This window comes from Camelina sativa, chromosome 20, assembly GCF_030686135.1.
Source record: "Camelina sativa cultivar CO46 ecotype springtype chromosome 20, ASM3068613v1".
In the NCBI taxonomy this organism is placed as follows: Eukaryota; Viridiplantae; Streptophyta; class Magnoliopsida; order Brassicales; family Brassicaceae; genus Camelina; species Camelina sativa.
Genome location: NC_141899.1, coordinates 5,949,274 through 6,183,253, shown reverse-complemented (window position 1 = coordinate 6,183,253; position 233,980 = coordinate 5,949,274). Strand labels below are relative to the sequence as shown.

The 233,980-nt window shown below is 35.4% G+C and overlaps 52 protein-coding genes, 2 long non-coding RNA genes, 3 other non-coding genes and 6 pseudogenes across 99 annotated transcripts; 37 read left to right on the top strand and 26 right to left on the bottom strand.

The window, feature by feature from the left end:
* The first annotated feature begins 398 nt into the window (after positions 1-398).
* Positions 399-1,972, top strand: LOC104769715 (transcription factor WER-like). 2 transcript variants are annotated; one of them, XM_010493989.2, is made up of 3 exons: positions 399-662; positions 1,043-1,172; positions 1,416-1,972. In XM_010493989.2, the coding sequence occupies exons 1-3, from the start codon at positions 515-517 to the stop codon at positions 1,753-1,755; spliced, it is 618 nt and encodes a 205-aa protein (XP_010492291.1). In that variant the 5' UTR covers positions 399-514; the 3' UTR covers positions 1,756-1,972. The 2 variants fall into 2 exon arrangements, with proteins under 2 accessions (XP_010492291.1, XP_019097623.1); XM_019242078.2 differs by having other exon boundaries at positions 476-662; positions 1,051-1,172; positions 1,416-1,921.
* Positions 1,973-2,913: 941 nt separating this feature from the next.
* LOC104769713 (beta carbonic anhydrase 2, chloroplastic) lies at positions 2,914-6,822 on the bottom strand. Of its 3 annotated transcripts, none has more exons than XM_010493985.3 (9): positions 6,518-6,822; positions 5,002-5,068; positions 4,668-4,817; positions 4,529-4,577; positions 4,254-4,370; positions 4,038-4,091; positions 3,659-3,744; positions 3,478-3,583; positions 2,914-3,323 (listed from the first exon to the last, which is right to left on the bottom strand). In XM_010493985.3, the coding sequence occupies exons 2-9, from the start codon at positions 5,052-5,054 to the stop codon at positions 3,159-3,161; spliced, it is 780 nt and encodes a 259-aa protein (XP_010492287.1). In that variant the 5' UTR covers positions 5,055-5,068; positions 6,518-6,822; the 3' UTR covers positions 2,914-3,158. The 3 variants fall into 3 exon arrangements, with proteins under 3 accessions (XP_010492287.1, XP_010492288.1, XP_087361083.1); XM_010493986.3 differs by having other exon boundaries at positions 6,570-6,798; XM_087504957.1 differs by having other exon boundaries at positions 5,152-6,611.
* Positions 6,823-9,241: 2,419 nt separating this feature from the next.
* LOC104769712 (uncharacterized) lies at positions 9,242-10,284 on the bottom strand. The gene has a single exon (XM_010493984.3). It carries the CDS (start codon positions 10,202-10,204, stop codon positions 9,401-9,403), a length of 804 nt encoding a protein of 267 aa, XP_010492286.2. The 5' UTR covers positions 10,205-10,284; the 3' UTR covers positions 9,242-9,400.
* A 1,190-nt stretch (positions 10,285-11,474) lies between these two features.
* Positions 11,475-11,958, bottom strand: LOC147918505 (uncharacterized). The gene is made up of 2 exons (XR_015592872.1): positions 11,827-11,958; positions 11,475-11,672 (listed from the first exon to the last, which is right to left on the bottom strand). It is a non-coding gene; the product is annotated as an uncharacterized LOC147918505 (long non-coding RNA).
* A 208-nt stretch (positions 11,959-12,166) lies between these two features.
* Positions 12,167-18,162, top strand: LOC104735490 (serine/threonine-protein kinase BLUS1). The gene is made up of 21 exons (XM_010493983.2): positions 12,167-12,743; positions 13,220-13,582; positions 13,796-14,050; positions 14,203-14,327; positions 14,410-14,454; positions 14,554-14,635; positions 14,727-14,795; positions 14,876-15,046; positions 15,138-15,197; positions 15,358-15,426; positions 15,495-15,620; positions 15,736-15,809; positions 16,031-16,291; positions 16,420-16,493; positions 16,574-16,650; positions 16,818-16,943; positions 17,019-17,061; positions 17,170-17,216; positions 17,312-17,373; positions 17,541-17,592; positions 17,777-18,162. The coding sequence occupies exons 2-21, from the start codon at positions 13,415-13,417 to the stop codon at positions 17,816-17,818; spliced, it is 2,028 nt and encodes a 675-aa protein (XP_010492285.1). The 5' UTR covers positions 12,167-12,743; positions 13,220-13,414; the 3' UTR covers positions 17,819-18,162.
* LOC104769710 (uncharacterized) lies at positions 18,151-19,639 on the bottom strand. The gene is made up of 7 exons (XM_010493982.3): positions 19,401-19,639; positions 19,237-19,284; positions 19,086-19,132; positions 18,725-18,791; positions 18,585-18,628; positions 18,410-18,467; positions 18,151-18,303 (listed from the first exon to the last, which is right to left on the bottom strand). The coding sequence occupies exons 1-7, from the start codon at positions 19,458-19,460 to the stop codon at positions 18,253-18,255; spliced, it is 375 nt and encodes a 124-aa protein (XP_010492284.1). The 5' UTR covers positions 19,461-19,639; the 3' UTR covers positions 18,151-18,252.
* Positions 19,640-23,319: 3,680 nt separating this feature from the next.
* LOC104769709 (cinnamoyl-CoA reductase-like SNL6) lies at positions 23,320-26,971 on the top strand (annotated as a pseudogene). Its single transcript, XR_015592871.1, has 5 exons — positions 23,320-23,736; positions 24,099-24,267; positions 25,801-25,998; positions 26,110-26,263; positions 26,476-26,971. The product of XR_015592871.1 is annotated as a cinnamoyl-CoA reductase-like SNL6 (transcript).
* Positions 26,972-32,067: 5,096 nt separating this feature from the next.
* On the top strand, positions 32,068-35,065 carry LOC104769708 (uncharacterized). The gene is made up of 2 exons (XM_010493981.3): positions 32,068-32,350; positions 34,282-35,065. The coding sequence occupies exon 2, from the start codon at positions 34,303-34,305 to the stop codon at positions 34,990-34,992; it is 690 nt and encodes a 229-aa protein (XP_010492283.1). The 5' UTR covers positions 32,068-32,350; positions 34,282-34,302; the 3' UTR covers positions 34,993-35,065.
* Positions 35,066-35,470: 405 nt separating this feature from the next.
* On the top strand, positions 35,471-37,216 carry LOC104769707 (universal stress protein A-like protein). The gene is made up of 4 exons (XM_010493980.3): positions 35,471-35,827; positions 36,136-36,257; positions 36,368-36,486; positions 36,865-37,216. The coding sequence occupies exons 1-4, from the start codon at positions 35,503-35,505 to the stop codon at positions 36,971-36,973; spliced, it is 675 nt and encodes a 224-aa protein (XP_010492282.1). The 5' UTR covers positions 35,471-35,502; the 3' UTR covers positions 36,974-37,216.
* A 255-nt stretch (positions 37,217-37,471) lies between these two features.
* LOC104772260 (F-box/LRR-repeat protein At3g58980-like) lies at positions 37,472-39,038 on the top strand. The gene is made up of 3 exons (XM_010496892.3): positions 37,472-38,424; positions 38,534-38,680; positions 38,757-39,038. Exons 1-3 carry the CDS (start codon positions 37,558-37,560, stop codon positions 39,036-39,038), a joined length of 1,296 nt encoding a protein of 431 aa, XP_010495194.1. The 5' UTR covers positions 37,472-37,557.
* A 98-nt stretch (positions 39,039-39,136) lies between these two features.
* Positions 39,137-41,319, bottom strand: LOC104769705 (ADP-ribosylation factor). 4 transcript variants are annotated; one of them, XM_010493979.3, is made up of 7 exons: positions 41,188-41,319; positions 40,728-40,894; positions 40,517-40,587; positions 40,187-40,306; positions 39,984-40,102; positions 39,801-39,882; positions 39,137-39,443 (listed from the first exon to the last, which is right to left on the bottom strand). In XM_010493979.3, exons 2-7 carry the CDS (start codon positions 40,873-40,875, stop codon positions 39,438-39,440), a joined length of 546 nt encoding a protein of 181 aa, XP_010492281.1. In that variant the 5' UTR covers positions 40,876-40,894; positions 41,188-41,319; the 3' UTR covers positions 39,137-39,437. The 4 variants fall into 4 exon arrangements, with proteins under 4 accessions (XP_010492281.1, XP_087361079.1, XP_010492280.1 ...); XM_087504953.1 differs by having other exon boundaries at positions 41,120-41,259; XM_010493978.3 differs by lacking the exon at positions 39,137-39,443 and having other exon boundaries at positions 39,789-39,882.
* Positions 41,302-47,491, top strand: LOC104769702 (peptide deformylase 1B, chloroplastic/mitochondrial). Of its 9 annotated transcripts, XR_015592869.1 has the most exons (14): positions 41,302-41,713; positions 41,791-41,929; positions 42,021-42,213; positions 42,304-42,414; positions 42,727-42,789; positions 42,964-43,101; positions 43,200-43,295; positions 43,938-44,085; positions 44,371-44,506; positions 44,729-44,903; positions 45,440-45,540; positions 45,656-45,800; positions 46,439-46,489; positions 47,254-47,491. XR_015592869.1 is itself a non-coding variant. In XM_010493976.3 (7 exons), the coding sequence occupies exons 1-6, from the start codon at positions 41,494-41,496 to the stop codon at positions 43,063-43,065; spliced, it is 828 nt and encodes a 275-aa protein (XP_010492278.1). In that variant the 5' UTR covers positions 41,302-41,493; the 3' UTR covers positions 43,066-43,101; positions 43,200-43,454. The 9 variants fall into 9 exon arrangements, 1 of the variants encoding a protein (XP_010492278.1); XR_015592868.1 differs by having other exon boundaries at positions 44,729-45,540; XR_015592870.1 differs by having other exon boundaries at positions 44,690-45,540.
* Positions 43,662-45,867, bottom strand: LOC104769703 (polygalacturonase At1g48100-like). The gene is made up of 7 exons (XM_010493977.3): positions 45,611-45,867; positions 45,404-45,535; positions 45,119-45,316; positions 44,982-45,026; positions 44,680-44,887; positions 44,364-44,554; positions 43,662-44,253 (listed from the first exon to the last, which is right to left on the bottom strand). The coding sequence occupies exons 1-7, from the start codon at positions 45,812-45,814 to the stop codon at positions 43,861-43,863; spliced, it is 1,371 nt and encodes a 456-aa protein (XP_010492279.2). The 5' UTR covers positions 45,815-45,867; the 3' UTR covers positions 43,662-43,860.
* Positions 47,492-48,122: 631 nt separating the features above from the next.
* Positions 48,123-51,437, top strand: LOC104769701 (shaggy-related protein kinase epsilon). Of its 2 annotated transcripts, none has more exons than XM_010493974.3 (13): positions 48,123-48,434; positions 48,716-48,867; positions 48,974-49,066; positions 49,207-49,266; positions 49,383-49,655; positions 49,774-49,848; positions 49,931-49,987; positions 50,100-50,240; positions 50,350-50,400; positions 50,519-50,614; positions 50,707-50,790; positions 50,880-50,982; positions 51,079-51,437. In XM_010493974.3, exons 2-13 carry the CDS (start codon positions 48,748-48,750, stop codon positions 51,159-51,161), a joined length of 1,236 nt encoding a protein of 411 aa, XP_010492276.1. In that variant the 5' UTR covers positions 48,123-48,434; positions 48,716-48,747; the 3' UTR covers positions 51,162-51,437. The 2 variants fall into 2 exon arrangements, with proteins under 2 accessions (XP_010492276.1, XP_087361076.1); XM_087504950.1 differs by having other exon boundaries at positions 48,196-48,476.
* A 372-nt stretch (positions 51,438-51,809) lies between these two features.
* Positions 51,810-55,787, top strand: LOC104769700 (DNA (cytosine-5)-methyltransferase DRM2). 3 transcript variants are annotated; one of them, XM_010493973.3, is made up of 12 exons: positions 51,810-51,998; positions 52,425-52,476; positions 52,581-52,709; positions 52,820-52,955; positions 53,044-53,093; positions 53,188-53,287; positions 53,370-53,416; positions 53,492-53,587; positions 53,699-53,798; positions 54,168-54,265; positions 54,351-55,046; positions 55,148-55,787. In XM_010493973.3, the coding sequence occupies exons 2-12, from the start codon at positions 52,474-52,476 to the stop codon at positions 55,577-55,579; spliced, it is 1,887 nt and encodes a 628-aa protein (XP_010492275.2). In that variant the 5' UTR covers positions 51,810-51,998; positions 52,425-52,473; the 3' UTR covers positions 55,580-55,787. The 3 variants fall into 3 exon arrangements, with proteins under 3 accessions (XP_010492275.2, XP_087361075.1, XP_087361074.1); XM_087504949.1 differs by having other exon boundaries at positions 51,843-51,998; positions 55,152-55,787; XM_087504948.1 differs by lacking the exons at positions 51,810-51,998; positions 52,425-52,476; positions 52,581-52,709; ... (2 more) ...; positions 53,188-53,287; positions 53,370-53,416 and having other exon boundaries at positions 53,474-53,587.
* A 4,809-nt stretch (positions 55,788-60,596) lies between these two features.
* On the bottom strand, positions 60,597-65,095 carry LOC104769699 (DEAD-box ATP-dependent RNA helicase 46). 5 transcript variants are annotated; one of them, XM_087504947.1, is made up of 10 exons: positions 64,894-65,070; positions 64,111-64,413; positions 63,809-63,964; positions 63,478-63,546; positions 62,912-63,055; positions 62,412-62,681; positions 61,968-62,318; positions 61,593-61,870; positions 61,118-61,504; positions 60,597-61,026 (listed from the first exon to the last, which is right to left on the bottom strand). In XM_087504947.1, the coding sequence occupies exons 2-10, from the start codon at positions 64,402-64,404 to the stop codon at positions 60,906-60,908; spliced, it is 2,070 nt and encodes a 689-aa protein (XP_087361073.1). In that variant the 5' UTR covers positions 64,405-64,413; positions 64,894-65,070; the 3' UTR covers positions 60,597-60,905. The 5 variants fall into 5 exon arrangements, with proteins under 5 accessions (XP_087361073.1, XP_087361071.1, XP_087361072.1 ...); XM_087504945.1 differs by having other exon boundaries at positions 60,597-61,029; positions 62,912-63,015; XM_087504946.1 differs by having other exon boundaries at positions 62,912-63,015.
* Positions 65,096-65,911: 816 nt separating this feature from the next.
* On the bottom strand, positions 65,912-66,296 carry LOC104769698 (uncharacterized). Its single transcript, XM_010493968.3, has one exon. It carries the CDS (start codon positions 66,211-66,213, stop codon positions 65,968-65,970), a length of 246 nt encoding a protein of 81 aa, XP_010492270.1. The 5' UTR covers positions 66,214-66,296; the 3' UTR covers positions 65,912-65,967.
* A 267-nt stretch (positions 66,297-66,563) lies between these two features.
* On the bottom strand, positions 66,564-68,569 carry LOC104769696 (uncharacterized). Its single transcript, XM_087505219.1, has 4 exons — positions 68,431-68,569; positions 67,679-68,182; positions 67,332-67,576; positions 66,564-66,908 (listed from the first exon to the last, which is right to left on the bottom strand). Exons 2-4 carry the CDS (start codon positions 68,128-68,130, stop codon positions 66,655-66,657), a joined length of 951 nt encoding a protein of 316 aa, XP_087361345.1. The 5' UTR covers positions 68,131-68,182; positions 68,431-68,569; the 3' UTR covers positions 66,564-66,654.
* A 1-nt stretch (position 68,570) lies between these two features.
* Positions 68,571-72,189, top strand: LOC104769695 (isocitrate dehydrogenase [NADP], chloroplastic/mitochondrial). The gene is made up of 15 exons (XM_010493966.3): positions 68,571-69,116; positions 69,261-69,304; positions 69,392-69,501; positions 69,728-69,765; positions 69,853-69,930; positions 70,079-70,132; positions 70,217-70,318; positions 70,412-70,500; positions 70,591-70,694; positions 70,785-70,853; positions 70,943-71,058; positions 71,152-71,186; positions 71,263-71,405; positions 71,588-71,710; positions 71,978-72,189. The coding sequence occupies exons 1-15, from the start codon at positions 68,834-68,836 to the stop codon at positions 72,069-72,071; spliced, it is 1,482 nt and encodes a 493-aa protein (XP_010492268.1). The 5' UTR covers positions 68,571-68,833; the 3' UTR covers positions 72,072-72,189.
* A 278-nt stretch (positions 72,190-72,467) lies between these two features.
* LOC104769694 (polyribonucleotide nucleotidyltransferase 2, mitochondrial) lies at positions 72,468-78,259 on the top strand. The gene is made up of 17 exons (XM_087505296.1): positions 72,468-72,902; positions 73,078-73,233; positions 73,368-73,538; positions 73,639-73,764; positions 73,840-74,001; positions 74,073-74,192; positions 74,498-74,635; positions 74,969-75,131; positions 75,315-75,440; positions 75,549-75,679; positions 75,851-76,070; positions 76,155-76,238; positions 76,476-76,555; positions 76,629-76,772; positions 76,953-77,690; positions 77,789-77,901; positions 77,989-78,259. Exons 1-16 carry the CDS (start codon positions 72,582-72,584, stop codon positions 77,897-77,899), a joined length of 2,991 nt encoding a protein of 996 aa, XP_087361422.1. The 5' UTR covers positions 72,468-72,581; the 3' UTR covers positions 77,900-77,901; positions 77,989-78,259.
* A 111-nt stretch (positions 78,260-78,370) lies between these two features.
* Positions 78,371-80,412, top strand: LOC104769693 (high affinity nitrate transporter 2.7-like). The gene is made up of 2 exons (XM_010493963.3): positions 78,371-79,819; positions 79,904-80,412. The coding sequence occupies exons 1-2, from the start codon at positions 78,663-78,665 to the stop codon at positions 80,205-80,207; spliced, it is 1,461 nt and encodes a 486-aa protein (XP_010492265.1). The 5' UTR covers positions 78,371-78,662; the 3' UTR covers positions 80,208-80,412.
* A 4,146-nt stretch (positions 80,413-84,558) lies between these two features.
* On the top strand, positions 84,559-85,266 carry LOC147918504 (uncharacterized; annotated as a pseudogene).
* Positions 85,267-85,301: 35 nt separating this feature from the next.
* On the top strand, positions 85,302-85,922 carry LOC104772259 (uncharacterized). The gene has a single exon (XM_010496891.2). It carries the CDS (start codon positions 85,302-85,304, stop codon positions 85,920-85,922), a length of 621 nt encoding a protein of 206 aa, XP_010495193.1.
* A 1,888-nt stretch (positions 85,923-87,810) lies between these two features.
* On the top strand, positions 87,811-91,589 carry LOC104769692 (glycosyltransferase BC10). 4 transcript variants are annotated; one of them, XM_010493962.3, is made up of 12 exons: positions 87,828-88,543; positions 88,783-88,896; positions 88,984-89,084; positions 89,178-89,249; positions 89,349-89,430; positions 89,557-89,637; positions 89,907-89,945; positions 90,116-90,181; positions 90,274-90,423; positions 90,785-90,913; positions 91,021-91,094; positions 91,202-91,589. In XM_010493962.3, the coding sequence occupies exons 1-11, from the start codon at positions 88,295-88,297 to the stop codon at positions 91,054-91,056; spliced, it is 1,119 nt and encodes a 372-aa protein (XP_010492264.1). In that variant the 5' UTR covers positions 87,828-88,294; the 3' UTR covers positions 91,057-91,094; positions 91,202-91,589. The 4 variants fall into 4 exon arrangements, with proteins under 4 accessions (XP_010492263.1, XP_010492264.1, XP_087362162.1 ...); XM_087506037.1 differs by having other exon boundaries at positions 87,858-88,543; positions 89,158-89,249; XM_010493961.3 differs by having other exon boundaries at positions 87,811-88,543; positions 91,021-91,217.
* Positions 90,666-91,452, bottom strand: LOC147918503 (uncharacterized). Of its 3 annotated transcripts, none has more exons than XR_015593636.1 (2): positions 91,181-91,452; positions 90,666-91,025 (listed from the first exon to the last, which is right to left on the bottom strand). It is a non-coding gene; the product is annotated as an uncharacterized LOC147918503 (long non-coding RNA). The 3 variants fall into 3 exon arrangements; XR_015593637.1 differs by having other exon boundaries at positions 90,666-91,021; positions 91,181-91,389; XR_015593638.1 differs by having other exon boundaries at positions 90,666-90,944; positions 91,181-91,389.
* A 355-nt stretch (positions 91,590-91,944) lies between the features above and the next one.
* LOC147918502 (U5 spliceosomal RNA) lies at positions 91,945-92,062 on the top strand. The gene has a single exon (XR_015594227.1). It is a non-coding gene; the product is annotated as a U5 spliceosomal RNA (small nuclear RNA).
* Positions 92,063-92,264: 202 nt separating this feature from the next.
* LOC147918501 (U2 spliceosomal RNA) lies at positions 92,265-92,459 on the top strand. The gene has a single exon (XR_015594250.1). It is a non-coding gene; the product is annotated as a U2 spliceosomal RNA (small nuclear RNA).
* Positions 92,460-92,646: 187 nt separating this feature from the next.
* Positions 92,647-95,138, top strand: LOC104769691 (uncharacterized). Its single transcript, XM_010493960.2, has 3 exons — positions 92,647-93,100; positions 93,315-93,593; positions 93,880-95,138. Exons 1-3 carry the CDS (start codon positions 92,798-92,800, stop codon positions 94,939-94,941), a joined length of 1,644 nt encoding a protein of 547 aa, XP_010492262.1. The 5' UTR covers positions 92,647-92,797; the 3' UTR covers positions 94,942-95,138.
* Positions 95,139-95,279: 141 nt separating this feature from the next.
* On the top strand, positions 95,280-97,656 carry LOC104769690 (protein ANTHESIS PROMOTING FACTOR 1-like). Its single transcript, XM_010493958.3, has 10 exons — positions 95,280-95,492; positions 95,597-95,697; positions 95,805-95,911; positions 96,020-96,086; positions 96,168-96,267; positions 96,561-96,677; positions 96,766-96,903; positions 96,978-97,059; positions 97,187-97,236; positions 97,383-97,656. The coding sequence occupies exons 1-10, from the start codon at positions 95,424-95,426 to the stop codon at positions 97,551-97,553; spliced, it is 1,002 nt and encodes a 333-aa protein (XP_010492260.1). The 5' UTR covers positions 95,280-95,423; the 3' UTR covers positions 97,554-97,656.
* A 263-nt stretch (positions 97,657-97,919) lies between these two features.
* LOC104769689 (pescadillo homolog) lies at positions 97,920-101,575 on the top strand. Its single transcript, XM_010493957.3, has 13 exons — positions 97,920-98,059; positions 98,202-98,287; positions 98,462-98,710; positions 98,809-98,934; positions 99,041-99,125; positions 99,213-99,323; positions 99,466-99,559; positions 99,665-99,930; positions 100,235-100,342; positions 100,436-100,557; positions 100,660-100,879; positions 100,981-101,172; positions 101,379-101,575. Exons 1-13 carry the CDS (start codon positions 98,036-98,038, stop codon positions 101,457-101,459), a joined length of 1,764 nt encoding a protein of 587 aa, XP_010492259.1. The 5' UTR covers positions 97,920-98,035; the 3' UTR covers positions 101,460-101,575.
* Positions 101,576-103,726: 2,151 nt separating this feature from the next.
* LOC104769688 (uncharacterized) lies at positions 103,727-105,230 on the top strand. The gene is made up of 2 exons (XM_010493956.3): positions 103,727-104,263; positions 104,354-105,230. The coding sequence occupies exons 1-2, from the start codon at positions 104,049-104,051 to the stop codon at positions 105,120-105,122; spliced, it is 984 nt and encodes a 327-aa protein (XP_010492258.1). The 5' UTR covers positions 103,727-104,048; the 3' UTR covers positions 105,123-105,230.
* A 355-nt stretch (positions 105,231-105,585) lies between these two features.
* LOC104772258 (F-box/kelch-repeat protein SKIP6-like) lies at positions 105,586-106,848 on the bottom strand. Its single transcript, XM_010496890.2, has one exon. The coding sequence runs from the start codon at positions 106,688-106,690 to the stop codon at positions 105,665-105,667; it is 1,026 nt and encodes a 341-aa protein (XP_010495192.2). The 5' UTR covers positions 106,691-106,848; the 3' UTR covers positions 105,586-105,664.
* Positions 106,849-109,678: 2,830 nt separating this feature from the next.
* On the top strand, positions 109,679-112,321 carry LOC104772256 (putative glucose-6-phosphate 1-epimerase). Its single transcript, XM_019241713.2, has 9 exons — positions 109,679-109,825; positions 110,084-110,224; positions 110,524-110,598; positions 110,781-110,837; positions 110,922-111,079; positions 111,166-111,297; positions 111,469-111,571; positions 111,656-111,755; positions 111,841-112,321. Exons 2-9 carry the CDS (start codon positions 110,153-110,155, stop codon positions 112,056-112,058), a joined length of 915 nt encoding a protein of 304 aa, XP_019097258.1. The 5' UTR covers positions 109,679-109,825; positions 110,084-110,152; the 3' UTR covers positions 112,059-112,321.
* Positions 112,322-112,627: 306 nt separating this feature from the next.
* Positions 112,628-112,699, bottom strand: TRNAD-GUC (transfer RNA aspartic acid (anticodon GUC)). Its single transcript has one exon. It is a non-coding gene; the product is annotated as a tRNA-Asp (tRNA).
* A 1,792-nt stretch (positions 112,700-114,491) lies between these two features.
* Positions 114,492-116,164, top strand: LOC104769686 (SUPPRESSOR OF GAMMA RESPONSE 1-like; annotated as a pseudogene).
* A 938-nt stretch (positions 116,165-117,102) lies between these two features.
* On the bottom strand, positions 117,103-119,547 carry LOC104769685 (uncharacterized). Of its 2 annotated transcripts, none has more exons than XM_010493955.3 (2): positions 119,157-119,547; positions 117,103-118,618 (listed from the first exon to the last, which is right to left on the bottom strand). In XM_010493955.3, the coding sequence occupies exons 1-2, from the start codon at positions 119,217-119,219 to the stop codon at positions 117,518-117,520; spliced, it is 1,164 nt and encodes a 387-aa protein (XP_010492257.1). In that variant the 5' UTR covers positions 119,220-119,547; the 3' UTR covers positions 117,103-117,517. The 2 variants fall into 2 exon arrangements, with proteins under 2 accessions (XP_010492257.1, XP_010492256.1); XM_010493954.3 differs by having other exon boundaries at positions 117,103-118,621; positions 119,157-119,462.
* A 3,083-nt stretch (positions 119,548-122,630) lies between these two features.
* Positions 122,631-124,944, top strand: LOC104769684 (putative glucuronokinase 2). Its single transcript, XM_010493953.3, has 6 exons — positions 122,631-123,028; positions 123,379-123,528; positions 123,641-123,832; positions 123,929-124,045; positions 124,127-124,287; positions 124,380-124,944. Exons 1-6 carry the CDS (start codon positions 122,789-122,791, stop codon positions 124,630-124,632), a joined length of 1,113 nt encoding a protein of 370 aa, XP_010492255.2. The 5' UTR covers positions 122,631-122,788; the 3' UTR covers positions 124,633-124,944.
* A 1,541-nt stretch (positions 124,945-126,485) lies between these two features.
* On the top strand, positions 126,486-129,128 carry LOC104769681 (uncharacterized). Its single transcript, XM_010493951.3, has 9 exons — positions 126,486-127,620; positions 127,708-127,763; positions 127,845-127,927; positions 128,010-128,088; positions 128,188-128,298; positions 128,381-128,490; positions 128,584-128,667; positions 128,751-128,788; positions 128,885-129,128. Exons 1-9 carry the CDS (start codon positions 126,621-126,623, stop codon positions 128,953-128,955), a joined length of 1,632 nt encoding a protein of 543 aa, XP_010492253.1. The 5' UTR covers positions 126,486-126,620; the 3' UTR covers positions 128,956-129,128.
* Positions 128,991-130,887, bottom strand: LOC104769682 (GDSL esterase/lipase At5g14450-like). The gene is made up of 5 exons (XM_010493952.3): positions 130,420-130,887; positions 130,112-130,321; positions 129,847-130,019; positions 129,471-129,744; positions 128,991-129,378 (listed from the first exon to the last, which is right to left on the bottom strand). Exons 1-5 carry the CDS (start codon positions 130,682-130,684, stop codon positions 129,131-129,133), a joined length of 1,170 nt encoding a protein of 389 aa, XP_010492254.1. The 5' UTR covers positions 130,685-130,887; the 3' UTR covers positions 128,991-129,130.
* Positions 130,888-131,422: 535 nt separating this feature from the next.
* On the top strand, positions 131,423-133,364 carry LOC104769680 (uncharacterized). Of its 2 annotated transcripts, none has more exons than XM_010493948.3 (5): positions 131,423-131,754; positions 132,049-132,146; positions 132,234-132,575; positions 132,685-132,784; positions 133,102-133,364. In XM_010493948.3, the coding sequence occupies exons 1-5, from the start codon at positions 131,498-131,500 to the stop codon at positions 133,205-133,207; spliced, it is 903 nt and encodes a 300-aa protein (XP_010492250.2). In that variant the 5' UTR covers positions 131,423-131,497; the 3' UTR covers positions 133,208-133,364. The 2 variants fall into 2 exon arrangements, with proteins under 2 accessions (XP_010492250.2, XP_010492249.2); XM_010493947.3 differs by having other exon boundaries at positions 131,424-131,754; positions 133,099-133,364.
* Positions 133,365-133,395: 31 nt separating this feature from the next.
* Positions 133,396-136,562, bottom strand: LOC104769679 (putative methyltransferase PMT9). 2 transcript variants are annotated; one of them, XM_087505295.1, is made up of 7 exons: positions 136,031-136,562; positions 135,754-135,918; positions 135,456-135,638; positions 134,524-135,147; positions 134,324-134,436; positions 133,978-134,198; positions 133,396-133,909 (listed from the first exon to the last, which is right to left on the bottom strand). In XM_087505295.1, the coding sequence occupies exons 4-7, from the start codon at positions 135,116-135,118 to the stop codon at positions 133,591-133,593; spliced, it is 1,248 nt and encodes a 415-aa protein (XP_087361421.1). In that variant the 5' UTR covers positions 135,119-135,147; positions 135,456-135,638; positions 135,754-135,918; positions 136,031-136,562; the 3' UTR covers positions 133,396-133,590. The 2 variants fall into 2 exon arrangements, with proteins under 2 accessions (XP_087361421.1, XP_010492248.1); XM_010493946.3 differs by having other exon boundaries at positions 134,524-135,118.
* Positions 136,563-137,599: 1,037 nt separating this feature from the next.
* Positions 137,600-141,016, top strand: LOC104769677 (E3 ubiquitin-protein ligase RGLG2). 5 transcript variants are annotated; one of them, XM_010493942.3, is made up of 11 exons: positions 137,600-137,927; positions 138,520-138,935; positions 139,056-139,140; positions 139,228-139,482; positions 139,571-139,668; positions 139,737-139,816; positions 139,915-140,020; positions 140,086-140,213; positions 140,295-140,478; positions 140,564-140,620; positions 140,713-141,016. In XM_010493942.3, exons 2-11 carry the CDS (start codon positions 138,597-138,599, stop codon positions 140,791-140,793), a joined length of 1,413 nt encoding a protein of 470 aa, XP_010492244.1. In that variant the 5' UTR covers positions 137,600-137,927; positions 138,520-138,596; the 3' UTR covers positions 140,794-141,016. The 5 variants fall into 5 exon arrangements, with proteins under 5 accessions (XP_010492244.1, XP_010492245.1, XP_010492246.1 ...); XM_010493943.3 differs by lacking the exon at positions 137,600-137,927 and adding an exon at positions 138,175-138,390; XM_010493944.3 differs by lacking the exon at positions 137,600-137,927 and adding an exon at positions 138,327-138,422.
* Positions 141,017-141,478: 462 nt separating this feature from the next.
* Positions 141,479-142,380, top strand: LOC104769676 (uncharacterized). The gene is made up of 2 exons (XM_010493941.3): positions 141,479-141,809; positions 141,923-142,380. Exons 1-2 carry the CDS (start codon positions 141,700-141,702, stop codon positions 142,242-142,244), a joined length of 432 nt encoding a protein of 143 aa, XP_010492243.2. The 5' UTR covers positions 141,479-141,699; the 3' UTR covers positions 142,245-142,380.
* Positions 142,381-142,634: 254 nt separating this feature from the next.
* Positions 142,635-145,544, bottom strand: LOC104769675 (cytochrome P450 724B1). 2 transcript variants are annotated; one of them, XM_010493940.3, is made up of 9 exons: positions 145,179-145,544; positions 144,756-145,080; positions 144,512-144,664; positions 144,050-144,301; positions 143,889-143,975; positions 143,586-143,664; positions 143,401-143,507; positions 143,191-143,312; positions 142,635-142,905 (listed from the first exon to the last, which is right to left on the bottom strand). In XM_010493940.3, exons 1-9 carry the CDS (start codon positions 145,388-145,390, stop codon positions 142,809-142,811), a joined length of 1,434 nt encoding a protein of 477 aa, XP_010492242.1. In that variant the 5' UTR covers positions 145,391-145,544; the 3' UTR covers positions 142,635-142,808. The 2 variants fall into 2 exon arrangements, with proteins under 2 accessions (XP_010492242.1, XP_087361419.1); XM_087505293.1 differs by lacking the exons at positions 142,635-142,905; positions 143,191-143,312; positions 143,401-143,507 and having other exon boundaries at positions 143,581-143,664; positions 145,179-145,528.
* Positions 145,545-147,722: 2,178 nt separating this feature from the next.
* Positions 147,723-150,376, top strand: LOC104735457 (uncharacterized). Its single transcript, XM_010493939.3, has 5 exons — positions 147,723-148,538; positions 149,094-149,130; positions 149,235-149,471; positions 149,550-149,597; positions 149,698-150,376. The coding sequence occupies exons 1-5, from the start codon at positions 148,237-148,239 to the stop codon at positions 150,178-150,180; spliced, it is 1,107 nt and encodes a 368-aa protein (XP_010492241.1). The 5' UTR covers positions 147,723-148,236; the 3' UTR covers positions 150,181-150,376.
* An 881-nt stretch (positions 150,377-151,257) lies between these two features.
* LOC104769673 (classical arabinogalactan protein 6 pseudogene) lies at positions 151,258-152,043 on the top strand (annotated as a pseudogene). The gene has a single exon (XR_015593043.1). The product of XR_015593043.1 is annotated as a classical arabinogalactan protein 6 pseudogene (transcript).
* A 4,372-nt stretch (positions 152,044-156,415) lies between these two features.
* On the top strand, positions 156,416-158,765 carry LOC104769672 (uncharacterized). The gene is made up of 3 exons (XM_010493937.3): positions 156,416-157,596; positions 158,058-158,252; positions 158,449-158,765. The coding sequence occupies exons 1-3, from the start codon at positions 156,766-156,768 to the stop codon at positions 158,476-158,478; spliced, it is 1,056 nt and encodes a 351-aa protein (XP_010492239.1). The 5' UTR covers positions 156,416-156,765; the 3' UTR covers positions 158,479-158,765.
* Positions 158,759-159,841, bottom strand: LOC104769671 (BAG family molecular chaperone regulator 2). Its single transcript, XM_010493935.3, has 2 exons — positions 159,460-159,841; positions 158,759-159,231 (listed from the first exon to the last, which is right to left on the bottom strand). Exons 1-2 carry the CDS (start codon positions 159,737-159,739, stop codon positions 159,014-159,016), a joined length of 498 nt encoding a protein of 165 aa, XP_010492237.1. The 5' UTR covers positions 159,740-159,841; the 3' UTR covers positions 158,759-159,013.
* A 6,657-nt stretch (positions 159,842-166,498) lies between these two features.
* Positions 166,499-167,997, top strand: LOC104769670 (poly(A) RNA polymerase protein 2-like; the record flags this gene model as incomplete). The annotated part of the gene is made up of 5 exons (XM_087503552.1): positions 166,499-166,672; positions 166,768-166,824; positions 167,010-167,105; positions 167,188-167,777; positions 167,864-167,997. Coding segments are annotated over 4 exons (465 nt in total), but the record flags the coding sequence as incomplete, so codon positions are not given.
* Positions 167,998-176,554: 8,557 nt separating this feature from the next.
* Positions 176,555-178,896, top strand: LOC104769667 (uncharacterized). 2 transcript variants are annotated; one of them, XM_087505291.1, is made up of 7 exons: positions 176,555-176,600; positions 176,709-176,832; positions 176,963-177,344; positions 177,678-177,828; positions 177,997-178,202; positions 178,309-178,482; positions 178,577-178,896. In XM_087505291.1, the coding sequence occupies exons 2-7, from the start codon at positions 176,747-176,749 to the stop codon at positions 178,661-178,663; spliced, it is 1,086 nt and encodes a 361-aa protein (XP_087361417.1). In that variant the 5' UTR covers positions 176,555-176,600; positions 176,709-176,746; the 3' UTR covers positions 178,664-178,896. The 2 variants fall into 2 exon arrangements, with proteins under 2 accessions (XP_087361417.1, XP_010492235.2); XM_010493933.3 differs by lacking the exon at positions 176,555-176,600 and having other exon boundaries at positions 176,616-176,832.
* Positions 178,897-187,925: 9,029 nt separating this feature from the next.
* Positions 187,926-188,612, top strand: LOC104772255 (early nodulin-like protein 21). The gene is made up of 2 exons (XM_010496888.2): positions 187,926-188,105; positions 188,228-188,612. The coding sequence occupies exons 1-2, from the start codon at positions 187,955-187,957 to the stop codon at positions 188,512-188,514; spliced, it is 438 nt and encodes a 145-aa protein (XP_010495190.1). The 5' UTR covers positions 187,926-187,954; the 3' UTR covers positions 188,515-188,612.
* A 1,780-nt stretch (positions 188,613-190,392) lies between these two features.
* On the bottom strand, positions 190,393-193,099 carry LOC104772254 (myb-related protein 315-like). Its single transcript, XM_010496887.2, has 3 exons — positions 192,832-193,099; positions 192,569-192,698; positions 190,393-191,021 (listed from the first exon to the last, which is right to left on the bottom strand). The coding sequence occupies exons 1-3, from the start codon at positions 192,962-192,964 to the stop codon at positions 190,493-190,495; spliced, it is 792 nt and encodes a 263-aa protein (XP_010495189.1). The 5' UTR covers positions 192,965-193,099; the 3' UTR covers positions 190,393-190,492.
* A 4,509-nt stretch (positions 193,100-197,608) lies between these two features.
* Positions 197,609-199,077, top strand: LOC104772253 (small ribosomal subunit protein uS13c). The gene is made up of 3 exons (XM_087505290.1): positions 197,609-198,107; positions 198,292-198,516; positions 198,765-199,077. The coding sequence occupies exons 1-3, from the start codon at positions 197,991-197,993 to the stop codon at positions 198,930-198,932; spliced, it is 510 nt and encodes a 169-aa protein (XP_087361416.1). The 5' UTR covers positions 197,609-197,990; the 3' UTR covers positions 198,933-199,077.
* A 154-nt stretch (positions 199,078-199,231) lies between these two features.
* LOC104769666 (putative carboxylesterase 16) lies at positions 199,232-201,698 on the bottom strand. The gene is made up of 2 exons (XM_010493932.3): positions 200,468-201,698; positions 199,232-199,980 (listed from the first exon to the last, which is right to left on the bottom strand). Exons 1-2 carry the CDS (start codon positions 201,274-201,276, stop codon positions 199,440-199,442), a joined length of 1,350 nt encoding a protein of 449 aa, XP_010492234.1. The 5' UTR covers positions 201,277-201,698; the 3' UTR covers positions 199,232-199,439.
* Positions 201,699-203,577: 1,879 nt separating this feature from the next.
* LOC104769665 (prohibitin-5, mitochondrial-like) lies at positions 203,578-204,447 on the bottom strand. The gene is made up of 2 exons (XM_010493931.2): positions 204,095-204,447; positions 203,578-203,990 (listed from the first exon to the last, which is right to left on the bottom strand). The coding sequence occupies exons 1-2, from the start codon at positions 204,407-204,409 to the stop codon at positions 203,730-203,732; spliced, it is 576 nt and encodes a 191-aa protein (XP_010492233.1). The 5' UTR covers positions 204,410-204,447; the 3' UTR covers positions 203,578-203,729.
* Positions 204,448-206,321: 1,874 nt separating this feature from the next.
* LOC109131415 (TLC domain-containing protein At5g14285 pseudogene) lies at positions 206,322-207,368 on the bottom strand (annotated as a pseudogene). The gene has a single exon (XR_015593042.1). The product of XR_015593042.1 is annotated as a TLC domain-containing protein At5g14285 pseudogene (transcript).
* Positions 207,368-209,029, bottom strand: LOC104769663 (GLABROUS1 enhancer-binding protein-like 2). The gene is made up of 3 exons (XM_019242399.2): positions 208,522-209,029; positions 208,119-208,421; positions 207,368-208,003 (listed from the first exon to the last, which is right to left on the bottom strand). The coding sequence occupies exons 1-3, from the start codon at positions 208,807-208,809 to the stop codon at positions 207,650-207,652; spliced, it is 945 nt and encodes a 314-aa protein (XP_019097944.1). The 5' UTR covers positions 208,810-209,029; the 3' UTR covers positions 207,368-207,649.
* On the bottom strand, positions 208,982-213,484 carry LOC104769664 (transcription factor GTE9). Of its 2 annotated transcripts, none has more exons than XM_010493930.3 (10): positions 211,678-213,484; positions 211,555-211,603; positions 211,355-211,462; positions 210,889-210,950; positions 210,538-210,604; positions 210,373-210,456; positions 210,175-210,290; positions 210,021-210,087; positions 209,769-209,911; positions 208,982-209,609 (listed from the first exon to the last, which is right to left on the bottom strand). In XM_010493930.3, the coding sequence occupies exons 1-10, from the start codon at positions 212,809-212,811 to the stop codon at positions 209,346-209,348; spliced, it is 2,094 nt and encodes a 697-aa protein (XP_010492232.1). In that variant the 5' UTR covers positions 212,812-213,484; the 3' UTR covers positions 208,982-209,345. The 2 variants fall into 2 exon arrangements, with proteins under 2 accessions (XP_010492232.1, XP_010492231.1); XM_010493929.3 differs by having other exon boundaries at positions 210,373-210,459; positions 211,678-213,393.
* A 179-nt stretch (positions 213,485-213,663) lies between these two features.
* Positions 213,664-217,148, bottom strand: LOC104705699 (uncharacterized). 3 transcript variants are annotated; one of them, XR_015593041.1, is made up of 13 exons: positions 216,546-217,148; positions 216,374-216,449; positions 216,018-216,223; positions 215,851-215,937; positions 215,645-215,737; positions 215,278-215,432; positions 215,106-215,190; positions 214,922-215,008; positions 214,726-214,845; positions 214,459-214,560; positions 214,199-214,370; positions 213,944-214,126; positions 213,664-213,831 (listed from the first exon to the last, which is right to left on the bottom strand). XR_015593041.1 is itself a non-coding variant. In XM_010493925.3 (12 exons), exons 1-11 carry the CDS (start codon positions 216,918-216,920, stop codon positions 214,203-214,205), a joined length of 1,554 nt encoding a protein of 517 aa, XP_010492227.1. In that variant the 5' UTR covers positions 216,921-217,148; the 3' UTR covers positions 213,844-214,126; positions 214,199-214,202. The 3 variants fall into 3 exon arrangements, 1 of the variants encoding a protein (XP_010492227.1); XR_015593040.1 differs by having other exon boundaries at positions 214,035-214,126; XM_010493925.3 differs by lacking the exon at positions 213,664-213,831 and having other exon boundaries at positions 213,844-214,126.
* A 205-nt stretch (positions 217,149-217,353) lies between these two features.
* LOC104769660 (COP9 signalosome complex subunit 3) lies at positions 217,354-220,271 on the bottom strand. Its single transcript, XM_010493924.2, has 11 exons — positions 219,929-220,271; positions 219,608-219,723; positions 219,259-219,505; positions 219,118-219,175; positions 218,942-219,031; positions 218,692-218,757; positions 218,449-218,538; positions 218,198-218,356; positions 217,984-218,105; positions 217,674-217,746; positions 217,354-217,590 (listed from the first exon to the last, which is right to left on the bottom strand). The coding sequence occupies exons 1-11, from the start codon at positions 220,123-220,125 to the stop codon at positions 217,519-217,521; spliced, it is 1,290 nt and encodes a 429-aa protein (XP_010492226.1). The 5' UTR covers positions 220,126-220,271; the 3' UTR covers positions 217,354-217,518.
* A 67-nt stretch (positions 220,272-220,338) lies between these two features.
* Positions 220,339-222,225, top strand: LOC104769659 (uncharacterized). The gene is made up of 4 exons (XM_010493923.2): positions 220,339-220,791; positions 221,072-221,215; positions 221,331-221,536; positions 221,719-222,225. The coding sequence occupies exons 1-4, from the start codon at positions 220,544-220,546 to the stop codon at positions 221,889-221,891; spliced, it is 771 nt and encodes a 256-aa protein (XP_010492225.1). The 5' UTR covers positions 220,339-220,543; the 3' UTR covers positions 221,892-222,225.
* Positions 222,226-223,976: 1,751 nt separating this feature from the next.
* Positions 223,977-224,548, top strand: LOC147918500 (uncharacterized protein At4g04775-like). The gene is made up of 2 exons (XM_087506576.1): positions 223,977-224,149; positions 224,222-224,548. The coding sequence occupies exons 1-2, from the start codon at positions 224,024-224,026 to the stop codon at positions 224,495-224,497; spliced, it is 402 nt and encodes a 133-aa protein (XP_087362702.1). The 5' UTR covers positions 223,977-224,023; the 3' UTR covers positions 224,498-224,548.
* Positions 224,549-224,846: 298 nt separating this feature from the next.
* On the bottom strand, positions 224,847-227,260 carry LOC147918499 (uncharacterized; annotated as a pseudogene). Its single transcript, XR_015594001.1, has 3 exons — positions 226,479-227,260; positions 226,052-226,391; positions 224,847-225,966 (listed from the first exon to the last, which is right to left on the bottom strand). The product of XR_015594001.1 is annotated as an uncharacterized LOC147918499 (transcript).
* Between the last annotated feature and the right edge of the window lie 6,720 nt (positions 227,261-233,980).

Below are 233,980 nucleotides of genomic sequence, written 5' to 3'. Positions count from 1 at the left end.
AGTTAATCAAGATTAAAGAAAATATTTAAAGACTAGCCTGACACATGAAACTTCGATGCCGAAAGAGCTCTAAGATCAAAACCGAATCTTTTAGAACATACACGTGATTTTTGTGCTCCCCAAGACCATCTTAAGCGGTCCATGTTTTCATGTTTTAGTGAGAAATCTAGATTAAGTCATTAAACTAATCTGTATGATCAGTAAATTACCAGCTTGGAACTCAGAAGTCCATTATTATTTACAATCATCATCACATGCTAGACACAATCAATACATTTTATGTCATTATCTAATAAGTCTATAATCATTAATATTTGTATTTATACCGATATGTCTCGTTATTAAATACTCACGTAATTATTTTTATACTTTATACATAAAATATTCCACTAGGTTCTGAACTTGTAGTACTAGTATTTAATAACTCCATCGAATAACTACTCACTGAACCTCTTTATCTCTCTCTGTCTTTTTATGATCTCTCTCTCGTCTATTTTCCAAGGAAACAAAAAGAATGAGAAAGAAAGTAAGTAGTAGTACTGGAGAAGAGGGAAACAATGAGTACAAGAAAGGTTTGTGGACAGTAGAAGAAGACAAGATCCTCATGGATTATGTCAAAGCTCATGGCAAAGGCCATTGGAATCGTATTGCCAAAAAGACTGGTACTCTTTCTCTCTCTCTCTGTCTCTCTTTTGTTCTTTTTGTGTTTGGGTGGGGGCAAAACTCAACATTATATATGATTTATTTTTTGTCACATAAATGGTTTAACGTTAAGGGTTGTATATATTCTATTGTTTTACATTCGCATGCCTTCTAATCATAAGTTAACTCTATATTATCATCTCGTATTCTCGTTAGTTGTTTTTTTTTTTTTTTTTTTTTTTCTCGTTAGTTGTTGAAACTGGAATATCATGCGTCTCTAAATTTTAGTTAAATACTGTTGAATTTGATGATGTACTTAAGATAGTGGCTTACATTTTAAAAAAAAAATGAATGAAGATCCTCATAGATGAATAAGTTTGTATGTATATATGTCTATTAGGTTTAAAGAGATGTGGAAAGAGTTGTCGATTGAGGTGGATGAATTATCTCAGCCCAAATGTGAAAAGAGGCAATTTCACCGAGCAAGAAGAAGATCTTATCATTAGGCTCCACAAGTTGCTTGGTAATAGGTATACCTTCTTTACGTTATGTTTAATTTTGTTAAACAAAATTTACTTAAACTTATTTATCTACTCAATTAATCATAAATACATTCCTATCCATTTTTCATGGCTGTAAATAATTATAAATATTCGTGATTGACTTCTCAAGCTTGCTTGGTAACACATGTTTTTGTTCTCTTAACTTACTTTCACATGATAGTTAGTATTAGTACAATTATTTTAAGATAATGTGTATTTAAATAATTATAGGTGGTCTTTAATTGCTAAAAGAGTGCCGGGTCGAACGGATAATCAAGTGAAGAACTATTGGAACACGCATCTTAGTAAGAAACTAGGAATCAAAGATCCGAAGACCAAACAGAGCAATGGTGATATTGTTTATCAGATCAATCTCCAGAATCCTACTGAAACATCAGAAGCAACGAAAATCACGAATATTGATGACGGTAACAATAATATTCTCGGAGATGTAATTCAAGAAGATCGTCAAGGAAGCAACTACCTGAGTTCACTTTGGGTTCATGAGGATGAGTTTGAGCTAAGTACACTCACCAACATGATGGATTTTATAGACGGGCACTGTTTTTGATGTGTGTTAATTTTGTTGTTTTTTTAGTATTGATCGTTTATGTTTTGTTATCCTCAAAGCTGATCAAACACTAATACATCAACAATCTTAGTTTAAAAGTTGTTGATGTCGTAGTGTATGATTTGGCTAAGTCTTTTAATTAGTTGAACGTCTTTCTTGGGTTTAATGTATATGCTTAAAACTCTATGCATATATTAATGTTATATTTGTTTCTTGACTTTCTTTCCTTAAGCCAAAAACAAACAAACATTTGGCTAATTTTGTGTGAGGTGTTCATATAAACCTGTTATATATTGGTTCAAGTTATAACTTATAAGCTAAAACTAAACGAGACTAATTGTCTAAAGATAACGGTAGGCTAGGAGTTGTATACAATGTATTTGTTTTACTTTGAGATAATGTACATCTTTAATCTAATCTAAATTTGAAAAGAAGAAAGCCATAAATGTATACAGAAACTAGTACATGTTATTTGATTAGTAATTGTTATACGTTTTCACCTTAGTTTATTTTCAAATGCCGATGATAGTCAAAACCGATACTAACTAAGGTTGTATTTAAATGAGAAATTAGACACAAACCTTGATTGCCCTGACGATACTTAACTATAAACGAAAAAAATTAATACTAGTGGTCAGACAATATAATGGGTCAAATATTCACACTTCCCTAAAAAATTCCAATATAAATTTTTATGACAAAGCTGTCCCCCATCTTAATAGTTTAATTTATGTTCTTTGTCTTTGATTTTTATTATGTTCTTTGAAGGCTTGTCCCCCTACTCCCTCCTTGATTTTTATTGCTCAGACAGTTATATACTGCGCAATGCATGATACTACTTACATATGAAGCTGTATTCCAAGTGGAGGGTTGTTGATGATCTACATGGGGACATGTAAGTCATGTGAAATGAAAATGAAGAGTTAATAATTTCCAAAATTTTCCAGATCAGTCTTGGTGTAGTATGGTAGCCATATCTCTAATCTAGACAATTGTTTTAACATTTTTGATGAAAATGTCGATCTCGCAATTCAATAAAATATACGTAAATGAAAATTATAAATTTTCTACGATTTTGTATTCCTCCCATTATAAAGCAAACCAAATTAATGAAAACAAAAGCAAAATAAACTTTTTTTTACTGACAAAGCAATGATATTTATGAAAATGATTTTATATGATCTCCTTTTTTATTATATATATAAGACGCATGATGAAGGAAAAGAAGCTCATCGCAAGTAAAGGTGCATTACAATTGAAAACAGCAATTATATAAGATTTAACATCTTGATGATGGTGATCATGATGATGATAACGATATGATGATGCTGGTGATGATGATGATGATCATGGTGATGTTGATGGTGATGGTGATGGTGTTGGTGTCATGGTGATGTATTGTTTCATATAGACTGAACGGGAGAAATTCCAAATTGGAGTCCCCAAAGCTCAAAGGCGCCATTAACAAAATCATAGTAGCCTCCCTTCAAAGCAAGTGTTCCTTTCGCAACCCCTTCTCTCACGAATGGATATGTCAATAGGTTTGCTAGTGACACATTCACTGCCTCCTGCAATATTTCATACACTTATATTAGAAAACATTGCGATTAAGATAATGACATTATGCTATAAAACGAGTTATAAATAATTTGACTATCTAATATTCTAATGAATATTTTAAGTTTTAAGTGAAAACTAAATGGAGAATATATATATACGTACCCTTTCACATCGGCCACACTGGTCTTCAAATTTTGAACTTTCACTTTCTGCCAAAACCTTGGTCTTTGCTGGTAAACAGATTTTGACCCAATCCTCTATGAAATCACTGCAATTTAAGTAGACATATCATCACAATATCCTATATAATTATATAAATTCACTATAAGAAACAAAATATTACGTGGAGTTGTTTCCATCAAGAGCAAATGACATAAGCCCCTTGATGCCACCACATGCACTGTGCCCTATGACCACAATGTTTTCCACCTACATTCATAAATTTCCATTTAACATCAATCTATATAGGTATTGATGGATATACTCACATCACATTAATCACAAATTCACAATACATATATACACACTAAACACAGCCCTCTCCAATAAGGCCCATTACGTATCGCAGAATTCCCGACTCCTTGAATAAAAGTCATGTCATACCAACTAATAAGTAAGAATGATATAAACTAACATGCATCCTATGAATCAAGCAAGCTTTAGAAAATCACAAAAGCAGTCTAAAGATGGACGAATATATATTTATATCGGGAGAGATTGACCTTAAGGTGCAAGACAGCGTATTCAATGGCGGCTCCAACTCCTGCATATTGGACCTGAAATTATATTTAAAACATAAAAGCCTCGTCATGCCTTCATATGTCAAAGTCAAACACTCCGTGTGAGTCAGAATGTTCTAGAATAATCCGTCATCCGTGATGTATAATATAAAGTGTTTAGTTACCCTAAATATATGTATATATAAAGTGTTTAATTACCTTGTCAAAAGGAGGAACCATGTTAGCGATATTACGAACCATGAAGGCATCTCCTGGATGGAAGTCTAGTATGTGTGATGGGCACACACGTGAGTCCGAACAAGCAAACACCATGTACTGCACAATTCATATTATACGACCATTATATCATATAAATCTAAAGTTCTAAACATATAGTGATATATATACAACAGCAATATATTTGATTTGATTTGTTTTTTTTAAAAAAAAATTTGAATAACTTATTTTTTTATTTTTTTATTATGTTTATTTACCTTTGGGCTTTGACCTTTGGCGAGTTCACCGTACAAAGCAGGATTCGTCCTGCAATGAAATGACTTGATAATATTACCAAAACTATACACTTAACAAAAAAAAAATTAAGAAGAAGGGAGAGATGAAGTTTTTATTTACTCGTATTTCTCCTTCTTGAAGGTGACGAAGCCTTCCTTAATACGTTCGACAGGATCGAAAGTTTTGCTGTCGGATGACGAGACTGTCTGAAGCTCCGCAGTGATCTTCTTCACCTTGGCCGCAGCCAAATCCTTCAGCTCATCTTTCTCACTGTCCGCATATTACACGAGAAGAAACGTTATGAAACTGAAATAATAACTCCATTTATTTATTACTGATTTTCATATTTTGATTAAAACCCCCCAATTTCTTAAAACAATAATTAATTTTCAAGAATCCATCTCATTTCACAGAAGTCTTTCATTGGTTTTCTACATCTTCAATATTCACTTACATGAGAAGCTTCTTGAGTGATTCGATAGCGTCTTCGTATGATTCGTTTCCCATGCCTTCTCAGTTCTCTGTGCAAGTTATTTGACCAAAACAAATTATTTATAAATAAAAAGTAATTCTCTTAATTACCAGAAAAGCAAGTTTATTTTACCTTTCCAAAAATAAGTAATTAACCAGAAAGAAAAACAATACTAGTAATTTAGATACATGCTCAAAATAGGACTTGTATCTTGTCTATATATATATAATACATTTATTTCTTGAAATGCTTTTTGACAACAAGAAAAATCATCTATTTGAAAATAATATTAAATATTTTATCTCAAAATTGGAAATATAATAAATTTTAGTATTTGTAGTCAAAATTTATATAAAGAAATAATTAAATTATATAAGATTTAGTTTGATGTATATACATATACATATACTTTTTTAGATTATCTTTCTAATTTATAACTTTGGATTTAATTCCATATCTAAAGATTATAAACCACTTATCTAAATTGTAAGAAAGAAAGAATACTCTCACACATAATATGGCCATTAAATAACTATAAATAATATATATACATATACATTTACTTTTTAGATTATCTTTCTAATTTATAACTTTGGATTTAATTCCATATCTAAAGATTATAAACCACTTATCTAAATTGTAGTAAGAAATAAAGAATACTCTCACACATAATATGGCCATTAGCCAATAATTAGACCGGAAACAGAGAGACCGGATCTGGTTGTACTATAACTATGAGATTTCCAAAGATTTGAAGATGAACAACAACACAACAATACTTTTATGAACACACCTATTCAAATCATATACAGTAGTACCACATTTTAGTATACATTTAAGTAATATTTAGGGGTGAGTATCGGACTTGGGGGCTAAATTGGCATCAGGTTGGTGAAAATTGAATAACAGTAAACGTCATTACAAATTAAGTAGAGAATAGGATGGTTCTACACGTCTACTACACACATTATCCATTACGTATTTTAGCCATGACACAAATTACACGTGTCTAGAAAATTTGAATGGTTAAGACTTGAGAGCATGAGAGGTAGGAATATGATGGACTGATGGGTCAAGATTTAGATAGTGGGAATGTGGTTTTTTCATTGTAATGATTTTTAAAAAATTATTGAATGGATTTACTTTAGTTCTTTTTCATATCCTCGTTCATCACGTTAAAAAAAAGTACGGATTATTAAGAAATGAAAAAACACGTATGTTCCAAGATTTTTGGAAGTTAAGCGAAATTACTTTACACGTACACTCACTGACTCACACTAACCTCTCTCTAACGTGATTGACCAAAAAAACAAATAACAAGCATGTATATGAACATTAATTACTACGTATATATATACGAATATTAGTGTTTATCCCTACATGCGAAAGAAACAAGTACTAAAATCCACAGATGTAATGTCTAAGAGAGAGAGAGAGAGAGAGAGAGAGAGAGAGAGAGAATGGGAGAGAGGATTGTATTGAGTTTTATATACTATACCCAATTGAGAAGGTGATGACTGAAGCAGGTGCAGCGTACACAGACTGCGTACCTTTGCGGATAAACGGAACGAGAAGAGAGGAAGATAAGAGACAGGCGATGAGAGGGGCGAAGAGGGAAGGATATTTATAATACAAAGCATATATGAAGAGTAATCCCTATTTCCTAATTATAATTAATGTATATCTTTGTTATATGAAGATTGATTAATTAAACAAAGGGAGATGGGCTTTTGGGGTCTCGTAGTCATAGATAAGGAAAGCGAAAGGTGAGGTGAATACAAAAGTCTCTTTTCTTGTGGTGGCACTTCTCTCAAACTTTTTTTTTTTCCCAATTCTTATTTAAATGTTAATATCCAATTTTGATATTATGTGATTGTTCAAGGAATATGCATATCCATCTATGTCTACGTAAGAAACACTATACTATTGGTATTTGCTTAGTAATTACATCCAATTATTTCTTATGTCGTAGAAAATATATACAAATCATTTCACTATTGGTAGACCAAAGTATCTTTAGATTATATATGACTAATCTGTTTTTTTTTTTTTTTTTTTTGGGTAAAAGGTTAAATTTATGACTAATATGTTGTTACTAGTTCTATCAACAAGTTATTTTTAAACTATATATATGTTGGTCTCACCATATCTGAGTTTGAGTTATCACTAATGTTTTCTATAGCCGCTAAAGCTATAACAAGAATTGGTTCAAACGTAAGGAAGAAATAATTATTTACTGAATGTTGAATTTTCTCGGATATTAAGAAAAAAAAAAAAAAAATCAAGTGGTGGAGATGTAGAAGAGACTGATGGGTGTGGATTATGTAGAGGATAAGATCCTATCATCAAAACAAGGCTATACTTGAATATATATATCTTAACTAACCTTATCCAAATAAACACCACAGATCAATTTATGTTTATATTTTACCTGTTTTGTAGCTTTTGAAGCAGATGAGAAAGCAGTCTCCGAATCTGATGAGCCATTTAAATTTAAAGAAACTGCAGCCCAAAAGGGGGTAAAGTTTACAGAGCAAGGAACATGCACGTACGTAGAGCTAATTGTTTACAAAAAGTGAACTATACATGAGATGATCAGAACAAAACATCTCTGTATAGATTGTTTACAAACATGAGCTTATGCTATCAACTATGAGGAAGAAATTATAACTAATGGCGAAATAAAATAAAAAAAGAAGAGAACTAAGCTAAAGGAAAAAAAAAAAAAAAAAAAAACGAACACACTCTCTACATTTTATGATTATGCACGCAACTTGAATTCTCCCGTATTTCCGCCTTGGTGATAATCGATTAAACAAAAACACTACTAGCTTCTTCTTCTGCAAGGTTTGGGAGAGAGGAGAAATTTAAAATGTGCAAAGGGTTTGATTTGCTACTTATATACATGTATTGTGTGGGAGGATAAAGAAACTATGTCGACATTTTCATGCAACATGTCAACACTCCCATACCACTATGTCAGACAAAACTATGAAAAAGAACGATGGCGCCTGAGGCCTTGTCTTTACTTATTTGCTTTGTTTCAGTTAAACGGATATCAATAATGAATTTCACAATTCAATAGGAGTAAGTGAGTTTACCGTTGGAAATGAGAGATGAGGAGATATGTGTCATATATAAATAACATTTTTGATTAATATTTGTATCATGAGACATTGTATAATTGATTCAGATAGAAAAGGAAGAAAAGCCTACATATACCGGGCTTGACCAATCATTATTTAATTAAGCCTTAGTATGCATGAGCAAGAAACATATACCTGCTCTTTAATCTTTTTGAAACGATTAAATTAAAAAAAAAAAAAAAAAAAAAAAAAAAAAAAAAAAAAGAATTTGAGTTTTGTTGATGTTGAAAAGAGAGAAATAAATGTGATCACTTACTGATCAGGATAAGGCATCTAAACCATAGCTTGCAATGAACTTTTTGATATATTCATCTAAATAAAATGAACCTTGTTTCCAGGAACTTCCTTAATTACATATAGTGGAGACTAGTCACAATACAAGTGGACTAATCGTAGAAGAAAGGATGTTCTCACTGAAAGGAACTGATTTGTCTAGTCATCAAGTAATGCATGTTATTATCTTGGAAGTCAAGAGGGAATGTCACAACAAAAAGACTCCATAACACTTGATACATAAAGAGAGTTCTCCACATTGAAATGTCCAAAAGTGACTATAGTTTGATTAACAAAAAATCACTAGCAAAGTGCAATGTAGACTCGGACGAATAGACCTTGTGCTTTCTCGCAGCCACTAAACTTAATCAAATGAAAAAAAAAAAAAAAAAAAAGTATTTTCTTGATCATTGTGAGGAAAGTGGGGAAAGATCCAAGAAAGAAACCATCATAAAAGCGAAACCAAAACTAAGTTACGCTAACGGTGAATATTTCCCTGTTTAGTAGCAACAATCATGGTTCGTTAAGAGAATCATGCATCACAAGTTCACAACATTAGTCTATGTCAGAATCTCTTGTTTAATCCACTAAATCATAACCAATATGACCTAATCATCAGACATCAGGACACTCTAGCCGTATTCAAAATCAACCTATATAGACGACCGATGGACTGAAGTGCTTGTATGACAATGAATCGCCGGCCCACAGAATTATTCAAGAATGTCACTGGAATAAACTCTTCCTTTCGTGAACACTCTATTTCCTCGAAAGTCTTACTTACACATGGCAAAGTGTGGAAATGTCAAAAACACAAGTATATTTGGAGTTCAATAGCACCCAAAAAAAAAGTCTTACATGGTCAAAAAAGAAAAATTATAAGCAAACGAGGACCTCTTTGTAAATTTATCATGGTAATTAAAAAATAAAATAAAATTAGGAGATGCTTAATTAAACTTTAATTAATGACGGAATCTGCTCATCCCGGCGAAAACGCCGATCAAATCTTGCCTGTAAGGTAAATAAGACTTTCTTCTCTGAACAACTTCAGGCTTATACGACATCGTTTTATTCCTCCCTTTCACTACCGGCGAGCCATTACCGCTTGGCGAAGTCGAAGACCCCTCTCCGCCACCACCGCCGTCGCTGTGGCTTCTTCTCAGAAGATCCTTGAAACGGCACCGTTTGGAAGCGCTAGAGGTCGAAACAGCTCCGTCGCTGTGGCTTCTCCTCAGAAGCTCCTTGAAACGACACCGTCTCTGCTCGCTTGAAGATTTGCTCTTCGTCTTCAAGCCATCTCCTCTCGCCGGATACCTGATCGGACTCCAGAAACATCTTCTCGGAGACATTTCCTCCGAAAAATCGTCAGAATCCGACGATGAATGCGATTGAGACGGCGAAGATAGAGGCGGATCAACACTCCATCCACCGTAGAAAAGATCCTTAGACGTGACTCGACCTGCTGCCACGTCATCATCGTCGGATGATCGGTTCAAAGTCGTCGTCGGGAAATGGAAGAAGCTCTCGTCACCTAACGGTAATGTTTCGAACTCGAACTCTTTGTCGTTTTCGCCGTCAACTTTAACGGAATAATTATAACTCTCGGACTCGCGGACAACTCTAACGGCGGCTTCGACTAGGTCACCGGAAGCGTAGACACTGAAGCTAGGGCTAAACGAAACCGTAGAGGATAAATCTTGCATTGTCATGATATGCTCTTCGCTGCTGCTATGTGTAAATAATTCTGTATTCTTGACTCTGTTCATAAACTTGAAACGACTTGACTCTGCTGTGTGTATTTGTATATATATATATATATATATATATATATAAAATATATGTGAATCGAATGTGCCATGCGTAAGTGTTTACGTATATATAGATGTGATCATGTAGTTGGTTTACTTGTGCACCAAGAGGAGGAGGCGGCTTTGACAAGGAAACGTACGTGATCTATTTCTTGTCTTTTGTTTAAGGATTAGTTACTTTTTTTTTTCTTTTATAATAAAATAGTACTAATCATCGTGTTTTTCGGAATTGCCGGGTCAAGGCTGACGACTTGGTGGAGACATTTTATAATAATAAAAAAAAAAAAACACAGAAGATTATAAAGATTTACGGGAAAAATGGTTAACAAAATAAAAAAGACAAATGAAATACATTTATTCTTGCGTTTGTTTATATTGAATCCAACAAGAACAAATCTTAAAAAGATCGATACACCATAATTATATAAAACTTTGATTCTGTTGAACGTAATTTCCAAATCACAACTACTTTACATATATACCAAATGATACTTTACATATATACCAAATGATATATATATCATTATTTTTGGTCTAAACTGTTTGCTGTTTTAAATTATTAATTTCAAATTTTGTTTGTTTCAAACACTATATTGAAACAGAAGGAGTGTTTTTTTTATGGACCCTCCATACTATTATTATCTAGTATGTTATGCAGTCTTGTTCGACTCAAGTTGGGCATAACAAAACAAGCATTAATTAGTCCACTTGTTAATATCCATCTCCTGGAACAAGATCATTATTGAACATTATAATTGGCATGTTCTCTCGAATACAAGCTTATATTCATGTATAGAGAAATTTTTAGAGCATATATAAAAAGAGTTATTTCCATCATAAAAAGTATACAATTAAAATCTGAGAATTATGTTGTCCATGTTTATTTTCCAAGCACATGCGAAGGCACGATTTTAGGAAATTGCAATCAACTTTTTTTTTTCTTTTTTCTTTTCCTTCTTTTCAACTGTAATAAAGTTTAATTTTGTCAACATCAAGTCATCAACCATCAGTTGTAATAAAAATTTATGCAAAACTATTTGACTTCAGTTAAATTATTAGTTTTTTTTTTCTTCGCTAATTAGCAAGTTTTTTTAACGAATTTAGTTAAATTACTTTAACCAAAGACTTGGTTTGTTTCTTTGGTTATTATTGGCTTTATATAAATAAAATAGTTATCGTGAAAGCAATTTCCACCCAATCAAGACAAGGGGTTGACCCCAGCAACACCTCCTCCTTGTGAATCAATCATGAATCATCTCTTCGCCAGCCCGATATGTTTTACTTTTTTTTTTTTTTGTTCTTCTTAATTTAGAGTATTGGTACGATATTTGTCGATTCACAGAACCGGAAACAAATCGAAAGTTCGGTTCAGCACTCGGTAAACTGGCTAGGTCATGAATCATGATAATTCATTTACTACATCAATCTGAAAATGAAATAGTTTTGTTAAATTATATATATGTAGGTACTATTCGATCTCATCTAGGAATGACATTAATAGTCACAAATTTTTTGAAAATAATACAAGAAATTATAAAAATACTATATAACATCTAAAGTGAAAAAGGTATAAGTTGTACCGTACAACCGTCCAACTCGACTAAGAGATGTTATTGGATTTCCATTTATAAAGAATTCTGAAGACTTCAGTAAAATCATCAAAAATGAATAAATGAAATTGTTAGAGAGTATTTTATAGTTTTATTAATTAGTTTTAAAAAATCTTGTAAAGTCCTCGCACAATCTCTGTATTTTTGTGATATTTTCTATGATTTTATTTTGTGAAAAATGTATAAAATCATGAACAAATAACATCATAATTGAATTCACTAACAATCCTAGATTTTTTTTTTTGTTTTAATTGAATAATACAAAACTTTTATTGATTTTATAAAAGTCTGTATCCAATAACTCAAATTTGTTAAGAATTTAAATATTTTTTTTACAAATCACATACTAATAACACTAAACTTTAATAGAGTTTAACAAAATCTTCATCTAACAAAAACATATTTTACACAAACATTTAAAGTTTTTAAAACTCTATTCAAATCCCAAATCAATAAACCTCTAATTTTGTGAATTGGTCAATCTGAACGAAAAAACCGGTAAAGAATTTAAACCAGTAAACACGGTTATTGATATTGACACGGTTAAACCGTTTCTCTTAGCTCCCCCCCTCGAGATTCTTTCTGCTAAGCAAAAACCAGACGACAGAAAAGCTAACGCCAACGCAAGGAAGAGGAGGACTGGAGAGGAAAGAAGAAGTCGATAACGAGAAGATTAGAAAGCGAGAGATTCTTAATTTTTATTCTCGTGCTTCCAATTTCAAATCATTTTGTCTCCTTTAGCGGATCGATCGCAGATTATTAAGCTCTGCCGCAATCGACGGCGGTGTCTACGTCGCTTTCGTTTTCTGCATAATAGAAGAAGCAGCAGCAGCAGCAGCAACAAGGAGAACTCAGCTTAAGTTAAGCCGCCTTTGATTTGACTTGAGGTCAGCGTTGTTTCTTCTCCCAGATTTGTTTTTCTTTTTTCTTTTTGCTTTCGAATTCGAATTCGTTTCTGTAATGGTAGGATTTTTCAGATTTTGTTTCTCTTCCTCATCTCTGTTTAGTTTATATTTTCCATGATTAGTTTTTTTTTTTTTCCCTCAAATCTGACTGAAAGATATGGTGATGATCAATTGTGCGGCGTAGAAGAAATCTTAATGCGCTTCTATATTTGTAGATGTCTGGTTAAAAATTTTGCGTAAATCGAATTCTTAAGTTGTTTAGCAACGAGAACGAATGTGGAAACTATGAGTTATAAAATTGGTATCAATTTGTAACATTCTAGATGCTTTGTGTCCCGGAAGAAGATGCTTATGAGTTGATTGATAGGTTTTTCGGATTTGGATTCTGCTGTGCCATCAATTTGAATGACATGAATATACTTGTTCTTCATTTTGACTGGAATCGCTCTGTTGTGCAGATAAGTTTTATGTTTTTGGGTGTTTATGGAATTGATGATGTTTCCGCATTTGCTCGGTGTTGAAGAATAGTAAAATGCTGGCGAATTGGAAGAAACCACACACAGTTTGATGCTCTCGTTTGTCGACCTCTCTTGTAAATTTCTTGAAACATAACGGGGTCGAAGGTGTGTAGCATATCTACAAAAACGAAAATTATGGAGTCGGTTTCAGAGAAAAAGTTTCCTCTCAATGCAAAAGATTACAAGTTATGTGAAGAAATTGGAGATGGTGTCAGTGCCACTGTGCACCGAGCTTTGTGTATACCTCTTAATGTGGTTGTTGCTATCAAGGTTCTTGATCTGGAAAAGTGCAACAACGATCTGGTAGGTCTTTGCCAGAGTGTATTTTCAAATATAGTTTTTAGCCTTCTCTTATTTCTATTTTACCTATTTCATGGTTTACCACTTCATATAGCGAGTCTAATCGTAGTTCAATTGCCTTAAAACACCTATTTAATCTGTCAAATTGTAGTTATGAACACCCAGGGATTTCGTGTCTTTGTTGATCCGAATGAATAAGAACTGAATTGTTTGTAGGATGGGATCCGGAGAGAAGTGCAAACAATGAGTCTGATCAACCATCCAAATGTGTTGCAAGCTCATTGCTCATTTACCACTGGACACCAGCTTTGGGTTGTGATGCCTTACATGGCTGGAGGATCCTGTCTCCATATAATAAAGTCTTCTTATCAAGATGGATTTGAGGAACCTGTTATCGCTACTTTACTTCGTGAGACTCTGAAAGCTCTTGTATATCTTCATGCTCATGGGCATATTCATAGGGATGTGAAGGTATATGCTTGCATTATCTCCCTGTAGTATCCTGTAGTATAGTACATTCCTCAATTGTCGCTCGATGAATGCCGTTTCGGTTGATTGCTCGCCTCTATTAAGTGGTGGGAATGTCTTATCGTCTTTATCAATACATATGGCGTCCTTTGCAGGCTGGAAACATTTTATTGGACTCCAATGGTGCCGTTAAGTTAGCAGACTTTGGAGTATCAGCTTGCATGTTTGATACAGGAGATAGACAACGTTCCAGAAATACATTTGTTGGGACTCCATGCTGGTACTCTTTAGTAATGCCATGTTCTGTGGACATGTAAATACATCTTAGACAAAAATTCTGATTAATGCTTGTTTCTGCACAGGATGGCTCCTGAAGTCATGCAGCAACTACATGGATATGATTTCAAGTAAGCGAATATAAATTATAAATTCTGCATTTATACTAAAAAAATTACTTCCCCACCATGTTAAGCAGGTGTTTTGTCTAATATATTTCCCTGTCACAGAGCAGATGTATGGTCATTTGGAATAACCGCACTTGAACTGGCACATGGCCATGCTCCATTTTCCAAGTATCCGCCAATGAAGGTAAAGTTATGATGATGTTATTTGGTTTGTATTAATCTTCACTGCTCTCCGCTACTTATTTGTGTATTCATTTTCTGATAATCACCGGTAGGTTTTGCTGATGACGTTACAAAATGCACCTCCTGGACTTGACTACGAGAGAGACAAAAGATTCTCAAAAGTGCGTGAGTGGTCACAATTTGTATGTATCATTTTAGCTTGTCGTGTATTCTTTCCTTAATGGTTGCTTTGCCTTAACAGGCCTTCAAGGAAATGGTGGGTACATGCCTGGTGAAGGACCCGAAGAAGCGTCCAACTTCAGAAAAACTTCTGAAACACCCTTTTTTCAAACAAGCACGTCCACCTGATTACCTGGTTAAAACAATTCTAAATGGTCTTCCTCCATTAGGTGATCGCTATAGACAAATAAAGGTCTCTGGCCTATCCTCCAAACTCATTATGTCTCACGCTGAGAAGGAAATTGCTGGAAAAGCTTGATTGATATGTGAATTCTTTCTTTCAGTCAAAGGAAGCTGATCTCCTAATGCAAAACAAATCTGAATATGAAGCGCACTTATCACAGGCAAGGATTAGGACTCACACCCCTCTTCTGGACAATATTCTGCAATAAGTCTTTAAGCTGCTAAATTTTTTATCCTGAGAAATGCAAAAACATCTTCTCGTAGTTAAGTTTAATTATGTGTTTGAATTAATTTTAAATTAACTTTCTAAATTCTCTGCAGCAAGAATATATAAGGGGAATAAGCGCTTGGAATTTTAATCTCGAGGACCTAAAAACTCAAGCTGCCCTTGTAAGTTAATAGTTTTTCTAATTTAGTTAATTCTATATGATAGGGGACTAATTTTGCTAGCCTTGTAGATCTCGGATGATGATAGTTCACATGCTGAAGAGCCCGACTTCAACCGAAAGCAATGTGAAAGACAGGAAGAATCTGTACTTTCCCCAGAAAGGGCTAGCAGCTCAGCAACAGCTCCTAGTCAGGATGTATGATTTAAAACGATTCTCTATACTCTTATTTGCCTGCTTTTGGGAATCCATATAAAGTGGTGATCTTTTGTCAACTCAACAGGTCTTGCTTTGTTTCCTTTTTTCCTTTCAGGACGAACTGAACGATATTCATGATCTAGATAGTTCTTTCGCCTCATTTCCAATCAAGCCTCTTCAAGCACTCAAGTACATCACATTCTCTATGTCTCTATTTTCTAGGTCCTACATGTTAGGATATTATCGTATTGAAACTCTATATGCACCTGGCACATATGATGGTTTCATTGAGTAATATAACAGTTTGATAAATGTGCTCCAAGGGTTTCTGTATAGTATTGAATAGCTACAACGTTTTTGAATTTTAAACGAAGGATTAAACTTTATTCTCTACCTGTGCGATGATGCAGAGGCTGCTTTGATATCAACGAGGACGAGGATAACGCAACTACTCCTGATTGGAAAGAAGCAAATCTAGTAAATTCTGGACAACAGTTTGTAACAAAGGCTTCCATAGGATCTCTGGCCAATACCACGAATGAAGAGGACACTGCTGCGCAAAACACTTCATTACCACGTCATGTAATTGCCGAACAGAAAAAGTTTTTGAGCGGTTCAATTATACCAGAGAGTACCTTTTCTCCAAAAAGAATCACAAATGATGCTGACAGGTTAGGATTCTCAGTACTTATTTTAGTGTTTCAACCTATGTAAACATGCTTCATTGATTTTGAAGCTCTTGCTCTATGCACTTGAATGATGAGTTAATGTTAGAAGCCACTTTGACTTACTTCTGCAGGGAGTTTCAGCAGCGTAGATATCAAACAGAACGGAGCTACAGTGGATCATTGTATCGCACAAAGAGAGATTCCTGTAATCTCCCATATGCTCATTAGTCATTAGTCTACATGTAATTCGTGTGGATTCTTCAATTTAAATATGTTTTTATGTAGTGGACGAGACGACAGAAGTCCCGCATGTGGAGCACAAGGGACGGTTTAAGGTCACATCAGCAGATCTGAGTCCTAAGGTATAACAAGTACTGTAGTCTATAACCTTCATGTGCTTATTAATCTTCGTTGAAACTATATAGTCTTTCCAGAGAAAACTGAAGATACCATGAAAGAGCAATGTGTGGAACACTTTTAATTATGTCTGAGAAAACTGAAGATGTGTTTCTGTTTTTGTTACAATTAGGGACCAACAAACTCTACACTCACACCATTTGGTGGAGGGTCAAGCAGCCCGAGCTCCCTCAATGCTACGTCGGCCTCAATCCTCCCATCAGTTCAGTCGATTTTGCAGCAAAACGCCATGCAACGGGTAAATTTTAAAACCATAAGGGAATTTACTTTTACAGTCATTACTCGCGTTAGTTAAATACTCTTCTCTTGGCAGGAAGAGATTTTGAGACTAATTAAATACGTGGAGCAAACCTCTGGTACTAATAATTCTATCATCAGATTGATTTCCCTAGGATCTTATATTCCGTTTTTGTAGAATAACTCAACATAAATAATCTGAGTTTGTTTTTGTCTCCATTTCGTAGCCAAGCAACCTGGATCACCTGAGACAAGCGTCGATGAGCTATTGCAGGTAAAAGAAGAAGAAGAATAAAAGGAGATTGTTTTTAAATTTTTCATCAAATCAGATCATATTACTAAACCAGATTTGATATCATCTCTATGTAGACACCTCCTGCAACGCCACGAGAGAGAGAACTCCAGTCCCAAGTCATGCTACTACAACAAAGGTACATATTGTAGCCATCTCTTTCTTTCACCAAAATCCTGATTACTAATCATGAAATTAAATATGAAATGTCTCAGCTTGATTATATGACCAAGCTAAAACGTTCCTGTTGTTACTTAACATCAACAGTAAATTACTAGTTTTCTTTACATTTTTTTGATCTTGCAGCTTTTCGAGCCTAGCAGAAGAACTAAAGAGACAAAAGCAGAGAAATGGGCAGGTTTGTCTTATGAGAACATATAAACTTCATTCACTATCAATTGCTTTTGAGATAGGATCTTATAAACATATAGGCAGTAATGAATAAACAAACTTAGTAATTTACCAATTGCCCAGATTTTGAGATACAAACTTCACATATTCATCGTACTACTAAATGATGATATTTTGCTTATGCTCTGCAGTTGGAGAATCAGTTGAATGCATTAACACACAGAAATGATTGAGTCTCATAAGTCCTTTGAGACAAGAACAAGTCATAGGCTCAGGGTTGAAACTAGGGATCTTGAGCAAAAAAACACAAAATTCCCCTTTCACCGCAAAGAAGAAAGAGAGAAATTTGTGTGTTTTCTATATTTATTGGCTGTATAATTTATTTGACAAGTTCCTTATTATTATGTGCCAACTGCGACAACGTTTTTCTTCTTTTTGGGGGGAGGTTATCCCTGTTTGCCTTTTAGCCACCTTTGTGTGTAATCTATAATGTGATATGAATACAAAACACTATTATTTTCTTTGTTTAATTATGTTTCTCTGTGTGAAGAAAATGTAATTGTGGTTTGTTTGAAAAGTCTCTTAATAATTAACACAACTTGTCCAAATCAATGTAAAACATAAAACATCTTTTCGCTATCCTCTTCTAAATTGTTACAAAAGTGCATTACCAAATGCGATTCTCAATCACAGTCGCAACTATTTCCTTCAACGTCTCCTACAAAAATAACACACACACACAGAATCTCTAAGTACCATTGTTTTTTTTATTTTCGTATATTATTCCAGGAATCAAATAAATCTTCTAAGAAAATGTTATGTACCGAAGAATGATCTTTGAGGCCCAGTGAAAGAACCAGAGGCTTCGAGGGAACAACAGAACTGAAGAATTCAAAAGAGATGGCATCACTATGACAGTTTGATGATGATCACTTCCTAGTGTTCCATCTTTAATCAGACAACAGAAAACAATAAAGGAATGAGAAAGATGAGAGAGACCTTATGTGTTCAATGAGTCTTCGAGCAGTCGCTGTCAGCATTGGCTTCAAGAAACATCATAATGGGCAAAAAAATGTTTCAGTTAGCTGATATGAAATTATGAATGTACTAAAAAGTAGGATAAGATATTTTTTTTTTACCTCATCTCGCTTTCCGAATATCACTGAAACACTAAATGTTGGTTCAACAGACATCCCTTCTTCCTTCCTGTCAACAAAGAAACACATCACTCAGAGATTTTCTTAACCAATATAGATCATCGCTAAAGTCATAGAGACCAAGCAAATCAAGCACACGCAATTTCATTCCTCAAGAATAATCTTAGAAGCATAAACAATAACTAGTTCAGATTTTACTGAGACTAAAGAACAAATTCAACAACACTACTACTCTAGATGACTAGATCATTCCTTAAGAAGAAGCATCATATAACTCAGATGTTACTCCTGAAGAAGAAGCAACAAAGACAATAGAATGATGAAATTATATTATGAGAGAGACCTTGCATGCAATATAGTTCCCAAGGCTCCAATCTGTGTTGCTATGACCTGAAAAAAACAAAGTTATATATGTTGATGAGGTTCCCATAAAAACATCAAAATAAGTAAACCTCTCATCATCATACTGATACACACACAGAAGAAACACTCACAAGGATATGATCTTCATAGCTGCAGATAACAATCTCTGTCTTGTTTCCCTTTCAAAACAAACACTATAAAAAATTACTCTCTCGAGAGATCTGACTGTGTTTTTTGATCTCGGCAAAATCCCAATAATGAAATTTATTTCGATAGATTTTTTTTCCAAAATTACCTTACATTCAAAGGAGATCTTTCTATGGCGCACAGGAAAATTAGTGTCTAAGCTTTCCATTCTTAGTTCTTTGCTACTCTCTTCTTCTTTTGCCTCCGGAGGACTTCACCCGACGAGAAGAGAGAAAAGCAAAAAGCGTTTTGGTCTCCGGTCAAAACGGTAGCGTTTGGAGAAAAACTCTAAGAGATAGTAAGCCCTAGTCAAGAAGTCCACTAACACTTGATAACAAAAAGCCCAATAGTCCTTTTTTCTCCATGATATCTGTTTCTATAAGACGATAAATTAATGGATTTGAACCTTTTCTTTTTCTTTTGTTTAAGGAACTTTGGTGGAGACTGTAGAGGTTTTTTTTTTTTTTTCTAAAGTCTTAAGAAATTATATTTTTACCAATCGTACTTTAATTACTTAGCCGCTTTATTTTATTTTACAAGTCTCCTAATTTTTCTTATCCTATTTTATTTTATTTTGTTCTTGTTAATATCAGTTTTTTTTATACAGTATCTAAAGCTTTTAACTGTGTTTCTTTTTTCTCTCTAAAGTATTAGATTAAAAAATCCAAACCAATCATCCCATATATATAGGGTAAAAATATGGTTACAGGTTTACAAACAAATAAATTAGCCTTAAATATTTGAAAACGAAATCTACGACATTTATCATAAATGTATTTAAATTATTCGGATGGAACCTAAATTTTAAATAGAAAAAAATCTTAAATCCTAAATTTTCTTTAATTTATGTACCTCGTAATGCTAATGTTAGGGCGGACTCTTTAACACGCCAAGCGCGTGTAAGTCCGTACCACATTTTGTTTATAAACGATTTCCCACCAAATTGGCTTGTTTGAGCTAATTTTTTTGTTGGCAAAAAAAAAAAAAAAAATCTTAAATCCGAGAATAGAACCTACGGCCATAATCCAAGCTGAATAATCAAAATGCCCAAACCTACCTCTTCATAAGTGGTGTGATGAGATGAAAATATATGGTCGCAAGTTTGCAACCAATAAATAGCCACAATTGTACTGAAAACGAAACCTACAACTTTCTCCGTAAAACAAATGTACATGTTTCTCATGTGACTGACTGAGACGGTTTGTATATAAAATGCGGTATGCCGACAAAATAAAATAAAAATACGGTATAAACCGGTTGTTACGCAGCCGGACCGGACCAACCAGGTGGCTCGGCCAACAAGGCTACTTACCAACGAGAAGCTTCCACGTAAGGCCAATTCATTTAGTAATTCCGAAACAGGCCTCTTTTATTAGCGACACAGTACACACCATCAAACTACCCATCTCATTTGTCCGAGAGTAATAAATCACGGGTCCGTGCCTGCCTGCTGGGTCATTCAACACGTGCCTTGTCCTAATTTTCGCAATTTTCCTCTTAGCCGAGCCGTTTAGTAGCCTTTTCTCAGTTAAAATAACAAATGCTGATATAATACAGTTTTTTTTTTCTTACGGTCTTACCTTCAAATCTTAGGATATGTTTATTAACACTTTTTTCGTGATAATAATATATTTTCTATTGCTAGCATCATGATTTGTTTTAGAACAAGGTTGGTGGGTCTTCGAATTCTTTTGATTTCATTTGTCTATCCACAGGTTATCTAATAATCAAATAAGTATGTGTGTAACTGTAGTTTATGTTGCACCATTCTACGGTTTCACTATTTCGTGCTAATATGTCATTTTACATATTTATAGTTTAAGTAGTAACATTTATCATTTACTTTTTAAAGTTTTTAACCGTTCCAAAGTGTTGTCGACTAGAACCATGATTTCTTTAATAGTAACTCAAATACGACGACTTGTACATTAATTCTATTATTTAAAAGAAAATATATACAATCATGTTTGTCGTAAGTCATATTTGAATTGAAATTGATGGGACAATATATGTTCGTCAAATAAAAACCAAACGCAATAATGTTTGACCAATTACCCTATTTGAGCGTTTACCATGACCTAAATAAAGTAAGTTCGTGGTGAGAGCATATGTTAAGTTGACCCAAAACCAGAATTTTTTATCTGACCACTCTTCTCTGCATCTTCATTTTTCCCCCCACTCGTTAATTGTTTGACCAAAAGTGGGCTTAAGAAGCTGACGACTACGATAGTCAATTTTTATTAATTAATAAATATTTTCTATTTTGATTGTGATTAGTATAGTAAAAAATAAAGCATAATATTTTCTAATTCAATTCCTTATACGGATCATATTGTTATGATCTTTAGAATTTCTCAAAAGGTCATATATATTCATTACTATTCTCCATGGTGGTATTAGGTTTACTTAAGATGACATCAAATAAAAATTAATAATAATCGTGAAGCTGATCGTGGAATAGCTTTAATGATTTCATGAGCGTTAGATTTTGCCCTTTTGTTTTTGGCCTTACAAGACCTTCTAAGCAAGAGCAAGGTTATACTTTTGTAAAAAAAAAATTAAAGAAATTCTAGCAACCATATAATAAAGCAGTAAGAGTTGGTGACAATGTGTTGCACAATTCATTCACTTGCGTTTAATTAAAAAGAAAGACTGCGCTGTTGAAATTTGTAAACATGAGAATTTTGTACACGTCAAAATTAAATCATATAAGCGTACAATTATGCATGGTTAAATCATGTTTTCTGTGCCAAAACGAAACAAGAAACATATTTTATATTTCTATGACACCAGGCACACCAAAATTCATTTATACCAAGCGAAAACAGTGATGTGTTCATGAATTCATGAAAGAAGATATGTCAATTATGTGACACCAATTCATTGGTAACTGCTAATATAATATATTTGCAAACTCATGTAGTCATATGTACGTATATATATATATTTGGCATCAAATATATAATGTTATGTGTATGTCCACATCTACATGCACTTTAAGTAACTGCTAATATGCTTATAGTTATATACTTATATGTTAGTCACACAAAATGCAAATGTATTATACATTCCATAGTTATTTGCAGGTAGGTCATAACATTTTATTTAATTTCATAACATTCATTTTTTTTTTCCTAGTTCCTGTCCATTTAAATTACGCTCAATATATCATACAAGAAAAAAAAAAGGAAAAAATCCTTAAAAAATACATGATTTATTTAATATCTGGCAAAAAAAACCTGTTTTTTGTTGCCAGATAATAAAAATATATTTTATTATAAAAATTTTAGATAAAACTACAATAATTTACTTGGATAAGGAACATTTTAGTAAAGTCTCTTTGTCCTCAAATTAACCCAGTTAGTCGTCGTATTATCAAGGGTCAACTAGTTTGACCGTAAGAACCGGTTTGGAGCGAAAACACGTAGACTCAAAGTAAACCAGTCATGTAATACGGCGACTCGATTATAGTTTAAATCCACTCTCACTAAATTAATTGTTTTTATTGTGTTATTTGTAACCTATCTGACTTTGTAGTTTGTAATGTAAGTGGAAAAAAAAAACCAATATAACTTTGCAAGTACATAATCTTCTAAAAAGACTTCGGTTACAATTATATAATACGATAAAAACATGAATTTTGTTTTTGATAAACTTGATATTTTTAGGTGATATAAAAAAAAAATCATAATATTTTACATGTTTGATAAACTTGATATTTTAGGTGATTTAAAAAAAAAAATTCATAATGTTTTACATGTCTGTAAAAAAAATTCATTTTTTTTTGGTAATATAGGTAAAAAATATAGATATACACCGTAGATGAGATCGTATAATATAAAAGGAAGCCAAGCCGAGCTGATAAAGATGATTTCTATTACACTTGTCTTTTTGTTGTTTGTTAACAACAAACTATTATTATTACACTTGTCTTTCTTCGAAATATCAAGACTCTTTGGCAAACTTTTCTCGTGTGATTTGTAACGGCCTCTGTTCATTCTCTCTATATATATATAACTTCTTCCAGATATCTTTATCCTCTGTGTATCTCTCTCTCTCTCTCTATCTACCTTCTGTGAACTTAAAAGAGCCAACGAAACAAGATTCATAAAGAGAAGACAGTGAACAAAAGAAGAGTAATCTCAACTCTCCTTCATTTGTTTAGTTTCCGGATATGAGGATTGTACGTGCGACAGAAACGTTCTCCGCGGAGCTTAAGGATTTCATGTGTGCCGCTGTGCAAAGGAGGAGAGACGACGACGGATTTGGAGGCTCTCGTGGTGGTGGTGGTGCTGGTGGTAAATCAAGAAATGCGATGGATCTAGATTCTGACGCTGGAAACAGATTGGTGTGTGTTACTGGTGGTGTCTCTTACCTTGGTCGTGCCATTGTTAAACGGCTTCTTGTTCATGGATACTCCGTAAGAATCGTCGTTGATTGTCCAGGTAAATTTTAATCGTTACTCTTCGATCGATTTGGTAAATTAATCACTATTTTGATTCAGTTTCCTTTGGTATTTTGATGTTGTTTCCTTCCTTGCTTTAATTCAATATTAACAGATTAAATTCTTAATTAGTAGTAGTACAATAGTACATATGTTAACGAATTAATGCTTGGATCCTGGAGTTACTTATCTAAGTTTCTTTTTTTTTTTGGTAAAAAACTAAAGTCTGTTGTGTATAAAAAGAATAAGTAAAATTAAAAAAAAAAAACTCTTGCAAATTCTGCTTGGAGTTACAGAAATTGTCCAATTAAGTCTTTTTGAGGAATTAAGTTTGATTTTTAATTCACCACTTGGAAAATGCAGAGGATAAAGAGAAAGTGAGTGAGATGGAAGCTGACGCTGAAATGGCGTCGTTTAACAACAGGATTACGTCAGTGGTTTCACGGTTAACAGAGATCGAGAGTTTGATGGTTGTGCTGGCGTTTTCCACACCAGTGCGTTCGTGGATCCCGCTGGAATCGCAGGATACTCGGTATGTTTCATTTTCATACATCCTACCTCTAGACACTGTGTTATGTGTAACTATGGAGATACGTATACTCATGAGTACGTACGAGTACGACGACACCGAACTTAATGCACATGAGTGTGACTTGAGTAGTTAGTAGTTTCATTTCATTGATCCAGTTTAAAACTCTTCGTGACATGCTATTTATTGAGTATTATTATTCAGAAAGATAAGGTTTCAGATAGAATTTTTCTTTGTTTCGTTTTGAATAAACACACAGTTAAGTGGCGAACGTGTCAGGTGAGAATGTGTAGATTCGTGGATGTGTGTCAAATTAAGAGAATATTTAAATTTTACTCCCTCTGTATCAGAATACTTGATGTTCTAGAATTTTTTCTTGTATCACAAAGGATGATTTTCTGTATATTTTTATTAATTAATACTAAGAAATTACAAATTTCAAGAATCATTAAATGAGAATTTAAAAATTTGATGAAATATTATTAGTTAATAATTATAAAAATATGTTATTATAAATGAAGAATACATTTATTGCTAAACATTAAATGTTTTTCTTAATTCATGTAAAAATTCTAAAACATCAAGTATTATGATACAGAAGGAGTATTTTAGAGATGATTTGTCCAAGGTTTCGTTTCTAGAATACCTTTTAGTGGCCCTTCTTTTTTGTTAATAAAGTGGTTATGAGTTGAGGTAGGTTCGTTCTTATTTCTTGTCACACGTAGCAAGTACCTTACTTTTTCTGAATGTTTGTTGGACAAGTACATTTTTTTCAACCATAAATTTCAATGCTCTTAAATCTTTTGCTTTCGAAAATCTAGATTTTGTACCATCTTTTTGTCTCCTTGCTTGGGTTCTGTTTTCTCTTTTTTTTTTTTTTGTGGAAAGAAATATCATTTTCAACCAATTGACATTGGAAGATTTTTATAGCTTTTCATAACTTAAGTGATAACTCTTGCATTGTGAAATTTCAACACTTCTCCTTTTTAATAGATTGAAACTTTTTTTTTAAACTTTTTTTTTGAGTGATTTTTTCTTTCTGTTGTTGACAATTTGACAAATTCCATCCTCAACCACCTGATCCACAAGAGAGTCATGTAGTATTTTAATTAACATTATGAAAATTTCTACACTTCTAGATTGATAGGTTAATTTATTTTATGAGAGTTACTGTGGACTACCATTGTCTACCTACTGACAGGGACATCTATCTAGAAAAGGGTTTGTGTAAGTGTCTGATTACGATGTGAATTGTACGCATACCCCCTTATATGCCTACTATTCATTGAAACGTCTACGTACCCAAAACCCTGCTTTCTCAAAATCAGGCCACCATGAGATCATTATAACATGACAAACAAATCAGTACCTACTTTTTGTGTAAAAGTACTAGCTACTCCTATTATGGAGTTTTATATATAGATATTTATTTGTCATTTTCAATCTGTCTTAATTTTTTTTTTTTAATTACTAGTTCTAACGATTAAAGTTGCCACATGGAAGTATAACCCATTTTCATCGTTAACGTTTTTGCAGAAATCAATGGCGGAATTAGAAGCAAAAGTGAGCGAGAGTGTAATAGAAGCGTGCACAAGAACAGCGTCAGTGAGAAAATGTGTCTTCACATCATCTCTCTTAGCATGTGCTTTGCAAAACAGTTCTTTAAACAATCTTGATCACTCTGTTATCAACGAGGAGAGCTGGAGCGATGAACAACTCTGTATCGATAATAAGGTTACTAAAATTTTAAAATCATAATTTTCACATAATTTAGCTCTAGCTGGATTCAAAACATTTATAGGAAGAGCATAATAATTAACAACACTCTTTGCACTAATTCCACAGCTTTGGTATGCACTTGGAAAACTGAAAGCAGAGAAAGCTGCGTGGAGAATCGCAGACTCAAAAGGATTAAAGCTTGCAACTATATGTCCTGCTCTTATAACTGGTCCTGACTTCTTCAACCATAACTCCACTTCAACCTTGGCTTATCTCAAAGGTAAATAAAAACGAACCATAAAATAATGACTATGAATCCAAACTTAAGCAACCGTCCAAAAACAATGTTATATTATATATACATAGTATTATCAATTTATCATATATGTGTACGTAGTTCACGGGTGGTCCATTCGATAAAGAAACAAAGACAGCTAACACAAGTTGTTGATTTTGATTGATTTATTTACAATTTCTTATGCAAAAATTTAGGAGCAAAAGAGATGTATAACCACGGAATATTAGCGACAATGGATGTGAACAAGTTGGCTAAAGCTCACGTATGCTTGTGGGAAGGTTTGGGTAATAAAACCGCTTTTGGTAGATACATTAGTTTCGACACCATTCTCTCTAAAGATGGTGCTGAAAATCTTGCTAAAGATATTGGTGTTCAAGTCGAAAAGATTTGCGGTAGCAGCAGCGATTCAGACGCAAACGCAGACGAAGAAGCTTCTCCTTCTAATTTACAAATATCAGATAAAAAGCTACTAGATCTTATGTCAAGAACTCTACGAAGTTGCTATCATGAGAGTTAACTAGATACGACAAAAAAAAAAAAAAAAATCTAATAAAAGGAGTAGTTCTAAGCTAAATGATGTGATGTCTGCTCTTATTCTTTTTTTTTTTTTTTTTTTTTTAATGTTGTGTGATTACTATCATAAGTTTATTTTTTTTATAATAATAATCAGTATTGACAAAATAAAAGAAATGGTCACTATTATTGTTAAATTGTTGTTGTGTGAATGTGGTTTGTGTGGATGGAGGTTGTTGTCAAGGGCGGTTAGAGTTGGTGGTATGCGCTGCGCTGAAAGGCCGGTGCAAAATCTCAAAGCGTTATTTTTTCTTTTCCTTTTATAGATAAGTTACAATAAGTCAATAACGAGCCAAAAAAAAAGACAATTTCAACAATACGTAAATTTGGTTAAGGCTGGTGCAAAATGACAATCGTTTTATGATTCTGCATTATGTATTTATAAAGTTGGTTTTTTTCTTTCTGTGGTTGATTCATAGAAAATTATTATTTTCCTTCTGGTAACTCAAGATTAAAATTAACACTAAAACCAAAAATAAAACTCAACATCAAAGATGATTTAATAAAAGGTTCGTCCAACACGCAACCGGTTCATCCAGTTCATCACATGACACAAGCTATTGGTTCGAGCTATTGAGTACGTATATAATACGTGTGACTATATAATTGGTGAAGTTAGTAAAAAAGCAGCAGAACGAATGATTAACATACGAATGACGACTACTGATGTGTGTGCAGCCTGGCGGCGAAGCGAGTTTACACTCTTCTTTTGTTCTTCTCCATTATTTTTTGTTATCTTCCTATGTAAAAAAGAGAGCATCTCAGTTTCCGACGTGGCGATCTGAGAGTCGAATGCACGTGCAAAGTGTTTTTGAAGACAAAGTCACGCCAAAGGCAGCACCAGAGAGTAATAGGCGTGAACGACGCTGATACTTTAAAAGTTCAAACGCACGGAAAATCACAACAAGATGTTTAAAAAAAAAAAAAACGAAACAGAGAGTTAAGCTGATTTGAACCAAAAAAAAAAGAGTTAAGCTGATACTAATAAATAAGTTAAAAAGGTGTGAAATTAAACTATTTGAATATTTAAAATTATACTAACATACCCAGTGCCGGCGATGACCCAGTGCACAAAGTGCATTTGCACCATGTTACAATATTTTAGAAAAAATTATAAGGTCTTTACGCTCTTCAATGTTTCATATTTTGACAAAAAAAACCCCAAAATATTGAAAATCTAAAAATAAGACCTGTAAATTAGGAGAAAAAAAAAATTTGGCACAAGGTGCAAGAAAAGTTTGAGCCGGCTCTGAACATACCAACTCTGCAATAACTACGTAGTACGTACCAACTCCTAAATGCATCACTGAAATGTATGAACTTTAATGTACGTATTCATGGCACTATTACCATCGTACTTTACATCCATCATTGAACGCAACCTAATTAAGTGCATACACTACTCTAGGATACTTTTAGTTTTAGGCACAACTTTAGCAATGAAATGTTCAGATTTGCTTAGAAGTCACTCAAATTTATTAGTAAATGAATTCACATTTTCTAATTTAGGTATTTGTTCTTTTTATTTAGTGTTATAAATAAAGATATACTACTCCCTCCGTTTCAAAATATAAGATGTTTTGAGTAAAACACGCAGTTTAAGAAATGACCACTTTAAAAAAGTTTAACCAATCACAAATAAGACTGCATAATATAAAGTATTAAACTAATCTAAAAGTTACATAGAAACTTGAAAACATCTTATATTATGAAACAAAAAAACTTCTCTAAACATCCTATATTATGAAACGGAGGGAGTATAAAATTATTGTGAGAATGCATGGAAAGCAACATAAATTGGGCCGAGTTCCCATGATTTGATTCTCTCTGTCTTCGGGACTCATCAAACACCAAGCTCCGATAATTTCTATAAATTCGTACAAAAACTCGTTCTTAATGGTTTCATACTACTATCACTCACAAGTCACAACTCGAACCGGTTTAGAAATTACAACTATGTGAAACTAGAGAAAAATACTTGAATTTTCAAGCTGTTTAAGATATCTTTCTTACCTTTAATTAAATTAATCCCGCTAGCCTATGGTCGTTATAACACAAATATACAATACTAGCACTTTTTTTAATGGAAAGTCTGTTTTTTTCTTTTTCTTACAGAGTTAAAAAATAATAATAATCAAACATTAATCATTTTGAATAGATCCATGGAAGTGTCGACCCCCTAACTATCGTCTATAACACAGTTTTATAATGTAATGGTAGTTCAATTTTCAACCCTCATGTTGTCGAGAGCCTCGAGGCCATTATATGCTAATTGGAATATTAAGCGAACTTCTATGTAAGATATGGCATTATTTGCCAAAAATTGATATATGCGTATATTCGGGAATCGGGATCACAATGTCATTGTTTGTAAAGTAACGAGAGAACTAGCTAGTTTTAACTCTTAAGAAGTTACATACATGTCTGATTCCGAATTTTACCCGCAGGTAATAATAGTTTCATTTCACAGTCATAATATCAAGTACCGTTCGAGTCGAAAACTACATTTTTTTAAGGAGTACCAAGTCATGTAATGTAACAGGATCAAGAAAAAAAATAATCTGATTACATTAACCGTTTACCATTTACCAATTAATGCTTTACTATAGTACATTTATCGGCTCTTTATGTTCCTCAAGGGTTTCCTCGAGAAATCGCCTATACTAGACCATCATACCAAAATTAAAACCTTAGAAAACTGTAATTTTGTATGCTCAGCTACTACGTACGTAACATACCTATAAATAGGAAAAGCTCTATATATATATTAAAGATATTGTACACGTACATAACGTCGAATTATTTTGAAAAAAACACGAATATTCTTATTGGTATGATATATACATTGATTGAAAATATATATCCAGTCATAGTTACATCATCGTATCATTTAAAAATACTTAGCGAACCTCATACATTATTATATTGTATTATATACTTCCTACCAAAGAAAAAAAGTATTATATACTGTATAAATGCGATAAAAAATACTAGTACTATTTTGCTTCGGAGATCATTATTTTGTTTCAAATTGAAGCACCCATTGTCGTTACTCGTTGACTCGTTGTTATGTACTAATTTGCACTTATATAGAATTATAGATATTTGAATCTATTTGATCATCATTATCGTAAATCACTGAATCTCTGAACATATCACACATTTCTCGGCTTTTAATATGATTTTGTATTTCTCTCGTGTAAAATAATAAATAATCAAAACTAACAAATACTAATATAGTCGTAAGTTTCGGTTAACCTATAAGTCGTAAGTTTTTACTTTTTAGGCGGATTTTATAACAACAGTTAAGCATATGGAAACAGTTTAACTCATTCAAATAGATTATTTATTACTCAGCTGCTAAAATAAAAAAAAATGTAACTATAATTTAGTAATTTACTAAGCTCCGTACACGTGAATTTATATTTAATGGGATAACAATTACCATGTTCTTATCCAATTATATTATTAAAAAACGAAACAGTGTGCTTAGATCAAAAATTTTGATCTTGGGATAGAACTGATCCATAGCCGAGTTCTTCTTTGTTTCCTGTGTTGTGATTGGTTGAAAATTTTTTGAGAGAACGGAAAATATTATTTTCTCTCATTCTTCTTCGAAATCGATTCTAAGAAGACCAAAAATTGGTGACGACGAGCATCGGCGGGGCTCCGTGGTGGTTGCTCGGTTTCGGCGGGTTCCGACGATCCCCATGTGCTTCTCCGCTGCCGCGAATTCGGACCTTCTTCGCTCCCAGCTTGATCGGAATTCGGACCTTCTTCGCTCCCCAGGTTCTTTGAAATTTCTTAGACTTTTGAAAGATGGGAATGTGGGTTTTTTTTAGCATTGTTAATTCAATGATTGATGTCAATTTTGAAATTTTATTTTCTTTTGCTGTTGTTGTTGTTGGTGGTGGTCCAGCAAATAATAGTTTTGATTGATGTCAATAGTTTTGGTTGTTCTTTTGTTTTCAATTGTCTGAGAAATCTATCTGATTGAGTACGTATCTTTGGATCTTTGGATCTTTGGATCTCGAAGCATGTGTGTCAACCATTTCGTTTATAGGATTGAGTATGTATGGTCAATCCCTCTCAATTTCGTTTATAGGGTTGAGTATGTATGGTCAATTCAGTTGGTTACTCTTTGAGTGTGGTATTAGTCAAGCTGTTTAGCTGCTCTGCGTGTTAAGCAAACTGGAAGGTGCATATATATGTGGGTCTGCCGTGATAAACACAACAAAATCGTAGCTTCCTTCTAACTGCTCTGTGTGTTAGTTTGCCATGGGAGAAGTGCTAGTAGCTTCCTTCTTTTCTTCATATTGATAAGCTTAAAGTTGACTGGGAGGAGCTGATCACTTCAGATTAGTTGTTATTGTTGAACAGAATGAATCTCTGGTTATGTTTTAAGCTACGCGTGTTTGGTGTTTTTTTGGTTTTGTTATCAGTAAGTCGGAGATAACTTGTTTTTTGTAAACAGACATTAGAGTTGAAGGCTGAACTCGAGAGAAAGATGGTTGAAGCACGCAGTGAGTACGAGTGGAGCCTTTAGGAGTTTGATTGCCATGAACAGTCTCTTGGCGAACGCTTACAAGTGTTCACGTCGAGTGAAGAGTGCAGCCACGGATACTGCAGCTGTTAGAGGTAAACAATGACACTCACACTTTGGTGATACATCGGTAGGGATGTGGTCGAAGCAGTTGGAGAGGTTGTTGGAGATGCAGCAGTTTGGTGATACATCGGTAGGGATGTGGTCGAAGCCGACAGTAAGGAGGAAGACAAAGATTGTTGCACCGTGGGTCCTTCTACCAACACAAGAGAGATGATATGGAAATTGGCTGAAGTTGGGATGAATGTTGCTAGGATGAACATGTCTCATGGTGATTATGCTTCACATAAGAAGGTATTGTATATTGAATTTGGTTCTCATGGTGATCATGCTTCACATAAGAAGGTATTGTATATTGATAATTTTTTAAAAGTTTTTATAATTTGTAAAATATTTATGAATATTATATTATTCTAAGAACACCAAAATTAGTTTCCCCATTTTTTTAACATAAGATCTTAACTACTGATCTTAGATTATTTTCACTATATATTTAATCTAAGAACATAAAAAAAGTTCTCCCATTAAGGATGCCCTTATATGTATGTATAGGTCTCTGATAGAGAGTTTATAAAAATATATACACACACATAAAAATATATACACACACAGGAGAGAGAGAGAGCAATAGAAGTATATATGTATAAAAATTGAGCATTTGCTTGACCGAAACATCTTTCTTAATCATCTCCTTAATTATTCTTCTTCTCCATCTTCTCCTTCATTCCTTTACCATATCCATCGCACCAAAGCCTAAAACCACAAAACACCACATATCATATCTTACGATTACTACAATATACACAGCAAAACAGAACATAGCAAATGAAAATGTAATCCTGTTGATCTTTTATATATTTCCGGAAAGAAAGCAAATTAAGGAATTCTCCAAGGTAATGATCCATTACGATCTCTACATTTCTCTTATGACTCATCATTTTCGATTGGCGTTTCTTAGTTGAGGTCAATTTCTATAAATTCCAGTTACGATTATGGTCATAACTACGATTATATATATAATCTTACTTAGCTATAGAGCTCATCGTTGATCCAAAAATCTCCGGAGAGCTTCATTTATTTATAATTAACCCTAATAATATGTTTGATTAGGCGGATTTTTAGGTTGCATGTGTGTCATAATTAAGTTTAGTTTATGGTTTCTTATGAAAATTTCCATAGATAACGAAGTTGAGTTTTAACAAAGATATCGATATATACAAATATATATATATATATATAAGGTACATATAAACATGCAAATTACATTTTTAAATTTTACCCACCATTTTGCACTTTTTACCTTATACAAGTGAAAAGGGACAATAGTACTAGGTCCCACTCCGATAAAAATGGAAAAGGAAAAATCAAAATATTTGTTTGTTGACCAAAAAAAGAAAAATGTTTGTTTGTTTTTAATCTGTTAAACACAAATCCGATCCAAACACTGCGAGAGAAGAAGATCTTTTATCAAAAAAAAAAAAAAAACACTACGAGTCTAAGATGGTTTGTAAAATTGGTATAAATATGAAAATATTTGATTACGATATTCGCTTTCATAAAGATGAAGCAGAAATATAGTACTATAAATTACTCTACAACCTTTGCAGGAGTCAAAAGCAACATCTTAAATACAGTAACAGAAGTAACATATTCATGATCAATTCAATAGCCCCATTAATAAGTACTATTAAGTACTAGTAGTTCATAATAGTACTATATTAGTATCGTTTACTGAAAATTATTGCGGGGAGATTCCTATTAGACTTTCTAGGACTATTATTTTATAGATAGTCCTAGCCCCTAGGGCTATCGATTATACAATTGTTTCATAAGTTTAGTAGGAGGTTTAAACTGTTAATGCACCTCACAATCTAGTATATCATAAAGCTGTATTTTATTACGGTTCAAGTAATTGGGGCCATAAGAAGAGCCGACAATCCACGTGAAAAAGAATCCTTCCCACTAACCATCCACGTTACCACATTAATCTTTAATTAGTTTCTTATTAATTTAATCATTATAATAGCAATCACCATAACTTTTTGTTGGTACAACAATTTTCCATTATTTAAAAATGTCTTATATATCTTCAAATTACAATTTATAATTGTAAATGATAATTTCTATCATAGTACAACATAAAAGAAAATGCTAATTCCAATACAACTTTTTGAACCTTACTTAAAACTATAATTAACAAAAAAAGGAAAAAAAAAAAACTACAAGGTCGCTCCCCTCGAATTATAGAATCATTACTTCATTACATATCCCTAGAAGAAGTTCATTTTTAAATCTTTCAAAATCTTTAATATTTCCGATGCTAAAAAAAACCCCACAAAAACATAACACTAATATGGATCCGTTCCCACGCGCTCCTTCAAATTTATAAACCAGAGTCATCATTAGACAAAAGTCAGCAAACCGTCTAAACCGTATTTTTCCCTTTCTTTTCTTACATTTAACTTGTAAACGAAATTAAAATTGGTTTTTAAGTAAAGAGAACGAAGTCGGTTAATGTCGTGGTTTACACACGCACACGAAAGGAGAGCGTGAGGGAGTAATGAATCTAAAAAACCTGAACTGTCTGGACTCTGGAGTCATTAAGTGAAAGTGCATGGAAAATCTCGAGTTGTTGTTTCCTAAAACATCTCTGTTTTTTTTTTTTTTGTTTCTAAAATCTTTTACTATTTCCTATACGTATCAACTTGTATAAGCAAAAAAACTTTTTTTCAAACTTTGATCCATAAATTTAATACTACTACTACTACTACATATACAGTCTAGTGACTAAACTCTCTTTCTCTGTTTATTTATTTATTTGTAGCCAAGATTTTGTTTTCTGCTGATGGAGGAAAACCCGCATCGAGTTTCACGTAGAAACCACGGCGGGACCCACTATCAAAACGACGCCGTCGACGAGGACAACCGTCGACGACGGCATTACAACCACGGCGACGACGAGACCAAATGCTCAGGCAAGAGATGCCGGTCGTGGGCGGCGGCTGCGATTGCTGACTGTGTAGCGCTTTGTTGCTGTCCATGTGCGATCATAAACCTTCTTACTCTTACTTTCGTCAAGGTCCCGTGGATGATAGGACGACGGTGTTTAGGCGGCGGCCGGAAGAGCAAGAAGAAGCGGAAGAAGCTACCTCACAACAGAAGACAACGGCGGGGAAAGATCAATGGTGGTGGAGATGAGTATCATCATCATCATCATAATAATAATAACCATCATCACCTCCGGTTTGAGACAACGGAGGGGGGAGAGAAATGCGGATGCGGTGGTGGTGGTGGAGGAGGATGTTATGGCGGCGGAGATTATGATGATCACCGGTTTGTGGTAGAGAGAGATGGGAGTTTGACAAAGGAGGAGGAGGAAGAGAATGGGGAGAAAACGACATCGGTTAAAGGAGGAGGAGGAGATAATGATGAGTCGAGAATAAGTGCAAGAGTTGAAGCCGAGAGAGTGTGGTTAGAGTTGTATCAGATTGGTCATCTTGGATTTGGTAGAGTCTCCTTCACTGGAATTCAATGATTGACGATGATCAATTTGTAGAATTTTTAGTTATATTCGAATAAATATATATAATGTGAATCTTTTTAGTTAATTATCTGTTCTATATATATTCTCTATATGATAGATTGCGTTAGTGAACGTTTTCGCATAAATGACAATATACCTGCAAAAAATTGTTCATCCAATTAATTACAATATCCTCAAGGCCTGTTCGCATTCTTAGAGACTCCTTTAAAGTTTTGATTCATATAACGTGATAATATTTAAACCTCATTGTTATTAGTATATGGATTCTTAATTTCTCTATGTATTCGTATGTTACTAGCCTATGTAGTACCAAACTCAAAACATCATAGAAAACACAATAATTCGGATATTCTTTATATATATCAATCAACAGGCCCGTTCATAAATAGTTTTAATTATTGGGCCTAGATACGAGACCCACTAACAAAACAAAAAGGTCTGCTCGTAACCGACCGTGCGCATTTTAGTTGACACCCAAAATAATAATGTTATCGTGCTCTAATGTTACACCGACCGCGCACAATACCCTTTCCACCTTTTTGGCTTGTGCCTGACATAGTTGTGTTTCTCATTCAGTTCATTCGCTCGCTCTTCCCCGCCTTTAGTAAACGATCGAGAGAGAGAGAGACAGAACGAGTTAGTGAAGATATGGAGAGCGAGCCGACTCGAGTGATGGTGGCTGTGAACGAGTCGACTCTCAAAGGCTATCCACACGCGTCGATTAGCAGCAAAAAGGCGTTCGAGTGGACGCTGAAGAAGATCGTTCGGTCTAATACCTCTGGCTTCAAGCTTCTCTTGCTCCACGTTCAAGTTCAGGACGAAGATGGTTTACTTATCTCTCCCTCTCTCTCGATCCTCTAATTATAAAAATTTCTTGATATTTGGAATTTGAGTCTGTATCTGTTTAAGGGTCCTGAGGCTAAATTTGGTGTTTCTATATGTTCTCAAGGCTAAAAAAACTAGAGATTACTCATTATGTTAGTTGATTGTGTTTTGGATTTGCTTAGAGATATTACAGAACAGGCTTCCTTCATGATGTTACTTTTTTTTTTACCTTTGATTGAGAACAATGCGATATATTGCCAAGTTTTGTTTTGGTGATCTTACTTGTTTTGATCATGAATTGGGAAGCAGGTTTTGATGATATGGATAGTATATATGCATCTCCTGATGATTTCCGACAAATGAGGGAGCGTAACAAGGCTAAAGGACTTCACCTTCTTGAGTTTTTCGTTAATAAATGTCATGAGATTGGGGTAAAAATGACTCTTTTTTTTAACTCATGAGTCTTTATGCCTCTGACTTGTATGTATCACAATAAACTTTTGATGGTTCTGATACATGTAAGTTGTTGGAAACTTGTAAGGTTGGGTGCGAGGCCTGGATCAGGAAAGGTGATCCCACAGAAGTGATATGCCATGAAGTGAGGCGGGTCAGGCCAGATTTTCTGGTTGTGGGAAGTCGTGGTCTCGGCCCATTCCAAAAGTATGTTCAATTCTCTCACACACACCTCAAGTAGACTTATCATTGCTTTATAGTTAGACCTGTATCAATAAACTTTGGCATGGTTTCTCACCATCCAGAACCATGTTTTCGATTTGAAAATGCCAATCAAGGGAGATTTAAAAGTTTCTATTGCTGCCTTATTTGCGTTTGGGAAAAAAATACAGATCAAGAATGAGTTATCTTGTTAGATTCAATGCAACAGCCGATAGGGTTGCAGTTTATTTTACGAGGTGTGATCATATGCATCAAACACTGCCTATGCTTTAGAGATTATACTACGGTAATCGTGTGTACTTGCTTGAGCTTAAAATCACAGACTATTGTGTGATCAATTCAACACTTGTTTCTATTGGACAGGGTATTTGTTGGAACTGTGAGTGAGTTTTGTGTGAAGCATGCAGAATGTCCAGTCATTACAATCAAACGTAGTGCTGAAGAATCTCCACAAGATCCAGCTGATGACTAAATTCCAAAAGCAACACAAACACCATGCGGTGAGCTTCATGTCTGCTGAATCCCCGCAAGCTTTTGAGAGACAATAAATGGTGTGTTGCAGTACAGAAGAAGAAAAAAAAGTAGCAAAACTCTTTCGATTGATCTAGTAAGTGCGTCTTGTATTAGATATTCGATGAATAAACAAAACAGCATCATATATAGTTTTATTACTTGTGTTCATTTTCTAAGACGTGAAAACAAAAACGTTCTTTCATTTGTTGTGTTAATCTTTCGACTCTTCCATGTTTTTCATATATGGGTTGGATCTGTTACATAATATATATTAGATTCAGTTTTGAAATTAATTATAATGCCAAATAGAAACAAAACCAAAATCTGGACGGATATTTAAATATTTGTTATCTCTTGACTACTGGCTGACCACGTCCGAATACTAGTTTTGGAACGCACGTCTTCTTGAACTTAAATTGAAGTAAAACTGTGGAATGTTTCCTCTGGTGCCGAAGTTTTCTAATCTCATCTTCAAATAGTGTAATGCTATGATGTTTCTCCGATGATGCTGCCTTTAGTAGAAAGGGTTCTGTAAGCGAAAGAATGGATAGGATCAGCGATCTACCAGATGGGATTATTATCCGCATTTTGTCTTTCCTCTCGATAGATGAAGCTGCTTCAACTTCGGTTCTCTCCACGAGATGGCGTGATATGTTTGCCTTCACACCACATCTCCATTTGTCCCTTACCAAACCAAGAAAATTCTTGCCTTTCGTTGATCACCGACGATATTTCATGGATTTCGTGGATCGAGTGTTGGCTGTTTCAGGCAATTCCGCCATAAAGAGTTTCACTCTGAAATGTCGACTTGGTGTTGGCTCAGCTCATACCAACCGTTGGATATGTAATGTGCTGAACCGTGGTGTCTTGGATCTTCATCTTGACGCAAAAGCTCAAGAACCACTAATCTTCGAGGTCTTTGCTTGCAAGACACTTGTTAAGTTGAAACTGAATCGTTTCGAAATTCCTATGCTTCCTGAGGATGCTTCTCTTCCAGCTCTTAAGATTATCTCTCTTCATTTCGTTACATTTTATAACCTTGACGCATTTGAAAAGCTTATCTCTGCTTGCCCTTTACTTGAGGAGTTGATCATGATTTATATTGCGTGGGAACTTTGGAAATGTTCTCACATCTTCTCCTGTCCAACCCTTAAGAGACTTACTATTGGATGTATCGGTTTTAGTGTTGAGTTGGGGAGCATGAGTTTTGATAATCCAAATCTTGTCTACTTGGAATACTCTGATTTTGTTCAGCTTCAGTATCCAGTTGTTAATCTTGACTCCCTTGTTGAAGCTAAGATAGGGCTTACAATGAAAGAGGGAGGTCCTGATAATTGCGATCCATCGAATCTGATAAGGGGATTAAGAAATGTCGAGATCCTCAACTTATCATGTCCTGAAACTGTGGAGGTAGTAACTGTTTTGTTTCTTGCTGTAATGGTTACTATAAAAAAATGTTAATGTTCCAAAAGATTGCAATTTGTTGATGATGACTAGTTCATTTTTATTTATGTTTTAGATTTTTGGGATCTTCCATGAAGCAATGCCTATGTTCGCAAACCTCTTACATTTAACTATTACATCTGAAGTGGATTTCTGTTCATCTGTTTCGTCTCTACCATCTCTGCTGAAGAAAGCTCCAAATTTACACACTCTTGTCATCAAGGTATGATCCCAAAACCCGAAAATATTGTTGGAAAAACGCAGTTTACAATTTCTAATAAACTTTTCTCTTGCTTCAGGGTATCTTGCGCCATGATAATCCTGTATCTGAGTGCGAATGCTTCTTAGGATGTTCTCGTTTATCTTCATGTCCTGTGAAGGTCTTAGAAATAACAGAGTACGAAGGAAGTATCAAAGAGCTGGACCGAATGAAGCGTTTCTTGGAGGAGTTGTCATGTCTTGAGCTCGTTAAAGTTTGCGCCTCCGCAAAAGACGACAAAGAAAAGTTGCGGCTCTCCACGGATTTGCTAATGCTTTGTAGAGCTTCTTCTCAATGTGAGATCAAGGTCGAGTTTTCTTGAGAGTCACCATATTGGCTCTCATGTTTGCCCAATTCTGTTGGAACATGAATCTACTTACTGTTGTGTTGGACCACACTGAGCTCTCATGCGTAGAAAACGAGAGAATACGTTATGACATTATATAAGGAAAAAGGTAATATATCTACTGCTTATGAAGAACATTTCCATAAGCTTTAGTTAAAAACAAAACGGTAAAAGTTAAAAGGTTGAGGTGGGTTTAGAAACTACACGCACACGGCACACACACGGCACACACACGGCACACACAATGACACAAACATCAACGGATACTATAAACCATTGTAAAATCAGACATAATACTTCTTTCTTCTTCATTCTTTCTGCTCCACAATCACTAATGGTCTCTTCCAAGTGCAAAAAAGTATTCCAGCAGCTTCATCATGCCTACACAATCAAAATGAAGGTTTGATCAATATTCATGATTATATAACACATACATGAATATAGAGTCATTGCAAGAGTTTGGAATCGGTGGGTTTCAGGTTTCACGTAAGAGAATAAACATAAATGATACATCCGTGATCTCAAGACACAAAGCAGGGGCTGCTTCAGCTCTGGGGTTTGCAACCGTTTGGTGGCTCAACTAAGTGAGTTCCCTCAATTCAAAGATCTACCCAATTATGATAAGCATACAAACCTAAAATCTCTATGGCTGTTATTTAAGGGCATCAATACTTTCAAAAGAGTGTTCCTTTTTACACTATATTTAGTAATACTAAAAGCGGTAATTTAGTTATATACCTTGCTAGCAATATTGTTGGAGAGCCAATCAAGGCCTTCATACAGACCTTCGCCAGATGTGGCACATGTGCTTTGAATGTACCTGTTAAAAGGAAACACATAAAGATGAATTCTACCACACTGTGTGATCAATCTAACCACATTAAGATTGAATTCTAGAAATTAGAAAGAAGAAAACTTTACCAATGGCGTTGGCGAAGAGAGTGAAGACCAAGCTTGTCAGTTATTTCTGCAGCATTCATTGCATTAGGAAGATCTTGTTTGTTGGCAAATACAAGAAGGACAGCATCCCTCAGTTCATCCTGCAAACAGGGTAAAAATCAGACTATGGAAAGGTGTTCCCATCTTACTGTGATACAAGAGGAAAAACCAGAAAGAAAGCTAACCTCATTTAACATGCGATGTAACTCATCCCTCGCCTCCACAACTCGGTCTCTGTCGTTGCTATCAACCACGAATATAAGACCTTGAGTGTTCTGGAAGTAGTGCCTCCACAGGGGACGAATCTGTTTTTCAAGGAAGTTGCTTTCATAATGTCAAATAAGAAGAAGACAAACACTCATAGATAATGGACACGGAGATAAAAAGAAATACAGGTGGATGTACTATTCAAATTGTGGTTTCATGATACATATAACCAGGCAACACAAAAGATCATTACTTGAATTACGAGGACACTATACTATGGATCTAGGCAAGACTTAAAATTTGTATACCTTGTCTTGACCCCCAACATCCCAAACAGTGAAGCTGATGTTCTTGTACTCAACAGTCTCCACATTGAATCCTGGAAACAAACACCTCTTACAACATCAAAATTTGAGAAGCAAAGAGCAAGAGAGAATTACATAAAAATCCACAGAGACATAAAAGTAAAGAAACACATTGACAACAAACAGTATGATTGGAAGAATCCTCAAAACTAACCGATGGTAGGGATGGTGGTGACGATTTCTCCAAGCTTGAGCTTGTACAAGATAGTAGTCTTACCAGCAGCATCGAGACCTACCATCAGAATCCTCATTTCTTTCTTGGCAAATAGCCTGCTGAACAACTTTGTGAAATTAAGCCCCATTTTCCTTTATGCTATATTCCTGTATCCAAAAAAAGAATAAACACAATTAATCAATAAAGAACAAAGCTTTATTCAAATCTCTCTGCAACACAATCAGATTAACAAACACGATCAGGTCAACAACAACGTTTATATTTCAAAACAATCCCCAACACAAAAATTTCAACCATACCAGATAAATCAATTTTAAATCTTTTTAGCTATTGATACTCTTAATAACGATCGAAATTAAAACTCAACATACCAGAGGTGTTTTGAGAAAAAGGAAGATACAGGATTTGAATCGATGAATGGGTGTGAGAGTTTGTTTACCTTTCGAAAGAAGCTCCAAAGAAGGATCTGTCTTGTATGTAGAAGAAGCAAGCCCGTGAGTTTCGATGAGACAATCTCTCTCTCTCACTCTTTCTCTCCCTCACAGAAAACTCTATAAATAGAATATTCATCATCGATATGGTATATTATTTATCTCTATTTTCAAATTCGTCCCTAAAATATATCAATATTTCGGATTTCACTAAAAATTACAGACTACAGTTTCTATACCCAATCTTTTTTACTTACTCTCCACTCAAATTCGCTTTCTTCCAGTAGCTGAAACTTGCTCTTCCTCTCCTAACCATGGCGGTATGTAACTGCTTCCTTCGAGCTCCACCGCTCTCTCGCTTACTCCTACCGGTCTTATCTCGCCGAGCTTCTTCTACTCTATCCCCCGGTTATGGTCGGTTCAAATCAACCGTAATGTTTTCCTCCGCCGTGAACCGGAGCACACCTTTGACATCACCGGTCCGAGCTGCAGTAAAACGCGTCTCGCGTAGAGAAGATGATGAAGTAGCTTCGGGTAATTTCCCTATCTGTTGCTATTTATACTCTAGTTCTTCTGTTTGATTGATTTACGTTTGTTTGGGATTTATGAAGCTTCTGATCTTGAATTTGAGACGCCTTTGAAGATAGTTGAGTATCCGGATCCTATACTACGGGCTAAAAACAAGAGGATTGGTGTTTTTGACGAGAATTTGAAGAACTTGGTTGATGCTATGTTTGATGTTATGTACAAGTAAGTCCTAAAGGCAAGTTACTACTACTTAGTACGTAGTAACACAGACAAACACAGAATGATGATACTGTGATTACATGCTATTGAACAGAACGGATGGTATTGGGCTCTCAGCACCTCAAGTAGGTCTCAATGTTCAGCTCATGGTTTTTAATCCAGCTGGGGAGCCTGGTGAAGGAGAAGAAATTGTTCTTGTTAATCCAAAAATCAATAAGTTTTCGGATAAGTTAGTACCGTTTGATGAAGGGTGCCTATCTTTCCCGGGGATTTATGCTGAAGTAGTTGTATGTCCACCCTTTCTCAATTGAATCACCAAATTTTGTGTTTCAATTCATTTGCTCATTCAGTTTTTATTGGTTGGTTTTTGCTTTCAGCGACCACAATCTGTCAAGATTGATGCAAGGGACATTACTGGTGCAAGATTTTCAATCAGTCTATCACGTTTACCTGCACGGATCTTTCAGCACGAATACGACCATCTGGAGGTTCTTTCTCCACTTTCATTTTGATTATCTGTGCTTGATTATATAGCAATGAAAACACACAGAACATACATTTATTTGAATGGCTGTAGTTGTGTATATATACAACTGGAAGAAACCATATTAAAAGGTTGATATATTTCGATGTCTTGACATTGAAAAGTGACCTCATCTACTCTTGGCCTTATCTTTGTTTTTTACATTTGTATCTGGGCAATTGAGCATGTTGGTTTTCATGGAGGTTTTTGGTATTGCTGTGTGAGTATCACTTGCAAGCTGTCGTTTCGGTCTGATGGAACAATCTGTCAATTACAGGGAGTTCTCTTCTTCGACAGAATGACGGATCAAGTTCTTGATAGCATTCGTGAAGAGCTAGAGGTGAGTAAAACTGTAATAGACAGAGTCTTAAGCTACAATACTTCTCGTGGATACATCACCCTTTGCATCTAAGTAGTGACTTTGGTGAACATCTTTACGTTAAGTAGTTTATTGTCTTAAAAGGTTTGTTATCATCGTAATTCTACAATATTCCTGACAAGTAGTGTACCACAGGCCCTAGAAAAGAAGTACGAAGAAAAAACTGGATTGCCAAGCCCTGAAAGAGTACAAGCACGACAAAAACGGAAAGCAGGAGTTGGTTTTGGCAAACGTTGATGAGACATTCTCGTTCAAATTCCCTTTCATCTTCGTGTAGGATATGAGTTAAACATTATTTCTAAGTTTGAGATTTTAAACTTTGTCCTCTTGGGTTTTTCTCCTCAAAAATTTCTTCTTATATTCGACTGCAGGATTTACCTATGTTATAGGAAGCAGACAATGACAAGAAACACGTTTGCTTTTCTAAATTTAGAGGAGCTATGTGACGCCAATCTCCCAAACAGGATGTACGGTTGAGACACAAATCATATATTACATAATCTTTTTTTGGCTGAGTATTATATGTATTCAGATTGTCTGATGTTGGCCTATTAGCTTGAGCTTTGAAACTGCGTTTAGAACCATGTCGTGGTTTACCTTTATAAGTAAAATGCATTAGTTGTTTACTTGTGTTGGAATTATTGGTAATTAGACTTTTGATACATTGTTTACCTCTCATTTGGTACATTTACTTTGCATCCCTCAGATCTATGGACTATAAAGAATTATATTGCTTGTAATATGTTCTATCATAACTGGTCCATGAAGTCATAACTGTTAGATTGTTGATTCACAGATAAAATCTTTCCTAAGCTATGGGTTGGGACCTCTTGTTTTGACTTATGACCAATTCAATACCAGTAGTCTATAACAGAATGCAATACATTGACATGCAATATGTTACATTTCATTTGCAAATGATTTATACAAACTAGTATAAGACAAAGCAAGGGGAATCAACCTTCTTTATTCGTATAATTCTATGATGTTTTAGCCTATCTTAACATTTTTACATAATTTCTTGCTCTAGTATTAGCAAGCATCATTATTAGACTGACTTGCAGCTTCTGGTGACTTTTCTGTTTTCAAACATTGTATTGGTGGTATAGTTTGTGTTTTCAGTTCACCGTGTGCTTCCCAGCAGAAAGGATCAAATGAGCTTGCTTTTTCTGTGGCTGGCTTAAGCTCTATGGTCGAAAGTGAGATTCCTGTGCATGGCAAGCTATCACTGCAGGCGAAGCGTATAGGTTGCTTTGTGTAGGTACCCTTTATGTTTATGTAGTTTATGTTTGATACAGCCACTGCGGAAGTTTCGTTGTGGCATCCTCCACCATCGCAATAGTATTGATCTATTATTATCGGATTGGCTACGTTGCTGACTTGAATATTTGAAAACATAACTTGTTTTACAGACCCTGACCCTCCCTATCATTAAACAGAATCAAAAATTTTCAGCATCTTTGAACTATCACATGCTTTTATCAATCCTCTTTGCCTCTATTCTGTATGCAAATGACTCTACAGGAAAATTTTACCTGCCAGGATTTTATTCGAACTCCATTCGTAGTTTCATGCATCGTGACATCACGGACAGTAATGTTTGAAACACACGCTTTTGTATTGTCCTTTCCCAGTCCTCCGATGCTAATTCCATGGCCAGGCCCACAGTCAACATCATGTATGTAGATATTAGAGCATCCAGTTTGAATTGATATACAATCATCTCCTGTAGAATGAAAGAAATTATTATTTCTTCATGCTGATTTGACTTTCAGTGTCTTATTAAGAATAAGTTGACTTGTAATATCTTTAATTTAAATAAAATGGGACTTGTTTGATGTCTGTGGTTACCACAAGCCAGCGTGCTGCGGTAAATAACGGCATCTTGAGAGTTTTGCAGGTGGATTCCATCTGTGTTTGGGGAATCTCCAGGGGATGAAGTTGTAAAATCAGACACTTGAATGCTCATGCAATTATCAAACTTGAGGTGGGTTTGAGGGCTGTTTTGTATGGTTATTCCATTGACTGTTACACCATTACTCCCGTAGAACCTCAAAGCCTACATGCACTCCAAGGTAAATGAAAATAAATTTAAGTTTCAATTGTTGATTTGAGTTTGACTCCATCCATGAGATTTAGACAAGGTAACTTACTGTTGGTTTAGTCTTTGGCATTTTTGTACCCAGTTGTTCTTTCACCTTTCACAGTTGAAAAAGAGTAGAAGCAAAAGTTATTGCAAGCTAGAGTTTCCAATTTTGTTTAGCTAAGAAAATTGAATATATATTTTTACCATGTCGTTCGTAGTTGTTGACTCTGACTCATCAGCTGGATCATAGTCAGGTGACTTGTTCCACCATACTGAGCCTCGTCCATCAATAATTCCTTTTCCTTTTATAGTGATTCCTGTAAGTGATTTGAATTCTATCCATTGCAAGAGACCTGAACCCCATGCACTTGGACTCGTTGGAGCTATGATCTTTCCATCTAGCTGCACAGTATCAAAATACTTCAGTCGTGACTATATAACTTAAAATGTTAATAACATTTCGTTGTTTGTGTTATCTTGAAAACTCACCTGAAACACGATGTTCTCTTTACATCCTTTTCCCAGGAAGGAAACAGGTCCAACAAGGAACGTAGAATCAGATGGAATTAATAATGTTGACGCTGCCACCTTACAAGCTTCCTCCCAAGCATCTTCGAAAGCCTGCGGTATAAACGGTTCCATTATATATCAAGAAAACAGTTATGTACGCAGCTAACCATAGAAATGCTCACTAACCTTTGTGTCATCACTTGTCCCATCACCTTTTGCGCCATGGTCAAGCACATTGATTGTTGCGGAACTTTCCCCTTCGGCGATAGACCTGCGGTTTCCTTTCCAGTATACACTCTGCCTAGCGTCACAAGTTCCAAATCTCGAAGAGAGTAAGGAGACTAAGAGGAGAAAGTTGAGGGAAAGATATTTCAAGGTTAGTCTATTCATCTTTAATATTGAATAAGTATTTGTTTCTAGGAAGAATGTGTTAAGATATGGAATGAAGAGGAAATGGTGAAGCGAGGCTCATATTTATAAGTAGAGAAAAGCACTGTTACGCATATGAATTTTGAATCTAGGATGCAGTTAAACAGTTAGATGAAGACAAAAGGCCTTGGAACTCTCTTCCTCTTCAAGCATATTCTCCTCATTTGCTATATTTTATGATATTAGCAAATAAATAAATAAAGATGATGGGGTTTTACTTGATTGATCAGCTTGTTCTATTGACCGTATCATCACACTTTACTTGTGATTTGGCTTTGATTTGTTCTTGAAAATCATCATACAACTTCAACATCTTTACTTACAATTAGGCGTTGAATTTGTTCTTGAATAGGCGTGTTTTCTTTTGGTCTCTACTAACAACATCTTAGTGTTCTCTAGCATTAATTTCATTAAATGGTTTTCATTAGTGTTCGTTCTTGTATTACTGATCTTGAGGGTTTATGTGCAGTACGTAGTTGCTGAAACTGATTGCTTTCGTTTATAACAGAGTATGGGTCCGGTCAGATACTTAACCAGTCCTGGTAAGGTCTTCGGTTTAATAAAAACCAAAATCCATTTTATCAGGTATCACTAGGAATGGCGAAAGAGTCAAGAAAAGTTGCCATATAATTACAGGTATATATCCCACGTAAACCTTATCATCAGATAATCTTCTTAAATGTTTAGTTCCTTAAATCAAGCACCGTAATTTATGTTAAATCTATGGTGTCACTGAATCTTTTAAAAATCTAGTTAGTCATCTTCAACTCAATTTTACAAAAATCCATTAGTTGCAAAGACAGTAGGATGCTCGATACGGTTTTGTGTTCGTTGTGCTAGACTAGAGAGACTAGAGAGAGTAAACAAACATATGGGAATTTCTGGTTTAATTATAAGCATATTAGCAAGGTTCAATGTACGTATGAAATTAGTAAAACTCGTGACCTTGAAGATACACGTGCATGAGTCCGGAGTCCCTGGTAAAAGGATATATAGGCTGCTGTAGATTAGCACGTTGCTACGTGTATGCATCCCATGCGTTGACTGTTGAATTATTCTAGTATTTGATGATTACATGATCTTCTTGGTAAGCCTATTGGTTACCAAAATTGGAATAATCTAATCACTCGTTTTATTTGAAATTCTTGTTACTATTTTATTAATTTTCTCTTGCTTTGGCAGTTGAAAGTGTGATATATAAATTTTGTCTTCAAGTAACTGATTTTTTTGTCCTCTTTCTCAATACCTTTTGTTTCTTCTTGTTTTGTTTGTTAAAGGCTCTTTCTCAATATCTTAAATGTATTAAGTACAGGATAGGTAATGTTTTTTGGTTTTGGTTTCAACGAGATTGGTAAACGTGGCAACATTAGACTAATTTTGCAATACTTTTGATGGTTCAGTTTTTGTTATTATCATACGGGGGAAAAATGTTGGATAGCAAAGCAAGCCACATGAAGTTGGTCATAACGCGCAAGTCACATGAACAATATTTTTCGAGTACTCTGTAGAATTTGTGTGTGGCCAACAACTCGCGTAAGACATAATATTTGAAAATTGCATCATTGTGTAATCTTAACCCGTGATTTGATGTAACGTTTTCTACATTCGTATTCGTATATATAATCATTTTATAATACCGTTCTTTTTTTGTCAACTTCTATATTAACGTTTTTGCTGTACGGATTTGCACGCAATTCTGTGAATAACGCCAATTTTTCTGATGGTTTAGTCTAATATCGTGTACGAAATTCACTCTTTTTGTCGTAACCATTATTTATCTACAATTGGTGATTCCTAAATTGTTGGCACATCAGATTCCAATGATTGTTTAACCAAAGATCGTATTCTCTCAACGGAGGCAAATCTCTTATTACTAATCGTCAATCAGAGAAGAGTATAACAAGCCCATAACCTTTAAGGCCCATATCCTTTTATGAACCCAACGGTCGAATCAGACACACAACATCATCGTTTAGTGGAACCAAATCTTGTCGCTTTTCTATTTTATGCTGACTTGGCGATATCGTAATTCCAGATTTCCTTTTCTGACAAAACAACATAAACAAATACCGAAAAAGCGAGGAAGGTGAATCAGTGTACGCCACGCTTCTCTTAACGCTCCATACTCCTCTCGATCTCAACCGTCCGATTATATCATCGCTTTTTCCTAACTAAAATCTAACCGTCTATTAAAGAAGCTTACCATACACCTAACCGCATGAAAAAAGATTCAACAACCATTAAAAGCAGTCAAACACAAATGACGTGAGTCTAAGATATTCCAACCAAAACACGCCACGTGTTGGGATACTCTTCCTTGAGCGCGGACGTCAAAACTAACTATCAACTAAAACTTTGAAACCACCTCTTGGGTTCCGCTTCCTCTCTGCCATCCCAACATAAAAAAATAAAATAAAAAATAAAACGAAACACAGAGAGAAGAGAAAACCACAAATCACGAATAGAGAGAGAGAGAGAGAGATTTGCCATTTCCGGCAAGGAAGAGTTTTATTCTAGGGTTTGTAGTTGCTGCTGAAGCAAAAACGATGAAGTGAAATTTCGGCGGAGACTGACTTTTCAGGTATGACGGCGCCGGAACTGTTTCTTCTTTGTCTAGCTTGAGGTTAGTTTTATAGATTAGGAAGGGTATAAGGTTGTATGTAGTTTGGTGTGAATCTATGTTAACTAGATCGGAGTTTAAATGTAGAGTTATTATGCTTTTTTTTGGTGTTTCTTACTTTTAGATCTTCTTTACTGTCTCTGTGCTTGTTTGGTCATTTTTGTTTCAGTTTTTGGTTCGTGTGATAGGGGTTTTAACTATGTACTGATGTTTTTGAGTTTGTGTGTTTTGGTCTTTAACAGATTGACGAATTCAATTAAAAAAGTTGTTGGATATGGCTTCTGTGGGGACGTTACCTGCTTCATCTATGGCTACAAAACAAAGCAATGCTTCCATATGTGCTGCTGACAAACTACCTGAAGGGATTAATGAGATGAAGATTAAAGATGATAAGGTTGAAAGAACTCTCACATTCAATTAGTAAGATTGGACACACTTGGGTTTGGGTTGGTCTCTTCTTTGATTTAACTTGTTTTCTTCTTGCTGGTTTTGCTTAATAGGAAATGGAAGCAGCTGTGGTTGATGGGAATGGAACTGAAACGGGTCACATTATTGTTACAACTATTGGTGGTAAAAATGGCCAACCTAAACAGGTTAGCTTGTTTAACATTTGTGTTTTCGATGATTATCCATATTTTTGTATGTTAATAAGAGAAGTTGACAGACTTGTGGTTTCTGTGTTGTGTGACGTGAAAATATAGACTCTTATAGCTCTTTCTTTTTGTCCTTTCAGACCATAAGTTATATGGCAGAGCGCATTGTTGGACAAGGTTCTTTTGGAATCGTCTTTCAGGTAGTGTTTCGATTAGATACATTGACTAATTTATTTTACTTAAGTGGCTGGTGTGCATATATATACTCAATGTAGATAACTTTTTTTTAATGATTTCGTTACTTGTATATTTGCAGGCCAAGTGTTTAGAAACGGGGGAAACTGTTGCAATCAAGAAAGTTTTGCAAGACAAAAGATACAAGAACCGTGAGCTGCAGACGATGCGGCTTCTTGATCACCCTAACGTTGTATCCCTCAAGCATTGTTTCTTCTCAACGACAGAAAAAGATGAGCTGTATCTCAATTTGGTCCTTGAATACGTTCCTGAGACTGTTTATCGCGTCTCAAAGCACTACAGTCGAGCAAATCAGAGGATGCCCATGATATATGTTAAACTCTATACTTATCAGGTAATTTTCTGTCAGCCCACCTGAATGTGTACTTTGATCTTCTGATATACAATGGGTTATTCAACATTGTTGCCTTGATATTCTAAAAATTTTCTCTGCCTTTCTGTTGTGGATACAGATTTGCAGAGCTTTGGCATATATTCATGGAGGAGTAGGAGTATGCCACAGAGACATAAAACCACAGAATCTTCTGGTTCGTGTCTTAAGTTGAAATGTTGGTCAGACTTTTCCGTGATCTACATATATATGCTTGATTAATCTTGTGCTTTTTGTAGGTTAATCCTCATACCCATCAGGTCAAGCTCTGCGATTTTGGTAGCGCAAAAGTTTTGGTATAACATCTATTAGCATTGACTTCGTTTTCATATGGAAAAATTGGCACATTTTCTGGTGCTAAGCAATGTTACTAGTCCTAACCTCTTTAGCTTTCCCATTCTTTAACAGGTCAAAGGCGAACCAAATATCTCATATATCTGTTCCCGTTACTACCGAGCACCTGAGCTTATTTTTGGAGCCACAGAATATACAACAGCAATTGACATATGGTCTGCAGGCTGTGTTCTTGCTGAATTACTCTTGGGACAGGTGGTTTGACTTTTCCATCATAATCTTTTTATACTTTATGATTTGAATCGCCGAATGATGTCTAAAGTTCTGTATTACCAAATCTTTGGCTGGTCCAACTTTTGGGTAGCCTCTTTTTCCAGGTGAAAGTGGAGTCGACCAGCTAGTCGAGATAATTAAGGTACTTCAATTTCTTTAAACCGACCATAATCTTAGCCATTGTGTATTGGACATGGACTGAAGAGGCTCCAATTTCTGCTATTGATCACCATTACTTCTTCTGTATTGTGTGGTTACAGGTTCTTGGAACACCAACTCGGGAGGAAATCAAATGTATGAATCCAAACTACACTGAATTCAAATTCCCTCAAATAAAGGCTCATCCTTGGCATAAAGTAAGCAAATACATTAATCAGTCTCTCTCTCCCAACATCACTCCATATTTTTTCGCCTTTGCTGATGGAAAAACCTGTTGTTTATTTAAAAGATTTTCCATAAGCGTACACCTCCAGAAGCTGTAGACCTCGTCTCAAGACTTCTCCAGTATTCTCCAAATCTCAGATCAACAGCTGTAAGTTCATGAAATGGATCCTGTTTCACATCATACTTGATCTTCATTTGGTTGATAACCGTTAATATACAAACTAATTGTAATTGTAGATGGAGGCCATAGTCCACCCTTTCTTCGATGAGCTACGTGATCCCAACACACGTCTTCCCAACGGTCGTCCCTTGCCTCCTCTCTTCAACTTTAAACCTCAAGGTCCGTCTCTTCCACATATATGTAACATATGCTTTTGTTTCATTTCCATTTCTACCATAAAAAAGGCTAAAGTGTGTGTTTTTGTTAAATTTGTAGAGCTAAAAGGAGCAAGCGTAGAGTTGTTGTCCAAGCTTTTACCTGACCATGCCAGAAAACAATGTTCCTTCCTGGCTCTCTAAATCTCCCTCTCTCCGTCTTCCTATGTATGTGTGTGTATGTAGGCACACAATGCTTATCGCTAAGTAATGGAGTTAGCTTCTCAGGATTATTATAATTAGCTTTCATCTCTCATGTGTCTGTGCTGGTTATTGTCTCGGTCTCTTGGATGATAGACATTCTTTCCCAATCAGAAGGCTTTGTACCTTACTATATACGATGATTAATGTAATGTATGTAACGGTCTTTGACTCGATGCAGTCATGTTGGATACTAAATTATGAATTGACCTTCTCGCTCGTCACGTGTCATATCTTTTGTACGCCATGCATCAAAGCTCATTTTTCAATGCTTCGCCAAAATTATTTCAAAATAGAGCCTTAAATGTACTTATGTACAGTAGACTTAGATATAAAAATTTATTTATGAGAAATTCGAGTTTGAGTTTAACCAATTTCACTTCGACAAAAAAAAAAAAAAAGTTTAACCAATTTCACTTCCTCAAAGCAATAATGTGTGATTATTTATAGAAACAAAAAATTAGTGTTTCGGAAAATGCCTCTAAGCACAACATGTGTCGTGTTAAGCGTTAACGTGTCATTATCAAATTTTGGTTTATTTAGTTAATTAAAAACATCTCGGGTTTAATTGTTGAAGTAGGAGAAAGTATAGGGCATAAAACGTAAAAGTCTGAAAAATCGAATATCTTTTTTTTAGAAATCAGACTTTTTTTTTTTTTTTTTTTGTTTCACTGTTTGTTGAGTAAACGGAACAAAGCTCTCTCTCACCGACGGCGACAGTAACATTGCCGGAGGCGGGAGTGCTTCTGCGAATCTGTAGCTCAAAATCAAAAATTCTGGGTATGAATCTTATTCTCGTACTAGATTATTATTTATTTCATTCAATTCAGCTCGTTCACGGTTACTGTTCGACTCAGTAAGAGTTCTCTCTCGGTCAGGCCGATTTCGCTGGCTCCGTTTTGTATCATTCTTCAAAACTTGTTCCGATCGAAAACCACTGTAGATAGAACACAAATTCGTAGAATCTCTATAATTCTCAAAATTTGATTATTACAAACACTTCTTTTTTTGCTCCTTCCTTGTCTGCGTTTGATTATGTGAGATTCTGGAAGAAGTTCAAGAAAATTTGAGGACATGCTTGGCATTTTGAATTTCTTAAAGGCACAAATTGTTTTCATTTGGGTTTTTGTTACTGACAGATCTACAAAACCAATTCTTAAATGATGATCAAGCTTTGATACTTTTTGAGTTGATGAATTTTGGCAGGTGTACTACATTGGTGTTCCTTCCTTGATCCCATCAGATTACTACAACAATGGTACATTACGATCACTTGCTAAAGTTACACTGTTTTAAAGAGGGAATTATGAATCGAATTACTTTGTATACCTTACTATATATATTACATGGTTGGTTATGAAGGCGCAGGATTCTGCTGGTGATGACGATTATGTGGATTGGAATACCGATGATGATTTGGAGATTGATAACTTTCAGTCATCTCCATCTCCAGTACATTCCAGGGCCGATACTTTAGTTGGTGTAGCCGTGGTAAGCCTTCCTTGTTCTAAATCACGAATCTAACAATTTTATCAGTTTATATGCTTGAACAGAATCGTCCCTTTATGTGAACAACACGATTTTTTTTTTTATTATGTCAGACAACTAGTTCCTTGAGCTCTCCTACTACTGAGACAACTGACTTAGTTCAGATGGGCTTCTCAGACGAGATTTTTGCTACATTGTTTGACATGGGATTTCCTGTTGAGATGATTGCTAGAGCAATCAAGGAAGCTGGTGAGACTTTTTCCCTCTTCTTTTTCTTTTCTGTCTAGATATATGTTTCTTTGGTTTATCAATCTTTTGTGATACAATAATTTTACAGGACCAAATGCAGAAACTTCGGTTATTATTGATACTATCTCCAAGTACTCAGTGAGTTTGAAATATTTGGAATTTTGTTGTTTTTTCCTCTCGCCGTTTTTTATATCCAATGAATCTCTCATTCCTCTTTTATTTCTTTGTGAAGAGTGATTGTGAAGCTGGTTCTTCCAAGTCCAAGACTATTGATCATTTCCTTGCCATGGGATTTGATGAAGAAAAAGTTTTCAAAGCTATTCATGAACATGGTATTTACAGATTTTGTTTTTCTCCTTTTAAATAAGAACTAAAACTATATGAGTTTTTGACATTTGCTTTATAACCTCTCAGGAGAAGAAAATATGGAGAAAATAGCTAATGCACTCCTCTCTTGTCCAGTAAGTGATGTTGCAAAGATATAGTGTCTCTTTAACATTTAAAGATATATCTTAAATTTTGTTGATGTTTTGTAGGAGGCAGAGAAAGTAGCAGAAGTAAAAGAAGAAGACGACATTGATTGGTCTGATGATGAGATCAATTATGCTGATTTATTAATCTCTGATGATGAGGTATATTTCATTCATGGTGGTGATAAACATATGTTTAGTATCACACGTTTTAATTGTAAATGTATCTCACTGCTATTTATATGCATTTTTTAATCTGTTAAACCATGACAGGAGGATCCAAACTCCTCCAATGAAAATGGCAACCAAATACGTTCTTTGGTGAGAATGGGTTTTTCAGAGGTAGAAGCTTCTCTAGCTGTGGAGAGATGTGGTAACCTTACCTTAAACTATTGCCATTAGCATTAAATTTTAGCTCTTTTTTAATTCAGATTTCTTCTAGAGAAAGTGATCCGTCATAAACCAAATTGCATGTTTTAATGTTAATAACTTCTGGTCTTGTGACGTAGGCCTTGGATATGTATGCTGAGCATTGTGACTGTATTTTCGCTAACTGATACAGTTGTCATTAGTTCTGTGTTAGCCTCTGGCTCTGGATGTAGGCCTTAGATGTCTTTCTTGAGCATTGGCATCGTATTTCACTGATTGACATGGTTGCCAAACGTTGATATATATCTCACGTACCCTGAGTATTTTGTTACCTTCTTCCATCTTATCCACAATTATATGATTTAAATTTCAGGGAAAAATGTGGACATTGCAGAGCTCACGGACTTCCTTAGTGCTGCTCAGATGGCTCGAGAATTTAGTGAGTTCCACACTGATCCTGAAGAACAAAAGGTATGGCTAAAACTTGTTGAAAATATGTCTTTCTATAAGTTAATTCGTTTGGGCACTGATTTTGTGGAAAATTTGGTATGTGCAGCCTAGACATGATGTTAAGAAAAGGCGGTTAGAGTCGAATAGAGAGTCAAGGTCATCTGTTGATGATGAGCCGGTTCGCCTACCAAATCCAATGATAGGATTTGGGCTTCCAAATGAGCCAGGACTCATCACATCTCGAAAACTTCCAGAGTTAGCACGAGGTCCACCTTTTTTCTACTACGAAAATGTCGCCCTCGCACCTAAAGGTGTCTGGGAGACTATATCTCGACATCTATATGAGATTCTACCGGAGTTTGTGGACTCGAAGTACTTTTGTGCTGCTGCGAGGAAGAGGGGTTACATCCACAACCTGCCTATCAACAACAGATTCCAGATTCAGCCTCCACCAAAATACACTGTTAATGAAGCATTTCCTTTGACTAAAAAATGGTGGCCAGAGTGGGATACAAGGACCAAGCTGAACTGCATTTTGACTGTTACAGGCAGTGCCCAGTTAACTGAGAGGATCCGTACAGCCCTTGAGCCTTACACTGGAGAACCAGAACCGCCTAAGCATGTACAAAAATATGTGATTGACCAGTGTAGAAAATGGAACCTCGTCTGGGTGGGGAAGAATAAAGCTGCCCCACTCGAGCCAGATGAGATGGAGAATCTTCTGGGATTTCCAAAAAATCATACACGAGGTGGTGGAATGAGCAGAACTGAGCGGTACAAGTCTTTGGGAAATTCTTTTCAGGTAACTTCACACCCCATCTGCATAAGAATATTCTGCTTTGGAATAGTGGAATACTCTTTTATTTTGTGTATTCATTCATGGGTTGGTTAAACTTGTTTTAGGTAGATACTGTGGCCTATCATCTGTCTGTCCTGAAACCCATTTTCCCGAATGGTATCAAAGTTTTATCGCTTTTCACGGGTATTGGAGGTGGAGAAGTGGCGCTTCATCGTCTCCAAATCCGAATGAAGCTTGTTGTGTCTGTTGAGATCTCAAAAGTCAACAGAAATATTTTGAAGGACTTTTGGGAACAAACTAACCAAACTGGAGTTTTGATTGAGTTTGATGATGTGCAGAACTTAACTAATGATACCATCGAAAAATTGATGGAAAGATACGGTGGTTTTGATTTAGTTATTGGAGGAAGTCCTTGCAACAATCTGGCAGGTGGTAACAGAGTAAGCCGAGTTGGTCTTGAAGGTGCCCAGTCTTCTTTGTTCTTTGAGTACTGCAGGATTCTGGATGTTGTACGTGCAAGGATGAGAAGATCTTGATCCCTGAATTGAAGTTGATATGACTTGTCTTCTTAGTATCTTTATCTATAGCATCGTATCTGTTATTTTGGGATTAAAATCTAGTTGAACTTTATCTATAGCATCGTATCTGTTATGTAATTTGGCCGTACATCATTGATTGACATAAAGCCAACATAACTCTCTTGCTTTTTACACCAATGTATCTGCAGCTGCATCTTCACTTTTCTCTTCACGATCTTAACATTCATGTTCTGGAATTTATTCAACCAAAGAAATATGTCATCATATAACAACTCTGTAACTATGAATCGACTTTTTGCTTGTAGTGGAGTTTTTAGTTTTGCACGAAAGGCAATAAAATCCAGCCTGCAGTTGCATTACCTTCCTTTGAAATTCCTGCATCATAGTTACATTTACCATCTTCCCTTTAACTGTTGTCAAATCGTTTCGAGTTGGTTATTGCTTCTATTCTTGAAATAATAAATTAACCCATTCTAGATAAGAAAGCATGATCCCTATATAAGTAAAAGAGAAGTACAAAATTGAATTCGGGTCGGGTCAAAAATTAAAAAAATCCGAAATTAACAGTTGGATACTTGCAAATCGGATCATTTATTGGGTATGGATATAAACCCGAAATCAAACACAATAATTAATGTTAAGGAATTAAGTTTTAGACAATAATAATGAGCTAATATTTAGGGAAACTGTTTAAAGTTATTACCATAAAAATCAAGCTATTAAATTCGAAATTGTATATATAATGTAAACATATTTAATTTGGTTATATTATTTGAGATATCTATGGAAACAAGATAATCGAAATTTATATTACCAAATCATCATTTATTTCAGATTTTTAGAATTTTCTAAACGAAACTGTGTTTATAAATTCAAATTACTACATATGGAAAACAAGACTAACCTAATTATCTATGACCTCTATATATATAATCTTATTAGCAAACTATATATCACACATCTCCATTATTTCTTATGAAAACCTTTGTACAGAACATCTCATTATCAAGCCAAACAAATGCGTCATTGTTTATTTTTTGTTATAGGAACATTCATATTTCATGTCGTTTGTTTGTGAGTATACGAATTATGTAATCTATTTTGCAGCTTATTCTCAAAAACGCAAACATATAATGATTGTCTGTTCAAGAAATTATGCTTTATTTTTTTGCCTAATTTTTTTTTGTATGGTTAGTATACGCATTTTAACTTTGTGCCATTATTTTATTATTTATCTTTTTTTTCCACATCCATTTTATTACAGATCTAAATCATATATATTTGAATAAAAAATTGGCAAGCATGAATGACAGCTGATATTATATTTTTCCATTCAACATCATATACAAGAGGAGATAATCAATACGTTCCATATGTATCAAAACGCTTGGCAAGTATGAATTCCAACCGATATTATATTTTCTATAGTTTTTTTTCTTTGGATTTTTTTTTGTCTTTGACCATCTAAAGTCATGTATTAAACACATTCTTTGGTGCACAAAAAAAAAAAAAAAAAAAAACACATTCTTTATTTTTCTACATGTTTTGCCAGAAAAAAAACAGTACTCCAATCGCAATCACTTATTAATCATAATATTTTGTATTTTTTGTACTAAAATTTTAAAACTATAAGGTTTATGAAATCATTTAAAGTAAAAAAATTACCTCATTTGAACCTTGGAGTGATCTTTTAATTTATTTAATGTTTGGTTGGAAAAAAAATTTTCCTCATTTGGATTACATAATATATTATAGGCTTTGTAACCTTACTTTAAGAACAAACAATGACCAAATATATATAATAACACTACATTATTAAAAAATGATCCAAAAATATAAGTTGATATATTTTTTGGATTGAAAATTCTGCTGTATTATAATCCTGTATTATAAGGATTTACAATATCTATAATATCCTAAAATTTTACTTCTCAATATCATATTGTCAAAAAGTTAATCAAATCTAACAATCTTATATATATACATATAGGATTTACAATATAGGATTCTCTTTTACAAAAATGCACGGGTTGGTTTGCAAAACTCACAATAATACGGTAGAGTTTATATTAATTGTTTACATATTTAGGCTAGGATTGATATTTTTTTGAATGCAATTCTTTATGGGTTGGTCCCTCAAAATATATTATGAGTGTGTATCTTTTGCAAATGCATATTTTTCTGCATACAATTTTTTAGTGGGTTGGTTCATTAAAATATACACTGTGAGTGTGTATTTCTTACAAATATATATATATACAAATCCAATATTTTACGGGTTGTTTTGTAAAAAATTATATTGTGATTATCTATTTTTTACGAATTGATTTTGTCAAATATAAAATGTAAATGCATATTATTATAATGTATATTTTTATACTAATATAATATTTTACGGGTTGGTCCATAAAACATATGATATGAGTGTGTATTTTTACAAATGCAATATTCTATAATACTTTACGTATATCTAATTTCTACTACAAATCATATTTAAATATATAAATATTCCCCTGCGCTGTAGCGCGGGTACGATCCTAGTTGATATTTTAAGATTCCAATCAACAACTTTGGCATTAATTTATCAACTAGGATTTAACCCGCGGTACATCGCGGGGCAATATTTTTAATTTTAAAAATTTAAAATTTATATTGTATTTATTTGTTATTTTATTATTGTTTTATTAATTTTAAAAATATAAAATTTTACAGGTATTTGATATAAGTATTCAAAATATAGGATTTTTGTAATGTTTTCAAAGTTTTAACCCGTGTGGTATATGTATAGTCTAGTAATACATTTATCTCCAGGTACACATCTAAAAGTGTTTAAAAAAAAAAAAAATTAGACTTAACTCCCTATATGGGATTAATGCCAACTCGTCTCACCAAAATCAAAATAAGGTTTTGCATGAAAAAAATAATTATAATAAGTTTTTTTATCAAGTTTAATTATGTTAATTGTTTTACCAAATTAGCATATTTTTATAGTTTATAATTTTTCCATGTCAATATATATAGTTTATGATAATTAATAGAATTTTTTTGGTAATTCCTCAAAAAAAAAAACACCAAATTATATGGGGGTTTTCAACGTATTTAATGTGACATTTATAATCGGATTTTTCGGTTTAGGAAATTTATTAATGTTAATATAATTATGGATATTGTAAACTTTTGTTATGGAAAATCTATTGCATATCATTAAAATTTGAGAGATTTTAGCATCCATAAAAGTGTTTAAAAAAAAAAAAAATATATACTTAACTCCCTATATGGGATTAATGCCAACTCGTCTCATCAAAATCAAAATAAGTTTTTGCGTAAAAAAAATAATCATAATAAGTTTTTTTATCAAGTTTAATTATCTTAATTGTTTTACCAAATTAGCATATTTTTATAGTTTATAATTTTTTCATGTCAATATATATAGTTTATGATAATTAATAGAATTTTTTTGGTAATTCCTCAAAAAAAAAAACACCAAATTATATGGGGGTTTTCAACATATTTAATGTGACATTTTATAATCGGATTTTTCGGTTTAGGAAATTTATTAATGTTAATATAATTATGGATATTGTAAACTTTTGTTATGGAAAATCTATTGTATATCATTAAAGTTTGAGAGATTTTAGCATCCATAAAAGTGTTTAAAAAAGAAAAACAATTCTACTTAACTCCCTATATGGGATTAATGCCAACCGTATCATCAAAATCAAAATAAGTTTTTGCGTAAAAAAAAATAATCATAATAAGTTTTTTTATCAAGTTTAATTATCTTAATTGTTTTACCAAATTAGCATATTTTTATAGTTTATAATTTTTCCATGTCAATATATATAGTTTATGATAATTAATAGAATTTTATTTTTTTTGGTAATTCCTCAAAATATAAAAAATAAACCAAATTATATGGGGGTTTTCAACATATTTAATGTGATATTTTATAATTGGATTTTCGGTTTAGGAAATTTATTAATGTTAATATAATTATGGATATTGTAAACTTTTGTTATGGAAAATCTATTGTATATCATTAAAATTTGAGAGATTTTAGCATCCATAAAAGTGTTTAAAAAAGAAAAAAAATTCTACTTAACTCCCTATATGGGATTAATGCCAACCCGTCTCACCAAAATCAGAATAAGTTTTTGCGTAAAAAAAAATAATCATAATAAGTTTTTTATCAAGTTTAATTATGTTAATTGTTTTACCAAATTAGCATATTTTTATAGTTTATAATTTTTCCATGTCAATATATATAGTTTATGATAATTAATAGATTTTTTTTTTTTTGGTAATTCCTCAAAAAATAGAAAAAATAAACCAAATTATATGGGGGTTTTCAACATATTTAATGTGATATTTTATAATTGGATTTTTGGTTTAGGAAATTTATTAATGTTAATATAATTATGGATATTGTAAACTTTTGTTATGGAAAATCTATTGTATATTATTAAAATTTGAGAGATTTTAGCATCCATAAAAATAGTTTTGGAGATTTAATGGGTTAAAACTTTAATGGGTAGAATTGTTTTTGGAAAAATCGGAATGTTTAGATGTTGTTAAGATTTTATGGTAATAAATGTAACAAATGTTGGTCAGTTTAAGAAAGTTAGTATTTGAGTTTCTCTGCAATGTTATTTATGGAATTGTTGTAGGGGTTAATGTTGTAAAAAAATTAAATAAATAAAAGTTAAAGGCATAAACTAAAATGTACTTAAAAAATATTAATATAGATGTCATCCCTCTTGAAATTAGCTTTTTTAGACATTCCTAATAGATCATACAGTGCTTTACAGACAAAATTAGTGTGATACATGTTTCTTCTCATCAGCTGAGTTGTGTAATACTTGCAGAGACACTTTGGCCAAGGAAGCAATTAAGAGTAGTCGTGACTGGTTTTTATATCGATTTGTTAACAATCTTAGCACTAATTACATCATTAGTTTATTATTGTTCTGTAGACTTTTAGCAGATAAATCAATGTCAGAAACTGCAGGCCGAATTAAACGAAACAAGCTTGTTACTTCATTTTTACTTAATAAGGGGGTCTGATATACATTAGCTTAAACATCCTCCACTTAAACACCACCAAAGAAAGAACCCATAACGAGTCTTTGTTTTCATTATATAAACAAAAAAGGTTTTCTCGTCGAACAAAACATTAGAAGTACTTCGGGTGTGTTTGATGTTAGAGAAGTACTGGTCACTTCGTTCCACACACAAACACACACCACACAAAATGAATAATTAACCGAACCGAAAGGGTCTCTACTATGTATATTGCCCCCATCTGGTGAAAAAGAACGATGAGTTATCTCTGTTTCATCATCATCATCTCGTGAAAGCTGCGAGGTGGGTCAGAAGTCGACGGTGGACCTGCGTTGAACCTCTCAGGACTACGGCTCCTCTCTCTTCCCCATCCCGAGCTGCTACTGCTTCAACCACCAAAACTGATCTTTTAAGTTTATATTGAAAATAAGAATCATTGAGAGATCGAATGAGTAGTTAAATCTTTTTATTTACCTATCACGTGAACCCCAGCTTCCTCTACCACCAGAATCCCCACGGCCACCACCATAACCAGACTCACCACGACCACCACCATAACCAGAATCCCCACGACCACCATAACCAGAATCACCATAGCCACGGCCACCACCACCACTGGAAGGTGTACCCCAGCGGCGGAATTTGTTCATCCCACCACCACCACGTGTAGCCATTTCACGGACCTGTGGAGGAACTTTCTGATTTGCTCCTTCCAAGATCTTGATCAGGTCTGAAGCATGTTTTGCATCTTGGTCCCCAAAGAAGGTGTAAGCTAAACCGGTTGCTCCAGCTCTTCCAGTTCTTCCGATTCTGTGAACGTAATCCTCCACACCATTTGGAAAATCATAGTTGACCACCACCCTGTGAATCACAGTTAAATCCATTAGGATCATTGGTTTCCAACTTTCTGATGGTTGAAATTTGAAACTTTCTATTATATTCATCATACCTTATGTCCTTAACGTCAAGTCCACGAGCAGCTACATCGGTTGCAACAAGAACAGGAGTTCTACCACTTCTAAATTGGTTCAGCACGTCATCTCTCTCAGCCTGAGACTTGTCTCCATGTATAGCAGCGGCTCCAAACGTGCGGGTCAGGTTCCGTGCTAGTTGATCACACATCCTTTTGGTTGAACAGAAAATAATAATCTTGGAGCCCGGTTCCTGAGACCTCAGTATCTGCTCTAACCTTGTATGTTTCTCCATTGGTGCTAAGATTTCAACAGTCTGTATTAGATAGATACATAAACTATCAGATCTCTTATGTTATTATATCTAACGGAATCAAAACCAAAATGAATAAAAACAGAAATTAAACCCACACCTGAGTAATGGACTTGTTCGCAACAAGCTCATCAACATTACCAATGTTGACTTGGGCAGGGTTAACAAGAAGATCAGATGCAATTTTCCTGACCTCCTTTGGCCACGTTGCTGTGTACATGAGAGTTTGACGCTTAGTGGGAACCTCTTTCACAATTTTCCTGATCTGAGGCTCGAACCCCATGTCCAACATTCTATCAGCCTCGTCCAGCACCAGATAAGACACTTGATGCAGACTGATTCTCCTCATTTCAAGGATATCATTCAGCCGGCCGGGAGTTGCAACAACAATATCTACACCTCTTTCTATTTCCTTCAACTGAGGACCCTTGGGTGCTCCTCCATACAAGCACTACAATACAAAGAATCATCAAGAAATCACTCAATAAGACACTTATCAAGTATCATGATCAGCACTTATATGTATTCAAGGATTTTGACTTACCGCACACGAAATTTTGGACGACTTGCCAAATTTCAGAGCCTCGACTTGGATTTGTGTGGCTAACTCCCTAGTAGGTGACAATACCAAGATCGTTGGGCCCATTTGTGAATCATTGTGGATCCGTTGGAGATGCATGAAACCAGGAATCAAGTAACCCAGAGTTTTCCCAGAGCCTGTTTTAGCAATGGCAACTATGTCTCTGTTCTGCATAGCAATTGGCCACGACTGAGCTTGAATTGGAGAAGGAGCAGAGAATCCTGCACTGTATACCTGGCAAAACAAAAAACCAGGATGTTCTTTTCAGCAGAGAACCACCAAAATTATTCTGAGTTTACGGAGACAGATGAAGGCATCATCCTCCCATTTGCAGGCAACAATAGATGTTGAAACCTGCAGCAGGAGGACACCTCTACTTCTGTCTTGACCCGATGGATGATAAATAATATATCAACAGCAACAGGCTATGCCACAAGCTTTGGGTGAAGTTGCAATCCCCTTACCAAAAAATTTGGTCCACCAAAAAGGGCACTCCAAATAATTTGCAAGGACCCCAAAGAAGTGGCACAGCGTACGACATTAGCTCCTCCAAGAGCAAATATCGCACCTGGGACAAAAGAGAGCGCATATGGCATAAAATTGTGACTCTACTCAATACAGACCCTCCAGTAAATACTAAATACTAAATGAATTAAACACTCAAAAGACAGACAAGTATGGCTGGCAGATACGATGAATCTGCAATACTCAGCAACATAGCTCCCTCTATAGATTACTAAATCCAACCAAAAAAAACTCAAAATAGTCTAGCACACTATGCAATTATATGTGTATATATATAGCCCACTCCCCCACAACAAAAACAGCTAAAGCTCGCAGACAAAATAAGTCTGCGACATTAGACTAAATACCTCCGTCATAATCACTGAATGCAACAGGTTGGGAAAAAACAAAAACCGATAATCATCTAACTTAACTAGAGTAAGGATAGTCATGCTTACTCCCGAACCAAAAACAGAGTAAGGATAACTAAAACTGATGTGATATTACAAGAAAGATGATTCCATACCTCCCGCAGAAGCGCTGGGGGAAGACCGGTGGCTTCGAAAGACATCAGAGGTGGTGGCACTTGGCCTCCCTACGAAAATGGAAATGAATCTCAGAGTCAGCAGGATATAGAAACTTATACATTCAATGGATAGTAACTAAAAGAAACAAAGCTTCAATAAAAGTTAACCATATTAGCCTGTCACTACACAGGTAGTGCCAAAAATGACAACTAGTTGAGTACATTAAAAGAAGCTCGATACAAAATAGGCAGGCAACTGTTTCTGTGTACTACCTCGGAGTTGAATGAACAGATGAGACTCATAAGAAACTCATATCTCATAAATACTTACGCTGACAGTAATTTCATGGCGGCGGCAATAGGCCTCTGGGGACAATTCATTTCCTGTGGCCGAAGAAGGAGGCCCTTTGGCAGATGATCCACCAGATGCAGCATTCCCAGGTCCACTAGCAGCATCATTAGAAGATATTGGTCCAGTTCTTGCAGCCTGTTTCAAATGAAAGCAAATTTGAAGATACAGTATCACCAAGAAAGATAACTCCAGTGTGACAAGCAAGTTGAAATGGTGATTATGAAACTTTGGAGAGTTTAAACAGTAGAAATTAGCCACAAGCAACAGACATAGGTTAGTACCTCAGTGAACCTTGATCCAGAATCAGACTTAGGCCCATCATTTCCTCTATTATACTTATCCTCTTCCTTGCCAGAGTTGAACCCAGAAGAAGATTGTTGAGTCTGAACAGAAGAGCTTATAGGAATAGCAGCAAGCTTGGGAGGAGCTGGTCTCTCGTACTGAGTAACATTAGTCTCCGGATTCCAAAAGTACAAATACCCAGTTTTACTATCCACAAGACCTTTCCATGGCTTAGGAAGATTAGGATCCTCAGGGGAGTAACGGATTGTAGAAGCAGTAGCTGTAGCAGCCATACGAAATACCTGAAAACAAGAAGAACATGTCAAAGCGATAACAGTATCAGTTAAATGATCAATTAGGAAACAATTCCAACAAACAAAAAACACAACTTTCCCAGAAAAGGAAAACAAAACAGTTCACTACAAGAAGAAACTATAAACAGAAGGCAAAAAGTCCATCACTTTCCCAGAAAGCATGGGTTTTTTTAGGTCTAAAGCGAAACTATGTCAAAAAGGGTCTCTGTTTATTTCATAACACCACAGGTTCAGGTACAAGGCCAACAAAAACCCTAACATGCAGAAGAACAGATTCGACCTAGTTACTCTCTACATAACAAGACAAAACACGATCTAACAGAGAAATCGGCGCCAGAAACTACGGAAAATAAACAATGCAGCTAAAATCCCCAAATACAGAAAACGGTACGGCAAAGAGAGATTATCGACATTTTTCGTAAACGAAGAACAAAAAAATCTAAAAGATGTGGTTTTGGAAACACGAACCGGGCTTTCACTGTCGAGAGAGAGAGAGAGTATGAGAATAAATCACAGAGCACGACCTAGATTCCTCCTCTCTAGAAAGCTAAGCCACAGAGAAGAAGAAACGCAGAATAGAGAGAGAGAGAGAGAGAAAGAGAGACTGGAGTGGAGAAAAGTAAGGAGTGAAATGCGTGCCGGTTCGGTTCCAACAACGACAACTGTCTTTAAAAAAAGGAAAAAAAAAAAAATCTGTTCTTAGAGGGCCCTCTCTAGTCTCTATACCTTATTGGGCTTAATCCTCTGTTATAATTAACTATAATAAGTTGGCCCATATTATTATACTGCAGTTAATTTTTAATCTGTTCAATAGATTTACACACGTCTTTTTCATGAACTTTATCGGACGGAAGTGATATGATTACAAATTTACAATCGGACCTCCTCAATCACAACTTTGTTCCGTAACAAAAAAAGGTCTGTTTGACGACGATATCGTGTTCCCTTCTTCAGACGGATTATAACAAGTTAACGTAATAATAATGGTGCTTGTAAATTTCTAATTAAGATATAATCACCAGACTATACAATTACACCGACATTATGTAATTATATTCCTTCTAAATGCATCGCCAACAACACACGTATGTGAAGTATCTGAAAACAATTATACGCCATGCTACACTTACTTTCTGTGGGCTTGTAATGTAAAGCTTGTATCGTTTCACAAGATTTGTTTCTCTCTTTCCCTAGCAACACTTTTTTCGTTCTATTACTAATTTAAGTATATCTATAACCTTTAACCTTTTCAAGTAATTTTAATGTTATTTTTGTGGGGTTGGTAATGGTGTATCTCTAGTTCGTTTGTTAACTTTCAGATTTATATAATATTAATAATAATGTTAGCGAGGAGAATCAGTATTTATAACTTTTAAGATATACGAGCATTGAAAGTGTATATGTTAACCTTAAAAAAAAACAAAAACCAATGAGACTACAAAATTCAAGAAGAAGAACGAAGGAACAATGAATCTCTCTTCTTTTTCTAAACTTTCTACACATTATAGGCCACACACAGGCGAAATTTTTTTATATCTTTCGTCATTGAGTCTTCTGATGCATCTCCTTGAGATTTCTCCAAAGGTATCTTCCGCTAGCCATATCAACGAACATCCATAAACCATTCTCCACCTTTCTTTTCGAATTCGATCGTCCTTGTTTATCATTCCCTTCGACTGGTGATGGCTCGTCTGAGAAAAGTTCCGAGGAAGCATTCACCGTCCTCCACGCCATATATCCTGCGAGTACCGCCGAGAAGAACACTAATATGAACCTCAACGGACACATAATTCTTGATGAGAAAAGGAAGGAGAAGAAGAGAAAAGATTTTGATCTTAGGCTTTCGAAGAATGGATCTCTTCTAGGGTTTGTGAATTGATATTGTCCGATAAAAAGAGAATTAAACAGATGTTGTGATATTTATAGAGTGCCATTACATATGTCTCCTTCTCCCATCGAGAAAAGGAAACGTGTTTCAAAATATATATCATTACTTGTATAACAATCTATTTTATTTATATACCTGTCGAAACTATTTTTCCTATTTACACTTGTATTCCAAGTTTTGATTTTTTTGTTTTGTTTTGTCTATCACCAAATTTTAATCTTTGTATTAAAACAAACAAACTCGCAGCACAAAAAAAAAAGCGTAATGACATAAAAATCATGTAATATCTCTAATACATGGTAACTTTGAGATTAATTAATCCACTGATTGGAGAATTTGGACTAAGCTAGACACTGGAGCCTTGCAAACGTTAAGTAACCGGTGTGACCTCTTGCCTCACTACAAGGCCGAGCCATGACGACTGAAGTAGCATTGTCACGTGAAACGGTGTCGTCTTCATTTGAACGGTGTTTTCTCTTGCAAGGTCTCGTTCCCCCATTGTCCTCCTCGTGGCTCTCATCAACCATACTACTAGTATCCATTTTCACTTCCTTCACTTCATATGTTCTGAGAAGCACCTCGAAAGTTCTTATCTCTGCAAAATTCAAAACACATCACTATTAGTCATAACATCAAACAAAACTCACAAGGGAACAAGGAATTAATACGCTCCTACTTAATGACAGTTGGCTTTGCTTCCCCTGACTTCCCAAGGCAAAAGAATGTCAAAACTATTTCTCTAAAGAAGTTCATCTATTTAAATAGATCCTTTCGGCTTATTAATCCAAAGATGTGTGACTAACTATAGTCACTAAAGGGTAGACTAAAAACATAACTTTAGTCTATACAGCTTGTTTTTTGTCCTAGGATTTGAATATTTGAGAAGAGGTTTCACTCTCAAAGTCACTACTTTAAAACTTTGATGTTAGGATCCTTCCAAGTCAGAATTATCAGATAATGGGTCAGAACTTACTTCTACAGCTCTATCAGTTTGTATTGTAAATGAGGATAAGCTTACCTATGAAATCTGATCTGAGGACTTCACAAGTGCGTTGTACTTGCTCGATGCAAGGTGAGAAAGAGCAGAGAACTCCATCCTGCTTTAACATCTTTGCTGCAGAAGGAACCGCAAGCCAGGGTTGTGGAAGGTCTAGGAAAACCGAATCAGCCAAACCTGTCAATTTCTCAGGGAAACCTTCTCCTTGAATGTCTCTAACCTCTACGGTTACTAAACTACTAATTCCCGTCTTCTCAAAATCTTCCCTGTTGCAAAGTAAAAGTAAAAGAAAAGATGCATAAGGACTAGACCTGTAAGACAAAAGCAGAACGAGAGAGCTAAAGTATCGAAGAAGTGAACAAAAATACCTAGCAGAGACAGCTCGTTGCTCGTGAAAATCAAACGAATACACATGTCCAGTTGGAGCCACAGCTCGAGCAAGTGAAGTAGAAAGCGAACCACTTCCTGTGCCTGACTCAAGAACAACACAGCCAGGCACAACTTCTAGATACATCACCACAAAGCTAATATCCGCAATGTAAAGAATCTGAGTCCTGTGGCTTAAAACCAATGTCCATAGCTCAGGAGTAGGAGCTAACAAGTACACAAATTTACCCTTGTTGCTGAATACTTTCGTCCCTAATGGCTTCCCTATCCAATCAGAGTGTTTATAGAAACCAAAACGGTTCTGAAGCACACCGTCTTTGCTTACTTTCACAGGTTTCATCACATCATGTCTCTCGTAAACGATAACCAAGTCTCCATCTTCAATACACCTTTTGAAAGACAAGGCTTTCTTTGACTCAGTTGGTAACATCATCTTTGAGATTACAGAATCACTTGTGTAGATTGAAGTACAAACCAGTTCTGTCCTGAAAATTCAAAGTCTCATGTCAATTACTAAACAAACAATTGATTCTTACAAATCAAAAATATATAATCGCAAACTAAATTATCAATACAAAGCTAAGCAACATTAAACATTCAAACACATTGATAATTAAGTTTGATTAAGGATCCAGAAACCTTAGTTTTAGCAAGGAAACACAACAACTAGACAAAGCGACGGCTTCTATAAGAAAATAATCAGAAAGCAATAGTAAAAATCGAAGATACTCACAGAGGAAGATTAAGAAGAGAAGCTAAGAACTTGAGCTGAGCAACAATGGAGTTTGGGTAATGATGTTTTGTGAGAAACAAATCTGACCAGACAAAGAAATAAAACCTCTCAGTAGGGTTTTCGTTTTCCTTTTTCTTTTTAATTTACAAATCAAAATCGGAAATTGAGACTAACCGGACCATATTACAGATTTGGTAAATTCGAACCGGCTAATCCGGGTTGGTTTATAATACAGAGGATTAATTTGACTGGGCCTTTCGTTGGGCCTACTTAAAATTCGGTTCTCCTCTTTTGTTTCTTATTCACCGGAACCGTCATCGTATAGCTCAGAGTAAACTTGCCGACGCGTCAGATTCAGTCAGTGGTCGACGTTGAAGGAAGGAGTTTGAGTGCGGTGACTCGGATGCTGAATAAGCTCACACACGGCGCTTTCACGTACAGTGCTAGCCTCGCCGCCATGTTATCTTCATCAACCGCTGCTGGTTTATCGTCTTCGTTCGTTTCTTCTACTCGGAATTCATGGAAGTCTCCGGGTTTTCTCAATTCCGGTTTATTCTCGGGTGGCGTTTCGAGGAATCGCGTCGCTTTTCCCGTTCAGTTTCTACGCGCATCATCTGTTCGATGTTTTGCCTCTTCAAGCGGTTCTGATAAAATTCAGGTTCAGAATCCTGTAGTTGAAATGGATGGTGAGACTCTTTTGCGCAAAATCATAGACTGATCGGTACTTAGTATCATAGATAATTGTTAAAGTCATTTGCTGGTGTTCCTTGCTAAGGTTGGTATCTCAGAGAATGTTTTTAAATTTGTTTGTGTATTTTGGAAATGTTCAGGCGATGAGATGACGAGGGTGATATGGAGTATGATTAAGGAGAAAGTAAGGATGTAATTTATCACCAAGTTTGTACCTTTTGATTACATTTTTTTGGACTGAGCTCATGTGTTGTTTTCTAATGTTTTGTAGCTTATTCTTCCTTATCTGGATTTGGACATTAAGTACTTCGACTTGGGGATTCTGAATCGTGATGCTACTGATGACAAGGTTACAGTTGAAAGTGCAGAAGCAGCTCTTAAGTAAGTGCTACTGATTCTTTGCACTTTCTTTGGTTTAGATTCTCTTTTGTATTAGAAAACATTCTAAAGCCTGAATTGTAATTTGTAGTTTTGGCCTCTTATTTCGCCTTTGCAGCCTCTTTTGTCAACAAATGAATGCCTTTTTTTGTGTGGCTTAAATTCGTTATTACTCTTTCTCTATGTGAAATTAAATTGATTTTGCGCTTTAAACTGTTTTCGTTTGCAGGTACAACGTTGCTATCAAATGTGCCACTATAACTCCTGGTATTTCATGTCCTTTGTAACACATATGCTGCTTGTTTGCATCAAAGGAAGCATTTTTATAGCTTCCCTATCTTATTTATTTGGCAGATGAGGGTAGAGTGAAGGAGTTTGGACTGAAATCAATGTGGAGGAGTCCTAATGGGACAATCAGAAACATTTTAGATGGTTTGTCTCTGTATTATCAAAGAACAATGCATGTTTTCCGAATAGGGATGTCTTGGTTAAATTGCTTTGCAGCTTTTTATTTCACCCAGCTAGCAGGTACTATTTTCAATCTTCATTGTTTTTACATAAGGTTTTCAATGTCTTCTAGGAACTGTCTTCCGTGAACCTATCATGTGCAGCAATATCCCCCGGCTTGTTCCTGGTAACTTTTGTTGCCTTGTTATGAATTTGTGTTAGGATCTGTATTTAGATACCACATGAGAACTCAAATCTTTTGTCTTTACAGGTTGGAAAAAACCTATATGCATTGGTAGGCATGCCTTTGGTGACCAGTATCGTGCCACTGATGCAGTTATTAATGGGCCAGGAAAGTTGAAAATGGTTTTTGGTAAGACCATACCAAACTATATTCATTAGATCATGATGATTCTTCAATCATTTAGTTTAGATTGTAAGTGAATGACTCTCATTGTCTTATTAGTCCCAGAAGATGGGAACGCACCTGTGGACCTAGATGTATATGATTTCAAAGGCCCAGGAGTCGCACTAGCTATGTACAATGTAGATGAAGTATGTCTCTTTTATTAATTGGCTTTAGTTTTATTCACTCTGGTTGTGAAGATTTTATTAACCACCATATTGCGTTTTGTGATATGCCAGTCAATTCGAGGTTTTGCTGAATCATCTATGGCGATTGCATTTAATAAGAAATGGCCACTATACTTGAGCACCAAGAACACAATTCTCAAGAAATATGATGGCAGGTTTGTTTTCTATGTTCTTGCCTTCTTGGTGATCTCTAAGTCTCGGGTTTGCATAAGCGAGCTGCTCTATAATCTGGTTGAACAATACAGGTTCAAGGACATATTTCAAGAAGTTTATGAGGCAAATTGGAAGCAAAAGTTTGAAGAGCACTCAATCTGGTTAATATCTTTACGCTCTTACGTAAAGTTTGCATCTTGCTTCCCCTTTCGTTAGTAAAGGTAATATGTAAATGGTATTATTGTTGTAGGTATGAGCACCGCTTGATCGATGACATGGTGGCTTACGCAGTAAAAAGCGAAGGTGGCTATGTCTGGGCGTGCAAAAATTACGATGGTGATGTTCAAAGTGATCTTCTTGCCCAAGGTATAATTTAAAACTACAGTCCTTGAATGTTTATTTGTGTAAAGCAAGTAACATACTTAACACTTCTTATTGTTTTTCCTTCTTTAAATGTAGGGTTTGGCTCATTAGGCCTCATGACCTCCGTTTTGGTTTGTATCATAAACCTACAGTCAAGTATTAATTCTCTTTGCAAAAAAAGTCTTTACATGATAGAATTTGTTGCAGTTGTCTGCTGATGGGAAAACACTCGAGTCAGAGGCGGCTCATGGAACTGTAACTCGACATTTTCGACTGCACCAAAAGGGACAAGAAACCAGTACTAACAGCATCGCCTCCATATTTGCATGGACACGAGGCTTGGAACACAGGTATCTAAGCCTCTTTCAGACTTTCACACACAGCTTTATCATCCTATGTTTTGCTATTCTAGCTAGATTAGCTAACTGAGTTCTGCGTTTATTCATGCATTTACCTATTCCACTTGCAACGTTCTTGTGCTTTCTCTTGATCATCATCTGATGGATTCTTCTGCCCTTTTATACTGCTTAAGGGCAAAACTGGATAAGAACGAAAAACTAATGGATTTCGTCAAGAAGCTTGAGTCATCGTGTGTAAACACTGTTGAGACAGGGAAAATGACCAAGGATCTTGCCCTTTTAATTCATGGTCCCAAGTAAGTAGCCATTCCTTTCCTCACTAGCAGCAACTTGTCCATTACTAGTCATTTGCATGAAACAAAAAAAGAGCTCAAACCGTCTTTGATGATAAAAACTTATTACCAAGTAAACCGGAAATTGAATCTGAAACTGAAGAATGTGCTGGCGAGTCTTCAAATTAAGTTGTGTATATTGATAGGAAACCATTTAGCCAAAGCCAAACCAATTCGTACTGCATTCAGCTTTAATGCTGTTTTGATGGTTTCATGAAACTTTTGATGCAGGGCGAGTAGGGATTCGTATTTGAACACGGAAGAGTTCATTGATGCAGTGGCCTGCAAGCTCAAAACACAGCTCCACGAGATTCCTCTTGTCTGAACATTTCTGAGAACAATACAAAAATAATACTCGCCATAATAATTTCATAACGTAGCATAAAAACAATATTGGCGGTTGAATGATTTTTTGTTGGAAATAAACAAACGTTTTTGTTTCATTCTTCCAAGTTCATTGAAGAAATTACTAGTGACAATACCTATTTTACATTTCGTATCAAACATGAGTTCTCTTGCCTTCCATGGCGATTTACATTATGATTTATGAATATCCCAACTTAATTAACCTCACAAGTTAAAAAAACACACGCAATCAAAATTAACTTAAACAGAGAATCAGAGATCATGGGGTCGGTTTAATTAAATGTTAAGAAAATTCGATTGAAGCAGAACCGTACCGGACCGGGACCGCTAAAACCCTTTCTTTTAGTTTAATGTTGTCGGCTCAGTCTCAACTTCACCGGTGCGTTAAACCCTTTTCCGTTCTCCCTCTCTTCTCCGCCTCTCTCACACTCTCACTCTCTCTCTCTCTCTCTCTCTCTCTGTATGTGTAATGTCGTCAATTGTGAATCGAGCTAAGTCATCTTCTCTTCCGAATCTTCTCGCATGGCGTGCTTTAGGTTTTCGTACTATCTGCTCTGGCCGCCTTGGTTTCGCTCCCTCTGATCCAGACTCGCCGGCCTCCGCAGGAACCAAAATATTGGAATCTTTTAAGGAAGAGTTCGAAGTTGGATCCCGCGTTGTATCGTTCGAGACTGGCAAAATCGCTCGCTTCGCTAATGGTTCAGTTGTTCTGGGCATGGACCAGACCAAAGTTCTATCTACTGTTACCTGTGCTAAGACCGACTCTCCCAAAGATTTCTTGCCTCTCACTGTATGTTACATATCTTTCCATCATTATAGTTTCCCGATTTTGAAGCTATTATGGTTGAATTGTAATGAGGAATTAGGAAATGGTCTAGAGATGTTTGGTACCTTTTATGTTGTATGTATTTGTAGAATTCTCCAGGAATCTGATGTTTATGATACTTCGTGTAAACTACTGTCAGGTTGACTATCAAGAGAAGCAATACGCTCAAGGTTTGATTCCAAATACATATATGCGAAGAGAGGGTGCACCAAAGGAGCGGGAGCTGTTATGTGGCCGGCTCATTGATAGACCAATCAGACCCTTGTTTCCTTCAGGGTTTTACCATGAAGTTCAGGTATGATTTATTTTCTCTAGGTTCGTAGGAAATTTTACTATGTGGAAGTGTTCATTTGTAAGTTTGGGTTATCTTCATTTGTAAATGTTGTCGTGACGCTTTGGTTAGGCCGACTTATCTTTGGTCACATGCAGATAATGGCTAGTGTTCTATCGTCGGATGGGAAGCAGGATCCAGATATACTAGCAGCTAATGCATCATCAGCTGCCTTAATGCTATCGGATGTTCCATGGGGAGGACCCATTGGAGTCATTCGAATAGGAAGGATCTATGGGCAGTTTGTTGTCAATCCTACTATGGATGAGGTAACCGCAGTTTATTTGGTATATTGTTTAAATTTTTACAAATTTGTCGCCTCTGTTTCATTTTTTTTGTGCTTTTGTGGTGGTCGAAATCGGTGTATAGCTTAGCTCAAGTGATCTCAATTTGATATACGCTTGCACAAGAGATAAGACCATGATGATTGATGTTCAATCCCGTGAAATATCAGAGAAAGATTTAGCAGCTGCACTGAGGCTAGCTCATCCAGAGGTAGGTTCAAGAACCTTTCTTGGAGTTCCTAATACAATGTAATGTTATATAGTCTTGAATCGTTTTTTTACACAGGCTGTTAAGTACCTTGATCCCCAAATAAGATTGGCAGAAAAAGCTGGGAAACAAAAGAAGGAGTACAAATTGTCCATGCTTTCTGAGAAAACTTTAGAAAAAGTGACTGACTTGGCTGCAACGCGTATTGAATCCGTCTTTACTGACCCTTCTTATGGAAAGGTGTGTGCTCGCTTTGTTTCCATCTCAAAATTTGATTTTAAGCTCCTAGCCTGATAATTATTTATATCCAGTTTGAACGTGGAGAGGCTCTAGATAACATTGGAAAAGATGTAAGAAGAGTATTTGAAGAAGAAGGTGATCAAGAAAGCTTGAGCATCCTTCCAAAGGCTGTTGATACAGTGAGAAAGAAGGTAGGCTTTGTAAATTTGGAATTATATTTGGTTCCTCTTTGCTCCTATTTTGGGCGTACCTGTCCTGATAAACTTGACATAAAACTAGCACTTGAATCAGATAATTAAATATGTTCATTATTGAATAGCAATATCAATAATCTTTTGTCTAATCAATTATTATTCATAAGTTTATGAATTTCATTTTACTTTCAGACACATCTCAAGAGATTGCATAGACAGTCACTAGTAATGTGTTATAGGCTTTTGCATTTTTCTCTTTTGTTCACTGTCTTACTACTATTTCACTTTGACTAAAATATCAGGTAGTCCGTTCAAGGATGATATCGGATGGATTTCGAGTTGACGGGAGAAATCTTGATGAAGTTAGGCCCATCTATTGCGAATCCAGTTATTTACCTGCGCTGCATGGATCAGCACTTTTCTCACGTGGAGATACGCAGGTTCGTCCTGAAACTTTAGTTGCAGAGTGTATAAATTTATGGTAGAAACCTCTACTTCCCAAAAACGCCTATAAATGTAAACCTTTTGCACCAACAAAAAAAGAGAATCTCATGGTATTAGGTTGCAGATGGTTAAAAAATCCCTGAATTTTTATATTGTAAGCAATGACATTACTCTGTGCTTTGTGTCACTCATATGGGTTGCTATCTTAGCTTAGTTTCATTCTATTGCCGGTTCAAAAAATGTAATCTGAAGTGTTGGAGACAAGCTTAATCAGTTCACTGCATTTAATGAGAAGCTTGCTTAAAGATGTTTTGTATGTGTGTTAAAAGGTGCTCTGTACCGTCACACTTGGAGCCCCGGGAGATGCACAAAGCTTGGATTCCCTTGTTGGCCCCCCGAAAAAGAGATTTATGCTTCACTACAGCTTTCCTCCATATTGTACAAATGAAGTCGGAAAACGAGGTGGCCTTAACAGGCGTGAAGTTGGTCATGGTAAGGTCTTTGATTCCTTTTTTCTATTTGCGTTTAATGTCCTCAAGTATTATCAGTCTCTAGCTTATAATAGAACAAGGATAGATCTTTTTGTCTTCTTTTTCTTTGACATACTAGTGTTTTTTTTTCATCTAAGGAAATTTTTTGTGCTTTATGCTTGACTGCGTTTTACCATTTCTGTAGGAACGCTTGCTGAGAAAGCATTGCTTGCTGTTTTGCCCCCTGAAGAGGCTTTTCCTTATACAGTTCGTATAAATTCAGAAGTAATGTCCTCAGATGGATCCACGTCAATGGCAAGCGTTTGCGGAGGTATTCATTCTCACTCACAGGCCAGCTTGTATTATGTTTTTGCAAGCCGGTGCACACTATCATATGTTTCTATTTTAACTTCATAATGAAAGGCGTTTCGCTTCTCAGGTAGTATGGCATTAATGGATGCCGGAATCCCCCTGCGAGCTCATGTTGCGGGTGTCTCCGTTGGTCTTGTCACCGATGTAGATCCATCAAGTGGTGAAATAAAGGACTACCGTATAGTAACTGATATTCTGGTGAGTTCTCTTATTATAATTTGTTGTCTTTTCTTGTTATGTGATCAGATTAATCATGAAACTGAAATGTGAGGCAGTGCAGTAGTTAATATAACCTTTGTCTTCTAAACCATGAATAGTATTAAGTTAAGAAAAATAGATTTTACAGAAATACATACATTTATTTCTCAGGGTTTGGAAGATCATCTGGGAGATATGGATTTCAAGATTGCTGGCACACGAAATGGTGTGACAGCGATTCAGCTGGATATAAAGCCAGCTGGAATACCGTTGGACATAGTTTGTGAATCCTTAGAAAATGCACGTGAAGCCCGTCTTCAGATTCTTGACCACATGGAGAGAAACATAAATTCCCCACGAAGCCAGGATGGGGCTTCTTCTCCTCGGCTAGGTCTCTTTCCCACTTGTATCTTCGGTAACCTTAACTAATAGGATTTCCCCTGCTCAAACTCCAGAACTTATGTCTGTCTTGCAGCAACGTTGAAGTACAGCAATGACTCACTTCGTAGCTTGATCGGACCTATGGGTGTACTCAAGAGAAAGATTGAAGAGGAAACAGGTTACTTATTGACTTGAACTTTAATTGTTAAAAGCTTCTTTATTTGGATAGAAAGAGTTGAGAAGAAAACTCAAGGGTGACCTTTAAAGACTAACAAGTTCGTGTTGAATTGAAGAAGTCAAGTGCTTTTAAGAAAGTAGTTTCGAAATGAAATTCATAAACCTATGAATAATATCCACTTGGTTTCTTATAGTTTCTCTGGAAGATTTTTTCTGATAAAGAAGTTTCTTTGTTTAGGTGCAAGATTGACTATTGACGATGGAACATTAACTATTGTTGCCAAGAATCACGCTGTGATGGAAAAGGCTCAAGAAAAGGTATATCTCTGTCAGCCCAGCTTTTAATTGATTAGTGATTATCCATGAATTATGATTTTATACATGTCCTCAGGTTGACCTCATCATTGGTCGTGAAATAATTGCTGGTAACGTGTACAAAGGCACAGTGGTAACTATAAAAGAGTACGGTGCATTTGTTGAGTTCAGTGGTGGTCAGCAAGGTCTACTACATATGTCTGAGCTATCTCATGAACCAGTAAGCTTTCTTAGTGAAAACCTGTGTCCGCTTCTTTTCCCCTATGGATTTCTCAAGTAAACCTAAATGTTTCTCCCTGCCAATACTTAGAGCGACGATCTCTGGAGTTTTCTTGTTTGTTTGCCATTACTCTAGTTGAGATTTGGTTTTAACTTACCATGTGTTTATGCAATCCTCCAGGTCTCCAAGGTTTCAGATGTATTATCTATTGGCAACTACATCACGGTAAAGTGCATCGACACCGATGTCCGCGGTAACATTAAATTATCTCTCAAAGCATTGTCGCCCAAACCCAAACGCAAACCAGAATCTGATCGTGAGAAATACCCGGTAATGAAAGAGTCGTCAACAGTCTCCATAGAAACGTCTAGTGTTGGAGAGACAGTTGCAAGCATGCCCAGTAAAGTAACGCCACCTCAGAAATCTAAATTAGCAGTTCCTGCAGTTGTTATCCGTACTGCTGTAGATTGTGATGAGGCAGAGAAATTTTCCCCTGTGGAGAAGAACAACAATCCTAAACGCGCCGCAACACCGAAGCCAGACCGGAAACCCAAATCCACTACCTCTAAGCTGACTGCATCACAAAAGGAAGAAGAGGCACTCGAACTTTGTGCTCCAGAAGAAATTAGTGCTGAGTGTGGTGAGTCACTGAAGCAAGACGGGAAACTAAAATCCGCTTCTCCCAAAAACAATAGCACTGCTTCAACTGTTTCTGATTCTAATCTAGTATCATCTCCAAAAGCTAAGAAATCAACTAGGAAGGAGGATCAATATGAGAACAAGGCTGAAGAGAATGCAACGGTTAGTACCCGAAACCTGAAAATAGGAACAGAGATGATGGCCAAGGTGCAAGAGGTTCGACCCCTTGGATTGGTTCTTGATTTAGGTGGTGGAATCCGCGGTATGTACAAATTCGAGGTATGTTTCAGAAAGTTACCCTTTTACTTATTCTCCCATGTTCTTAGTTAAGTTGAAGCGATACTTAATTCTTGCTTGCTTACTATGTATGAGTACAGGATAATGAAGAAACAGAGTTTAAAAAGGGAGACACATTGCAAGTAAAATGTACAAGTTTTACAACAAAAGGAGTCCCTGAGATGGTTTTGGTTGACGAAGAGGAAGACTAGTGGTAAACTCTCTTTCTTCTCTAGAAGGCTTTCAACCCAAGGGAACATGTGGAATCAGTATCTTACGAAAATGTTTTTTTAAATCATAGGGATCGAATCAAGAGATGATATGTAGCTGATTTTGGTGAGCAAATCTTGGTAGATAGATTCATTGGCGTCACAAATGGGTTTCCTCGAGGAAAACTAATGCAATCATCAGTAGCGATAACCGGATAGACCAAAGAGAAATTCAACCCGACCGGTTTTGTTTCACTTTTTTATTCGGGGTGTTTTGTGGAACCAATGTGGCTGGTATGTTTAGTGTATTAGTAACTGACGAATGAAGTTTTTGGAAAGGTGCGTAACGTAAGTTTCATCGCTTTTGGTCTCGTTTCTGCATAAATACAAAAACTAAGTCGGCAGCTAAAGATAGTAACTACGCATCCCAATGGCATTTCTTGAAGATAGTAACAAATCAATACTATTTTTATTAACAACAAAAGAAGAATTTTTGTACGTCTTTTATTTGGTTCTTGTTCGGTTAAAATGTAATCTAGGTATTTTTGTAAATTACACTCGAAAAACTGCCAAAAGTTTGCCTCTCAAACATTTTAAATGTTTCTTTTTATAGTTTTTATGTCAACCATTGAAATGTTCATTAAAAGATTAAACTCAGTTTGACCTACCAAAAAAGGAAAATTTAAATTCAAAGATAACGTTTCATTGGGTGATCGTGTAAGTAAGAGTCGTCGTCAGCTGAGTTTTTCTTCTACTCCCAAGAGTAATGGAGCCATCTCAACCGTCGCTTTCACATACAACTATCCCGGTGGATTCCGACGGTCGAGCCACCGTCTTCCGACCGTTCTCTCTCTCCTCGCCTCACTCACGAGCCTTTCACCTAGCATGGCTCTCACTCTTCTCATGCTTCTTCTCCACCTTCTCAATCCCTCCTCTCGTCCCCGTCATCTCCTCCGACCTCAACCTCTCTGAATCCACCGTATCCGCCGCCGGGATCGCCTCCTTCGTTGGCTCTATCTTCTCTCGTCTCGCTATGGGACCACTCTGTGATCTCATCGGACCAAGAACTTCCTCGGCGATCCTCTCTTTCCTCACCGCTCCAGCTATTCTCTCCGCCGCCTTCGTATCCTCTCCGACGTCGTTCATCCTCCTCCGTTTCTTCGTCGGATTCTCCCTCGCTAATTTCGTAGCAAATCAGTACTGGATGTCATCCATGTTCTCAGGCAACGTCATTGGTCTCGCTAACGGCGTCTCAGCCGGTTGGGCTAACGTCGGCGCCGGTATCTCTCAGCTCCTTATGCCTCTCATCTACTCCACTATCGCCGAGTTCTTCCCACGCGCCTTTGCTTGGCGCGTGTCGTTCGTGTTTCCCGCCGTTTTTCAAGTTACAACCGCCGTACTCGTTCTCATCTACGGCCAAGATACTCCCAACGGCAACAGAGAAACATCGAAACAGAACAAAATCAAAACTCCCGAAGAAGATAAAGGCGAAGGAGAACATACCAATTTCGTTGAGATTCTTATCGGCGGGCTTGGGAATTACAGAGCGTGGGTCTTAGCTCTGCTCTACGGTTACTCTTACGGCGTCGAGCTCACGACGGACAACGTGATCGCCGGATATTTCTACGAGAGATTCGGAGTGAATCTGGAGGCGGCGGGGACGATCGCGGCGAGTTTCGGGATATCGAACATAGCGTCGCGACCGGCGGGAGGAATGATATCGGACGCGCTGGGGAAGAGATTCGGGATGAGAGGGAGGCTCTGGGGGCTCTGGGTGGTGCAATCGGTGGCTGGGTTGTTGTGTGTGTTACTCGGACGAGTTAACTCGCTCTGGGGATCCATCGCCGTCATGTGGGTCTTCTCTGTTTTTGTTCAAGCTGCTTCTGGCCTTGTCTTTGGCGTCGTCCCTTTCGTCTCCTCCAGGTTTGGTTAAGCATCGGTTTGATTTTAATTTGGTTTGGTTTGATTTATTCGGTTAACTTTTGTTTTTATGAAATGATGACACAGATCTTTAGGACTGGTGGCGGGGATTACGGGAAGTGGCGGCACAGTGGGAGCGGTGGTGACGCAGTATCTGTTGTTTTCAGGCGATGGTGTTAGGAAACAGAGAAGTATTTCACTTATGGGTTTGATGATGTTTGTGTTTTCTCTTTCTGTTACATCTATTTACTTCCCACGTTGGGGTGGAATGTGTTGTGGCCCTTCGTCATCGTCTTCTAGAAGTGAAGATGTTTCCCATCGACTCCTTGTGGACAACGATGAAGAGGAAGATGATAAAGTGAGAAGTGGTAGACTTCGTTCCGTTTGTTGATTGCGTTTTTGAGCTGCTAAGCATTTGGCCATAACATAAGTAATGGGTAATGGCAAATTAAGTAATACGTATACTAGGCAGATTAATCTTTTCCTATAAGGGGATTTTGTGGATCAAAATGTTAATGGAAGACTTAAGGAAGAATTTGCTGTTGTCATATCAAAGAGTCTTTAAACTTTTATATATGTTCTTGTTCGTGTTGAAATTGTCACTCCACAACAACAATAGAGCTGACGCCATTGCAAAACAAATCAGAATTAGTTTGCATCCTCTTTGTATATCTTGGAATAGTACTTAGACTAAGTGACTGCAACAAATCAACTCCTAGTGTTGCTTGCATGTTTATATTAGTGGAAAAGGAAGTTGACGTCAAAGAAGAAGAAAAAAAGGTAACTTCACAGACATTTTGATCAACTCGAATACTCGATCATTTTCACAAGCAAGAAAACTATAGTTGATCAGTCACCATTCAAAGCATTTGTTCCGATATGTAACATTATGAATTCTTGTAAAAAACTAACCCCATTAATTTGGTGAATGAATGAAGTCACCGACGTGGTCACGTTGATAAGTTTGGACGGTAAAGAAAGAGCTCGGCAGGGGTGACCTGAGAACACATGAAAAACGAGAGATGTAATGAAATAATGACGTGGCGTCATTACAGTCGTTGATTGCACATGTGTTCTCATGTCGACCCTGTCGAGATCCATTACCTTGACGATATTTTTCTCTGCTTTGTAACAAGTCATAAATTATAGGATAGTTACAATTCGAGTACCGATTTCGCTGAAAACTGATGGGGGACTGACTATATATATACACACAAGTTATGAAGGGATTGGGCAATAAATGGGTAGTACACAATCTCACCACAAAAATTGTAGTACACTTGGCTTAAGTATTATTGCATTCATTTACGTTTTCTTGTAGTACAATTTTTTCAAAAAAGTTCAGACAGACTTGTGTACCTGCAAAATTGATTAAAAGAAAACAATGTACTTGTTTGAAAGTACAACGACGAGTTTTGTACTAGCTGGTTGGAACGTTCAAAAGAGTGTACTAGGAAACGTTCCAAAGATACTCCACGTGTTTGTTTACTATTCACGATACATATTTCTTTCACGAACCAGTTTTGTCTGAATTAATTATTATTTTTTTCGCAATAGTTTTATAGAGATGCTATAAATTAATACTCTATAAATTAATAAATACTATAAATTAATAAATTTTGCAGGCCCCAAGTCGGGCTCGTGTAAAAAATAACAAAATTCGATAAGATAATAAAATAATAATTTTTTTTGAAATTTCAGTGTAAAATATAGTCCCAATAATATCATAAATTAATAATTATGTAAACTATATATATATATATGTTGATGCTGAATAATAATGTATGATTCTCTAAAATTCATATCTATAAAACAATTGTTGTATTGTATTTTTAAATTATAATGATATAAAATACTCTATAACAGTTCATAAAAATAGCTAAATTTTTTAAGTTTTAAATTTGTAGATATATATCATTTTGATAGTTTGATAGACTATTAAAATACGACAAAGGATATTTTCGTAAATATATATATATATGTTATATGTATAAGTGAATTTGTCTATAGTATTTGTAATTTTAGTCAATAATGTTTTTTAGATATTACAAATTCAATTTCAAAACTATAAATTTACAATATTTGAAAACTTATTCTTATTTTGCTAAAATTATCACAATTAAAAATTTGAACAATTAAAGTTATATCTATAAAATAATAATTATTAATTTATACTATAAAATAATAATTATAAATTTATAGATAAATTAATATCACTATAAATTAATAAAATGTCATGATTCCAACATTATTAATTTATAGAGGTTTTACTGTAATTAACTAATTAAGTTTGTTCTCGTTATAGTTGAATTTGTATCCTGTAGTCTGTAGTCATATTTTTCATACATAGTTATGTTTTAAGTATTATCCAAATAAAATCGTATCTATATTTTCATACATGTTGCAATTGAGTTTACATAGCCACATAACATATTATCAAAATGTCATTCTAACTCACAAAAAAAAAAAAACAAATAATGCATAGAGTAGACAAATAAATTAATGCAACAATCTCATTTCGGCTATTTATCATTAAATTTTGATAGTTGGGGATTTATGTTGTAATTAAAATGATTGAACCAGGACCAAAATAATAAAACCGGGTCGGTTAGCATTTTAATCGGGTTTAAAAGGGTATGTTGGCATTTTAGTACATTTTGGAAACTTAATTAGTGTTTTAGTACAAACACTATTTATAATTGGCAAAATAGGTGAGAGAGTGTTTGTGTGTGAGTGTGTGTGAGATAGGAGAGTTATGTAGGACCCATTTGTGAGATTGAAAAATTAGGATAATTATTTAAATAATTGTTAATATAATCTTTTTTGGAAAACTTTTCAGATACAAAAAAAATCTATATTTTTTTCTTTATAATTTGATATGCATTTTGTTTAATAATTTTTAAATATATTCTATACATCTTTTTTACCCGTACACTTTATTAAGTGTACGGATGTCTGTACACATTATTAAGTGTACGGACTGTACACATTATTAAATGTACGGATGTCTGTACACCTTATTAAATGTACGGATATCTGCATATCTTATTCAGTGTACAAATGTCTCTATACATTAATGTTTACACTTAGTAATGTGTAGAAACATGTGTACACTTAATAAGGTGTGCAGATATCTGTACATTTAATAAGGTGTACAGACATCCGTACACTAAATTATGTGTACGGATACAAAATTTGTAAAAAAATATTTAACATTATCAAATAAAATCATCAAACAAAATACATATCAATTATAAAGAAAAAAATATAGATTTTATATATTTGAATTTTTTTTTTTTTAAACATATTACCAAAATATTTGAATAAATATATTTTTCCCTCATTTCTCTTTATCTCTCACAATTCTATCTCATAAACATTATATCTCACAAGTGGGACCCTGACTATTTTTCCAATTATAAATAGTACATGTACTACTTTTCAAATTATGTTTCAAAAATGGGAAAAATGTCGTTTTAACAATGAACTTTCAAAAAAACGCCATTTAAACCATCAATTTTGCCTGCGGCCATTTAATACATCGAGTTTTTGTTGACTTCCTCTTTAAAACATAGAACTGCATTGACCAGGCCAAAAACCCGAAGTTTTAATTTTGCAGTTAACACCCGTTAATCCCGTTAGCTCCTCTGTTACGACCGTCGTTAACATAACCGTTTGGGATAAAACGACGTCGCTTTATCCTTCGACTCTGAAAACAAAATCCCCAATTCGAAGTCAAAATCCCCAATTCGAAGTCTAAACCCTAATTTTACAAAATCCCCAATTTCACGAACCCTAGTTTTACGATGCCAAAAGTGAGAAATAAGGGAGTGATTTCGTTTGTCGGAGATGGAATCGAAGCTCCATCACAGAGTCTAGTTGTGTATGACAGTAACGATGTTGATGCAGCTCCACCGCGAATCGAAACATATAGTGTTGTCGGAGATGGAGCTCTACTGCAAGGCGTCTCGGAGTCTGAGGTCGGAGACAAAGTACAAAGTGGACCTTCTGAAGACATATCAGAGTCTGTTGCCGGAGGTAAAGGTCGAGCTACACGAGGACGAAAACGAAAAAAGAAAGTTGGCGAACCTGAGTCTGAGCCGGAAGCAGAACACGACAGTGATGATGATTGCCAGATATATGGTGATGATGACTTCGATGGTGTTGATGATAGAGTAGGCGGTGGAGAGGAAGAAGTGCACGGTGGAGAGGACGACGTTGCTAACGTAAACATTAGAGACGACTTCCCAGAGGCTGCTAGGGGTGAAGAAGCTGGTTCTGACTCTGACAGCGGGGATGATGTATGGGATGATGACAAGCTTCCAAATCCTTTGTCATCTGATGACGAAGACGAAGCAGATGATGCCAATGAAGGGAACGGTGATGGAGATGTTGACGATCCAGAGTCTTTGCTTGCAGTGGAGAAGACTTTCAACTCGCCTGAAGAATTTAAGCTTGCTGTGCTGATGTACTCATTGAAGACAAGGTATGACATCAAATTATATAGATCCGAAGCTTTGATGGTTGGTGCTAAATGTTGTTATGTCGATGATGATGGTCGTCCATGTCCATGGAGAGTTTATTGTTCCTATGAGAAAAAGAAACATAAGATGCAGATAAGAGTAGTTGTCAATGAGCATATATGTGTGAGGTCAGGCTATACGAAAATGTTGAAGCGGTCTTCCATTGCGTTTTTGTTTGAGGATAGACTGAGAAAGAATCCAAAGATTACCAAATATGAGATGGCTGCTGAGATTCAGAGGGAATATAACTTGGAAGTGACACCAGACCAGTGTGCAAAAGCAAAAACGAAAGTTATGAAGACAAGAAAGGCAAGTCACGAATCTCAGTTTGCAAGGATATGGGATTACCAAGCCGAGGTGTTGCAGCAGAACATAGGGTCCGAATTTGAGATAGAGACAATCCCTGGGCCAGTAATTGGAAGCAAACAAAGGTTCTACCGTTTATACATTTGTTTTAAATCCCAAAAAGAATCATGGAAAGAAACTTGTAGACCGATTATAGGATTGGATGGAGCTTTTCTGAAATGGAATATTAAAGGTCATGTGTTAGCAGCAGTTGGAAGAGATGGGGATAATAGGATTGTCCCTCTTGCTTGGGCAGTGGTAGAGATTGAAAATGATGATAACTGGGACTGGTTTGTGAGACATATCTCAGTAAGTTTGGGCCTTCAAACGATGACAGATATAGCTGTAATATCAGACAAACAATCGGTTAGTCATTTCATTATATGTTTAAGGTTTGTTTGTGTTTGTTTGTTTGAAATGTAAGGTCTAACAAATGTCTTCGTTTTTGTTTGTAGGGTCTAGTTAAAGCTATACATAGCATTCTTCCACATGCTGAGCATCGACAGTGTTGTAAACACATTTTGGATAATTGGAAGAAGGACAATCACGATCAAGAACTACAAAGGATGTTTTGGAAGATAGCACGCGCCTAAACGACAGGAGAGTTTGCTGATCGAATGGCAGAGCTAAAGGCGTACAATCCTCAAGCTTATGCAACTCTGCAACTAACGAATCCGCTGACATGGTCTAGAGCTTTCTTCAAGATTGGCACTTGTTGCAATGACAACCTTAACAATCTAAGTGAATCTTTCAATATAACCATCAGACAGGCCAGGAAAAAGCCCTTATTGGATTTGCTAGAGGACATTAGGAGGCAATGCATGGTCAGGAATGCCAAGCGGTTTCTCATAGCTGATAGGCTCAAGACAAGGTTTACCAAGAGAGCACATGCCGAGATTGAGAAAATAATAGCTGGGGCAGGGAATTGCCAGAGACTTATGGCCAGACACAATATTCATGAGGTATCTTCGAATGGTGTTAATTACAGGGTTGATATGAATCAGAGAATTTGTGGTTGCAGGAAGTGGCAGATGGTTGGAATCCCTTGTATTCATGCTGCTTGTGTGATAATAGGAAAGAAAGAGAAAGTTGAGGACTATGTCAGTGATTACTATACAAAAATAAGGTGGCGAGAAACATACCGAGATGGTATTATGCCTGTTCAGGGGATGCCATTGTGGCCTAGATTGAATAGGTTACCTGTATTGCCACCCCCATGGAGAAAAGGCAACCCATGAAGGCCTAATAACTATGCAAGGAGGAAAGGAAAGAATGAAACTTCATCTACTTCAAAGATGTCTCGAGAAAAAAGAGTAATGACATGCTCTAATTGTTTGCAACAAGGACACAACAAAGGTTCATGCAAGAATGCAACAGTCATATTTAATGTACCAAAGCGACCAAGAGGTCGACCAAAGAAAACTCAGGTATGTTTTTTTTTTTTTTTTAATTTTGTGCGTAAACCTCACATCAATCATGTATGGATATGTTATGACTGAAGTTCTCAAATGATTTAGGAACCAGAAGCTCACATATCACAAGTGCCAACAGTTGGATCACAATCTCGTCAAGGACCACCAATGCAAGCTCACGGATCAGAAACACATCAAGGACCTCCAAGACAATCTCACGGTTCACAAACTCATCAAGGACCTCCAAGGCAAGCTCACGGAACACAATCTCATCAAGGACCTCCAAGGCAAGCTCACAGAACACAATCTCATCAAGGACCTCCAAGGAAAGCTCACGGAACACAATCTCATCAAGGACCTCCAAGGCAAGCTCACGGATCACAATCTCATCAAGGACCTCCAAGGCAAGCTCACGGATCACAAGGCCCGACAGTTGGATCACAAACTAATCAAGGATCCCAAGGGGAAGCTGAAGGATCCCAAGGACAAGGACTAGGTCGATTTGCAACATGGTTTGAGTGTTCTTCTTAGATTAGGTTTCTGAATGTGATGTTGTTTTTTATGGTGAAGAAAGATTGTTGTTGTTTCAACCTACTGTTTAATCTGGTTTGTTGTCTGGATGTTTTCTCTTTATTAAACTCACTTTGGTACTTTAAATCTCTCTTATCTGAAGCAAAGACATTGTTTATCATTACCAAAGCCACATTACAACATACAACACCAAAAAACACAACATCAAACACACTAATAACCAAGATGCATTGTTGGTTTGTTGGATTTAATCATTAGGATCACTATTACAATGAAAGTTAAACAAAGACACACCAAGCACAATTTGATAACCAGTTTCCAATTCTTAATTTCTCTTTTGCTCGACATTGCATCATCCATCAACACTTCAATCCGAGCCTTTAACTCATCAATCTCGAGAGCAACCTCAGATTTGGCACTGCTTAACTCGCTCTCAATGTTTGTCAATTTAGGTAAAACCTCAACAACCTCCTCATAAACACCATCTTCGACCCATTTAAACAAATGATCCTGCATTTACGAAATATTTTTGATTATCACATAACTATAAAAATACACACAAAATCATATCTGAATCACTTACATCTCCTCTGGTTGGACAATGGAAATAAGGTCTTCCTGGGTTCTGTTTTGAGCTTGATGTGTAGATGGCAATGTCTAAGCCGCAATGACATTTTGAAGGGAAACCATGGCACCAACGTCCTCTGTTCTCATCGACTCTGTTCTCACCACTCGATTGCCCTGATTTAGAACTCATAATCGATTCGTTCGTGAAGATGAAAAACGAAGAATTGGAGCTGTAAATGTCAAGAGAAGACGAAGACTTCGAATTGGGGATTTTGACTTCGAATTGGGGATTTTGTTTTCAGAGTCGAAGGATAAAGCGATGTCGTTTTATCCCAAACGGTTATGTTAACGACGGTCGTAACAGAGGAGCTAACGGGGTTAACGGGTGTTAACTGCAAAATTAAAACTTCGGGTTTTTGGCCTGGTCAATGCAGTTCTATGTTTTAAAGAGGAAGTCAACCAAAACTCGATGTATTAAATGGCCGCAGGCAAAATTGATGGTTTAAATGGCGTTTTTTTGAAAGTTCATGGTTAAAACGACATTTTCCCTTTAAAAAATGTACTAAAATGCCTAATATCCCGGTTTAAAAATACATTAATTAGCTGGGTATGAATTGGACCGGACTTCAATTTTGCCAGTGAAAGTGTTCGCTTTACGAAAAAGACTAGAGAAAGGCCCACCTCACCAGCATCTTTCTCTCTCTTTCTCACTCCCAAGTCTCCTCCTTCCCGTGAAAGCTGAAAGCTCATCTACTCCTTCCACGTGATTCGTCTCCCCCGGATCACTAAGCTTCTTTCAGCTCGACGCCATCGTCCTTGGAGTTCGCTTCAATCAACCGGTAAATCTTCCACTGATTTTTGAAAAAGATTCTTCCATGTTCGATCTGATCCGGCTTCAAAGATCGAGAGTTGATTGCCTCCAAACATCTTGAAATTTAAACCAGAGACGAATACGACTTAGAGCAAGATATATATATAGAGAGAGAGAGTATTAGGACGCTGTGTTTACCGTCTGATTGACTATGTAAAGTTCTGATCTACGGAGACGAATGGCGGGAAAATTGACTTGAGCCGCGATTTTTTTACTGGGTGGATCCAAAATGAAGAAGAAGGCGTCGCAGCAGAAGTTACTGTACAGATGGAAGAGGAAGGTATACGGTACATTGATGTTCGCTTTCTGCTTGGGAACTTTCGTATTTATCCAAGCTCGTTTCGCATTTATTCAAGCTCGTTTTCATGGAATCACTGCGTCTCTCAAGCCTCGTCTCGATCAGAAACCTCAGATTGCTTTCCTCTTCATTGCCCGGAATCGACTCCCTCTCGAGTTTGTCTGGGACGCTTTCTTTCAGGTATACATACACTCCTTTCTCTAATTGGGTTCTGAAACACTATAGTTTTGATCCAGGCAAAGTGGTAGAGGTTTTGGGATCAATTTGGTTTCACTAAAATCAGCTTAAAGTAACTAGAGTTGATATCTTTTGGAAGTTTTTCTCTGTTGGAATGTGTAATCTTAGTTACAGCATTAAAGAATTGGTCAAAGCCATATTGAAGTATTGAGCTTGGTCTATAATAATATGTTCTTTTGCAGGGTGAGGATGGAAAGTTCTCAATATATGTTCATTCTAGACCTGGATTCATTCTCAGCGAGGCTACAACTCGATCCAAGTTCTTTTTGGATCGGCAAGTTAATGACAGTATACAGGTTGCTGCTATGAGAATGTATCAGTTTACCAAATCTTGATTTTTCTCATTAGCAGCATAAGTCGTCTGATTCATTTGTTAATTACAGGTAGACTGGGGTGAATCAACCATGATTGAAGCAGAACGTGTATTACTCAGACATGCGCTTAGTGATCCATTTAATCACCGCTTTGTTTTTCTTTCTGATAGGTTAGATTGATTCTGTATATATCTTTTTGTGTTTGGATTGCAGTTGATGAACCTGCCTAACTAAATTTTTCAGTTTGTTTGGTTTCTTCTCAGCTGCATACCTCTGTACAGTTTCAGCTACACTTATAACTATATCATGTCAACACCAACTAGTTTCGTTGATAGGTCCGTGCTGCTTAAATACATAACTCCATACTGTAATTTTGATACCGACAAGAAAGGAATGTTTATGTTGGAATCACTAATTGTTTTTCTTTATTGCAGCTTTGCAGATACTAAAGATAGCCGTTATAATCCTAAAATGAATCCCATTATTCCTGTTCATAACTGGAGAAAAGGATCACAGGTAAAGTTCCAATCCCTTGTTGTGTAAAATGTATTTCAATGACCACAAGTTCTGTCAGTTTGAATGTGTACAGTTAAGCTGACATTATCTGTGCTATGTTTTCTTTATCCTGTCGTCTTCTCGAAGTGGGTCGTTCTGAATAGAAAACATGCAGAAATTGTGGTGAATGATACCTCCGTCTTTCCTATGTTTCAGCAGCACTGCAGAGTAAGTTGTTGAAACCTTCACTTCACTAGCAAGCTTGGGTATACTTGTAATTGAATTTATGGTCTGTCCGCTACTATAATACTGAATAGAGGGATATACTCTCTTTATTTTCGTTCATTCATTTTCAAAAGATAGATGATTTAGCTGCTAAGAGGGATTAGAATCACTGATTTTAGATTTGGGTGATATTGTGAGAGTTACTTTGTTAGTGGACAGTTCACTGTTGGCTTGGCTCACTCATTAACTTTTTGTTGCATATGATCTTGCAGAGAAAATCACTTCCAGAGTTTTGGCGAGATCGTCCTGTAGTAAGTTGCTTTTCTCTGCTTTAATTACCGCACAATATTAACAGTTCCTCCTCCCTCATAAGGCCATGTCCATTCGATTCCTGCACGTTTTAGTCTGTAGAATCTGGCAGGCATTTATGGTTTGATGATCAGGAGACGATATGTTGTACTAATGTAGTCTTATTGTGTAGCCAGCTGAAGGTTGGAAGGAACACAACTGTATACCTGATGAGCACTATGTTCAGACATTGCTATCTGTAAGATTAATGTTTGATCCAACCATATGAATTGTCATTTAGAAATGAATGGTACAATTAATCAAATCTGGTAATCCTTCTTAAATTTTCAGCAAAAGGGTGTAGATAGCGAACTCACACGTAGATCACTGACACACTCAGCTTGGGACCTTTCTTCCTCTAAAAGAAACGAACGTCGTGGATGGCATCCTATGACTTACAAATTTTCTGATGCTACTCCTGATCTAATACAGTCCATTAAGGTACACATGTTAACACTTATTTTACCAAAAGAGAAGTTGAGGGTTCAGATTTTTGGTAAGGTCCGGGCATTTGGTCTTACGGTTTAGATATCTTGGATTTTGAGTATATAGGTTTTGTAAAGAGGTAACACCACCAAACTCCAAACTAAATCTGAAAGTAAACTGGTTCGGTTGGGTTACCAAATCGAAATCAGAATTGGGTTAGTTTGTTATGTTATGGTAATATATTCTTAAGACCAACATTTTAGTTTGTAGAACTAAAACTCTGCATTATGTATCCTGTTTTTTCTTGCTATGGCTTTAACCCTCTTACGAACTTAAAACAGAAGTAGAGTCACTAACCAAGCACATTGATTTACAGGGAATAGACAATATCAACTACGAGACGGAATATAGGCGAGAATGGTGTAGCAGTAAAGGGAAACCGTCGCCGTGCTTCCTCTTCGCCAGGAAGTTCACTCGTCCTGCTGCTCTCCGCCTCCTCCGCGAAGTAAAACTTTCTTTCAACATCATCCCTTAAACTAAGAAAATTAACATCACAAACATATTACTGATGAGCTCATTGTGGGTTTCTTGCTTCCTCTGTTTCTTTGGCAGTCTATCTTGTTAAAGGACAAAGAGCAAGACAATTAAGTAGATCATTCACCATTCGTAGCATATATTACACATAGGTACGTAAGATTACCAAGAGTTACAATGTTTGTATTTGTTATTTCATTTGTAATACTACAGATTTCGAAATTACATAGAAACTTACCATTGGGTATATGAATAAAAGCCACGGTGTTGATAAAGATGGACGGTAGAGAAAGAGCTCAGCAGGGGTGACCTGAGAACACATGAAAACGAGAGATATAATCATTACATGGCGTCATTACAGCCGTTGGTTGCACATGTGTTCTCATATCGACCCTGTCGAGATCCACTACCTTCAAAATATCTTCTGTTTATTACAACTTGAGTTTTGATTTCAATAACTGCTGGGAACTATATATATACACACAAATAATGAAGGATTGAGTAGTACACAATATAACCACACAAATTGTAGTACACGGGACAAAGTTTTGTAGCATTCGTTTATGTTTTGTATAGTACAAAAAAAACTTCAGACTTGTGTACTGCAAAATTCATTAAAAGAAGAATGAGGAAAACCAACATTGTACTTCTCTGAAAGTACAACGGCGAGTCTTGTACTAGCGATTGTTTCCGGAACTTTTCATGGTATTATAATTTCTTTATGGTCCCTTGTCCCTTATATTCTAAATTTAGATCAAAATGACCTCACTCTCACAAAAGTGGGGGATTCATAAGAAGGCCCATATTATTGAATTTGGTTTAATGACTTTCATAAGAGAGTGGAGGAAACCAAAAGTAACGAAAGCCCATTACTGTGACAAAAGAGAGAACGCGTGATTTTTGCATACATTGGTTTTAAGTCCCACATCGTAAACACACAGAGAAAGACAACGAACCCAAGACATATATAAGATGGAGATAGCCTTCTGTTAAAAACCACGGAGCCGTGCGATAAGCACATAGCGAACTATTCTTTCGCCTTTTACTAAAGAATACCGTGAGCTTGTCGTACTTAAGCGGCATACGCCTATTTTTGGAGGGTTGTCTCTTGTTGAGATCAACCCCTATCAATCATTAACTCTGGAAATTTTCTTAACGAGCAATCTATAAACATAAAACGTCTTTAGCTTTTCTTCAGTAAACTTACTTATGAGCTGATTTCTTTGTTCGAGTGTTAGTACACTAGTCCCACATCGGAAGAGTATTAGCAAAACAAAGCCGATGTTTTGATATAAAAGGACTCGCAAACGTTGAGACAAAGCATACCTTTCTCGGCCTTTTGGCTAAGATCAAGTGTAGTATCTGTTCTTATCAGTTTAATATCTGATATGTGGATCATCGATCCACACGATATTAACTCAATCTTTTTAGGGAGTGAGCCATTGAAATAGCTTGCTATTTGTGCTCACGTTCGTCGCCCATGCGTTGCACTATTGCAAGGGCTTGGCGTATCCCACCATTCACAATGTTAAAGACTTTTAGTTACCCCATGTTAAAATATAATCTTCTTCCTGTCTAAAAATTATCCACTTAATCGTAATTGCACTCAAATCATGTTGTTTCTTCCTTTGTCCCCACGGTCGAGTTGAAGAAAGAAAATAGTCATGGGCTTATTAAGTCTCCAAGCCCAATGGGCTATACACCAAGTCTTCAAAATCGATGTTGACACGTTACATTAGAAAGAGATGCTGACTTGAACGATTTGGGCGATGAAAATTTAATTAAATTTTTCTCCAGGAATTTAAGGGAAATCATATAAAATCAAAGGGGAGAGAGATTATCATAACTTCGATCGATGAATACGGCTCTGTACTCGGATAAGCAGATAATGGATCTGATGAACGAAGACAATACTAATAGTAACAATAATTCACAAGACGGCGGCGATCACCAGAAGCACCGCGCCGGTGATAATAACAATGGCTTGGAGTCGAAGAAGGAAGCGATCTTTCCTAGCTATGATTTTCAGCCTATTCGCCCTAATGCCTCCGTCGGATTGTCTCACCACGCTTTAGATCTCGCCGGATCTGTTAATTCCACGGCTGCTAGGGTTTGGGATGCTTCTGATCCAAAACCGGTTTCAACTTCTTCCGCAAGAGTAAATATTTTCTAAAATTCTCTCATATCTCTTTTATTATTTTGCGATCAATCTCCTTTGTTTGTGTCTCTATTAGTTTTTATCACGATTACGGTATTTTGCTTATTAGAATCGGTTCTAAGGTTTAGAAGAATCATAGACAATTATTTTGACTGTGTTAATGGACAATAATCACACTTTAGCCTTACTTGTTGCATCTGGTTCGTTATTGCAGAGTTATGGTTCTATGGACTCTCTTGAACCTTCAAAGTTGTTTGCTGAGAAGAATCGAAATGCGTCAGAGTCAGCTATTTTATCTGCGATTGATCGCACAATGAAGGCACATGCTGATAACTTGATACATGTCATAGAAGGTGTCAGTGCACGTCTAACTCAGCTGGAGACCAGAACTCGAAATCTCGAGAACTTGGTGGATGATGTGAAAGTTTCTGTTGGGAACAGTCATGGAACCACTGATGGGAAACTGAGACAGCTTGAAAACATCATGTTAGAGGTAACTTAACTCTTCCTGGAAACCTAAAGTAAATTAGTTTGAGAGTATAGAAACAACCAAATGAATCTGAGATATTAGACTAAGCGTTATTCTCTGCCTTTTTGATGCCAATTCTACTATTCTAGTCTTGCCTGGGAGTTATTATTGTTCATTTAACTTCAAAGAAGTTTCTGGTTTCATGATTTTTATTTTTTCAATGTCTTTAATGCATATAGGCTTTTGTTTCGAGTTACCATCTATTAAGCTTCTAGATTTCTCAGTACCTTCTTTGAATGATTGCGTTCAGGTGCAAAGCGGTGTACAGATGTTGAAGGACAAACAAGACATAGTTGAAGCGCAGCTTCAGCTTTCAAAGCTCCAACTATCAAAGGTAAACCAGCAGCCGGAGACGCACTCTACACATGTTGAACCCACTGCTCAGCCACCCGCGTCACTGCCTCAGCCACCAGCTTCTGCTGCAGCTCCCCAGTCTCTTACTCAGCAGGGCCTCCCGCCACAACAATTTATCCAACCGCCTGCCTCACAGCACAGTCTCCCGCCTCCTTCATCACAACTGCCTCAGCTTCCTAACCAGTTCTCTCCCCAACAAGAGCCTTATTTCCCTCCTCCTGGGCAGTCCCAGCCACCTCCAACAAACCAGCCTCCATATCAACCTCCTCCTCCAACCCAGTCACTGCATCAACCACCTTACCAGTCACCTCCGCAACAGCCACAATACCCACAGCAGCCACCTCCACAGCTCCAACACCCGTCTGGCTACAACCCGGAGGAACCACCTTACCCTCAGCAATCTTACCCACCAAACCCTCCTCGTCAACCACCTTCTCATCCACCTTCAGTTTCAGCCCCATCTCAACAGTACTACAACGGTCCTCCAACGCCACCATCAATGTATGATGGATCAGGTGGGAGATCCAATTCAGGTTTCGCTTCCGGGTACTCTCCTGAGCCTTACCAGTATACCGGTCCACCTTCCTCACAGTATGGAAACACCCCGTCTGTGAAACCGCCACATCAAAGTGGAAGCGGATCCGGTGCTTACCCACAGCTCCCAATGGCACGCCTTCTACCACAAGGATTACCAATGGCTTCAGCCATCAGTAGCGGTGGAAGTGGTGGCTCGGGTTCCCCAAGATCAGGAAGCAGAGCGCCAGTGGATGATGTAATCGACAAAGTGGTAAGCATGGGGTTCCCAAGGGACCAAGTGAGAGGAACAGTGAGAACATTGACTGAGAATGGTCAAGCGGTTGACCTCAATGTTGTTTTAGATAAGCTGATGAATGGAGATAGAGGAGGTATGATGCAGCAGCAGCAGCAACCGCCAAGAGGTTGGTTTGGTGGTCGTTAGCTGTGTTAATAATATCTCTTAATTGCGGTTTCGCTGACATTGTATAGTCGTATTTTATCATCTCATGTCAGATTTCCTCGAACATATCTTTGGATTATTACCTTCTTGTTTGGTTTGCTACTTCATTATTTTTTCAAAGCTTTCCTATGTATTTGAAACTTGAAGCTCTTCAGTCATTTATTTTCTTATGTGTTTCATTCATTTGCGTTATTTTGACAATTTGGAAATCACAGATCACCTACATAAAGAAAAGTCACTGCGTGCAGTGCAGGCTCTATTATTATATTTCCTTAGCCAAAAAACGACATGTAGTTTTTATAGACTGGAACTGAACGACAAGATGTTTCTTATTTTATTAAAAAAAACGGCGTCGTCATGTCACCCGCGAAACCCACTAAAAATCTTATTAGTTTTCTCTCTCGCTCCCCTGCCTATCTCTCTCTCGGGGTTTCTCGTGCTTCACCGGTTGTTTCATCTGAACGATGTCGTTGACGGAGTTAGACGACGGACTTGTGCGCAGGATGGCCATCGGCGCAGTCTTCTCTGATTTCGTATGAACGGATTAACTTTCTGTTTTGATTTCGAATTAAGTTTGGGTAAAATCCAGATTTCGAGTCTAATCCGTTCAATTCTCGTTGTTGGATGGATTTAACAGGGAGGGAAGATACATTCAGTGGGTTTCCATAGGACTGATGACCTACTGGTCACATCCAGCGAGGATGATTCACTTCGTCTCTTCGATATCGCCAACGCTAAGTCAGTTCTTCCTCCCCTCTTTTTAGGTTTTCAATTAAGTTCTACCAGTTTGAGAATCAAATTGTTTATCTGAAAGTTTGTATCGATGTTTGTTTAAAAAAACGTAGACAGCTCAAGATTACATACCATAAGAAACATGGCACCGATCGTGTATGCTTCACTCATCACCCTAGCTCTCTTATTTGCTCTTCTCGATACAATTTGGATACTGGAGGTGAGTTCGTTATTTATACTCTTTTGCTTCAGATTGGTTAATCAAATTAAAAATGGCTGGATATTGGACTTACTTGGATACTTGTTTTCTTCTTCTTGGTGGTGCTAGAATCCTTGAGATATCTTTCAATGTATGATAATCGGATCCTTCGCTACTTTAAAGGGCATAAAGACAGGTCTGATATCACCTCTTGAACTTGGAATTGGATATATGTTTGTAGTATGAACATCGATTGAAAATATTTCTTCTTTTTCAGGGTTGTATCGCTTTGTATGTCTCCAATAAATGACAGCTTCATGTCTGGTTCTCTCGACAAGAGTGTCAGACTCTGGGATCTTCGTGTTAATGCCTGCCAGGTTAGTTTTCCCAGTTTTACAAAATCTGTGAAAGGCATTGTCCAATAAGTCTGACAAAGTCATATGGGATATGTCTGAATATTGCTATAGTTTTTAGCAGAAAAGTGTCGTTTTCCTTTTGTTATATAAACCTCCAAACCCTCATAATTTCATCCTGAAACTTTAACTTAATGTGGATGTTGGAAGCATTTAACATGTAGAACAAGTTTTTCTCGATTTAGGCTCTCTTCTTTTATTGTCTCTCTGTGAATGTATATGGTTTCATGATTTAGGCTTACCCTTTTAGTCAATAGGGGATTCTACATCTTCGTGGTAGGCCTGCAGTTGCGTATGACCAACAAGGCCTGGTGTTTGCTATTGCAATGGAAGGAGGTGCTGTTAAGTTGTTTGATTCCCGGTGTTACGACAAGGTGCTGTTAAGTTGTTTGATTCACACACATGACTGCTCTTGTAGTTCCAAGTTATGACTACTCAACCCAATTTCAATCTCTTATGTAGGGTCCCTTTGACACATTTCTGGTGGGTGGGGATACTGCTGAGGTTAACGATATAAAATTCAGCAACGATGGAAAATCCATGCTCCTAACAACTAAAAACAACAATATCTACGTTCTTGATGCATATCGTGGAGAGAAGGTAATCACATTCTGTATCTTTCACTTGGAGAAGGATTAGGTTTAAGTTGGTAAAACCGGTATGTTGTTTTGCAGAAATGTGGTTTTAGTTTGGAGCCTTCACAGGGTACATCCATAGAAGCCACTTTCACACCAGATGGCAAGTATGTTCTGTCAGGTAAATACATTTGTTTGAAACTCTACACAACATCCAAGTTTAACCAACTTTAACTCCAAATTATGAAACTACTCAACCAAATCAGATAATACTAGACCTCACAGTAAGTTTTCTTTTTCGGATACAGGTTCAGGAGATGGAACCTTACATGCTTGGAACATCGAGAACCCATCTGAGGTAAATGCAGAATAATCAACATCACCAGGATTGTACATATCCACTTAAAAGATGATGAATTATTCAGAAATTTAAAGCAACTATTTCTATGCCTTGTGCTTGTCACAGTATCTAATTTTTTGTCCATGGTTTTGTCTAAAAATAAGGTGGCGAGGTGGGAGAACAATATAGGAGTAGTGTCGTGTCTGAAATGGGCACCTCGTAGAGCCATGTTTGTTGCTGCGTCGACGGTACTCACATTCTGGATACCCAACGATGGCGAGCCGCCAGTTCCCGCCGATCCTAGTGCTGCTGACCAACAACCTCCTCCACAGTGACGACATTTACTTTTCCCGTTGGTATTGTGGTTTTAATTTTGACAATTAGAACAAATGTAAGCACAAGTATTTGAATCACAAAATACAAAAATCTCTTAATTTATTCACTTTGGTTTTGGGTACTGGTTAGTGGTTGGTTACAATATTTTCCTTGGAAATAACCATTTTTGTTTTAATCTAAAAGGAGATGGATACATTAGTTATTGATTCCATACAGACATCAATGTTTTTTTCATTAGAATTTGATCCAAACAAGATTTGTTGATAAACTGGGTTAATTCGGTTTGGTTCGGTATTGTTTCCACTGACAACGAATGACCTTATTGGGCCTTAAAACCCATGATCGTAATTAAAAAAGCCCATTATAACGGCCTCTGACTACCCGACTATGTATTCTCAGTTTTGGCTAAAACCCTAATTCTCTTCCTCTCTCGTTTACCTCTCTCGTCCCCTCTCTGGTAGGCCGTATCAGTATCATCACCATGCCGAAGCATTACAGGCCAGCGGTAAGTGTCTCTGTTGGATTGAACCTCTAATTTCTTCCCAATATCAGTTGATTAACAGCTGCTGTAATCCATATTCGTTTTCCCCTTTGCTCGAGAAATTTTTTGAGCTGATGTTTTGTGGTTGTGTTTGTGTCATTTGCAGGGGAAAAAGAAAGAAGGAAATGCGGCTAGGTATATGACCAGGTCGCAAGCTCTCAAACATCTTCAAGTTAACTTGAATCTTTTCAGGTTCGTCCTTCTCCGTCGCTAATTTTAATATTTTCGGAATTGGTGGCTCTTAGGTTATAATGATTCTTTGATTTATCCTCAGTATTGGAAATACAAAAGCATTTTGTATACTTTGTTCCATATATATGGGTGTGACTAATTTGTTATTGTACCTGCTGATTTGGGTATTTTCAGGAGACTATGTATTGTGAAAGGTATATTTCCAAGAGAACCGAAGAAGAAGGTGAAGGGAAACCATCACACTTACTACCATGTCAAGGACATTGCTTTCCTTATGCACGAGCCACTTCTTGAGAAGTTCAGGGAGATCAAAACCTACCAAAAGAAGGTGAAAAAAGCCAAGGCCAAGAAGAACGAGGAGCTCGCACGCCTTTTGCTTACTCGCCAACCCACTTACAAGCTAGATAGATTGATCCGTGAGAGGTTTGCTTCTGACTTGATTTTGTTTTTTTTTTGTTGTCTGAACATCCATGAGTTTAGACTGTTAACACTTTTTTTTTGCTTGTGTTCCGAATATTTAGGTATCCAACATTTATTGATGCACTGCGAGATTTGGATGACTGTCTTACCATGGTTCATCTTTTTGCGGTGTTGCCTGCATCAGACAGGGAAAATCTCGAAGTTAAGCGAGTTCACAACTGTAGAAGGTTAGAATCTTATCTCTTCTTTTGGAACCTTGTGTCTTTTACATATTGGCAGCTTGTCTTAGTCTCATATCCGTTAATCTTAATTTGCGCTTCTTTTGTGAACCAGATTGACCCATGAATGGCAAGCTTACATTTCACGTTGTCATGCATTGCGTAAAGTGTTTGTATCTGTCAAGGGTATTTACTATCAGGTATTGTGTTACTTTATCTTGAAAGTTTATAATGAAATTTGTAGATTACATCCTCTAATAATGGAACTTTGGTAATTATCTTAATAGGCTGAATTAGAAGGTCAGAAGATCACTTGGTTGACCCCTCATGCAATACAACAAGTTTTTACAAATGATGTTGACTTTGGTGTCATGCTAACCTTCTTGGAATTTTATGAGGTGAGAACTCCTAATCCCTATTCATTCCTTTTCCCTTGTTAACTTAATTCATCAGTTTAGTAGGAATGAATTAATTTGAGTTTCCTAACCTATGCTAATGTTCGGACGTATGATGACAAATTTTCATTCACCTTTGATGCAGACGCTTCTTGCCTTTATTAACTTCAAGCTATACCATTCTCTGAATGTGAAATATCCGCCAATCCTTGATTCGCGGTTGGAGGCTTTGGCTGCGGGTAAGCTACCCTCCTCCAAGTAGCGATGATATTTTTCATATGTAACTATCAGAATGAAGGACCTTTTACTCTGATTAATATTTATGCTTGTCTTCAATGTTGCAGATCTCTATGCACTGTCAAGATACATAGATGCCAGCTCCAGAGGCATGACGGTGGAACCTAAAGTTGATGCTTCATCTAGCTCACAGTCAAATGACCGTGAAGAATCTGAACTGAGACTTGCACAACTTCAGCATCAGCTGCCTTCGAGTGAGCCTGGAGCATTGATGCATATTGTTGCAGATAACAATAAAGAAGTTGAAGAGGATGAAGAAACAAGAGTGTGCAAGTCACTGTTCAAGGATCTGAAGTTTTTCTTGAGCCGTGAGGTATCTCTCTGATTCACTCCTGAGCCTCTTTTTATCACTGAATTTTCTTGTAAAATAGTTAATCATTGACAAACTTAAACTGGTAGGGACAAAACATACTCATGTGCTACTAAATTTTATCAGTAATTGACCAAATATAATAGTAGTCTTTCTATAACATGAATCTCTGATATCTCCATGTTTTTTTTAATATTTGGAAGATCTGTGTGCTTGAGTTTACCCTCGACCAGTGACCTAGAAGATCATTAATTTTTTTCATAACTGCAGCTTATCTCTTATATGATAATTTTGTATACTCATGTAGGTTCCAAGAGAGTCCCTGCTTTTTGTGCTTCCTGCTTTTGGTGGGATGGTGTCTTGGGAAGGAGAAGGTGCTCCGTTCAAGGAGGATGATGAGAGTATTACACATCATGTAAGCCGTTTAGCTTGATGTTTAATATTGCCATTGTATCCTAAAGTGTAGATATATCGATAGTTTTCAATAACATGCTTTCTACTTCTGTAGATCATCGATAAACCAAGTGCGGGCCATCAGTATCTTTCAAGGGAATATGTGCAACCACAGTGGATCTATGACTGTGTGAATGCTCGCATAATCTTGCCAACTGAAAAGTATTTGGTCGGAAGGTAACACATTCATAGCCCTTGCTTATTTCTTCTTTTACTACCATTTTTTTGTTTCGTTTTCTCAGCTGTTTACATATTTGTTGTGTGTTTTCATGCAAGCAGCATTCCACCGCCACACTTGTCACCGTTTGTGGACAATGAAGCAGAAGGATATGTTCCTGATTATGCTGAAACCATCAAAAGGCTTCAAGCAGCAGCGAGAAACGAAGTTCTTCCGTTGCCAGGTGTTGGAAAAGAGGATCTTGAAGATCCTCAAAACTTACTATACGCTGGTGTTATGAGCCGTGCCGAGGAAGCTGAAGCTGCTGCGAGCAAGAAGAAGGTCTGGTTTTGTGCTTTATAAATGAATTAACACAAACCTGTGAAGTTTTTTATGTGTTGATCAAGATTTTAACTTTGTGTTGTGTGGGTTATTTTATGTAGATGGCGGCAAAGGAGAAGCAATACCATGAGGAACTGAAGATTGAACTAACTGGAAGTAAGGCTGTCGTAGCACCTGAGGTGGCTGAAGATGAAGAATCAGGTCCCGATGCTATGCAAATAGCTCAAGAGGACGCTGATATGCCCACACTGCTGATGTCGCGTAAGAAGAGGAAGCTCTATGAAGCCATGAAGGTACGTACCATTTACAATTTACCTTTCATTCCTTTTTTTGGTCCATAGTTTCTATAGGTCTGTTACTAATTACATACAATTCAGTACTAGATTTAGCTGTGTGATGATTCCTGGTTTTAAAAGCTCTGCTAAATCATATCAATGAAAGACTCTTTAGTGTTTTGTAACTTGATGTTGTGTTTTCTTTTGTGAAATGCTATCTGCAGATTGGGCAGAAAAAGAAGAAAGCAAGTGTTGAACTAATCGAGCAGCGCAAGAAAATGTTGAAGGATGCTCAATCATCATAACTTGTTTATTTTTTGCTCGCATATCTGTTCTCTCATGCTCTTTCTTAAGTTATCTATCATTAGTGTTTCTTCGCAACATGTACTCCCAAATTTGAAAAAAGTTTTGATTTTGATTATTGTTATACGTGTTATATGAAATCCACAAAACAAGCAGTATTTGAAACTACATACGTCTAGAACCTTTTTACATTTAGTATGATGAATCAATCACGTTCATAGCAACAGCATCATTACGTATAAATATGGTTAAAAGTAACATAGCTGTTCAAGTTTGGTTGGCAATGAACACAACAGCATCAGTATGTATATGGTTAAATGTTAAGTTACTTAGTTGTTCAAGTTTGATTGGCAATTTTTTCATGTTTAATTTTCTTTCAAGGATCAGTAATAATAAGAGTAAGGCGCCGTAAAACATAGAAAATCAAAAGAACATATTTCCAATTTTTTATTATATTAGATCTCTATATTTTTTTCTGATGCATGAGTACGCCTAAAGAAATAATCTATCTACCTAATAATTTCTACAAAAATTCATAGTATAATAATAAACGTGAGTGGAAGCTTCTAGTTGGAGATGTACTTACAAAGTAAAAAAATGTGGTATAATTTTTAGAATGGTTTCTTAGTTTTTCACTATACTTATGTATTTGAATTCCATACTTCTAACCGAAGAAAATTTGAAGCATTTTTTTCTTACACATATTCGGGCTTAGGGACCAATGGGGAAAGAAACTTGATCATATTATTCTCTGTCCCTAACGAAAGGAGATGAAGGATGTAAAACACTAAATTAAAATATACGTAAATTTTGCTTTTCTAAAATATTATAAACACATCCAAAAAACATTTGTCACGTGGTGGTCTGAATCATTCATATTAATTCAGGTTGAGTGTAATGGGGCATTCTAAAAAATGCCCTTTTTCAATACTCATTTTTTAAAATATCACTTCATGTTGACTATTTTTAAAACTACCCCTCTTTATATACAAAATGACCAAATTATCCTTTTTAGTGACAGCAAGAATGTACAGTCATCAAAATCGAAAATATTTTCCCGCCAAAAAAATTTCCCGCCAAATTTTTTTTTTCCGCCAAAATCGAAAATTTTTCCCGAAAAAATTATTTTTTCCCGCCAAAAAAAAAATTTCCCGCCAAAATCGAAAATTTTTCCCGCCAAAAATATTGAAATTTATATCTTTTAAAAACATTGTTTAAAAGCGTTTACAAGGTTTTTAAAAAGTTTTTAAACACATTGTAAACGCTTTTAAAAACCTTGTAAATGCTTTTAAAAAGCTTGTAAATGCTTTTAAAAGGTTTTTAAAAATCTTATAAAAACTTTTACAAGGTTTTTAATATCATTGTAAAAGCGTTTACAAGGTGTTTAAAAACCTTTAAAAAATCTTTTTAAAAACCATTTGAAAACCTTTTAAAACCTTTTAAAAATCTTGTAAAAGCGTTTACAAGTTGTTTAAAAAAGCTTTTAAAACTCTTTAAAAAATCTTGTAAAAGCCTTTACAAGGTGTTTATAAGGTAGAAACCTTATAAAACCTTTTAAAAACCTTGTAAATTTTTTTTGGCGGGAAAATTTTTTTGTCGAAATTTTTTAACAAAATTTTTTTGACAAAAAAAATTTTGGAGGGAAATTTTTTTCGAAAAATTTTTGGCGGGAAAATATGTTGGAAATTTTTTGGCGGGAAAATTTTGTTTTTCTTTTTATTGAATAAAATAATTTTCATTTAAGGGTAAAATGGTCATTAAAAATTAAAAGAGGACAAAAAAAAAAAATGACCAGAAAAAAGGGTATTTTTGAAAAGGGTATATCAAAAGCGCATTTTTAACAAATTCTCTATTATTAAATTCCAAAGTGCGCATCGTTGTCAGTTTAGTTCTAATATATAAAGACAATTGATTGGCATTCGTTAGAAGTTTATTTTAAAAAATTTGACATAATTATTAGAGATCATATAATCTGTGCGTTTAAATCAAGAAAGAGACACCTAGGGAGTTAAAAAAATTATAATAACGTGGAAAAAATCACACTATAATAGGGTCAACTAGAGTTCAAGAAACAAACAATTTTTGCAACAAACTAACTTGTCATTGCTTAAACAATATATAATCTCTTGGGATCAATGGCATTAGAGATATTGGATAATGCAGATCAGCTTTACCTTGCTTCTACATGAGGAAAGATAAAGATTCAATCTATAGGAATCAACATTGGATAGATCATACAAATAAGAACAAAATATCCAAACAGATACTTACTTTCCCATATGGGTTTTAAGATCTTCTAGAATTAAAACTTATAATATCTACAGGACTAAAATTTAAATAAAAAAGGATAAAAAGAAGAAGCTGAGAGAAAAAAAAAAGAAAAGCTTTAGGTGAGTTTGCTTCAACATGAAACAATGGATGCCCAAAAAAAAAGCCTAACATTGCTTGTTAAAGCAACCATATTTGATATTTTCTATTGTTTTTTTTTTCTCTATTATACTTACTTCACCAATCACCACCACAACTTCCCTCACTCTTCTTCCAAGTGAAGTTATTAACCAAAAATTACACAGAGGAAGAAGAGTGCTGCAATGGAGGATATTGTGGTGGAGAGTCTTCTTAGCGGTAACAGAGAGTCTCAGATACAAGCAGCTATAGAGCTTAGTAATCTAACCAGGAAGCAAAGACAAAAAATGTCAGAAAAAGAAATCATTCCTCCTTTACTCTCAATGTTACAATCTCAAGACTGTATCACAACAGAAGTTGCTCTATCTGCATTACTCAGCCTTGCCTTTGGCAGTGAAAGGTATGTCTTTCTTCTTCTTCTATATGGCTTGTGTTACGCGGTAGTAACAGAAAAAAGATTACTAACTGAGTTTGTTGCTGATCTTTACAGGAACAAAGTCAGAATAGTGAAATCTGGGGCAGTACCAATGTTGCTAGAGATCCTCCAGTCAGAAACAAAGATGGTAATACTTGAACTGGCCATGGCATTTCTTCTGATTCTCTCTTCCTGTAACAAAAACAAGGTCAAGATGGCATCAACCATGTTGGTTCAGCTTTTAGTTGGACTTATTGGGCTCGATAGACTTACCATTCAAGCCAAGGTTGATGGCATTGCAACGCTACAAAATCTATCGACTCTCCATCAGATTGTTCCCTTGGTTATAGCCTCTGGAGCACCGTACGCTTTGCTTCAAGTCATCAACGTTTGTGACAAAGCATCTGAATTGGCTGATAAGGCAGCAGCTTTGCTCGAAAACATAATCTCTCATTCACCAGAATCTATTTCCAGCATTAGTGGGGCAATTGGGGTTCTGGTTGAAGCCATAGAAGAAGGGTCACCTCAATGTAAAGAGCATGCGGTAGGGATACTACTCTGTATATGCAGCTATGACAGAGAGACGAACAGAGGAATGATACTGAGAGAAGGAGTGATGCCCGGATTGCTTCAAGTGAGCGTAGATGGGACAAGGAGGGCTAAAGAAATGGCTAGAGAGCTATTGCTTCTGTTAAGGGACTGCTCTGGCTACGTTATTAAAAACAAGCAGTCAAAGATTGAGATCGTTGAGCAGATAATGCGAGAGATTGATCAAGAAGGGGAGAGAATACCTGGAACCATGTTGAAGTTGGTGGAAGAGATGATCTCAAAACTCAGCACATAGCCCTTGTTGAATTCCACCAAATCTTTGTATATATTGAATCAATGTACTGTTTCCGCAGAAGGAGAGTCTTCTTTTACTTAGGGAATAATTATCACCTTGTTATTTGCTTTTGGTCCCTACAGCTAATTTTAACTCCTCTTCATTTTCCAACCAAAATCTACACAGGGTCGACTGTCAAAGTAGTAGAAGAAAACTCGAATGCATTTTACAAGAAACTAAAAGCCAGTTTCAATCAGCCTAAGATTCTCTCAGTTCTTTCATTATATAGCAAACCTAACTGTTTCTTTGATCCACCTACTACAGTAATATTATCCTGGTAGTTATATCGATTAAGCTCTGTGTCTATTCAGTGTTGATTCATCGGAAACTGCTGCTACTAGTGTTTATGTAACGATGCATGCTACCTCTTCTCTTGGTGGGTGGCAACTCTTTATACCACGGATAAGTGGAGAAAGAAAAAGACTATTGTAACTGAATTGCTATAAATTATATAAATCACTAAACAAAACAAAATATTAAATAGTTAAGGATTGAGAAAATATTCAGACATAATGAGAAACAGCATATAACAAGTTAAGGGGGACAGTAGATGATGATGAGTCTGAGGAGAGGACAGCACCGGACCACTTAATGTTGGCGAAAAGCTCCCATAAATCACTCTTCTTATTCAGTGATTTCGTAATGATAAACTCGGCATACCAAAGCTCCAAATTCTGATCAGGACATTGAGGCCGGGCTTCCCAGAAGATGGCCATCCTCTCATGATCGTAGAAGCAGAATTTGATGATATCAAAACCAGAGTGTTGCTGCTGTAGCTCTTCCAAACCCTTGACTTCCTGCCAATCCGACTGAAATGGAAAACGCCACAGTATTCTCCCGCCGGTACCACGGCAGAACAATGCTTGATGATCAGCTTTAAGCCAATCGTTTCTGTTTTCCGGGTTAGACTCCGTTCTTCCGTCCTCTGCTGCCTCAAACTTGCATTCACTGCTTGAAAAATTAAAGATTTGACCATCCTCATCCACCCCGTAAACATGCTTCATGTCGTCCATCACCACACTTTGTTGGATTTTGAGGGGCATCTTGGGCGTAACCACAGACACGAACTCCCAAGTTACGGTTTCGAGATCATACACCTCTGCCCACTTGGAGGAATCAGCAGCGTCATCACAGCACCCTCCAAACACGTATATCTTCTTCTTGTCTATCAAGCTTGCCGATGCTCCGCTTCGAGCCATCTTCATGGGCGTTGCTCGGCACACTGTGTGATCGGTACAATAAAAAAACGTGACTTCCGATGTGGGTTTGCCGTCCACGAGTCCCCCGATTACATAGATCCCCCATTCATCCTGCACGAAACAGGATCCTGCTACTGGGGCCGGATACGCGTAATCCATATTGAGCCGTTTCAGCCGACGTTGCACGGGGTGAAGGACGAACCACCGTGGGCTTGGATCTGGATACATGTGCATATATACGTACATATATGGGTGGACGCAACCCCTCCGAGACCTCAGGACCCTGAGTCTAGCGGACACTGCGACACCCCGGTGACTCCTGGAGACCATCGCTAAGGCCGCCAGGTCCAATCTCGGCAACTGAGTCAGGCAGTCCAGAAACACATCATCTGGCACTGACCATAACCCACACACCTCCGTCTCATTCTTCCTCCTCGTCTTTTTGTGAGAGGCGATCCGGACACAACCTAACTAGATTGTTGTGTCATAGCTCTAATTCCCCAATATATATACAGTCTAGTTGTCGTGTAAAAAAGGAAATAAAACTGCTGAAAACAAGAAAAAAATAAAGGGAAACAGTCATTGGACGAACCAAGCGGTTTAAGAGAGTTCAATTACAAAATCTAATTTCTAAACCAAAATTAACCATTCCTATTCACAATATTCTGACTCTTATCGATTATCATTTTTAGTGTAGATAAATTTGAGAACTTTTTTATTTAAATTAGAAGATTTTTAAAGAAGAAAATCAATTTATTATTTGGATTTTCAAAGGAAGAAGAATATAAAGGAGAGAAAATAAGTGGGTATATTCAATCTAGAATTTTGAGTGATTTGAGTTTAATTGAATTTTATATGATTCTGATGTATTTTTGGTGATTTTAAAGAAGTTTGTATGATTTATTGTAATTTTTTAAAAAATCCCACCTAAAATCATGAAATTTGGATATATGTATTTTTAACTTAAAAAATCCTATAAAATACTCCATAATCTTTTAAAATAATCAAAATCCAAATCCTCAAAACATTTTGTATAACATGGCCTTTTAACAAAAAAAAAATATATATATTAAATAACACTGGATTTTAAACTAGATTTTCAAATCACTAATTTTAATGAAGGAAGCAGTGAAGAGAAAATTATTATTTGGGTCATTTGTTTTTTTCCAACCTTTAAACTCGCTTCTAATAACCATTGAAAAAAAAAACAAAAACGAATATACACAGCAGTACAACAAAATTCCACATAAACCACGTCGTTTCACGTTAATGGTCGACCAAATGCATTAGTTCTTCTTAATCTACTTACACTTCATCATTCCCTTGATTAAATTCATCTCTCCACAAATCCATTAAATCTGTCCATTAAACATCGCAAGGAACCAAATGAGAGACCTCGTAACTCAGTCAGGATGCAAATTAGTTAAAGCTAAAGCATCATCTTATTGTTGGTTTGCCCATTAATTAATAGGGTCTAATTAATATCTCTTCAAAAAAGGTCACGTGAGTCACGAGTCTCGAGTGAGCATCTACTCTTTCGGTTTGCCTTTAAAAAAAAAAATATATATATATTTATCAGTTTGTGATAAGAATTCGCTTTATTTCTTTGCATCTAAGCATTTTCCAGCCCCCACACCATTCCCTTACATATATTGAATGTGCCAATGATGTTCTAATGTAATGTGAATCTGTCGACTATTTCTACAGTAGTATATAGAGGTTAATTAATAGGTAGTTTAATTTTGATTCGATTTCGATTCTCTCCTTTACGTAATGTGGCGTAAATCAAAAGCCAATCCTTCCTTACGTACCAGTTACCCTTACGTACCATCCATTTGGTTCCGAAATAAACTTGTATATCTATCGCATGCTGTGTCCTGTACTCCTGTTCATATCTCTATTTAAATTTGGAATTATGATCTTGATGCGTATGAATGTAAAATAGTTTTCTCCTTTTAAAAAGAAAATATAATATATACATAGAGTTTACCTTTTCTTTACTGTTGGAATGGAATATAACGTCACAAAAAAAAAAAGGAATATTGTTTTTTGTTAGAGGTCATGAAGATAATAAAATGATTGGTAAAAATAATTAAGATATCATCCATCGTCACATTTATAATGAACTTATATGTAATGAACTAATGATCGATCAATGTTGTTCCATTTTTTCTCGTTTTTGTTTTGGAATATCATAAGTAAGGCTCAAGAGACATTTTGTAGCTTGAACTCTCGGTTTCGCATATTGGTCTGACGTTTAAACTGTTCATACATCGCTCTTACAGTGGTAGTGACAATAGTAAATGACTAATTATTTGCACATGCTAGAAACATTATATTCCGGCAAAATTCCCAACACGATTAAATTTGTCGGAATCTATAAGATGGATTCATGCCATACGAATCGGTTTTAGAGTTTGACGTGTGGTTTCCTCTTTTAGGTTAGCTAAATAACCTTCATGGTAACGAGTCTATGTATTCTATCCAATTAAGTCCAACATTTCCTCTACCTCGTGGAAATCATCTTTAACATCCTTCCCATGTTTGTAGGTTTAGCCGGAGCAATTCTTAGCTGTGTGACCAAAGCAATGTATAATTCTTGGATTTTAGGTGGTAAACTTTTCATGATGCATCTTACATGCATATTTCTTCTTTTTTTTTTTTGCCTTACAAAAAGTTTTAGGAAAAAAACAAAAGATTGATACATTCGTGTCATTCAGGCCGAAAGTACGGCATGGAAATATATGTTATGACTGTTTTATTAGAAAAAAACAATTTTTTAGTCCATCAAATGCAAACTAAATGTGTGTTTGCCTACATTGAAAGAAAATAAAGTGAGTATTCTTTGTCAGTTTTTAATTTGCCTTTTGTAATACTAACATATGTAACCTATAAAAATATGCCAAATTATATTATTGGAAAATATTTCCTACTTTATTTTATGTTTTATATAAAAAGCCTATAATTACATTTTCCAAAATGTGTCTCCAAAATGACTACCTTTATTTTCCAAAAATATCTTAGTTAAAATTGAATATATTAATATATATATATATAATGAAATTGTTCAAGTAATAATAAAATTGGCAAAAAAATATAAATTAATAGCAGAATATTAAAAAATTGCATAATTTTTTTATAAAAATCATGTAAAATAAATCCAAAAAAATCTCTGAAACATCTTATTTATATAAAGGGATATTAACTAAAATACAAAGTTTAGGAGAAAAATACATGAAGTTAAATAAATTAAATAAAAGTAATAGTTAAAAAAAAAAAAACAAATCTACAAAACTATGTACACGTGGCAGTATCATCGCTAAATGCTGATGCAGAGAACAACTACTACAAAAAGCGCACAGGTCTTTCTTCTTTCTTCTTCGTCTTCTTCAAAGCTCCCCCCCTCCGACTCAACAAAAACCCAAATTATCTGCGAATCAAAAGCCATTTCCCCGATCAATCAAGGTCAGCATTTTCTATAAACATTAGCTCTCCCTATCTCTCTCTCTCTTTTCTCTCCCCAGTCGTGTTCTAGTCCAGTGGTGGTTGGTTGTTGAAAATTTCAACCGATCAACGAGCTTTTGCTCCGTTGCTAATTCGTAGATTTTTTTTTTTTTTTTAATTCTGAAGTTCGTGTGTTTGATTATAAAATATAATAATGCATGCATCTGGGTATTTTTTTTTTTTTTTTAATTTGTTTGGTTGGGTGTTGTATGTATGTAGCTGGAGTGGAAGAAAGGGAAAGTGAACCCATTCGTGAGGGTAATAAAATCGAGGTTAAGGCCAAAACCGATGAATGTAGTCAACGATCGTGATGGTTCTTCCCGTTTTCTTTTGACCGACCCTTCCGGATCTACTGCTGAGGTCTTTTTTCTTACTCTTTCCTTTTGTTTCTTTTTGGTCTCCGTAAGAAAAAAAAATGTGATTTTGATCAAACCCTTAAGGAAAGGTGGTAACTTGACTAAGATTGATGGAGATTATATGATGAGATATCTCTAAGTGATTAGTAATTTGAGCTTACATGTTGATGTTTCACTTATTAGAGTAGAAAGGGTTTAGCTTGATGGACTCTCAGTAAAAACAACGAATCTGCTAATTTAATTTTACTTGGGTTTATTGGAAACTTTCTAAGAGGTTGGTTTGGGGCTGGAAAATGGTTTCAGGTGCTTCTCTATGGAGGACAAGTTGTTTCTTGGAGAAATGAAAGGAGAGAGCAGTTGCTTTATATGAGCACCAAGGTATTCCATTTTTGTATAATTGAAGTATGCTGATGACTCCATTTTTCTTCTTAGCCTGTTTCTTTTTTTCGAGCATGTATCAGATCATTTATATATTGTTGCTTTTAGAGTAGTTGAGTACGGAACAGCTGCCCAAATGAGGAAGTTTCAACTTCCGTTAACAATGTTTTGTGTTCATATAGGCGCAATGGAAACCACCCAAGGCCATCAGGGGAGGTTTACCTCTCTGCTTTCCACAGGTTAGAAAGCAGCTCTCAGATCACTTTAAGATATTTACTGGTTAATGTGTTGCTCATTCTTACTATGTTTTGTTTTCTTTGAAGTTTGGAAATCTTGGTCCACTTGAGCGACATGGATTTGCCCGTAACAGATTCTGGTCTTTTGATAATGATCCGTCACCTCTGCCTCCTGCTAACCAGCAATCAACTGTTGATTTAGTATTGAAGTCTACTGAAGATGATTTGAGGATATGGCCTCATAGGTTTGTACAGTTGATATCTCTCTTAGCTTCATTTCAATGTCATCATCATCTCTTGACTCATTTTTTCTCTGACTACTTTGTTACAGCTTTGAACTTCGTGTTCGCATATCTATCAGTCCTGGAAAACTTACTATCATCCCGCGTGTGAGGAACACTGACCCAAAATCATTCTCCTTTACGTTTGCACTTCGCAACTACTTGTATGTATCCGACATAAGGTATGTATGTCGTGTGGCTCTGTTTCTCTGTGTTGTCATTTCAATCATCATCATTATCAAAGCTATCGTTCTTGTCTTAAGTTTACAAAGCTATTGTTGGGAAGATGCTTTACAAAATTTCTTTTAAACACCTTTTTGCTAAGTAAACATCACATGGCATACAATTTGCAGTGAAGTTCGGATTGAGGGTCTGGAGACACTTGATTATCTGGACAACTTGATGCGTAGAGAAAGATTCACGGAGCAGGCAGATGCAATTACCTTTGACGGCGAGGTAATCTGACGCACACGAGTGCCTTTTTCCGCTTAAACTTATTTCTAAGAACAGAACTTAATGTATCATCAGTAAACCTTATAGGTTGATAGAGTGTATTTGAACACACCGACAAAGATTGCCATCATAGATCATGAGAGAAAGAGAACTATCGAGTTGCGTAAGGAAGGCATGCCAAATGCAGGTGCGTTTTTGCCCTTGAATCAATAAGCGCACAAAAATGTGAAGTTTGTTTCTTATGCATTCATTGAATCTTTTGGTATGAGCAGTAGTGTGGAACCCTTGGGAAAAGAAGGCCAAGAGTATTGCAGATATGGGAGATGAGGATTACACAACGATGCTGTGTGTAGATTCTGGTGCTATGGAAACCCCAATTGTGTTGAAGCCACATGAAGAGTGGAAAGGGAGACAAGAACTCTCTATCGTCTCCTCAAGCTACTGCAGCGGTCAGCTCGATCCACGCAAGGTTCTTTATGGGGATCACTGATATCATAATTACATATATAATATGTATGCTTTAAACATCATTAGTCTTATGTTGTAATTGTTGTCATGGATGAAGCGATGATGCCCAAACCAATCTGATATATGATATGATTCGTTTGGAGCTATTGCTTTTTCTGAGTTTCTGGCTGTGACACACAGAAAGATAGGCAAATTAAATGTAGTAATTTGTAACGTTGCCTTCTGTGTATGGTTCACCCGGAAACATCAGTCTTATTATAATATTGAATCGTCTCCTTTATGACCGACTTGTGTGTGACACAGTCAACAGCTCTTCTTCCGCATTTTTGAATAAGCGATTAAAACTATATAAGCCGATGAAACCTTTGCTCTCGCTACTCACCCAATCACATTTCTACTCATTTGTGACTGATTTAATATTCAAATTGTTCTTGATTTGGGTAATTTTTTTCTATCAGACGTTGAAAAATGGAAAGAAAAACAAGGATTCCTCAAAACAGGATGGGCCTATAATAGAAAAAGAACGCTTGCAGATTTTTAATTTCCCAACAAAAGCCCACGTAGAACATTGATTAGGTGAAAAAAGATTATCGCCGTTGCCGGGGATCGAACCCGGGTCACCCGCGTGACAGGCGGGAATACTTACCACTATACTACAACGACATTTTTGTTATACCGGTACATACAAAGATATATAACAATAATACTCGCTATAATCAATTCATCCTTACTGTCAATTTCTCATTTTTATATCTACTAAATATTGTAAACACTTTTACGACAAAAAAAAAAAAGACTCAATTATCACGTATTATAAATTTTTTTTAATCTATACATATAAATAATTGCAACAATGTTTTTAAAATATATTGCACTGAAGAATTAATCAGCTTCTACAAATTATTATGATGAAAAAGATGAACTGATTTGATACAAAAACAATGTGTACAAAAATATATATATATATATATATATATATATATATATATCGGCTGATCCTAAAAAGTGTGATATTGTTTTCATAATTCATTCTACTAATTTGTTAGTCTTTTATCCTGTAGAACAATTTGTAATGTAATGATTAAAATGAATCTATAGTGGATACGAATAGATAAATGAATTTACCTGGCCACAGGTTGGAATCGTCTGGAAATATACTTTTGGCTAGTTTAATGCAAGTCATTAATAGTCACGGTCACTTCCTGAAATAACTACTACAATTTTGTATTTCAAAACCAGTGAAACAACAAAACAAAAAGGGTAAAAACTAAAAAGACTTAAAAAAAAAAATAATAATAATTTAAGTTATTATCTGGCTTGGTGATCAAGGTATTATGGCCCTACTACTAAAAAAAACACATTATATACGAATTCCCATTGGGCTCGACTTCCGAAGCTATCCACTGCTTCGGAGTTAAACACAACCTTACAAATCCTCACGTTCGTAACCGAACCAAACTCTAGTCAAGCTAAGTCAACACTAAGATACAATCTCCGAGCCTGACGTTAGCTAGTTGTGTTCTTGAGAAGCTTTACTCGAAGCTTAGGTTCGGGCCATCTATTTCCCGCTCATGGAACACACGTACATACTTCTTGTCTCTCTCTCTAGGGTCTTTATTTGTCTCTCTGCTCACTTCGGTCTACTTTTTTACTTAGCCTAGTGGAGAAACGTTTTCTCTCTCTCCCTCTCTCTCTCTCTCTCTCTCTCTCTCTCTCTCTTCTTTCTTCGGTCGTGTTCTTTCTTTTGTCTTGGTGTGTACAGCTTAGTTCATGGAGAGGTAAGCTTAGAAACCAATACGTTAAGATCTGGTTAGACTCCTGATTCGATTGATTTGATTTCAGTTAAACCCTTTGCCCCATTCCGATATTTCCATACGTTTATTATTGCTAAAACCCAAAAAGGTCTCATCTTTGTTCCAAAGTCTCGAAAAGAAAGTTTTTTTTTTTTTTTTTTGAATGGTCATGAATAAGAATGCAAAGTTTCAGCTCATTTGGGAATTGCCTGTATTTTTTCCTCGTTTTAAATTTTTTTTTTTAATATCCAATATTATAAAGTTAGTTTTTTTTAGCATTTTTACTGTATAGTTTGTGTTTTATTCTCATAATTGTTTTTTTCTTCTCTAGTTTTTTTTTTTTTTTTAACTATCCATCAACATTTACCCCAAAAAAAGATTTTTTTTCTTCAATTTTTTAAAATCACAAAATCTAAACAATTTACATCTTCTTTTTCATAAAAAAAAAAACAAGAATCTATAGCAAGCCAAGAACTTAAACACATTTAACTATTGTTATTCATAGCCTAAGAATCTAGAGAAGAAACTTGAAGTAATTATTCTTGAAATCTCTCAGTCTCTCTCTCTGTTTTCGACAAGAAACGCTTGAATTTAATATCATAAACATGTTTATCTTTTCTGGAACCTTTTCTATATGTGCTTTTGCTCTTGTCACTAAAACTATGAAAACCTTACACATGCAGGGCTTGGATTGTGGATGGTCCATGGATCGCAAGGAATATAAAGAATGCGCCTGTGTCTTCAGCTTTGCATATTAAAGAGTGTGGAGCTTCTATCAACTGCCCTAACTGCTCTTACCGCGTAGACAACAGCAATGTAAAGAACAATTTACAACACCTGTAAGTGAAAAAAGCTTATGGTCTTGTTGCTTATCTGAATACTGAGATGGATTTTTTTCTTATTTTTGCTTTGTCAGGTACTGGCTCCTTGGCCAGGCCTTCCTAAAGGTGTGAAATTTGAGCCAACCGATGAAGAAGTGATTGAGCATCTGGAAGCTAAGTGTGGTATTGATGGCTTAAAACCACATCTTCTTATCCAAGACTTTATATGTTCAGTCACTCAAGATGTTGGTATCAACTACACTCACCCTCAAAACCTTCCAGGTAAAAATAAGATCAATCTTCCGTTAGTTTGATGTTTCAAGATGTTCATTAAGTAATCAGTCACTCATTAAAATATTTGTATAGGTGTGAATAAGGATGGAACTAGTGTCTTCTTCTTTAACAAGACGGCACATGCATATCAAAATGGGCAGAGAAAGAGGAGAAGGGTTACACCAACTAGTTTGACTGATGAATCGGTCCGCTGGCACAAGACTGGTCAAACCAAACCGGTGATAATCAATGGAGTCCAGAAGGGATGCAAGAAGATCATGGTGCTTTACAAGAGCGCGAGAAAGGGATTAAAACCTGAGAAGTCTAATTGGGTTTTGCACCAGTACCACTTGGGAACAGAAGAAGGCGAGATTGGGGAATTTGTTGTCTCTAAGATCACATATCAACAACAAAAGCAAACGGAGAAAACTATCGATGAGAGTGAGGGTAATGGGGTTCGAGGTGGCCCAAGCACACCAAAAACTACTACTCCTACACAAGCTAGACCTGTGGTTTCTGTTGATGAGGATGAAATCACTTATGAATCATTTGTTGAGGTTAGTTCCTTTCTCTGCAGCTAGCCAGTATCATTGACGTTTTTCATGCGTTAGTAAACTTATATATAGCTTATGTTGTCTGGTTAAATCAGGGACTGGAGAACATTCAAGAACCTTCTTTTGGTTCGACATCAGACAGAAGAGCTCAAGTGGCAGGGAATGTGAGTGTTACTGATGATAACTTGGTGTCCAAGAAAATTGAAGCGTTGTCGTCCCTTGTAAAGAAGAACCCTAATCATCATGGGAATGTTGACATTGGATCTGGAAACTTTTCAGTTTCAGAATTGGAGAATGCAGAATTAGGGACTCTCCCTGATTTGCTTTCCGTGAGAACCTTAAAACACACACTTAAAATTTAGATAATCATTGAAAGACTTGAAACTAAGATGTTTTGTGGATTTTGCAGTTAGCTTCTGAGGACAGCTTATTGAATTGGTTTGAATGGTTTTGAAGCTAAAGACAAAGAAATTGCGTTGTTGGTGCGGGATTCAGCACCCCCGACATACCGAACTAAACCAGAAGTATTAATTGATTGTTTAACCGGGAATCCGGTTAGGGGATCAATTAGGTCATTAGGAGTTAATTCGGACGAAGTATAATCTTGGAGAAGAAGGAACCGACATCCACTTCGACGCGGCGGCCGACTCAAGGAATGAGGCAGTTTTCCATATATCACTTCGTCCGTTAAGGAAAGTTAATATATTTAGAGATCTACGAATATGTATAAATAAGGGGAGACTTCTCCATTGTAGATCATCCAGAATCCAATACAATAATTAAGTACTCTTTTCGTTCTTTGCAATAAACCCTAATCCTTTCGAGTTCTTCTTTTTTACTTTTAATTTCAAGGTTTAGATCTATTTTCTAGAGAGATAAACCTATTGAATTTGTTTCCCTCCTTAAACAAATTCATTGTGGAAACCTAGTTTCTACATGCGTTTTCTTGAATTTTCCCTGATAAACGACAAGAAAACACAAGAAGAAAGGCAGAAGCAGGAATGAATGTAAATATATAAAAGTAGCCAGTAAAGTAAGATCTATCGGCACTTGCTTCTGTTTCTGTCATCGGAGACGCCAACTAATTTGTTTTTTCTCACACTTTGTGGACTCCTTTCTAATTCTTAGTTATTACAAACCATTTGATCTTCTTCGGAACTTATTCCATTTCCGAACTTTCTTTGTTGTTGTGTGGTTTGCTGTAGTTGTTATGTTGCTTACGTAGACAATTCAGTTTCAATGTCTTCAGTTCTCCAACGGGTTTTTTTCTTCATTTAGTAAAGTTTACATTTTCACGCGCCTTCATATTGCTGATGATTACCGTTGTGGAACCTTGTAATGTTGTTATTAGATATAGTGAAATGAGTCAACCGATAAGGTGGAGAAAGCTGCAATGGAGAGGATCATCTTGTGGAGGCATTAGGCTTCAATGAAAGGGAGGATTATATTGATGATTCACACTCAACTTAATAGCCACTAAAAGGGATACATTTCGTTTATCCTTTTGTGGAGGATAAAGTCAGGAACAATGATTCATCTCGAGCAAGCTTTGCTAGTGAACATCTAAGCATATAAAAACAACTACAATCAAATCATACGATAATAATCATAATGAATACCAGAGATTGAATCAAGACAAATTCAGAATTTAAACGAAAAAAAAAAATAAAGATTACAAAGAATCTCAGGATAATGTAAAAGAAATCAACTAAAATTGTACAGACTAAAAAGGGAGAGTATGAAAAGAGTTTTAAAGTGAAAAGAGAAAGAGAGAGAGACGGATAAGAGAGAAAGAGTACTATTCCAGCAAAACTTCCCAAAACAAAAGATGGGAACACATTAGAACATATGGTCAGTATGAGAAATTATAAGCAGACAAGGTTATATACTGAAAACCAGAGACTCCACTTATCAAATCACTCTTCTCGAGTCCCAAGAAACTCTGTACCATTCTCTGTTTCACACTCCCTCCTACTGATGATAAGCCGTTTCCCCCACCCCCCCTAACAACTACAAAGACTGATAAGTACAAAACCCTTATCAGCCACTTTCCCTTACACAGTTCCCAGGTAACAAGTATTTGTAACTCTCAGCTTTTTCAATCAGATGAGCTGGGAGATGAACAGCTGAATAAGACCTCGGTATTGGACCTAGCTTCCCAATGATTTCCCTGAATGTATACTCTTCCGGAAGCATATCGAACAGATCAGTTCCTTTACAAATCACATCTTGGATTCTTTTGGGGTTTAGATAATGAGAGAATCTGACCCTGTCGTTGTGGCTATACGCTTTCATCTTGAATATAAACTCACTAATGTGCCTGAAACAGAAACTGCAATGCCAACCAGAATCTGCTAAAAGAGTGTTTCCTTGACGGAAATGAGCATATCGAGTCTTCCCTGGCTTGTACTGATGAATCGAAGCTCTCCAGCTTTTGTTGTCGACGAAGTACTCGAACGAGTACAAGTAGTTTTTCAACTGAAGATGAAGAATGGGTGGGTACCCGTCACACCATCTAAGCAGGTTGATAGTATGAGCGCTAGGGATCTCATCAACATCAGACATTATCAAAAGATCATCTTCTTCAATACCAGCGAGTCTAATAAGCTGATCCAACGCAATCCTCTGGTAAGCTTCTTCAACAAACGGGTTTTCACCTTTCTTGAATCTTCCACCAATGTTCCCATAAGTCAGCCTCGGCTCAACAAAACTAAACTTCCCTCGGTTCCCACCAAAAACCAACGGTTTAGGCAAACCAGTGAAAGTAGAGTTTGACTCAAGAATCACAAACTGTGTTATGTAAGGATACAGCTCTTTCCACCGGATAGTGAGCATATCAACTTCATTGCTGAACAAGACAGCGTCAAAGACCCTTCTAGGAGATTCACGGTGTTTCCAGCCATGTAGACTACAGAGCGTTTCCATGGTAGCGTTCTCATGGTAGTAATGAGGAAGCGTCTGAAACGGCTTTGGTGGAGATTCCCAAAGCGGCCTCAAGAAGTATGTAAGCTTCTGACCGTGCAGATAGACTCCGATGAGGAAAATAGGCACAATGGTTAAGAAGAATATGTATGTCTTGAAATCGAGTCCACGTAGAACACATCGCACCCTTGAGAAAGCTTTGGCTGTTCTTGAACCATCCTGCTAAACAAACAGACAAAACAACCCCAGAACAAAAAAAAACTCAGAAAACCAGAGAATCATAAATATAATATCCAGAACAGATTCGAGATAAGAATAGCACAATCAGACTCACAGATACAGAGATACAAAGAACCCTAAAACAAATTTCATCCACAATCACAAAACCTAAATTGTTCATAACGATTAGGGAGGAACAAAAAAAAAAGAGTCACTTTTGACATTCGCAATTAAAAATTAAAAAAAAAAAAAAAATCTCAATAAATTTCAGACAAAAACACAATCGACAAATCGTTTCAATCAATTCTTAAATTCAGACAATAACATGAGATTAAGAACACAAACCCTACAAATCGTACCAAACAATCAGAAATCGAAAATTCAAAAAAAAAAACAAAACCACATTACAACCAATTCTCATCCAAATTTTAAAAGCCAACAAATTGATATCAGAACAACCAAAAAAAAAAACCCAAAAATTGATTCATTACAAAATCGATAGCGATAACCAAAATACGTATGAATAATATAGACTCACCTGTCCACAAACGTCATCGCAGATATCGTCCGTCTTCTTAGAACTATAGTATCCATCAGACATGATTGATTTATACCCAGAAGGTATTTTTTAAAAAATCTCTGGGAAAATTTTCGCGAAGAAGAGACTCGGACCTCGAAATCGAAGCCCGACAAAACCAAAAAAAAATCAAAACTTTTTTATCAGAAACTAAGGAGAAGAGAAGAGAAAAAAAAAAACAGAGAAGGTCTCAGGGGGAGAGAATAAATATCCGAAAAAATCTCACTTATAAATCTAAATCTCTCCTCTCTTCTTTAGGAAAACTGTAACGCCAATTATAGCCGTTTGATTCTTTTTTTTTTGTTATTCCCAAAACTGCTTGAATTAATTTATTTTTATTTTACAGTTAATTAAGGAAAAGTTGAAAATCAAATATTATTTAGCTTTAATCCAAAAAAAAAATGCTGGGGAAAAAATATATTATTATTAAAGGAAAAAAAAATTCCCAACCCTAGGATGTTACTATAAGTGGGTCTGGGGATATTTGATCCTACGGTCAGAATGTTTTCTTTCACCTGGCTGATCTGTCAACGTAGCTATTTCCCAACACATATTCTTTTCATTTTACTAAATTATTTTTTAGATTTAATTCTATAAGCAGTAATAAAGAATCTTCAAATTTACACATTTGTTACTGCCATTTCTGGTAATTGCATGCCATACCAGTAAATAAAATTTCAATCATATCATTGTGGTCATAATTTAATTAAATGATTTTTTTTCTTTGTAGTCAAAGAAATTAAATAAATTTATGCAGACACTAATGTATATTGTCAATATATATCCAATACGAATCTTTAATTTAATGAGGTGATAAGTTTCGACATTTATTAAAGTTTCTATGTAAATTATCGTCACGCGTTTTTTTTTATAATAACTTTACAAAACTAACATTTTGACTTCCTAGCTATTATATCATTAGCATTTCATACTTGGGAGTTGGGATATAATATGTTTTTATTTTTTTTCCTTTCTGGTGATAATTAAGAGTATCGAAATTCGAAACTAAAAATATTTGTTTGATTTTGGTCTTCGTATCCTATTCTAGCAAGTCAATATTACATGCTCCCGTTAATATAGAATCTATAATCATCTTAAAACCTATTACCTAAAATATTACTAGATTAGTAGCAATTTGATTTTCAATCATGTTAGGAATATACTTTATTTTATATGATTTACTTGCAATGTCAACCTATTATAAATAGTAGTAATTTGAACTGGGTCTTCGTCTTCTCTATTCATTTCTCGATTTAGTCAATATATTACGTGTTCCAAGTGACCGAGTAGTATTCTCTTGATGCGTATGGGACATGACGAAGACGGAATAAACTTGACTCCCTTTTCTTTTAATTAAAACTCAAATCTATAAAACACTTTTTACTGACAAGTGAAGTGAAAGCTATTCAAATGATTTTGATAACTTGATCGTATAAATTAAGGTTTAACTATTATATAATAAGTTTCCTTTAAAACTACATATGTGTTGACATAAAAGAAAAAAAATATATTTGAAGTGAATAGGTAACCTAAACTTGACAAAATACATATGCAAAGTTGTTCATAGAACTCTTGGTTGATAAAAGTTTGAAAACAATTTAATTAATCACATAATGTTTTGTTTGTTTAATTTTACCAATATAACAATTTTGAAAAAAAAACATAACTAAACGTCATCACTCAATGGTTAAAAAGAAATCAATATGAATCTCATCATTGACTTGACGTTGCTATGATTGAATTTATAAGATTTTTTATCCGACAAATATAGATTTGCATCAACATATTAATTTAACATTATTTGGATAGACAGAATTGTCCCATAACTCAATTTCTACTATATAAAATAAGACGACTTAATATAATCAAATTTCGCTTGAGAAAACAATTAAGATGGATGTTAAACATTTGACTAAATGCATGCTCCCTAATTCTTATTCCCTTCTTATTATACCTTTTTCAGAACTATAACATGTGTCTTACCAATAGAAAGCAGAAACAATATATGATCAAGGTTATACACATGCTTATTCCACCAATTTTCTTTGAAGTTACTCTCAATCTTTTTGGATAAAGAATAGGCATCTCAACTTGGATTCTTGGAACCTCCGGAACCGGTCTTAAAGACATGTCTTATCCATGTCCAGTGTCCACCATACTAAACGACATGTTCCCGCGAACTTCTTTGACCTATTCGTTAGTGCTTTTTAGTTTCAGAGACATATTATATGCTTAGCTGAATTTCCAGGTAATTCGAAATATAAATAACTTCATTTTTAAAATGAAGCTTGAATGATAAGGAGCACCATTGTTCACTTTTGCAACTACACGTACATTATACATGGACTTTTGTATCCTATCTCTTACATTTTCTTATCCTTTTTACCATCTTAAAATATAAAATTATTTATGCGAATTTCTCAACTATTTAGTCTTTTGTTCTTTTCTTTCGTAAACAGGAATATTACGTTTTGCAAATTTTGATACAAAAACAATACTGATACGAAGTACAAACCAATACAGTATAATACAAATTATGGTCTAACTATTGGAAATATTTTTTTTTATTGGAAATTATAGTTGATTGTGCATTGGAATTTGAGTATTTCCGAAAATTTGACTGTATTAAATAAAACATGTCATTGTTTGTTTCCTGTTTCTTTCAACCCAAAAATTGACAACACAAATTATAGGAAACTTCTCAGCAAATTATATACCGAACTTATTAGTATTAATTAGCAATGAGAAAAAGGAATTATCCAAAACACTGTTAGGGTTGAAAACAAAAAGAACTGTGGATCCAACAACCCTGGACCGTGAAGTAGAATAGAGTGTTTGTTGACCCAACAAGGTAGATTAGATCTCCAACGCTCTTCATAGTTAATTATACGCATCTACATCTACATACACGCGTACACAAGGAGTAAAACCTGGTTCATTTAGTTAACGATCACACCCACCAAATTTGTATTAACCTGTTTTGTCCCATTTAAGGTTGAGAAATCATCCAACCTTTTTTTTTTTCTTTTTTTTTTCTAACATGTTATGTATCATTAGATATACTGTACATGACAGAAATATGTATATTATTATATGTTCATATCTCCCAATCTATCATGGGGTTGGGTATTTTAGTACATTCAGCTAATTGGTTTTGATTAAATATTTTGGTTAAAGGCCTATTTTCACCTAATTTGAATACACGTGTAGTTCGGTTTGGTCGAGTTACCGGCAAATTTAAGGCAATAGACAAAATTAGTTCGTTTGGATTGTTTAAAGTTCTATGAGAAAACAGCACTCAGATTTTGTCATTAAACCCATATATGTTTTAAGATAAGGCCCATTTGTTGTTCAAAAAAGAAAGATAAGGCCCATTTAGCTCTTTCTGTTTTTGGTCGAGGAGGTTCATCTAGTTGTAGAAACAACAACCTAGCTGTTATCTGAACAACAACTTATCTGTTACTGAACAAACAGACATCGCGACCTGACGTGTTAAGGTCATCCGATGACACGGACTTGAAGATATTTTTCTAAAATCAGCTATAAAATGGGCAGAGTCGTACCTAAACCGTTTCACATTCGAAATTCAAACGATGGATACCAATACGAAACCTGCGGGGTCTGACAAGGTTCAGGATAAGGGTGTGTTCGAGCATCGCTCGTTCGCTAGAATCGGGTTTCTGGGGAACCCTAGCGATGTTTACTTCGGGCGTACGATTTCATTCACCATTGGTAATTTCTGGGCGTCGGCTAAGCTTGAGCCATCTGATCATCTCTTGATCAAACCTCATCCATTTCATGATCTTGTCCAGTTTCAATCCCTCGACAACCTTGTATGTTCGTTCTCTCTGTTTCCAACTGATTATTTTGTTTCTTGCTCGACGTTGATTTTTTTTCTAAAATTAGTATACTTCCCTCTTATGGTTTTATAATAGTTACTCCCTCTGTTTCACAAAGAATGTCATTTTACATTTCCAATGAGTATTTTAATACTAAATTTTCTTTTTTACCCCTAAACCCAAAGCTATTTTCATTGAATTTTGATCATTAATCACTTAATATACAGGGGCAAATAACTATAATTCAAACTTTTCTTAATTTGTGTGAAATGTGTCAAAATGACACTCTTTGTGAAACAGAGGGAGTATAAACATTAGTTTTTGTGTCTTCTCTTCTCTTCAAGGTTTATCGATTGGAAAATGACGGATACTATGGAGGTGTAAGGTTGCTAATGGCGATTTGTAAAGTATTCCGCAACTATTGCAAAGATAATGGAATACAACTTCATGATAGAAACTTCACTCTATCTTATGATACCAATATCCCAAGACAGGTTTATTTATAAACTTTATCTGTTTCTGTTTGTGGTTGGTTAATTTTGAATTCAGTTTCTTTTATATGTGTAACTGAAGCCATTGGTGTTTTTGATGGTTTTAATTTATCAGACAGGGCTTTCGGGTTCCAGTGCCATTGTATCTGCTGCTCTTAGCTGCCTTCTCGACTTCTACAATGTCAGGCAATTAATCAGAATTGAAGTCCGACCTAACATTATCCTTAACGCGGAGAAAGAACTTGGTATTATTGCAGGTCTTCAAGACCGTGTTGCGCAAGTCTATGGTGGTGGTCTTGTTCACATGGTTAGGATCATTATGTGCAACTATAAATAAAATATCAACCCTTTTGACATGGATTTAAATATCGCTAGTGGTTTGATCTTGTTTTGGTCCTTGCAGGATTTTAGTAAAGAGCATATGGATAAAGTTGGATATGGGATTTACACTATAATGGATATCAATCTTCTTCCTCCTCTGCATCTCATTTATGCTGAGAATCCTAGTGACTCTGGGAAGGTTAGAGAGCAGCTAGCTATTCACTACCCTATTTCTGATTTTATTACTTTCTGTGTTAGCATTGATTATGTTTAAACGCAGGTACATAGCACGGTTCGTAGAAGGTGGTTAGATGGTGATGAGTTTATAATATCATCCATGGCAGAAGTTGCAAAATTAGCAGAAGAAGGTCGAACTGCATTACTTAAAAAAGATTACCCCAAACTCAAGGAACTCATGAACCGTAACTTTGATCTTCGAAGGTCATCTAACTATCTAATCATACACAATTCAAAACAAAACAAAGCAAAACGTAACACAATTACTCAACATTCTTTCTTTTTTCTTTCTATAGGAGTATGTTTGGAGATGAATGTTTGGGAGCTATGAACATAGAAATGGTGGAAGTGGCACGTAAGATTGGCGCAGGTGCAAAGTTCACTGGAAGCGGAGGAGCTGTGGTTGCTTTCTGCCCTGACGGACCATCTCAAGTTAAACTTCTTGAAGAAGAATGTGGGAAATCTGGATTTATAGTTGTGCCTGTACAGCTTGTGCCTACGCGTCTCAGTAGCTCTGATCTTAAAACTTTGTCAGATTCAAAGCCCTGACTTCTTTGTTACACCATTGAAGCTCTAATTAGGCTAAGAACTTGAGATAAATGTTTGTTGAGCTTATTCCAATGTACTTTCATTTAATTTATTTGTTTTTTCTTTATTACAATCTTTTCTACTAGTAAATTACTCTTAAAAAATTCTTCTGAACCACAACATACATTATCAGAATTGAAATTTGGATGGTGACTAGTGTGGGCATCATCAACGGTGAGTTTTAATTTTTAGTCTCTTATGTACTGTTGTAATTTTTAATGAATATATTATGTACTGTATATAAAATAAGAACCCTTAAGATTGTAATTAAAATTATCCTCTCCAATGGTAGGATATATAATTTGAAGTCTCTTATTTTTGAAAAAAAATAGTTTTTTGAATCTAATCTAATTCAACTTCCCAAGCCCTTTGATCTGAAGGAACAAACAACCAAAACAACATTGAGCTTATGATCAACAATTCCTTAGTCTCTTCTTCAGTAATGAAGCCAGCACTAAACACAGACTTGTGTTAGCCTTGTAGCATTGAACTTAGATTTCTCTTTGATTCCTCTCTTGTGCACTGAACGTGGAATCAAATGCAGAAAACCCGAATCATCCATGTTTCAATCTTGAAACAATCTCTGATTCAAACCTGCAACACAATCTCAACTAACATCTAGTTAGTAACCAGTGCACTAAATCACTAAGATTGTAATCATACGATGAGGACATTGACATTCTGAATCATGAAGAAGATTTAACCTTGCCTCAGAGTTTCTTTGATAAGGAAGAACCATGACAGAGCAAGAAGAAGAGATTTTTGTTTCATTTATCTTCTCCCATCTTTTTTTGTATATGGTTAGTAGAAAACAGAGAAGTTGAGAGCAAGGACAAGACGAATCGGATGGATCGAATGAATGAAGCTCAGTGCTTGCAGCTTGTGTTGGAGCCTAATCAAGATAGATGCATCAGACCAAAGTTCTCATAATCTACAAGTGTTCGAGAAAAAAAAACAAAACAAAACATATATAGTCAATACCTCATAGCCTTTGAGCGACTGTTCAGCGGCTTCCTTCCTCTCTTGCTCGGTCTTAAACTCAGGTGTTTAAATTAAATTGCCTTTGGACTCTTCCTTCTGCTCGATCGACGACATTTCGTTAACAACCTTCCATCATCATCATATTAAGCACCCTTTTACACCTGCCCAGCTGTTTTTTTTTATGTTACAACATTTGGAAGACAGGAGGAAGTAGCTCGCATCCTATTCAAGCCTCTTCAAAAAGCGAAGCTTCACACAGACCAGATATCAATTTTGTATAAAAGACAGTATCAGGGACAAAATTTTCAGTTTACAGAGAGAATAAGCAAAGCATCTAAGTGTAAACCCATCCATCCGAAGATTTGCAAGAGACATTTCCCGATGAACCCAAAGAAGCAGAGGAGTATGCTTATAACCAATCTGCCTACCTGCCCAAACGAAGAAGCTGATAACATCAGAAAGTCTCTGTATCAAACGCAACACTTCAATCACCAAGCTCTCACTCAGTTTCTCTCTATATTTGCCTAAGAAACTTCTGGGATTTTGCTCCCAAACAACACATCGTCGCCACCAGAAACAGCCTCTGCGATGGCTCTAGCATCAATAGGTTCAAGCTCCTCCGATTCAATCGATTCAATCTCCTCCGATTGTTTCACTTTTTCACTAAAACTCCCCGTTGGGGATAGCCTTAGTACAAAACTAATATGTTGCATGTTTTGGTTATGTATTTTTAAATAATGTCAAGTAAATAATTTGAAGCCAAAACTTTTGAGTAAGTAGTTTATGGACATTAAGTGAAACTTCTAAAGGACACACAGACGACGTGCCGTCTCAGAGATTTATGAGAAAACATCGCGTCGTTTTTATTCATCACTCAAACATCATCATCTTTTCTCTCCGTTGGCACTGCGAAATAATCGCCGGAGGTGTGTGTGTTTCATCTTCTCGCTCGCCTCCAGGTCTCGTCAATGGCGAAATCTCTAAACTTGACAAGACTAATGTCATCTTCAGCAAGAATGGCTATGACTTCTTCTCCCATCTTCTTCTCAATCAAACCAAGAAGAAACCTCCATAAACCCTACCTCACATCTCTTTACCTCTCCACAACATCTACACCATACCCACTTCAATACGACTTGATCATCAACCGTCCCACACAGTCTTCTCTCTCCCAAAACCGTCGTCGACCCGTTAAAGCTCTCGAATCCGGCTCCTCCCCTGACTCAGCAGCAGAGCCAGAGTTCGATTCGTGGGTCGACAATAAACTGGCTTTAGAGCGTGAACAGGGTCGACCCGGTTCAAAGGATCCGGAGATGGACAAGGCGAAGAGGAAGTATTATAGTAAGAGGAGGAAGAGACTATACGGGTCTGATTCAGAAGACGAGGGGAGCAGCAGGAGATCAGATGAAGGGTTTGTTGAATTGAAACCTGAAGTTGTTGAGTTTAATAGGTTACATCAGAGAGAAGAGGAGTTGTATTTTTATGATGCTTTTGCGTATCCATGGGAGAAAGATAAGCATTATAAGATGGTGTATCAGTTAGAGAAGAAGTATTTTCCTGATCAGTGTTTAGATAAGGCTTTTTTGCAACCTGGAGAGAGTGGTTTGAAGAAGGGTGGTGATGATTCTGGGAAAGGTAGAGGGAAGAAGAGAGTTGTAGCGCTTGGTGGGAAGAGAAATGAGGTTAAACGAATTGGTATGGAGAAATGTGATGAGGATGATGACAAGTTGGTGTTTTTTGATGAAGTCAAGGAGGGGGACAAGAAGAAGCCAGAGGAGGAGGTTGTTGTTACTGAGAAGAAAGTTGAACAGTTCTTTAAGGGTTTGACGAAACCATCCAGTGAGAAAGGTGTGGCTAATGGTGATGGTGGTGGTGATGGAGAGCCTTTTCTTGTTACGAGAAATGGTGAACTTCCTCCTAGATGGGATGGTCCTAATGGTACAGTGCTTTTGGTGAACAAACCAAAAGGTGAGAAGCAGTTTGTGTAACCTCTCTCTCTTTCTTTCTTTTGCTGTTTGAAATGTTGTGTCATTTGGTTTATGGTATTGTTCTTAGGATGGACTTCTTTCACTGTCTGTGGTAAGCTACGACGATTAGTCAAAGTGAAGAAGGTTTGTGCTTATATCCTTGTCTAGTCCAAGATTTTGAATTTGTCAGGCATATTTAGCAGCTAGCTGATTAGTATTTCTCAGGTGGGTCATGCTGGAACACTTGATCCCATGGCTACTGGTTTATTAATTGTCTGCATTGGTAAAGCCACTAAGGTTGTTGACAGGTTTGTGATTTCTTAATCCAAAGTTTATATGCTTATGATGAGTTTACAGAAAGAAAACATAAAAAGCCCTCTGTATCTGCAGATATCAAGGTATGATCAAAGGTTATAGTGGAGTTTTTCGTCTTGGTGAAGCCACTTCAACTTTAGACGCCGACTCTCCAGTACTCCAACGATCCCTTTCCCTTGGTTTCATGGTTTATTTCTACATTAGATCTATACCATGACTCATTAGAGTTTTCTCAACTGTACTATTGCTTCAGGTGATTCAGCGAGAATCTTGGGAGCATATTAAAGATGATGACATTAAGAAAGCTTTAACATCATTTCTTGGAGAAATTTGGCAAGTTCCACCAATGTTCTCTGCGATAAAAGTGAGCACTGATCAATCTTGAACCGTGACTTATCTTGTGGGCTGCATTCTTTCTACTTTTTTAACTGTATTTTCATGTTTAGGTTGGAGGTGAGAAGATGTACGAGAAGGCAAGAAGAGGAGAAACGGTAGAGCTGTCTCCAAGACGAATCTCAATTTTCGAGTTCGAAATCGAACGCAGTTTAGATGACAGGTTTGATCCTTTTTATGTACAGTGGATTAACTGTTTGAAAACAAATGTTCATTCTTGAGTCTCTCGTAACATCTATCGTTTGCTCTTTTGCAGACAAAATCTTATTTTTCGGGTTATTTGCTCTAAGGGTACCTACATTAGATCCCTCTGTGCAGATCTTGCTAAAGCTCTTGGAAGGTGAATAAAGTTTTCATCTTTGATTATTAAGAGATTCAAATAGACTGGAATTGCTACTAAAATAACATTCCTTTTTGCTGCAGTTGTGCTCACCTCACTGCTCTTCGGCGAGATTCAATCGGTAAGTTTGTTCACAAGTCAGCTTATCAATTTGGTTTTTTCTTTTAAATTCATCCAAACTTGATTCACTCTTTACCATTTTCCTCTCTGCTTTCAGGCGAATATTCTGCGAACGATGCTTGGGAATTCAGTGAATTAGAAGCAGCAATCACCAAAAACTACTTCTAGAAGAAAATACTTCCCCTTTGCTAAACGCTTCCAGAGATGATAATAGTGGAATTTTTTGCTACAAAGAGCTCTTAAGGTTACACAGGCTTATATAAATCATTGATTGTTCCTTAAAACGTATTGTTGCCCTAAGAGACAAATATTTATTTGGTTCATTAAACTCTTCTACTAAATCTCACTGTCTATAACAAGCTCGGTTTATTGGAACTGGAGGGTCAGTGAGCAAACCGCTGAGAGTACGGTCAGCCACGTGCTTGTTTGCAGCTTCAGTATAGTGAACTCCATCCCAGCTCACAGCCATTGCCGGGTTAGGACATGAGCCACCGTAGATTTCAGTATTGTTCACTTTCCCTTTGTTCCCGCACCAAATGTGATCATACTTCTCATGATAGCCACAACATACCTTCAATGGGTTTGCAAATCCTACAAAAACATGAATTAGGTACGTTAAAACTCTCTACAATCTTAGGTACTTTACAACAAATGGAATTGTGATGTGACCATGTTGTTGTAACCTAGTTTCTTGGGGTTGCTCATCATTTCGTATTTCGCAGCGTAGACATCAACATAAGTGATGGCTGCCTGGGTGAGTTCTTTTCTGAGATTGATGACTGTTTCCTTGAGCTTTCTGTTGAACTCCATTGCCATTTCGTTTTGAGCCTTCACGCAGCCATATTTGTCCAAGTAGCCCGGTGCAGGAGTCCCCATGTAAAACATGTTAACGGGTAAACAACCGAAAGGACCCGTGTTGTGTACCCAAAATGTTTTTCCTCCTTGTTGATATATGTTCTGCCAACAATCATATAGCATAGCAAACCCCGTTATTGAGAATTGAATCAAAGGTGAAGAGAACATTGCATATCTCTTCCATGGACTGCATTTAAATCTTACCCGAACTGCGGAAGCTAAATGGCTGACAATGTCAGGTATAGTCGCCTTAAGTTGATCGACACTCATTGTCCTAAACCCAACAGAGAGATCATTCTGTCCGATATCAAAAGTATACAAAGCCTTTGCAAACTCTTCCTGTCTTGGAAGCTTCTCTCTATCATATCTACTCTTAACTGTTTTATCGAATGCAGAACAACCAACAGACATGTAAAAATCAGACAAGCTAAAAGATTAACAGAAAGAAGAAAGAAAAAAAGTAACTAACTTTGTGTGAATAGTTGTGCCGATCTCGCTTTGAACTGATCGAACTGAGCAATCTGCATATCGAGAGAGAATGGACTAATGCCATATTGAAAGATAGTTTCGTTCTGTCTTCTTATGGTTGAACCACCAGTTGCAAAGTTTGCACCATGTCTGAAGTTTGATCCCAACGAGTTCAGATATGCGCTCAAATAAGGCAACTCCAGACGCTCAGCTGCCAACAACAATTCAAGAATCAAAAGTTTCTGAGAAGATCATTGAATCAAAGTTAGAGTTTTTGAAGATCTGTTTTTCTCTGCAAGCTCCTTTTACCTATGAAATCAATGGTGAGACGGCCATCAGAGTCTCGTCCGGCAGGTCTGTGGAAGAAACCTTGACCATAAGGATCCCTGATAGGCTCAAAAGCGGCGGAGATTCCTCCAGTGTCGGAATTAGAGTCACCAAAGTTGTAAATCGCCGGAAAACTACACTTGGTCTGAACTGTTGTCACAGCTGTTGTTGTTGTTGCTGTTAAGAGGCACAGAAGAAGCCACGAAGAAGAAACCATAAGCTTTGTCCTTTCGAGATCACTCTTCATTGCGAGTAACGAAACACGAGAGTGATAGATAGAGAGAGAGAGAGAGTGATGGTATTGGTACTTCGCAGTTCACACTGTGCCTTAATATAAGACTTTAATTTTTAGATTTTTCTGAAAATGGGTGTAAGAAAAATGTGTATTTCCTTCTTCTGAAAGTTACAGAATTAAAAAAAAAAAAAAAAAAAAAAAAAATATTATTGTGTCTTGAGATTTGGACCGGACCACAGTTCAACAGTCCTGAGCTGTGTTCTAGTTGGAACCCAGAAAAGGCGCTAACGGTTATCATTGTCGGTACCTTTCATTTACCTAAAAAGCATAAATAATTTTACGACTAGAGATAATTCAGATAATTTCTACCAAAAAAAAAGAGATAATTCAGATAATTTAACCAAATAATTACAAAATATATTGGTCCATGTTTCCAAAGCTTCCAAAAAAAAATTATTGTTTTGCTGTGAACAATATTTTAATTTTTTCCAATTGTTCTCTGATGTGTTAAAAAATCAAAATAACATGAGATCATGAGATCGAACAAACAAGAAAAAAAAAAAAAAAGTTAGTTTTATCAGTTGCCAAATTTACCAGAATGGAACGCGCGTGGTGTATATTGTTTGTCTTCTTCATTGATTGGGCTATTATTATGATCACTAGGCCCATTTACTGTTAATAAGCCCAGAAACAATAAACGACGTGCAGTTGATTTCAATTTACAGTAAAACGGCAAGTCGCAGTCGTTTCATTACAACAGTACTTGCTGTCCTCCCCCTCCTTCAGTGAATGAAAGACACAAATCGCTAAGAAAACTTGACATCGATGGCGGCGAAAGAGGAAGAGATTACGACGACGACGAAGACGACGACGAAGAAGGAAGGCGCTGACCTATTGGGGAAACCAAAATATAAAAAACTCGAGAACGGGAGATTTAAATGCGTGCAGACGGGTCACGAGCTACTCGAGAAAGATAAGAAGATCTATTCACAGAGTAAACGTTGCCGTTTAGGGCTTATAGATTATGCCGTGTCTCATAGCAAGCCTCCTCTTAACTTGTTTGAGCAAGATCCTAACGCTAGGTATAATCTATTGTTCCGTTTATCTCTCCCAGATGATGTTTCGATTGATTGATTATGTAATGAATTAGGGTTATAAGACACTGGAGAAGTTTTGGCTTCTCTTTTGAATTTTTGTTGCTGGGGACTATGGTTTCGTGTCCTCAAATTTTTAGGGTTTAGGGTTTTGTGAGCTTTGTGGTTTTAAGTTGAAAATTTCAATACTTAAAAACGAGATTTTTGAGTTCTTCTGTTTGAGAAAATTATGTTTTGATATATATGCTGAATTTGTTTCTTTTGGCATGTTTTGTTTGTCAGCTCAAAATTGAAATGTAAGCTAACGGGGGATACGGTAAACAAGACTGAGGAACATATTTGGAAGCATATCAATGGACGGCGCTTCCTTAACAAATTAGGTCTGTACTTTGAAGCTTGATTAGAGTTCATTAGGTTGCAAAACTTATTCTTGTAAGTTTAATGGTTCGATTGTTACTATATGACAGAGGAGAAGGAACGAGAGATAGAGTCTAGATCTATTCCAGGGGAAGGTGGAGAAACGCCAGCGAAAGAAAATGGCGTAAAGGAAGAAGAGAAGAAAAAGAAGAAGAAGAAGAAGAAGAAGACTAAGAAGGAGAAGAAGAAAAACAAGAAGTTACTTGAAAAGGAAAAGAATGGAGAAGATGTTGATGATGAAGTCGAACATGAAAATGGTGAAGATGTTGAGGAGGAGCTTGAGTTTTGGATGCCTCCAGATGGTGAGAGGTGGGACTTTGATGATGGAGGAGACAGATGGGGATCAGATTCAGACTCGGAAGAGGAAATGAATGGGGAAGAAGATCCAATAGGTTTGTGTACTTGTATACCCCATCACTACAGGCTACAGCTTTTGGTATCATGGTTTCATGCTTTGAATCTCAAGTTGGAGTCTTACTTTGTTAATTACTTGCAAAATAGGTGAATTTGATGAAGATGGAGAGCTTAGTGTGGAAGAGTGCGTATTGATTGGTGAAGTTGATGAAGATAGCAAGATTGTTTTGGATGAGACTCCTGCAAGGTACCATGAATTTTCATATCTGTATTGGTTTTTGTTGTACAGGATAAACAAAGGTTTTAGATGTTTAAGTAAATCCTCAAATTGTTTGTGCATGTTGAAGGTAGACAAAAGAGTATCTAACTTTTGTTTAAAACCCAGTAGTTTAATGTCGGATTTTTAGTTCAGATTGACTAAAGTTAACTGATAGATAACGAAAGAACTTAGAACTGTGTTGGACCAAAGTTAGGTGTGTGTTCTTCTTACTATTAGATGAGGGGAGAGTTAGTTATTGATATTACTGAGGATAATGAAAGACTTAACTGTGTTCTTCTTAGCAGCAACAAGAGGAAACCTGAAGAACTTAGTTCCAATGACCTTCCTTCGAAGAAGAAGAACAAGAAGAAAAAGAAGAAGAAGAATGTCGTGGAAACAACATCGTCATAATAAGTCTGATCGTATCTCTCTCTTTTTGTTCATCCTGTTTTGTATTTCAATCTGTACTTGCTCTATTTCAATTTATGGGCTCAGTTTTGATATTGTTAATGGTGTGATAGAAAACGGGTTAATGATTCTTTTCTATATAATCGTAGTTTACTTGTCATTCCGTTTACATTCACGAAGCAATTTATATATTTCCGCGAGAACAGATTTAAATTTATAATTTGAATATGAAAATCGCAAATAAGAAGCTTTTGCAGGTTTCCTACAACAAATGCATCATAACTATGTATGAACGTCGTGTAATTTACACTTCTCCTTTTAATACCGGTAAATAACCCTAAACACTGAGAATTTTCCTCAGCTATATGCCTCTGATGCTGTAAAACTCACGACACTGAAATGGCGGGCACGCTCCACAGTTTCTTTCTGGCGATCAAAACTCTCTCATCTTTGATAGATAGAGAATCACCTTTTGGAGTCGTCTCTGTGAACCATTTATCCCATTTTAACAATGTCAGATACTTCTTGATGTAGCTGATATTGTCTGATGTGTCACGAATTATGACAAATCCTTCTGGTCTTAGTATCCGATCCATCTCGATGAGCAGATCTTCAATGCTGCATCCACGAGTTCGGGTTTCTGTAACTGTGTTCCATGCATGGATAAGATCATACGTTCTTGGGTATGTGTCAAAGGCTTCACACCTGCAGAGAAAACTCATTTAGCATAACCGGATTATGCAATATGTTTTGAGATCAAGTCATTTACATACCAATCATGAGTGGCTCCGATGAGGCCACGGTCATAGATGATCTTCATTCTTGGGGAGGATTGAACGGGCATGACATTCATTACCCATACATCTTTATCGTTTAGAGCAGCTGCGAAACCGCCAAGGTTTGAGCTCATGTCCATCACGTTTCTTATGGAGTTCTTTTGCACCATTGGTTTCAACAGTTTCCAGTATTCTATCACTCTAAGACGCCATGTTTCCTGCATTCGCACCCCCACTTTAGTGAGCAACAAAGAAGTGTTTGGACATAGCGAGGCATGGAATCAAAGTTCTCAGGATCTGGATTACAGCAATAGAGCATTCGATATAGGGAGAGAAGGATTACCGTATCTTCACGGAATTGCTCAGGAGTGACACCGACTTCTTCAAGACGTGGTGGAGGAGCTGTCAGCCTCCGTGGCCAGGGAACGAGTCCACTCCATCTTTCTTTATGCATCCCTGGGTATATATAACAAACATGAAATGGATTACAACCTTAATGATCCTTAATACTATATAAGTTAGTGATAAGAGGCATATACTTACTCACTGAGTAAGGTGATATACAAGCCTTCATTGAGACGTTCCAAGTTGCATCTGGGTCATCACCAGAAGGACAAAGGGGAGGCTGGACACCTGCTTCCCTTTTCAAGTAACAGCTGTTGGATATCGGTTTTCCCCATATGACAGATTGGTCTCGTTTAGCGACGACCCTCCAACACATTCTCTTGAAGAGATCATGCATTGCATTCCCAATCTTTCTGTTTTCTGTGTCGTGTGCGTAAGCTTCAGGCGACGAGTATACAAAGTAGCCACCAGGTCTGAGCAACCTATCAAGTTCTAGCAACAAGATCCCATCTCTTTGAAGCCAGTCTATCCGACATCTAGAGCAGTGAGCAAGTTCAAATGATCTGCTTGGGTATGGAAGCCGCTTAGTCCCAAGAACACCAAGCGTTGATGGAATCCCTCGTTCTAAAGCAAACTGGATCTGGTTCTGGTGAACATCATTAGGAGCAAGGGACATAGCTATGATGTCATGTGACAGAAGATAAGCTCCAAAGCTAGCTACCCCACAACCAACATCAAGAACATTCCGAATGCTTCCCCCATTGTTGAGTTTGTCGCCAGGGAATTTCAGCATCTAAAGCAACAATCAGTTTTTTTTGTCATCTGAAAGAAGAACTTGAAATGAAAAAGACAAAATAGAGCCAAAAAACATCCTGTTAATTGCAGAATGATGCTCGCTGGTCTAGGAGCAACAGAATATATCCCACCACATATGATTTGGTAAAATTAGAAAATCCCATACATCATCTAGTTTCAACTGCATAGTCATTCATTATCCTTCTACCATTAACGTTCACTAGCTAAAGTACATTGGTATTTAAAAAATCAAGCAGGCGCAGTGGTTTTAAAAGATAGGCCCTACGGTTGAGATTCAACAAAGCAAACAAGTACATAAATGATGATAACTGTACCTGAGCAAGGGAAACTATGTATTTGTCAGCTCCATAGTGGAAATGTGTTCCTCCTCCAGGAAAATTGATCTTATCACCATTTACAACCATCCAATTCTGATCAGACTTCTCTTGCGCAAGGTGTGTGTGCGGGATATTCGCCTTCCACACCTCGTCTCTACTGACAGGCCACCTTAACGGAATCTGAAAACTCCATAAACAACATCATCATCAACCAACCAAAACCAGAGCCATAACACATATACAAGAATGCTCAAATTTCTGTAATACAAGAGAAAGATACAAAAGTCCGAGAGACCTTATAACCAGTAGGAGGTGGAACAAGGCAATTGAAACGCCGTTCTGGTGGAGGGCAATGATGCTCATAGTGCTCCATTAACGTTAAATTGAGTTTCAATTTCAACTGGTAATGAAGATTACGATCCAAACACGGTATAAGCTCCGAGTGTCTCGAATCACATATCTACGGATAGGATCAAAACGAACGTAAATCAACACAAATTAAACCCTACGAATCTATATCTACTCAATTCCGTATCAAAAAAACACGATTAATGCTTGAATTAAGAACGAACCGGAACGCTTTTAGGAACCTCCAAACGGCTCACTGCAAGCACAGCAGCTCGATTCGTCATCGTCACGGATCGGGTGCGAGCGCGGTTATCAGATCCATCGAACTCGTCGGACTTTCTGGATCCGGGAGCGAAGGAAGAGCCGTAGTAGAGGCAAGTCAAGCCGAGCAGAGCGATGAACCCGACGAGAATATAGGTGAAGAAGAGCTTCGGAGTCGCACGGACTCGCTCGGTTCTGAAGTGCTTCATTACTCAAGCGTATCCGGATCCGGATCTAGATCTGACCCGAGACTGAGGACCCGGGAAAAATCTAGCCGCCGGTGGACTGAAAGAAGAGTGGATGGATAGTGTGATGAGCGACAGTAGATTCCCGCGAGGTCGAAGACGACGAAAAGGACCAGTGTCGGATTTTATTCGCTAGGGAATAGTAATATTTTTTGGGGTTGTTACGATCCTCTGTGGCAAAGACTACGAATGTGTTTCTATGCTCTTTCACTATAAGACACGGTTAAAAACTTAATAATGGGCTTGTATTGAGCCGGTCATATGCTTTAAAGGCTGGCTTTATATCTTTTGTCGTATATTGCTGGGCTTTGTACGTACTATATTACTTCTTTTTCTCAACTGTATTGGACTTTGTAATTTGTTGACACATTTATTTATATTTTCACGAAACGGCCGAAAACATTGAATTGACTGCGTTACATTTAATAAACAGAATAATTAAGAGAAACTGTAATTACTAGGTTTAGTGAATCCTTTGCATAAGCACATTTTTTTTATTCAACCACTAGATTCGAAAATGCTCTAATTATATATATGGTTTGAAAGTGTAGTCCACGTACTTCTTGTTTGCTCCTTGAAGGAACGGTCCAAGGAAAAAAAAAAAAAAAAAAAAAGAGAGTTGCATAAATCACGGATACGAAGTTCTATACTTTTAATGTAAGTCCATCTAAGTTTCACGTGTTGTGTCTGCTCACCGAAGGATGCAACAACAAAAAAAAAAAAACCTGATATACTGAATTTAAGATAACTTTTGCTTAATCAAATTATAAGCATGATTAACAACTCTCGACCCAAAAAAACAAACACAAAGAGGACTAATGGAGGTTAATTAAAAAGTCAAAATTTCTATATTTTATTCGACAAGGAATATTCAACAGTACCTATCGAGTAATGAAAAAAAGGAAAAGCATTTAATATGACAAATTTTAACTGCAGGACGAAGGAAACATATTGAAGATAGGATTTCGCACGTGGGTGGGGAAACTTCTGATAACCATCCATTTTTTCACCTAAGATATTTATTGCACATATTATTATCATAGATTTGTTATTCAACAAAAAAAGAAATTATCATAGATTTATACATATATACAAGATTGAAATTAAGATGTGCAAAATACGATTCTCTAGATAAGATATATTTGTAATTAAGAAAAGTACATTATCTAATATCGTTTTATGTATTTTGACCATTTGTAATTTTAAGAAAATGTCAATGTAAGAATTTCAAAGAAATTGTCAATTGATACCATATTATGACTTTTTGAATATTGATAATATATCTATATGGCCAATTTGTTGAAAGAGAGAATAATTAGTGGTGTAAAAATTAGAAGAAGTGTCCACCATTAGCGTGCTACACACTTTTTTAATTTATTTAAATTGAAAGTGATTAGTCTAGTAATGATTTGATAGAAACAAACCAAATACCCAATACAACAACAAACTACAACAGAAGAAAGTGAAATTGCTTTCGAACAAAAAGGGGAAACAACTTTAAAGGCTAACTCTGTTGCAGGATTCCTTCGTTCCGCCATTGAAGAAGCCTCCCTCCCTTCCTTCACTCTCTCAATCCACTTCTCTGATTCTTCATTCCCTTTGCTTCTTCGTTTAAGTAAGTTTTTAAAGGTTACATACATTTTTTGCCTCTCAATCGAATTGGGTCATTATCCGAAACTTTTTTTCCTGGTGAATGTCGGGAGATTCAGTTTTCGAATTTAATGTTTCTTCTTCTTCTTCTTTTTTTTTCGATTTTTGGGTTACTTTTGAATGAATCAGAGAATGTTTCGGTGTTCATAGATTTGTCAGAGAACTAGTCCTTTTTTATTACTAATTCTGGGATTTGAGTGTTGCAGTAAGTTAATCTTAATTGGACTTTTTATATCTTAATCTAGAAGTCACTAAATCGCGTTCTCTTTTTTTTAGGAGAATTACGTGACGTGATTGAATCTGCTTTCTCTTTTTTTTTTTTTTTTTTTAATATAAAAGACCACTACCAACCTAGAGCAATTTCGTAAACGGTGTTATATAATTCAACATCTGTCAAAGATAAAGCTTTCACCCTTTTGACGGATTAGGTGAACTTGTGTTAATTGCATTCTTCTACCTAGTTAATGTCATGATTTTAAACCAAAGTTTCTGCATTTTTCTTTTCTGGGTTTCTTTGAGTTATTTCTTAAATGTCAAATCTTTTTTTTGTTTTGCAGGTGTACTTGGAATTGACCTTAAGAGGGGTTTTTGATTTGATTTGAATTAGAAAGGTTTAGTTTTAAAAAAAATTTTGATGGGGACAGGGAATTCTAAAGAGAACTGGAGACAGTCATCGTTTAGGTCAGCTTCAGCTTCATCAGCATCAGCAGCATCACCTTCTTCATCTTCATGGGCTTCTCAACAAAGCTATCCTCAATATGGTGCTGATAGTTATAACTATCCTCCTCCACCTTCATATGCTCCTCCACCTTCATATGCTCCTCAACCTCCTGAGTATACGCAATCTCCTCCACCTTTGTATAGCACTCAGCCTTATTCTGCACCGCCTTCTCAAAGTTATGGTAGTGATAATAAGAAGCGGTTGGAGCGGAAGTATTCTAGAATTTCTGATAATTACTCTTCTTTGGAGCAGGTGAGCTGAGTCTCTTGTAGGATTTTAGTGGAAACTGTTGTTGATGTCAAACCTTTGATAGCTGTAGATTCTTATGGGTTTGACAGAAAAGATTCATATTATGTGTTCTGTTTCATCTAGGTCACAGAGGCTCTTGCACGTGCGGGTCTAGAATCTTCGAATCTCATCGTTGGTATAGATTTCACTAAGAGCAACGAATGGACAGGTTGGTGAGATTCAAGATCCTGTCTTTGCTGTAATGCATCGAACGGTTTCACACTCGAAAAGCATTTTCTTCTTGTTTTGATAACAGGAGCGAGGTCCTTCAACAGGAAAAGCTTACACTTCATCGGCAGTAGTCCTAATCCTTACGAACAAGCGATTACTATCATAGGAAGAACCTTAGCCGCCTTTGACGAGGACAACTTGATTCCCTGTTATGGTTTTGGAGATGCATCAACACATGATCAAGATGTCTTCAGTTTCAATTCAGAGGATAGATTCTGTAATGGATTTGAGGAAGTCCTTGCTCGGTATAAAGAGATTGTGCCTCAACTTAAACTCGCAGGTTTATCTCTTTCCCTTATTTGACCACATTTCTCATGATTAAGCTAGCTAGCTAAGGTATTGAATCTGAATTGTTGAATACTTTTCAGGGCCAACCTCGTTTGCTCCGATCATCGATATGGCCATGACCATTGTTGAGCAGAGTGGTGGGCAATATCACGTCCTAGTGATAATAGCAGATGGGCAGGTACTAATCATTCCAGTATGAACCTTTGTTTTTGTGTTAAGAGAAGAAACCTCAATTGAACGTTTCAGGTTACAAGAAGTGTTGACACGGAAAATGGACAGTTGAGTCCGCAAGAACAGAAGACAGTAGATGCAATCGTGCAAGCAAGGTTGGAATTTAATCCAGTCTTTTGATGTTGTTTTCTCCATTAAAGTTATATCTCTCTGTGGCTGGTTTTAATGATACTATTTTTTCCTTTTTTGACAGTAAGCTTCCTCTATCAATCGTCTTAGTCGGGGTCGGGGATGGACCTTGGGACATGATGAGGGAATTTGATGACAATATCCCGGCCAGAGCCTTTGATAACTTCCAAGTAAGTTTACTTCTTAGAACATGACATCGAGGTTTGGTGTTTTGATCTGACGTTCTTGTTTATAGTTCGTGAACTTCACAGAGATCATGTCAAAGAACAAAGCTCAGTCCTTGAAGGAAACAGAGTTTGCCCTTTCTGCTCTCATGGAGATTCCTCAACAATACAAGGCGACACTAGAGCTTAGCCTTTTAGGGTAAATGCCCTAAACATAATCTTTATCAATTTTGCTTCAATTTTCACCCCAAAAATCTCAACTTTTTCTTCTTTTCTGCAGAAGAAGAAATGGGAGTATCCCGGAAAGATATCCTCTTCCGCCTCCAATGCATGCGTCTTACAACAGTCCAAAGGCTTATCGTCCTCCAAGTTTCAAACCGAGTGTTCCTCCTCATCCAACTGAAAGCTATCAAGTAAGGTCTAATCCCGCCCAAACCGCTACAAATTCTGCCAACGATAACCAGGTACTCTAAAATCTGAAAGATACTGTCTGAAAATGTCAACTTGAAAAGAGTTTGAAACTTCATGTTATTGAGTATTTTTGAACAGCTATGTCCGATTTGTCTGAGCAACCCGAAAGACATGGCCTTTGGTTGTGGCCATCAGGTAAATCCAACAAAACACAATCTCCATCTTCTTAATACTTAAAACGATCAAAACATCAAAACTAATATTTCGGTTATGTTTTTGGATACAAGACTTGTTGCGAGTGTGGACCAGATCTTCAAATGTGTCCGATTTGCCGTGCACCGATCCAGACAAGAATAAAGCTCTACTAACAAGTAGACCAGATCGATGAACCCTTCTCTCTTGTTAATCTTTATTACAACTTCTTTTGCTTCATCTAATCACTGAAATTTCTCCAAGAAAGATCGGAATCTTTGTGTAAAAAAAAAAAAAAAAATGCTTCTTCGTTGATTCACTTCCCTAACTTGATCTTGTCTCAAAATCTTTGACTTCTTTCTTCTTTGGTTGGAGTAACAATGTTGTTGTTCATGTGTCCATGTCTTCTTTCTTTTGATTCTTTAATTGGTTATTTGAAAATTCATGAAATTATAAGAGTTGTGTCATGTGTGTACACTAACACGGTAACACCTACTTTTCTCTTGCATATAATGAGCCTCCGTGTTAGCTATATACAAATCACATGATGTGCTTATATACTCAAACCAACCAACCCCCGTACGCTTGTCTTAACTTCAGTAACATGTGGCGCTAGCTTAGTATGGAACTTCCACGCAAATCCAACTTACGCTAAATTCAATGTAACTGAAATTTCAGATGTGTTACAAATTTAGTGGCGTTACATTATATGTAGATCTCTAATCTTTTGCATGACGGTACCAAATTCGTCTAGTGCAAATGTATTTCAATGACATATTGTCATATTCTCTCTCTCACTCGCACATTATTTACTTTCTAACAGTATAAAACCATTTATTGCAAGGGATAAATTAAATTAGAGTATAAAATTTTTGCAAAACTAAATTTAAGGCATCGCATTAAATTCACGTACACGCACCTAACTACTTCAAATAAATCGACCCACCAGCTATACACATTGAAACATCAACAACAACAATAATGACAACTCATATAATTCATTGATGATATACATTTCTCAAAGATATCTCTTGGGAAAAAGAAAAAAAAAAATACTCAAAATATTCTAATCCATTTTTCGAATGGCTTCCTCTCTCAAAATCACCAATATCCCTTACAAGAGGCTTTCTTTAGAAGATGATGATGTCTTCGGCCAAACAACAAGAAGAAGATCATCATTATATTCTAACAGGTTTTGATTCTATCTACATAATCCACCTTCACTACAACTGTTTTGATATCACCGAAGTGTTCAACATGATGAAGAATCTTTTTTTCATGAGACTTTGTTATATATATGTACAGGTTTAGGAGAGTGGTGTCATTGGGAGGAAGAAGGAGGATTAGGGTTAAAGTAAAGATCCGGAGACTTAGGGGATTTGTGAGGAAGAAAGCGAGTAGGGTTAAACTTGGAATCTCAAAATTACTGAAGAGGTTGAAGGAGAGTCAATCACACTTTGGTGATCTCTTTGCTGGTAATTACCTTTTCATGCAAATTAATCCTTCTTCTCTTAACACTAAGTATGTCTTTGACAAATCTTTTCAAGACCGAAATGGTAACTTGCCCTCTAAATTACCATCCCCTAGAGTGAGTTCTTATGTAAAGACGGATCTACATAAACATTAAGTTTAGTTATGACCAAAAAGAAAATAAAAAAGTTATGGTTCTGTATTTTTCTAGTTACACGTGGTTACTTATGTGTCTGGTTTGTAACTGATTTGCGAAGGAAAAATTTAATACTTATGATACCGGCTTGATCATACTTGTAACTTGTAAGTGTAATTAACACTAACCCTTGTTTTAACTTACAGTTTTGATCATATATACAATTTGATAGGATTGTATGTTTTTTTTTTCTTTCTTAAAAGCTATCGTGTTAGATTACCTAGTATGTGTGCGTAACACTCTAACCCCACATATTTGAAATGGGAAATAATTGACATTCGAAACATTAACAATTTAAGTAAATGTTGAGTAAAAACGATTAACGTGCCAACAGTAATAGAAGATATATCATATCGAAAGGCAAATAGTTATTTCATTTTAAAATCCCAACACGAAACTGATCGTTCCACACAACTCTATGAGTAGAGATCGATAGACATTGAATTTGTTCCTAAACGTTAAATAAAATTTCCATCTAAAATGGATTACTTATCAATGCAGCTAATCTCTAAAAGGATTAAGGATTTAACTTATTGTAATTGGCTCGATCTCCAAAAGCATGCCTCTCTTAAACTCCACGTAAGGATGCGCTATTGGCATCTCATCAGCCTTTATTTTCCACCTACCATTATAAATAAATTTCTTAGGTAACGTATATAAATGAGTAAGTAAATGTGTCAAACTGGTCAAACAAATTCGTATCGATCGTTAACATATATCTTTTCAATCAGGTCTACAAGTACGTAAAATTGTTAATTAACTGAAAAATTAAATTAAAACGTTTTAAATATAAATCTAACTAACAAAAGTTTAACCCAAAGTTTAATAGATGATTATATATGTCGGGTAAGGCAGTGTCCACCAACTAATTAGTCAACAAAAGAGAGTGATTAAAACGGAGACAAACCTATAAGAGAGGACAAGATGATGAAGGAAGAAAGCAATTTGGAGTTTGCCAATTTCACCACCAGGACATATTCTTACTCCTCCTCCAAACGCCATCGTTTTCTTGTTCATCTTCGTCTTATCCTATTTATTTTAAATTTATAATAAAAATTAATTAATTTCACATTTTCACTTTTTTCTTACCATTTGAATGTATCAAGATTTTACTTACGGTCCATCTCATGGGATTAAATTCAAAAGGATTTTCATGAAGAGATGGATCAAGATGTACTGCTGTGAAGATAGGAAACACCTTGCATCCCTTTGGAATCACATACTCTGCAAAATCAAGCATATTAGAGTTAGTTTGAGTTAAATATTAAAAATATTTAAAAAGGATGAGTAGAACTAATTAACCTTTGTAATTGATACTGTGAGTAGCTTTTCTATGTACCATCTTGACGATATTTCCACATCGTAGCGCCTCAAACATCACCTATAAATTCGACCCATTGAATTTCATAATGTTAATGTAACAGAATAAATCGAAAACTAACGATCTAGCTAGTGTGTTTGTCCCAAAAAAAAAAAAAAAAAAAAAAAAAAGATCTAGCTAATGTAATTGTCATCAAATGATTTTTTTTCTTCACCAAACTAGTTTATGAAAAATAGCAAAAAATATATATATATATATATATGGGACCGTTTTATGAACCATACACATTGAGTGAATTCCATCTTCTGATAATCTTTCCAATTCAAAAGTTCTCCTTCTCCTTTCTTGGCTCTAATGGATTCATGTTCTTCCTGTACACATTCACTTACATAAATAATTTTATATATACACACATACATAGAAAAAAGGAGGAGAGTGGGGATACCTTGAGTTCGTTAAGTAGATTTGGGGATTTTGCAAGAAAATAAACGACTAAGGAAAGAAGAGTAGCGCTTGTTTCAAAGCCTCCAAACAAAATGTCCAACACAAGGCTGACTTTCTCTTCACAATTTAGATCTTCATTTGAAATGATCACATCTAGAAAATCTTCTTCTCTTATTGCCTTCTTCATCTCTTCTTCTTCATGCTCTCTTTGTTTTATTATCCCCATAACCCTCGCCGACAATCTCTTCCTAGCCTGGCAGAAAAAAAAATATAACTATATAGTATATATGCTATGCATTGTAAACTTGTATCCATGTAAACCCCTACCCAAGTTATATATAGAACTGCAAAACCCTAGAATCAAAGTGTTTATTTTCTTATAAAGTGGCCAAACTTTTAAATATAATGTTACCGGAGAAAAAAACTAAATAATTGCGTTTGATGTATCAGTATTGGATGTAACCTTAATAGCGTTTGTATAAGCCGTTCCTGGAAGCGGTATTGGTAACGAGATAAATCCTTTCATATAAGATAAGTAATCTTGCAATACATAAAGTCTTGCTGGGTCTTCTGGCTTGATGCTCAAGAGTTGGTTAACGATAACACTGAGAGTAGACTATATGATTCAACCACAGCAAATCTATCAAAATTAGAACAAGATCAATTATATCTTCAGTCTTCACTTCATTGATTAATTAATTACGTACCATTTTAGCTTCTTTATGGAATTCGACTTCTTGGCAATTTTTCCACGACTCTAGTATCGAGATAGAGAGGTTCTCTGCGCAGTGAAGGAATTTGGGTTTCGACTTTGTGACATTGATGAAGGTAATAATCACATTTCTAAGCTTCTTGTGAATATCTCCGGTGGCTAATATGAGGGAATATTGGCCGAGAATGTCATGCATCGCTTTTGGATAATCCGATGTAAATAACTTCCCTTCGTTTTGAAGTATGAACATGTTGAGTTCTTGGTCACATGACACTATGGCTTTTCCACCACATATATTTGACTTGAACACTTTTCCATATCTAAAAAATACATTCACAATTATAAAATGATCTTCTGTTGTATATTTTACCCCAAAAAAAAAGATTATCTTCAGTTTAGGTAGATATATTACTATTACCGTGAAACACGCTGTTGCAAGAACGTCCCAATGGAGTCTGATCTATGAGGTTTGAAGAAAGAAAGAGTTTCCCCAATGAAAGGCCATCCCATGCTACCATTTAGCGAAGAAATGTGATATTTTGTTTCATTTTTCTTAGATATTGACATATAATGAATCAAAATAGAGACAAGGAGTAATCCTAGCGACAAGAAGATAGATAAGACCAGCATTGTCTTTCGAATTCGACTAAGGCCCTATTTTGATGTAACTGCGTATCTCTTTTAATGTTTTCTTCTTGGTCTATATATATATATACCTCAATATTTATATACACACACAAGCAAAGAATAGATTAATATATAGTAGGTGTTGAATGTTGATGAGAGAAGAACACATTAGTTTAGGTTATATTATATTAACTCTAATGATTATAAGCTTTAATGTTTCCTGAACTATAATGAATTCAAATATTTAAATAATAAATATTAAATATATTATTATTAATTTTGTGATCTAGATATCTTTATAGCAGGTACACTATAACTAAAATTAATTAAAATAATAATTAAAGGGGTATATTCAATTTGACATTTTAAGTAATTTGTGTAAAAGTTACAAATCTTATGTTATTCAATCATGGATTTTAAAAAGTCTCCTGAAATCCACTGTTATTGAACTGATGATTTAAAAATCTATTTTAAAATCCACTGTTATTCAAAACAGTATGTGAATTTAGATTTTAATAAGTTTTAAGGATTCTGAAAGATTTGAGAGGATTTTTTTAGTTAAAAATATAAAAATCTAAATCTCATGGTTTTAGGTGAGGATTTGAAAGAATTTTACCATGAATCATATCCTTAAAATCTATTAAAATTCCAAATTTCCTAAATCCCATAAAATCTTTCAAAATTATTGTTTCAATACACCCTTCCCCTAAGTTCCTTTTGTGTTGACTGTTGAGGCATACAATATATAGAGAAATTAACATTTTATTCTTTTTTTTAAGAACTTAACAATCTTTGTGATAAAAATATTTTTTTTTTTGTTGATAAAAAGAAAATATATTGCAGGATCTAGGAAACATTTATATAGCAACTGGAATTAAATAATAATAACCTTTTTGACATGTATCGCTTATAATAATCACTACTTAAAATATGTGTTATACTTGGTTAAAAACCACATAATCATAAAATGTTAATTTTAGACATTATAATAAAGCTTACTTTTTCAGATGTTACCATGGTTACCTAGTAATTAACAGTGCTAAAACAAAATCTAAAGTATACTTTGTCACTTTCTATCAATTTAGAAAATCAGTAAATGTATCGTCTGTACAATAAGTCCATCAGACAAAATAATTGAGAATGGAGAAAGACAACAAAAAAAAAGTGAATAAGAGGAATGTAAACTAAATGATGATCAATTGACACACGTGCATGCAACTTGGGACCCTCATGCAATAAGTTTGTTGGTATATCAGTTTCTTTTACTTTCGAATTGGCCAAAAGAAAAAAATTCACATACTTACATGCATAAGTTGGTTGGTTGGTCATCTTTTTGACTGATTTGGCTCAAATGATGGGGATGAACTTTGACAATTGCAATCAGTTGAAAGTTGAGCTGAACAATCTGTTTTACAGATTGATTTTTGTTCGATAATGCATTTTATATAGTATTACTTAAGGTATATTCTAACTTGAGGCAACACTATCTTTGAACTTAGATTATCTTATTAGTTAAACAAAAAGTATATATATACATCTTTTAACAGGTTAGACAAATTTACTGTATATTGTATGGAAGTAAGTTTTACCTTGTTTTTGTTTTTCTTTTAAGATGTTTCACTTGTTGCTAGTTTGCTACGTTGGTAAGGTCCCTGAACAAAGCCCATGAGAACAACTTTTAAGGCCCAATTTATATACGTGGGTTTAAAATTTTTAATTAACTATTACACATATTTTAAAATATTGATATCGCTTTCTCGAGCCTTATTAAAACCTCGTCGTTGGATGAGACTTGGTAATGCGTGTACGCCTTTGTGAAGGACATGCTCAGTCGTCTCTTTCGACTACAATATAAGTTCAACAGTAATAAAACATTCCATTGTAGTTACTTTTTTTTGTTCTTTTTTTTTTCATTTCTCCAACTCCAACAGTAATAATTTAGGTAACAAAGATTCTAATGAGAAAACAATAAATTACACAGTACAAGTTAGAAATTCGTTTTACAAAAAAAAAAAGAAGAAGAGGGATAAAAAGAAGTGTCAAAGCTGTCAAAACAAGGGGGCGTGAGTGAAGACCCACCACTCCAAACTTTGCTTTCCGCTTATAATTTTTTTTCATGGACCCCCATGAACATGAAGCTAAACCAAACATACCCCCCCCCCCCCCCCCCCCCCTTCTTTTAATTCTTTCCATTTTTATAAGAGAAAAATAATAATATTTTGCTTAATTGTTTTGTCATCTTATATTTAATTTTTGTATCGTTAGTTGTTGATATTTATTCCTTGTCCAATTGAATCATAATAAAACATTCCATTGTGGTGCCTTTCATGTTGTTAACTCTTTATATTTGGCCATTCCAAAACTAGTGTATATAAAATAACGCATGTTTAATCATACCCTATGATTTATCACTCCACCACCAACGCTAAAATTATTAGTCTAAAAACCCTTTTTATCTGCAAAAGTAACATTTTTTTCCCTTTTTTTAAATACATATCTCTCTCTCTGTTTGACTTTAAAAGATAAAACTCCATCGACACTAAGCTAAGCTAACACATCTTGTCTGATAGTATTGAGTTTAAAAAAAAAAAAAAATTATTATTATTAAAATTAAGCATAAAGTTGCAAACTTTAATAAACAGTTTTTGGTTCGTTCTACTTCTCCCTATTCATTTACCCTTTCAAGTGCCACTTTTTCTTCCTAAATCCTCTCTCTCTCTCTCTCCGTTCCCGAGAAAAGCAAGAAAAAAAAAAGCTTCAATCTCAAATCTTTCAGTAGCTACAAAAGAAAAGGGATGCTCTTCTTCTGAGAGAGAGAGAGAGAGAGAGAGAGAGAGAGAGTGAGAGAGATGGGAGGGGTGACGTCATCAGTAGCGGCGAAGTTCGCGTTTTTCCCGCCGAGCCCGTCGTCTTACAAGCTGGTGTACGATGAACTGACCGGACTTGTTCTGATGAGCCCATTTCCTCACCGTGAAAACGTAGAAATCCTTAAGCTACCTACACGTAGAGGAACAGAGATCGTGGCTATGTACGTTAGACATCCCATGGCTACCTCTACTCTGCTTTATTCCCATGGCAACGCCGCCGATCTGGGTCAGATGTATGAGCTCTTCATCGAATTGAGCATCCATCTTAAGGTTAATCTCATGGGGTATGTTGTTCAAAGTTTCAGTCTTTATCTTTTAGATAGCTCTGATGATGATTTGCTCCTCTTGTCTGATATTGTGTTCTGTTTTTGTGATGTTTGTATCTTGTGGATAATGGATATGATCAAAATATTCATAGACTTTTTTTTTTTTTTTTTTTAATTGGCTATTAGGAATTTTTCTATCTGGTCCCATGTTGTGGATTTTTGTATTAATGGTGTTTTTTTGATAAGTCAAATCGGATTAATTTGGTGATTTTCTTATTCTGGCTACATGGTTTAATTTGAAGATTTATGAATCCTTCTTGGTTTCATCTGATTCACTGTTTCATTGTTCGTTTGAGTTACAAGATATTTTGAAGGCTTATGATTTTGCTCCATATCTAAGTATTTTCTTGACAGCTTTTTTTATGTTTCAGATTGTGTTTTTTAGTCCACAATATTAAATTATGAACATATGCAAAATCCTTGATAACATTAGAAAAAACCAAAAGAACTTCAGATCCCTTCATAGCTTGATTCATTATATAAATGTTGCTTCTCTGCTTTGGTATTTTGCAGGTATGATTACTCCGGGTATGGACAATCTACTGGAAAGGTTTGTCTTTTGGAATATCAACAAGAAAATATTAATGGCTTTTAAACCCATTCGAGTAAAAAGAGTAAATAAACTGAACCTTGCTTTCGTGTGACTGACTGCAGCCGAGTGAGCACCATACATATGCTGATACTGAAGCTGCTTATAAATGTCTTGAAGAAACCTATGGAGCAAAACAGGAAGACATTATCCTTTATGGCCAATCCGTTGGAAGTGGACCTACGTTAGACCTCGCTGCTCGATTGCCTCAGTTAAGAGCTGTGGTTCTCCATAGCCCCATTCTTTCGGGTCTTAGAGTTATGTATCCAGTGAAGAAGACATACTGGTTTGACATCTACAAGGTAATATAGATATCTCATTCTTTGAAGGATTGTTTCCTTTTATTAAGCATCTCTCTCTATCTTTATGTACTTTTGCAGAATATAGACAAAATCCCACTTGTGAATTGCCCTGTTCTCATCGTTCATGTGAGTTCCTCATTCATGTCTCTCTGTTTTTATTTTTCCCTTTTCCGGAACCGAGTGGTCTATAACTACAACTCTCTGGTTGTTCTTCTTGTTGTTGCAGGGAACTTGTGATGAAGTTGTTGACTGTTCCCATGGAAAACAACTATGGGAACTCTCTAAAGAGAAATATGAGCCGCTTTGGCTCGAAGGTGGTAACCACTGTGATCTTGAACACTATCCTGAATACATTAAACACCTCAAGAAGTTCATCACAACCGTGGAGAGATCTCTCTCCTCAAGGGCAAGCACGGGTCAATCAGAAAACAACAGCAGCGATTTGGAAATGCCGAGGCAGAGCGTAGATAGAAGAGAGAAGCCGAGGCAAAGCGTCGATAGAAGGGAGAAAGAGAAACCTCCAAAAGGTCCGTCGAAGAAGAGTAAGCTGAGAATCACTTTCGAGCAGCACTTGGATCGGACTAGGAGGAGCGTTGACTACCATGAAAAGGCAAGGAAGAGCGTTGACCATCATCATCATCAGAATCATCATCAGATTGAGAGAGGAAGGAAGAGTGTTGATAGATTGGATAGAGTACGGTCCGAGTAAACCGGTGAAATCTACCCCCACACGTACGTACATAAGTTTGTTACAGAACAAGAACATTTTGATCTTGATCTTGATTTCGATTCTAATGTTTTATGTTATTTTTGTTTTGATTGTGAGTTATATTTTGTAGTTTATTTTGGTGTGAATTGTTCTTGAATGGTGAAAGCTTCAATCTTAAGCAAACAATTGAGAGAAATTAGGCCTCTACAATAACCACTGCTACTTCATTTATTTGATGGCACAACTTTTATTACTCATAATATCATGATTGGTTTAAATTAATTTGAATGTCATCATTCTTACGGTTAATCTTATAGTTAATATGGAGCATGGTTGGCCACTTTGTTGTAAATCACGTGGATTTATTAGATGACACAATCCGTTTTTTTCAGTAGATTACGAGACTAATGAAAAGCTTTAGTTAGAGTAGAGAAACAAGAAAACATTTCACAGAAATAAAAACAACACTGCACATCTAACAATGAATACAACAATATTAGATGCAATTCATAACATAAACAAAAAGATCGAATTATTAAAGAGATGTTGTTTGTTTTCTAACTCTGTCAGAACATTAACAAATGTCTTCGAAACCCACTTCCCCATAAAACTTGACCATGCAGGAATTTCTATGTTTTGGGCCTTTTGTTATGACTTGTGTCAGTTGTGTGTGTTGCTGTTATGTATATCTCTTCTGTGCAGCCAAATATTGGGGTTTTTATTTGGGTTTTGTTTGAAAGTAGTGAACTCTTTAAGATTGCCCAAAATGTTTTTTTTTGAGATTCTAATATTCTGCAATAAAATCAAACAAAAGTGATAATCTCAATCTCAGCTACTACTAATATTAGTTTTTGTTTTAATTGTGTGAAAGCTAGTTTAAAAATAGAAGAACTGGTTTTTATTTTCAAGTCATCTTTTTATGTTTTCTTAAAATGGTCTATTTTAGCCTAATTTTAAAAAATACTTTCTAAAAGTAGATACAAAAATCATCTTTTCTCTCATATCCATCAATTTTCCTAACTTTTCTCATCTTCAAAAACATATAAATTCACTCTAAAATGTCGTATTTTTACTACATTCTAAAGCTTTTGCAGTATTTCTCCGTATAACTAAAAAAAGCAAAAAAAAAAAATAACAATAAAAAATACTGCTTAGTTTTTAGAATATCCTCCTTTTAATCTCAATAAAAAAATTTAAAAAAAAAAATGGCACGTCAATTTATCGTTTTGGCTCTATTGGCTTTAATCATCGCCACTGCTTTCGCAGCTGACGCTCCTTCTGCCTCTCCAAAAAAATCTCCATCACCCACTACTGCACCAACCAAAGCTCCTGCAGCCCCAACCAAAGCTCCTGCAGCCCCAACCAAGGCCCCTGCATCACCAACTAAGGCTCCGGCAACCGCACCTAAGTCATCTTCGGGCTCTTCTCCCAAAGCATCTTCTCCTGCTGCTGAAGGACCCGTTTCCGATGATGACTACAGTGCTTCCAGTCCTAGTGACTCTGAGGCACCTACCTCCTCCCCACCGTCACCCACCCCTGATAGTAGTGCTGCTGATGGACCAAGCGACGGACCTAGTGCAGAGTCACCTTCAAGCGATGCTGTGACAACTGCCAAATTTTCCGTTGTCGGTATAATCGCCACCGTTGGCTTCTTCTTCTTTTCTTTCTAAGTTAAATCATCCACGTTTTTGTTTGGATAGATAAGAGTTTTGTATAATCTTTTGAATTGTGGCTGAATAATTATTTTATATATACGCTTATAAATCGAGATTAATTGGAGTTAATATAAACTTAATTTCATAATGAAATTTTGTTAGAACAAATTTTTTCATACTTTGTTTAATAAAATTAAATTTTGTGGAACTACTTTTGTTGTCTTTTTTTTTAATGTACACTAAGTATATATTTTGTCTTGAATAAAATATCTATTTCATTTCATAAGATGTTTTGAATGAATGTGAAGATATTATAAATGGTTTTAATGGTTATTTTCTTCATTTTCATTTGATTTTTTTTGACTAAAATTAATCTATTTAAATTGAGATCATCAAATTAATAGATAGTTTTGATGTTACAATTAAATTGATCTTTTTTTTATGAATTAGATTGATCCAATCCATAAAAAAAACAAATAAGATTAAAATGTTTCACAGAAATTTGAAAAATAATAATAAATTATATTGTCCTATTTAGGGAGTGATTTAGAAGTTTCTATAAAAAAATTAGTATATTTTTATGATCAGCCATAAAATATTTGTATATATGTTATTATAAGAAGTGCAAACCTATATAAAATATGGGAAAAATATCGAACTTTGCAAAAATTGTGAAAAAGCATCAACTTTGAATATGTTGAAATAAATCTCCAATTTTTATTGACTTTCTAGTTTAATTATAAACTTTTGTTGATTTTGCCAAATAAGGCACCTCGTTAAATCATATAACAGAATAAATTAACGGGATTAAATATCTGTTAAGAGATTTTGTTAAATCATAAAACGACATCGTTTTGAATTTTTTAAAAAGCTACAAAAATGGGATTTAAACCGCTTATCTCTAGGTAGAAATTAATGTGTTTTAACCGACTGAACTTAAATGTTTATTTGACATTGGTACACAAATACATTTGGTTATCCATCCTATGTTGCCTAGAGTCTTCTTCTTCAACTTGGTTGTATTCACCAAGCTGACTCAAATCCCTTGATTAGTTTCTTAATCTTCCAAATCTCAATGTTCATATTCGATTATTCTGCCATTTTTTTGCATCTCTCGAGGTCGGAAATGGAGAAGGAGAAATCAAAACTAAATCCTCGACTACCCAAAAGTACAAAGTCAAAGCAAATTTGAAAAAAAATGAGTACTTTGAACAACGTAAATTTCATATCCAAATCAAATTAGGGTTTCAACTGAAGTAAAGATCAAAACTTTTAATAAATACGAGTACGGCGAACAGAGTGAATCGATTATGCAAAGAGATTGAAACCGCAGCAATATTGAGTGCTCCTTTCACCGTGTTAATGGAGATTACGGTGACTTTCCTAATTTGGAGAAGAAAACTCAAGCGACACACAATAGAAATAATTAAATGCGTTTGTGAACTAAAACCAATAAAACACTTTAGCTTAGCTGGCTCCTTCTCGTCTTTTCTGCCTAGAGATAAGCGGTTCGAATCGTTTTATGATTTAAACAGAATCTCTTTACAGATATTTAATCCTATTAATTTATTCTCTTATATGATTTAACAAGATGCCTTATTTGGCAAAGTCAACAAAAATTTATGATTAAACTAGAAAGTCAATAAAAATAAGAGATTTATTTCAATACATCCCTTATTTGGCAAAGTCAACAAAAATTTATGATTAAACTAGAAAGTCAATAAAAATAAGAGATTTATTTCAATACATCCAAAATTGATGCTTTTTCACCGCTTTTGCAAAGTTCAGATTTTTTATGATATTTTTCCCTATAAAATATTAGAATAAAAAGAACCAAAAGTGTTAAATAGAAATAATTAGTCAATGGAGGAGTAGGACCTATAAGAATTGCTCTATTTCCCGTGTATGATTCGCTCTAATTGGTTCCTTCTCTCTCCCACACCTTTTTTTTTGTTCATGCTAACGTCAGTGTCTTATTAAATGGATCATCTTATTTATCCTTGTAACTCCAAAATTTGCGTAGGTTTTACTTCTCCCTGTAAATTACTAGTCAAATCTAGCAATTATTAACAAGATTGTTTCAAAAGGCTATTATTATATCTTTTCTTTCTATTCTAGACTTATCTTTCTTTTTTTTTTCAAACTTTTCTACACTTATCTTCTCAAAACAAAAAAAATCCATACACAATTTGTCATGCCCATTTCTTGTTGTTTTTTTTTTCTAAAAAAACTGTGAATAGCAATATATCAACATTGTTCTACTTAACTACGGAATTCACTTTTTGAAGGACAAAAAAAAAAGAAAAAGAAAGTGTCCCCTAATGCATTTAAAAATATTCTACAGTAGGGTTTAAATTCAAAACTGAACCCATCTAAATTTATGAAAATAAATGACGTTGCAGCCAAAGCCTTAAAAGAAAGAAAATGTATAGAACCTTTTTTTGGTTTCACGTCAACATTATAAAAAAAAAAAGAAGATCTAATTCCATCGAAAGGTGTCATCAAAAGACAGCAATAGTTCAGGATGCTACTGTACTATATACCACCACTTCATTTGTCTTTGCTGTCGGTGCTCTAGCAAATTGACGATAAACCCATCTTCATATTATATAGCTCCCCTTCACAAACCTCATAAATGAATGTGGGTTCTGCACACCCAAAAAAAAAAAAAAAAAGAGAAGTAGGTTCTTAATTCTATTTTTAATTTGCTTTGTCAATTTATGAACTGGATTCGAGTTTTGAAAAGTACTTCAGTTTCATAATCCTCTTGCGCTCTCGATTACACCGTGGAATAAAATTAATAATAATGCAATATGCTATATCTTCTTTTCACTGACGGATAAAAGTGGAAAGATATTTATATCACTTTAATATATATATTTCCCGTTTGCCCAAAAAAAAAAAAAGTTGTATATATTACCCATCAATATTGTCTCGAAAAACCTCATCATAGTTAATCACACTTGTTTTGGTGTCAACCTCATTTTTAATTTCAATTAACATGCAAATGTAAACTTAATACGAATGTTGGGGACATATATAATAACTAGATTCGGACCCGCACATACGTGCGGGGTTGATTTTAAAAACTAATTTTACTAACACATTTATAATTTATTACGTACATGCGGATTATGTTTGTAAACATTTTTTTAATAAATGTTATTAACATTCATAATCCAAACTTTTTTTGTATCAGTTTAGTATTTGATTTATTTTTAATTCGGTTTAGACAAAAAAATGATCAAATTTGTTTTTGTTATCAGTAAAAACAATTATATTAAAAAATAGTAATAGAAAGATGGTATGTCTAATTTAGGACATAAAATCTATCATGTCCTGTATATGTTTCATAACTATGGTTGATTTTTTTTTTATCTATTATAGAACATAGTTTAATGTTTTTTCTTTTTCTTTTGAATATTTTTTTTGACATTTTTGTGTTAGATAAATTGAAAAATATGTTACATAATATATTGGAAGCATTAATTTATTTTAATTCTAACATGATCCTGGATTTTGATTTTTGAAAATTTTTAATCTCATCTTATTCCTTCTTCCATCCCGTTTCCGTCCCATTATTCTTTTTTCATTTCCTCAAAATCATGTTCCTACAAATTTAGCACACAAACATGTAATAGTTTGATTCAAAACAAAATAAAGTATTTGATGAAGAAAAATAATTTCTTTGAAACATTCAGTTAATAGAATCACACATACATGCCTTGTCAGTTAACATTCTTTTATCTCTTGTTTTTGTACATGCTTATGCTAGATAAGCTGAAGAAAAAAAACATATTTAAAATACTGTTGTTTTACTTTAGTTGTAACATGTTTTCGGATCCGTACATTTATGCATTGATAAAATGATAAGTTATAAGTAGTTTCAAACGTATGTATATCTTAATTCAGTATCCAAGATTTAAACATACTGTATATATGTATGTAATACATATGTTTGAAATCATAATATAAAATCATAAATATTGTTTACAGATATCTCACAATATATAACCAAATTATATTTTTATACATATATACAATTTTGTATTTAATTGCTCGATTTTAATAGATACCGATTTAAATTATTTCTATAAACATTTAGATGATTTTGTATATTAGGTAACATCATAATTTCTTGTTTCCGGATATATCTCAAAATATAAAATCAAATTAAATAAGTTTACATATATACAATTTCGAAATTAATTGCCCAAATTAAACATATACATAAATATCAAAATTATTGTTTCCTTAAATTGTTTACGCAAAACTACTTACCTTTTTTGTATTTTATTGTAGATGCTTGTTTCGATTCTGTTTAGATACGGGAATATGAAAAACAGCTCTGAACAATTAATACATGATCCGAACAGAGTTAATCCAGGGCATATAGGATCCGTGCATTTTTATTATCAAATTTACTTTAATATCCCTTTTGTATTATATGCTTTTTAATTTATTCAGCGTCATTTTATGTCATATATTTCAAGATTTATTTTGCTTTGTAAATAATGCTTCCATAAAATAATGTCGCAAAAGGGAGTTTAATAAAAACGTGAACTTCTATAAATGTTGGTATCCAAAAAGTAAGAGAAAAGTTGAATGGAGTTTACCCATTAAATTAATCAAGATACAAAATGTAATCAATCTATCAAAACCTTATACTATTATATCTCCCCCCCCCTGCAAATCCAAACAGAATCCAAGATTACAATAGCTTTGTCCAATGACTGATCGACACGCGTCAAAAGGTACCATCACTGTCAGCTTTCCCTCTCGCTCCACCTACATACTTCTTCTGAGTGAGTTTAGACTTTCGAGTTAGAGAGAGAGAGATAAAGAGAACAAATCTTAATTATTACAAAGCAGAGAATAGTTTAAGAGAAGAGTTCAAGAGAGAGAGAAGAGAAGAAGAGAGATCGGAGAGATGTGTAGTAAAAGCAGTCCGGTCGGAGAAGAGAAACAGAGTACGAGGACATCAAAGAGGATCAAGAAGAGAAAAAACAGAGAAGCTACAACCACCATGGACAAGTCGTCGTCTCCTTCGAATCTTGAAGCGTCTCGTAAGATCAGAACGAAAACGAAAAAACCCAAATTTCTCAGTCTCAAGCTCGAACTCAACAGTACTTCTTCTTCCCACGAGATCGACGAGGATCACAGAACCAAGAAGAGCGACAATAAGAAAAAGAAGAAGAAACAGAACAAGAAACAGAGCGACAAGAAAAAAGACCCTTTCACGGCGCCGTTTAAGGAGAAGAAGAGAGGTGAGACTACTACTCTCGTCGGAGGAGGAGGAGGAGTTAAAGAAGATGACCAGTACGACACCGTCGCGGCTTACCTTTTCAATTCCGCCACCGATAGTACAATCTCTTCGATCCACGATCTACTCCCTTCCTCCGCCGCCGCCGATGTAGATTGCGGCGGAGAAAGGAACAACCTGTCTCCCTACGATCGTCAGGACCACGGATCGTCGTCTTCTTCGCTTCTACGTACGGCTATGAGGAAAGGAAAGAGTGAGGAGGAGGAGGAGGAGACGACGGAGGAACGGTGGGTTAGTTATTCAGAGGTGGTGGAGGAAGTGATGAGTCGGAGCGGAACTCCACGGTGTTGCGGCGGAGGCGATGGAAACGATGGACGGCCTTCCTTGGCTCTGAAGCTTGATTATGAGCAGATCATGGAAGCTTGGTCGGATAAAGGTACGCTTTATGTTGACGGAGAACCGCCGCAGACTGTGCCGGACTTGCATGCTTCCGCTGATGTAAGTAAACCCATCTTTTTCCTTTTTCCTTTTTTTTGTGTAATTATATTGTAATCAACGCTTAACTTGACTAATTAATTTGACTAATGAAAAAAACAGTTGAAAATTTTTAATGAGATCACGGATTCTTTTGTAACTGTAATGATGATAGTAAGAGCTTTCGAAAGTGTTAAACGCCTGATACTTTTACTACTATTATTTAAATTGCGATGTAGCTTAATGATATAGATGTCGAGTTTTTACATATGTGCACGAACACTTGTGAAATTGTGAAACAGATGTTAGGGAATCGTATGGTTATAATGTCGGCAAATGCGTTTATGAAAGAAAAGGAAGAATGTATTTATTTTATCTTTTGTTCTATTAGAAGGTAATTAATAAAGAACGTTGCTAGTATAATAATGTTAAGTAATGATATTGAGAGACTAGGCAATTGTGTGTGTGTGTGTTGGTGATTTTAGGGGTATACTGACGGCGGAGAGGCGGGGAGTTTATGGGCAGTGCCAGAGATGGAAACGACGACGGAAAGGTTATGGAGAGGGCATAGAGAGGCTAGCTTGCTCCGTTATAAAGAGAAACGGCAAAACCGTCTTTTCTCTAAGCGGATTCGATATCAAGTTCGTAAACTCAACGCTGAGAAACGTCCTCGTATTAAAGTAAGCTTTTTCTTCTTGTTTTTTTCTTCCAACAATTTACACACACATTGTTGGATTTGAGATTGGTTTTATAACCCGGTGATATATAGAAATAAGGATTAGTTCACTGAAACCAATTGAGAATGAGAACCTAGCATCGGTTAATGGGTGGAAATGTTGGTTTTAGTTAATCATTGGTTTTGGTATCCTTTTTCAGGGCCGGTTTGTGAAGAGAGACGATTTGTAGACCACTAAAACACTGGTGGCTGTGGACATATTAGTCTGCTGAAATAACCAAGTTACGGATGTTTGGTATTGTAATATTGTTGTTTTGCAACTTTTTGAGGAGAGGTTAGGGCTCAACCGGAGTATACCGAGATTTAAAGATACTGTTGGTCTGTATAGGGGTCTTGACCAGCTCGGTTATGCAGAAATCTCGGTTTTGTTTGGCCACTTTAGGTCTCTTTTTAGAAAAAGTTAACTAATTTTATCAGAACAATAATGGTAATAAAAAATGGATATTAATAAGTTAAATTGAGTGCATCATAGACTCATAGTTGTTGTTTTAACTTTTCTTCAGCATATTACAACATGAGCTCTAATTAAAACACATGAGCTCTAAAATCTTTGCCAAATATATTACTACAACATGTAAACTAATATAGAAATAGTCGAAGGACCATATGGAAATCTCTAGTTTATTTCATGACGATCCTAGCTTTTCTTGGGTGAAATTATATCACAAAGAAATTGACAAAACAACTAATTTGACGTTTTGTTGTTTATACGATTATAGTGGGACAAGAAGTGGTAATGTTGTTAAGATCAAGAAGCTTTTTCTCTTTGAAAGCAGGATCTTCTAATAATAACACTTTGTCTTTGTCCCCAACACCAACCATGTGTAGATACTCATGATCCTCTCTTTCTTTCCCTTTGAATAATAGCCTTTGTTGTTTTGGCTCTAAACCGGTAAGCAATGATAATACCATCTTAAGTTCTCCTGTAAAACCCATAAATAGAAATCTTATGTTACTAAATCTGATAAAGAGTAAATTTAAAAGTTTCCATTAAAATTATATATTTGACTACGTCTAATATGAGATGAATTCATAGTTACAGATTATATTTTGGTGATCAAATAAATTGTAGTTTACATATAACCTCTTAAATAAGTCTCCTAAAAGATGAAACATGAAGGTTGAGAAATGTTGAGAGACGAGAAATTTACCAAAAGTAGAGGTGGCTTCAATGGAGAGATCATGGAAGTGAGCAAAAGTAGAGACTCTAATGGAAATCAAGTCTTCACCAATACTCTCTTGTCTTTTTTGAACAAGCATGCCCCCTGGCCTAAGTTCCCATTTGATCTCATAGTTGCTGCAGCTACTAATGCTGTTATTGTTGTTGTTACAAACTCCCTTCTGTTGTTGCTCTTGTTGTGTTCCTTTGTTGTTGATTCTTTTACCAAATCCAAATCTAATCCCAAACCTCTTGGACTTAAACTTCATCATTTCTTTTTCGACTTTGATTTCTGTGGACTTTTTCTTTTCTGTTTTCTCTCAAGCTTAGGGATACATAGAACATGGAAACGTTTAGGTGTGGTTTATATAAGAGATCAGAGGTTAAGATAAGGACGAAACCACATACATACTTGCACATGCAAGTTGCTTTCTATAAGGTACAAGTCATGTCTTTTAAAATAGATATATATTTTTTTGTCTATGTTATGAAATTAATTATATGGAGTCAATTATTATAGTATAAGATATTATTATGTGCCGACAAAGGATAAATCAGATTTAAATAGGATTTGATCGAGACTGTTAAGAGAAGAGTTTCCTTGAACAATGTTTCCTTGATTGGAGGACCACCGAACACGACAAAATGTAAATGAAAAGAACAATCAAACTATATGGTATTGTGTTAATTAATTAAAAGTCATTATGAGTAGGCTTTGTTTTGTCTAGGAAAATTTCGGCGTGCCGACCTTGTTGTATTAAAGCTTATCTCAGTTTGGAAATTTATTTTCATACTTCTTTTTGTCAACACTAGTATATCAAACTAAATGCATAGCAAATTTTCGAAAGCTTTCAATGGTATTGCCAAGTTAAACTCATTTTGTTTATTTACAGTATACAACTATAGACCACAATTTATTAATGCTAAACAAAACAGTTTTATCCCCAAAGAGTCTATAATCAAGTAATCAACCCTGTCCCCGACCCGAAACCATTCAAAAGCCAAAATAAGATAAGAAAAAAAAATCTGATATCTGCACTTTAAGTTATTAAGTCACCAAAACTGGGTTGAGTTTCACTTTCATATATATTACTCTATTAAAAACTTTTGGAAGCAAAGTGCAAAGATACAAAAAGTCTTTGTGGAATTATATATGGTGTTAAACTAAACACATGACATGCATCGACGGAGAGGATAACATATATATATACATGCATCTAGAAGACTAGAATATACGTTTCTCAGACTAACAGTAAAAGTTGAACAAAGTCACGAACCAGTCCACTAACGGCCAGATTCACATCACAATTGAATATATCACATTTTGAATTTTCTCAAATAATTTTCGTTACGATTATCAAATAATTCGTAAATAGATAACTATGATTACCGAAGAAAATCAAGAAATGTTTAAACGGAAAACTTTGTATTCCTAGAAACTAAAAAAATCAATTGACAAAGAAGTTGTATCCTAAATAAATATAATTAATTAAAAAATAAAAAACACTCACATATCAAATAGTAAAAAATCTAAAAAAATATTTCTCTCTCTAATAAATTATGGACGAAATTACTAAATTTTTTTTAAAAAATATATAAACCAATCAGAATTTTAAAAACTAACATTTAATATCCAAGTATACAATACAATTATTTTTAATAACTAAATTTGAAGATTTTGCTAAGATTTCAAATTATGATTCTCCTATCATCTTTATTTCATTTTACTTACAAATTTTTTGGAATTTTCATATAATACTTATGATTAATAAAATTCATATTTTTCTGCATATGTTGTGATTTGATTTTTTTAAAACGAAAATATATTACTGAATATATGAAAATATGAGTTTTAATTTCCACATTGGCGGGTTGGTAAAACTAAATTTATATAGATGATAAATTAATAATTTTTATTTGCTCACAATTATAATATTAAAATTATTTTATATTTCACAAAATAATGATGCAAATATAACAAACAAACAATACAAAACTGCAATAATACGTCAAAAATAAAATACTATAATATTCTAAAATAATTAGTATTCAAATAGACTAATAGATTTACAGAACAATTAAAAATAAATATTATCTCAAACAAAATAACATTTTAAAAAAATAAAATAATAATTTTTATTATTATATTATAAATTCTTTAAAAAATGTTGACCCGTGCTTTAAGCACGGAATATCTTCTAGTTCAGAGTATACCCGTAGCAACACACATTAGCTGGTAATTTAATATACAATAACATATCATATAATAATTTAATCATGTACCTAATCAAGTAGTATGTAATAGGGACACTAGTTTAGTTACCTAACCAAGGAAAAGGGGGACAGTATAGTTTCATCTGTTATTTAATGCCAATCAAAGAGATTACGTTTCTTTCGGATGGGTAAATTTGAAACTTGTGAAAAGATCGCCATGTGGTAGGACTCGGAGTACGTAGGACCATTTTGGGAAATTAATAATGCATGAAAAGGAACGACGTCCTATTTCCCCCTTAGAACTATCATATCGTATCAGATTCACTTCAATCTTTGACCTCGATCTATATCTCCTACGAACTTAAGTACTCCACCTATTTCTACCCGAATCCATACTTCTATTGCTATTTTCCCTTCGGAATATCAAATATCATCTATTGCTCCATGAATCTCGGTTTATACGGTTTGCTATTGGTTTACTATTTGATTAACCAACTAATGAACTCAATTAACCGGATTTTACCAAAATTTAACCCAATTACAAAACTAAACCAACAAAACTTGAAAAACAAAAATTTCCAAATCGATTTTTCTTCTCTCTTCTTCTCGTTTTTTTCTTTTCATTAGAAGTAGAATTCACAACCCTACAAAAAATTATAATAAGACAGATAATCAATTACATAAACTTAGATACATGAAGATTTGACCAAAGGTTGATATTATATATTTTCATCTTCTAAGCAAAATCAGAGAAGTCAAATTGCAACAAGAAGACCATAAACTTCAGATATGGCCACGACTCATGAGGAAGAACACAGTCTCACGTGTTATCTTAGAGAACGTGAAGGAGATTTTTAGGTGATCCATATTATCAAATCTCAGAAATTTTAATATTAGGTTTTGTGATTTACTGTAATTCTCTTTTTTTTATACGACGTTCCACTTTGGATAGAACCCGATCGGAGAACGGCGGCGTCGCAAGTACATCGATCAGAGAACGCCGCTCGTCGTCTCCTCCACGGCTCCACTGCGACCGCTGCTGAAGGTAAAATATTTGGGGATTTGGTTTTTAATTTGAATTTGGTATGAATTAGGTTTCGATTCAATCAGCTCTGTTCATTGTATTTGATTGTCTCTCACATGTTTCAATCAGCTCAGTACGATTTGATGTGAAATCGAAACTTTTGAGTTCTCATCTTTTTATGCATATGATTTTGAGTGATGTTTGTTTGGGGTTATGAGGCTTTGATTTGAGTCCGTTGATGAGTCATATAAGAATTTTTTAGTGCTGGATATTTTTTTTAGGTTGAAGAACCTGGTGAAGAAGAAGATCTTGGATCAGATTGTTTACGGGTCGGGTCAAGTTTTTAACGTTTGTCTGGTTTTAAAAAATTGGTTTGATACCGGATTTGAGTCGGTTTTATTAGGTTTGGTTAATAAACCGTTTAAACCAAAAAAATTGGGGAAATAGCAATAGAACTATAAATTCGGGAAGACATAGATAGAGCAATTAAGTTCGTAGGAGATATAGATCGAGGTCAAAGATCGAAGTGAATCTGGTACGATATGATAGTTTTGAGGGGGAAATAGGACGTCGTTCCGCATGAAAACCTTGTGAAATAACGACAAATGATCAAATTATAGAAATAGCCGTTTCAAGGTTATAAGACCATATTGTACATATCAATGTGCGAGTTTGTATATGAAAAAAACTAAAATAAAATCTTCGACAACATATTATTAATAGAGATCACACAACTCAGCTTATAATAAGTTATATATATTACATAAGATTTGCCAAATCTGATTATATATGTAAGAGTTATTTGGGGAATATCACTCTGTCTACTGCAAGCCCAAATCTTAATCATTTTGCAAAGTTGAATTAATTTAAACAAAGACAAAACATATTCGACCGTAAATTTATCAAACGACTGATTTGCATTCAGTTTAGAGATGTCAAATGGGCCGGCCCGCGTCTATCTGGGCCGTCCACGGCAGGCAGTTTCAATTTTTTAGACCGCAACGGGCCGCCCGTTAAGCCCGCAGACATAAAAGTTATGTCCAAGCCCGCCCCGCTAAGCCCAGCGGGTTAACGGGCCAGCCCGCGGGCTTAAATAATATATTATCAAAATAAAATAAAATTAATAAATTATAATTTAAAAAATAATTTTTAAAAAAATTAATGTTTATATTGATTATTTATAGATGTTTTAATTTTTTATATTAAATTTATTTGTATTGTTACATAATTTTTAAATATATATGTTTAAAATAATATAAAAATAGTTATATATCTATATTAAATATTTATTTTTATTTAATAATTGAAGACCGCGGGTCGACCCGTCAACCCGCGGACATAACCCGCTGTAACCCGCAATCCGCTTGGGCTAGGCCCGTAAGGCCCGCTTTTTAATGGACCTAATATTTAGTGTCTATACCCGCCCTACAGAGGTACTATTTGGGCTAAGCCCGCGGGCATGGAACCCGCTTGACACCTCTAATTCAGTTTATTGTTAGTGTGAAAGTACAATCAAAATGAATTACTTGCGAGTTGAGAAGTTAATATATCATCTTGATTTATTTTAAAGTAATCAAATTATGGTATTTTTTTTTTGTATCTCGTTTTATTTTATAAATACCAACATCTGTATGATGTTTTCCTCTTTATATATTTATCTAATTTAGACTAGTTGGTATTAGTCTCTAATTAAATTATGGTATGCAACCATACAACACATACATATACACATGTATATAATTGTATTTGTATTTGAATGTGATTATTAATGGACAAGATGACATGACATAGCAACATGTTGTCCTAGCTAGATGACGGTTTTTGAGATATGGTGAATCCCACATTTATATTTCTCCTTTAACAAATTTGATTCACCAACATGGTTGCCCACATCTATATATACGTACACACACATGTATATAATCTATATAATAATAAGAATCTGAATAAATATCTAATACAATTGCGATGTACGGTTTCGTAAAATATTTTATCTTATACATTTATTTTGAAAAATCATAAATTTAATGTAGAGTTGTGTCTTTTAACATAAAGAAAATCATACGGTTCCTTCCGTTCATTATAGAGTTGTGTCTTTTCATCATATCTTATTCACAACTTTTCATTCTAATAGTTATGTTTATTTAAATATTTATGTTTGTACACATATATATATATATATTATTTCTTCTTAGATAACTAATAAAACATTGTTCGCTCACACAAACTTCTAGTTTTATGCTGATTCTAAATAATATGAATTTTAATATCCAATATCTAACATTATTCTATAATCTAACTTAAAGATTTTTAAAATGATTATAGTCATATATAAATTTAATCAACTTTAATTATGTAATTTACAGTTGTGTTTATTTATTTTAAATCTTCGTAAAATATGTGTTTTTAATATTTACCTATTTAATCTTTTATTTTTAGAAGTTGTGTCTTTTTATTATAATTATTGGTATAAATTTTCACTCAAGATGAAATTTCATTATTTTTAAAATTATTTTATTAGAAATTTGTGTTTACTTATTATAATATCAGTTTGATATTCTCACTTAGGATCACTTCGTCATAATATTTTTTATTAGTAATATAAATATCAATAAATGTTATGATGCTTGTAACTCTGTACTATAATTTTTCTTAAAATATCTAATACTTAATACATACAGAAAACTCTACAAGGTTGCCTCAATTTATTATAACTTTTCATTTAATAATTTTATACTTAGAGTTGAGTCTTTTTTCTATAATATTTTTTTATTAGAAGTTTTCATTTTGATGGTTGTGTTTGTAACTCAGAGTTTTATATGTTTAATATTTATGTAGTTTTAGCCGTATTTATTAATTTTTCTTTTGAAATAATTTTTAATTTTATTCTTAGCATATAATATTTTAAACTATTTTATTACTTTCAAATGATGTTATAATATTTAATTCTATATTGAACTTTGATTCAACTTTTCTTGAAATACTTGCCCGCCACATCGTGGGTGTCTCGGTCCTAAAACCATTTTATGTTCTCTATTTTTATCCAGAGAAAAATACTGTGAGAAGAGTCTGCATAGAAGGAATCGGAGAACTTAAGGTTCCACTTTGGAATAAGGATCCATATCATAACATAATCTCTGTCTTCTCTGGCCAGGTTGATAATCTCATGTATCTCTAAGAGTACTCTCACCCTCCACTGAAATGCTTGGTTCTTCAGCTATAGTTGTGTTTCATCTACTTACTTAGTATATAGTATGTAGCCTTTCTGTTTTGAACTAGGGTATTAAGCTCTTCATAGTCTGTAAAATGCCTTTTATACATATCTAACTAAAAGTTGATATGGAAAGTTACTAAATAGTAGTTTTTTGAGTATTGTGCTTAATGATCTAAGGCCTTATTTATCGGGAGGTTTATGATAGAGTTCTTAGTGTTTTGGGTAAAAAAAATAAATCAGAAATGGAAAAAATTGTAAGATCTCCCCTTATATAAGAGATCAAATCTTTGTTTAAGAGGCGATACGTGTCGCCATTCTATTGGTTGAAAGAATAAAACAAAAGAGGAAAAAAACATTTCCTGGATTTTTTTTTTTCGTCTCTCTCTCGGGGTTGCGATTGAATCGACGAAACAAACGATGAATTTGGAATCAGAAGCATGTGTTCCAAATTGATCATTTGATTTGATATTGTTAGTGAAACTGATCATCTTTTTTTTTAATTCCCTCTTTCTCTGTTTTGAAATTGGAATTGAATCTGATATCAATCTTTGTTTTTGGGGGCAGGTTTAATGATGATGATGTCGTCGCTTGGTGGTGGTGGTGGCGGAGGAGGAAGTTGTGGTGGTGGAGTTTGTTGCAGAAATAGTAGATTTCTGTGATTTTCTGTTACCAACACAAGCAGAGAAAGCTGAGCGTGATGAGGCAGTGGCGAGTGTGTCAAGTGTTATTAAGTATATCTGGCCGAGTTGCAAGGTACGAACTTTCGAAACTTCAATCTCTCTCTCTCTGAGTATATTGTTTGATCTCAGAAACTGCAATCTCTAATTCTTGCTTATTCTCTGTTGCAGGTTGAGGTTTTTGGGTCATACAAGACAGGGCTGTATCTTCCAACAAGTGATATAGATGTAAGTGTAGACACCAGTTTTGTTTGATTGACTCTGTGATACATAATTAACAAGAATACCTTATCTCACATCCATTTGGAGCTATTATAATACTGTTTTGATACTTAGACGTTAGCTATTGTATAGATTAGTGTTTGGAAAGATCTTCATGTCTAAATCTTCATCCCTTTTTGCTGTATGTATAGGTGGTGATTCTGGAATCAGGTCTCACTAATCCACAGCTAGGTTTACGCGCACTCTCCAGGGCATTGTCACAAAAGGGAATTGCAAAGAATATCTTGGTATTTTGACTTTTTATTATTACTATGATATGGCAGTATCTCAGTGTGATCATGTCGTATAATTAGCTCTCTAATTGTTCAGGTGATTGCTAAGGCTCGTGTACCAATTATTAAGTTCGTTGAGAAGAAAAGCAACATTTCATTTGATCTAAGCTTTTTTTATCTTCCCATTTCCCTACTATCTTCACTTTTGGATTCAGTGTGCTTTCTTCTTAAGTAAATTGTAATCTCAATATCTTGGATCATCTTCTTAGCTCATATTTGCATCAATCCGGTTCACTTTTTCTTTAAAGCTTCAGTCTTTGTTGTCTTGTGAGATCTTGTAGATTTTGTTTATGCTACATTGTCTGGTTTGATTGAATGCAAATTCCCTTTTTTACCCTTTTACTATAGTGGGTGTTTGCTTATTGTAACTCATATGTCTAGAGTCTACCTGTAATCCGTTTGTGTTGTATAGAGATGGTTGACTAATATTATGAGATAGTGCAAGTGAGGTGAGCCCTCATGGTCTGATACTTTTGAAGCTTTTTATTTCAAGCAGGCAGATGATTCTGGTGTTGAGGACAAGTCTCACACAAATAGTGTCATCTGTTGAGATGGATTCGATGAGTTTAGCTTATGGCTGTCCTGATCTCAAAACTCTTGATCTTTGTGGCTGTGTATTAATTACAGGTAAACCTTTAAACTTTACGAAACCCGAATCAAAGCTTTTGATTTCTGCTCTTAAACATTTCTTGTTGTTTTTGTTGTTGTTGCAGATGAGAGTGTTGTGGCTTTGGCAAACCGGTGTGTACACTTGAGGTCATTGGGGTTATACTACTGCAGAAACATTACAGACAGAGTGATGTACTCATTGGTTCAAGCGGTATGCGATACATTCCCAGCGCTCCACACTTGTTCAGGCAGGCATTCACTTGTCATGAGTGGTTGTCTCCATTTACAATCAGTTCACTGTGCATGCATCCTCCAGTCTCACGAACCGGTGTGTAAGCCAGAAGGTCTTCTCTTTGGTATATGTGTACACATAAAAAAGCCTATGGTGTTAATAAAAACTTCTTTGAGTTTACTTCTTGTCTTTTGATGCAAAATCTCAAGATTTTAACATTATATACAATATATCAATCTTGTAAATGATTGCCAAATACTTATATCTAACAATTTGTTAAGCTTGGTCCAACAATCACACCATCATTAAAACTTGCAAGATGATTTGGTTGAGAATATTTAAGCAAAATTTGAAGCAAATCAGTATTAAAATTAATCATTTTCTCCATTTATGAATTGCACTTCTATTGTAATATGTATTAATGTTTTTATTATGTTTTGTATATTCTAAAATTAATTAAATGTAATATTTTCTAATTTTATAAAATCTTAAATGTTTACACATTTATACCACTTCTATTCTATTTAAAATTTTAAAATTTTTAAAAACAATAATTTCAAAAATAAGAGATCCAAAATAAGAACTTACCAATAAAAGAGAAAATTTTATCTAAGAGATCATGGGTTCTTATATTCCAAACAGTACACAATTAATTCATAAAAAATTTAAGAACTCCCCTTATATGAACCCCCCAATAAATATGCTCTAAGGATCCTTTATACATGTAACGGATCAGTAAATATAGCAAACCATCTCAAAGTAAGTTAAATAAGTTTTAATTGGTAGCAAAGTTATCTTTTAAACTAGTTTGACTTGCATAAATTCTGTTTTTGGCGATTCAACAGCTTTTTAATAACCATTGAGAAAAGGTAGCATCCAAACTAGTATTTATTTACTTTCCGTTTTTTCTGAATAACTAAGAAGTTAAGCTTGTACGAGTTCCGTCAAATTAGGGATCATAGCAATTTATATGAGGTTCCTCTGCGTATCAAGGCAATGTGCATCCTTCATTCGCAACCGAGACTTCGTAAAATCGTATGTGACCAAACCCTCAAATCGTCCACAAAGTTTCATCATCAAATGTGAGAGCTAGCAATTAAGAAGCTTAAAAAGCATTTCTTCTTCTCATCGATTAAGCCTCAAAATCGAGCTGAATCCTCATCATCATCTAACCATATGAATTATCATTGTCAGCCGTACACAACTGTTACTCCATCTGTTCATGGTTTGATTTGCTATGATGATTTGTGCCTTAGCTTATATATATGATCGTTTCTCTTAGGATAGATAAGTACATTACTTAGGTTCTCTTAGGATAGATACATACATTACTTAGGTTATGATCCCATCGAAGGTGATTACAAACTGTTGTGTACCAAAAGAAAGGATCCTTTAGCTCAGAAGCTTGACATTGGAATTGGGAATAGGTAGTGGAGAACCATTAAAGATTGTCCTCCTCACTCTTCTGAATCTCTTCATATATGCGTTAATGGTGTGTTAACATACTATGAAGCTCTTCTGGACACGGATCAAGCAGTCATGATCAGTTTTGATTTTAGGTCTGAAAAGTTTGATATTATAAAACTACCAAAATTTGCAAGGTACACAAGCTACAAGGGAAAGCTTGCTATCATCTAGTTTTGGAATGGTGAAAGGAGGTTTCCGTTTTGCAGTGTGGGAAATCATGTATTGAGTTTTCAAGTCTATTGTCTTACAGATGCAAGTGAGTTTGTTTTGGCACCAGAAAAAACTTTTCACGAAACAACCTTATTATGTCCTTGGCATAACTCCCACTCTGGATTGGTCTTGACATGGTGCAGTATACATGCTCAGTCACACATTTTGATTCTTTTGATTTTATTACATATTTAGACTTCCTTTCCATACAAGTTTATATTTTTTACCATGTAAATATTTATTTTTGTTGAATAACAAGTTTCACATTTTTTAAAAGGATTATGTAAGATTTGTGGAGCGAGACCACTCAACACTGTTTCTTTGGTATCACCGCCATGGAAGGACAAGAACAAGAAGTGAACAAGAAGACCTCCTCTGATGTGAGAAGCACAGGCCCGATTCCAGATGATGCCATCGAGGAGATACTCAAAGCATCGACTGTTGAAAGTTTGCTCGCTCTTATCTCCATTGAAATGTTTGTTCTTAAGTTGGAATTACTTGGGAGATTTCATGATCTTTTTTTTTTTTTTTTTTTGGCAAAACTTTGTTTATGTATTCATACTCTCGGCATTGTCTCTGGTTTTGCTTAGTGTTGCATCTTTTGAATGTTCATGTCCTCTATATATTGAACTTTTGTATTGTTGCCTCATCTCATTTAATTTGTAGGCCTCATGTAGTTTTCTTTTTTAATCTAAATTTCTTATTTGATAGAGAAATTTGGAAATATACATTTAGAACTATGAGCTAAAAGTAAGGGGCTTCACTTTGTTCGTAGAGAGATGAATATTAAAGAGAGGGTAGGTTTTCATACCGAGTCTGTTAGATTTTGTAAGAAAAATTTAAAGGGTAGATCGGACTTGGTAAAAAATCATTTAGGGATGCTATTGGAAGTCGAGATGAGGGTGTTTCGTTCTATGGGTTCACTAGAATGACTCGCTTTTGTACGGTAGTGGTTCTAGAGAGATGAAGGAGTACGGAGAAGGTAGAGAGAGGTTTAGTTCGTCCAATAATTGATCATGCATTGCATATAAACATTTAAAGTGGAAAGGGCAGATCAGAATGGTGGTCTAATTGGTTTCATGGGTTCACAAGATACACATGATCTTTTTCAAGACTAGAATGACTCGATATGGTGAAGAGAAAAAACGTTATGGTGGAGGAGAAGATCGAGAAAAGAGAAGGGTTACGGTGGTGGTTCATGGTTCTAGTAAGATGAGGGGGCAAGGAGAAGGGTAGAGAGAGGTTTAGTCGGTCGAAAAATGAGGATAGCTTTAATATACGCACACACACACAAAAAAACGAGATAAAAGAGACAAATGAGGGTTTTATTCACAAAAGAAAAAGAAAAAACGAGAGAGAGAGAGACAAATGAGGGTTTTGTTCACAGGGCAAGATTGACAAAGTACTTACACACATGCACATTCATAGCCATATGTCCTGCTTTCTTAAATATAAGATAATTAAAGGTATCTATCTAACTAACTCTAAAACTAGATTTGGAGCCGACGTATATGTGCGGAGTTTTGATATTTAACTTAATCTTAATATAAAGTTAAGTGGTAATACATAATTTGGCTGTAAATATTACATGACATTAAGTGTGTATATTCCAAACTTTTCCAACAGTATGATTAGGAGTGTTAAATATATTTGGATTTAGTTTTAATTTGGGTTAGTTTTGTTGATATTGGGTTAGTTTTGTTGATATTAGGTACAAACAATATCAAAATGAGTTTGTTGAATAATGATATTGAAGTAACCATAATTTGATTATGGTACCTAGGATAAATATATTTTAGAAAATGAGGTACTTAAAAATAAAAAATTTAAATATAAAAAGAAGTTAAAACATACTTTCTGTTTTTTATTATTTGTCATTATAAATTTTTTCACACAAATTAAGAAAATAGATAATGTACTATTATACCTTTGTTTACTATTAGAATTTTAAAGGAATTAATTTTTTTTTCATTTAATAAGGTATAAATTATATAATTTTCTATTAAAAAAGACATTGGAAAACGAGAACGTCACATTAGCTCTAAGTATACAAGTGCCAATCTTGTATGCTGTTGACAAAAAAGAAAAAAAATGAAAAAAACAAAAAAAATTAGACCTAGAATATCAAGTATTTTAAAATGCAGAGAATAATATTTATTTTCATACTATTTAATATCCAATTTATATAGATCCCTACTCGCACATTCATACATGGTAATATTTGTAGACGTATTTGTTTAGTAGAGCATTTATAATCTCAACTAGATTCGGACCCGCACGTACGTGCGGGAATGATTTCAAAACCAAAATTTGTTATCATATTTGCAATATATTACGTATATATATATGAAATTATTAATGTAAATATATTTTTTTAAGAATGTTATTAACATTCATAACCCTATCTCATACTATAAGTTTAGTATTCAATTTATTTTTTATTTGGTTAGACAACAAATGATGAGATTATATTGAAAAAATGGTAAGAAAAAAGTGATGTATCTATTTGGGACCGAAAACCCGTCTTGTCCCGTCCCAAGAACTATCAAACCGGGCTAAAATATTAGAACTTCTCAAATCAAATGACCTAAATTGTCTACCTGAATAAATCCAACTCGATAGGCTTGCCCATAACAATTTTGCTATTTTTTCCGTAAAAACCCATAGGAGAAATGTCTGCATTCATCACTTTAAAATTTTGCAAAGCCCATGGATAACATGTGTTTCAATTAAAAAAAAGTTCCAATATAGATAATTATATGTTAAAGGGATTGAGATAAATTTTTCGTTTTTATATTCTCAAACTATCTAAAGTTTACAAAAAAAAAAAACTCAGTTTTTTTCTACCAATCCAAAGTTGACATGTACAGTTAGTCAGTTACTCAAAAGAGATTTGAGAATTGAATATAGGTACCAAAAAAGAAATTAGTTTATCCAGATTTTTGTCAGATATTTTATAAAGAATATTTGGATAGTATTTTTTCGTTCCCTTCTTCCATATTTTTTGTATGTCGTGGTCCTTTTTCCGCAGATAATTCGAAATTAAGCTCGGAAATCTCGGCTTAGTTGAATGTGTTGAGATTAGATTTGATATTCGTAATTCTTGTTTCAAAATTTATTACAATTAGTTAGAATATTCTTTCTTCCTTAGTATTTAATTTGCTTACAGGTCTGTTTGGATACACTTGTATCGTATACAGTTCATATATTAATTGTGTATGTTTGGCTCTAAGTTATACATATCCTTATTCTGTTTTTAATGGCATTTCATGTAATAAATAATCTTTAACCCTATGTCTACTTATTAAAAATGCTTTCCTTTTAATAGTATAGATTTTTTCTGATATGTAATATGTAAGATATATATTAAAGAAATGGGTGAAAGATTATGACGGATTACTCGTATTTTCATTTTTGATATTCCCAAACTCTATAAAATATTCAAATACTAATTTTTTTTTTCAAAATAATCATCTTAAAGTAGGCACATACCCATTCTGAAGTTAACGCTTACTCAAATTAAAGATTTTGAGAACTGAATCTAGCTAGCAAAAATGTTTATACTTTAACTTGTTACCCATTTTTTTTACACTATAATGTTTTTTATTTTTTGAATTACACGTGTGTATCTTATACCCGCTATAATTAGTCATGATATTTGAAATAAATAATATGGAGATTTTGAATATATTACACCCGTCCCATTTATCATGAATAGTTTGTCAACATTTTTTATTTTTATATATTCAAAAATAGAAATGTATATGGAAATATTTTTCTGATAGATAAAATTAAAATAAAATATTACTATTTAAGTCTTAAATGTGTAAACATTGTTTTGTTTTGTTTTGTTTGATTGACATAATTTAAATAACGAACAAATTAAATGAAAATAAAACAGATAATGTGAATTACAATTTCTAATTAGTTTTATAAAATGTATTATTAAACATTTTCATTATGGGACATAAATGTCTACACCTTGTGATATATGTTGTGTTGATGGATACACAAATCTACAATACAGTTACATACTATTCTCTTCTATATCTTAAGACTAAACACCATAAACAATAAAAAAATGACATGAGTACATCATATGAAAAGCCAGATTTAATCGACGGTACATCTATTTGTAAAAAATTTAGTAAATGGAAAATTGTTTAAATGTTTATAGACAATGGTAATGCTTGTAAATATATAGGATATACGATGACTATATTATGTGTGTATAAATGATCAAATTAACTCATGTACAAAACCTAGATGCATCCTTACACTTTTTAGGTTTAGGTATTATGTATGTCACTTTTTATGTATGTCATCCACTATCTGCAAATACAAAATTCCATATTTAAATATAAATAACAAAATTGTGAACCTACAATAAAATAAAAATAAGACTCACCCCATATAAAATATAGGAGATTAATGATGGACTTTGGTTACATATTCAACATCATCTGCCGTTTTCTTTTCTAAAACCATTGCACACTCGTATTCCAAGCTATGCAGGGTTAATTTTCTCAGTGGCCGATGAAAATATTCTTTTTATGAAACGATTTATGTAGTGTGTGCAACTTTAAGAAGATATATACAGCTCGAAGATAGTTAGGGTTAGTAGGATCAAAACCTCAACAAATAAATACTTAATTGCATATTACTTTAATTTCTCAGGCAAAATAAAAGCTGAATTAACAGCATATCTTGATTAAATATCTTTTAATCAGTATTTTAGTGAATCAATAATTCAAATTTTCTTAAAATTTTGGGAGTTTTTGAAACTATCCAAAAATCCAATCAAATATTTGATCAAGGTATGCTGTTAATTTTGGGAGTAGTAAATTATTTAATTGTTTCTTGCAAATATTTTTTCTTTCGTTATCATTTATAGCATTTTGAAATGATACTACAATTAGGGTTGGTTGAAAGGTATATTAGTTAGTATAATTTAAATATTTCATAATTAAGCAAGTAATTAAACTAAGATCATATTCTAAGATACTTTCCGAGATTTTGGTTTTAATTTCCGAGATTATGTTAACTTCCCTTATAAATTAAACACATCTTTATTATTTTAGAAGATATTGTAAGATTGAATTTTACTAATCGATGGACTTAAAGATTATGTTGCTAATTATGTGGTTAGGTTTAATTGGTTGTTTTAATTCTACTCTAATTATGGGGGTTGATTTATTTAGATTTTATGATAGGTTTTAATTCCTTCTGATTTTTATGTGTTAATGTGTTAAAATCATTTAATATTTGTTCTATCAAACTGTTTGGCTATAAGTATACATATCCTTATTCTTATTTGAGTGGCATTTCATGTAATAATCTCTTAATCTATGTCTACTTATTAAAAATGCTTCTCTTTTAATAGTATAAATTTTGAGTGATCTAACCAATTTTCAATTTGTACTAAAGTTTGAGTAATATACTGTATCTTCGAAACAAAAACTGATTAAAGTAATCATTTATAACGTAATAATTTCATCTAAATATACGAGTGTCTTTAAAAACCTAGTACATATAGAAAATGAAATATTTATCTATGGACACTACATATAGAAAATGAAATATTTATCTATGCACACAACACAATAATGTTTAACACATCGTCGAGAGAAGTCGCGCGCGTGGATCTCATTCGCGGCGATTTCTCTCTCAAAATACATTTTCTTTTTATCACGACCTCGTGCTCCGTCGGTAGGGTTCTCCGTTGATTCCAGCGACAAAAAGGACCACGTGTCTCATGGTGCCTCATCCGTAAATCGCTGCATCATGGTGACGAAGAGGACCCCGTGGCCGGTAGGGTTCTCCGTTGATTCCGACGACGAAGAGGACCTCATGGTTCATGGTGCTTCATTCGTAAACCGCTGCATCAGCCAGGCAAAGATCTCAGATCAAAATCAAGGGAGAAGTGGAGGGGAAAAGTTTATGCGAGACACTGTCGGTGAGAGCTCCATCGCCGGTGTAGCGACGAACAGAAGAAGGAGATTCACGGCGAGGAACGAATGAGGATGGTGGTTAGATCTGTAGACTGGAGATTTTGGAAGTTTTGCTGTGCTGTTGTTCGATGGGGGAGGTCGTCTGCGGCAAGGCGGAGCTAAGCCACCGTTGAAGGTTTGCAGATCTACTCCCTACCGCTATTCCTCTCTCACAACTAAGCTTGGATCTCCTCGAGAAAGGTAAGATCGGTTATCTTCTTCCTCCTCAACTACGGCTCTACGGTGGCGGGATGGCAACAGATCCTGGATCACCATCTCCGTTCGACTCACGGCGTCCATGCACACTAGAGGTCCTATTCCGGTGTGTATCCGCAATTCTTGGACGGCGGCTCCGACAAAGTTTTTCTTTTGGAAGATTAGGGTTTTCTGTACCGGTTAAGGAAACCGAGTCGGTTTTATGTTCTATGGTTTTGTTTAGTTTGTTGTATTCGGTTTAGATTCTAAGGGGATTGTAATGAGCCTAAATCCGGAAATAGCTCATTGGACACTTATTTATATAAATTGAATATCCTTTTAAAAAAAAACACAATAATATTTATATACATGCATTATATATATGTTATGTGCATGGGCCAGACATATTTTATTGGAATTTTACAAAGGAACATATATCCTTTGTACCCAACCTAAAGTATGGTCTTCAATGCATCTATGTCATGTGGAACTTGTAATCTATTTCCGTTCGAATGAAAAGAAACATTGAAATATTTTTGAAATAATAACATGTTGATACAAAAATATTACATTTTGACTTTTTCTATTTTATTTTTACTAAACAATAGTAGTATAGCATTTACGTAGTAGATAAAATTTGCATATATTAATTATTACCGTAAAGGGCCTTAAAACGCGTATTGGGCCAAGTTATTGGGTTTAATGACTAAAACGACACATGGCAGGCAGCAGTTGAAGCTAAAAAAGGTAAAAACCATCTCTGTTTGGGATGCGTTTGAGTTTTCGAATTCGAGATTGTTAAAGAATCTGTGCTCGGGTGGGTTTTTTTTTGGTGTTAAATGATGAATTGTACAGGAAAGTTACGATTGCAATTTTGCTAATGAGAAGAGTCAATGAGTGTTAGAAAGAAGAAGAAGAAGACGATGACGGAGAGAAGAGAGAAAGAGGAGGAGTCGTGCAAGGAACAAAGTCAATCTGGGTCGGGTACCTTTAAAATTGAAGCAAACCAAAACCGGTTTAATTTTTTTAAGACTAGCCCAGTTTTGTCACGAAATTCATCGATTTTCAAGCCAAACCGAACCAAATTCAAATATAAACCGTATTTACAGGTTTCGAACGGACCGGACCAGACCAAACCAGACTAGCCGGATTGACATGTCTCTAATCGGGTCCGAGTACCTTATGTTGTTACGTTGGATCCAATTTGGATGTGAAGATCTGTTAAGATCCGATAAAAGGAAAAAAAAAAAAAAAAAAAGACTTAGTTGGAGAGATCTGAAGGAAGAAGAAGGTGGGGAAGCAGATAACATGTCTGCGATTGTTTGCGGAAAGAGATCTCTGTTCGAGGACTTAGCCGCCGCCGCCGCTTCTCCTCCCGTCTCCAAGAAACTCCGTTGCTTTTCTTCGTCTTCTCCATCTCGTTTTTCTCCTCCGTCTTCTTCGCTTCTTCTCGATCATCTCGCCTCGATTTTCTACGATATGGATAAGCAGGTCCTTTTCCCATCTCCTTGCTTTTTTTTTATATATATTCGATTACTCGAACCGATGATTTTTGTTCTGATTAGGTCGGTGTCTCTCCAAATATCGAAATGAAATTGTGCAAACGTTATTAGATGTTTGCGGTGGTTGTTGGTGATAAAAATTCTTAATATTTGTGTGTGTTTAGATTCTTGATTTTGATTAGTTTATCTATTGTGTCATTTGGGCCAAAATTAAAAAAAATGAACCTAATTTCTGATTTTTGTTTCTTTATTTCTATTGGATATTTGTGATGGTACAGTTGTTGGTAATAAAATTGTTGTCACTTGTGTGTATGTGTGTTAGATTCTTGAGAGGGCAATCGAGGAATGTGGAGATGATCTTGATTCAGCCATTAGATGTTTGAATCAGCTTCGTTTAGAATCTGCCAATAAGATTTCAGACTCTGCTACAACAGACCAATCTCACGAAGCAAATGTTGAAACTCAGCAGCAAGGTAGTTTTTGTGTCATACTTATCTCATATCAATCACAAAACTCTTCCTAGTAGTTTCTCCCTTGACTTATAAGTCTTCAACTTTACTAGATTCGGTGTATTCTGTATAACTCTCAGACACCCTCTACAAAATTTTGATTTTTTTATAAGCTGGTCTTTGTCTTCGTAGGTTCAGCCAAGGAGGAAGTCTTATCTAATGGAGAACCAAATGTCTTGAACTTGGACGGTACAGAGTGGGTGGAGCTTTTCGTTAGGGAAATGACGAATGCGTCTGATATGAAAGACGCCAAAACCCGTGCTGCAAGAGCATTGGAAGCTTTGGAGAAGTCAATCAATGCACGTACTGGTGCTGCAGCATTACAAAATCTCCAGCAGGTGTTTTTATCTATATCCTTCTTCACTCTTTGATTTAACAATAACTCTTGTTACCGTAGATGGATATCTTTTTTTATCAACATCCGATTTTGCTTTGTTTTATCAGGAAAACATGATGCTGAAGCAGCAATTAGAAGCCATTGTACAGGAAAACAGTTTACTAAAACGAGCAGTAGTGACGCAACAGAAAAGGCAGAGAGAATCTGAAGATCAAAGTCAGGAATTGCAGCATTTGAGACAGCTAGTCACTCAATACCAGGAACAGTTGAGAACTCTAGAGGTCTGTATACCTTACCTTACCTTATGCAAATTTTTTCTTGTCTTTTTGTTGCACATGATTTAGATCTAAGTATTGTATTGGTTCATCTTTACAGGTAAACAACTATGCTCTGACTCTTCATCTGAAACAAGCTCAGCAGAACAGTTCCATCCCAGGACGGTACCATCCAGACGTCTTTTAATGCTTTGTGGGGGCGCACATATATCTCATTTCGTTTCCAATGTATGTTTCTTTCTTGGTTGTGACTATTTATATTTATACGAAGTCTGGAATCATTGATGAATCACGATAGTTGGGGAACAACAGAGTCTCCCAAGTCAAAACTGTACTTTTTTGTTTGTTGTTGTATATATTGGCTTTGACTCGGATGATGGGATCCATAGATATCAGATCAGAGTTATTTCAATCTGTTAACGAGGAGTATTCAATCTGTTAACGAGGACTAAACAACTCAGCTTATATATATTACATGATTAAGATTTGCCAAATCTGATAATATATGTAAGAGTTATTTGGGGAATATCACTCTGTCTACTGCAAGCCAAATCTTTAATCATTTTGCAAATTAGTTTTAAACGAACAAAAACATATTCGACCGTTAAAATCTATTTAATTATGAACTGGAATCCATGACCAATTTGCATTCAGTTTATTGTTAGTATGAAAGTACAATCAAAAGCTTCAGAACTCCAAATGTAGTAGTTAACTGTTACCAATTTATTCATGTTATGTATCAACACATCTAGTTTGGTTTCTCTTTGACTGTACATTTTGCGGCGACATAGGAAATTGGAACGTTTGGTTTCTCTTTGACTGTTCTTGGTGGTGAAATTTTGTTGGAGAAAGATGCAAGCTTTAAGCATTTGGCAATTAAAGTCTATTCCTTTGGTTGGATCAAGATTGGAATTTGAGTTGGATTGTTCTTGTTTTGTAGTTAGTCCTAAGACTAGAAAGAAGCATTGTTAAGCTTTGGTAGAATCTCTAGCTTGATCTTTGTTTCGAGTACAATAAGAACTTTGAGAGTTTGGCCACTGATCCTTCCTCAAAAGTTATGTTTCTGTGTGAGCCCAAAAGAGGTTTGTTGGGATCACCGGTTGGGGTAGGATGTGCCACTGAACAACGAGAGCTGGAGGAAGAAGTTTCCACTGAAGATTCAAGATCAGTTTCTGTTGATTATTCTGAACCGCAACCTGTAAACGGAGGAAGAATAAAAGCAATTCAAGAGTTGATGTTAGAGAGAATTGGCGTATAGTTCTCGAGCTGCTAAGACAGCTGATGATAATGATGTGGATACTGTTCTCAAGGAAAAGGGAGAACTGCATCTACAAGTATTTTGTGCTATGAAAAGGAATTTTGGCAAGGAAAAGAGACTGAAGCCTGCGATAGCAGTAGAAGAATGGTTTAAGAGGAAGAAGAGTGAACCAGGCAGTGTCATATAGGTCCAAACCGTTTATGTCTGCGCTTTTTGTCGTTAATTTCTTAACAAGTACCACTAGTAACAAAGCGAACAAGAAGGAGGATGAAGAAAAGTAAAGAAGACGAACCAATCTACATATAATGGGGGAAGAAAAATATCTTAATAATATCAAACCCTTAAACAATAAATATGGTGGAGTACAAAGAACAAAATTACACTAAACGTGCTTTTAAAAAAACCTTCCAAGAGTTTCTTAATTAATTTAATCACTCCCATAATTCTAGTTTTCACTCAAAACATCGTATATTAGGAACAAATTATAAAAAAAAAGAAAAAAAAAAAAAGAAGCGAATTCTTGCATGGCCTTATACTTAGAGTCCGGCCGGCCTCCTCGAGGATGAGGTTAACAAAGCAACTTTGCAAGAGCAAAGACTAAACAGACGAGAGGTGGCTCAACAGGTTGCCGGTAACCCACATAGCCACTCAAACAACAATCCAAAATAATCAAAATGACATGATGGATCAACAAGATCTGATTCCGGCCGGTTGAGCTGCTTGATCGCAAGGCCTCCCGTGATCATCCCAATCATGTAAGTAATATATCGTACGGAATGTGAATAGTATGACATCAGAAATCAAAGGAACATAAAGATTAAGGTGACGTCCAACCAGATTGGCGGTTTGGGATGTTCGTTTCCATCATTGCCATTTTTATAGCGGCATTAGTCGAAAGAAAAAGACTTAAAATAAGCAAAATGATGAAGACTTCGCCAGATTCGGATCCCTTGACTCCTTGAGCATATTGTGGCTCCTACCTCAATACATTCTATTGGGGATCTCGGACATTTTCACAGTTGTTGGTATGCAATAGTTCTTCTACAGCGAGGTTCCCGTTAGCATGCGGACAATATGTATAAGCAATGGGATTTGCTTTGTACACGAGCGTTTTCGTTTTCAATGTGATGAAAATTGTTAAACTAGCTAAAGAAATGTGATGAAAATTGTTAAACGAGCTAAAGAAACAGTTCTTTCTCAAAATAGCTTACGATCAAATAAATAACACCATTATTCTTAACACCATTATACTTAAACGAAATAAAAGAAAAATCAATGTTTAGGTGTACAAGAGTGTTGTTTGCTCTGTTTTAATACTCTGTTATGCTTTCAAAAGTCAATTGTTTTCTTCAATTACTAAACCGAAAACGCATAAAGCATCTTGCCTCCAATAAAGTAAAGTGTAAAACCTTTGGGATTAAGACGACAACATTAGGGTTTTATAAACAAAGACGTGCCACGGGAAGGGAAGGCATAGCAGAAGATGGAGAACGGTCCACAACGAGAAACTATAACGTTTATAAAATTTTCATACAAAAAAAATACAGTAATTCTTCTTCAATATTCAACCTTCCACTTAAGCTTTGTTTCATAGAAATAAACTTGAGTATTTTCATAATTCTGATCAGAAAAGGATTAAAAAAAATCCATAGCTATGTAACCTGATTAGAAAAAGGATTTTCCTCATCATTATATATATATAAAAAAAATTGTCGTACCCTCGCAACAAATTCAGAAGAAAGAAATTAACAAAATCAAGTTATGGTATTGGGCCGTGTTAATTATGAGCCTTAATCGGTTCTTGCAAACCCTAGCTATATATATATATATATATGATCCATTAAAAAAGTAAAAGAGTTTAATATCGAAATCTTACACCATGGCCTTCTCGTACTCGGTGCTGATTATTTCCTTCGTTATGATCTTTGTTTCATATGCTTCGTGTTCAGGGTACGTGAACCATCTCCAGACTCAAGCCTTTCATGGCAAAATTTGTGATTCTGATTACAACAACTCCATCGTGGAATCTTGTACTCAATTACCAGAGGAGTCACAGATTCAACGAAACAGTGGATCTTTGAAGAACCCAAAGATACCAGCAGCCAACACCTCCACCAATTCGACGTGGGTCTATAACTATCTACAAACAGTGGACCAAGAACGATTACGCAAGTACATTGTTCGGATAGCCACTTCTATTATTTTTTATCCTTTACTCAGTTTATTTATTAAAGGTTAATGTTTTTTATCCTTTACTCAGTTTATTTATTAAAGGTTAATGTATTTAGTGAGTTTTTTTGGTTTATGTATATATATTTTTTTCTTTGGGATCATATTTAAGGATTTTTTTTTAAGGTTTCAAAGCCCTTTTCTTAAATAGGTATATTGCACAAAAAAACAAATAACATATTTCAGCCCATTCACAGAAAAAGAAAAGCAAAACGTTAAATGGATTATCTCAATTAAATTCATTTATTATATGAGTTTTTGATACAAACAAATATTGTAATCCTCTTAAGAAAGAGAATACTCTTCACATGTGGATTTTATTCCAAATTCACCATAGCAGATGTTTTAAAAAATTCCTCCTACGATGATGAGTTATGTTTATGTAATGAGTCTTTCTAATTTAAGACTTAAAATCATTAGGGCTTCTTTATAGAACAAACCCACATTACAAGACTTAACCAGCTCTTGTGTAGTGAATCTCTCTTAAAAAAGACTTAAAACTCATTTTTTTTTTCATTCTTTTTTTTTTTTTTAAACTGTTGGTTCTTTTCCCAAATAAACCGAACCAAATCAAAGAATCATTGGGCAAGATCTATTTATTAACTAGCTCATTAATTTTGCGCTAAGTCCATTCTGAAAGCTCGTCTGATGTATGAATGTTGGAGATAACTATCCTCAAGATCTTCTGCGGTTCACGATGTACATGTGTGACGATAGGATATTGACGAATATGTACGTAATAGCTAAAAATTATTCTCAACATGAAGGTATTTAAAATACATAAATGTAATTTCATAATGCTCAATTATGGGAATCTGAATCATAAAGAGGAACAAATTAGAAAGACAAAAAAAAAAAAAAAAAAACCAATTACTACATTAAAAGAATAGCGAATGTTGACAAAAGGAAAAGAAAAAAAGAATAGCGAATGCTTGCATGGCCTTATACTAAAAGCAGATAGTGTCCGGCCTCCTCGAGGATGAGGTCATGAGCAAAGCAACATTCCAAGTGCAAAGGCTAAACAGACGAGAGGTGGCTCAACAGGTTGCCAGTAACCCACATAGCCACTCAAACAACAATAGAAAATAATCAAGATGACAAATTGGATAGAAAGATCTGATTCCGGCCAGTTGAGCTGCTTGATCGCAAGGGCTCCCGTGATCATCCCAATCATGTAGGTAATATATCGTACGGAATGTAAATAGGACGACATCAGACATATAAGGAACATATACAATAAGGTGACGTCCAACCACTTGTCTTCTCCCATCCAGCGAGTCTTGACATTATTAGCAACTGTCGGAATCGGGACGAAAAACGACCTCACGACCAAGATAGCCAAAATCAAGAATTCTAATAATGCAAAAGCAGGGAGGATCCCAACTGTGTCTATGGCTTGCCAAGAAGAAGGGGTACATATTTCTACGATCGCTGCCGTTAAACAACCGAAAGAAGATGAGATGCCCATTACATAGTATATAAACCGCGCTTTCCAACAATTCACTCCTTTGATTATCTTTGTTTCGAATGAGCTCATGATCGATGCCATAATCAAGTACTGGTTTCTAATAAGGTTTTTTCTTGTTGTTGTTGTCGATGAACTTGTCTGACCTCTCTGCTCGTGCTTTTATACATCGACCTAGCCTATTCCTAATCCTAACAGGTTCAGGGATTAGAGAGGAAGGTTCCGTGGTTTTCCCACCTCTTTAGGATTTTCCAAAGATATGTATCCTAACATTACTTTTTCATTTGTTTTTATATATTGGGCCGTATTATAAAGCATTCTTTAAGGCCACTAGATATGAATATCCGAGAATTCTAAAACTTCTTATTTTCATAAAATGTAAATCTCATATGGTACAAATAATTCGAAATGACTGTTTCAAACTAGTTCAGAGTGTTTGTAGAACCTTATCTTGTTTGGGGATTGAACCGAGTAGGGAAGAGAACGAGAGGCTTATATGAGCATGCAATGTGAAGAACATTATATTGTTGGTAAAGAGTTGTGTAAAAGAATCAGAGAGAGGTTTCCTGAGATAAGTGTCTCTGTCTGCAACCATTTGACTTGGCTGATGGGTAAGGCTAAGAAATGGTGGGCATCGATATCGTTACCATTGAGAATTTGAGTTTGTTAATCTCGAAAACTTTATTGGTAAAATATGCTACCAAGTGATGAGGCGGTGGTTGGTGAAAGATGAAAACTGGACTATTAGAGTGTTGAAGCTTTTGAATGCGATGGACAATTTAAACCGGATCGGTAATTTCAGCATTGAATGCTATTTAAGATTTGTTGCTTGATTGATCATAATGGCAGCTAGGGGTGGCTATATGAAGAGAGGAATAATAGGAAGCTATTTGCATCCCGTGGTATTCACATTCTTGTATAAAGTTCTCCAAGTTACTCCCTCAATAGTGGTCAGCATAGCTCTTAATTTCTTTCTTTTGTGAAGCTTTAGTTTTTTTTTAATCTCTGGATAACTTTTGGTAATTCCTATATAATAAATGTAACTTTAAGTGTTTGTTCAATATAGTTGACAAAAAAAAAAAAAAAAAGTTTGTTCAATATAAAATGAATAGAAGAAAGCAAGAGAATTTACAACATCTATAAAAATTCAACAAGTGGCGCATACGTGTAAACCCTGTTTTTTTCTATCTCTCTATATTGTACAAAATCCAAACGTTACAAGTTCAATCATGATTAATCACCACAAATCCTCATGATTAGTCAATACAATCTATAACATAGCCACTGTACACATCCCTATCACTGCCGAAGTCGTCAAAACTATGGTAACTGTAACTATCCCTGAAGCAGAAATTGCCTGAATCACGGGATTGACGATGGCTATTGCAAGAAATGGCGGAGGCAGAGGGTTAGCATGGGTGTCAATTGACCCCATGAATTTACAAAATAAAATAAATTACTTGTACTTTTAGAAGAAAAAAACCGAAATTAGTTAAAAATATGCTTATTGACCCCATAAAATTGTTAAAAATATGCTTATTGACCCCCAAAAAAATAATTGATTTGGATTAGTATTAAATTTGACCCCTATAAGAATAATCTTTGGAAATAGAGGAAAGCTCCGTAGACTAATCAAAATCTTTGGAAATAGAGGAAGGCTCCGTAGGATTTTCCAACTTATTAGAATTTTTTCCAAAGATATATATATATATATATATATATATATATATATATATATAATCTTAATTAGAAAAAAGGAATCCTGATCTTTATATATAAAACGTTTGTCTAAAACTTTTCGGAAGATAGAAATCAATAAAATCAAAATCATGGTCTCCCACCACCAAAGACAGTGGAAATAAAACTGGTGAGAAGGTAGATGATGCTTTGAAAAATACTTAATAGAAGGTGGATGATGCTTCTAAGAAGAAGGTGGATGAGGTCAAAGATGAGAAGGTCGATGGTGAGAAGGTGGATGAAGCTAAGAAGAAGGTCGATGAGGTCGATGATGAGAAGGTCGAAGATGACATGGATGGAGAAGAGGTCGAGAAGAAGAGAGATGTAGCCAAGAAGATTGCCCTTGCCCTATTTGGAGAGATTCTCAAAAAAGCCAAAACCAGTATCAGTAACACCAGCCAACTTTGTGGGTCTCACTCCCATTCCACCCGTAAGGAGTGGAATGAATATTTCCATTTTGCCTAAAAATGAAAGCATCATCCACCTTCTTACATTACATAAAAATGCTTTTAAATAAGTATTCTTCAAAATTTGTACAAAAACTATAAAATATTTCTCCTAATTATGGTTTTATAGCTTTCTTAGTTCATTCATAGTTTTTCCACTGTCTAACAAATGCAATAAAACTTATATATTATTTATTATATTATTTAGGTTCATTATGAAAATAAAATTTATTCGACATGATTAATCGAAAACTAAAAGACGTTTTTCCGAGATGACTGATGAAGTCATATATAAAAATCATATGGAAAATGATTCAATTATACCAGTATAAGTGAGACCAAAACTTAACTTCTATATATTTACAATAAACAATAATTTGGTTTTAATAAATTAATATAGACATATTATATATATATATATGTTAATTAATTATATACTGATAAATGATATATGATTAGAATAATATTAATAAGTGAATAGAAATGGGAAAATAGTTATATAATAATTTCAAGTGAATTCTTTATCTTGAAACGAATAAAAATAAAAGCAAAATAGAAAATAAGCGACATATCTTAAAGATGACAAGTAGAATTGAAAATAAAGTTATTCTATTTCTAATATTAATATCTTTTATTATTTATTTTATTTTTAATTGTCATTAATCATTCATTGGAATGCTACAAAAAGAAGTGAAAAAATAACATAAACACAAATAAATAATTGCAATTAATTAATTTAATGTCTTAAAATATGGATATGATTATAAATATGAGAGTTACAAAATATTTGATAGAATATGTACGTTAATAAAATATGTGAAAAATCATAAAAATAAATTTATTGTGAATAAAGAACTGATTTTTTGGTTTGAATATAAAAATTTGAAATTACTATAAATATAAATATATGATAGGAGGTTCAAGCTAATCAAATTGATATTTGAAATATACAGTTTGTTCTCTCTTAAAAAGAAATATGTATTCAGCTATTTCTCTATAAATATTTATAAATTCTATATTTTAGTTTATTATAATTAGAGTAAAATTACAAAACAAATTAATAATCATATTATGTGAATTATTTCTTTAAAGTGAAGAAATAGAACAAAAATTATTATTTGAAATTATGGTTAAAAAGTAGAAGAAAAGTTGAACATTTTATAATATATTACTTTGATTCAAGTTGAATGAACTCTTCTTTATTATAAAAAATGTCTAATGTATTTAGTGAGTTCTTTTTTCTTTTTGGGTCAAAATATTCAGTGAGTTTAGGCAATTAATAAATTTAAGGATTCTAATTTAGGTTCAAAACCCTTCCCTTTATTACGTATATTGCATAAAATTTCTTTCAACCTATTCACAGAAAAGAAAGGGTGCAAATGGTTGCAAGGTTGAAGAAATTGAACAGGTTGAAAAAAATTATTCAACCAATTTTCACCATTTGCATTGTAAAGGTTGAAGAGGTTGGAAAAAACTATTCAGCCCATTCAACTCAAAAAGTTGAAAAAAATTAACTAATCTTATAGCAAAAATCTTCAACTTTTCAACTTGTTCAACTACTAATTTGGAGATGAATGAGTTGAATATTATTCAACTCAATTTTGTGCATCCATTTGCAGCCAAAAACAAACAGCTAAATGGATCGATTCATTTTAATAAAGTTCTACCTACGAAATTTGGAAATTTTACATGATCATAACTCATTGCTTATCTGGAAATTTGGAGGAACAAAACAAAGAAAGAGGAGGATGACAAAAAGTAAAATGACAAGAAACAGTGAAAGAGAATGAACAATGTCACGTTGAAGGTGCTATTTAAGCCTTCCAAGACGTGCTCCCATAATCCTAGCTAGTTTTGACTCAAAGCTTCTTATATAGCTATACAGAATCTTCCTCTAATACCCAAATCTATTATAGAAAGATAGGCCTTCTTATATAGCATCTTTTTTTTTTTTTGGGGGCAAAATATAGCATTCTTTAAGCCCATAAAACATGGATATTAGGAGAATTCTAGAACTTCTTATTAGATTTTAAATTTCAATAATTCCATTTTTTACACCAGTTATTCATTTCCGAAATAACGGTCTCAAACTGGTTCAGACTTTAGAGTGTTTGATCGTCCTCTGTTCCCGCGTGTTGTTGGATTGTGCCAAACAGAGAAAAACTAAAACTACTTAACCAACCACTAACACTTATCTCCCCACTCTCTCCACATATCTCTCTATTCTCGTAGCCAACTCGTCTCGATTTCTTTATAAAACCACAATTTATGAACCTCAGAACAAGGCTTTACTCCACTGTTGCTCATTCTCAGGCGCAGAAAATCAAAACATAAGTTAAAAATATGTTTCTTTGGCTTGTTGTTATCTTAATGATTTCAGTTTCTGTCTCTTCCCATGAACACAAACTCAATTGGATCGTTCCTCCAGCAAATTCTTCTGAGAGTTTCAATGATTGGGCTTCCAATAAACGGTTCCAAGTCGGAGACACCATTCGTAAGCATACATTAGCCAAAATCAAAAAGAGTTTCGGAATTTTTAACATCAAATTTGATATACCTTTTTTCATTTGTTGTGCTTTTTTTTTTGTTTGGTTTATTGTATGGGGTTTTGAAAAGGATTCAAGTACAAGAAAGACTCGGTGATGCAAGTTACGAAGGAGGATTACAAGCTATGCAACTCCTCGCACCCGAGATTCTACTCGAATACGGGAAAGACCCGATTCATGTTTGATCACTCTGTTCCTTACCATTTCATAAGTGGAATGTCTGGTCACTGCGAGAAAGGTCAGAAGATGATTGTCGAGGTCTTGTCTCGCGACAAGACTACCACGTCCTCTGCTCCTCCGGCTGCCTTGGCTGTTTGGTTATGCTTCTTTAGCCTCTCGTTATCTTTAGTAGCTTAGTATCAAAAGTTGCTTAATATGTATATGGATGTAGAATGGATTCGGTTCGCTTACACTGTGGTTGTTTTTATCATGAATTATGTGTTCCGTGTAGTGTAGTCTACTTAGTATGGGCATGCATTTTCTCAAATGGGACAAGTATCTGATTCATCAGCGTCAATCACTTAAAAGACGCGTTCTCCAACAATTCATCTATCACGGCCCATGGCCTTATAGTTTCGTCTAGCTTTCCAAATCCGAATTCGAAATATATAGCTTAGTTTGAGATTATGTCCATGTAAAATTCATAAACGAAGAGAGTTTAAAAAAATTTACAATTTTTATTCCTTTTTTTTTCCACAATGACAATTTTTATTCTTAACAAGTAAAAGTTGTTAGTATGAGATAGACATTTTAAGAAAGTTATTTTGTAGGCTTACACGTTAAAGTGTTTTACTTTTTAGTTAGATTTCCGGTTCTCACTCAAAGTTTTGGGTAATCAAAACTTTTAGCTGTAAAATTAAATAGTCCACTAGATCACTGGATTTTTTAAAATGGGGTTCGACTTTAGATAGTATGACATCATTAGCCAAATAGAGGTTTTTTTTGGGGTATATATTTAATAGAACTAATAAATATAATTATGAAAAGTATAGAAGTTAATTCAATGATTGCAAAAATCCAAACACTTGACGCAATCAAAATCGTCGCCATTGTCTTTTATCCCAACAACTACGATCACCATGATCTAAATACTGTTTTTCAAAGATGTTTTATTAACCTTAATTTATTTTGGCCCGAGGGAATCAAATCTTCATTAATCGATATTTTAGTAGAAGTGATTAATTCCTTTTTTTTTTACAAGAAACTAATGATAATCAAATGCATGCTTTCGAATGAAAGTAGGTACAATTGTTATTTTATTTTCTCGTAAAAGTAGGTAGGTACCATTTATTTTGGAACTAATAGTTAATTTCGAAACGGGTCAATTTTCATGAGTTTCATTTTTTTTTGTTCTTCTGCTAAAGTTTTTATTGATTTCACAAGTTTTGTTTATTCTATGTTTTTCTAATCCATGAAAGGCCGCATTGACCTAATTCACTTAATACAAAACTTATTGTGTCGCACATGTGGGATATGTATTTGTTTAAAAGTGCTACAATTATATATAGTTCTCGTGTGAAACTTCAAAGATGACAGTAGAAAAATATATTTGAACTATAACGATTATGGTGATCGTGACTTTGACCAATTAAACTAAAATTGACATTACAACTTTTCAAAACAAATGATAAGTTTATTCAGATGAGTTAAATATTGTCGTCTTATATTTATTCTGGTAAATTAGTCATCATATATATGCATACATATGGTATGAGCAAATTATGATACACCATTGTACGCTATACATATATGTATTGTATTGTATTGTATTAAGCTATACTTATATGTATTGTAGCTCAGAAATAGTATTAGTGAAGAACTAGACTTAGGTCATCTCCACTGGGAGATACTCTTCCAAATACTCTTAATAAAAAATTAATAAACAGAAGAGAGAGAAGAGGAAAGTAGGAGGATCGATACTTCAGGAAGAAATTTGAGAAACGGTTCTCTCATCAAATAAGATAGCTGTCAATTGTTTTATGGTACAAATATTAAAAAAATTAAATAAAAAAGAAAATTTGGAAAAAAAATAATTTTTATTTATTTTTTTGAGAAATGGTCACCGTTACTCGAGCTCGAGTACAGATGCCCTTAAATTTCTTTTTGCTTAAGTCTAAATACTAAACTGCATGTATATAAAAGTTCTTTATACATTGGTTTTACGGTTAATGAGAAATTTATTTTCACAACTTAATATAGTATCAGAGCCAAGTTATATACAAGAAACCGACTTACTTGTGATAATTGGATATATATTTTATTTTTATGACAGCTATAATTATATATATATATATATGTAGATATATTTTACAATGTTATAATACATTACATTTTTTTATAAAAAGAAAAGATTATCATCAAAGTTTGCGAAGAGGTCCCATGGTACAAAAGGATCCGTCATATCCAAGTCCCATTGGTCTAGAGAGAAAGAATCTTCTGCAAAATATGATGAAGATTCACTTCTTGAAATATTACTATACAACGAAGAGAGAGACGAAGAAGTTATCTCGTTTCCTTGCGGTTCGAATAGGGATTCCAAATCTACTTCTTCTACACCTAGAGTTTTGCAGTTTTTCGCCAGTAGTTCCTCATCACTACCGGATATTATTAATGCTTTTGTTGTTTCTGTGATGACATCATCTTTTGGAGTTTGATCATTGATCTCTTCTCCTTCATTGATGCTAGAACACATTTTTGGTTTTGTATCCTGATTAGGATCGGTATGATGAGTGGCATTATTTATCGGTTTGTGCGTAGCCGGATCCAACCCAAGATGTTTCATCTTCTTCTTAATCTTCGTATTCCAATGGTTCTTTATCTCGTTATCCGTTCGACCAGAGAAATGAGAGGCAATTTTAGACCACCTACGACGTCAAAGGAATATCCATAAAACATGTAATTAGCATAAATAAAGCATTTAACATATTGACGACCAAACAAAAAATGCATTTAGCATATAGCATGAGTATATGCATTTTATATTATTACAAGTCTCATGAAGTAAACAAAAGTATATACAGTATATATATAGTCTACGACAAGAAGGATATATCTACAAAAAGGTTATACCGTAAGTAGAAAAACCCCACATGTGATTTGTTTTTTGGGAAAAATGTCATTAAAATCCTCAAATCTACATTTTCGTTGATTTAAATCCCGAACTCTGTTTTTAGAGGAAAAAACACTAATTATTTATTGACTTCCAAATAAATCGCAAACTCTCGTTGACTTAGCCTTTTGAGGCACAATGTTAAGTGGTCAAACAGAAAAATTAAACGGGGTTAATTATCTGTTAACGAGATCCGTTAATAGCAAAATGACGCTGTTTATAACACCCTAAAACCCCCCAAATTGAGAAATCGATTCTCAATTTCTCCAATTCACAAACCCTAATCGATCTAACCCTAGTCGAACATGATATCTTCGATGACGAGAAGATTCCAGATCTTTTTTTGTTATACACCGGAAGAACGGTCGACCAAGATTCTCTTCAGTTCTCGATGTAAAGATCGTTACACCGGCTCCACAAACACACTTCAATGGCACTCCACGGTCGAACGAAGCTACCACCGATGTCTTTGAGCTAGAACTCATCTCGTCAACTCGAAGAAGAAGAGAGAAACCGAAGAAGAAAATTGAAATTAAAGAAGAAAAGATAAATTGAGATCGATTAGGGTTTGTGAATTGAGAAAATTGAGAATCGATTTCTTAATTTCGGGGTTTTAGGGTGTTATAAACAGCGTCGTTTTGCTATTAACGGATCTCGTTAACAGATAATTAACCCCGTTTAATTTTTCTGTTTGACCACTTAATGTTGTGCCTCAAAAGGCTAAGTCAACAAGAGTTTACGATTTATTTGGAAGTCAACAAATAATTGGTATTTTTTTCCTTCAAAAACAGAATTTGGGATTTAAATCAACGAAAATGTAGACTTGTGGATTTTAATGACATTTTTCCCTTTGTTTTTTCCATAGCTAATTTAATTTATGAAAAATAACACACTTCAATGCACAAGTACTATATACATTCGTCAAACTCTTTTGCTTTTATTTTTTTAACCCACTTCCATGCACAAGTATATACGTCAAATTCAGTTTTTTTTCTTTTCCATGACGCATTCTCGCAATTATCTATGTTTTGGTTTAAATATGCATGGTTTCGTCACTACTATAAAACTAAATAATTCAATTTTTCAAACCATTCTCACAAGTTTTAGCAAGAAAAGAAATAAAAATGAATTAAAGGAAGCATGTTTCAAGAAAAAAAAATTGAAGGAAGCTAACTCAAACATATCGGATCTAAATCCAAGCATGGTGTTACATTCGAGAGATATGTCATTTGCAGAAATCTAGTTTGACGCCGGCTAATGAAAATACATGATATATAAAAAAAATTATTCATATTATCGTACCGGTTGCCAAGTTGAGAGTGAAGTTCCATAATTCGATCTTCTTCAGCATCAGTGAAACCACCTCTCTTGAGATCGGGTCTCAAATAATTAATCCATCTCAATCTACAGCTCTTCCCACATCTCAACAAACCTTCATATACACGTACGTAAACGTTAATTAAACTTCCCAACAAACAAAAAAGTCAACAAAAAAAAAATCTACCTATGCATCAATGCATGCATGTATAAATATAGGTATATATGTATGTAAAAACAAAAAGTACCTGCGAGTTTGGGGACAATTCTCCAGCAGTGGATGCCATTGTTAAGAATGAAGTTCATGAGTCTATGATCTTCTTCTATAGTCCATGGACCTCTCTTCAGTCCAATTTTTTCACAGCAAGGTTTTCTCCCCATATGATTTTTTTTTTTTTTAAAGCAAGCTAATATATATATCACATCGACCAAGTATTCTACATATAGCTATTAATGCTAATTTGAGGGAAACAGAGAGAGCTTGAGTTAGTAGAAAATTGTAAAGAAGAGATCGTTGGATCAACTAATAGGCATTACTTATAAATAATAAGATGTGAGTTGGGAAGGGCAAAGATTCTCTCTTTTGACAGGTCACTTACAGGCTAAAAGACAAATGAGTCCAAATTGTAAAGCAGAACACTAATAAGTGAAGCAGTAATTAATGATTGCTGAGACATCTAAATTAAGATTTATTTAGTGAGAATGAAGTGTGTGATGTTGTTTACAATAATACTATGAACTTGTCGACAAACTTCTTTTGAGCTTATGATTCATTAATTATCAAAGTTTGCACTAAAGTCTAAAGCCATTCTTAATTTAATAGGTATAGATAAATTAAATGCGATCAACTATATACAACATTACATAATTTTAATACGTGTGGTGGCCGAATTGAGTTATTTATTAGTGATCACCGTGGTATATAGCCTACTAATTTGTATTAGTGTTGTCATCAAATCATACCATAACCTTTGTTCAAATCATATGAATATACAAATGGAAAATAAAATCATCAGTGGTGTTCTAACTAAATTCATAACTACCATGGTAATTGCAGACAAATGAGTCACATTGTATATACATTAAGCTAACAAGAAAATTGCTGTTTTCAGTTTTTATTTTTTGTTCGTTACAAAATCTCTAACAATGCATATTTACATCATTTTTAAATATTTGTAAAAAAAAGTCTAAAAATGCATATTTCAATTCAAAGAAACACTGCTTTTAAACATGATTAACCAAATAAATTAAAAATGTATAAAATTCTATAATACAACTAACAAAAATTAAACTTCATATTAAAAGTTTAGGGAGTTTTATGACTATAAATATTATATATGATTACTTTAATTGGTAACCGAAGGAATTTCATTGATTGAATGTTTTGTTAAAAGAAAACGATTTGAGTTTTGTTTGGATCTATCGGTCCCCATCTTCAAACCTTGTGCTTATTCTGTCATCAAGGCATCTTCTCTTTTTCATTATATTCTATTTGTAAATATTTTGTAATTGTTAATATAAATTTGAGGAGTCTACTTTTAACGTCATAAATTGTTAGTTTGCACTGCACCGTCATGATTTAGACAACTTGCTTAATAAAGAAAGTCACGTTTTAATTTATCTAGTCAGACTTTAATATTTAATACTTCATTTAAACAAACAACACTCATCTAGCTAGTAAGTTGAATGTCAAAAGAACTGAATTAGCATAAATACGTTCTTCAATGATATAATCATTAATGACGACGATTCGACGAGTGTGTGTATTATTTCTTAGAAACTGTCCAGAACATATTTACAAGAATTGTTATCGTTAGTTATAATATTTAAAACATTTGCGTATTATTAATGTTAGTAATTTTATATACGTATTATCAGATGAATCCCTTTTCATTGAGTTATAAAGTTTGTAATAAGGAAGCATATTGAATATATAGAGAGTCCTCGATTATTAGATATCATTGGAAAACCACAATGCTTGGAACGAACAATTTTTTGTCCAATAATAATCCTTATTTCATGGTTTAATCATATTTGATTAAGTTGCTCATAAGAAACCAGCAACAATTTGCACTAAAATACTCCAAATGCGGAAGGGTTTCGCGCGTTCATGCATAAAGGAATATTCTCCATGTACTTGAAGGTATATGCATATATCCAAATAGGGATCAAATATGTATAGTTTTTTCCAATTATAGACCAAATTCTGAAATATTTCATTACGTACATTAGGCTATATGTCCTAGTCAATTCTCAATTATAATCTTTAATTACCTACCTAAACTTATAAATCAAATTACATATATCCAAATTGTATTAGTTTTTTCTTATTGAATATTTAATCCTTCATGCCTCTAAAAAAATGTCGTCAATATTATTGCATTACAGTACTGTAGTAAACTAGGTAACCAAGCGAGTTATTAGACGTTAACAGAAACTAGAGATTTAATTGATTAATTTATCATCGACGTAAGTATAATTTATGTTTCCATTACGTAAATCTTACATTGTCGTTTTTATTGTATGTGTTTATTACGGCCTTAGTCAACAAACTAACTATATTTCTAACTTTTGTGTAGTGCATCATCAAGAAAATAAAAAGATTGCAGCTAACCAAATATTCGATTTTATTTTGATTCACTGAACTAAACTAAGTTTTGGAAAGAAAAATGTAATATAGAGTATTGCATATGAGAGGGACCTCGACAAAACACAAAAACAATAATACATTGACACTGAGAGACCATGGGGGGAATAAAGAGAGTATACGAGGAGGTGACTAGTGAGGTGACCATCACGTGTAGACTATTAATACAGCGGGCCAAAATCAAATTACAACAAATTTAGGCCCACTAATCGTATCGCCTTACGCTTTCAGCCTATTAATTATTAGTTCCAGCTAAATTCTTCTAATCACTAATTGGGCCTTACGCTTTCAGCCTATTAATTATTAGTTCCAGCTAAATTCTTCTAATCACTAATTGGGCCTAAAGCTTGAACAAGACAAACGGATTACATAATGTTGACTGTTGAGTATTAGTAGTTTCTCTCTAATGAGTTTTCTCTAATCATTAGTAGTTTCTCTCTAATTATGAGTTTTCTCTTCTCCACTCGTTAATTAATTTCTCTTATCAAATTATTATTTTGGTATTTGTGTTTAAGAATTTTGTTTTAAGAACCAGAGAAATATGAATGCTATAAATCAAAATATAAAACAATCTCGCGGCATAGCGCGGGTACTATCCTAGTTTAATTAAAAGAATCAACACGTAACTCGTTTACTTTCAAGTTTCACGACTGATATACAAGTATTTCCCTTTCGGATGTTTGATCTTAAACTTGTCGGTATAGTCGGAATGCTCTATTGGCGAAATCAAACTATCAAAGGCCACGAAACTAAACTAATGATAAAATTCTATTATTTTAATACCACAATTAGAGCCAAAAAAAACTTGACCGGCCACACAAAGTGTACATGCATACACCATCTTTTTGGTCTCCGGAAACAGAACCGGATTGAGCTGGAATCAGTTCCTAATCAAACCGGATCAATCATTGTTTAGTCAAGAAACATCCCTCTTATCTGACGAAGTAATTACAGCTGTTCCAGAACGGCAGAACATACACGAACGTATAAATGGGTGTCCACTAACATATTCAGACACATCACCATGATCACTCTGTCCTTTTTTCCATTTTCTAAGTGAACAACATGTAAACGATTACGACTTTATGGCCATCTCAATATCAAGACTCATTCTCTTGCGTTGACTTTTAACCAACTAAACATTTTTTATAGGACCCCTCTCTTACTCTATAAATTCTAACCCCTTTTGTTGATAGATCCTACAAAGTATACAACTAAAAGAAAAACCAAAGAAGAAGAAGAAGAAGGAGAAGAAGGAGAAGAAGAATATTCAAATGGCACCAAGAAGTTCTTTGATCCGCTTCGCCTTCGTCTGCATTGTCTTGGCCGTGTTGGTCATGAATGCCGAGTCGCACAACCATGGTCCTGCTAAGGCTCCATCGGCACATGGACATGGACATGGTCCGGCTGCATCGCCACCCATGGCTCATGCTCCAGCTCCAAGTGCTGCCACTTTCTCTGCCTACCCTCAGCTCATGGCCACCGCATTGGTCGGTGCTTTGTCTTTCCTCTTCTGAGATGTGTTTCCATTTATCTTTCGGATTGTTTTCTATCTGAGTTTTATTTTTTACTTCCTCCCGTGTCTTCCTTCTTCTTCTTTTGTTTCTTCAAATATTGTGATATGATGTTATGTTCCTATCATAATAAAACATTTATCTTTTGATGTTTGAATTGTATTTTCCTCCTTTGCTAAATTTTCTAACCAAGGCTTTATAATGATTCGTTTTAAGCATAATATTGATTAAATTAGCCTTTTACTCATTTAAAGAAGATTTATAGAAATATCGAATAGATAAACATCCAAAGTAAATCTAAGATACTAACACGTTTACAAAAATGGGCATGCCTCAACAAATATAATGGTGCATTCAGACGTTGGTTTCGTAAGCAATGTGTACATCCTCCTAGGCTCCTATTTAGCTACTAGATCAATAACAAGCTTTAGTTAGTTTCATGGATTCTTATCCCTAAAGCCTCACGAAACAATATAAAAACATCCAAAAGAAATATACATTAATTCATAGAATAAAATATTTTAAGTAGTTTAATTCATTGTATATAACTCCAATGAATCATCTATGCAAAATGAAGAAAAAAACTACTCCCTATTGAAAAAAACACCAAAATTATGAAAAAAATGAATAAAAAAGCCAAACAACTTAAATTAAAATACATAAGAATTTAGAACAACATATATATGTAACGATAGCGAAGTCAACGAACATCTCAATAATAAACAAGAATCATTCTCGAACGTTTACTTTTGCATCTATGCACTTGCCATATATATACAATCTCTCTAATCTCTATCATGATTCATGCATGACTCTTTATTGCCATCTTACATGCATAAGAATTAAGAAGAAGAAGAAGAAGAAGAAACTCAATAATGGTCCCTCAATGGCAGGCTCATGCCTTTCGTTCGTCTTTCTGATTAATTGTGTGTCCTTGATCATAATTCTTTTTTTTTTTGTATATAGAAAAATATCTGTAAATTAATTTTCTCATAGAAATAATGAAAAATCCGAATTAAATAAATTATATAGCGTGACTGTGTATCGAGGGCCTTGTGACACAGTAACGAGCCTGTCTCAACAAAAACACTAAAGCCCAATAAAGTATTTTAGTTTTGCAATTTTTGTTAAAACACGTTTGGATTCAGCGTTTTGCCTTATCCGTTCGGCTCATCTTCTTCTTCGTCACCTCTGAATTAGTTTTTACAGAATCTGAAAAGTTGGGTAGGAAGAGAAACACAAAACAATGGCGCAGATGGTTGCAATGCCTGTAGCGCACTCGCTCTCCCTCATATGCAGTTGGACCAAATCCAACCCTCTCTCTCGCAACTCTCTTGCCCTCCCCGCTTCCAACGTTCCCAGTGTAATAATTTCTCTCTCTTTCTCTCTTGCGTTTGATGTTGTAATCCGAATTAGTTGATGTCATGTTCAATTGAAGAAATCATTGAACCGGTTTCACAGTTTTGAACCGTAATAAGACTCTTATCAATTTGGGAATTTTGTCTCTGGTTTTAAAGGTTTGTTTTTTTGTTGTTGTTAAAATGCAGAAGCAGAGTCTAACCATCAGATGTGCTCGTGTTGGTGGTGTGGAGATTCCTGGTAATAAGAGAATTGAGTACTCTCTTCAGTACATTCATGGGATTGGTCGAACTAGGGCTCGTCAGATTCTTGTTGACCTTCAGATGGAGAACAAGATCACCAAAGACATGCCTGAGGAAGAACTCATCATTCTTCGTGATGAAGTATCCAAGTATATGATCGAGGGTGATCTGGTATACCATTCTCTTTCCCCCCTTACACATTCACTCTCTTAGTAGGACACTAGAGTAATATGTACATATATAGTATCTTAAGTGCATTCTCAGTCAATTTACTTGTAGAATGGGTATATGTATTGACTTGATTGAGATTGGATTTAAGACCTTAGGCTTGCTTCTTTAATTGCTTTAGTTTGGTTTCATGTGATTTTGGTGTTTCTGATGTGAGAATGGATTGTGATTTTTTGTTGTGGGTGTTGCAGAGGAGGTTCAATGCTCTTGCAATCAAGAGGTTGAAGGAGATCCAGTGTTACCGTGGTGTAAGGCATATCCAAGGGTTGCCATGTCGGGGACAGAGAACCAAGAACAATTGCAGGACTCTTAAGGGCAAGAAAATTGCCATTGCAGGGAAGAAGAAAGTTTCAAAGTAATCATCTTCTTGGTTTCCGTCTTGTTCTGCTGTATTGATACTCTTTTTAGTTTGTCTAGTCTCTCTGTTTAAAAATGTGATTTGTAATCCCAAAAAACTTGGTTCGAATTGAGCCCTTTCAAAGATTATCTTCGGCTTTTTGGTTATTCATCGTATTTCATATCTTCATCATTCACTATGAAGTTACAGAAAAAGTTGAAGATTTCAACATTCAAGAATCGTGTCATTTGATTTAGTGATGGAGATAATATGAAGTATAAGAAACTTTCAATTTGATCCCAACTCCACAAGATGCAGATGTCAAACCGAGAACAAACTTGAAAATTTGGTATTGAACCAAGATGGTTTATTCAGAATACGTACATATGAATACATAATTTAACCCCAAAAAATAAATTTGATAACTTTGCAAAAAGACTTGCTCTTGGATGGTCTCTAATCCTAACCAGAAAATCTTGCTATCACACAAAAATAGGAAGAAAATGAATAATAATAACAAGGTAAAATTTCAGTAAGAGAACTCATGGCCGCGGATCGAAATGTATTTTTTGACCCAAATGGCAATATCTTCGGCGCAGGCCTGCGCCTGAGGAGTCTTGAGAAGCATATCAAGTGTTGCAAACTCATGAACTGCGTCTTTGTATTCTAAAACTGGAGAATCTACGTTTACCTTTCTAAGCTCTTCTGAATAAGCAATGGCTCGGTCTCTCATCCAATCATGCTCAGCTACTACTGTAAGCGTTGGAGGCATTAGCTTCAGAGGCGGTCCACTGCGGTTATGAGCAAGTGGGTTTGCTGCCGGGTGGTCAAAGTCGAACTCTTTCTCTGGTAAGAAGAGTTTCCAGGCGAGAACAGAGACGGGCTTATCGTAGAAGTAAGAGTTTGCCAGCTTTATTTCAGACTGTGTTGGGTTGTTACCAATGAAAAAGGGGTACATTAAAACCTGTGCAACAACTTTCACCGGTTCTAGTAGTTTCCCAGCTTCCACTGCTTTCCGAGCTACATAGTCTGCTATGTTCCCACCACAGCTCACCCCGAGAAGCACACATCTGTTTAAAGTCATAGGAGCAACAAGTTGAGAAACAGAACTTAATGTGAGACTGCAAGCAATGGAAGATAAAGCTATCTAGATGCATCTAACTAGTACTCCAAAGAATCCTGACCTTGTACCTAGTTATTCCTAGATGGCTAGATCAACGTGAAAACTATTCTAAAGATCTTTAATCCCAAAAACAGGTTTAAATTCCAGGAAACAATCTCTGAAAACAAGTATCAACATCGCTGTAACAATCTGAATCACACTTACATAATCCTAAAAACATTTCATGGATCACACTTAAATCCAAGTTTTTTTGAAAACATTACCTAAACTCTTGAGAGCAATCCATACTATGGTCATCTACATCTAACTCTAGGCATCTCTAGCTCATACTTTAACCGATTAAAGTTCATACTTTGTCTGTCTTTAAGCATCACAGCTGATAAAACCGAAAGATACACAGCAAGCAAACAAGCAGGGTTACACAATATACAAACCTGGAAGGATCAGCGTGAGCTGCCAGCCAAGGCTCAACCATGGAAGCTCCAAAAGCATCAACTATCTGTCCTTGAACATTCAGCTTCTTCACCTCAACACCATTAACACGTCGATTACCCAAAGACTTGCAACAATCAGCTAAATTAGCCTGTTTCCCAAGCCAATGCAACACTTTAACTCCATCCTCAAACGCTGCAGGATACCTATTCTCAGGGGCAAGCCTATACCCAACGGCCAATACAATCACATCACAAACTTTAGCAATCCTCCGACAAAAGAAGTCATTAGCCGCCGAATCAGAACTTCCACTAACCCAACCACCACCATGAAACTGCAACATCACTGGCAGTTTCCGTGAACTCCTCTTCGCAGATGGCGCGTATCCTCCATAGGTTTCTAGATTCTCGTTGTTACATCCGTAGCTGTTCCTCCTCGACTCGTTCCTCTCAGCCGGCGCAGGAGAGTTCTGGTTAGGTCCGTAGCTGTGTCTCCGATCAGATCTGTTGTGATAAGTATCCTTGTGGCGAGATACCGAATCGGGTTCAGGTGGGGAGAGAGCAGATTCAGGGAGAAAGATCCTTACGGTGAGTGACGTCATTGGATCAATGTGTATGTCTTTGGTGGCAACACCGTCGGTGAAAGAGGGATTCGCGGCGGCGACGGATTCGTCGGATCGGGTTGAAACACCGAAGGAATCAGGTAAGCCATCTTTATCAGAAGAAGAAGAGATTGAAATAAGATTCTGAAGACGATGTTTCAAAAGTAACTTAAAGAAGACGCTATAGAGCTTCACAGCTACCCCTGGCATTTCCTTATTAGCAAAAGACCAGATTTTTTTTTTCTGTGTGTGAGAGAGATCACATCAATGGAGGGTTGGCTAGGGTTTGTTTTCCCAACTTGGAATCGACCCACCTGATTCTGAAGGGTTAACAGAACAATTGAAATTGAAATTGGATGCAAAAAGAGTCAAAATTGATCAAAACCCAGTTTCGGATTTCCTATATGATTTGAGACTAATTTACAGAGAATGATAAAATGAGGACGACGGAGAAGAGAAAGAGAGAGAGGTTGTGGAGAAAGTGTCATTGGCTGAATTTGGTTTGATGTGAGAGAGAGATGAGAAAAAAATTATCCTCTGAAACGCGGTTATCGTAACTCGAAAGTTTTGTTTTTTTGGCTTTTTCAGATTTGTAAATATTTCTAGAAAACGTACAAGTGCTGAAAGTTTTTTTTTTTTTTCCTTTGCGTATAATTTATTCACTGAATTTATAAATTTGGAACTGTTGAATGAGAATGAGAGATTCCAAAATTATTAATCATAGAGATTGCCACTTCATTATGTTGTTTTTTAATCATAGAAGTGTGGCAAAATGACAGCACCAAAATTTGATTTATTTACTTACAACAATCCATAATTCATGATCATCAACTCATAATAACTCACCTTGGTTATTAAAGGTAACATTCATTGTAATATTCCTTTTCGTCACAATATTTAGGTAGTTTAAGTTTGGGAATTTTGCAAGGAATGGTGAAATTATTGTTTGACCATCCTACCTTGAATGATAATGTTTTAAGAATAATTTTCAATGTTCAAAGAAAACATTATAAAAGAGTTACATCAATCAACGAAAAAAATGAGAAACAAAAACCTTGACATTTTCAAAAAAAAACTTTGGTCGCTCATGGTGAACTTGACCATAAAATAATAATCGAAGACTCTACAGAGAAATGTATAAGTAAGACACTGGTCGAATTTTTAGAATATTAAACTGTCACTAATGCCAGTAATTGCCGTATTTAAATATATATATATATATATATATATATATTAAAGTGCTGACACTAATTTGCAATATTTGAATCGGTCGATTAGGCCCTTTAATAATACTTAATCGGCTCAAATGATCTCAACTCCCTGATAGATAAACGAAAGTTTCTTTCGACGTGACACTTCACACTTGTGACTTCTGAACATTGTTGCTGGAAAGGCGGGTGTGGAAAGAACGTGTAAGGAAATGTGCGAGTTCTGTTAGATAGAGATCCATAGCTTTGCAAAGGTTTGAAACAAAAAAAAAATGAAAATCCAAACCTATACTAAACTCCCTATTCTTGAGTCTACTCCTCAGGAACAACATCAATATATATAATATAAGCTCAACTTCTAAATAGAGTTGAGTTAATTAGGTTAATAATTAGTTTCTGTTTCTCTCTCTTTTGATGGCAGTCTTGTTGATTCTCGTATCTCGCCGTAGGGATGTTGTTGATTATATACTAAACTCAGATAACCGTATCACTATCCGAACCATATCTGTATATGATTACATATATTGCTGAAAAAATAGGATTACATATTTTACTTTATTTTATCTTACTTTAAATTGGAGAAAGATATTAACCCCAAATACTACTTAATTAAAACTGGTATTTTATCTTACTTTAAATTGGAGAAAGATATTAACCCCAAATACTACTTAATTAAAACTGGTATTTTTAGTATATTAAATTATTTTTAAAATAAACACAGAAAAATCAATAATTAATCTGGAAAACACAAATCCAAAGTCCAAACATACACAATTACACACCCTGATTTTGCTATTAATTAAAGTAGTTACGGGCTCGGATCAAACCGTTCATTGCAAACAACATATCCTTGATTAAACACCCTGATATTGCGGTAACTCGGACCGTTCATTGCAAACAACATATCTCCCCCCCACACTTGGCAAATAGACAACATTGGGGGACGTAGAGAGCGTTACCGCAATCTCTCTAGCCGCCTGGATCCTTCTACGCTCGATCAACCCCATTCCAGCATCTGCGGCAACTTTCGATATGAGCCCCCGAGCCGACTCGCTCTCTCCCTCGGCTCTAATCACAGCCACTCGTCTCTCCTGATCGGTCTTTGGCCCTTCGCCACTAGGAACTTGGACCTCTCAGCTTCTTGCTGCGCCACCAGCTTTCCAATATCGGCTTAAACATATTACGTGCCTTTGGGCAAACTAAAAAGAATGCCCTTTTAACCTATAGTCATTTTTTGTTTAGATTTTTTTTTGTTCATATAATTTTTTTCTCCTTTCTAGCTTATAAATTTTCTTTTGTGCCCTTTTAAACTTAAAAAAAAAAAATTTTGTGTCTTTTTAACTTACAATTTTTTTTTTGTGTCTTTTTAGCTTACAAATTTTTTTTTTGCCCCTTTTCTTATATGTATATGCTCCTGTAACCTGTGTATCCAGGGTGGTCGCACTGCCCGCCAACCTACTTAACCCGGCACTGCTGCTTCCGCTCCACCGCACTCAAGAACTCTTTACTGTACGAGAGATCCGTGATCGACACGTAATCGATAATAATGTTGAATTCCCTAGCTTGTTTGATTAGCGTTTGGCGTATAAGAGCCGAGACTTGTGAACGTCTTGTTACGAGCTCTTCTGCTTTCAACACCTCGGGCCCGATCGATGGTAGGACCCTGTCGCCGTAGTTGCGGCCTAAGTTTTGATATATGTACGGGAGGCGCGAAACCTAACACGAATCCACAGAAAAAAAAAAAATATATATAAATTGACTTATGTATTTGTATGTTATTTTGTATATATCCCAAAATAGTATTCACGTATTCTACTTACGACAGGGCGATACATAACACGAAGTGTGAAGTTGACCATCTGAAGATCCTTAGTTGCAGAGTTGGACTTGATTTTATAGGGTGTGGACCGAATGTCGAAGATATAGGGCTTTTGCACCCACGGAATCTTACGATGTGTCCCTTCTCCGATAGGTTCTTCGAGAACCCCGTTAAATCTGTCGAAAAGAACAGCTCTCTGGCCACCTTCAACTGTGAACATAGACGATCTCACCGTCACCCCCATAAAGGCAGCTCCTACTGCTCCTAGTCCTAGACCCAGAGCCACCTTTCTGTTTCTAATATTGTTCCACGGCATGATTGGCTTTAAGTTTCTGCTCCTGTATGGATTTTAGGTTTTGTATGTGTTTTTATAGGAGTTCTGTTTTCTCAGGTAGGTGACAAGTAGTTAGAGAACACAGGAGATGAGCTTTTTTAAGGGGTGTTTTTTTTTGCGTGAGGCAGAAGTTAAGGAGAAAGCTTATTCCGGTTCTCAATCACCGGGTCGGCGGTTATGTTGTGGGTACCAGCATTAATATTACTGGGTTATTTTTAATTTTGAGGCCCGTTTAGAGCCCAAACATGATTTGCTAAGAGTGTTTCAGTTCCCGCGATGAACTCGCCATCCCGATCCAGGATCGGCGATCCTGCGCGATAAACCTTCACCCAAAATTTTTTAGCGGGGAAGAAAGAAGAAGTAACGCTACGAAAAATATCGAATCTATCTTTCTCCTTTGATATATCTTTGGGAATATTTAGTCTTAATAGAGTTTATGCTCCTTTTAAGTTATAGGATGTCAGCTCATTGCTTACTTTTATGATTAATCTCAGTAAATTGGTTCAATTTGTGTACTTTCTACTATTCAGTAAATTGCCTTGCACGATGTCTCAGCTTGGATGGTATGTTTAGTCCTCAAATCTGTTCCTATCCTCTCCAATACATGAAAAGTTCACAATCCAATGACCATAGCAGGCGAAGATATGGACATCTAGGTTTTGTGCTCTCTTACACTTTCCCTAACTAACTTTTGATGCTGCCAAGTTCATGAACATATGATTTACCAGTTACTGGTTTCAGGGGATTTAGTGTTGGTCCTGTCATGGGTTAGAACATATATAAACGTTATGAAAAGTTGGCAACTAAGTCGGAAGGACAAATGTTTGTAGGGTGGTGGTTCGACCGGTTCCATGAGCTGGTTCAAATTACATAATTGCGTTGCAGCAACTTCTTGTTGAAATCCGTGTGTGCATGGTCACACACTCGCAGGAGGACAATACCTGAAGAAGATCGGTGAGACTGTGACCTTGCTTCTCATAAAGGCCACATGAGATTTCATTTTCATCTTTGCCTCCTCCCACTTTGGTTTTCCCAGCTCAACAACTTGAATTCCATCACAGGTGTCTCTTCAGTCCGCTTCTGTCATGTCTGTAATGTAATCCAACCTTCTCTGCCTTGTTTGTGCGTCATATCTTCTGCAAACGTAAAGATAGATGCTAAGAGAGTCACTTTTTATATTACAAACAGGGTTACTCCATGATTGCTTGGGTAGCTTCAGCAATGGATAAGTATGATACAAAGAAAGCTGCGAGCGAGAAGCAAACCTGTGAAGGAAGTTTTTAAGCTATTTCAGTGAGTTGCGCGAGACGGCTTTTGCTTACGCAAAGCTATGACATGGTGTTGGAAAGTAGTACTTGCTGCTTATGATGGTTGTAGCTTTCTTCTACTTCCCCTTTCCGCTCGTAGGGTTACACAAGACATCCTCATAGCACACAACAAAACCTCAGAGTGACTTATTTATTGTGGCTAACAATAACATGCTATGCAGCTCTTGGGAAGCTACCAGATATATCATAACCTTTAACCCCCGGAGTCATTCTGAAAATGATCAATTGAATGAAACACAAATCCGCATATACTCCTAATGTCGCCTATGAGCATATCTGAATTGATGCGACGCAATGCAAGTGTTTGACATGACTAAAACTGTAATAATAAGGAAATGTCACTTCAATCCACCACGAATTTTAAGATCTGTTGTAGTAGCAAGTCTAAGGCAATCAGTGTCGTTTACAAGGTGTTATGATTATGAACAATATTACACTAGTCTGTAAACACAAAGAGTCAATAGGTAGCAACTCTTAGATAAACAAGTGAACAATACAGAGATGAATTAAACAGTGCATTTTGCACACCAAAAGCAAAACATACATAATGTAAAGAGAATTCTAAAAGGTGAAAACAATAATGATATATATATTATATAGTACATATGAGAAAGGAAGCTCAAACAATGATGTAGAGAGAAGAAAGAAAGCTATCTAATTTTCTTGTCATGTCCTAGTTGGTTAGCTTTCCTTTCTCTAAACAAATCAATCCAGAGGTTCCAAATCCAAAGTATACTAACAGTAATAGCAGTTCCAACAACAATAGCCCAAGAAACCCACAACCAATTAGGTATCACACCATGAGCACCACCTCTAGCGTAAAACGACACCATTTTCACGAAAAACAAAGGTCCCAACACACCCCTAACGATACTGTAGAAGGCGTAAAACGGAGGTGACAAGAGATGGTACACTTTTACGGCTAACCGTGAATCCGGATCGCTCTTTCTAGCTCCGGCGAGCGTCCACGCGTTCTGACAGGCGCTCGTGACTTCCGCTAGGATCAATAGGCCTAAGATTGCGCAAGCCCCGTGGAAGACGAGGAACCGGCACGTGAGGAAGACGAAGAGAGTGGCTAAGTGGTGGCCGATGAAGAGCACGTCGCTTGGGTTGAATACGATGTAGTGGAGGAGATCGGTGAGAAAGTAAGCGACGCTGAAATCGAGGACGGTGTTTTGGGAGGCGGTGTTGGCGGAGGCGAAGGTGCGTGAGGAGGAGGAGAAGACGGCGCGTGTGGCGAGGAAAACGGCTGGTGTTCCGTGGAAGATTGAGATCAGGCAGCTAGAAGCTTCGGGACGGATTTGTGGTTTCCAATTGCGGAAGGCGATGAAGTAAGCGATTAGGTAAATGGTTAAGAACATGGAGAAGAAGACTGGGAGGTCTGGAACCGAGATTTCTCCGATATTGATCGACATTGAGATTCGGAATCTCAACCCTAATCCACAACAATGGATGAAGAAGAAGACGAAGAAACTTAATCCCTTTTTATGTCGTCTCTCGTTTTTGAGTTATAGCTAAAGCAATAGACTGATTGACACATGTATATGATGACAATATTTAATCATGTTAACCATAAATTGACCAAAAATACTTTATAGTATATAACTATATATATATCAACCCTTTTTCATTTTTTTATGAATCCTCTCACAAAGTCACACATAGACTTATATTATTCTAATTTTCTTACCACTAATGACATACCACAAAGAAACAACTTCCCAAGTAGTATCACCAAAAGTTGTAGAAAGCTGAAGACAAAAAACCACATCCATAGGTAATGACTGAACTAGAGAAGTAAGAACTACTAAACTATATATCCAATCCAAAGCCAATTTTGGAATGAGCAACACCAAATGCAGTAATGGCTTTCTTGATTTTTCATCTTTCTTCATTAATTTGCTGCCTCTGCAAGCTTTGCTGTAAATCTAAGCTTCTTGATACTCAATTTACTTTCCTCATCACATAAAGCTTTCCATTCATTGCTCAACTCTCTTCTTTTCTCAGTTTCAAGGCTCATCAGCTTCTTAACACGCAGCTTCTTCTGATAATCACTTAAACCTTGCGCCATCATGGTCTCAAATGCATCCTGCACTGCGCACAACTCATCATCATCATCATTCTCTTTTCCAGCAGTTCCGTTCTCAGTAGTTATTTTGTCAACAGCAATAGCTTCATGATGTGATTTGCCATCAAAGTCACTTTTGGCTGCCCCATTGTCAATTAAGGCCACTTCCTCGACCTCCTCCTGATTCAACAATATCCAAATTAATCATTCTTTCTATAACCATTAGAGGCAAACAAAGGAAACTCATAACTTCAATTCATCAAAGCAAATCATTTATCACAGATGTTTCACTTACTTCATTCTCGCTCTGGTGTGGTTTATCCACACCAGCACCATTAGTAAGTTGAGCATTATTTTCACCCCAAATCATCATGGAAAACCCAAAAGCTTCAGAGTCACTAGACCTAGTAAAATGCGGATCAATCCCTTCATTGATGTCTAGCATGTGATCGAGAAACTTCTTTTTCAACTTCCTGATCTTACTCGAGAGCTGATCCTTAGTGACTTTGACATGAATTGAACCTCCGATGTAACGATAAAAAGCATCCCAATCGATTTTGGTATGATACCCTGTCTTAGCTCGGTAATCAACTAGTCCCTAAGAATAATTTAGTAGAATGTGTTGGCTTAAGGTAAAGGAATCACAAAATTACACAACGCAATCGAGTATAGGAGATGAAACAAAGTAGGAAACAGACCTTTAAGATAGCGAGCTCATCTTCTTCGTTCCAGATCCGGTTGCTGTTCATCGGAGAAATCACTTTGTCGTTGTTGTTGTTGCTATTCTTAACCTTCTTCCTTTTCTTCTTCTTCGTCTCTTCTTCTACTGTTACTGTTTCGGAAGCAGCAGCAGCACGTTTCGAGGAACGCTTCCGTTGAGATTTTCGTCGGGAGAGGGATGCTGATAGCGGAGAGGTATCGTCGTCGTCTTCGTAACCACCATCAACACCAGGGGAAGAGAAATCGAGCTGCGTCGGAGTCGCCATTCGTAAATTGCTTACTAATTTACCTCACACACAATTTAGCATGCAGAGAAAACCTAATCAGGAAGTTGTAGTAGAGTCGACTCGAGTGAGTGAAAGAGAGATTTCGAGTTTATTTATTTATTTTCAACACTCTCTTTTGCTGCTTTAGTCAAATAAAAGGAACACAAGGCTCTTCTTGGGATCCAAATATCGAGGGATCAAAATGCTAAATGAAGTCTTTATTTTACTGTTACAGACGGATCATAAGACCCTTTTATGCACGAAGAGAACACACAAAATCACACAGCAACAACGCAAAGAAAAAGAAAAAGAAAAAAAAAAACAATTTTTAGACTAGACTATAGAATACATTTCTCAGGAACATTCCAAGCAAAACTCAACTCATGCATGAATGACCATGTTTCCACGCTTACTACCACAATCCAATCCTTTCCTCATTCATATTTTCATTGGACGCCTCTCTCTCTGCTTGAGTCTACTGTATCAGTCACAGTAGTATATATTTTCATCAATCCAGATACTTCTATTTGTTTGGCTCAATCAATCTCTCCCTCTTCTATATCAATTCCAGGAGCTGGTGAAGTAAGCGGATCAGCTTCCTCCTCATCTTCATCCTGTTTCATAAACAGTCCAAGCTGCTCCAGAGGATTACTACCCCCAAAACTGAAACTACGCAGCAATCCATCGTGAGACACATCAGGCCCATCCTCCTCTATTTCATTTGTCAGTTGGTCTGTTTTCAGCAGCTCCAGATCCTTGAGAAACTTTGCGTTTTCATTGAGTTCAACCGACTGCTCCATCTGCATCATTTACCATACCAAAAACTGATGTCTCAGCAATACAGTGAGACTACATATTCCATTTTTTTTCTTTAGTTAATGACTAGTCCATTCAGATACTATGAAATAAAATGAATCAAGAAATGTCTCTCGCATGCAACGCAGTAATCAACATCTTACCTCCATCAAAGCCTGGCGCGCTGCTTCTCTTTCAAGCTCCAGCTTTCTCTTAGCCTCAGCTGCCGCTTCTGCTGCAGCTTGTGCCTCAGCTTTCCTACGAGCTTCTTCAGCTGCCTTAGCTTCTGCTTGTAACCGCGCTTTCTCTGTTATTAAAGAACACACACAATCAATCCAGCTTGCAGTATGATTTTATCACTTAGAGGTGATAAATTTCACCCATTAAACATAAACTAGCACATCAAGGAAGCAAACCTTTCTTCTTTTGAAGCTCGAGTTCTTCTCTCTCACGCTGCAGCTTCTCTGGGTCTCTCGTGACATTCTGGTCTCAGGAAAACAAATAATTTTTAAAAAACTATTTCAAAGGTAATAAAGGACTTAGACTAGTGGGTCGGATCCCACAACAAACCTGGTTAAGAGGTTTCTCGCGGGATTTCAAAATTAAGTCTGCAAATCGATTCTTCAATAAAGCAGCCCTGTAGACCTTTTCAGGAGGTAGTTGCTTCTCATTCTGAGCACTATTTCCTAGTGTATTAAAGGATCAAGAGTGAGATGCCACCTCAGACACAAGAGCAGAAACATTTTTCTGCCAGACTTCTTTTCTTACCATCTTGCTGACAATCGACCTCTTCAATAGAACTTATTTTCTCCTGAGATGCACTTTCCAGCTGATCCAACCCACCAGCGGATGCTACTTGTAGAAAGGAAATAACAAATCATAAGTTTCACCAAGAAAAACCAAACTTTTAAGCACTAACAAAGAAATACTCACATTCTCTTGTTGGGGAAGCGCTTGTAGCTCCATCCAACGTAGGTTCAGGATCCATGTTTTCAATCCCCTGTATCAGCGCAGGAGTACGAAGAAACAATTAGATTACCCTGACAAATCTGGGAATCAACAAGCAAGTTTTTTTCTAGGTATATCAGAATTCAAACAGACTATCCATCCAATTCATATTATTAAGGTTCAACAGCAGCAACAATATTGTGGTCGAAGAGTAGATTCTCCATAGAAGTATACAATCCAATTCACATAAACAGACTATCCATCCAATTCACATAGACGTATACATTGTTTCCCACCAACGCTCAGTTATCCATGTTATTCCAGACCCTTATGTACCTTTGATGTCCTTGGTAAACTTGAGATTTTAGGATCACCGAAGACGTTTTCCAAGCTATTACCTAGATCAGTTATATGCATCAAAAGAGGAGCAATCAGAAGTTAGTACGATCCAGCAGACAATCTGAAATCATAACAAAACAAGAAAGGGAAAACAAAAAGTACTTCATATTTAGTTAGTAAAGAAGTGAACGTTAAAGGCCGCCTACTTTCAAACTACAACACGAATATCAGTTGCTTATCATTTCACAGCAAGAATCATAAATCTCCAGGTAAAAAACTACAGAAGATTAAAAAAAGTGTGCTAGCAATGGTCACAACAAGTCAACAACAATATGGCTCCATAGCCACTTCTGACATAATTTGAGGTCCCGGGGATTTGAAATGACAAAAGCAACAACCAAACCCCAACTAAATTTCCATAGTAAACAATAATGATAAAATAAACAAGTTAAAGGAAAGATACCATTAGAGTTTCCAAACACCAGATCCTTCTCTATCGTGACAGGAGAATTGCTTGATTTTGCGTGTTCATTTCCACCAATGTCAACAACCTCATCATCCATTTCACTCCCTACAATGAAGATATACAGTAAGAAAAATGTCAATCTGATCAAAGAGCCAAGCAGAAAATTTTATCAAACAACAAGTAGGCTGTAAACTAACCATCGCAATGTTGCATTGATGAAGTCCCTGGCAGTGATCCATGCAAAAGCTGCAGTATATATATCTTCCCTATCAGCATGGTGCTATTAAATGATTCAAACTAAGATATAGAAGGAGAAATACCTCTATCTCACAGGGTTCAGCAATTGATTTTTTGTTTCCGCTCTCTCGCAAAAGCTCATCTAAGAGATCTCGCAATTGAAACAAAGCATGGTCACTGAGACCATTAATGTCAATCTCAATCTCATCATCTCCAATCACCCCTTCATTTGAGTTGTGGTCTCTCAAGAAATTTATTAACTGTGGTGGGAACTCAGTCAAGGACTCCAAATCCCTGCCGAGCTTGAGTCTATCCTCACCATTCATAACCCGCTTAACAGGCTCTACAACGTTCTCACACTCCACTGCACTCGTCTTCCTCTTTTTAGACACAGGTACAGGTATCACAATCCCAGTTTCCTCGTGGGCATCTGAGTTACTCGGTTCAGTATGAGTTTTAGTAGCGGATAGTTTCTTCTCTAGAGTCTTCCACCTCACTTCGAAAAACTTTCGCAGCGTATCAGCCATGACGTAAACATCATTACCAGGTGGATTATAAGTCATCGCATTGCTAAACGTAAGCCGAACATCAGCAGCAAACTCAGACGGACAGGAATATGTCCCTGAAGTTAACTTATTCTTGACAGTTCCTAAATCCATCGGATGCTTAATAACATTAAAATAATCCATTATATTAAGCTTGACAACATCCACAGGAGTATTAAACACCCAACCATACTGATGTGACATCAACCGTTTTAGAAGCGCCTCACACTGCTTCATCAGAAGCATCACCGCGGTACTAACAGGAGTCGGTTTAGAAGCAGCACTTATAGGGTTCACTGTCTTTCCTGGCCCAGTAGAGCATCGAGACTTACCAAAACTCTTGGCTTGACTCAAACCACTTGAACTAGTCACAGCCACTGTTCTAGAAAGCTCGAAATTTTTCTGGAAATACCTTATCTGTTCTAGCTCTTGTCTAAATCTACGGATCAAGTCTTTCCTATCTGATGATGACATGCCAGACAAGGGTAATACCAATTTCGATACACCAAACGTTTCGTGGTTAGTATAGTTTAATCCGCCGAGCTTTCTTTTGGGAGTATTAGAACCCTCAGAGGCACTACTAGGGCTATCAGACCTTTCATCATAATCTCCACCGTGTCCGGGTGTCTCAAAACAATAATCTCCAGGGAAATCACCGTTTCTCACAGTCATATCGACGAAATTTTGATTTTAGATTCCCTTATTCTCGAGTCGATCCCCGGATTAGTCCTCCGAAGACTCTTACAGTTCTAATCCTCCTATTACCCGAAGACAATAAATAGACCAGAAATCTCGAATTCGATAGAAACAAAACCCTAGTTTGAGCAATTCATATACGAGCTCGTGCTGACATAATCACTTCGAATTGCCCGTGGGCAGTAAAACACCGAGTACGCAAAGAAGAAGGAACTCACCGACTGAACTTGAGAGTAATTGCGGAAATCGATGATCCAATCCAACTGAAGCGGAAGGCAGAGAAAGCTAAGAAGAAGTGAAACCTTAAGAGCGAAGGGAGCACGATTAGACAAAACCCTAAAGTTTGATAAATTAGGAAAAAAAGAAAGATGACGAAGACGACCGAGACAAGTAGAGAGAGAGAGAGAGAGAGGAAGAAATATCAAATATCTGATAAAAACTAGTATCTCTCTTCTTGTCTCACTGCTGTCTGATTCCCACCATAACGGTGCAAGCGGTTAACGAGATTCGGGTACGGGATTCATTCACAAAGAACGATCAATTTACACCGTCGGATTTGAATCGAACGGACTAGGGTACTTCAGCTTAAGCCATTGATCTAGCTTAGATATTTTCGATGCGGAGATTTTTTTATGAGTCAACGAAAATCAAAGAACCGCGTGCCGTTTTCATTAGTTTTATCTACTCGTCTTGACGTTTTTGTATTTCAATAGGCTATATTGAAGCTAAAACTGAACCTCTCAACAAAATAAAAGCTCAGTGCCATTCTCAATTTCTTAGTTGAAACTTAAAACACAGATAGAAGAACATTACAGAGGGAGATGGGAATAGCAAAATTAAGTTTTATAAGGTTCATCAATCATGTCTGTAATTACATTACGCAGGATTTTTACAATGCGAATTAAGCTTTCATTGTTGAAAGAAAAGGGACAATCATAGGCTGAAGAAACATTTGCGTGTCAAGCGATAGTTTAACGCTCCTAGTACCTTACTTACCTGCAATTGCAATTTGGAATGTATTAAAATTTTCAAATCAACTTCTGAATTCAGTAACAACAACCATCTACAAGAAGGTAGATTTAATCTTGCAGCTATCAACAAATCTTACAAAATCAAAATTAATTGGGAAACTTCCTAGTCATGTTTTTGGAGCCGCATACACTAGGATCAGATCTAGACTTGTACACACAAAAACTGACCATCGTTAAGCGACCTCAGATTGTAAATGATCAAAGACACGACCACGAATTACTCTTCTGCCATGTTCACAAATTGCAGCTACAGCACAGACCTGAACCAACATCGTTTTTAAAAGGTCAGAAGATATTAATTAGCAAGTGAGGGAGGGTGCGGAGATAAGTGCCTTATTATTTCAAGGATGGAGCATATGGTGCTGGGCATGGAGAGATGCTTGAATCAGGCAACTGATTTAACAAATCGACTGTTGTCGTAAGGCATGCAACTAGTATTTTCTTCTCCAACTGGACAAGCCGGGTTGCCACTCGTTTCCTAGGACTCAAACCAGGATCTGCCAACTATTGATTGAGAATTCTATTAAATATCATGCAGGAAAACCAAAAAAATGTATTTGATTTGTAGCAATCACAAAGTCTAACGGCATACCAATGCATCATCTTCTTTCGGAGTAGTAGGGTAGCCAGCTAACCGTCTCATGAAGTAATTAGCAAGCTGATCTAGTACTGCTCTTTCCATGCAAGGGCTCATCTACAAACGAGACTGAGTGTTAAACCTTTACAAGAGTGTAAGACAGCTTTTTATGAAGAAGTACATTGAGTCTTCACACGTAGGGACTGAGCATTTGATGCAATCAAGGAAATGTCAAAAGATTACTTAGAAAAAGGTTTGCGAGGTCACTCATCCTCTACTTACCGGACAAACTGGACCTTGGGACGAAATTACTGATTGCATTTCAGAAGGATCAGACATGTAACCCAAACGTAGGTAAGGAAGCATGTCTTGGACAGCTTCTCTTTCTTTTCCCACACGAACCTGAGGTGGATGCAAAATCCAAATCACAAAAATTGCAAAGTAGACTTGTCGACTCGGGAAAGTCACATGTTAATACCTGAAATATTTGTTGGGATAACTTTCCATTCCTTTGAGCAACCATTCTCTTGTCCTGATATTGAGGATCCTCGGTATTCAACGCTGCCTGGAATGCATATGACGCATAAAACATGCAAACAGTGAGAAAATCACATGAACACTACACTAGTGTTCACAGTAACGCAACAAAGCTTCATCACTACCTCAACTATTATTCTATCATAAGGGTTATCTTCATCAACGAATCCATAGTTCAGAAGCAATTTCGCATTAGGTTGTGGCCCACACCTTCAAATAAAGGAGAAAATACAAAAGTATGAAAGATATATCAGAATTAAAAGCAAGTGTCGGAAGCAATTTGGCTCACAGACGCACCAGACAACTATAGGATCCCCAGCCTTATATGGCCTATCTACCACGAGTTCAACAGCACCATCAACAGCAGTCAGCATTGCCTTGCAGTTGGAACAATAGGCCAACAAGGGAGGTCCAAGAGGAACCAAAGCAAACCGACGAGCCAAACCAACATTCTGAGTACAAAGAAGACAATCTCAATTAGAATACGCAGCAAGCAACGCCTGACTAGTTGCTTATATGATGAGCTGCAAGCTAAACTTTAGATTCAGTTATAGTGTAATAGAGGGAAAACCATATTATTATAATTAACTCTAGGTATCCTTTCAGACAGGGCAAGACATACAAGTTGTGAAGAGGGAATACAAAAAGAAGAATGAAAAATTACTTGTAAATGCACCACACAGGACTGAATGGCAACAAATGCCTGTTTGAAAATCTCAAATGAAAAAGCTTCAGTTGGTATGTCAAATGGGTATTGCTGCAAAACACAAATCACATAACGTAAGTCTTGCTGCCCCTGTTTAGCATTCCATATATCAAAATGAAAAATAGAAACCGAAGTCTTAAGTAGCAAATATAGTGATCAAACACCTGAAACAAAGATCCAGCCATAAACCAAACTGTGTCAAGCTCATTGTATTCTCTTTTGATCCCCTCAGCTCTCTCAAGAACTTCGGCCTGAACCATGTTAAAGAAAATCAACACTGAGAACCCACCAGACTAGCTCATCACATGTCATGTATACACTAACGCAATACCTTGGTCGGACTACCAGTTAGGTAATCTAACTCAGCCTCTGACCACAGCAAAGGAGATTCCGCATCTAACTGACCTCTTCCTCTTTGGCGATCAAGTTCCCTTATATAGGGATACCAAACTGATTTCTTCCCTTGCTTCTTTTCATACATCAAATACAAAGCTAGGCAAGCTAGTTCTGACAATTTGTTTGTCGTCAACAGTTCGGCTGCACAAAAAAAAAGGCCGGTTATGGCTTCAGATAAGCTTTAAAATTCAAGTATTCCTACCCTCAGTTTGCAACCAGGTAAGAGAAATCACAAAGTCTAATCTAAGAGAAACAGTGGTTTCTTGGAATGTGGAAAGCAACAGCTCATACCAATGGTCTCGTTTCCCAAAACTCTTTCGAGTGTGACCACCAAAGAATCGGGAACTGAAAACGCCACATCACCCTTCTGTAAAAGACAGGTATATTAGCACACATGTCCAATTAAATCCGATGGAACTGTATAAAAAAGCAAATAAAGCTGCTGAAAAGCTAAGTCAACCACCTGAAGATCTTCACTAGCAGCAACATAATGTATGGGTTTATGCTTCTGATCATGAGCTGGTCTCTCGTTGAGCACAACTTTGCAAGGTGGCAAACCGTTCTTACCCATCCAAACCTTCAAATCAGTGGTATCATCATCTCCTCCCTTCTTGCTCGATACTTTGCTCTGTCTCTCATCTTCCTTTGGTGAACCACCAGCGACTAAAGTATCTGAGCTCGAAGCCGAAACGCACAAGCTTTTCTGAAGAATCGATCGCGATGAAGAGACGAAATTACTGTTCCTCCACCGAGGAAGTGAAGAAACCCTAGAAAGTGGTAAAGAACGAATTGGAAGAGAGACGCATTTAGTATGGAAACATGTGATAACCCCTTCCATCGGAATTATCAATTCCAGAATTCCGATTATGTGGAGACGTAAAAGATTCTCCGGCGGCGATTCTGAGGATTTAGCTCCGTTCTTTTTTTTTTGCGTTTTCTCAGATTTTTTTTTCCATTGAGGATAAGAGAGGGAAATGAGAAATCAGGTTGAAAACGAAATGGAGAAGATGAAAATGAGTAAAAAAAACATACGTGGCACTTAGCGAGATCGAAATGGACCTGAAATAAGCCCAAACCATAACGAGACGGAGGTCTATCAGATTCACAAGAAACGACACACAGTTTGAAACCTTAAAACGACCGACACACAGTTTTAAACGTAAAAGCAAATTGGATACGATGGCGTTTTAGCTACTATTCTTATGAAAAGGTCGGTTAAATTTAGCACACGAGAGAAACGGCAAAGGGTAATTTTTCAAGTACGATAAAGATTTGCGGGTCCATAATGAGCTTCTCTACTTGTTGGCCAATGTGACAAAAATATGAAACTTTTTAAACCAACCAAAATGAACGAAGAAATAAAGAGTAACATTCTCAAGATTCACAACTACGGGTTGCCTTTAAGCCAGGTTCTGGTGCTTTTGGTCTTTTGCTGTTTACATGGAGAACCTCTGAGGGACAGTATCAAAATCGTCTCCAAAGTCATACCTTTGTCTTTCCCTTCCAACCTAACAAAAAGTAGTCGAACGGCTTAGTCTGAGAAACATAGGTTGAGGACAGAACATTCTTATGGAACATGGCATTAAGTTACCTTTTGCAGGTATAAAGGGTCACATGATAAGCTCTCATCCATGGCTAAGAGATTCTTCGACAGCTTAACAGTCCTGAAAGTCATATGAAAACACAAAACTTGTTTGGTGCTACTACTTTTACTCTGGAAAACCATTCATATCTATATCAACTTGATTCCAAGTGCTAATTTATGCATTTTTAAAGGATGACCGAAGTTTTTCTTTTTTCGTTTTTCCCCAGAGAAAGCATGGCGGTTTTATTAGGAGTTGCAACTTTTAGCCATTTTTCCCAAAAAAACAATATCAAACCACTTGGTTTCGTAAACATACCTTTGTATAACAGAATCCATGGTCTCAATCATCTCACTAGTTTTGTACTGCTCAGGGTCCTCCAAGAATCTGACCATTCCATCTTTCTGGTTGATAAGTGCATGTATCTGACCATCCTGAATCTGCATGTTTGGAAAGAAAACATGATATTCTCAAATCTAACAGTCAAAGTAATAAAGCAAAGCTTCTAAAAATCACGTGTTAGACACAATACCATCTGAAGCACATGCATTTCCGCCTCCTTAGCATTAGCAAGTTGGACCATGTTGGCTATATCTTGAAGCGACAGGGTCAAGTACTTCTGGGTCAACCTCAGAATGTTGCGCTTGTAAAGGGATGACACTGCTTGCTTAACCAATCCAAGATTCTTATCCTGAAAATTAACAATTCTTCCACATCATACAGGAGAATGACGACTATTAACATCGGTACAAAAACTATGGTGAGTGTTTAGAGAAAATTTACCTTCTCAAAATCAGCACTCTTGGCCACAACCAACGCCTCTAGTTGACCAATCTTCCCGTCGTTGTAACAACTAACCAGTTCAATGTAAGGCTGAGAAAGGGTGACCGATATAATTATAAGGCTGTAAATAAATCTTGCTCGTAGGGAGTACAAAATAAATGAAATATTTGGACTGAAGTAAAACGAAAGAGAAGCCTCCAATCAAAATGAAAATTACAACTCATGGATAGGGTTCAAACTTACTCCAGAATAGTTCTTGAATGTCCTCTGAGCTATAGTAGAAGCGCATTTGGGGAGACTGTTGGCACACTGCACATGTAAAAGATATACTAGATTATAAGAATAACATCAACATTAACCAATCCTCGAAGAGAAAATCAGACACAGAATGTAATTCTGAAACCAATATTACTCAAAACATCCAATGGATTCAGGCTATGAGCACAGAAAACTAGATCAACAAATAAAGTAAATATAAAGAACACATCCTTACATGCCCATTGTGAATGAGAGACACCAGTATGTACTTTTTGTATGCCTCAACGGCTATGGCACTCGCAGGATTCATAGGAGCAGTCACAACCTGATATAAGTATGTCGATTGAGTTAAACTAAAACGAAAGTCATTAATGAATAAAAGCATATAGAAAAGAAAATAGAATGGCTTACATTGTAAAGAAGCTCTATTGCTTTCTGAAATCTCTTCAGTCCGATACATATCATTCCCCTGTCAAAAGTGCAGGGATCAAGGATGAAAATTGAAAAAACTATAAAACAACTTGCTTACAGTAGTGAGGAAAACTTGCTTACCCATAGTAGCAATAGAGAAAAAAGTCTTTTGGCTGGTCAACCTCTAAGATATCATCACTAATAATAGAGAAACCAGTTTTGTACAACTTCGTCTGCAAACAGAGTTGAAGAACATCTGGATGCAACGCAGTCAAACGTTTGGGGGAGGCCTGAAGCTTCTGAACAGCGGTCAACAGTGGGGCTACACCTCGCAGGGGATCTTTAATCTTCACAACATGGTCTTTCAATCTCTTACAAAGGGATACAACTGCAAGATTAAGAAAAAAAAATAACAAATTAACCATCACCTTAAAGATAAACAAAAAAAACAGAAAGACGAGAGAAGATCCCATAAAGGGTCAGTGATTACATTTATCACTCGCCAAACGAATCTGCTCAGCATCGCAAGATTTGATGAATTGTGCAAGTATCGGAACCTCGGCAAAAGCTTTCTCGTCCGATACTGGACCAGCGGTAAGTATCTCACTGGAACAATCAAACAATACCCCAAGAAAATCAAAATCAGAATTCCAAATCCTCCTTGTAAACTGAAAACCCTAATTATATATCTCAAGCTCCATCAACCAAAATCATCCTCACAGTATTACATAAAACATCAACAAAAACCTAATCTAGTCAGAGATATGAGAAATCAAAACCATCACAAACAAAAAAAACAAAATCAACTCACAGGAAATATAGGTAACCGAGAGAATGCTTCGACGCGTCGAGCTGGGTAAGAGTAGAGAAATTAACATCGGGTATGGCTCGGAGCGAGTTCTCAGCTCCTCTCAAAAGATCGTGAAGTGCAGTTAAATCCCCAGCACTCCCTGATAAGCCTTGGATTGACGCTATCACAGCTTCCAACGAGTTCATCACTCCGTTCATATAGAATCTTCCGACGAAAAATTACAAAAACCCTAATCGATCGCCCTTTCTTCTCCCTCTCAAAATCTTTTTATGCTAAGTGTTTTTGTTTAATTATCTCTGGATCTTCTCTCCATAACCTCCCAATATATATACACGAACCCTCTGAGCGATTCAGAGGCTTTGTTCATTAACTCTAGACGAATAAACCGACTACTAACCGTCTTTTAAACCATATAATTTCGGTTCGGTATGAATTAATAGCCTCGGTTTTTTTCGGTTCCGTCTGACCAATTTCGCGATGACCTTTTTCAATCGTCTTCCAGAGAAGGAACGAGATTGAGATCACAGAGTGTCAAAGCATTCTCATCTCAGATTCAGAGGTTCTCTGTGTAATCTAAAGGAGGAGATTTGAAGAATTGTAAGTGGTTTGTAAGCTATGGCGGATTATCATTTCGTGTACAAGGACGTTGATGGAGCGTCGACTCAATGGGACGATATCCAGAGGAAATTGGGGAATCTACCGGAGAAAGCTCCGGCGTTCAAACCTCCGGCTTATACTCCGGAACAAGACGAGTCTTCAGCTCCTAAGGACCAGGCTTGGTTTGATAAGAAGACGGAGGATGAGCTTGAGGATCTTGAAGACGACAAAGATCTCGACGATGATCGCTTCCTCGAACAATACAGGTTCGTCGATCCAATCGAACATTCTGAATTTTTTTTTGTTATTTACCATCTTAGTTTACCATAGAAGATTCTGGATTGTAAATTCGATTTTGTTGGATCTATTGTCATGTAGCTAGCTAGATAGCTCTTGGTGTACTATATTATCAAGCTCTGATTTCTCTCGATTGGGTTGTGTTTTGGATATGAATGCAATTAAGAGTAGTGACTAATTTCAGATGTTGATGGATAGTCTAAACTTATTGTGCATCAGAGGGGCTAATGTATTTTGATGCTTTGATAGGAAGAAGAGGTTGTCTGAGCTAAGAGAAGCTGCTAAAGTTAGAAGATATGGGACTGTGACTCCCATCTCTGGATCTGATTTTGTACGGGAGGTTACACAAGCCTCTGCTGAAGATTGGGTTGTTGTATGTCTATACAAAGACAGGTATGCTTTTGATGTATTTGTGAATGCTGTTTACTTTTGACGAACCAGTCTAATGTATGTTTGAGACACAATTTAAGTCATGTTTGTGGAATTGTTGCTTGTTGTTCTTTGATAGTGTTGCGGAGTGTGGTTTGCTATTGGGTTGTCTAGACGAATTGGCTAGCAGATACCCAGCAACAAAGTTCGTCAAGATTATATCTACTGATTGTATTCCGAACTACCCTGATTGTAATCTTCCTACCTTGCTTGTGTACCACCATGGCGCTGTTAAAGGAACTCATGTAGGCTTGAAGAGCTTTGGCCGTAGGTGCACCCCAGAGAGTAAGTTTGAAGCCTTCTTTTTCTGATATAGTCTGCCCATTTGTGTTGATAATTATGTCATTTTTCATCTCTAGCCTCTGTCTGATCTGAGACCTGATGTAACCACATTTGCAATCATACTTTGAGCAGAATGGTTGTAGGCCTCATGTCTGAACATACTTGCAACTGATTTGGTTTTTCAGGTGTAGCTTTACTTCTGTGTCAATCAGAGCCGGTTCTTAATGATGGCAAAGGAGGAGACGATGACTCCTCGAGGGAAGCTGTGATGGCTGGAGTTCGAAAACAGTTCATAGAACGAGTGGTGAGAGACCATGAGAATAAGGATAACGATGATGGTGGTTACAGTAGCGATTAGAAGATCAAAGCTTCTCTATTTGTCTCTGTTGTTATTGCTTGTTGAGTTGGTGACTGATAAACAAAATGTGCTGCTGATTTCATGTGTGTTGTAATGATTTTTTAAAAACGTCTTGTTCTACTACATGTTTTTTAAAAAATATCCATGTCCTCGAATTCCAGGATCTAAGACTCTGAATCCATGTAAAAGTCAACATTTGAAACAGTCTATGATGCTATAGAAAAATTTCTGTTTTTTTTTTTTTTTGACAATCAGAAAAATTCTGTTTTATGCTTCATAAAATTTTCTTTAGAGCCTAACAACATCAAATTGGCAATTTCACCTGCAACCAAAAGACCTCAAAAATACAAAGAAAACTTCTTCAAGTTCACTCATTGGATAAGTATTCTCCAAAAACATATTCAAGTAACCTTTCTTTTTCAGAAAAATCTGATTTTCTAATCGACAAGAGTGAATCATTAGAGTTCAAGTTAATCAATAGAGTTCTCAAGTATTCATTCTTTAGTAGGACTTATTGGCGGTCTTTCATGCTTCGCTTATGTATTTCAAAGTTGTTACAGTAACAAAACTTTGGTTTGGTTATCAGATGGTCTCGAGTAAGACACCTGACAATAATAAAAGCTTGTTAATTTCGAGTTAAAAAAGAAAAGCCTGTTCTAGACAAAAACAAAGTTGTAGATATAAATTTGATAAAGGTTTTATAAGGTCACAAGGCCTATAAATTTAACCACACACTCTATAAAAACTAAAAGAATGAAACAATAATATCTTACTAAACACGAATTTGAAACAGTAAAATTAAGTTAAAAAAGAAAAAGAAAAAAGAATTTTTATAAGGGTGAATTAGGTGAGTAACCAAAAAAAAATAATAGAAGAATATAGCAGTATAATTTAAAAAATTATGAAAACATGATCAAGGTTAGGTAAAATTACCAAACTAGTATTTGTGGTAGTAGAGGACAGTGGAAGCTGCTGATCGGAGGTGGTGGCTGGTGGCTGGTGGCTGGTGGCCATAGGCCGACAGCCGGTGGCCGGAGGAGGTTTCTGGTGGCCAGAAGAAGTCGCCAGTGGCCGGATGAGGTTTCCGGTAGCCGGAAGAAGTCGCCGGAGGAGCTGGCCAGATTTCGCCGAATACGGTAACCGGAGGTGGCCAGAGATCGCTGGAAAAGGTGGCCAGAGGTCGCCGGAAAGGGTGGCCGGAGGTCGCCGGAAAGGGTGGCCAGAGGTCGCCGGAAAGGGTGGCTGGAGGTCGCCGGAAAGGGTGGCCAGATGTCACCGGAAAATGACCGGAGGTCGCTGGTGGTCGTAAGAGAAGGTAGCCGGAGGTAAGTTGCCGGTGGTGGTGTTAATGGTGGATGGAAGGGTAAAAAGTGTTATTAATACAGAAAATACAGCAAATATAACATTCTTATGGTTACCATGACTACCCAATTAATTATAGATTTTTGTGTGTTATTTCTGCCAATTCTCCTTTCTATAAATAAAGGAAAAAAACTCTAAAAAAAAAAAATTGGAATGATAATAAAAACCTTATCGTGAAATCTTTTTGGTGCAGTGGTCAATGATAAGTCTTTAATGCACAAAGCACATCACACCAGGATGGAGTCTCGCTCCCTACGAATGGAATGATTTGGTTAATGAACCGACCTTTTCTGGTTTAATGGTTGAAAAAAAAAACCCTCAGCTATCTCGAGATAGAATGTAGAGAATTTAGAGATTGTGGTATTTCTGGTTCGGGAAAAGGGTATATTTCTACCTGTACTATTTGGAAAGTGAATATTTCTACCTGGACAAAAGAGCAGTGTATTATCCAACCTAAACTCTAATACAAATCAAATTTACTACCTAGACTTTGCAGCGTTATCCATAATCCTACATTAACACAAACATTGTTAGTCAACTGTTAAATATGAGTGAGTCATATGACACGTAAGCAATGATGTGTCCAAATTTTTTGTCTTAAAAGCTCAAAACGACGTTGTTTACTACGAAAGCTCAAAACGATGTCGTTTTGATTTGGGGGAAAATCTTAAATTAGGGTTTTTTTTTTTTGATTTCACGATTCTTTTGTCTCTCTTTCTCTTTCTCTGCTTGGCGAAGGCATTTATGCTTCTCAATTTCGAAGAAATCAAATGGATAATCAAAGAAGAGGTTTCCCCAAGAGATGTCAATGTGGAGAACCTGTTGTATTGAAGACATCGACAACTGCTAAAAATCCCGGAAGATTGTTTCATGGGTGTCCGTTTGGAAGGGATGGGGTAAGTGTGATTCTCTCAATTTTGTTGTATACTTTGGCTGTTTCTGCAATTAAAAGTCTGTTAATGTCACAGAATTGGTATCATACATTTAAATGGACCAATACGTCTATGGTCGAAGAGATCGAGGACTTGATTGAGAAAGTGGAGAACATTGATGGAGCTGCAATGACATTGCAGAAGGGCGTCAATGCTTGTGAATCTCAGATTGATACTCTCACCATGGAGACACGTGTGCATTTGGATGTGGTTGAGAAGGAGGTCAGAGAGATGAAAATGCAACTAAGAAGCTTGAAGAACATTGTTGGCTTTGTTATGGTTATGTTTTTGTTTTTCATGTGTATGTATTGAATATGTGAGTTAAAATGTGGTTGTATGAGAGTAACTAGAAATGTTGCTTTGTATGAGAGTAACTAGTTTGGATAGACAAATCTAGCTTGTAAGACTGTTTGTTTGTATGAAAGGTAATAGAAAAAGAGACATATGGCATTGCTCAAACACAACCCAACTGTGATAGAATCCAAAATAGACCGAGACATTTGGTTGTGGTACATGTCACAAAACAGACCATGAAATCAAAAGACATTGTGTTGTTACATGTCCCCAAAAACAGACCATGACATCAAAAAGAGAAAAATAAATAGTCCTAGATGGCTTCATACTTCAAGCTTCCAAACCCACAAATGTCATGCTTGATCCTAAGTTCTCTAATGTTCCTGTCAGAAAAATAAAAAAAAATCTAACATTACAACATAACATAATTTGAATATTTAAAATGTGAATAAGAAGATTGAAACTTGATATTAGTCTTGTGTTGGTTGACTTGGTCCTCCTTCATCTGCCGATGGCTTAGTCTTCTTTTTTTTTTTAGGTGGCATATACTTCTCCACTCCCATATTTGGACATTTAGTTTTATTGTGTCCAGCAAAACTACAACGACGACAATGCATGATTCTCCTCTCTCTACTAGCCTTATTCTTTTTTGGAGACTCATTCTTCCCTTTCTTCCTTTTTGTCGTTGGCTTTCTCCTTTTATGTTTTCAAGTTCTTCAACCAGACTTGGAGGTGGCAATATCACAGACGCGGAGTTATCCCAGAAACACATACCATTTACTGGCCGAATTGAGTCACTATAAATTTGTTGTTGTCTTCCATTGAGGAGCCAGCTAGAGATGTAATCTTCATGATTAAGCTTCTTCTCTGCGATGATGCGTAATGCATGCCTACATGGAACTCCACTCATTTCCCATCTCCTGCAGGCACATGTCTTCATTCTAATGTTAACATAGTAAGATGTACCTGACTCACGGACTTCATTTCTACCATCTGATCCAGGGATAACCTTGCAGAATTTAAGCCTCTCATTCTCCAACACTATCATTTCTTTTATTCTAGGAGGTACTCTGCTTAGATCGTTGTCAGCTTTTGTCTTCCTCATATCAATACGCACCATGGCTCTTCTCCTTATCGTCTCCAACATTTCTACCATTGGCATATACCTTGCAGGGTCTATTGCATTGTTGAAAGATTCAGATGTTGTTATGAACATCTACACAGGAGGATGTTGGCGTGCAAAAAGCAAGGCTGCAATTCTTTGGGTTCTTCTCCATCATGGCTTCGTAAACACGCATATCATAGCTCTTTACCAATTCCAAATTTGCTTCATACTCTTTCGTCGTATAACTTTCAGCTACTTGCCAAAAGAGCTTCTTCATGTCACTTTGATTGGGAAATATCTTCTTTAGGTTACCATAGATGTGTCTAGCACACATTTTATGTTCAACATAAGGTAACTCTCTTTCCACTGCATTCAATAAACCCTGTAAAAGCAAAACAAAGATATATTAGTTAAACCATACATGTCATTTTACATGTTCTAAAGCCTAGTTCGGGTTGGAGATATACCTTTTGCCTATCAGATATGATAGTAAACCCTTGACCTTCCTGTAGATTGAAATCAACCTTCAACTTTTCTAGGAACCATACCCAATTGTCTTTATTTTCTACATCAACAACGGCCCAAGCGATGGGATACATTCCATTGTTAGCATCCCTCCCCACAGCAGCCAACAATTGTCCCTTAAGTGTGCATTTCATAAAACAACCATCCACTCCAAAGATAGGACGACACCACATAGACCACATCTTGCGAATGGCAACAAAACACACATAGAATCTATGGAAGATCTCTGACCCATCATCATCAAGCATTGTGTCTAGCACTACTGTTGATTGAGGTTTAGATCTAACAAAATATCAAAATGAAAACCTAGTTAACTGATTGGAAAACACTTGTTAAATTTAAAATTTCAGTAATAAAAGAAGAACTTACTGAAGAAGTGCTAAGCGGTAATCTTTCAGCCTAGAAAATTGCTCCTTGTGCTCACGGTCGATGATCTCTACAGCTTTTTTCTTAGCATATTTACACTTGTCTATGCTTACTATCAGATTGTAGTTCTTCTCAATCTCTTGTTGTATCCGTTTTGGTCCATAATCAGGATCAGTTCTGATATCATCCAAAAACATCTTGCAAATCACAGGTGCTTTCAATATCTTACAATAGTTATCATAAGAGCAGTTGTGCTGATCTTCAAAAGTTTTTACTTTCCACTTTCCAACGCACTCCTCATAAGAACAGTAGATATACCATGGACAAGGCTCTTTAGTCCCACACACAGCCGCTGACTTTTCTTTCCCCCATCTACTTATCTTTATGTTACAACCCTCTTTTAATAAGCTACTAAAGCTTCTTTGAACTCCTCTAGACTATCAAATACTTGATTTATCTCCAGCTGACCACTACCTCGTTTGTATCTAACCAAATGCTCCTCTTCTTCTTCACCATCAGAGTTAGGAGGTGTGTTATGATAATCAAAATCCTCATCCTCATCAACAAAAGAAGCCACATTTCTTTCAACTCGGATCTCTTCTTCACATGGCTCAGATGACTCGATATCATTAGGATGCTCTGTTGAGTTCACCAAAAAAACATTCATCACTCCAGTCCATCTGCCCGCATCACACATCCTCTTAAAACTAAAATCTGCTACCTCAATCTCTTCCTTTCCTTATGCTCTTCAAAAGGGTACTTATACCACATGTTTTGGCCATATAATCCCTCCCCCAACTCCGCCGACAACTTGGTGAAAAACTCTTATGGTTTACATTCTATAGTTATGTCTTTACCATTGAGATAACCAACATCTCCTACATGATTCTTCACCCAATACCCTCCAAAATTCACAACGAATGTTACATGATCCGGATTGCTGTCAACAAAAAAAATTATACAAAGTTTCAAACACTCAAGCATTTAATCAAACACTTAGTGTGCAGTAAACAAATACGACTCTTTAAACATAAAACTTCAAATTATTGTCTCCAAATATCTACAGTATGCAACTATTAAACAAAAAGAAGACAAAATACAAGATTCAATACCAACAATCGAAGCAATGTTTGTGATTTACGAACTAAAAATACCTCATTTTCGTTTCTGTAGAAATGATTGTGGGTAATGCTAACAACTCCTTCGATTCACGCCTTGTTTCCTCTACACTTATCCCTCGCAATTAACTTCAGTCCTCGTTCTCCATTTTCGCCAAGCAGAGAAAGAGAAAGAGAGACAAAAGAATCGTGAAATCAAAAAAAAAAACACTAATTTAAGATTTTTCCCCCAAATCAAAACGACGTCGTTTTGAGCTTTCGTAGTAAACAACGTCGTTTTGAGCTTTTTGGGACAAAAAAAATTTGGACACATCATTGCTTACGTGTCATATGACTCACTCATATTTAACAGTTGACTAACAATGTTTGTGTCAATGTAGGATTATAGATAACCCTGCAAAGTCTGGATAGTAAATTTGATTTTTATTAGAGTTTAGGTTAGATAATACACTGCTCTTTTGTTCAGGTAGAAATATATACTTTCCAAATAGTACGGATAGAAATATACCCTTTTCCCATTTCTGGTTATACATGGATTCTGTTTTTTTTTTTTGTTTAATCAAGTAATTTGTCTTTAGTTTTTTTTTTTGTTTAATCAAGTAATCATTTGAACGCAAACATGTTTTTTTACTTATGTCTGAAACTGGTGAGAACGTAACCGGAGTAAACCATTACGATTGGGTCAGACAACCTCTTCTTCCTATGAAATTAGTCACACTACCCTTAATTTAATTGCATTCATATCCAAAAACACAAACGAATCAAGAAAAATCAGAGCTTCATAATATAATACACCAAGAGCTATCTGTAGCTAGCTACATGACAACAGATCCAACAAAATCGAATTCACAATCCAGAACCCATCACAACAAGATCATGGGACACTAACACTGGAGAAGAGTTCAGGATTGGAGCCTTACCCTTTGACCTGGTGTGCTGTAGAGTACTTTGAAACCAGTGGCGGCATTATGCGTTTGTTGCTCAAAGTTCAGTCTCCAGACGCTCCTCACAACGGTCGGACACTTCTCCATCATGCTGTCCTCTGCGTCAACCAGGGAGCAGTCAGAGTCCTCCTCAACAGCGGCGCCGATCCCGAAACCTCTATCAAAACTTCACGAGGCGTTGGATTCCGACCGATTCATATTGTTGCACGTGATGGATCAGTGGAGATCATACAACAGCTAGTCAGCTTTGGCTGCGATATAAACTCGAAGAATGATGCTGGGAACACAGCCCTGCTGATCTCTACAAAACACAAACATTCAGAGTGCGTAAAAGTGCTCTCCCTTGCTGGTGCTTCGTTTTAGTGAACAAGATTGGTCATTCTGTTGTTTCGGTCGTCAAACAAGTGGTCTCTGGGATTAGAAAGAGTACTTCTTGAACTGATCCGGTTCAGTGTGGTTCCATATTCAAGCAACGCTTCAGTATTCTCGCCTTTGCTATACGTGGCTAAAGCAGGAGATCCCGAGGCGCTGAAATCTCTTGTAAAAGCAAAAGACATCTTCCTAGACTATCAAGACGAGGAAGGTTTTTCGGCTGCAATGCTAGCGGCCATGAATGGCCACGTTGAAGCATTCAGAGTCCTAGTCTAAGCATCAACAAATATTAGTCAAGAGCTGACTCAGATGACTAACTACCTAGAATCGAACTCTGAACTGTTAAAGTTTTAAACAAAGCTTTGTACCAATCTCCCTCCTTCTTCCTCCTCTTCCCTCCTCTTCCTTTCTTTCTTGGCAATGTTTATGGCTGCTCCGGCATAGTTCAAACCCTAGAAGTGAGCCCGATTGTATTAGTATCTGAACCGATCTCTGCTTGCTAAGAAAGACGAACATGTCAATTTTTTCTAACCTCTCTAGTTTTGATAATTTTGGCATCCTCATTCAAATTTGACTGGAAAACAGAAACCCTAGTGATTATGATGATGATCAAAGAGAAACAGAGGATCTCCAAAGTTCAAAAGTTTAAAAGAATCAAAAAGTAAAAAATCAAATCTTGTTAAACCACGATGAACGGAAACAATCAGCGACTGGGCGAACGACGGATCTAGATGGAGAAGGAACCGCGGCGGAGCAGCCATTGACGATGCCAAGAAAGAAAGGAAGAGGAGGGAAGTGGAGATTCTCGCGCGTAAACATAATATAAACATTAAAGTTCCCCTTTGTTTCGAATTGTTCTGTGGGATTAGTTGGTTAAAGCTTTTATATGTAGTTCAATATACCAGTGTTCGATTCTAGGCAGTTACCTTTTAAAATAGAAAACGAAACTAGAGCATTAAACGGCGTCGCTTTATCATCATCTGAGTCACCTCTTCCCTTCCATCACTTGTAAAATTGGTACACTTTAATTTTATCAAAATTGGAAAGTTCATATATTAAACAAAAATTAGATAATCTAATATTTTTTTTTGTATTCAGCAGTATGAAAAGACTCTTACTCCAATTGTCAACAAATGCATTTTTAATTTTTTTTCCATATTACTTAACACTCTTTACTTTATACCTCTATAATCTAAAATCAATCTTAAGTTGACTATTATACGATTTAATGTCATTTGTGCATGTGCGCCAATATCATTTGCAATAATATTTTTGGTTAGAATTGAAAAATAATATTACTTGTTTACATCAATTGAGTTGGAGATATTTTAAACTTCAAAAAATTTCATGAATATAATTCATGATGTGAATATTATTTTACAGAAAATGTATAATCTATTATTTATGTAATTAAAAATACATTCTTATATCTTCTCTATTATTTTAGAGGTGATTTATTAAGTTTGTTGATGTATTACTCTTTTATATTTTGAAGACAAAAAATAATTAAAAATAATATTTAATTTTGTTGATATTAAATACGAGCTCACCGCAGATTTTGATCTTCCTCTAGGTCATTGTCAGTTTCAGAGGCGTCTTCCTTTGGGTCATAGTCTACTAAAACAGTGGGCATCATCAACCTTTGAGCCAGAGAACAAACAATAAAGTTGTTTCATCATCTCAATTAAGAGTAAAATTCTGAGGTTTTGAAGGGCGGTAAAGAACATACCGCAGCAGAATTCCCATTCTTCTTCTTCATGGATGTAATGATTATCTTCCATGGCATCGGTTAATTAAGTTTTTTATCATCTCAAATATAAAATGTATAATCTATTATTTATGTAATTAAAAATATATTCTTATATTCTCTCTATTATTTGAGAGGTGATTTATTAAGTTTGTTGATGTATTACTCTTTTATATTTTGAAGACAAAAAATAATGAAAATAATATTTAATTCTGTAAAATACATTTTTACTGACATATACCCAATTCAATAATTTGTTTATGTGAATTTATCTTTAAACATAATATTTGCTATATTTTTAATTTAACTTTTTGAAGAGTATAGGATGACTTTGATTTTGGATATTTAAATAATTCATTCAACTATTAGTCATTATTAGTTGAATAATAAAAAATTAGACTAGTCAAGTTAAATAATATGCAATTAAGTACATCAACTTTTAAATTTAGGCAAAAAAAAATCATGAATTTTGTAGGAGGCCATTCAATAGGTCAAATTTTAATTTTATTATATTATAGTCTTATGTGAACTCGAATAGGTTCCATAGTCCCTTGTGATTGAACACCCAGCCCTTTACCCCGTCATACTTCATCTTGTCCATCATTCCTATGACTTTCTTTATTGATGACCCGTACATGTGGCAGCCAATGAAGGAGGAATATGGGCATTGTGATAATTAAAACACACAAAGACGCATTTTATATATATTTACTAGGTATTCGCGTGGTTGCATAATGATTTTTATTATTTCTAAATTTTTTATTTAAATGAATATTGTTCTTTTTTTATTAACAATAACATAATCAAAGAAAGATTTTGTTTTCTACTAAATTATGAATCTCAAAATTTCTTATAACAATGATGTGCAACTTCAATCCTACACTTTTGTCAACATTTTTGGTATAATTATTTATTATACAAAATAGCTTATATAACAAAAATTAACAAATACTACAAATAATTGTTACAAAATTGATAAGCTATATTAATAGAAATAATAATATATAAATTTAAACATTATCTTAATATGAGTGAATCTATCTTTATCATGTTTTATAGAGGTCAAGAATTGATTTAAAGAGTTTTTCTTAATTTCATTGCGAACATAAAACTGTAATATAGTAAAATTATCAAAAAATTTATTAATTACATATTAAAATATTGTTTATAAAATAACCCTCATTTCAAAGTTTAAGCTATATGTATCGATGAAAAATGTTTGTCATCTACTTGAAGTATACGCCAACACATAGCCACACATACAAACAATATAAATGTTTTGTTAACTACGTCAATTATTGCCATCACATAAGGACATCCATAAACAAACATAGTTTATGTGTACAACACCATAAACATTTAACTCTGGTGGTTGGTTGGCCGAAATCCGGCGTTGACCAGTGTTGACCGACATTGACCAGTGTAAACTGGCATTGACTAGTGTTGACCAGAAAAAATATTCAAAATTTTTTTTTTCTTTTTTCCTAAAAATAATAATTTTTCATGTATTTTGATAAATAAATAAAAAAGATAAATGATTTGTATAATTTACAAAAATAAAATATAACAACTAAAAGTTATACAACAAAATTTTATGTGTAGTAGATTTTTTTTATAAAACTATAACAAATATATACCTTTTCCTTTTAACAATCATTTTTTGTTTTGTATTTTCAAAGGTGGGAATTTTAAATATATATATATATATATATATATATATATTTTACTTATTTATAATATGTCATTTGAAATATCCAATGCATTGCCAACTATTTCTTTGATTTTACAAGACCAATCTTTAATTTTACAAAATCAACTTTTATTTTTTAATTATCTTCTAGATATATGTATTTTATGTACATAAATAGAATTTTCATTATTTTCTTCCTTTATTTTTCTTATTAAAAATAAAGAAAATAGTTGGCAATGTCTTGGATATATTTTGAATGACATAGTCTTATAAATAAGTGGTTGAAAAAAAATCTTATAAATAAGTAAATATATATATATTTAAAATGATTTTGAAAGGAAAAGGTATATATTTGTTATAGTTTTATGAAAAAATCTACTACACATAAAATTTTGGTGGTATAGTTTTATTATATTATTTTATGTATATTTTCTAGATATACCACAAATTTTGTTTGTCATATAATTTTTATTTTTTTGGTATATATTTGTCTTGTATTTTTTTTTGTATAACTTTTTGTTGTTATATTTTGTTTTTGTAAATTATACAAATCATTTATCTTTTTATTTATTTATCAAAAATACATGAAAACAAAAAAAAATTATTACTTTTAGGAAAAGTTTTTTTATATATATTTTTTCTGGTCAACGCCGGTCAACACTGGTCAATGCCGGTTAACACTGGTCAATGCCGGATTCCGGCCAACCAATCACCGGAGTTGAATGTTTATGGTGTTGTACACATAACCTATCTTTGTTTATGAATGTCCTTATGTGATGACAATAGTTGACGTAGTTATCAAGACATTTATATTGTTTGTATGTGTGGCTATGTGTTGGTATATACTTCAAGTAGCTGACAAACATTTTTCCTAAAATTTAACCAAAAATATTTTCTCTTGAAAAATAAATAAATTAGTGAGAGGAATGTATGTAGAATCATTGGATAGAAATTACATTTAAGTTAAATATAGAATTATAAAAAAAATTTAAGATTTAATTAGAGGTAATTTTAATTTCTTTTGACTTAAAAGAAAAAAATACCAATTGGCCAATCAAAATTTGAATGTACACATAATTTAATTGTTTGTTGATATAAACTCAACAGTCACACGTAATAATTCAAACTAGATTAAGACCCGTGCTAAAGCACGGGTTAAAATTTCTTTTATTTATATTATAATTTTAAAATAAAATATGATTCCGAAGATCACGATTAATGTTAGATTAGGACTTTAAAAACTTTTAAAATCAATCATATAAATTATATTTGTTCTAAAGTTATAATATAAATAAAAAGAATTTCAACCCGTGCTCTAACATTAAGGTTTAATTTTTAATAAATAGAATACTATCTCGTAGATCATGATTAATCTTGTCAAATTAGCGAGATTTTTTTATTCCTTTTTTATGATTGAGAGTATATTTTTATCCCTTTAATAACTTTTTTATTGATCTGGTTTACCAATAAAATCAGTGGAAATTAAATTGGAAATATTGTGATACTAGATATTTGGAACCATATACGTGATCCGAATATAAAGTTTGGAATATCCATGAACTATCATTTGGATTAACCCGTTTAAAATTTTGGTTTTATTTGTTACAATTAATATATGGATTAATTTATAAACT

Excerpts from the sequence above, each read along its gene's own strand:
- LOC104769715 (XM_010493989.2), top strand. The coding sequence starts at position 515 with ATGAGAAAGAAAGTAAGTAGTAGTACTGGAGAAGAGGGAAACAATGAG. Across the intron at positions 663-1,042 it reads TCGTATTGCCAAAAAGACTG|GTTTAAAGAGATGTGGAAAG; the intron begins GTACTCTTTCTC and ends TATGTCTATTAG. Across the intron at positions 1,173-1,415 it reads CACAAGTTGCTTGGTAATAG|GTGGTCTTTAATTGCTAAAA; the intron begins GTATACCTTCTT and ends AAATAATTATAG.
- LOC104769713 (XM_010493985.3), bottom strand. The coding sequence starts at position 5,054 with ATGGGAAACGAATCATACGAAGACGCTATCGAATCACTCAAGAAGCTT. Across the intron at positions 4,092-4,253 it reads TGGTTCCTCCTTTTGACAAG|GTCCAATATGCAGGAGTTGG; the intron begins GTAATTAAACAC and ends ATATAATTTCAG. Across the intron at positions 3,324-3,477 it reads AGTGTGGCCGATGTGAAAGG|GAGGCAGTGAATGTGTCACT; the intron begins GTACGTATATAT and ends GAAATATTGCAG.
- LOC104769712 (XM_010493984.3), bottom strand. The coding sequence starts at position 10,204 with ATGAACAGAGTCAAGAATACAGAATTATTTACACATAGCAGCAGCGAA.
- LOC104735490 (XM_010493983.2), top strand. The coding sequence starts at position 13,415 with ATGGAGTCGGTTTCAGAGAAAAAGTTTCCTCTCAATGCAAAAGATTAC. Across the intron at positions 15,621-15,735 it reads CAACAGCTCCTAGTCAGGAT|GACGAACTGAACGATATTCA; the intron begins GTATGATTTAAA and ends TTTTCCTTTCAG. Across the intron at positions 16,651-16,817 it reads CAGCAGATCTGAGTCCTAAG|GGACCAACAAACTCTACACT; the intron begins GTATAACAAGTA and ends TGTTACAATTAG.
- LOC104769710 (XM_010493982.3), bottom strand. The coding sequence starts at position 19,460 with ATGGAAAGCTTAGACACTAATTTTCCTGTGCGCCATAGAAAGATCTCC. Across the intron at positions 18,468-18,584 it reads AGACTCATTGAACACATAAG|TTCTGTTGTTCCCTCGAAGC; the intron begins GTCTCTCTCATC and ends TGAATTCTTCAG. Across the intron at positions 18,304-18,409 it reads GCCTCAAAGATCATTCTTCG|GAGACGTTGAAGGAAATAGT; the intron begins GTACATAACATT and ends TTATTTTTGTAG.
- LOC104769708 (XM_010493981.3), top strand. The coding sequence starts at position 34,303 with ATGGAGGAAAACCCGCATCGAGTTTCACGTAGAAACCACGGCGGGACC.
- LOC104769707 (XM_010493980.3), top strand. The coding sequence starts at position 35,503 with ATGTTACACCGACCGCGCACAATACCCTTTCCACCTTTTTGGCTTGTG. Across the intron at positions 35,828-36,135 it reads TCAAGTTCAGGACGAAGATG|GTTTTGATGATATGGATAGT; the intron begins GTTTACTTATCT and ends ATTGGGAAGCAG. Across the intron at positions 36,258-36,367 it reads ATAAATGTCATGAGATTGGG|GTTGGGTGCGAGGCCTGGAT; the intron begins GTAAAAATGACT and ends GAAACTTGTAAG.
- LOC104772260 (XM_010496892.3), top strand. The coding sequence starts at position 37,558 with ATGGATAGGATCAGCGATCTACCAGATGGGATTATTATCCGCATTTTG. Across the intron at positions 38,425-38,533 it reads CATGTCCTGAAACTGTGGAG|ATTTTTGGGATCTTCCATGA; the intron begins GTAGTAACTGTT and ends TTTATGTTTTAG. Across the intron at positions 38,681-38,756 it reads TACACACTCTTGTCATCAAG|GGTATCTTGCGCCATGATAA; the intron begins GTATGATCCCAA and ends CTCTTGCTTCAG.
- LOC104769705 (XM_010493978.3), bottom strand. The coding sequence starts at position 40,875 with ATGGGGCTTAATTTCACAAAGTTGTTCAGCAGGCTATTTGCCAAGAAA. Across the intron at positions 40,588-40,727 it reads CACCACCATCCCTACCATCG|GATTCAATGTGGAGACTGTT; the intron begins GTTAGTTTTGAG and ends GTTTGTTTCCAG. Across the intron at positions 40,307-40,516 it reads ATGTTGGGGGTCAAGACAAG|ATTCGTCCCCTGTGGAGGCA; the intron begins GTATACAAATTT and ends CTTGAAAAACAG.
- LOC104769702 (XM_010493976.3), top strand. The coding sequence starts at position 41,494 with ATGGCGGTATGTAACTGCTTCCTTCGAGCTCCACCGCTCTCTCGCTTA. Across the intron at positions 41,714-41,790 it reads AGATGATGAAGTAGCTTCGG|CTTCTGATCTTGAATTTGAG; the intron begins GTAATTTCCCTA and ends GGATTTATGAAG. Across the intron at positions 42,790-42,963 it reads GCATTCGTGAAGAGCTAGAG|GCCCTAGAAAAGAAGTACGA; the intron begins GTGAGTAAAACT and ends AGTGTACCACAG.
- LOC104769703 (XM_010493977.3), bottom strand. The coding sequence starts at position 45,814 with ATGAATAGACTAACCTTGAAATATCTTTCCCTCAACTTTCTCCTCTTA. Across the intron at positions 45,317-45,403 it reads AAGAGAACATCGTGTTTCAG|CTAGATGGAAAGATCATAGC; the intron begins GTGAGTTTTCAA and ends GATACTGTGCAG. Across the intron at positions 44,888-44,981 it reads TGCCAAAGACTAAACCAACA|GCTTTGAGGTTCTACGGGAG; the intron begins GTAAGTTACCTT and ends GAGTGCATGTAG.
- LOC104769701 (XM_010493974.3), top strand. The coding sequence starts at position 48,748 with ATGGCTTCTGTGGGGACGTTACCTGCTTCATCTATGGCTACAAAACAA. Across the intron at positions 49,656-49,773 it reads TTAAACTCTATACTTATCAG|ATTTGCAGAGCTTTGGCATA; the intron begins GTAATTTTCTGT and ends TTGTGGATACAG. Across the intron at positions 50,401-50,518 it reads AGCTAGTCGAGATAATTAAG|GTTCTTGGAACACCAACTCG; the intron begins GTACTTCAATTT and ends GTGTGGTTACAG.
- LOC104769700 (XM_010493973.3), top strand. Across the intron at positions 53,588-53,698 it reads TATTAATCTCTGATGATGAG|GAGGATCCAAACTCCTCCAA; the intron begins GTATATTTCATT and ends AAACCATGACAG. Across the intron at positions 55,047-55,147 it reads CTTTGGGAAATTCTTTTCAG|GTAGATACTGTGGCCTATCA; the intron begins GTAACTTCACAC and ends AACTTGTTTTAG.
- LOC104769699 (XM_087504947.1), bottom strand. The coding sequence starts at position 64,404 with ATGGCTGCTACAGCTACTGCTTCTACAATCCGTTACTCCCCTGAGGAT. Across the intron at positions 63,965-64,110 it reads CTGGATCAAGGTTCACTGAG|GCTGCAAGAACTGGACCAAT; the intron begins GTACTAACCTAT and ends CATTTGAAACAG. Across the intron at positions 61,027-61,117 it reads AGCTGGGGTTCACGTGATAG|TAGCAGCTCGGGATGGGGAA; the intron begins GTAAATAAAAAG and ends TGGTTGAAGCAG.
- LOC104769698 (XM_010493968.3), bottom strand. The coding sequence starts at position 66,213 with ATGTGTCCGTTGAGGTTCATATTAGTGTTCTTCTCGGCGGTACTCGCA.
- LOC104769696 (XM_087505219.1), bottom strand. The coding sequence starts at position 68,130 with ATGATGTTACCAACTGAGTCAAAGAAAGCCTTGTCTTTCAAAAGGTGT. Across the intron at positions 67,577-67,678 it reads CAACGAGCTGTCTCTGCTAG|GGAAGATTTTGAGAAGACGG; the intron begins GTATTTTTGTTC and ends ACTTTGCAACAG. Across the intron at positions 66,909-67,331 it reads CCTCAGATCAGATTTCATAG|AGATAAGAACTTTCGAGGTG; the intron begins GTAAGCTTATCC and ends TGAATTTTGCAG.
- LOC104769695 (XM_010493966.3), top strand. The coding sequence starts at position 68,834 with ATGCTGAATAAGCTCACACACGGCGCTTTCACGTACAGTGCTAGCCTC. Across the intron at positions 69,305-69,391 it reads GGAGTATGATTAAGGAGAAA|CTTATTCTTCCTTATCTGGA; the intron begins GTAAGGATGTAA and ends AATGTTTTGTAG. Across the intron at positions 70,319-70,411 it reads AAAGTTGAAAATGGTTTTTG|TCCCAGAAGATGGGAACGCA; the intron begins GTAAGACCATAC and ends TTGTCTTATTAG.
- LOC104769694 (XM_087505296.1), top strand. The coding sequence starts at position 72,582 with ATGTCGTCAATTGTGAATCGAGCTAAGTCATCTTCTCTTCCGAATCTT. Across the intron at positions 76,071-76,154 it reads GGCTTCTTCTCCTCGGCTAG|CAACGTTGAAGTACAGCAAT; the intron begins GTCTCTTTCCCA and ends TCTGTCTTGCAG. Across the intron at positions 76,239-76,475 it reads AAAGATTGAAGAGGAAACAG|GTGCAAGATTGACTATTGAC; the intron begins GTTACTTATTGA and ends TTCTTTGTTTAG.
- LOC104769693 (XM_010493963.3), top strand. The coding sequence starts at position 78,663 with ATGGAGCCATCTCAACCGTCGCTTTCACATACAACTATCCCGGTGGAT. Across the intron at positions 79,820-79,903 it reads GTCCCTTTCGTCTCCTCCAG|ATCTTTAGGACTGGTGGCGG; the intron begins GTTTGGTTAAGC and ends ATGATGACACAG.
- LOC104772259 (XM_010496891.2), top strand. The coding sequence starts at position 85,302 with ATGGCAGAGCTAAAGGCGTACAATCCTCAAGCTTATGCAACTCTGCAA.
- LOC104769692 (XM_010493962.3), top strand. The coding sequence starts at position 88,295 with ATGAAGAAGAAGGCGTCGCAGCAGAAGTTACTGTACAGATGGAAGAGG. Across the intron at positions 89,250-89,348 it reads CCAACTAGTTTCGTTGATAG|CTTTGCAGATACTAAAGATA; the intron begins GTCCGTGCTGCT and ends TCTTTATTGCAG. Across the intron at positions 89,638-89,906 it reads TGTTTCAGCAGCACTGCAGA|AGAAAATCACTTCCAGAGTT; the intron begins GTAAGTTGTTGA and ends ATGATCTTGCAG.
- LOC104769691 (XM_010493960.2), top strand. The coding sequence starts at position 92,798 with ATGAATACGGCTCTGTACTCGGATAAGCAGATAATGGATCTGATGAAC. Across the intron at positions 93,101-93,314 it reads TTTCAACTTCTTCCGCAAGA|AGTTATGGTTCTATGGACTC; the intron begins GTAAATATTTTC and ends TCGTTATTGCAG. Across the intron at positions 93,594-93,879 it reads TTGAAAACATCATGTTAGAG|GTGCAAAGCGGTGTACAGAT; the intron begins GTAACTTAACTC and ends GATTGCGTTCAG.
- LOC104769690 (XM_010493958.3), top strand. The coding sequence starts at position 95,424 with ATGTCGTTGACGGAGTTAGACGACGGACTTGTGCGCAGGATGGCCATC. Across the intron at positions 96,904-96,977 it reads ATGCATATCGTGGAGAGAAG|AAATGTGGTTTTAGTTTGGA; the intron begins GTAATCACATTC and ends GTTGTTTTGCAG. Across the intron at positions 97,237-97,382 it reads ACATCGAGAACCCATCTGAG|GTGGCGAGGTGGGAGAACAA; the intron begins GTAAATGCAGAA and ends TCTAAAAATAAG.
- LOC104769689 (XM_010493957.3), top strand. The coding sequence starts at position 98,036 with ATGCCGAAGCATTACAGGCCAGCG. Across the intron at positions 98,711-98,808 it reads GATAGATTGATCCGTGAGAG|GTATCCAACATTTATTGATG; the intron begins GTTTGCTTCTGA and ends CCGAATATTTAG. Across the intron at positions 100,558-100,659 it reads GAAAAGTATTTGGTCGGAAG|CATTCCACCGCCACACTTGT; the intron begins GTAACACATTCA and ends TCATGCAAGCAG.
- LOC104769688 (XM_010493956.3), top strand. The coding sequence starts at position 104,049 with ATGGAGGATATTGTGGTGGAGAGTCTTCTTAGCGGTAACAGAGAGTCT. Across the intron at positions 104,264-104,353 it reads CTTGCCTTTGGCAGTGAAAG|GAACAAAGTCAGAATAGTGA; the intron begins GTATGTCTTTCT and ends TGATCTTTACAG.
- LOC104772258 (XM_010496890.2), bottom strand. The coding sequence starts at position 106,690 with ATGGTCTCCAGGAGTCACCGGGGTGTCGCAGTGTCCGCTAGACTCAGG.
- LOC104772256 (XM_019241713.2), top strand. The coding sequence starts at position 110,153 with ATGAATGTAGTCAACGATCGTGATGGTTCTTCCCGTTTTCTTTTGACC. Across the intron at positions 111,298-111,468 it reads TTGTATGTATCCGACATAAG|TGAAGTTCGGATTGAGGGTC; the intron begins GTATGTATGTCG and ends TACAATTTGCAG. Across the intron at positions 111,572-111,655 it reads CAATTACCTTTGACGGCGAG|GTTGATAGAGTGTATTTGAA; the intron begins GTAATCTGACGC and ends TAAACCTTATAG.
- LOC104769685 (XM_010493954.3), bottom strand. The coding sequence starts at position 119,219 with ATGTCTGATGGATACTATAGTTCTAAGAAGACGGACGATATCTGCGAT. Across the intron at positions 118,622-119,156 it reads GCGATGACGTTTGTGGACAG|CAGGATGGTTCAAGAACAGC; the intron begins GTGAGTCTATAT and ends CTGTTTGTTTAG.
- LOC104769684 (XM_010493953.3), top strand. The coding sequence starts at position 122,789 with ATGGATACCAATACGAAACCTGCGGGGTCTGACAAGGTTCAGGATAAG. Across the intron at positions 123,029-123,378 it reads TTCAATCCCTCGACAACCTT|GTTTATCGATTGGAAAATGA; the intron begins GTATGTTCGTTC and ends CTTCTCTTCAAG. Across the intron at positions 124,046-124,126 it reads ATCCTAGTGACTCTGGGAAG|GTACATAGCACGGTTCGTAG; the intron begins GTTAGAGAGCAG and ends GTTTAAACGCAG.
- LOC104769681 (XM_010493951.3), top strand. The coding sequence starts at position 126,621 with ATGGCGAAATCTCTAAACTTGACAAGACTAATGTCATCTTCAGCAAGA. Across the intron at positions 128,089-128,187 it reads CTTTAGACGCCGACTCTCCA|GTGATTCAGCGAGAATCTTG; the intron begins GTACTCCAACGA and ends CTATTGCTTCAG. Across the intron at positions 128,491-128,583 it reads GAACGCAGTTTAGATGACAG|ACAAAATCTTATTTTTCGGG; the intron begins GTTTGATCCTTT and ends GCTCTTTTGCAG.
- LOC104769682 (XM_010493952.3), bottom strand. The coding sequence starts at position 130,684 with ATGAAGAGTGATCTCGAAAGGACAAAGCTTATGGTTTCTTCTTCGTGG. Across the intron at positions 130,020-130,111 it reads GGCACAACTATTCACACAAA|TTAAGAGTAGATATGATAGA; the intron begins GTTAGTTACTTT and ends TCGATAAAACAG. Across the intron at positions 129,379-129,470 it reads GAGCAACCCCAAGAAACTAG|GATTTGCAAACCCATTGAAG; the intron begins GTTACAACAACA and ends ATGTTTTTGTAG.
- LOC104769680 (XM_010493947.3), top strand. The coding sequence starts at position 131,498 with ATGGCGGCGAAAGAGGAAGAGATTACGACGACGACGAAGACGACGACG. Across the intron at positions 132,147-132,233 it reads GCGCTTCCTTAACAAATTAG|AGGAGAAGGAACGAGAGATA; the intron begins GTCTGTACTTTG and ends ACTATATGACAG. Across the intron at positions 132,785-133,098 it reads TTGGATGAGACTCCTGCAAG|CAGCAACAAGAGGAAACCTG; the intron begins GTACCATGAATT and ends TGTTCTTCTTAG.
- LOC104769679 (XM_010493946.3), bottom strand. The coding sequence starts at position 136,276 with ATGAAGCACTTCAGAACCGAGCGAGTCCGTGCGACTCCGAAGCTCTTC. Across the intron at positions 135,919-136,030 it reads AGGTTCCTAAAAGCGTTCCG|ATATGTGATTCGAGACACTC; the intron begins GTTCGTTCTTAA and ends TCCTATCCGTAG. Across the intron at positions 135,639-135,753 it reads CACCTCCTACTGGTTATAAG|ATTCCGTTAAGGTGGCCTGT; the intron begins GTCTCTCGGACT and ends TGGAGTTTTCAG.
- LOC104769677 (XM_010493942.3), top strand. The coding sequence starts at position 138,597 with ATGGGGACAGGGAATTCTAAAGAGAACTGGAGACAGTCATCGTTTAGG. Across the intron at positions 138,936-139,055 it reads ATTACTCTTCTTTGGAGCAG|GTCACAGAGGCTCTTGCACG; the intron begins GTGAGCTGAGTC and ends TGTTTCATCTAG. Across the intron at positions 140,021-140,085 it reads GAGCCTTTGATAACTTCCAA|TTCGTGAACTTCACAGAGAT; the intron begins GTAAGTTTACTT and ends TCTTGTTTATAG.
- LOC104769676 (XM_010493941.3), top strand. The coding sequence starts at position 141,700 with ATGGCTTCCTCTCTCAAAATCACCAATATCCCTTACAAGAGGCTTTCT. Across the intron at positions 141,810-141,922 it reads TCATCATTATATTCTAACAG|GTTTAGGAGAGTGGTGTCAT; the intron begins GTTTTGATTCTA and ends ATATATGTACAG.
- LOC104769675 (XM_010493940.3), bottom strand. The coding sequence starts at position 145,390 with ATGCTGGTCTTATCTATCTTCTTGTCGCTAGGATTACTCCTTGTCTCT. Across the intron at positions 144,302-144,511 it reads CTTATACAAACGCTATTAAG|GCTAGGAAGAGATTGTCGGC; the intron begins GTTACATCCAAT and ends TTTTTCTGCCAG. Across the intron at positions 143,976-144,049 it reads ATCTACTTAACGAACTCAAG|GAAGAACATGAATCCATTAG; the intron begins GTATCCCCACTC and ends GAATGTGTACAG.
- LOC104735457 (XM_010493939.3), top strand. The coding sequence starts at position 148,237 with ATGGGAGGGGTGACGTCATCAGTAGCGGCGAAGTTCGCGTTTTTCCCG. Across the intron at positions 149,131-149,234 it reads ATGGACAATCTACTGGAAAG|CCGAGTGAGCACCATACATA; the intron begins GTTTGTCTTTTG and ends GACTGACTGCAG. Across the intron at positions 149,598-149,697 it reads GCCCTGTTCTCATCGTTCAT|GGAACTTGTGATGAAGTTGT; the intron begins GTGAGTTCCTCA and ends TTGTTGTTGCAG.
- LOC104769672 (XM_010493937.3), top strand. The coding sequence starts at position 156,766 with ATGTGTAGTAAAAGCAGTCCGGTCGGAGAAGAGAAACAGAGTACGAGG. Across the intron at positions 157,597-158,057 it reads ACTTGCATGCTTCCGCTGAT|GGGTATACTGACGGCGGAGA; the intron begins GTAAGTAAACCC and ends TGGTGATTTTAG. Across the intron at positions 158,253-158,448 it reads AGAAACGTCCTCGTATTAAA|GGCCGGTTTGTGAAGAGAGA; the intron begins GTAAGCTTTTTC and ends ATCCTTTTTCAG.
- LOC104769671 (XM_010493935.3), bottom strand. The coding sequence starts at position 159,739 with ATGATGAAGTTTAAGTCCAAGAGGTTTGGGATTAGATTTGGATTTGGT. Across the intron at positions 159,232-159,459 it reads TGAAGCCACCTCTACTTTTG|GAGAACTTAAGATGGTATTA; the intron begins GTAAATTTCTCG and ends TGGGTTTTACAG.
- LOC104769667 (XM_087505291.1), top strand. The coding sequence starts at position 176,747 with ATGAGTGTTAGAAAGAAGAAGAAGAAGACGATGACGGAGAGAAGAGAG. Across the intron at positions 177,345-177,677 it reads TCTACGATATGGATAAGCAG|ATTCTTGAGAGGGCAATCGA; the intron begins GTCCTTTTCCCA and ends TATGTGTGTTAG. Across the intron at positions 177,829-177,996 it reads TGTTGAAACTCAGCAGCAAG|GTTCAGCCAAGGAGGAAGTC; the intron begins GTAGTTTTTGTG and ends TTGTCTTCGTAG.
- LOC104772255 (XM_010496888.2), top strand. The coding sequence starts at position 187,955 with ATGTTTCTTTGGCTTGTTGTTATCTTAATGATTTCAGTTTCTGTCTCT. Across the intron at positions 188,106-188,227 it reads CCAAGTCGGAGACACCATTC|GATTCAAGTACAAGAAAGAC; the intron begins GTAAGCATACAT and ends GGTTTTGAAAAG.
- LOC104772254 (XM_010496887.2), bottom strand. The coding sequence starts at position 192,964 with ATGGGGAGAAAACCTTGCTGTGAAAAAATTGGACTGAAGAGAGGTCCA. Across the intron at positions 192,699-192,831 it reads AATTGTCCCCAAACTCGCAG|GTTTGTTGAGATGTGGGAAG; the intron begins GTACTTTTTGTT and ends GTGTATATGAAG. Across the intron at positions 191,022-192,568 it reads CACTCTCAACTTGGCAACCG|GTGGTCTAAAATTGCCTCTC; the intron begins GTACGATAATAT and ends TTGACGTCGTAG.
- LOC104772253 (XM_087505290.1), top strand. The coding sequence starts at position 197,991 with ATGGCGCAGATGGTTGCAATGCCTGTAGCGCACTCGCTCTCCCTCATA. Across the intron at positions 198,108-198,291 it reads CCGCTTCCAACGTTCCCAGT|AAGCAGAGTCTAACCATCAG; the intron begins GTAATAATTTCT and ends GTTAAAATGCAG. Across the intron at positions 198,517-198,764 it reads ATATGATCGAGGGTGATCTG|AGGAGGTTCAATGCTCTTGC; the intron begins GTATACCATTCT and ends TGGGTGTTGCAG.
- LOC104769666 (XM_010493932.3), bottom strand. The coding sequence starts at position 201,276 with ATGCCAGGGGTAGCTGTGAAGCTCTATAGCGTCTTCTTTAAGTTACTT. Across the intron at positions 199,981-200,467 it reads GCTCACGCTGATCCTTCCAG|ATGTGTGCTTCTCGGGGTGA; the intron begins GTTTGTATATTG and ends GACTTTAAACAG.
- LOC104769665 (XM_010493931.2), bottom strand. The coding sequence starts at position 204,409 with ATGCCGTGGAACAATATTAGAAACAGAAAGGTGGCTCTGGGTCTAGGA. Across the intron at positions 203,991-204,094 it reads GTGTTATGTATCGCCCTGTC|GTTTCGCGCCTCCCGTACAT; the intron begins GTAAGTAGAATA and ends GATTCGTGTTAG.
- LOC104769663 (XM_019242399.2), bottom strand. The coding sequence starts at position 208,809 with ATGGCGACTCCGACGCAGCTCGATTTCTCTTCCCCTGGTGTTGATGGT. Across the intron at positions 208,422-208,521 it reads ATGAGCTCGCTATCTTAAAG|GGACTAGTTGATTACCGAGC; the intron begins GTCTGTTTCCTA and ends AATTATTCTTAG. Across the intron at positions 208,004-208,118 it reads CACACCAGAGCGAGAATGAA|GAGGAGGTCGAGGAAGTGGC; the intron begins GTAAGTGAAACA and ends TTGTTGAATCAG.
- LOC104769664 (XM_010493929.3), bottom strand. The coding sequence starts at position 212,811 with ATGACTGTGAGAAACGGTGATTTCCCTGGAGATTATTGTTTTGAGACA. Across the intron at positions 211,604-211,677 it reads CTGAACCCTGTGAGATAGAG|CTTTTGCATGGATCACTGCC; the intron begins GTATTTCTCCTT and ends TATATACTGCAG. Across the intron at positions 211,463-211,554 it reads ATCAATGCAACATTGCGATG|GGAGTGAAATGGATGATGAG; the intron begins GTTAGTTTACAG and ends TCTTCATTGTAG.
- LOC104705699 (XM_010493925.3), bottom strand. The coding sequence starts at position 216,920 with ATGGAAGGGGTTATCACATGTTTCCATACTAAATGCGTCTCTCTTCCA. Across the intron at positions 216,224-216,373 it reads TTTGGGAAACGAGACCATTG|CCGAACTGTTGACGACAAAC; the intron begins GTATGAGCTGTT and ends TTTTTTGTGCAG. Across the intron at positions 215,433-215,644 it reads CCTGTGTGGTGCATTTACAA|AATGTTGGTTTGGCTCGTCG; the intron begins GTAATTTTTCAT and ends CTTTGTACTCAG.
- LOC104769660 (XM_010493924.2), bottom strand. The coding sequence starts at position 220,125 with ATGAACGGAGTGATGAACTCGTTGGAAGCTGTGATAGCGTCAATCCAA. Across the intron at positions 218,357-218,448 it reads AGAGTGCTGATTTTGAGAAG|GATAAGAATCTTGGATTGGT; the intron begins GTAAATTTTCTC and ends GTTAATTTTCAG. Across the intron at positions 217,591-217,673 it reads ACCCTTTATACCTGCAAAAG|GTTGGAAGGGAAAGACAAAG; the intron begins GTAACTTAATGC and ends ACTTTTTGTTAG.
- LOC104769659 (XM_010493923.2), top strand. The coding sequence starts at position 220,544 with ATGGCGGATTATCATTTCGTGTACAAGGACGTTGATGGAGCGTCGACT. Across the intron at positions 220,792-221,071 it reads CGCTTCCTCGAACAATACAG|GAAGAAGAGGTTGTCTGAGC; the intron begins GTTCGTCGATCC and ends ATGCTTTGATAG. Across the intron at positions 221,537-221,718 it reads CCGTAGGTGCACCCCAGAGA|GTGTAGCTTTACTTCTGTGT; the intron begins GTAAGTTTGAAG and ends TTGGTTTTTCAG.
- LOC147918500 (XM_087506576.1), top strand. The coding sequence starts at position 224,024 with ATGGATAATCAAAGAAGAGGTTTCCCCAAGAGATGTCAATGTGGAGAA. Across the intron at positions 224,150-224,221 it reads GTCCGTTTGGAAGGGATGGG|AATTGGTATCATACATTTAA; the intron begins GTAAGTGTGATT and ends TTAATGTCACAG.